The 246,121-nt window shown below is 41.6% G+C and overlaps 18 protein-coding genes and 1 pseudogene across 18 annotated transcripts; 5 read left to right on the top strand and 14 right to left on the bottom strand.

The window, feature by feature from the left end:
* The first annotated feature begins 3,646 nt into the window (after positions 1–3,646).
* On the top strand, positions 3,647–9,612 carry LOC130490526 (vomeronasal type-2 receptor 26-like). Its single transcript, XM_056864350.1, has 5 exons — positions 3,647–3,790; positions 3,892–4,743; positions 5,618–5,845; positions 6,326–6,452; positions 8,711–9,612. The coding sequence occupies exons 1-5, from the start codon at positions 3,647–3,649 to the stop codon at positions 9,610–9,612; spliced, it is 2,253 nt and encodes a 750-aa protein (XP_056720328.1).
* Positions 9,613–14,545: 4,933 nt separating this feature from the next.
* Positions 14,546–21,872, top strand: LOC130490524 (vomeronasal type-2 receptor 26-like). The gene is made up of 6 exons (XM_056864349.1): positions 14,546–14,565; positions 15,968–16,259; positions 17,479–18,336; positions 19,153–19,380; positions 20,075–20,201; positions 20,971–21,872. The coding sequence occupies exons 1-6, from the start codon at positions 14,546–14,548 to the stop codon at positions 21,870–21,872; spliced, it is 2,427 nt and encodes an 808-aa protein (XP_056720327.1).
* Positions 21,873–27,196: 5,324 nt separating this feature from the next.
* Positions 27,197–33,261, bottom strand: LOC130490523 (vomeronasal type-2 receptor 26-like). Its single transcript, XM_056864348.1, has 5 exons — positions 33,041–33,261; positions 30,880–31,612; positions 30,337–30,564; positions 28,609–28,735; positions 27,197–28,107 (listed from the first exon to the last, which is right to left on the bottom strand). Exons 1-5 carry the CDS (start codon positions 33,259–33,261, stop codon positions 27,197–27,199), a joined length of 2,220 nt encoding a protein of 739 aa, XP_056720326.1.
* A 3,605-nt stretch (positions 33,262–36,866) lies between these two features.
* Positions 36,867–42,306, bottom strand: LOC130490522 (vomeronasal type-2 receptor 26-like). The gene is made up of 4 exons (XM_056864347.1): positions 41,638–42,306; positions 40,629–40,856; positions 39,410–39,536; positions 36,867–37,777 (listed from the first exon to the last, which is right to left on the bottom strand). The coding sequence occupies exons 1-4, from the start codon at positions 42,304–42,306 to the stop codon at positions 36,867–36,869; spliced, it is 1,935 nt and encodes a 644-aa protein (XP_056720325.1).
* Positions 42,307–48,404: 6,098 nt separating this feature from the next.
* LOC130490521 (vomeronasal type-2 receptor 26-like) lies at positions 48,405–58,349 on the bottom strand. The gene is made up of 6 exons (XM_056864346.1): positions 58,129–58,349; positions 54,791–55,076; positions 53,844–54,701; positions 52,280–52,507; positions 51,486–51,612; positions 48,405–49,333 (listed from the first exon to the last, which is right to left on the bottom strand). The coding sequence occupies exons 1-6, from the start codon at positions 58,347–58,349 to the stop codon at positions 48,405–48,407; spliced, it is 2,649 nt and encodes an 882-aa protein (XP_056720324.1).
* Positions 58,350–60,283: 1,934 nt separating this feature from the next.
* LOC130490520 (vomeronasal type-2 receptor 26-like) lies at positions 60,284–65,310 on the bottom strand. The gene is made up of 4 exons (XM_056864344.1): positions 64,603–65,310; positions 63,964–64,230; positions 62,191–62,434; positions 60,284–61,182 (listed from the first exon to the last, which is right to left on the bottom strand). Exons 1-4 carry the CDS (start codon positions 65,308–65,310, stop codon positions 60,284–60,286), a joined length of 2,118 nt encoding a protein of 705 aa, XP_056720322.1.
* A 382-nt stretch (positions 65,311–65,692) lies between these two features.
* On the bottom strand, positions 65,693–79,397 carry LOC130490519 (vomeronasal type-2 receptor 26-like). Its single transcript, XM_056864343.1, has 8 exons — positions 79,183–79,397; positions 77,242–77,530; positions 76,283–77,110; positions 75,515–75,742; positions 74,572–74,698; positions 72,631–73,524; positions 70,347–70,380; positions 65,693–66,020 (listed from the first exon to the last, which is right to left on the bottom strand). Exons 1-8 carry the CDS (start codon positions 79,395–79,397, stop codon positions 65,693–65,695), a joined length of 2,943 nt encoding a protein of 980 aa, XP_056720321.1.
* A 3,216-nt stretch (positions 79,398–82,613) lies between these two features.
* On the bottom strand, positions 82,614–89,844 carry LOC130490518 (vomeronasal type-2 receptor 26-like). The gene is made up of 6 exons (XM_056864342.1): positions 89,609–89,844; positions 88,351–88,642; positions 86,810–87,661; positions 85,825–86,052; positions 84,664–84,790; positions 82,614–83,518 (listed from the first exon to the last, which is right to left on the bottom strand). The coding sequence occupies exons 1-6, from the start codon at positions 89,842–89,844 to the stop codon at positions 82,614–82,616; spliced, it is 2,640 nt and encodes an 879-aa protein (XP_056720320.1).
* Positions 89,845–93,653: 3,809 nt separating this feature from the next.
* Positions 93,654–99,824, bottom strand: LOC130490517 (vomeronasal type-2 receptor 26-like; annotated as a pseudogene).
* A 2,709-nt stretch (positions 99,825–102,533) lies between these two features.
* Positions 102,534–110,024, bottom strand: LOC130490516 (vomeronasal type-2 receptor 26-like). Its single transcript, XM_056864340.1, has 6 exons — positions 109,882–110,024; positions 108,744–109,035; positions 107,869–107,941; positions 106,977–107,314; positions 105,228–105,354; positions 102,534–103,450 (listed from the first exon to the last, which is right to left on the bottom strand). Exons 1-6 carry the CDS (start codon positions 110,022–110,024, stop codon positions 102,534–102,536), a joined length of 1,890 nt encoding a protein of 629 aa, XP_056720318.1.
* A 2,389-nt stretch (positions 110,025–112,413) lies between these two features.
* Positions 112,414–119,975, bottom strand: LOC130490515 (vomeronasal type-2 receptor 26-like). Its single transcript, XM_056864339.1, has 6 exons — positions 119,824–119,975; positions 119,133–119,424; positions 117,783–118,191; positions 116,323–116,612; positions 114,205–114,331; positions 112,414–113,330 (listed from the first exon to the last, which is right to left on the bottom strand). Exons 1-6 carry the CDS (start codon positions 119,973–119,975, stop codon positions 112,414–112,416), a joined length of 2,187 nt encoding a protein of 728 aa, XP_056720317.1.
* Positions 119,976–122,660: 2,685 nt separating this feature from the next.
* LOC130490513 (vomeronasal type-2 receptor 26-like) lies at positions 122,661–131,928 on the top strand. The gene is made up of 6 exons (XM_056864338.1): positions 122,661–122,905; positions 124,247–124,541; positions 126,104–126,961; positions 127,423–127,650; positions 128,464–128,590; positions 131,030–131,928. Exons 1-6 carry the CDS (start codon positions 122,661–122,663, stop codon positions 131,926–131,928), a joined length of 2,652 nt encoding a protein of 883 aa, XP_056720316.1.
* Positions 131,929–143,198: 11,270 nt separating this feature from the next.
* Positions 143,199–150,312, bottom strand: LOC130490512 (vomeronasal type-2 receptor 26-like). The gene is made up of 6 exons (XM_056864337.1): positions 150,173–150,312; positions 148,208–148,499; positions 146,556–147,416; positions 145,767–145,994; positions 144,388–144,514; positions 143,199–144,100 (listed from the first exon to the last, which is right to left on the bottom strand). The coding sequence occupies exons 1-6, from the start codon at positions 150,310–150,312 to the stop codon at positions 143,199–143,201; spliced, it is 2,550 nt and encodes an 849-aa protein (XP_056720315.1).
* Positions 150,313–152,202: 1,890 nt separating this feature from the next.
* Positions 152,203–162,023, top strand: LOC130490511 (vomeronasal type-2 receptor 26-like). The gene is made up of 7 exons (XM_056864336.1): positions 152,203–152,234; positions 153,677–153,787; positions 155,033–155,318; positions 155,633–156,469; positions 157,273–157,500; positions 159,183–159,309; positions 161,125–162,023. Exons 1-7 carry the CDS (start codon positions 152,203–152,205, stop codon positions 162,021–162,023), a joined length of 2,520 nt encoding a protein of 839 aa, XP_056720314.1.
* Positions 162,024–179,126: 17,103 nt separating this feature from the next.
* On the bottom strand, positions 179,127–186,195 carry LOC130490510 (vomeronasal type-2 receptor 26-like). The gene is made up of 6 exons (XM_056864335.1): positions 185,975–186,195; positions 184,855–185,146; positions 183,861–184,694; positions 182,620–182,847; positions 181,173–181,299; positions 179,127–180,022 (listed from the first exon to the last, which is right to left on the bottom strand). Exons 1-6 carry the CDS (start codon positions 186,193–186,195, stop codon positions 179,127–179,129), a joined length of 2,598 nt encoding a protein of 865 aa, XP_056720313.1.
* A 2,901-nt stretch (positions 186,196–189,096) lies between these two features.
* LOC130490509 (vomeronasal type-2 receptor 26-like) lies at positions 189,097–201,400 on the bottom strand. The gene is made up of 5 exons (XM_056864334.1): positions 201,243–201,400; positions 200,497–200,788; positions 197,617–198,477; positions 190,826–190,952; positions 189,097–190,001 (listed from the first exon to the last, which is right to left on the bottom strand). Exons 1-5 carry the CDS (start codon positions 201,398–201,400, stop codon positions 189,097–189,099), a joined length of 2,343 nt encoding a protein of 780 aa, XP_056720312.1.
* A 5,549-nt stretch (positions 201,401–206,949) lies between these two features.
* Positions 206,950–215,647, top strand: LOC130490508 (vomeronasal type-2 receptor 26-like). The gene is made up of 6 exons (XM_056864333.1): positions 206,950–207,209; positions 209,119–209,410; positions 209,516–210,373; positions 210,877–211,104; positions 212,786–212,912; positions 214,734–215,647. The coding sequence occupies exons 1-6, from the start codon at positions 206,950–206,952 to the stop codon at positions 215,645–215,647; spliced, it is 2,679 nt and encodes an 892-aa protein (XP_056720311.1).
* Positions 215,648–220,258: 4,611 nt separating this feature from the next.
* LOC130490507 (vomeronasal type-2 receptor 26-like) lies at positions 220,259–228,885 on the bottom strand. Its single transcript, XM_056864332.1, has 5 exons — positions 228,685–228,885; positions 226,483–227,337; positions 225,237–225,455; positions 223,164–223,290; positions 220,259–221,163 (listed from the first exon to the last, which is right to left on the bottom strand). Exons 1-5 carry the CDS (start codon positions 228,883–228,885, stop codon positions 220,259–220,261), a joined length of 2,307 nt encoding a protein of 768 aa, XP_056720310.1.
* Positions 228,886–235,642: 6,757 nt separating this feature from the next.
* Positions 235,643–245,560, bottom strand: LOC130490506 (vomeronasal type-2 receptor 26-like). Its single transcript, XM_056864330.1, has 5 exons — positions 245,360–245,560; positions 243,614–244,462; positions 241,805–242,023; positions 238,327–238,453; positions 235,643–236,547 (listed from the first exon to the last, which is right to left on the bottom strand). The coding sequence occupies exons 1-5, from the start codon at positions 245,558–245,560 to the stop codon at positions 235,643–235,645; spliced, it is 2,301 nt and encodes a 766-aa protein (XP_056720308.1).
* Between the last annotated feature and the right edge of the window lie 561 nt (positions 245,561–246,121).

Below are 246,121 nucleotides of genomic sequence, written 5' to 3'. Positions count from 1 at the left end.
TGAAAGCCTGAGCAGGACTGCTGACTCAGAGGCTTGGTTCAGCAAAGAGGCACAGAAATCAAGTAGGAGTCCCATTGGTGATATCCTAGGCAGCAACAGTGGGATGGTCTGGCTTACCATTCTCCCAACAGGCAGGAATTTTCTGAACTCCCTCTTGTGGTTGGGGTATAGAGTGAAAGGCAGTGATGCCGGGCTGGGCAGGACACCTCTGAGTCAGGGGTCTTCAGCAGTGAAGAGGCTGAGACATCAAGTTGGAGGTCCCATTGGGAAGGTTCCAGTTTCCCAGTGATTGTGGAGGTCACAGGGAATCAAAGGAGCCCACTTTCATGATTTGGTGGGGGGAAGAGTTGGAGGAAAAACACCACCACAGCTGTGCCCCCTCCTGACTTCTCTACATATATATTTACATGAATCAGAGATTCTTGAAAAAAGGAAAGTTGTGTCATCACTAAGAATCTGTTTGGCTGATTCTCTCAATTGGCATATTTTAATATCTCATTAGATACAGGTATCACTTAGGGCAACATTGTTTCCGGCAATTTAAGGGTGGTCTGGAAAGCATGAACATTTCTGAACACTGTCATCAATATCTGATGAAGGCCTATTTTCCAAATTTCTGTTCACCTAGAAACCTGTTATATGTGTATTTATACCTGTATAATATATGAATATGTTGTATATTGAATGCTTGTCATGAATATGCATTTGTTGTATAATTTTTTGTCGTTAAATTGCTGTTCATATATACTTTTATTCTGATATCCAGCTTTCGCAGGGCCACAATAGGAATTGTATTTTTAGAGTGTATCCATTTCAGTATATACATTCATGCATATTGAGCAAATCCTGTAGTGAATTATACACACACATACAACAGCCTGTGAAATCAGTGTTGTTGAAACTGTGTGACTGAGCCAAAGTCAGCCACCAACCTCCTTGGGTGCAGCTGCTGTTTCTCACACCAAGCCAAGTTTAATAACAACAGCAAGGAAATGTCACCACTAATGTCTGAAGGCTGATGTAGAAGCATCCTGCTCTCACATAGAGAGCAGAAAAAAAGTTGCATGCTTTCCATTGAATGAGTGATAGTGAAAAAACACGAATTGTGCAGCTTCTGTTTTGGTGATGATCATGAGGATGATGACTGCGATGCTTCATAAGCTCATTTCTTTGATCATGGTGAATGGGAAGGAGAAAGCAGAAAAGAAACTTTTAAAAATATTAATCAACACATTGGTTCAATGTCCTTTATTCTTTCAATTGGAATGAATGAGGGGGGGAATTAGGTAGCACTTTAAGCCTCCTCTGGGAAAGTGTTCCTCCAATGCCAGTTGACTGCTGTTGATGCTTGAAATGCAAGACACCGAGTTCAAAACTCATTTCGTGCATCCACTCACTAGAGGATGTCAGCAAGGCTAACAATCACCCTTTTTCCTTGGATAGGGAGAGTGGACATCTTGTATTTTTCACACCCATATGTTACCCTTCCTCCATGTGGCTCAGTTCATGGGGTTACTCCATTTTATACTTAGAACACCGTGCGAGGTAGATACTGTTTAGGACTAAAAGATACCTGGTTGGCCACTGTGTGAACATACTGCTGGACTTGATGGGCCTTGGTCTGATCCAGCATGGCTTTTCTTATGTTCTCATGTTCTTATACCATGTGGCCTGCATTAACAGTTCTTATTCATATACACTTCCCATGCCCATCCCATTCTGATCAATTGTATTTATAATGTTGACTGGCCCATTTGAATTTAACCTGACAACTCCAGGCTCTATTTAGCCAGTCATGCACAACTTCCTAAAGTTTAAACATCAAAGGACGAATTAAAAGGAACACCAGATTTTTTGGTGGCGAGGGGAGGACAAGCATTTCTCTCCATGTTGCTGTGTATGGTGGCATGGCAGAGACCAGCCCATTATATCTCCTCTATCATTTTCATTGTTTTGGCTTGCTTCCTAAGCAGGCTTCACTTATATCCATGCTGCCAAGGCTGGCAGCATGGATCTAAATCAATACCATGTGGGCTCCCACAAATCGGTGCGGTGTGGAAGTGCTCTAGATTTGTGTTGCGGGCTTTTTCCAGCTCCAGAGAAGGTGTGCAGCACAGATCTAAAGGGGACTAGCCAAACCCGAAAAATACAAATACCTATTCGGGATATTTGGGAAGGGGCTATCAGGCTTTGCCAGGATTCCTCTTTTCCACTTATCAGCAATTAAACCTAAAAAATCCAAGACAACTTGATTTGGGTTTCTTAAGAAGTTATTACTTCTTAATAAGATGAGCATAACTGACTTTCATAGATGACCTTATTACACTGCATTGGAGGAACAATATTGTGTTTTCTTGGAGGGTAAAGCCAATGCTAATGGTGTATATGGAGAGCCTCCAACCCTGTACATTCTGATTGTGTTGCTCAGCATGGCAGAAACTCTTCCACATAAGTTAGTGGCAGCAGTTATTTTACTCCCCAGAGGTAAGCTGGTACATCTGGAAAGAGGTGACTCATTGGACAGAGAGAGAATGTTTTCTGGCATGTTTTATGGTGCAGCTGAGGCTAATCCATTGGGAAGTCATGATCTGCTCCATTATTGTGAAAATTACTGGTTACCTGACCAAAGGATTGCCAGAGGCATCTAGTAATACAACCACCTAGTAATCACACCTGAAGGCTTGCATAAAAAGCTCACATTTTTGATTAGAATTTAGTCTAGAGATAGGGATCTCTCTGCCAGTCTTTTCAACCATGGCATTGCCTTTACACAAAAATCCAGACATTTAAATGTGATATCTTGCTTTTTCCCCCAGATTATCTTTCCAGGTATAGGATTTTACACTGAAAAGCAGAAACTGAACTCCATTAAATATTTGCATCTCTCCCCTCTCCACTTAGATTCATACTGTGATTTTGTTTCACTTGCCTTCTGGTGAAAAGATTCAAGATCACGATGGTGCTAATCATATTGCTTGTGCTTCTACTGCTGGGTCATACTGTCTGCAAGACACATTCTATTTGCTCCAAAAAGGAGGATCCCCTTCCTATTTCTCATGAATTTTATCAGCCAGGTGATCTTCTCATTGGCCAGATGGTTGCTCACATCTTCTTGATTTCTAACGCTCCCTCTTTCCTTCACCAGCCCAAATGGATGCTGAGTAATGAGCCTCTGTAAGACATACTTTTGACTTTCTTACGCATCATGGAAGATGTTTCCGTGTGACCATCACATTCTTTGCTTTCTTCAGTGGATTGTTGGACAAAGTCTATTGAGAAGTTCTCTTGCACAAGCTCATGCTTGAATTAAGCATGTAGTTTCCTATGGGGCTTGTGAAGCAGAACTACACACAAGATCATGTCCCTTGGTACTTCAAAGACAAAGTCTGTTTTCTCACATTTTTTTGTGTTTATGCATATAATATGCATTTTATTGAGTTATTCCTTTTAACAAAATAATATTTTATAAGGTTATACTTTGCTATTTTGACACTGCAGGTCCGTGGTAAAGTACTACCAATTCCCCTTGGCCTTGGTATTTGCTATAAAAGAGATAAATGTGAATCCTGGAATCCTGCCGAACATCACTTTGGGTTTTCACATCCTGAACTGCAACTACCTTGCACAGGTCACCTATAAGGCCACGATGAGCCTGCTTTCCTCACACCAGAGTTTTGTTCCCAATTTTAAATGTGACAGTCAGAAAAATATGATGGCTGTCATTGGAGGGCTTCTCCCTGAAACATCTGTCAACATGGCCACCTTTTTATCCCTCTACAATATTCCACAGGTAGGCCATCTGAAACAGTGGTAGGAAGATTTCACACCTTTAACCTGTAATCAAACATTTTGTTATTATCCATGTCAAAATACTTACACATTCTCTTTCAGCTTATGTATGGATCATTCTTCCCAAGGCAAGATTACAAAAGGTTATTCCCTTCTATGTACCAAATGGTTCCAGATGAAATGCATCAGTACACAGGAGTCGTGCGTCTACTTCATCATTTCAGATGGTCATGGATTGGTCTCATTGCTGTTGACAATGATAATGGGGATAGATTTTTACAGGCGATGGTTTCTCTGTTTTCACAGAATCAGATCTGCTCTTCTTTTATATTAAGAATACCACAAAGGACATATCAGGATGAATTTATAATATTGCTTTATGGGTTGCTGAAACAATATCCCGTTCTTGTAGAGAGCAAATCCACTGTATATGTTGTCTATGGAGAGCCTCCAACAATGCACATTTTGAGAATGTTGCTCTATGTGTCAGAAAACGTGCTACTTGGTGGTAAAGTGTGGATTGTTACATCCCACTGGGATTTTGAATCTCTGTCCATACAAAAGTTTTGGGATATAGAAATCTTCCATGGTGCCATATCATTTACAGTTCACTCCAATCAGCCCCCAGGATTCCAAAAATTCCTTCAGATCATAAGACCTTTCTGGGATCCAGGAGATGGTTTTATTCAGGAATTTTGGGAGCAAGCCTTCAGCTGTTCTTTGAGAAATTCCAATCCTCTTGAGGAGAATGAGAAGATGTGCACTGGGGAAGAGAAGCTGGAGAAGCTTCCTGGGATTTTGTTTGAAATGAGAATGGTTGGCCACAGCTACAATATCTATAATGCTGCTTATGCTGTAGCACATGCTTTGAATGCTTTCTACTTATCCAGGTTTAAACACAGAAGGTTGAGTGAAGGAGGCAGGAAGGCATTTGAGAATTTGCAGCCATGGCAGGTAATTGTACATCTATGGCAAACTCCTAACTGGTAGGCTAACTCACAAAGTGAACTTCTGTTGAATCAGAACATCAGTCTGTTAAAATCAGTATTGTTAATTCAGTCTGCATCATCCACAGGCACTGTGGATTTCCAGGAATTTCCAGGAATTTCTCAAACATGGGTTGGTAGTCCTATGTATAACTGCGAACCCCCACCATTTAACACATCATTTTCTATCATCAATGAGCAACTAAAAACAAAAACAAAAGGCTACTTATAAAAATTAAAATGAGATTAGAATCTGACTCATTGGTTCTTGACCGTGAAAGCCTTCGACAATATTTAGAATCTGACTCGATTGTATACCCTTTGATATCAATCCAGATGTACCTTTTCCCTTAGACTTATCAGGGAAGTGTTAGGGATTGTTCTTCATAAATATGATAGGCTAGCTTTTTAGAATAAACTTATTTATCTATTAAGAGATATGGAACAAACATCCCCAAAATTATACAGTGAGAGGTTTCTATGTCTGGATTGGATGGACTGGATCTAACCAGCCTTTCTGCTGGTGACAAGGATGCTGGGTGCCCTCTGACCACACAAAAAGTCTTTGTTGGAGAGCATGAGATAGGGGCTATATCAAGGAGGAGATTTGGACAAGACTATATAAAAAATGGGATAGATTGAACCCTCTTTGTGGTTTCCTAAGAATAACGCATTGAATTAAAAAGATCACTTTATTGGAATGATTCAATTAAACAAACAAACAAACAAACTTTAATCATTTTGTACTCTAAGGCAGTACTGCTACATATAATAAAGTGACCAGAATCATCCAGGATATTTTCATTTCATTATGAAAGGTCCCTTTCTTTTATATCTCACAGCTCCATCACTTTTTAAGGCGCATGTCCTTCAACAACAGTGCAGGGGATTCTGTGCATTTTAATGAAAAGGGAGAATTAGTGGAAGCTTTTGATGTTGCCAACTGGATCACTTTCTCAAATGGATCTTTTATTAGAGAAAAGGTGGGAAGACTGGACCCTCAGGCTCTGCAAGGCCAAGAGTTAACCCTCAATGATGATCTAATTGTCTGGCATGGAAGCTTCAACCAGGTAGGATACAGATACTTTCATCGATATAATGAATTTAGGGTAAAATGTGTATTTGGGGAGGAGTTCATGTGTATTTGAGGTGCACAATCCCACTTTCCAAAAAGAAATCACAATATGATTTTAACTTTTTGAATTCACCTTTTTAATGCACTTAATCAGTCTCTCTCTGTTTCTCTCTGATGAGTTGCTTACTTTAAAAAAAATCACAATTTCAGTCTATTGCAGGGAAATATTTACATCTTCTGGCCACCAGTTTCAGCAAAGCATTTGATAGTCATCAGTTATACAGCATAAATTAGTTAATAATATGTCTTCTGATTTCTGGCAATTACCAGACAAAACATGACACACTGCTCGATGGAAGACTACATTCTCAGCTCCCTGGAATAATAACTCATGCCACAGTCCACTTCCTCAATACCAGTCATTTTTACTATACATTCTCTTCATGCGTCATTTGTCCTTTATATTCACTGACAGGTTCTGCCACGTTCTCTGTGCAATGACAACTGCTATCCAGGTTACAGCAGGAAAAAGAAGGAGGGAGAGAAATTTTGCTGCTATGATTGTGCTCCATGCCCAGAAGAGATGATCTCCTACCAGATAGGTATAGATATAGATATAGATATTGATATTGATATATATATATATATATATATATATATATTGATATATATATATATATATTGATATATATATATATATATATTGATATATATATATATATTGATATGGTCTATTCAACCAGCCAAAGGTTAATACATAAAATTATCTGACTTAATAAAACTGTAAGACTAGTAGAAATTACAAAATTAGATAAAAGACCAATGATGTTAAAATGTAGGATATTAAAACAAATCACAACTTAACAACTTAGTATTTCTAAAAGTATAGCCTGGTTTAGTAATTTTTTCCATTACATTTTTGTGAGTTTTAATGGCGATGGCACAAAATTTGGCAGCTGGGACCGAAAAGTGTGGAGATTCACCCATCAGGAGCCTCTTAGTCAGGAATTCTACTGGCTTATCGGGGAATTCACTGGTCAGGGGAGCAATGAATTTAATATGGGCCTCATGGTAGAAAGAACAGATGAAAAATACATGTTCGGTGGTTTCGATGTCTCCTGACCTGCAGGGCCATAAGTCTTTCTGATCTTGGAATCTTCTTGTATTTTCCTTCTAGGAAAGCCGAAGGCAGGGCATGACATCTGGCTACAGTGTAGGCCTTCCTATAATATGCTGCAGGGGTAACTAGCTATCTAGATTTTTCTGGAGCCAAGAAGAAGGGTGATATCCCCAGGTCTGCCTGACATTTGGTATCTTTAACCCTTTGCTTCAAAAAGCTTGCTGCTTGTTCTAAGCCCATGGCTAGTAGGGAAGATGGAGAAATGCCCAGCCGGGCCATTTTCTTGAGAACCTCCTTTAGCCATGATGATTCAAATTCGTCCTGCACTAACAGGGGTAACCAGATAGGTAGGGTGCAATGAGACTCAATTATTTCCCATAAAATAGTGTTTCCACCAATACAATAGCTGGTGGTGGTGGTGGAAACGAACAAATCCTTAGCCCTCCTTGATAAATGAAATTCTGAACCAAAAATTTCTCTTTAATACATTTCTTTTGAATATTTCTCTTGAACACATTTCTTTTGAATATTTCTCTTGAAAACCATCTTGAATATTTCTGTTAAACCCAGCACTCTGGTGGGTGCATTATTCCAAAACACTGAGAAAAAAAGATCACGATCCGGTGGAGGCTTGACCATGCATACGTAACTAGGATATTTATGGAAATGTTGAATGATGTGGAAAGACTGCAGTGTTGCTGCTGGAGGCATCCAAAGCAGCCCTTGAGTTACCCAAAAACCATATTTGCTAAAGTCCACAAGAAATCATGGTCAACGTTAGGGCTGTCGATTTGGTTCGTCCAGAACCGAAAAACAGCTGAATTTCCCCTGATTCGGCAGTTGTCAGTTTGGGACAAACGGATTTCAAAAAAAGGTGGGAAAACTACAAGCCAAATTTAGCGAGTTTGGGCAATCGCTGAATAAATTTGGCAGGTTCGGCATTCCCCAAACCTGCCTTTTTCCGCCTTTAAAGACTTCCCACCCCCTTCCAGGGACTCATTTTGATTTAACTATCCAATATAACCCCACGGTCTCTTTCTCATTTTCAGCAACCTCAGACCTCTTGTCATAGAGCTAAGATCTGTTTTTCCCAATATCCATTACCTTACACATACATTGAACTTCATTTGCCTTATTGTTTCCTCTGACCCAGTTAGAGAGATCCTCATGGAGCGCTTCATTCCCAAGAAAGCATACTTAGGACTGCATCCTAGACAACTCACATTCCATCCATTTATGTTAAAGGAACCTGATTTTTTTTTAAAAAAAAATCTCTGAGAAACCCATAACAACATTTCTTCACAATTTTATAGCATTTTTGCCAGTAACTGTTATAATGATCCTGCAGATTAGGTCAGCAATATTATTCCAGTATTAATGCCACATTAAATCTTTGGGCTAGAGCAGAGATACACTTGAATATGGGCTGGTAAGGTGACATCTGAATCAGGGAATTCATGGCTTGATCTCACTGGTGTTAGATGAAATTAAATTATACTAGCTAGTAACACACAAATTTATATTGTCGAAGGCTTTCACTGTCAGAGTTCATTGGTTCTTGTAGGTTATCCGGGCTGTGTAAGACCATGGTTACACAGCCCGGATAACCTACAAGAACACAAATTTATGTTTGAATGTAATGATCACAAAATCAGATTTTTTATCAGCTGTTAAAATTATGGAACTCTTTTGCCTTATTGGTTGGTTAAAAGATACACCTATTCCTTTTCTTTATTTCAGACATGGATGCCTGTGCCAGATGTCCAGATGGCCATTTTCCCAATAAGTACCAAAATCAGTGCATTCCCAAATGTATAACTTACTTTTCTTTTAAAGAACCTCTAGGGATTATTTTAGTTATATTGGTTATTTCTTTTTCTCTGATCATAGCTTTGGTGCTCGGAACATTCATGAAGTTCCAGGATACCCCCATAGTCAAAGCCAACAACCGGAGCCTTACCTACACCCTCCTCATCTCTCTCCTGCTTTGCTTCCTCTGCTCTTTCCTTTTCATTGGACAGCCAGGGAAGGTGTCCTGCCTTTTCCAACAAATCACTTTTGGTATCATCTTCTCTGTAGCCCTCTCCAGTGTTTTGGCCAAAACAATCACAGTAGTTCTGGCATTCATGGCTACCAAACCAGGATCTCGTGTGAAGAAATGGGTAGGGAGAAGAACAGCAAATTCTATTGTCATTTTCTGTTCCTTAATTCAAGCAGGGATTTGTACTCTTTGGCTAGCTACTTCACCTCCATTCCCAGATGCAGACATGCACTCACAGAATGAGGAAATCATATTGAAATGTAATGAGGGTTCAGCTGCCATGTTTTACAGTGTGATCAGCTATCTGGGATTCCTTGCCATTATCAGCTTGATTGTGGCTTTCTTTGCCCGGAAATTACCTGACAGTTTCAATGAAGCAAAATTTATCACCTTCAGCATGTTGGTCTTTTGCAGTGTTTGGCTGTCCTTCATACCAACGTACCTGAGCACCAAAGGAAAATCCATGGTGGCTGTGGAGATCTTCTCCATCTTAGCCTCTAGTGCTGGTTTACTGGGATGCATATTTTCCCCTAAATGCTACATCATTATTCTAAGGCCTGAGATGAACAATAGGGAACAATTAACAAAGCGGACAAAATGAAAGGAAAGTTCTTCTGTGTGCTTTTCTCTAATTTGTTTATGATTTCTTGTTGGAAAAGTCAATACAATGGAGTTATCTGGTTGTGTGTCTCATCTGTATACTTCTGAACTGTTGAATAAGAAATTTTTTGTAGTTGTGGGTCTCTCTGCAAGAGTTACCATTTTGGATAAACTAATGGAGAACTTTCTTTCTTTCTGTCGGTCTGTCTGTCTGTCTGTCTGTCTTTCTTTCCAATATTTATTAGTTGTGTTTCTTCCTGCAGAGCTTGAGATGGCTTGAAACATTAATAAAATACATAATTAAAATACATCAAAATTTAAAATCATAATTGAGAACTGTTTTAATTAAATGCAGTCTTCTCCTGACTCCTAAAGCTTGAGCGGGCTTTCACACATGCCGAATAATGCACTTCCAATCCACTTAGCAGCTGGATTTTACTGTGTGAAAGGGTAGAATCCCCTTGCTAATGATCATTAAAGTGCACTGAAAGTGGATTGAAAGTGCATTATTCAGGATATGTGAAAGTGCACCACCTAAAGTGAGGCAGCAAGCCTCCTCCCTGAGGATGTTGTTCCATGATGATGGATCTGTCAATTAGGGCTGTCAAAAAAAAAAATTCGGTACAGTTCGGATTCGGCCGAATTTGACCCTTGTGGGTTTGGTACGTGCCGAAGTCCGAACTCCCCCGCTTCGGATCCCCGGTAATTCGGGGGGATCCAGAGTTCGGGGGAAAATTCAGCCGAAGCGCGCCTTCAGGGATTCCCTGAAGGCGCGCGGGGGCCCTTTAAACTGATCTGAGCATCCCAGCTGGGAGGCGCAGATCAGTTTAAAGGGCAGCCCGCCCCCCTTCAGCGGGCTCCGCTGAAGGGGGGCGGGCTGCCCTTTAAACTCATCTGCGCCTCCCGGCCGGGAGGCACAGGTGAGTTTAAATGAAAGCCGCCCCCCTTCAGCGGAGCCCGCTAGAGAGGCGCGGCTGCCCTTTAAACTCATCTGCGCCTCCCGGGCGGGAAGCGCAGATGAGTTTAAAGGACAGCCGCCCCCCTTCAGCAGGCACCGCTGAAGGGGGGCGGCTGCCCTTTAAACTCATCTGCACCTCCCAGCTGGGAGGTGCAGGTCAGTTTAAAGGGCAGCCCGAGCCTCTCCAGCGGAGCCCGCTGGAGAGGCGCGGCTGCCCTTTAAACTCATCTGCGCCTCCCGGGCGGGAGGCGCAGATGAGTTTCAATGACAGCCCGCCTCCCTTCAGCGGGCTACCCTGAAGGGGGGCGGGCTGTCATTGAAACTCATCTGCGCCTCCCGCCCGGGAGGCGCAGATGAGTTTCAATGACAGCCCACCTCCCTTCTGCGGGCTACCCTGAAGGGGGGCGGGCTGTCATTGAAACTCATCTGCGCCTCCCGCCCGGGAGGCACAGATGAGTTTAAAGAGCAGCCTGCCTCCCTTCTGCGGGCTACCCTGAAGGGGGGCGGGCTGTCATTGAAACTCATCTGCGCCTCCCGGGTGGGAGGCACAGATGAGTTTCAATGACAGCCCGCCTCCCTTCAGGGGAGCCCGCTGAAGGGAGGCGGGCTGCCCTTTAAACTGATCTGAGCCTCCCAGCTGGGAGGCGCAGATCAGTTTAAAGGGCAGCCCGCGCCTTTCAGCGGGCTCCCCTGAAGGGGGGGCTGAATTGGCCGAATTTATTCGCGAACTCCCGAACTCGCTGAATTCGGCACCCCCGGTTGCCCGCCAGATTTGAGTTCGGATCCGTCCGAACTGAAAATCACCGAATCAGGGGAAATTCGGTTGATTTTCAGTTCGGACCGAACCGAATTGACAGCCCTACTGTCAATGAAAACCCCCTTTTCTGTGTACCCACCAAACAAGCATGTTTGATTGATGAGACACTAAGGAGGGGCTCTCCCTTTGATCTTAACTCCAAGGCAGGAACATATGGGAGAAGACAGTCCTTCAGATATCCCTCTCCCAAGCCATGTTGGACTTTAAAGGTCAGAACCAACACCTTGAAGTGGTGTACATCACATGAACATGCATCCATGCTGGTATATAACCCAGAATGCATATGGACAATTTTGTTTGCGAAGTAAGTAGCAAATTGATCACAGTGAGCTTTCATGTGGTCAGAATACGGTTCTTCTGGCTATGATGTAAAAGCTCCCAGACTACATGAAACAGCTCCACTGGTTGATTACATTCAGATGCAATGGTACCAATGATATATTGCCTTTTCACCAACACCATTTTCACAGTACAGGCTCTAATATGGGCTCTAGGGGACCCCGACCTAATCTTAACCAAACTCAGGGACTCTTGTAAGGAGAGTCACCAGCAGCTATGCTGCAAATTTGGTGCCTCTACCTTAAAAAAATAACAGCCCCCTCCCCCGCCGAGCCCCACAAAGATTCCCCATAGGCTTCAATAGGGGCATTTAAAATTTAAATGCCTCCATTAGCCTCTGGCTGTCTTCCCAGTAAGGAGACCTCTGAAGACTAACAATCCAACTCTCCCAACTGCCTAACACACCCTTTAGGACTTCCAGTACCAATTTCTCTTACCAGAGTAATGGGTCTTCATGTCCCCCTGACATGGCTCCCCCAAGTTGCCCCTTTCATGGCAACCCCACCAGTGGTGATCCTGTCCCCACTCCCCACAGTAGCCCAGGCTTTATTCCAAAAGACCAGTGAAAGGTGGTGATGTAAGCTTGAGCAGGAAACTGCTGACTCAGGGTCTTGATCCAGCAAAGAGGCACAGACATCAAGTAGGTGTCGCATTGGTGATATCCTAGGCAGCCACAGCGGGCAGTTGGATGGTCTGGCTTACCATTCTCCCACCAGGCAAGCAGTTTCCGAACTCCCTCTTGTGGTTGGGATGTAGAGTAACACTGTGAAGCCTCCACAGAAGTTCAGGCTTTATGCCAGAAGCCCAAGGAAATGCTAGCCTGGGCAGGACACTTCTGATTCAGGAGCCTGCTTCAGTGCAAAGGCATGGACATCAAGTCGGAGGCTCCATTGGTACGGTCCCAGGATTGTGGAGATCACAGGGAATCAAAGGAGCCCATTTCCATAATTTGGGGGACTGGATGAAAACATCACCACAACTGTGCCCCCTCCTGACTTCTCTGCATACACATTTACAGAATGTAGAGATTCTTGAAAAAAGAACAGTGATGTCATCACTAAGAATCTGTTTGGATGATTCTCTCAATTGACATATCCGGAGAAGGTGGACGGTGTGGATAGAATGCCCCGCCTTTCTCTCCAAGCTACTTGCTGGATCAGGCCTCCACACGGAGGCACGATCTGGCATGCAGCTTGGAGATGGAGGTGGGAGCACCCCTATCCATGGAGTGCACAGACAGCAGGGCTAGGAACACTCCCGCCTCCTTTTCCAAGCTGCATTCCAGATCTGGCCTCCCTGTGTGGAGGGGGGCTCAATTTGGTATGCATCTTGGAGAGAGAGACGGAAGCATTCCTACTAACCCCACTGCCTGAGGACTCAGTGGAGTCAGAGCCTGCAGGTACTGGGGCTAGGAATGCCCTCTCTTGCTGAATTTATTTCGTTATTTTTCAGGTTCAGGTTCATTAAAGACAATATTTTTCAAAAAATCCAAGTTTTCTGGATTTTTTGAAATGTTTCCTGTTTAATAAACTCGAACTCCAAAAATACCAGAGAAAAATATCGGTGTGCTTACCGTGTAATTAAGTATAATGATAGCTTCAGTGAGTTCAGCATAAACTGCCAGCAGGAATTTTAGAATCCCTTTGACAAGTGGCTCTAAGCATAGAGAGTTCTTATCCATATAAACTTCCCATGCCCATCCCATTCTGTTCAATTGTATTGGTAATATTGACTGGCCCATTTGAATTTAACATGAGAACTCCAGGCTCTATTTAGCCAGCCATGCACAACTTCCTATAGATTAAACATCAACTGGCTAATTAAAAGAAACAACAGATTTTGAGGGGAGGGGGAAACACACATTTCTAGCCATTTTGCAATGTATGGTGGCACAGCAGAGACCAACCCATTACAATTGTCTCCTCTATCATTTTCAACAATTACTGGCTTGCTTCCTGCTACCCAAAGGATTTCCAGCACCTACCATCAATATCACTAACAATTAAATCTGTTAGATCATAAAAGAACAACACATGTAGATCATAACTAAATCCATGGATAGGGAGGACTCCTGCTAGTCTTCTGTACCATTACTTTTCTTGGAGACAGAAATTCATAGCTGTGCATAGCTCTGGACATAAGCTCTTATCATTTCCTAATTTGAACTCCAACTCCAGGATTTTAGAATAAAGAAGTTGAAACTGAACTTTATAGAACAGAAATTACTGCCTTCTCTCACATACCAATTGCCTTACAGAATGTTCTTCAGGACATCTGGGCAAAGTTGTTCATGTCTGTAGCTTTTGAGTTATACATTAGGTTTTTCAAAGAGTATATTGGGCCTCAATGACACCCAACATTCATCCTGGATGAGAAAGCAAAGACAAAGAAGCTATGCTGAGAAACACTGATGGTCAAGAGGTAACAACAAGGAAATGTTGATAACTTTAAGGATGAAAAACTGTTGCAGAGATTCCCACACAGGCCAAGCTTTGCTTTGGTGAAGCGACAGCATCATCTGCCATTTAAGTAAGCCTGAACCACAACCGATGCTAGCTTGATGATGCAGTACATGAAAACATGGTATTCTGCATCTGGAAGAATAGTGTTATCATCATGGTTGTACTGATGATGGTGTTTCTGCTCATCTTGCTGAGTCACACTGTCTGCCATAATCATTCTGTTCTTTGTACTATATATCATGATCCCCTTCCTATTTCTCATGGATATTATCAGCCAGGAGACTTTGACATTGGTCAGATTCTTGCTCATATCTTCTTGATTCATGATGGACCCTCTTTCCTGGAACAACCCAAAGATATGTTAATTGATGAACTTGTGTAAGAAATTATGTCTTTCTTTGGCTTTCCCTTAATTGTTCAGAACATAATAAGTGAGAACAACCCATTAAGTAATAGAATAGTAATAGTATAGTAGTTAATTTTCATTGTGAAAAAAACATCTTAGCAGACTTTTGGGTCTGCCATATTTTACTTTGATTTATATATCTCACCACTGAGTGATGTCAGTTGGGACATTCTCCTGACAAGGTCCACAAAGTATAATAAAAAATGAATGTTTATTTTGGGTTTGTAGAGAAAGCCCACACATGAGAATGTGCTCTCGGTTAGTTTTGAGCACCATTCCTATTCTTGAAACATTTCATTGCCTGTTTTCTTTGGTCTCCAGCTCTGTCCTCTTGTAACTATAAATCTTTTAACAACTGGAGGTTATGGCAGTGACACATAGGGCACAGAGGATGCAAAAAAGCAGTGTAGTTATGCAAATTGACACATATTAATCAATTTCGATGCATCTGATCAGCTCAGTGAACAGCTGGCTCCCTGAGTGATCACTAGTGCCTGATGGAGGTCTTGTAAAATGAGATCTTGGCCAATTGGGTGAATTCTTTAACCAGCTGAAAGGGGGAAGACTGCAGAGGTGGCTTTACCCTATGGAGAAAAAAGTGTGGGTGTTAAGGGTTGTCAAATCATTTCCGACTCATGGCGACCCTATGAATCAATGTCTTCCAAAACATCCTATCGTTAACAGCCTTGCTCAGCTCTTGCAGCTCTTGCAGATTTGCCTTCCACTGCTTGACACCTTAGACCTTATCTTTGTTTGACCTTGGTTGCATCCTCTGGCCTGACTCTGGACACCTACTATTCTCTTTTGGACACATTGGTATATGTTCTTGAAGGTCACTTATGTATCAAACCTTTCACAAATCCTGTGTGAGTGTGTTAAGTGCCATCAAGTCACTTCCGACTCATGGTGACCCTATAAATCAGTGTCCTCCAAGACGTCCTGCCATTAATAGCCTTGCTCATGTCTTGCAAACTGAGGACCATGGCTTCCTTTATAGAGTCAGTCCATCTCATGTTGGGTATTCCTCTTTTCCTGCTACCTTCATCTTTTCCTAGCACAATTGTCTTTTCCAGTGACTCTTGTCTTCTCACAATGTGACCAAAGTGTGATAGCCTCAGTTTAGACATTTTTGCTTCTAGGGACAGCTCAGGTTTAACAACTCTAATTTGTCATACAAAAATTGCAAAAGACAACTGTAGTGAAAATTGGTTTCTGCAAAGGAAAACTGAATGAAATCTCAGATAAAGACTTATGCTTGCAAAATAAAATAAAATAAAGAACCCTCCCTCAACCCCCCCACCCTACAAAGTATGAGGAAGGTATAATTAATATTCTGATTTTTTTTAACTAAACAGCTACTCACTCTCATTGCAGTTCAGTTCCAAAGAACTACCAATTCCTCTTAGCACTGGTATTTGCGGTTGCAGAGATCAATGAAAATCCTGCTATCTTACCAAATGCTTCATTGGGCTTCCACATCCTCAACAGCTACTACCTTACAAAGATTACATATAAAGCTACACTGAATCTACTTTCCACACAGCAGAGGTTCCTCCCTAACTTCAACTGTGATATCAAAAATCATCCTATCGCTGTCATTGGAGGGCATGTCTGTGAAACATCAATCGATATAGCCACCATTTTAAGCATCTACAACATTCCACAGGTAGGCTATATATAAGAAGGTATGGTGATTTCACTCTTGTGTTACATGATCAAGCACTTACAACATTTTTTCCCAAGCACTTACACAGTGTCTTTTCAGTTCACTTTTCAGTCATTTCCCAAAGTGCAGGGTTAAGACGGTATCATTTGACTTTCATTTCAAAGATGGCCTCAGTGAAACATTTCAGCACATGGGAGTTGTCTGTTTCACCATTTCAGATGCATGTGGATCCACTTGTAGCTATCGATATTGACAACAAGACAGGGATTTGCAGATGTCGCTGTCTTTCTTACTTGCTATTACCACAAACTGGAGGAAAGGCAGCATAGTATAGCCCGATTCCGTAAGATCTCAAGAGCTAAGCAGGGTCAGCCCTGGTTAGTATTTGGATGGGAGACCACCAAGGAAGTCCAGGATTGCTATGCAGAGGAAGGCAATAGCAAACCACCTCTGTTAGTCTCTTGCTTTGAAAACCCCATAAGGGGTCACCATAAGTCGGCTGCAACTTGATTACACTTTACACACACCCATTACCATAAACGCATAATTTGCTGTTCATTTAAATAGCCTGTAGCTATCCATATAGTTGAATACAAAGCACTACTAAAACTTTTTGACATTGGCAGGCGCTGTAAAAGGTGCATCTTACCAAACACCTTTGGGGTTTCAATATCTTCAACAGTTAATATATTGCAAATCTGTTCTATCTGTCCATTCTAAGCCTGCTTTTCCCCAAAATTAGATTTCCCCTCAGCTTCAGGTATGATTGCAAAAAAACAAGCAAACCTCTTAGCTGTCACATGAGGATTTGCTTCTTTAACCTCTGTCAATTGACCACATGAAGCTTCCTTATACTGAATCAGACCCTTGGTCCATCAAAGTCAGTATTGTCTACTCAGACTGGCAGCAGCTCTCCAGGGTCTCAGGCAGAGGTCTCTCACACCACCTACTTGCCTAGACCCATTAACAAATAAATACCAGTACAAATACAAATACCTTTATTGGCATAATATGTTTAACTGGAGATGCCGGTGATTGAACCTGGGACCTTCTGCATGCCAAGCAGATGTTCTACCACTGAGCCACAGCCCCTTCCCATGGCCATCCTTTTAGACCTCTACAAGACCCCACTTCAAAGCAAAATGTTCCTGGGTTTGGAAAATAAACAAGTGCTATAGAGATTTTGATTTACATGTTTTTCATTTACATTTTCTTTCAGTTCACTTTTGGATCCTTTAGCCAAGTGCAGGGGAGAGGGATGCTCTTCCCTTCCTTGTACCAGATGGTCCCAGATGAAGTCTATCAGTACAAAGGAGTAGTACGTTTACTTCAACATTTCAGATGGACTTGGATTGGGCTTGTGGCTACGGATGATGACAATGGGGACCAGTTTTTGCAGACGGTGGTGCCTTTGCTAGCGCAGAATAGGATCTGTTATTCCTTCATTTTAAAAACACCAAACAGGACTTTTATGGATTATTTTATAAATCTGCTTCTCAAATTTCAGACGCAGTACCCAATTCTCACAGAGAGCAAAGCTAATGCATACTTTGTGTATGGGACACCTCCAACCCTGCACCTTCTCAATATGTTGCTCTCTGCAGCAGAAAAAGTTTCTGCACCACTGCCTGGTAAAGTTTGGATTGTTACCTCCCACTGGGATTTTGAATCACTGTCCGTTCAAGCCGTTTGGCCTATAGAAACCTTCCATGGTGCCTTATCCTTTGCAGTTCACTCCAATCAGCCACCTGGATTCCAAAAATTCCTTGAGATCATAAGACCTTCCTGGGTTGGTGGAGATGGTTTTATTCAGGACTTCTGGGAGCAGGCATTCAGCTGTTCAATGAAAATGTCTAATGAGCACGAGGAAAGTAAGACCATATGCACTGGAGAGGAGAAGCTGGAGTCCCTTCCTGGGGTTTTGTTTGAAATGACTATGACAGGTCACAGCTACAATGTCTACAATGCTGTCTATGCTGTGGCACATGCACTGCACAATATCCGTATTGCCACCTCCAAGCATAGAAGATTGTTAGGAGGAGCGAGGCAGGAGATTCACATTATACAACCATGGCAGGTAGTGTTAGCTCTGTGATGCAAATCTCGATATGTATTTATTTTCAAAGCAGGCTAATCCATCACAAAAAGATGCATGGGACTCTGCCAAGTATCCCAACAGATACAAATCTGGAATGGATGCATGAGGATGTGAGATATTCCAGCAACAAAATTCAGGTTTCAAATGGTTCTAATTCTTATAGTGACTAAGCTGTTGTTCACAAGGCAGGCAGGTGGTCAAGTCTGCATACCACAGTTCCATAGGGCTGGAAGCAGGGTCTTAATCAGGCAAGTCCAGAGCCAAAAACCCAGCAGAGATGCATCTTTCTATTACTGATATGGTACTGGGACTGAAAGGTCAAGACAGAAACAGAGTTTCTGTAGTCCAAGCTCTGTTTTGAGAGCTTCTTCCCATCACATACCTCTCCTGGGCTTGGCTGGCCTGCAGTTCCTTGAGTGGCTCCCTTCAGAATGGCCCCAGATCTTGCTCATAGCTAGGGTTGCCAACCTCCAGGTACTAGCTGGAGATCTCCTGCTATTACAACTGATCTCCAGCCGATAGAGGTCAGTTCACCTGGATAAAATGGCCACTTTGGCAATTGAACTCTATGACATTGAAGTCCCTCCCCTCCCCAAACCCTGCCTTCCTCAGGCTCCACCCTAAAAACCTCCCGCCTGTGACGAAGAGGTACCTGGCAACCCTACTCATAGCTGCAGTGGCATTGGATGTAATGTTCAAAGATGGTTTGTTGTTTAAATGTTTGTAATGATTTTATAATGATAGATAAGCTAAGACATTCTAAATTATGCCTTTCCCACATCTCCTTCCATTCAGCTGCATCACTTCCTAAGGAACATTTATTTCAACAACAGTGCTGGAGACATCATACATTTTAATGAAAATGGAGAATTGGTGGAAGGTTTTGATGTTATCAACTGGGTAACTTTCCCCAATGGATCTCTGATTAGATTAAAAGTGGGAGGGCTGGATCCTGAGGCGCCTCAAGGCCAAGAGTTAACCCTTAGTGACGATCACATTGTGTGGCACAGACACTTTAACCAGGTGAGACACAGCTGCAGAAACAAGAAGTTCCAGTTGGGACAGGTCACAATTTTACTTTATCCATGTGTGTTCAATTATGTTGATTGGCCCTGAATTTTTAAAGCTACAGTGCCTTCCTTTTGTGGTGAGAGACAGGGTGGGGAGGAAGTTGACCGCAGACATCTCTTTCTCACTTGCATGTTCCCATACCTTTTTCCAGCTTCAACTACTTAGCCTGCTGCAGTGTTTCCTTGTCAGGAAAGGTTTGGCCACTGTCTGGATTAGATTACTGCAATGCTCTCTACATAGGCTTGCCCTTGAAAAGTGTTTGGTGCAAAATTCTGCCGCCAGAATATTGACTGGAGGGATAATATAGACCATCTCATTCCAATTTTATTCCATCTATGGCGGCTCTCAATTTGCTTCTTGGAAAATGCAAGGTGCTGGTGCTGACATTTAAAGCCCTATATGGTTTGGGACCAACATACCTGAAGGACCTCCTGTTTCCTTATGAACCCACCCAATCACTGTGGTGAGGTCACCACCTGAACATTGCGTAATAATAATTTATTGTGTATTTCACTGGCTTTGGGGCAATTATCATACAAAGGAGCACTTCTGGAGCATTTTGGTAGAACAATTCTCTATCAAAGACCACTTCCATCCTTAATGCACATCTTGTTCATGTTTTTTTATCCTTCATATTCATTGGCAGGTGCTGCCCCTTTCCTTATGCAGTGACAACTGCCGTCCTGGCTACAGCAAGAAGAAAAGAGAAGGAGAGAAATTTTGCTGCTATGATTGTGTTCCATGTCCGGAAAGGATGGTCTCTGAACAGAATGGTAAGAGTCAGATAGTCATCAAAACAAATAAAACAGTAGTGCATAAAACACAACATGTGGATATGAGCGTAAACTGATTATTTACATGCAAGTCGAGCCCCTCACTGGAACACCTCAATGATTTTCTGAAAGTTGAATCAGGCTGTAACTTATCTATCAATGTGTATGGTAGCTCTTTTACCTGAACAGCTGACGGACAGAACTTCCAGAATCACAGTGGATGTCACATACCACAAATTGAGGTCATTAAAATCACCTACACAGTGTGCACTTTCTATCCGTCTGAGATGTCAGGATGAATAATTTAAATGATTTACAGAGAATGTCCACAAACATATTAAATCGTCTGTCCTTAAAGTCTGTACTGTACTCCCAAAAGACATCAGTTGCCTCTATAATAAGAGCTGATCGTGAGTTGGGGAATGAGGCAGAGAGTGTGGCTTAACCAAAAATTAATCCTGAATTAGCAAATTCCTGACTCACAACAGCCATTCTTTGATAACATCACTAGCTCAGTTCAATACAAAAACTCATTGCAATTCTTCCTTGGCACATCTAAATTACAGGGCATATTTCTTCTTAGATGTTAATCAAAATTGTGAAATATTTAAACCTTCCTTCCTTCCTTCCTTCCTTCCTTCCTTCCTTCCTTCCTTCCTTCCTTCCTTCCTTCCTTCCTTTCTTTCTTTCTTTCTTTCTTTCTTTCTTTCTTTCTTTCTTTCTTTCTTTCTTTCTTTCTTTCTTTCTTTCTTTCTTTCTTTCTTTCTAGACATGGATGCCTGCAACAAATGTCCAGAAGACTTCTACCCCAGCTACCGTCAAGATCAATGCAATCCTAAAGTTGTAAGCTACCTCTCGTATAAAGAATCATTAGGGACCATTTTAGCTATATTGGCTATTTGTTTTGCCATGGTCACAGCTTTTGTGCTGCAAACCTTTATGAAGCACCAGAACACTCCCATTGTCAAAGCCAACAACCGGAGCCTGAGCTACATTCTCCTCATTGCCCTCCTGCTTTGTTTCCTCTGCTCCTTGCTGTTCATTGGGCAACCTGGAAAGATGACCTGCCTTCTCCAACAGACAAGTTTTGGAATCACCTTCTGCGTGGCCCTCTCCAGTGTGTTGGCCAAAACAATCACTGTGGTACTGGCATTCATGGCTACCAAGCCAGGATCTATGATGAGGAAATGGATGGGGGAAAGACTGGCACATTCTATTGTCTTTTCATGCTCCCTTATTCAAACGTGTATTTGTACTTTTTGGCTAAATACTTCCCCTCCATTCCCAGATAAGGACATGCACTCACTGAATGAGAAAATCATTATGAAATGTAATGAGGGTTCAGCTGCCATGTTTTACTGTGTCATGATCTATTTGGGATTCCTTGCCATTATCAGCTTGACTGTAGCTTTCTTTGCCCGGAAATTACCTGACAGTTTCAATGAAGCCAAGTTTATCACCTTCAGCATGTTGGTCTTTTGCAGTGTTTGGCTGTCCTTCGTGCCAACGTACCTGAGCACCAAAGGGAAATCCATGGTGGCTGTAGAGATCTTCTCCATCTTAGCCTCCACTACTGGCTTATTGGGATTCATATTTTTCCCTAAATGCTACATCATTATTCTAAGGCCTGAGATGAACAAAAAGGAGCAACTATTAAAGCAGAAAAAATGAAAGGATATGTCTCTGTGAGCAGTGCTCTGATATTGCCCCAGCAACTCAAATAAATATTCGAGACCACAGTTTGGGTTTAATTAATTTATTAAAATTAGCTGATCTATGTCATCAATTACTAATCTTTTTCCCACCTGGATGGAGCTTGTTGTGCTGTTGTGTTATTGTGCTGTTATATTTTCTGTTATAAGGTTTTGCAATATGTTAAGGTGCTGAGGTTTTATGGTTAATTTCTATGTAGTTACATGTTTACCCCATTATTTATTTCATTGTCCACTCTATGCACAGCCCAGGATGAAGTTTCTTGATGGGCTGCTAGTGGGTACAAACCTCCACTCAGAAAAGGAGAAGATAATATTCTTGCTGGCTGACTCCAATGAATATATTTCTTATAGAACATCATTGTTTGCTCTGGCAGCAAGAAAAATAAGAGTGAAGGTAGTTAGCTCTAGAGCAGAATCTCACAAATGATGTTGTTTTTGGTGGTTCATATCAGTGTTAATTCTATTAGATTTTATTTTCTTGTACATGTAGCTTTTTTTTTAACACGTGCTACTCTGTGGATGATGTTTTGTGAAGGCCCATGGCCACATACAAATAAACTCTGCTACTGTATGTAGTTACATGAAAGGTTTTTAGTTGTTTTTAGAGAGACGTCAGCTGCTCTGAGCCTGACCTCGGCTGGGAAAGGGCGGCCTATAAATCAATCAATCAATCAATCAACCAACCAGTCAAACAAATATGCTAACTGTTGAATAAACATAACCTACAAACAGTGTTTAAACCCACCAAGAAAATACAACAGATGCTACGACCACCAAAAGACAAAAGAGACCCCCTCACCTCTTCAGGAGTATATCGTATACCTTGCAGTTGTGGACAAGTTTACATCAGGACCACACAACGCAGCATACAAACGAGGATAAAAGAACATGAAAGATACTGCAGACTTGGCCAACCTGAGAAATCAGCAGTGGCTGAACATGGACTGACCCAAACAGGACACAGGGTCTTATTCCAAGACACTGAAAGACTGGACAATTCTACCAACTATTTTGTCAGATTGCACAGAGAAGCCATTGAAATTCATAAACATCAGCACAACTTTAACAGAAAAGAAGAGAGTTTAAGAATGAATAAGGCTTGGCTTCCTGTCCTGAAAACCTCCAGACTAACAAAGACCACAATAAGGGCTGTTGATTCAGTTCGGCCCAAACCGAAAAACAGCCGAATTCCTCCCGATTCGGCGGTTTTTTGGTTCGGACGAACCTATCCCAAAAAAGGGGGGAACCAGGGAGCCGAATTGGCCGAGTTCGGGGTGTTCCCGAATGAATTCGGCCAATTCAGGCCCTTTAAACAGATCTGCGCCTTCCAGCTGGAAGGTGCAGATCTGCTTCCCCCCCCCCCGCGCCTCCAGGAAGCTTCCCTGGAGGCGAGCGGGGTGCCCTTCAAAGAGATGTGCCTCCCGGCACAGAGAGCGCAGAGGGGCTTAACAGCCCCCCGCCTGCCTTCCTGGGAGTCCCAGGAGGGGGGTGGGGGGTCTTTAAACCCCTCTGCGCTGCCTGTGCAGACAGCACAGAGGGGCTTGTTTAAAGGGGCCCCCGCGCGCCTTCAGGGAATCCCCCTGAACGTATGCGGGGGGCCGAATTTTCCCCCGAACTCCGGATCCCCCCGAATTTCCGGGGATCCAAAGCGGGGGAGTTCGGACTTCGGCACGGCCTGAATAAAAACGGGCCAAATTTTGCCGAAGCCGAACTATACCGAATTTTTTTTCCAACAGCCCTAACCACAATAGCCATGCGGATTAGCCTTGGATTCCACATGTTAACAGATCACTTCAGGATACAATGGTTCCACCTTAACATACCATACCCTCATTAGCACATTATCTTGATTCTTACAGGACAATGATTTGCACATTACCTTTAATACTTTGCAGGACAATGACTCAGCTCAAACCCAACCCTCTTCTGACTATATATTATTCTTCCTACACACTTGACACTGAGAGACACTGTCCTTCAGTGTTACTCCTCTGAAGATGCCTGCCACAGCTGCTGGCGAAATGTCAGGAAAGAAAATACCAAGACCATGGTTACACAGCCCGGAAAACCTACAAGAACCAAATATGCTAATATTGAAGCAGTGGGCTGCACTAGGCAGCATTGCCTTTGTTCTGGAAAAACCACCCTGGCTCCAGACACGGCCAGGAGCTTCTGCTGGCCTTGTGTATCCTCTCCTGCACATATTGTGCTGAGAGATGTCAAGCCCCATTCCCCTTCCCTCATGTGCCGTAAAGCCACCACCAGGTTTGGAAAGTTGTTCAGCTCCAAAGGCACTACTTGAACATATGAACACATGAAGCTGCCTTATACTGAATCAGACCCTTGGTCCATCAAAGTCAGTATTGTCTACTCAGACCAGCAGTGGCTCTCCAGGGTCTCAGGCAGAGGTCCTTCACATCACCTACTTGCCTAGTCCTTTTAACTGCAGATGCCAGGGATTGAATCTTGGATCTTCTGCATGCCAAGCAGATACTCTACCACTAAGCCACAGCCCCTTCCCAAGCCCCATCTCACCATAAAAGCCATGATGGTCTGTTCTGGATATGCCCATCATCACTCCTGATGGCTCAGGCCTCTTGCCACTCATCCCTACCCATCATGAACAGCCCTCCATATCCCTGCCACACAAAGACATTGGTCAAATTTAACACCCCTTGCCTCACCTGCTGACTATAACATTCTTCAGGCCTTGATGTAGGGGCTTTCAAGGCAAGTGAGAAGCAGAAGTGGTTTGCCAGTGCCTTCCTCTGCAAAGTCTTCCTTGGTGGTCTCCCTTTCAAGTACTGACCCTGCTAAGCTTCTGAGATCTGATGAGATATGGCTATACCATGCCGCCTTCCCTCCCTTGACTCCCTTAAATGCTGACAAAGCCTGCACTGGGCATAGCTGGGGATCCCCAGTGGTCCTTAAGAGCACTTGATGCCCCTTGCCATGCTGGTCCACCTTGGTCCTGCGTACAACCAGTGTCACTTTCTCCAGAGTAGACATTATATCCTTTTCCTACAGTGTTGTCCATGACATGTCCCAGCACAAGGAGGCAAATCAACTTGATAACTGGTTCTTGTAGGTTATCTGGGCTGTGTAACCGTGGTCTTGGTATTTTCTTTCCTGACGTTTCGCCAGCAGCTGTGGCAGGCATCTTCAGAGGAGTAACACTGAAGGACAGTGTCTCTGTCCTTCACTGTCCTTCAGTGTTACTCCTCTGAAGATGCCTGCCACAGCTGCTGGTGAAACATCAGGAAAGAAAATACTAAGACCACGGTTACACAGCCCGGATAACCTACAAGAACCAATGAACTCTGACCGTGAAAGCCTTCGACAATATTTTCAACTTGATAACCCTCAGGGCAGTGTAGAACGCTGTGAGTGCTGCAGACTGGAAGAGCACCACTTCCCCTGTAGTGATGCACTGAGCCCTATATCTGTCAGGATTGTTTGGTATCAATGTCTGCCATGATGTATATAGTAATTTATTTGTTTTTGTAACCAGAGCAAAAGGTTGGGTTGCTGGACATGTAGCCTGGATCCCGGGCTGGAATTGAGAAAGTGGAGCCAGTGGGTGTAGGGGAGGTTTCTAAGAATGTGCATAGCACTACAGAAAGCTGACCTTGAGGGGCACAGATAACACTGAAGGCCTCTGAGAACAGAGAAACCACCTGGACATGAGGGGGATGGGATCTTGTGCCGGCCATAACCGGAAACTATTGGAACGTATGGGTCATTAGAGTCTTTGTGCTGTACAGAGCTAGGAGATTTTCTGAATGCTCCCTGGAATTACAATAAACCACTGGTTACTGCTGAATAACTACTGAGTGCCTGGAATTATTGGAATATTGTCGGGACAACGAGAAGTCTCACAATATCCTTGCAACAGAATTCTCATTTTCTCAGGAGAGAATGGTTGCCAAGGTTCCTCATGTGGTTATCCTAACCCTGACTCTAACCCCCTAACCCTTAATCTAACCCCAACAGATAAACCTAACCTTTACCCTAATCCCTAACCATAAATCCTAACTCCTAACTCTAACCCATAATCCCAAGAAATGTCCTAGCTAGTGCAATAACTCTACATGCAAAGTCCAAATGTCCCAGAATCACCTATGTTTGTTTCAGTGTGTCTTTTTTGCTAGTACACATATCCTTACATTTCCACATCTCATCTATGGGCAGCCTATGGGCTTCAACCAGTGATCACAACTGAGGGAGTGAAGAAAGCCCACCATATGATTAGGATTTCTGGTCCAACCCAATGTAGAAGAATCTCATGGCTTTGGGATCTATTCCCAAGGTCATTGGTGTGCCCAGAGATAGCTTGAAGGCTGGGAGCAGGAAGACGTGTTGAGGGATTTGATGTTTTGAGAGTTGTTTCCTTTGTAATGGCAATCAGCATTTGGGGAGAATCATTTAAGGATACAGCTGTCTTACTCTGGAGGGGCTGCGGCTCAGTGGAAGAGCCTCTGCTTGGCATGCAGAAGGTCCTGGGTTCAATCACCGGCTTCTCCAGTTAAAGGGACTAGGCGAGTAGGTGATGGGAAAGACCTCTGAACACATGAAACTGCCTTCTACTGAATCAGACTCTTGGTCCATCAAAGTCAGTATTGTTTGCTAACTGGCAGCAGCTCTCCAGCGTCTCAGGCAGAGGTTTTTTACTTCACCTCCTTGCCTAGTCCCTTTAACTGGAGATGCCAGGGATTGAACCTGGGACCTTCTGCCTTCCAAGCAGATGCTCAACCACTGAGCCATGGTCCCTTCCCTAGCTCAAAATCCCTAGGATGGACTGGCAGCAACTGGAAAGTGGATTTTATATCACACTTTCCCAGCATGGCAACATATCCACAGGAACATATCAGTTCCACTGCTGAATTGAATGATGCATTCTGGACTGAACAAAGCTAGTCCAAGATGTTATCATTGACTGATTTCCCACTTTAGGAGTGAAAGGTGATGAATAATCCTTTATCCCCCCCCCCCCCGCTGCATTTTCTTAGGGACAGCACCTAATGGAGTTTTTCTTAATGTGTTAAATGTCAAGGCCATGAATACATGTAAGCATTTTTTGTTTTGTTTACACAGTTCTCACGGATAGGAAGCTTATATGGAATGATGAACACATCCCAATATCAAGTGATAGCACATGGGACTGGCCCATTACATTATGCCAGTTTCCCACAAAGAGGATATGTAGTTCTGCACACGGAATTAGGAGTGATCCATATCATATAATACATGTACAACTGCAAGATCTAGAGCAAAAAAAAATTATGTATTCGTGTTGCTTCTGTTTATTAACTGTTCCCTACTGTTCAGTTCAGGACGCATAATAATGATGTAGCATTTTGGGAGGAAAATGCAGCCCAGCAAACCAAAACTGGAGGCCAAGACAGAGAAGACCTCCACAGCCACCATGTATTTCCCCTTCGTGCTCAAGTAGGTCGGAACAAATGAAAGCCACACACTGCAAAAGACCATCATGCTGAAAGTAATGAATTTGGCTTCATTGAAACTGTCAGGCAACTTCCTGGCAAGGAAAGCTGCAATGAAGCTTACAACGGCCAGGAAGCCCATATACCCCAAGACAAAGTAAAACATGGTAGCTGAACCCTCATTACATTCCAGTATGATTTGCCCATTCACTGAATGCAGGTCTGTATCTGGGAATGGAGGGGAAGTACTCAACCAAATAACACAAATACAGGCCTGGATCAAAGTGCAAGCAATGATAACAGAATTTGCCATTCTTTTCCCCATCCATTTCCTCACCCTGGATCCTGGTCGTGTAGCCATGAAGGCCAAAACCACAGTGAAGGTTTTGGCCAACACACTGGACAGGGCCACAGAGAAGATGATTCCAAAAGCTGTTTGTCGGAGAAGGCAGGTCACCCTTCCAGGCTGTCCAATGAACAGAAATGAGCAGAGGAAGCACAGCAGCAGGGAAATAAGGAAAATGTAGGTGATGCTCCGGTTGTTGGCTTTGACCATGGGAGTCTCCCGGTGCTTTACGAAGGCTCCAAGTACCAACACCGTGAGAAGAGAAAAAGAAGTAGCCAATGCGGCCAAGATGATCCCTAAAGGTTCTTTGAAAGAGAGGTAGCTTCGAATCTTGTTCATGCACCGAGTTTGGTCTTTGCTAGGATAGTGATCTTCTGGGCATTGTAAGCAGGAATCCATATCTTGCGGGACAGGGGGGGGAGAAAAATAATTGATACATTTTAAGATAGTGATCACAACCCAGGGGAAGGAAGTCATTCAATCTGGAATGGCAAACAAGAAGGCTACTTGTATCATTTTAGACATCACTCTGTACTAGCCAGATTTTATTCAGCCTCAATTTCTAATTCTAATGTGATTTTTGTAGAAAGTGTCCTTGAAGGATATTCCCATGTTGGGCAAACCATAACAGTGAGAGTGTTATCTTCTATTACATCCAAAGCATAATCTCCCCCACCTACACACAAAAGCCGATAGTTTTACATCAAAACCGAACATACTTTGACAGACAAACTGACTTTCTGAGGTACAGAATGAACTTGATATGTTTATGGTTGGAAATCTCATTAACCTATGAGGAGAATAGCAGGTTTTTTCCCCACCCTGACTACAAAAACCATTACTTTTGCTGAATATGATCTGATAGGGAAAATAGATTATACCATGTGCATTGAATTTCCTACCCTTTTGCTCGGAGATCATCCCTTCTGGACAGGAAGCACAATCATAGCAGCAAAATTTCATTCCCTCCTTCTTTTTCTTGCTGTAGCCAGGGTAGCAGGGGTCATTACATGCAGAAACCGGCTGCACCTGACCATAAACAGAAAGGATGACTGCACTCCCAACCCAAAATGCAGGCACAGTACACTAAAGTATCAGTTAACTTGGGTGTTTTTGAATGACTTAAAATGATTTATGCCCATAAGAACATAAGAAAGGCCATGCTGGATCAGACCAAGGCCCATCAAGTCCAGCAGTCTGTTCAAACAGTGGCCTACCACAAACCGGAGGCCCCCAAACAAGACGACTGCAACAGCATTATCCTGCCTGTGTTCCACAGCACCTAATATAATGGGCATGTTCCTCTGATCCTGGAGAGAATAGGTATGCATCATGACTAGTATCCATTTTAACTAGTGGCCGTGAATACGCCTCTCCTCCATGAACATGCCCACTCCCCTCTTAAAGCCTTCCAAGTTGGTAGCCATCATCACATGATGGGGCAGAGAGTTCGACAATTTAACTATGTGTTTTGTGAATGCCTGTGTTCAGTCCACACATTCCAGGGATAGAAATGGGACGGAGCAGCAATTAAATTCTACTCTCCAAGAAAGTTCTATGTAAGTTTCTGTGTTGCTTTTCCATGGGGAAAACTTCCTGGCTCTTTGCATCATCACCCTTGTTCAACTTGATCGAGCTGTGTGAGACAACAGAGTGGATGCCGTGGGTGGATGCAGGGCGAGTACTCAAAAGTGATGTCACAGTGTCTGCAATGCTGTAGGAACGTCCCCAAATTTCTACGGTCTTTACCATAGAGACTGAGGGAATTTCAAAGGCGTCATGGACAGTATGACATCACTTCTGGGTGCTCAACCACAAATGATGTCATCATGGCATCAGTGAATCTCCTCCTAGAATCCACCCCAAAAGCTCCTTGGGGTTGCCAGTGCAGTGCTGCCAATCATAGCACTACTATGGGAGTCTGGTCTGCAGAGAAGGAAAGGTAAGAAAGGTGAAAAAGCCTGAGCTGCAGATGGTGTCTGGGTATTTTTTTAAGGGTGGGAACCCTAAAAAGAAATTGGTTAACTATTGGCAATGACCCAGAAAGAGAGAAAATTAGGAAGTGAAGCCTTGCTGTGCAGGTGATCCGGGATAGCTGCATAACTTCTCTCTCCCAGGCAGAAATGAGTTCTTCCAAGATCCATTCCCTATTAAACTGTTGGTGTAGTTTTTTCAGTATTGGACTAGGATTTGGAAGATCCAGGTTCAAATCCCCAACATGGAAGATACTTGTGTGACTGATCTTGGGTCAGTCACACAAGCCTAACCTACCTTCAGGGTAATTGTGAGGAGGACAAATTGGAGGAGAGGAGACTGATGTAAGCTGGGGAGGAAGATGAGGTATGAATGAAGAAAATAACAAACACCCAGCACAATTCAACTACTGAGGACAGTGGATAACTTGTTGTTATCCTCCCAAAGTTCTGAGATTATAGAATCTGTAGCCAGATTTCTTGGTGATGTAATTAAGAGGTGAGGTACAATGATGTATAGTGGCTAGGTATACTCTTTTTGATTGCCCTTGGTATGCCAATAAAGGTACTGAAACTGACAGTGCCATATTCTGGAATTTTTACAATGGAATTTTCCCATTTATTTTATATACTGTTATATATGTTATACTTTATCACCTGATTAAATCTTCCATGCCACTCAATCTGCTCATCATGCAGGGTTAACTCTTGGCCTTGAGGAGCCTGAGGATCCAGCCTTCCAACCTTTACTCTCACAAAAGAGCTGTTGGGAAAAGTGACCCAGTTTGTAACATCAAACCCCATCACCATTTCTCCTGTTTCGTCAAAACGCACAGTGTCTCCGGCACTGTTGTTGAATGAGATGCCATGTAGGTAGGGGTGAAGCTAGATTGCAAGAGAAAGAACAGAAAAGGAGAGCAGGTCCGTGAACTCTTTCTAGTGACTTTTACAACACTTCCCCCCCCCCAGATCTGAATAATTTTTGTTTTACACTGTTCATGTTTAAATGACATCATTTCCTTCCTTTTGACTCCTGCTATGGGGCAAAAACAATATTAAAATGAATGCTCTGCATCCCGCATTCCCATGACTGTTTCCTTGCGGTGGGATGACCGCAAGGAAACAGCCATGCATAAATGGATTATGAATGAGAAGATTGCCTACTCTACAAAACCAAGTTTCTTGCAGCAAAGTAATTACCTGCCAGGGATGCACATTGTGAATCGTTTGCCTCTCTCCTGCTAGACTTTTGTATTTGGGTCTCAGTACATGCATGGCATGCAACGAGTGTGCCACAGCATAGGCAGCATTGTAGATATTATAGCTGTGGCCACTCATGCTCATTTCAAACAGAACCCCAGGAAGGCTCTCCAGTTTCTCTTCCCCTGTGCAGGGCATCCTGCTGTCCTCTTCCGGAGGGAAAGATTTCAATGAGCAGTTGAATGCCTGTTCCCAGAATTCTTGGATAAAACCATCTCCTTTTGCCCAGGAAGGTCTTACATTCTGAAGGAATTGTTGGAAACCCGGAGGCTGCCTGGAATGTTCTGTGAAAGACAAGGCACCATGGAAGATTTGTATATCCCAAGATGTTTGAATGGACAGAGATTCAAAATTCCATTGAGATGTCACAATCCACACTTTACCTAGAGGTGTTAATAAAGCCATTTCTGCTGCAAAGAGCAACATTCTCAGAATATACAGAGCCGGAGGTTCTCCATACACAAAATATACATTGGCTTTGCTCTCCACGAGGACTGGATATTGTTCTTGCAACTGTGAGAGCAACATTAACATATCATCCTTATATGCCCTTTTTGCTGTTTTGAATATGAAAGAGTAACAGATCCTATTCTGTGAAAGCAAAGGTACCACAGTCTGCAAAAACCTGTCCCCGTTGTCATCATCCATAGCCACAAGCCCAATCCATGTCCATCTGAAATGAAGAAACAAATGGACAACTCCCCTGTACTGATAAGCTTCATTTGGAACCATCTGATACATGGAAGGGAATAGCATTTTGTCTCCTTGTACTGGAGGAAGTGATGCAAAGGTAAACTGAAAGAAAATGGGAAGGTAGTTACAGATGGGTGACAACAGAATGTTCAGTGATGTGCCAATTTTGGAATCTCCATACCGTGCTTTAGATGGTCTACCTGTGGAATGTTGTATATGGCTAAAATAGTGGCCACATTAGCCGTTGTTTCAGAGCAAAATCCTCCTATGACAGATATAAGACTGTTTTGGAAATTACACTTGAAATTGGGGAGAAATCTATCCTGTGGGGAGAGGAGGCTCAGGGTGGCCTTATAGTTCATCTTTGCAAAGAAGTAGCCACAGAGGACATGGAAACCCAAAGTGATGTTGGGCAAGATGTTGGGATTCTCATTGATCTCTTGTATAGCAAATGCCAAGGCCAAGAGATATTGGTAGTGCTTCGGCGCTGAACTGCAATGAGAGTGAAGATAATTTAATTCAAATCATCATCTCCAGAAGGTTTGCCTCTCTTTTAAATTTTGCAAAGCAAGATGTCAGACTGTCACTACATCATCTTATCACTGCATCATATGCATGCTTTTGAGATAAAGTCCTATTTAAATGTAGCTTTCAAGATATATAACAATGTAGAGACAATTCCTTCTGAGGGACAAACTCCTGATTCTTTAATTGATTTGTAGAATCCCCAGCATACATGTGTTTGTGTACACACATGCGCATGCAAAAAATTATGGATAATTTAAGGATTTCACTTGACCCACAAAATGAAAAAACGAGGTTCTGTAAATGTGTATGATACGTCTTTTCATATACTGTATTTTTACTCTAAATTTCAGCCATAGAATCATAGAGATGGAAGGGACCACCAGGGTCATTGAAACCAACCCCCTGCCAATGCAGGAAATGGATAACTACCCCCCCCCACACTCCCAGTGACCCCCTACTCCAAGCCCCAAAGATGGCAAACAAATACAAAAAAACCCTCCCCAATCCCTTGACAATCTGGCCTGGAGGAAAATTGCTTCCTGACCCCAAAGTAGTGATCGGTACAACCCTGGGCATGTAAGAAAGGGCCATGAGAGCCAAACACTGCCCTCCCTCTCATGATCTGCATAAGGTCATAGAAGCTTCATAGAAATGTAGAATTTGTGCAGGAAAAATGTCCTTGTAGTTCATGCCCAATAAAATGATGTAAAGGAAAGGCAAACACCTCAAATTAACAAGAAGTAATATTTTCCAGAATATAACTTTTCTTTTTCTTTTTTTAGAATATAACTTTTCACATTGAAAATCATTGAAGCATGACCTAATCTTTTTATTATTACTCACAGTAAGTTAATGTTACTAAAGGAAGATAATTTCTTACGTGGGTTCATCTATCAACTTCTTTGTAGGTTGTTCCATGAACAAGGGAGTATTGTGAAAGAAAAATATATGAGAAGCAATCCCACCAATGATCAGGTCACCTGGCTGATAAAATTCATGAGGAATAGGAAAAGGATCTTCAGATACAGTAAGACTCATAGATTTTTTGTTGCATACAGTCTTGCCCAACAGTATAAGTATCAACCCCGCTATCTGCTCCATCCTGATGACAAAGTTTCCTTTCCAGGCACCGAATCCCATGTTTCCATCCGCGGTATTATCAGTTCTGTTACAGCTGTTCATGGAAGCAGAAGAAGCATTGGTTTTTATACCCTGCTTTTCTCTACATTTAAGGAGTCTCAATCGGCTGCGAATTGAAGGCACTTTACACACACACAAAGCGGCTCCCAATTGCCTTCCTTTCCCCACCCCATAACTGCAACCTTGTGAGGTAGGTGGGGCTGAGAGAGTTCTGAGAGAACTCCGACTAGCCCTAGGTCACCCAGCTGGCTTCATGGGTAGGAGTGGGAAAACAAACCTGGTTCACCAGATTAGAGTCTACCACACTACACCACCCAGAAATTGGTACTCTGAGCTAAACCTTGCCTTACAAGGGCATCCTTGTCCCTGTGAAGCTGTCTTGGGGTTAATCCCCCCCCCCCATTTTGTTAATACTTCTTCTTCAGGATCATTTAACAATGTTTCCCCCTCTATGAACTCATTTTCTTCTCTCATGATTAATTGATTGTGTGTTTTGGGTACTGTAGGTTTTGTTTAAAATCCTTATCCATATCACTACCCAATAATAATAGAAGGAGAAGGATCACTGTGTATTTCTCTTGAAACACTTTTGTCCAGAATAATTGCTGAAAAATGAAATATGTACATATAAGGGACGGACAGACAGACAGACAGACAGACAGACAGACAGACAGACAGACACTGGCAATACCTGTTTTATGATGTAATATCTAACACTCTGAGAAGTCTAGTCTTGAAGCGCAAACCAGGAACAAATTAAGTGAAGATTTATGGTTGCAGGTTTTCCTTTAAAATGTCAAATAATTACTTGGTGGAACCATGCCTACAAAAGACTGGCAGGGCCTTGCTAGATGCTAGACCTGCTTTTGCAAACAAAACCCAATATGTGAGGCTTTTATAGCATTTTTGAGATGCAAATGACGTTAGTCTTTCTGGTAGCCTATAGAAATGAACAAGTTACTGAAAGGGGGAAAATAATGGTGATAATGGTAGGGGAGACAAAAATAACTCCCCAGCTGGATTGGTCAGTATCATGGGAGATGATGAGATAGGTTGGGCAAATATTATTTTCTAAAATCCAATGGCATGGGTTTTTGTTTTGTTTTTTGCCTTTGAAAGGTCATGTGACTAAAGTGGCAGATGGTCAGCTGAGCAGAAACACTGAGGTTATACCCACATGACCCAGTTAAGATTATTATTTTTTTGCTGTCAAGTTGCAGCTGACGCATGGTGATACCATTGGGTTTTCCAGGGAAAAGATGTTCACAGGTTGTTTTTCATTGCTTGTCTCTGTGTAGCAATCCTAGTCTTCTTGGTGGTCTCCCATCTAAATACTAACCAAACCTGACCCTGCTTAGCTTGCAAGATCTGCCAAGATCTGTCAAGATCTGATGAGATCTTGAGGCTAGCCTTGGCTTGCCAGGCCAAGGCAAGAGGATAAATGCATTTCAATATAGTGGATACTGATGAAATTTCTGCATGGATGAACACTTTTCCTATACTCATCATTATACCTAAGTTTGTCCTGATCTGTCTCACAGGAGCATGTTCCAATGGAGCTATTGAATTTGTGATTGATAGAATTTATGTCATTTTTAATGTAAGCCTGCAAGTGAGCCTCTGACTACCAGTTCTAGGAAGCACCTTCTCACTACAGTCCAGTATTTTGTGTGTTGCTTTTCTGCCACTGCCAACAATATTTTGAACTTGAAATGAAATCACAATGCCAGAATATTGCATGTGAGTAGTTAAAGCTCTATTGAAGTTCACCAAGATGACTGTCTTAAAAAACAAACAAACCCAGCAACACTCTCTTTTCTTTCCTTCTAATCTGACCTATTGGAAGAGAAGGCAGCATGGTATATCCCAATCTCATCAGATCCCTCCATTTCATCCTCACAACCACCTTGGGAAGTACATTAGGGTGAGAATGTATGACTAGTCCAAGAACACCTAGCCAAGCTTCCACGGTGAGGAGGGTTCCATCACAATAATTATTTAGATAGTGTTCCCAGTCAAGATTCCACAGCTTCTAGGGAGATGATGCACATTTGAACATGGGTACATATCCCCACCTCTGTACTCATTTATGCCCTGTGAGTGTGTCTGGATGTGTCTTTTGATTAGGATGATTTCCTACAAGGAGCTTTAGGCACAGTAGTTTTATGATGGCATGATACGTCCCACAGACGATGCTCAGACCCCCAATTGGGCTTGGCAATTCCTCCTGTGACCTTAAATGGAGTGGAATGGAGTTTGCGCATCCACTCCCTCCTCCCACTTGTCACCCCTCTTCTGCTGCTGGGACTAGGCTGGTGGCCTTTTCATCTTCAGCCACCCAGCTAGCCCAGGTGTAACAAGTGTAAGCAGTCAGACCCTTCCTCACATTAAGAAGTGCCATGGAGTCATGGGGGCCAAAGACTGGAATAAGGACACTGCTCTCCACAAAATAGATGCCTCTCAGAGAGTTCTGGGATCCATCATGTGTGTCAAGCTTGGGCCAGAAGGAGGTTGGCCGCTGAACTTTTCCCCTGGCGCTAAGGTGTGCCTGACTGGACAACCCGGCCAGCTAATCCCCATCGTGCCACCCTAAATTGATTCAATCAGCACTTCAAGCAGACCATTACTCACCTTATCTGCACCCAGCCCAGCAATCAATCAGCATTCAAGAGAATAGCCCAGGTATTCTCGTGGGTCCTGATGACTCATCGAGCCTCCCCTATCTTTTTGTAGGGACCCCGGAAAAGCAATCAATTCTTTGTCTCTGGCTTTCTTGCCAACTTACCTCATATTACCCCAGGACCCATTTTTGGATATAAATATTGGTCCTTTGGCCATTCATAGTGTGCGTGTGTTCTGGATCTGTGTGTGCACCCCATTTGTGTATGGGCTTTTCCATTTTCTCCTGGAAATGCTGGTCATTTTCCTCTTAATCAGAGCTTTCCCTAGATGTCCCTTCAAGGCTGATAACTGTCACCCATTTCTAAAACCCTGTCCAATTTCCTCCCTTTTTCTCTTAATCTTGTATGCTTTGTGTATATGTGCATTGCTTAAAATATATTTATTGTTTTACTATTTGATTCTTCAATAAAACCACTTTAATTATATAACCGCCGGCTCATTATAGAGTTCTCACCGGGCAATCCTGCTATGCATAGGTTACAGAGCCAAGTTACTTCCCCCTCGCTCTCTGTCTCCAGCTAATCCCCCCCCCAGTTTAAGTGGAGACTGCCTACTTAGGGTAACAGAAGCTATGCATGCATTGAGAAGTGTCCTGAGCTCTCCCAAGAGATCCTACTCTTAAACAATGGTCAGCCCAGCCGCTGGCTTAACCATAACACTGGCCTGCTTTTCCCTGGACTAAAGGCACAACTGAAAGACAGGGCATCCTTGCATCAGGCATTTTCCCCAAGTGGGTGGTAAACCTCTTTCCCCAGGCACACGTCCACCGAATTGGGGGCTGAAGAACCTCAAGTCAAAGAGAAAAAACGGAGGGTGATTGATAAATGCATCATCGGAAGAAAAAAAGAGGCAACATAATCAATGTCTAAGAGCACAAGAGATACTTATGTTCGTTTATTTTTTCTCCTTATTAACTGCTCCCTGTTGTTCAGCTCAGGCTTCAGAATAATGATGTAGCATTTTGGGAAAAAGATGCAGCCAAGTAAACCAGCACTGGAGGCTAAGATGGAGAAGATCTCCACAGCCACCATGATTTCCCCCTTTGTGCTTAGGTAGGTTGGAATAAAGGAAAGCCAAACACTGCAAAAGACCAACATACTGAAGGTGATGAATTTGGCTTCATTGAAGCTATCCGGTAATTTTCTTGCGAGGAAAGCGACTAAGAAGCTGACAAAGGCCAGAATGCCCATATAACCCAGAACGAAGTAAAACATGGCAGTGGATCCTTCATTGCATTCCAAAACGATTTCCCCATCCACTGAATGCATGTCCCTAGCTGGGAATGGAGGGGAAGAACCTAGCCAAAGCATACAAATGGCTGCTTGAATAAGGGAGCAGGAAAGGACTATAGAATTGGCCAGTCTTTTCCCCATCCATTTCCTCACCATGGACCCTGGCTTGGTAGCCACGAATGCCAGAACCACAGTGATGGTTTTGGCCAACACACTAGAAAGAGCCACAGAGAAGATGATTCCAAAAGCAGTCTGTCGAAGAACACAGGTCACTTTGACAGGCTGTCCAATGAAGAGCAAGGAGCAGAGGAAGCAAAGGAGGAGGGAGATGAGGAGAACGTAGGTGAGGCTCCGGTTGTTGGCTTTAACGATGGGCGTTTCCTGGTGCTTTATGAAGTTTCCAAGCACCAACGCTGTGATCAGGGAGAAAAAAACAGCCAGAATAGCTAAGGTGATTCCTAAAGGTTCTTTGTAAGACAGGTGGCTTATTATCTTGGGAATGCACTGACTTTGGTCCTTGTTAGGATAGCGATCTTCTGGGCATTTGACACACACATGTGTATCTGTAAAAAAAAAAAGGAATCATTTTATAATGAGAATATGGCCTTGTGCACCATGAGACATTGTGATAGGTAGATTGTTTATTTACGGCCCTTGACCAGATAAAACAAAATAGTCCCATAGACAAAGGTTTACAGTCCAAGCCTTAAATCACTTAAAAATAGTAAAAATAATAAAATAAATTACATTCAAGTTAAATCTGCCATTTGGACTAAGAGTCTACTCTATGGCAATGAATTTTCATTGCTGCCACACAAAACTTTGCTACCTGAGAGGTGATTGAAGGATTATCTCCTTGTAGGAGCTTTTCAATCTTTTCTCTTTCCCTGTCGGGTCCCATTCTCAGTATGAGGGGTTCAATAAACTTAGAGCGAGGTATTGTGTAAAAGTTACAATTCAGGAGAACATGTTCAGTGGTTTCTAAATCCCCGGATTTACAGGGGCAGAGTCTCTCCGCCCTGGTTATCTTCTTAAATTTCCCCTCTAACATAGCAAAGGGTAAGGCTGTGCATCTAACCAAGGTAAAAGCCCTCCTATATTTGTTTATCTCTAAATAACGGAGATAGGCTGCTGGTGCAAGGATAAATTTGGAGTGAGGGAGCCATAAATAGAGGCACTCTTGCTAAATCTGCTTGTCGTTCGATATCTTTAACCCTTTGGTTTATGGTTGACTTAGCTTGATCCCACCCTAACTGAAGTAGTGCTAGGGGGGTAAAACCCAGGTCATTTAGTTTGTCTTCAATGGCTATTATCCACTTTGACCTAAAGGTGTCACAAAGAATTAGTGGAATGAGACATTGTGTATACTGTCACTTCAACCATGAAGTGCTCGTGCAAGCCACTTTCACTTACTCAACTGTTTATTATGGCAAGTAAATTAGAAGAAGAAGATTGGTTTTTATACCCTTAAGGAGTCTCAAAGCAGCTTACAATCACCTTCCCTCCCACCCTCACAACAGGCATTATGTAAGGTAGGTGGGGCTGAGAGAGCCCTAATAGAGCTGTGACTAGTCCCAGGTCACCCAGTGAACTGCATGTGGGGAATCCAAACTGGAATCCACCCCTCATGTGGACGAGTGGGGAATCAAACCCAGTTCTCCAGATTAGAGTCTGCTGCTCTTAACCACTACATCACGCTGGTTCTCATTATGACCAATTGTATAGAGGAAATATTAGGATTACCGGCAAATGTATTTGCCTCACTTTGAATGTACAACCAATGATATGACTGCTGTTAAGGATAATAGGGTGACTTCTTTGAATTTCACATTGGAATATGAGGAACCAATGCAACCTGAAAATATATGATGACTCTTGAATTATATCTCAGTTTATGGTGAACCATGGAAGTCAGACAACCATATTTCATAGATCTTACTGAAAGATGCTATACCACCACTTGGAAGAACAAAGCAACTAAAATATTTGAGCTCCTCAAATACTTTGCACAAACGGTCTTTCTGGGATCAATGAGGAGTTCAAGGGAAAACATATGCTTGGGAAGAGAACCCATGGAGGGTGGGTTTTCCCTTTCTCCCCAGATCTTAGATTCTATGAAACATTATTTGATTTATTTTGCTCAGTATGATCAGATATGTGATAAAGTTCACATTTCTATACATGATGTCCCCTACCCTTGTGGCTGGAAGTCATCCCTTCTGGACACTGAGCACAATCATAGCAGCAAAATTGTTCTCCTTCCTTCCTCTTTCTGCTGTAGCCAGGCCGGCAGTTGTCATTGCACACAGAAATGGGCAGCACCTGTCCAAAAACAGAACATTCCATGCAGCCTGGAATAAGGACTCAAGACACCAATGCCTACATTAGACTAGGTATTATTTAGGGTTTCCAGGTCTTCTCCCCTCCTCCAGTGGGAGGTTTTTGGGGCGGAGCTGAGGCAGGGATCGTGTGCTTGTGGCCTTGCCAATGCAATCGCATCACTTATGGTTTACACCCGGCTTTATATCCTAGCCTGCACAGAATCTTGTGCAGAGTGCTTGACACCCCTGCTGAACCTCAGCTACACTACTCAGCTGCAAGAGAATACCTCCCATAATTTGCTGTCCATGCAACTAAGGACTGACTGACTTGGTAGAACCTTCCTTAGATGCCTTCAAGTCTTTGCCAATATTTCCCCCCTATGCATTGATAATCCACACTTTCCCTGCCATCCCTAGTTAAGGCCTAATCAACCCTGATGGACCTGGCCTTTATAATTATAAAACCCAACTGCGTGAAATAATGTAGGTCAAGGTAGAGTCCCCTGTGCAAGCATTGAGTCATTACTGACCCATGGGGTGATGTCACATCATGGCGTGTACTAGGCAGACTATGTTTACGGGGTGGTTTGCCATTGCCTTCCCCAGTCCTCTACACTTTACCCCCAGCAAGCTGGGCAGTCATTTTACCAACCTCGGAAGGATGGAAGGCTGAGTTGGCTTGAGCCGGCTACCTGAAACCAACTTCTGTCGGGATTGAACTCAGGTTGTGAGCAGAACTTTGACTGCAGTACTACAGCTTACCGCTCTGCGCCACAAGGCTCTATGAGTTGGGGGAGGCATCTTTCACTGCTTAGCCTCTGTGAAACAGAAGTGGTGAAATGCTTGCTGGCAGGAACATGAGTAAATTGCCAGCTGCCTGTGATTGGCTGAGCTCCCTGAGGCCAGGCTTCTTCCACAGAGCCTTATTGTGCTGGGTCAAAGATAACCCCCACAACTATTGGTTGAGGAATGAAAGCGCCATTCCAGAACTATGAGTTGGATTCAGCCTGAGAAACAGACCAAATTCTGAAATGTCTTATATGGAATTTCCACCATTCCTTTATATAGTCTAATATATGCTCTTATCTGTTACCTGGTTAAAGCTTCTGTGCCACTCAATCTGCTCCTCGTTAAGGGTTAACTCTTGGCCTTGAGGAGCCCAAGGATCTAGTTTTCCAACTTTGACTCTTACAAAAGTGCCGTTTGAGAAAGTGACCCAATTTGTTACATCAAAGCCTGTAACTAGTTTCCTGTTTTCATCAAAGTGCACAATGTCTCCAGCACTGTTGTTGAACAAAATTCTCTGTAGGAAGGGATGGAGCTAGGATGCAAGATAAATAAACCAAAGGGACAAAAAGGTTTTCAAGTCTTTACAATGATGTGTGCAGTATCTTGACTTACCATGATTTGGGTTACCCTTTCAGAATCTATGCACGGCCAGTGTGCCATTTCATTCCCTTTGACTTTTGAGATGTGGCATAATAGAATCAACCCCACCAATATTTTACAAGAAGAAGAGTTGGTTTTTATACCCTGCTTTTCTCTATCACTTAAGGAAGAATCAAACCGGCTTACAATCACCTTCCCTTCCCCGCCCCACAACGGACGCCTTGTGTGGTAGGTAAGGCTGAGAGAGTTCTGAGAAAACTGTGACTAGCCCAAGGTCACCCAGCAGCCATCAATGTTTTGTATTTGCATTGAATGAAATAAAAAGATGGGGCAAGAAACCTGCCTGGATCCCTCCTATTCACCCTTTAATAGTGGTACTATCAATATTGGTCCTACCTATAAAATATATAGACAACCACAACTTCAGAATGTGTTTTACAACAATTTCAGGACTACTGTGGGGCCTGACAGAGTTCTCTGTAGGACACAGTTCTATTCCATTATGGCTTCCAGGTTTTTTGATCATTTAAAAAAAATCCTGTTGTTTCTCTCTTTGTGTCCTCCTCATAGAGAGAGAAAAAAAACAGGATTATAAACTTTTAAATAAACCGATCTGTGGATGAGGGAGGTTGCCTGCTTTGTGAAAGAGTTTGGACTCCTAATTCAATTACCTGCCAAGACGGCACATTGTGAATTGCCTTCCTCTCTCCTACCTCCAGTCGTTTATGTTTGTATCTGTATATGTACATGGCGTGCAAAGCATGTGCCACAGCATAGGCAGCATTGTAAACATTGTAGCTGTGCCCAGTCATGCTCATTTCAAAGAAAATCCCAGGAAGGCTCTCCAGCTTTTCCTTCCCCGTGCATGGTTCTTTGCTCCCCCCTTGCTGATCAGAAGATTTCATTGAACAAGCAAATGACTGTTCCCAAAATTCTTGGATGAAGCCATCTTCTTCCATCCAAGAGGGTCTCACGGTCTGAAGGAACTGTTGGAAACCAGGTGGTTGTTTTGCATGTACTGTGAAAGAAATGGCACCATGGAATGTTTGTATGTCCCAAGTTGTTTCAATGTTCAGTGATTCAAAATTCCATTGAGATGTAACAATCCACACTTTCCCCAAATGTTGAGAGGATGATGCTTCTGCTATGTACAACAACAATCCCAGAAGTTGCAGGGCAGGAGGCTCTCCATATACGAATATTACGTTGGCTTTGCTCTCTACAAGTACTGGGTACTGTTCCTGCAGCTTTAAGAGCAACATTATTGTTGCATCCTTATAAGTCATTTTGAATGTCCTTATTGTGAAGGCAAAACAGATGCCATTCTCTGAAAGCAAAGGAACTGTTGCCTGCAAAAATCTATCCCCGTTGTCATCGTCCATAGTGACGAGCCCAATCCAAGTCCACCCAAAATGATGAAATAAATGAACAACTCCCATGTACTGATAGGCTTCGTCTGGGACCATGTCATACATACAAGGAAAGAGTACTTTGTTACCCTGTTCTGCGGAGAATGATCCAAAAGCAAACTGAAACAAAATGTATAGAGATTTTAACAGCTGGACTACAACAGAAGGTCGAATAATGTGGTGAAGGTGTGAAATTTCCTTTCCCAAACTTGTATACAGCCTACCTGTGGGACATTGTATGCTGCTAATATGGTGGCCACATTAGCTGTTGTTTCAGCGCAGAATCCTCCAATGATGGATATGAGACTGTTTTGGGTGTCACACTTGAAATTGGGAAGAAACCTATTCTTCGTTGAAAGGAGGCTCAGGGTAGCCTTATAATTCATCAATGCCAAGTAATAACCATTGAGGACAAGGAAACCCAGAGAAGTGTTTGTTAAAAGGTTGGGGTTCTCGTTGATCTCTTTAATAGCAAATGCCAAGGCCAAGAGGTATTGGTAGTACTTTGGAACCGATCTACAATGAGAGTGTCGAGCAGTTTAATAAACCAACAACATGCAGGTTTGCCATTCATCCTAACAACAAGTCCAAAATTTCAGAAGTTTTACCTGGCTTTTGACTTGGCATGACAGGAGGCTGGATGATTTTTTGTCTTGAGTCTGCATCAGATTTTTTCCATGGTTTACTGAAATATAGCTTCCAAAGCACCTACAATTCTGATGAGAATTATTTCTAGTGATGGCCAAACTCTCTGTGTCCTGATTCTTAAGGTGGGAGTTAGAAGCACCAGCTCTGAATACACATACAAACACCTTTATTATGGATTTTAGTACACCCAAAATGAAGTCCAAGGGACATTTCTACTGATTATTGAACAACTGACAAGACAAAAATTTGAAACTCGACTATATGTCATATCTTCAGGCCAGGCTATATCTTCTACTAATATTTCAAAATTGCTTTAGATTTCAAAATTGATTGTGAGTAGAGTTTGGGCAGACACTCGGCATCCACATACTGGTTTATAATCAAATAACTGGTCATTGAATACAATGTTTAGGAAACAAATGGAAAGCATATCCATTCCTAATCTAAGCATCATGGCTCTGACATATCTTGGTATGAAAGGAAGCAACTTCATACACATACAGTCCAATCCTAAACAGGTCTATTCAGAATCCTGATCAAGGATTCTCAGGCTTTCTCACAGACAAGTGTTCTTAAGATTGTGCTGAAATATTGTAGCTTTTTTTCCTGGCAGGTTCTTAATGTCGTCTAATATATCTGGACATAGAACACTGAAGGAAAGCTACCAGGGATTTTTGATGTTCTTACAGATCAGTGGGATATGTTTGATGTCTGGAGGTTGACACATGGTAACAGGAAGCAATATACTTTTTTTTCACAGAGACATCTCACGTGTTCCAGGATAGATATGATATGGATGTCAGAGGGTCTGGTACAGAATTTAGAAAACTGTGAGATTTTACCTAGGCTGTTGTCAGACCACAACGCGGTTTCAGTTAAAATTGAAATGGGAAATAGAGGTTATAAACCCTGGAGAATTAATGACTTTCTTTTAAAAAATAAAAAAATTGTAGACAAACTGAAAACTGAAATATTAAATTATTTTAGAGAAAATATGGATAAAGGTACCAGCGAAGACATAGTTTGGGATGCTGGCAAAGCAGTAATTAGGGGATTTTTAATCCAACAAAACACAAGATATTATAGGGAAAGGGAGAATAAGAAAAAATGCATATTAGATGAAATAAAGCAGGCGGAGAGATATTTAAGTAGATTGCAAGATAAAGGGGCTAAACAAGAACAACAAAATAAGATTAGAAATTGCCAACATCAATATGAATTGTGCTGAAATATTGTAGCTTTTTTTCCTGGCAGGTTCTTAATGTCGTCTAATATATCTGGACATAGAACACTGTTTTGGCTTCAAAGATATAGACAACAGCACTGGGCAGTCACTGGACAGTATTCCCTCTTTTTTTGAAATGATAAATACATTTGTTCTTGTAGGTTATCCGGGCTGTGTAACCGTGGTCTTGGAATTTTCTTTCCTGACGTTTCGCCAGCAGCTGTGGCAGGCATCTTCAGAGTAGCAACACTGAAGGACAGTGTCTCTCAGTGTCAAGTGTGTAGGAAGAGTCAGAGAGGGGTTGGGTTTGAGCTGAGTACTGTCCTGCAGAAGTAATGTGCTAATCATTGTCCTGAAAGTATCAAGATAATGTACTAATGGGAGTGTGGTATGTTAATATGGAACCATTGTATCCTGAAGTGATCTGTTAATGTGTGAATTCCAAAGCTAATCTGCATGGCTAATCTGCAAAGCTAATCTGCATGGAATTCACACATTAACAGATCACTTCAGGATACAATGGTTCCATATTAACATACCACACTCCCATTAGTACATTATCTTGATACTTTCAGGTTAATGATTAGCACATTACTTCTGCAGGATAGTACTCAGCTCAAACCCAACCCCTCTCTGACTCTTCCTACACACTTGACACTGAGAGACACTGTCCTTCAGTGTTGCTACTCTGAAGATGCCTGCCACAGCTGCTGGCGAAACGTCAGGAAAGAAAATTCCAAGACCACGGTTACACAGCCCGGATAACCTACAAGAACCAATGAACTCTGACCGTGAAAGCCTTCGACAATACGATAAATACATTTCCTTGAAAGGAGGATTTTTTCATCATAAGCCTACAGTGCAATTTTACACAGAATTGCTACCATTAGTTATAGAGTTTCTCTTAGAAATACTTGCAAATACTTGCCTGCTCTTCTGTTGCTACAAAATTTCCCCACGTCCTTTCTTCTAACTCATTCAATAATGACAAACCCAAGAATTGATAGGAATATCAGCAAAAAAGATCATGGGGAGAGAGTGATCTGGACAACATCTCCCCTCCCCCCAACTTTGTGTTTGCACGCATTACTCATAGGATCATTAATAAATCAGGATTAGTTGTGGCTTAATTTGAAGGGTGATTTTTGCCTCTGTGTATTAAAACCATGTGTGCCAGAAACACTTTCACAAAAATACAGTAGTGAACAGTATAATCAGAATAAAGCACAGTGATCTTTGTAATGTTGCCAAATGTACAAAAAATGGAAGGACAGAAATGTTTGGGTTGTGATGGAGGGGCAATATAAAGGGGAAATGGAAGACTGAATGAGACGTGGTGGCGCAAAAATACAAAACGAAGAACACAATCCAAAATATGAGTTCTGCTGCAATCACTCCACAGAATGGACCAACTCCAACACTTCAGCAAAGCTTGTGCAGAAGAATGGATTGTGCCTAATAATACAACTCAAAGGTCAGGGCAAACAGTTAACAAGTCCACATAGAATCCAACTTTTCATAATGAACATGAATGAGGTATGACTATTCAAGATGCTGGTTTGTTCCTTGTTCTATTTTAGAACATGCTACAGAAAGAAGACAGTTTTCTTACGTGGGTTCCTCCGTCGACCACTGTGTGGGCTGCTCCCTGAAAGAGGGGGTTTCATGAAAGAAGAAGATGTGTGAGGCAATCCCACCAATGACAAGGTAACCTGGCTGAGAAAATATGTGAGGAATGGGAAGAGGATCTTCTGGTATGGTGCACGTTGTAGTATGTATCTTGCATACAGTATGACCAAACAAAAGAAGCAGCAAAAAAACTGGCAGCACCATCTCTGCACAAGGTTTCTTAGAGTTAACTATGACTCCTTTTGTTAGTCTTCATCTGTCAAATGGAGCTTTGCCCTCTCTGAAGTTTATAACCCCAAAGTTTTGCTGGTCTCTAGGGTACTGGTTCTTCTACTGCTGACCAACACTGCTACCCTCCTTCATCGGCATCTCTTAAAAATGCATTCCCTTTATTCACTCACTTTTCCCAATCAATATGAATGGAATGCATGTCTGGATCAGTGTATGCTCACGTTTGTAAAAAACAAAAAACAAAACACCATTATTAAGTGCAAAGTTCACAGTTATGTATTTTTGTGTGAAAAATGGCAACGAGAATCAGCTTGAAGAAACATACCTTAAAATGTAAAAGGAAAATCATGAAGAAGTTCAGTAACATTCTGCCTGTCCCTAAATCCACTTCTGAAAAACATGTGGGTTTATTTTAAATAGCATCTTCCAGGTACAGAAATGGTTGGTTTCACTGATAGACCCTGTTGATCTTTTTTGATAGTAAGAAGGAAAACAGTAATTTTGTCAATGATCAGGGAGACACGAACTCCCAAATTACTTGGCCTCTACTGCAGCAGATGATGAAATAACTTGGGTGTGCATTTTGTAAAGCCAATCTGAAAAACAATAGCCAAAAATACCTAATGTGACGATAGCCAGCAATCCCAATGCCAAACCAAAGCTTGCCAACCCTTCAGTTTGTTCTGCAGAGATTCTCTGGTTCAGCATGTTTTGCTAGGGTTGCACTGCCTGAGTGTGCCTGGGTTCTGTGGGGCCTCTACATATTGCATTTGGTTCATCTGGGCTAGCAAAAGTGTCCCCCACCTTTAGTCCCACACAAAAGATTATCTGGTTTGACATAAGTTCTGTTGGGCTTTCACTGCCTGATTGGACCTGGGTTCTTCTGGGTTGCTGCAAGATCCAACATGAGACACAAAATGTGGCGATTGATCCTCATGCCCTGTGCTTGCCTCACGGGGGTTGGGACTTGCTCACAGTGTCTCTCTCACACACACAAGATATACATTCAGGCTGGGAGGGAAGGGTGTGCAGATGAAAGTGGTGGGCTGGCAACCTTGCAATGCATTTAGCAGGAGACAGAACTGGTCATACAGTATTTAAACTACCATTAAATGCCACTAACTCATTGAGCTATAAGGTGGGCAAGCGGAGTGAGCAAGGGTGGAGTCCCTAGTATATATAAACTCCAGAAGTGACAATTGGGTATGCAAGCTTGGGAAGAGCTATGAACCCCAACCTCCTCCTACCTGCCCAATATCTACCCTCTAAAGCTGCCATTTTCTCCAGGGGAACTGATCTCTGTTGTCTGGAGAGCACTTGTAATTCCAGGAATTCCCCAGGCCCCTCTGGAGGTTGGCAACCCTATCTCTACAGCAGTACCCATACTGGGAGCACTCTTTCTTTTTTACAGGACTACCTGCTCATAACCTGGCTTGCAGCTTGTGAAATTATATGGGGATGAAAGTGCAGGTACAACCTGCCTGTGTTCCAGCATAAGTTAAGTATTTAGATATAATGCACAGGGCTTACACTGAGTCTTCAGGCATGGCTTGAATGAGGTATGATTAGAATAAGGGCAGCTCTGGACTCTGATTTACCTTGGGATACAGAGGACAAACAGTTACGGACCCAAGATATGGAGCCAGCCAAGTCAATCAAAAACAGATACATTTTATTATGCAGATCCATTATTAATAAATCTAGGTAACCCATAAACTGGTGTCTCGTGTTTTTATTTCTTAGTATAGGGACAATGCACTTTGGCATGCCTCAAATCAGCCTCCACCCTCACTAATTCTCTTTAGTCTCAGGTATATCATAAGATTTGTTGTGACTGCCGAGGGATTCCTGATCCAAATTCTGGAGCACTGGAGTGACTTTATGGATGTTGATGCTAATCAAGTAATACCATCAAGAAAACAACAGATGCTCCATTCTTTTTCAAAGCAGCTTAGCAACATGCCAAAGAATGGTCTAAGGAATTGTCAAACATACTGAGAATAAGAAAGCAAACATACAATGATCTATTTGGTTTTGTTTAATTGGCACAGTCCATCATTACAATAAATCTTGCCACATATCTTTAGGCAGATATCCTGATCCAACATGGGAGATCGACAACTGGAAGCATTCTGTGCTTGCAGAGCTCTTGTGAATAGCATGCAAATTTGGCTCGATGAACATATCAACCTTCTCAATAAAGATTAACCCATATGTGCCTGGCCAGATGTGTTTTTGATTATGGTAATTTCTAACATGGAGCCTAAGGGTGAATAGTTCTATAGAGGTGTAATTGTACCTTTCCAGGTCAACGTATCTAGGTAGTGTAATTAATGTCTTATAGTGAGGGAGAAATAGATATTCCTTTGTTATTTCTCCTTATTAACTGTTCCTTGTTGTTTAGCTCAGGCTTTAGAATAATGATGTAGCATTTGGGGGAAAAAATGCACCCCAGTAAACCAGCACTAGAGGCTAAAATGGAGAAGATCTCCACGGCCACCATGTATTTCCCTTTGGTGCTCAAGTAAGTTGGCACAAAGGACAACCAAACACTGCAAAAGACCAACATGCTGAAAGTGATAAATTTGGTTTCATTGAAACTATCAGGCAACTTCCTGGCAAGAAAAGCTACCATGAAGCTGACAATGGCCAGGAAGCCCATGTAGCCCAGGATGCAATAAAACATGGCCTCTGAGCCCTCATTACATTCTAGTATGATTTTGCCATTCAGTGAATGCATATCCATGTCTGGGAATGGAGGGGAAGAACTTAACCAAACACTACAAATACTTGCCTGAATAAAAGTACAGGAAAATATAATTGCATTTGCCATTCTTTTGCCTACCCATTTCCTCATGCTGGATCCTGGCTTGGTAGCCATAAAGGCCAGAACCACAGTGATGGTTTTGGCCAACACACTAGAAATGGCCACAGAGAAGATAATGCCAAAAGCGGTTTGTCGGAGAAGGCAGACAACCTTTCCGGGTTGTCCAATGAAGAGCAATGAACAGAGGAAGCAAAGCTGGAGGGAGATGAGGAGAATGTAGGTGAGGGTCCGGTTGTTGGCTTTGACTATTGGAGTGTCCCGGTATTGCACAAATATGGTAAAAATGAAAACTGTGATTAGAAAGAAAGAAATGGCGAGGAGAGCTAAGACAATCCCTAAGGGTTCTTTGCGGGAAAGGTAGCTTTGAATTTTGGGAATGCACTTATTTTGATCCTCGTTGGGATGTAGTTCTTCTAGACAGTTGACACAGGAATTCATATCTGAAGGAGGGAAAATCTGTTCAGTACTTCAAGACAATGACTTCTGACTGCAAACTACTCCCATCATTTGCAGCAGCCCTTAGAAATTTCCCCATGTGAGCTTCCCATCTGAAACGAATTCATGAATTGCACTGAACTTGTAGCAGAATGGGCTGTGGCAATGGCAATCTCTCATTTGCCACAACTGAGGCTTACAGCCCATTCCTGAGCTTGGGGGCCGAATGGGCTTAGGAGGTGCTATTATCCCTATGCTGGTGTCCGTGCCACTTGTGCCATGCAAACTGCCATGGAAACCAGCGTAGTGCCACTTGCGCCCGCCCCCCTGGACTGCTCCGGCGCATGGCCCTTGGATTCTGTCTCGTCCTCCCGATGGCATCCTGCCAGAGCAAGTGCTCTTGCTGGCCTCCCAGGAGGTGTTCCCGAGCCGTTCTGAGGGGCAGAGCTGCTAGTAGGCAGCTTCCTAACCCCTTTCAGTCCGGGAACACCCCCTTCAGCAACAGTGGTGCTGCACCACCTTTTCGTTGGTGCAGCATCAATGTTTTCAGTGGGGCTCCCCCCCCCCACTTTTTATTTTTTATTTTTAGAAAATCTTTTTTTTAGCCTCGCAGTGGGTGGGAAACCTCTTTGGAGGCACAGCGGTGACCCCTCAGCCACTCTGTTCCCAGCTGCTGCTTTGGTCAGGCATGGACTGTTAGACCTGTAATAGCCTCTGCCACAGAGTTTGATCCCCCTTCTGCTAGTACTTCTGTTTGCACAGGGGCTCATTGAAACCATTTCTCTTTCTCAAACAGAAATGCATGTGGAAGAAGCAAAAACCATTGCAGAGGCTATCTAGCTCATGCAGAACTCATGAATAGAACCTAAAATTGACTTTCCAGATTATTCTTTAGGGAACTAGGGGTGGGCATTTGGCAAAGCCGAGCCAACACACACCCCTTCGAAAAATACCTTATTGTGATTTTTGGAGGTTTTTGCCGCAAAAAATGGTAGCAATTTAAGGGAGCTGAAAAGCGAATCCAGAAAGCTTGCAATTTATTTTGCATTATTTGGGCCGCTTCAGCCCCACCACCATTTTTTTAAATAAAAAACCTGGAGGGGAACCCCCTCTTCCCCTCCCTCTCCCCCTCCCCCTCCCCATCCATCTCCCTTTCACTTACCTGCCGGCTGAGTCTTACAGGTGGCACAGAACTGAAGCGTTCAGCTCTGCACTGTGGCCACCACCACCTTTGAAGTCTACATGGACTTTGGAGGTGGCAGCAGGGCGGAGCTGAACACTAAGCCCAGCACAGACAGGCACAGCATTCAGCTCTGCCCCGTCTGAGGCCTCCAAGACCCATATGGACTTCAGAGATGGCTGGAAATTTTCGGATTTGGTTTTAATATACCTGAAACATTACACAAATCTGGGGGGGGGGGGGAGCCAATATGAAGATTTGACTTTTTTCAATTTTTTTCCAAAATTTCTGGGTTTATTAAACACAAATCCAAAAAATGCCAGTAAAAAACGGCACATACCCCTATGTGTGTGTCAAGTGCCCTCAAGTTGCTTCTGACTCATGGCGACCCTATGAATGAAAGTCCTCCAAAATGTCCTATCTTTGACAGCCTTGCTCAGATCTTGCAAATTGAAGGCTGTGGCTTCCTTTATTGAGTCAATCCATCTCTTGTTGGGTCTTCCTCTTTTCCTGCTGCCTTCAGCTTTTCCTAGCATGACTGTCTTTTCCAGTGACTCTTGTCGTCTCATGATGTGACCAAAATACGATAGCCTCTGTTTAGTCATTTTAGCCTCTAGGGTCAGTTCAGGCTTGATTTGATCTATAACCCACTGATTTTTTTTTTTTTGGCAGTCCACGGAATCCGTAACACTCTCCTCCAACACCACATTTCAAAGGAATCTATTTTCTTCCTATCAGCTTTCTTCACTGTCCAGCTTTCACACCCATACATAGTAATAGTGAATACGATGTAATAGGGAATACAAATAGGATACCCCTATTTGGAACCTCATTAACCGAAAATGGGAACTACTGAAAGCAAGTTTTACAGCTCCTCTCCACCCCAAGTATAGATTGTGTGAGATATTTTTATTAGTTTTGCTGTATGTGATGTAACATGGGCTAGAATACATTTTTCTTTATACTGTATCTCCTACCTTGACGGTCAGATATCATTCCTTCCGGACATGGACGACAAGAATAGCAGCAAAAATTATTTCCTTCTATCTTTTGCTTCCAGGAGCCAGGCTGGCAGTGGCCATTGCACTCAGAAAGGGGCACCACCTGTCCATACACAGAAAAGGTCATTGCACCCCACTGTGAATCCAGAAGGTAGAAGCTTGGAGGCTTCCAGCATTGGCATGTAGATGCCTAGAATATGTTTGTCTCCAATAGCTCTTGATTCCCTCACCCCCTTTGTCTCCACACATGGTCCTCCTTTGCCATTCCACTCTCATTCCCAAATTCTACTCTGCCTCTACTAATATCTACACTCTTCTCCCTTGGCTCTGACTTGTCCAAAACTGGAGGCTCCCTATGTCCTGTCAGCTTTCCCCTTGGGATTAGTTTAAAAGCTGATATAAAATGCCAGCAGTGTGGTTCTGATTGGGTTCAAGTGAGGTCTTTTTCTTCTGTACGGGTTCGGCATGTCCCATAAAGTTCCCCAGTGCCTAACAAATCTAAAACCTTCCTCTTGGCATCACTTGGTCATCCATGCATCGAGAGCATTTCCCTCTCTTTTAGTGAAATGTACATCTAACTAGTTACCTCTTATAGCTACCTTGATTGGGCCCATATTAGATGAGGATGAGAGAGGACCATGTTCATATCCTCACCTGCAATGAAACTTACTGGATGACCTTTGTCCAGAAATTGTCTTTCAGCCTAACTTGAAATGTTTAAAATTGGCCTTTCCCCTTTTATATTATAGAATTGTGGTCTCATCTGTTACCTGGTTAAAGCTTCTATGCCACACAATCTGATCATCATTAAGGGTTAACTCTTGGCCTTGAGGAGCTCGAGGGTCCAGTCTTCCAACTTTGACTCTTACAAAAGAGCCATTTGAGAAAGTGACCCAGTTTGTTACATCAAAACTTGTAACTAATGCTCCGTTTTCATCAAAATGTACAATGTCTCCAGCTGTGTTGTTGAAGGATATGCTCCTTAGGTAGCGATGGAGCTAGGTTGTAAGAGAAAGGAATTAAAAAGATGGCAACAATTGAAATAGTTGCAATGAACTTGGCAGGGGCTTTGATTTTTCTTGACCAGGATAATTGTTGTCCCAGAAAGTATATTGCACCAGATTTATTCTGTTTTAAGCTTTATCATTTCCCTCCTTTTGACTTTTAATACTGAAATATGTTAGCCAAACCCTAATATTATATTACAATGACACTCTTTATCCAAACACATTTATAAAGCAGACTGATGAGTATTCTTTAGTGGAAGTTAAGCTCTTGCTGCATGCATACTGTAGTGTAGATGAATGTTCAGATCTCATCTGTCACATAATGCTTTTAATTAATGTATCAATAGTGGCCTAATGTCTATGTTTTTGTGTTCATGTGTGTCATGCATTTCTTTTCACATGTGTTGTGCTTCAAGAGTCGGGTTGCCAGATTTCTCTTCACCATGGGCAGGAGGTTTTTGGGGTGGAGCCTGAGGAGGGCAGGGTTTGGGGAGGGGGGACTTCAACACCATAGAGTCCAATTGCCAAAGCAGCCATTTTCTCCAGGTGAAATGATCTCTATCGGCTTGAGATCAGTTGTAATAGCAGGAAATATCCAGCTGGTACCTGGAGGTTGGCAACCCTATTTTAGAGCACTCAGGTAAAGAAGCCATTCTTGTGTTTGGGGTTTGCAATGCCATCTCTATCATCAGTGATGTATGATAGCATGATATTTGAAAGTGGGAGAAGATATTTTTCCCTGTGATTTGTTCATATTTTTTTAGTATCCTGCAATTGTCAGTAAAATAAGGGAGTTTATCAAGGTCAGACATAGTATTTATCTATTTATTTTTCAAATTTATAGCCCGCCCTCATCCCCAGCAAGCCAGGCTCAGGGCGGGTAACAACAATTAAATATTTGAAAGAGAAGTGATTAAAATGGGTCTATCTTGAGCACAATCCCTATGAAAGTAAGGAACTGCAATCTGCCCATCTCAAATTCATTTGCTGCATCTAGCAACACAAATGAAATGTTTCAGAATCTTTGTCTAACCTTTGTTTGGTCCAAACAGTAGACTGAACATCTACAATAGCAGCATGTGCATGAAACTTATAATGGAAAAGTGTAGAAATCACTGAGGGTGGTGTCCCACATTAATTGTGTACTTCATCCTTCCTGGGCAAAATTCCATTGAACTATCAATAGAATCCTAAGCATGGTTGCAACCTTCAAAGCCTATTGCCTGCATTGGGTTTCAAAGGGCATAAGTGCTGTTTATGACTGCACTGTATGGATGATGGATTTCCCAGCTTTAAAAAGAGAGACAGAGTCTAGAGATGTAATTACCTGCCATGGCTGAACATTGTGAATTTCCTGTTTCTCACCTTCTTCTAATCTTTTGTATTTGGATCTGGACATGGACATGGCACGCAAAGCATGTGCCACAGCATAGGCAGCATTGTAGACATTGTAGCTGTGGTCAAACATGTTCATTTCAAAGAAAACCCCAGGGATGCTCTCCAGTTTCTCCTCCCCTGTGCAGCGTTCTTTGCGTTCCTCTTGCAGTTCTGAATGTTGCAATGAACACCCAAATGCCTTTTCCCAAAATTCTTGGATAAAATGATCTCCTTTGGCCCAGAAAGGTCTTACATTCTGAAGGAATTTTTGAAAACCGGGCGGCTGATGAGAGTGCAGTGTAAAAGACAAGGCACCATGGAAAGTCTGTAGATCCAAGCCTGTATGCTCTGACAGTGATTCAAAATTCCACTGAGATGTAACAAACCACACTTTACCCAATGATTGCAATGAAGCTGCTTCTCCTGCTAAAAGCAATAGCCTCATAATATGCAGGCCTATAGGATCTCCATACGCAAAATATACATTGGTTTTGTTGTCCAGAAGTACAGGATATTGCTTCTGTATCCTAAACAAGATGTTTATGATTTCTTCCATATACACCCTTTTTCCAGTTTTGACTATGAAAGAATAACATATCCCATTCATGGAAAGCAAAGGAATCACTGCCCGCAAAAATCTGTCCCCGTTGTCATCATCCAAAGCCACGAGTCCAACCCATGACCACCTGAAATGCTGAAATAAACGGACTGCTCCCATGTACTCATAAGCTACATTTGGCACCATCTGATAAATAGAAGGGAATCGCCTTTTGTCACTCTGCTCTGGAGAAAATGTTCCAAAAGTAAGCTGGAAGAAAATACATAAGATTAGAACCAAATCGTAGTTTTTGCGACCAAAGTGTGAAATTGCCAAACCCACCCTCGTATGTTGCTTACCTGTGGAATGTTGTATATGTTTAATATGGTGGCCACACTGGCAGATGTTTCAGTGCAACAGCCTCCAATGACAGATATGAGATGATTTTGACGCTCGCATTTGAAGTTTGGGAGGAACGGCATGGACAGGAGGCTCAGAGTAGCTTTATAATTCAACTGTACCCTATAATAACCAGTGAGGACACGGAAACCCAAAGTAGTGTTTGGTAAGAGGTTGGGATTCCCATTGATTTCTTCCATAGCAAATGCTAAAGCCAAGAGGTATTGATAGTGCTTTGGAATCGAACTGCAACAAGAATGGGACATAATTTACAACACAATGCAAAGGTCTCTTGTGCCATTGATTCTAACTAAACATAACCTACACTGTAATGATACTGCTCATATAGCCAATTCAACTCTGAACAGGGTCACACTAAGACTAAAAGTCCTCTCTCTCTCTCTCTCTCTCTGTGTGTGTGTGTGTGTGTGTGTGTCTGTCTGTCTGTCTATCTATCTATCTATCTGCCTAAACAATTGAATATTAATACCACATTGAGCAGGTCACAGATGAATAGAGAATGTTGAAGGCTGTCTATTTGACCAGAACCACATTGACACACTCGATCAGAATATGGCACCCTATTTAAATGGCCCAATAGCTTCCAAAACATAATCTCCTGTACGCCAGGCTATCTTTTTCTCTTGACCGTTCATCACATTAGTTCAAGCTTCTTTAGGTTGAGATGTGTTGAAATACAGCTTTCAGATCATTTAATAACAATGAGAGCAATTATTTCTCATGGCGAGCAACCTCCTTTTGTCCTGACTGTTGAGTTTCTAGACTGAAGCACCAGCACATGGCAATAAACAACTGAAAGGTCATGGATTTAAGATGGTTCACTATATTGGATAAGAACAGGGTGTTTGCAGATGTGCAGAATGTGCCATTATGTTTGCTTTCAGATCAACATCTCAGACCTGATAATATGACCCAAAGATGAAATGTTGAGGCTCTACACAACAATTGACCAAATCTACGGATGATCTTGATTTTGGGAAAGTCATTTTTAATTTATCAAGTCCTCTTACCTCCTCAGTTAACATCTGAATCCATTCCTGCTTTCTTAACTATTGTATATGACAGATCTGAGAAAGGTTAGCCATTTGTACGAACTAGAAGAAATCATTCCCTTTCACACAGAGACCAATTCGTTTTACATATGGTGAATAACATGGACCAATGTACGTATTTGATTAATGATGCTCTTGTGGTCTGACTGAGGTTTATGAAAGGGCAAACAGCTGACATGTGCTGTTATACTTGGAGACAAATTGGATTAACTTTCAGCCATAGACCCATGGTTAGAACCAACCAATTTTTTTTGCTAAATCTTGTACAATTCCCCTACTTACTGAAGCCCATCATACATAGCTTCTGTTTATGCAGGTCCTACAATCCTTACCATAGCTTTTTTAGTGGCCAAAGGGTGCTCCCTCCATTTTGCACCAGTGCAAAATCTGGCTGGATCCAATCCAGTATCTTTCAATATCAGCAAATTTTAAGGACAGATCAAGTTAGGCTTCATTTTCTTTCTTACTTACATGTTTTTGAACACAGAAATTAACCATATCATTCAAAATACATTTCCAGCCTATATCCTTGCCTGCACTTCTCTTATTTTCTTTATTTTCCATTCTTCTAGTTTATTTTAAGCTGCCAATCAGTCTATTAATCAATCATTTATTATGGTCATGGAGCAGCAGAATGTTTTTTTAATAAATGACGAATGGATAATTTGGTAGAGACATAGGAACAAAGGAGTTGTGGGTAGCTGTGGATAGCAGATATTCCCCTTTCTTTATCAACTTGTTATTTGTAAATGCATGAATGACATATTCAAGATAGGTTATGACTTAGGTTAAAGCGAAGCATCACTGAGAACCTGGATTTTTCCCTGTATGGAAAATACCTTTAATTAAGCAGAGAAATCAGAAAAGTGAATTTAAAATATGATCTATTTGTAATTTTATGAAAGGTACAAAAATGGACGTATGGAGGTGTTTGGGAGGAGATGAAGGCAAAAGGTGGATGGGAATAAAATGCTAAATAAATAAAAAAAGGTGTATCAAAAATGAAGGACACAGACTAACATGTAGTTCTATGGCACAGGCTTCATGGAAATGTTCACTTTCGCTTGGTTTGTGCAGAATTGTGCCCAATAATATATTAGAAAAGGCAGGGTGGACACAAGGTTAGCAAGCACCCATGTCTCCCAGAATGCAGCACTTCGCTCTGAAAATGAATGTTGCATGACTGATTTCCTTCACTACTTACTGTCAGAACGTCACAAAAAGGAGGTCATTTCTTGCATGGATTTCTCAGTAAACTGCTGTCTTGGTAGTCCCATGAAAGAGGGAGTGTTGTGAAAGAAGCTGTGAAATATTGGTAATTCCACCAAAAATAAGGTACCCATATGATAAAATTCATGAGGAACTGGAAGTATATTTACAGGTCTCATGCAATTCACGTTATTTGACCAGGCAATGGACAAAGGAAGACCAACTCTGTTATCAGTACCAATTCGGCACAACAGCCGTGCCTTACAGCTGACGTGTGTGCCTCCTTTTTCAACCTCTTCAGCATGCCTGAAAAATGTTCTCCCTCTATGAACTCATGTTCTCCTATCAAGAATAATTGGCTACTTGTATTTTTTAAATGAAATGTGATCTATCACTTTGCAATTAAATATATCAACACTTTGGATGTGGGGAAACATGAGAATTTTCAAACAGATGTTGCTTTTTAAAAATGAATTTGCAAGAAAACAGGTGATAACAGAGGAGGCAGAAAGATGACTTGTATGCAAAACATTTCTTTGCGAAACATTGAGAGCCAGTGTGGTGTAGTGGTTAAGAGTGGTTGACTCTAATCTGGAGAATCAGGTTTGATTCCCCACTCCTCCACATGAGCAGCAGAGGCTAATCTGGTGAACTGGGTTGGTTTCCCCACTCCTACACATGAAGCCAGCTGGGTGACCTTGAGCTAGTCACAGCTCTCTTAACCCCACCTACCTCACAGGGTGTCTGTTGTGAGGAGGGGAAGGGAAGGTGATTGTAAGCCAGTAAAGGTAGAGAGAATTGGGGTATAAAAAACAACTCTTCTTCTTCAGCAAAAGAACATCAAGCTGTGTGTGTTTTTGAAAGACAGGCAGGAACAAAAATGAAAGAAGGAGAATCTCTGTGTTATTTAATGCATTGATTATCGAAGACTGGCTGAATTCCTTTATTACTTAATTATCTGTTTGCACTCATAATTGTCAGAACACATTATGAAAAAAGGTACGGTAATTCCTTACGTGGGTTCATTAGTCAACTTCTGTGTTGGTATTTCATTGAAAGAGGGAGCGTTGTGAAAGATGTAGATATGAGAGGTCATCCCACCAATGATAAGATCACCTGGCTGATAAAACTCATGTTGGATAGGGAAAAGGTCTTCAGGACTGGTGCAACTCGTCGTCTGTGTCTTGCAAGCAGAATGACAAAGCAGCAGAAGTAGCAAGAACACAATCAGCATCATGTCTTGTTAACAGTTAACACTGGGTTCAAGTTGGTATCTGCTTGTTCATGAGTGCGTCAAAAAGAACATAGTTTATCGATGAATTCACTTTCTCCTTTCAGAAAGAATGGGCTGGTTGTCAAGGCCCACTGTAAGCTACATTGAATAAAATGGGACATAACATTCAAAGCTAAAGATATCAATAAGTTTGTGTATAAAACCACAAACTGAGTGAACAAAAGACCAAATGAAGAATTTCAAAACAACTGGGAGCTTTATTACTCATGTTGCATAAACAAAATTGAGGTTGGGGACATATATGGCTATGTGAAGAAAGAAAGCAGTTGATATTAAATTAAAAATAAGTTAATGTTAAAAATAGTAGCAATATAGAGAATAAGCTAGCAAGTAGAAAACAAAGAGGACTATATATTAGGAAGGTAGAGATATGACATAATATACTCTCTAAGTAGGAAAGGATAATAGTATGTATGAGGTAGATTTATCAAAATGTTGTATTTTGACCCAGAACGTTTCTGTATTATTTTCTATTTTTTCTGTATTTTTCTATTTTTCATTGCTGTTTTTATATATGTTGAAATGAAAAATAAAATATAAAAAAATAAGTTTGTGTAAGGGGATAAATGAAAATTCTCTATCAGATTTCACTTTTAAAATTTAGTGAGAAGGAAGAAGAAAGGACTCTGCACGAAAGGATGAGTGTGTGAAAGGTGAGACATATTTGTGTGGTTGTATTAATTAATATATCTTGGGTGAGATTGTCCAATTTTTTTGTTTATTCTAACATATTTAGACATAGCGGGCTATCAGGAAAGAAAAGATTAGGTACAGAGTTATTAAGAGATATGCATTTTTGTATAAAAATGGAATAAGCATAATCCTAAAAAGTGAATTTTTTTTAATACAAAAGACCCACAAATCCCTGCCTATCCCTAGACTCCCCCAAAACAGGTAAGGTTTTTATAACATCTTGCAGATGCAGATATTGTTGATCTGATAGCTCCTGGAAAACCACTGCATAGTGGAGGAAAACAGTAATTGTTACAATTATAGGAGATAATTTCTACTCCCTAATAGGTTGGTGTCTGCCATGGAAGGTGAGGAAAGAATTTAGAAAAATATTTTTCTTTGAAATTCTCCCCCCCACACACACACACACACTTTTGAGGGATAAACATGAATGAAAGTGGCACATGGCTGGCTAAGAAGAAATACTAAAGCCAGTTTACATATTAAATAAATTTTAATATAATGGACAGTGCATGGGATTTTTAAAGGAATTAATTCAGTATCTTACATATGGTCCAGATTACTTGCATTGTCGTCCTAACTGAACTGATTTCACACTATTCTCATTTATTTAAAACAGTTACATCACACATGTCTACCCAGTTAGGTCCTTCAAGGCAGAAAACAGTTAAAAAAATAAAAACAACTTTAACAAATGCATACATATGTACATGCATATGCACATACACATCAAACAATTAAAAACATATGCAAGAAGGAAGGTCAATAAGGGTATGTCAGGCACTAAGGAAGAAATAAGACGTCCTTGATTTTTCACAGGAGCCCCATGGCACAGAGTGGTAAGCTGCAGTACTGCAGTCCAAGCTCTGCTCATGACCTGAGTTCGATCCCAACGGAAGTTGTTTTCAGGTAGCCGGCTCAAGGTTGACTCAGTCTTCCATCCTTCCAAGGTTGGTAAAATGAGTGCCCAGCTTGTCGGGGGTAAAGGGAAGATGACTGGGGAAGGCACTGGCAAACCACCCCGCAAACAAAGTCTGCCTAGTAAACGTCGGAATGTGACATCACCCTATTGGTCAGGAATGACCCGGTGCTTGCACAGGGGACCTTTACCATTCACCTGATTCTTCACAGTGATCGAAGTTCAGCCCAAATCTTGGTTTCAAGATCAAAGATGGCTGATATTTTCAAACTTTCCTAATTATCTGCTCCCTCTTGTTCAGTTCTGGCCTCAGCAAAATGATGTAGCATTTAGGGGAAAAGATGCAACCCAATAAGCCAGCGCTGGAGGACACAATGGAGAAGATCTCCACAGCCACCATGTATTTTCCTTTGGAACTCAAGTAAACTGGAATGAAGGAAAACCAAACACTGCAAAAGACCAACATGCTGAAAGTGATGAACTTGGCTTCGTTGAAACTGTCTGGTAACTTCCTGGCAAGGAAAGCCATAGTGAAGCTGACAAGGGCCAGAAAGCCCAGATAGCCAAGGACAGAGTAAAACATGGTAGCTGAGCCCTCATTACATTCCAGTATGATTTGCTCTGGTAGTGAGTGCATATCCTTATCTGGGAATGGAGGGCAAGTACTTAGCCAAAGTGTACAAATCAATATTTGAATAAAGGAGCCGGAAAGGACAATAGAAAGGGCCATTTTTTTGCCCACCCACTTTCTCATCCTGGATCCTGGTCTGGTAGCAACAAAGGCCACAAGTACAGTGGTGGTTTTGGCCAACACAGTGGAAAGGGCCACACAGAAGATGATGGCAAAAGTACTTTGGCGCAGAAGGCAGGTCACCTGCCCTGGCTGTCCAATGAAGAGCAAAGAGCTGAGGAAACAAAGAAACAGGGAAATGAGGAGAATGTAGGTGAGGCTTCGGTTGTTGGCTTTGACGATGGGAGTGTCCTTGCCTTTAATAAAGGTCCCAAGCACCAAAGCTGTGACCAGAGAGAATGATACAGCCAACGTAACTAAGATGATTCCTAAAGTCTCTTTATGAGAAAGGTAGCTTGTGACCTTGGGATTGCAGTGACTATGGTCTTTGCTGGGAAAGAGTTCATCTGGACAATTGACACAGGCATCCTTATCTGAAGGAATAAAGAAGGCTGATTAAGTATTTCAAGGTCATGACCAGTATCTAGGATACTATAATATACACGAACTAGAAAACAATGCCAATCCATTCCTCCCCCCTCCCCCCACTATGTACATGTTGATGGTTTAGGTTAATGGTATACCTAATGGTGTTTGTTGGGAGGGAAGGCAGCATGGTATAGCCTGAGCTCTTATTTCATACCTCTAAAGAAGAGTATCTGCGGGTTGCTAGGCACTGTAGGTCTATTGTTAGTGAGCCCAAAGCTCATAGTGAGCTGAGGCTGGTCAAGGAGGCTTGTTACAACAAGAAAAGCGTCTTCAGATATGTGAGGAGTAAACACAAGATAAAAGTGGCAATAGGCCCACTGTTGGGCGAAAATGGTGAAACTCTTGGCAGAGGACAGAGAGAAAGCAGAAAGGCTTAATGTCTATTTTGCCTCAGTTTTTTTCCCCTGAAGAAGAGAACAGGTAGTAAGCAAGGCACAGGATAGTTAGGTGGATAAGAAACCGGTTGGAGAACCACACTCAAAGAGTAATTGTCAATGGCATTTCATCTGAATAGAGAGAGGTGTCCAGTGGGTGGGGTGCCAAAAGGCTCGGTTCTGGGCCTGGTACTTTTCAATATTTTTATAAATGATCTGGATGAGGGTATGGAGGGACTACTCATTAAATCTGCAGACAACACCAAATTGGGAGGAGCAGTGAACATCCCGGAAGATAGAGATACAATTCAACGAGATCGGAACACACTGGGAAAGTGGGCAGATGTAAACAAGATGCAATTCAACAAGGATAAGCGTCGTTTCACATCTGGGTAACAAAACTATTGACTATCTTTGAGATGCTTTAAGCTCCATCGGCCTTCCCGGCTTTGCAGAAGTGACGATTCTTAATTTGATGCCATTAAAAGCTGCAGCTCCTTATCTCCAAAGTGCGGAATAGCAGAACTTTTCTGATTATTTTTCCTATTATACATGAATATTTTACAGCAGGACTCCTACCCTTCTGCTCAGAGATCATTCCTTCTAAGCATGGAGTACAATCATAGCAGCAAAATTTCTCCCCCTCCTTGTTTGTCTTGCTGTAGCCAGGCTGGCATTGGTCATTGCAGACAGAGAGAGGAAGCACCTGTCCATAAATGAAAAGGGAGGTTAATATCCGGTAATTGTCATTTGATAATGCATGGTCGACCATAAATGGGTTTTCGGCAAAAAATGATACCATCAGAGACAACACATTTGCACTCTGTGTGAAGCAGGCAGTTTTCTCTGATGTCATCATATCACCAACATGACACGCAAATGTAAATATTTAGATGAAAATAAGCAATGAAGAACAGAAGATAGATTACAACTCCTTTTTGTCTTCCCTCATTTTGAAAAGGAGGAATTTGCTTGCTCACCGAAGAAGGAATTGAGCTTTGAGAATCCTTTCCTTTCCTTCTTTGCTCCTATGGCCCATAGGTCCTGAGCAGTTATTTCTTAGAGGAAAATATGATGGAGAGATATTTGGCCATGGCCAGTGTTATATTTGGATCTCTATCCATCAGCAAAAAGGGGACTATTTTGTCTCGTGTTATGGGGGCAGGAATTCTTGCCAATATGGGAGTAATCCATTTATCTCGGTGGTGTTTAAAGAGGGGTGTGACGGATAAAGTGTTAATTTGCAACAAGAGTTGGCGGAGCCAGAGAGCTGACACTCTGAGCTCTGAGGGACAGAAAGCATTCGAAGCTTGGGACCCAGCCTGACAGGAGGCTGAGAAAGGATTGGAAGCTTGGGACCCAGCCTGGTTAGGAGGCTGTGAAGAGAGTTGAAGCTTGGAACCAGCCAGAGAGGGCTGTGTTAGATTCAGAGCTGGGTGAAGAGACGAAGAAGAAGCGAGACTGTACTCTGTGAACCTGAGGGGTTCTGTGAAAGCCAAAGCTATTGACACACACAACCTGTGGGAGTGACAGGAGTGAGAATTGGGTTAGAGAGGGCCCTTTCTCAGGTCACAAGGGGAGTTAGTCTCTGAGGTAGAGCTATTCCAGTAGCAGGAAGGCGTGGAGGATTACAGCCACTTAGGTGGGGTAGTCAGAGAGAGCTAGGCTGGGGACAGAGATGAGAGTCTGAAGCTGAATGACAGAGTTTGAGAGTCTGAACATCTGAATAATAGTTCTGAAGGGATAAAACTAAGCTAGGAACGGAATCTAAGTAAGTTTGAACCTGAGAACTGAAGGAACTAGAGTGAAGAAAACATCTAAGCTATTTCTCTAAAGCAATCTTGTGTATATAAATCTGACTTGAGTTTTCCCTCCAAATGTCTGCCTTTTCTTGAAAACCAATCTCTGTGAGTTCTCTTTAATAAACTTCCCTGTTTTGTCTGTTTAAGTTGAAAAGCCTCTTGTCTCCTATTTCTCACTGAGGTAAATAAGGGTGTGGGACTGGAGGAGAAGGAAAATACTCTCCTCACAAATACACTCAGGCCAATGCTTTTCCCCTCAGCATATACGGACGGGCTGAGTGAGTGGGATATTGAAGTGGTTGGAAGGGGGGTGCGTCATAAGGGGGCATTCCATCAACTTATGAGATAATGTGTCAATTTTCTTTGAATTGCAAGAGCAAAGTCTGTCAGAATATGGTTGATTTCTATGTCTTCCATTTAATACTGCTGAGGGTGCAGCATTTAAATGGGCAAGCATAAAGGCTCTTCAGAAGGAAGGGACTGTAAAAGTATAGTGGAATAAGTTATCAAAGGGGGAGGAATGCCAAATAATTGAGTTGAACATACACACATGAGCTTTGAGAATCAAATGCTGGTCACTATGTCTCAGCTGGTTAAAGCTTCTATGCCACACAATTAGATCATCATTCAGAGTCTGCTGATTGACTGATGGGGCCCGAGGATCCAGGCTTCCCACTTTTACTCTAGCAAATGACCCATTTGAGAAGGTAACCCAGTTGGTCACATCAAAAACTGTAACCAATTCTCTGTTTTTATCAAACTGCACAGTTTCTCCACTACTGTTGTTGAACAAGGTTCTCCTTAAGAAGTGATGTAACTAGATAGAAAAAAAAAGAAAAAAACATTTGTCAGGGATGCTTTAGGGTGAACCTGAATTGAGCAGGGGGTTGGACTAGATGGCCTGTATGGCCCCTTCCAACTCCATGGGCATTTTCACACATGCCAAATAATGCATTTTCAATCCATTTTCAACACCCTTTGCAGCTGGATTTTACTGTGTGAAATGGCAAAATCCACTTGTCAATAATCGTTAAAGTGCATTGAAAGTGGATTGAAAGTGCATTATTTAGGGTGTGTGAAAGCACCCTAAGGTTCTACGATGCTTTGATTCTATTTGCAAGGTTGAAGGAGAAATAGAATTCTGTCTGTCTATAGATGACATGAAGGCCAGTTTGAATTGCTTCTGTACCTGCCATGGCTGTATATTCTGAACATCCAGCCTCCCACCTTCTGGCAGTCTTCTGTGTTTGCATCCATGTAGGTTGATGTTGTGCAAAGCAAGGGCAACAGCATAGACAGCATTGTAGATGTTATAGCTGTAGCCGGTCATATGCATTTCAAACAAAGGCCCAGGAAGGCTCTCCAGTTTCTCCTCCCCAGTGCAGATTTGCTTCATTTCCTCCTGCTCCTGTTTCAATGAACAGCTGAATGCCTGCTCCCAGAAGTCCTGAATGAAACCATCTCCTCCAGCCCAGGAGGGTCTTATGGTCTGAAGGAATTCTTGGAATCCAGGTGGTTGATTGGAATGGACTGTAAAGGACAGGGCACCATGGAAGGATTCTATACCTAAAATCCTATGGATAGCGAATGATTCAAAGTCCCAGTGAGAGGAAATTATCCACACTTTACCCAGAGGGGGCAATAAAGTGAAAGAAGCTACATAAAGAGTCACCCTTAAAGTTATCATGGCTGGAGGTTCTCCATATACATAAAATACATTGGCTTTTCTGTCCATAAGATCTGAGTACTGTTCAGCCAGTTTTACAGTAATCTCTCCTACCATCTCTTCCATGTAAGTGGTTTTTGGTAATTTGTATACGAATGCAAAACAAATGCTGTTCTCAGTGAGAATAGGTACTATTGTCTGCAAAAACTGGTTTCCGTTGTCATCATCCATAGCCAGGAGCCCAATCCAAGTCCATCTAAAATGGCGAAGTAAGTGTATAACTCCCTTGTACTGATAGGCTTCACTGGGTACCATCTGATATATGGAAGAAAATGGCTGTTTGTCACCCCATGCAAGGGAAATGGACCCATGACTTAGCTGAAAGAAAAAATTGGGGTCATTAGGGTTGCCAACCTCCAGGTACTAGCTGGAGAGCTCCTGCTATTACAACTGATCTCCAGCCAATAGAGATCGGTTCACCTGGAGAAAATGCCTTTTTGGCAATGGGACTCTATGGCATTGAAGTCCCTCCCCTCCCCAAACCCCACCCTCTTCAGGCTCCTCCCCAAAAACCTCCCACCGGTGGTGAAGAGAGATCTGGAAACCCTAGTGGTCATTTATTCTCCATAGCCCCATGTTTATCGCTTACCTGAGGAGTCTTGTAGCTGTTCAAGACGGAGGCCATATGGGCAGAGGTTTCAGACAAAAGCCCTCCAATTACAGCTATACATTTCTGCCGGTCATCACAGCTGAAGTTAGGGACCAGCTTCCGCTGTGCAGAAAGTAAGCTGAGGGTGGCCTTAAAATTCATCCTTCCAAGGTTATAGCTGTTGAGGATGTAAAATCCCAAACTGATGTTTGGAAAGAAATCGGGATCCTTATTCAGCTCCTTGACAGCAAATGCCAAGGCCAGGATGTGCTGGTAGTTTTTCGTTGCTGACCTGCAAAGAGGATATTTAGGAAAGCGACCAAAATTGCATTTACAGTGTTTGTCCTCCCAGCTGAACTTCCAGTTTATGAATTGATTTTTCTGTGCTTTGAGCAACTGCTTGGCTTGCATAAATATGAATTTTTGATCAATCAATCAATCAATCAATCAATCAATCACTTTAATACGGTCCAAGACCAGCAGATAAAAATATATACATAGTAACAGGATAACTACTATATACACCAATAAATATTTGACAAAAAAAGTCACTTACTCATGGGGGAGCCATTAAGAACATGATTTTAAAATGTGATACATAAAATATGATACATAATTGCAGTCAATATATATAAAAGTCATTCATCCATTAAGTTCAACGCAGGCTCGCCTAGTCTTCATAGCTCGCCATCCAAATTTGGCCACTTTAAAGGTAATACGAATTTTAAACTTTTTTTTTTGGAAATTTTTAAATTCATTTTTATAGGGGGTCCAGAAAAAGGAAAGGGGCAAAGCAGCTAGGAAAGGAATACATTTCTTTTTTCTCCTTGCCCAGGATAACCTGTCTACATGTTCATACCCCAGAATAAAATATCTGATAACAAATATAGAATCTACATTATAATTCGTAACTCCTTAACACATTCATTTCTATTTTATGCTTCATCAATAATTACCAAAAACAAAACTATTACGACTGTACGCTTCAACTAATAACTAATTCAAGATTATCATTATGAAAAGCTGAACTGAATATTAACAACACAATACTCTCGTCTGTCTAATACGAATTTTAAACTTGATTGCACAGCAGAGAAAACTGTACCTATAAAAACGTCAGAGATTTTAAAGGCAAGGAGAAGCCTTTATTACTCTTATTACTCTTCTTACACCCTTGACACTGAGAGACACTGTCCTTCAGTGTTACTACTCTGAAGATGCCTGCCACAGTTGCTGGCGAAACGTCAGGAAAGAAAATTCCAAGACCACGGTTACACAGCCCGGATAACCTACAAGAACCAACAGAGAAGCCTGTTTTGTTTTGGGGTTTTTTCTTCTTCTTTTTTGCCTTTGCCAAGGATACCATTTTCTTAGCGGTTTGGTTTCACATGGTATCATGGTTGTCAGTTTTGGACCCAATCATTCTCCATGTGACTATCTGCTTTATGCCAGCTTCTAGGCAGAGAACTGATACAGCAACACGTATCGGAGGGTATAAAACAGTGAACAGATGACAGATGTTTTTTATGATTTCCATGTTGGAATCAAAGGTTTGGATCCATATAGGAAACCTGGTTTGAGGTTGGGCTGCAATTGTTGCCTGATAGTTGTGTGAAGCTGATGGACTGTGTTACCCTCCACTGGAGATAAAGAATCTGTGGATTTCTGCCACATAGTTTCTAGTGCTTGCTAAGAGACATCATGTATGCCTACAGACCATTTTTGCCACGTTTATACTTGGTCTCTTTACTGCAATCTAATGCAGAATTGCACTGTTAAAAGTCCATTGATTTTCATAGAGTTTTAACGGGGGGTAACTCTGTCTAGGATTGCACTGTTACATGCCTGTTCTTCTCTATACACCTACTCTGACATTTACATGCAGTCGTTTCACAAATAATGTTGCAAATGCATACGGGTTGGATGACGGTGGAAGCTTGCTATGTGACCATTGGCCAATCGTATTCGTATATTCTCAGCCTACCTACCTCACAGGGTTGTTGTAAAGATAAAAAGGAAGAGAGGAGAACCATACAAGCCACTGTGTGTTCGCACTGGGGAGAAAGGTGGGTCATACATGAAACAAATAAAATGGAATGACGAGCTCGGGTTCCAGGAATTACCCTGGAACCTGTTTCGGCTGCCTGGGCTGTGGAGGGAGGCAAGAAGGCTTCTCATAGTGGGCGGACACCTCAGCGGCAGTGGTTTGTGGGCATGGCTGAGCATTCAGCCCGATAATCAGTTGTTGGACGGGCTGCGTGTCTCCCACCTAACGGACCAGCAGTTAGGTTTAAATCACCTGTCGGCTGGCCCGGTTGGAAGTGCCTTTGCTGGGAAGCGGATGGGAGGGAGGCTTCACTCCACTTCACTTTCCTTGCATACATTGGGGCTGTCTCCATCATCCTGCCTTATACCTTAATTGGCCCTAGGCTGGCAAGAGCAAGTTACAGAAAAAAAAAAATCCTTACAGAGGTTCATCGATCACCATATGCTTAGGGTGTTGAATGAAAGAGGGAAGGTTATTCAGGAAAACAACCTGAAGAGCAATCCCACCAATCAGAAGATCGCCTGGTTGATAAAAGTTGTGAGAAATAGGAAAGGGGTCATCGCGGATGGTGCAATTAATGGAAGGCATCCTATGTACGGCACAACCCGGAAGCACCAGCATCAGTACCAGCAGCATCCTGATGTTAAGACTTCCCTTCCAGATACAAATTACCACTTTTCTGTCCACCATGTTTTGCCTCATCATTCCTCATGTGGCTGATGACTTTGTTGGTTCACTGCTTTAAACAAACAAACAAACAAACAAAAAATCCCTTGCTGCTCCTGAACTAGAATCCATGGTAGCTGTTCAATTCCTAGCAATGCTGTGATGTCCAAATAGATCAAAATATGAAAAGAATATAATGAGGTTTTACACTTTTTTGTCCATTTTATGATTTGAGAGTAAAAAAAAAGTCCTGAAATATTATAGGAAGCTTGGTAATAACCATTATGAAAACGATGGCATTTTTTTTATTTCAAAGAGTGAAAATTGTATTGCGTGGCTGTTTGCTAACACATTTTTCACTTGTGAGATTTTCTTCAGAGTAAGAAACCAGATGTGATGAAGTCATTGCCTGAAGAGAAGGAATAAGATACAATATTATACACAGAGACAATTTGCAGAAGAAGAAGAAGCAGAAAAAGAAGAAGAGTTGTTTTTTATATGTCAACTTTCTCTACCACTTAAGGAAGAATCAGACCAGCTTACAATCACCTTCCCTTTCCCTCCCCACAACAGACACCCTCTGAGGTAGGTGGGACTGAGAGAGTGTGACTAGCCCAAGGTCACCAAGCTGGCTTCATGTGTAAGAGTGGGGAAACAAATCCAGTTCACCAGATTAGCCTCCACTGCTCATGTGGAGGAGTGGAAAATTAAACCCGGTTCTCCAGATCAGAATCCACCGCTCCAAACCACTGCTCTTAACCACTACACCACGCTGGAAAAATCAAACTGGCTTACAATCACCTTCCCCTCCCCACAACAGGCACCTTGTGAGGTAGGTGAGACTGAGAGGGTTCAGAGAACTGTGACTAGCCCAGGGTCACCCAGCTGGCTTAATGTGGAGTGGGGAAACCAACCCGGTACTCCAGATTAGAGTCCACTGCTCTTAACCACTACACCACACTGGCTCTCAAGAAACAATATATGAGGGCAATGGCTTAAGGAAACCTACTGGAAAGTAGAATGGGGAAAATGTGTACAAATGATCACCTGAATGCCGTCGATATCTAAACACCATTGTGATTAAGGGTCATCAATGAACACTCTTTAAATTAAGTACTTATTATTTACCTCGCTAGTGCCTTCAGGAATTTCATTGCAAACTAGGGGGAAAAAAACAGTCATTTTGATAATTTGGCTGGAAATAATTGCATCCCACTAAGGACCACTTCTGGGCTCTACACCTGCTACCCTGGAAACTTGATGCACGGACACAAGAATTTGTTCCCTCCAAAGTTCTGTCAGGCCTGCTGATTTCCTTTGTGTTGTCAAGGATGGGTAATATTCTCTGGGCAATATGGATTCAGACAAGGTGGGGGCTTACGTGACTGATTTCTTCCATCTAGAAAACTCTAGATTATATAGGGTTGCCAAACTCCAGGCAGAGCCTGGAGATCTCCTAGCATTGATTTCCAGGTGACCGAGATCAGTTCCCCTGGAGCAAATGAATATATATATGTGTGTGTGTGTGTTGAGTATAGATATATGGCAAGAGCAATGAATAATTAAATTGTGGAGCTCCCTGCCCCAGGATGTGGGGATGGCTGCCGACTTGAAAGGTTTTAAGAGGGGAGTTGGACATATTCTTGGAGGATAGGGCTATCTGTGGCTACTAGTCAAAATGAATACTAGTCATGATGCATACCTCTTCTTTCCAGGATCAGAGGAACATGCCTATAATATTAGGTGCTGTGGAACACAGGCAGGACTATGCTGCTGCAGTCGTCTGGTTTGTGAGCTTCCTAGAGGCACCTGGTTGGCCTCTAGGAAGCTCACAAGTGACCAGTGACCAGACTGTTAGACCAGTGACCAGACTGTTAGACTTGATGGACCTTGGTCTGATCCAGCATGGCTTTTCTTATGTTCACAGCATTGGCATTGGCAAGGTGCTGGAGAATCCAGAACTTCCCAATAATGTTAAAGGGTTACCGCTGGTGAAAAAGGAGGAGGGGCTACCTTGGCCACTCCAAATATTAGGCTGGAGATAGGGGACCAGGTGCTATAATAAGGATGAAAAGTGAATAAGGATGAGTAAAAAAGCTGCCTGGATCCCACCTAAAGTCCTAGGAACCTACTGAAATCAGCAGCATACATAAAAGATAGGATTGGGCTGGATGCAGCCAGATTTTGAACTCAGTCTCATCTGGTTCTCCTCTTGACTACACTAGTGCAGTTCTTTTGGGTGGTCAACAAGACTCCTTCCTTCCTTTTCAAGCAGTGGGAAAGCCTGTTGGGGTCAAAACAATTATGAACAACTTAAATGGGCATTGGTCCACTTACGGTATGTATTAAAGGAAATAACTACGCCATATAATGAACAAATGTCTGTCTCCTGAAAATGCTTTATGGGGGAATTAACAATATGTTAAACCGGAAGGGAGCCAGGAGGCATCCTTGTCTCACACCCTCTAGTACGGATATCGTCTGCTTTACTGTGTTTTACATGTAATTGCAAGTTGTAATGAAGAACATTTAACATTTTCAAAAACAGACACAATTGCACTTGGAACCATTTTGACTTATTTTGGTTTCAGTTCTACCAATGTGCTATAGTATGAAAAAATATCCTAAACAAAGGGAAATTCATTTGTGCCTCTGATGGAAACAGAGATTACTTGCCCCCCCACACCCCCCCAGTCAATATAGCACATGAATTCATTGGTCATGCTGGCTTTGGGTGTTTTAACGGATATTCAAATGCTGAGCTTGAATGTCTTTGCCTTATGGAATTGAATCCTTAGGAAGTCATTTAAATCACTTTCTATGCAGCATAGTGTTCCGCAGCTCTCAGTCTCTGGGCCAAATACTGAGCATTAAGAGGTTCTTCTTGTTTACCAACTTAGAAGCTATAAAGATGGTGGTGGGGGGATATAATTTGTTGCAGAAAGTTATTTTCAGCTTTTGGCTACACAGTGCCTGGATTTATTAGTTCAGATTATTTGTAGGGTCAAATACAACCAGCATAGTGTAGTGGTTAAGAGCAGTGGACTCTAGAGAACCAGGTTTGATTTTCCACTCTTCCACATGAAGAAGAGTTGATTTTTATATGCTGACTTTATAATTTAAGGGAGAATCAACCCGACTTACAATCATCTTCCCTTCCCCTCCCCACAAGAGACACCTTGTGCGTAGATGGGGATGAGAGAGTGTGACTAGCCCAAGGTCACCCAGTTGGCTTCATGTGTAGGAGTGGGGAAACAAATCCAGTTCACCAGATTAGCCTCTACCACTCATGTGGAGGAGCAGGGAATCAAACCTGGTTCTCCAGATCAGACTCCACCGCTCCAAACCACCTCTCTTACCCACTACAACACACTGGCTTTCATGAGCGGCAGAGTCTAATCTGGTGAACACGGTTTGTTTCTCCACTCCTCTACATGAAGCCTGCTGGGTGACCTTGGGCTAGTCACAGTTTGCTCAGAAATCTCTCAGCCCCACCTACCTAGTAAGGTGTCTGTTGTGGAGAGAGGAAAGGAAGGTGATTGTAACCCGGGTTGAGACTACTTAAAGGTAGAGAAAAGCAGGGTATAAAAACCAACTCTTCTTCTTCTTCAAATAAATGTAAGGTCATTAAATAATATTTTGCTTAAAAAATCTCTGCTCATAGAAAGCAGGTCATGGAGATGTCTTCTAGCTTCACCCATCTCATGTGTAACTTTAAAATAAGTGGAAATGACTATGCAGGTCTAGTGATTGGCATTCCTCTAAGAGAAGCATTTGAATCTTGGGAATATTGGACAGTACTCAACATGAGCTTCCACCTCCCCCCACCACTGCAAAAATGCACAGAATAATATTGAAGGTGTTCTTTTAATCAAAACTGATTTAAAAGTATGCATTGCAACTCTTTTGACAAGAAATATATCATACTAGACTACATTTCTTATTATTAACCCATGTAGAAACTTCTACTGGAGGAAAACTTTCCCTCTGTTAAGACTATGACTACTGAAATGGCCTCCTGTTCTCCTTTCTTGAGTCTGTACTGCAGCCAAGGTCCTGAAGTAGGATTTTGATTGGTGACACTAGGCAGTAAGGAACAAATAAGAGATCCTTGATTCGTCATAGACACAGCCATCAGCATTCAGCCCAAATCTTGGTTTCAAGACCAAAGATGACTAAATCTTTCACAGTTTCCTAATTATCTGCTCCCTCTTGTTCAATTCTGGTTTCAGCAAAATGATATAGCATTTAGGAAAAAAGATGCAACCCAGTAAGCCAGCACCAGAGGACAAGATGGAGAAGATCTCCACAGCCACCATGATTTTCCCTTTGGAACTCAAATAAACTGGAACAAAGGAAAACCAAACACTGCAAAAGACCAACATGCTGAAAGTGATGAACTTGGCTTCATTGAAACTGTCTGGTAACTTCCTGGCTAGGAAAGCCACCATGAAATTGACCATGGCCAAAAATCCCATATAGCCCAGGACAGAGTAAAACATGGTAGCTGAGCCCTCATTACATTCCAGTATGATTTGCTCTGGTAGCGAGTGCATATCCTTATCTGGGAATGGAGGGCAAGTACTTAGCCAAAGAGTACAAATCAATATTTGAATAAAGGAGCCAGAAAGGACAATAAAATGTGCCATTTTTTTGCCCACCCACTTTTTAATCCTGGACCCTGGTCTGGTAACGACAAAGGCCACAAGTACAGTGGTGGTTTTGGCCAACACAGTGGAAAGGGCCACACAGAAGATGATGGCAAAAGTACTTTGGCGCAGAAGGCAGGTCACCTGCCCTGGCTGTCCAATGAAGAGCAAGGAGCTGAGTAAGCAAAGCAGGAGAGAAATGAGGAGAATGTAAGTGAGGCTTCGGTTGTTGGCTTTGACAATGGGGGTATCCTTGTGTTTCATGAAGTTTTGAAGCACCAAAGCTGTGATCAGAGAGAAAGATATAGTCAATACAGCTAAAACAATCCCTAAAGTCTCTTTATAGGAAAGGTAGCTTGTAACTTTGGGAATGCATTGGTTACGGTCTTTGCTGGGAAAATGATCATCTGGACATTTAACACAGGCATCAACATCTGAAGAAAAAAAGAAAGGATTTCAATGTGTGACCAACATCTCCAAGATAATTGTCCACATGAGCTACAGAAGAACTCTTACTTTTGCTCTGAATACAGTACATACATGACGAACCAATCAAACAGCCTCTTAAGCAGCCAATACAAAAACTGGAAGAATCTCTTTCTCCCTTCTTCCTGTGCCACCAGATTCCCTGAGGACATTTCATAGAGGTTGTATCTCTGAGTCCACCATATCACTCACTGGGAAAACCAGGTAGAAGGGGTGGACTGGGAGAGATGGAGAAAGAGAGTCTCGTTCTGTATGCAACTGGCTGTGTCTCTGTGAAAGCACATAGCAAAGAATGCCAGCCACAATTTCAAACAACAAAAAGACATATGGGAAGGGAGGAAGGGTGACAGTGAAAGGAAAGAAAGGAAGGGAATGAATCTTCAGAATCACATTGGTATGGGAGATGAACTCACAAGAACTCGAACGACCTGGCAGTTTTTCCTTCACATGTGTTGGATTTCCTAAGAATCAGGCTAGATTGACTTAGTATGCGTTTCCACACTCAGATTCTCTACATTCTCAACTGCGTTATTTCTTTGGGAAATGTTATCTTTAGGTAGGGTCGCCAACCTCCGGGTTGTGGCTGGAGATCTCCCGCTATTTCAACTGATCTCCAGGCGACATAAATCAGTTCCCCTGGAGAAAATGGCCGCCTTGGCAATTGGACTCTATGGCATCGAAGTCCCCCCCTTCCAAACCCTGCCCTCCTCAGGCTCCATCCCCCAAAATCTCCAGGCATTTCCCAACCTGGAGCTGGCCACCCTATCTTAAGGCTAGGATGGGTATCCATGTATAAAGAAGTTGCCAATTTCTATTATCGATTTTGTGCTGTAAGTACCATCAGAATTCCCAGCCTCACTCAAGTGATGGTGTCAAATTCTGTGTCATGAAAACAGGCATCTCCTGATTTCTGCATATCAAATGGAAGACAAACGGGCCGGGGCAGATGTTTGATTTTACTATTTAAAAAGGAAGTTTTACAGCATGCCTCCTACCCTTCTGCTCAGACATCATCTCTTCTGGACATGGAGTACAATCATAGCAGCAGAAATGGTCTCCCTCCTTCTTTTTCTTGCTGTAGCCAGGCGGGCATTGGTCATTGCAGACAGAAAGGGGAAGCACCTGTCCATTAATGGAAGGGGAAGATAGCATCCAGCGATTGCCTTTTGAGAATGGATTGTCTGCCATAAAGGGATTATGATACACATAACAGAGGTGGGAACCATCAAGGTGCTCTAATTCTGTCATGACAAGGAAACTGAAAAAGGGAGATAAAAACGGTGCTTCTGGGAGAAAAACGAACGTCTTTCTGTTCGGAAGCCTGTTCATGCTGTACAGAAGATGCTGCTTCTTTTTGAGGAAAATAAATCAGAACACACTGTGTTAATCTGAAATGTATTTGAAAGTAGCTTATATAGATTTGCAGTTTGCAAGATCTGAGCAAGGCTGTTAAGGATAGGACACTTTGGAGGACATTGATTCATAGGGTCGCCATGAGTCAGAAACGACTTGACGGCAGTTAACTCACACATATAGATGAGCTTGGTCAGAAATCAATGTGGGGAAAAACTGGGGAAGGAGATATTTTTTGATAAACTCAACAGTTTACGAAATCTAGTATAATCTCTTCTGTTCAGCAAAGGACAGTAAAACCAGGAAAGCATTGTATACTAAACATAGGGCAAAAACGAATGGTCACTTTAGCCTCCTTTCTATTCCCTGTTTAAGTCAGGGTTCTCCAGATTAGAGAACCACTGCTCCAAACCACTGCTTTTAACCACTACACCATGCTGGGATCTTATGTTGTTTATATAACAAAGAACACGTTCAATTTCAATATATATATTTTTCATTCCTCATGTTAAAGAGAAGGAATTTGCTTGCTCACAAAAGAAGGATTTGAATTTAGAGAATCAAATGATGGCTGCGATGTCTCACCTGGTTAAAGCTTCTATGCCACACAATTTGATCATCGTTCAGAGTCAGTTGATTGTCTGAAGAGGCCTGAGGATCCAGTTTTCCCACTTTTACTCTAGCAAATGACCCATTTGAGAAGGTAACCCAGTTGGTCACATCAAAATCTGCAACCAGTTCTCTGTTTTTGTCAAACTGCACAGTTTCTCCGCTACTGTTGTTGAACAAGGTTCTCCTTAAGAAGTGGTGTAACTAGATAGAAAAAAGAAAATAAAAATGCAAAAATGGTTACAATGCCGAATATTTCACAGACATGTTTGACAAGTCCCAGTTTCCTTGGATCTGTATTTATTGTTTCTGACTACTACACATACACACAGATACATTCACAAATAAAAAGAGTTTTATCAAGATGTAAGCATTCATTATGTTGGTGGAAGTACAGGAGTTTTTACAACTGGGTAACAAAAATGAGGAACACACATAGTGCCAGACACATACACAGAGATACATGCACTACAACTAAAAAGAAGAGTTACAACACTGGAAATTTCATAGCCAGGTTTACAGTGTCCACATTTCCCCGGATCTGCATTTATTGTTTCATGTTCTACACCCAGATATGCACACACAAAGAGAGAGGGTTTTTTTTTTTAAAGGTGTAAACATTTATTATTTAGCTGAAAGTACTGGATTTGCAAAGCTGGAGGAGCTCTAGTATAATCAAATTTAAAGAGAGGAGTTCTGTTTATCTGTGGATGACATGAAGACCATTTTGAATTACTTCTGTACCTGCCACGGCTCTATATTCTGAATGTCCAGTCTCCTGCTTCCTACCAGTTTTCTGTGTTTGGATCCACGCATGTGGATGTTGCGCAAAGCATGTGCCACAGCATAGACAGCATTGTAGATGTTGTAGCTATGGCCAGCCATGCTCATTTCAAAGAGATTCCCAGGAAGGCTCTCCAGCTTCTCCTCCCCAGTGCACGTCTTCTTATTTTCCTCTTCCTTATCTGCATCTTTCAATGAACAGCTGAATGCCTGCTCCCAGAAGTTCTGAATAAAACCATCTCCTCCAGCCCAGGAAGGTCTTATGGTCTGAATGAATTTTTGGAACCCTGGTGGTTGATTGGAATGAACTGTAAAGGATAGAGCACCGTCAAAATTTTGAAAATCCCAAGTCTTTTGGATAGAGAGGGTTTCAAATTCCCAGTGGGATGTAATAACCCAAACTTTACCTAATTGGGGTAATGAGAAAATGTATGCCTGAAACAGTATTGCATGTAACACTATCATGGTTGGAGGTTTTCCGTAGACATAATATACATTGGCTTTTCTGTTCATCAGAACTGGATATTTGTCCCACTGCATTACAATCAAGTCTACCACTTCCTCTATGTAAGTCATTTTTGGTAATCTGAATGTGAATGCAAAACAAATGCTATTCTTGGTGAGAATAGGTATTATTGACTGCAAAAACTGGTTTCCGTTGTCATCATCCATTGCCAGGAGCCCAATCCAAGTCCATTTAAAGTGGTGAAGTAAGCGTACAATCCCCCTGTGTTGATAGGCTTCATTGGGAACCATTTGATACAAGGAAGAAAAATGGGTTTTGTCACCCTGTATGGGGGAAAATGACCCATAAGTGAGCTGAAAGAAAAGGCATTGTCATTTTTCAAATGGATGAAATTGAAATGTTAAATCATATGCTAGAAATGTGAAGTCTCTATATCCCTATATTGACACTTTACCTGTGGAGTCTTGTAGATGTTCAAAATGGTGGACATGTTAGAAGTCATTTCAGAAAAAAGGCCTCCAGTGATGGCTATAAGATTCTCTTGGGTAGTACAGCGGAAGTTAGGGATCACATTCTGTGTGGAAAGTAGACTGAGGGTAGCCTTATAAGTCATCCTTCCAAGGTAATAGCTGTTGAGGATGTAGAAACCCCAACTGATGTTTGGTAAGAAGTTGGGATTCTCATTCAGTTCTTTTACAGCAAATGCCAAGGCCAAGGTGTGCTGGTAGTTTTTTGTGACTGACCTGCAAAGGGGATATACACCAAAGCAACAAAATTGCATTTATAGCATTCGTCCTCACAGCTAGACCGTGAATTTTTAACTCAGTTCCATTAGGTGTGCCTTTAGCAACTGCTTGGCTTGCACATGCCAATGATAAACTTGATCGCAAACCGGAAAAAAAACAGTCCCTGAAGAATTGTAAAGGATTTGAAAAGTACAGGAAAAGGCCAACCAGTTTGCCTTCTTGTATCCCATTTCCTCTGCTTTGACTGCAGCCAAGGATACTATACATATATCTGTACAATTTTGTATGGTATTCTTGTCATCAGTTTTGGACATTGCCATTTTTCATGTGGTTTGAAGAAGAAGAGTTGGTTTTTATATGCCGACTTTCTCTACCACTTAAGGAAGAATCAAACTGGTTTATAAACACCTTCCCTTCCCCTCCCTACAACAGATACCCTGTGAGGTAGGTGGTGCTGAAAGAGCTCTAAGAGAGCTGTGACTAGCCCAAGGTCACCCAGCTGGCTTCATGTGTAGGATTAGCATCCACCACTTATATCTAGGAGTGGGGAATGAAACCAGCTTCACCAGATTGGAGTTCACTGCTCCAAACCACCGCTCTTAACCACTATACCACACTGTTCATTTTTTTTAAAAAAAAAACATACCAGCCTTTTAAACATCATTTATGCCTTAACACTATTTTACCCTATTTATACATGGCTTACAGTGGAATTTAATGCAGAGTAATAGTGCTGAAAGCTCTTTCATATTCATGGAGTTATAAGAGGGTAACTCTACCTAGAATTGCATTGTTAGATGCCTTTTCTACACACATGCCTTTCTGATATTTACATGCAATGGATTTTAAAAATGGTGTTGAAAAATGCATACATTTTGATAGGAACCATCAGAAGTCAGGAGAAAAGAACCGGTGCCAACAGAAATCTTCCTTACAGAAGAGACCAAAAACAAATACATGAATTTTCCATTTGACCTAGGATGCTTAAAGGTTAGATCCTCTCCCCACTTGCAATCTCCCATCACCACTCTGTGTAATTTTGAGACAACTCGCTATTGATAACAACAGAGAGAAAGCAAAGGGAAGTTATCTTAGGAGACCATATCATGATGTAGACCTAACCCCAAAACCTTGTTCGATACAATGTGAGTGAGATGTATGTTTTTAGGGTTTCTTACCCCTTTCTGCTCACCTCTGATAGTAGTTCACCAAAATAAATGGCAATCCCTGTGTCACCCAAAATGCCATTTTTTTCCTAATGAAAAGCCAATCTATTGGTACTTAGGCACTGCATGACTACAATGATCTCAGCAAGGTGCATAAAGGTAAAATCAAGTAGCTGGAGTGGTGTAGTGGTTACAGTGTTGGTCTAGTAGTTGTGAGACCCCCTCCCCCACCCATTCAAATTCTCACTTTACCACAGAGTGTCCTCGAGTCAATCACATACTTTCAACCTAACCTATCTCACAGGGTTGTTGTAAGGATAAAAAGGAATAGAGGAAAACAATACCAGCCACTTTGGGTCCCCCATGGGGAGAAAGATGGGCTATGAAGGAAGTAACTAAAAAGTGAAAATATATTTTTTTTAACTAATGCACTGCTTTATTACAATGATCAGAACAAGTCACAGAAAAAGAAACCATCCTTACACAGATTCGTCAACCGCAATACGTTTTGGGTGCTCTGTGAAAGAGTGAGAGTTATGGAAGAAACCAACTTGAGCAGTGATCCCACCAATAAGAAGCTCTCCTGGCTGATAAAAGTTGTGACGGATAGGAAAGAGGTCATCATAGATGGAGCAATTGATGGACAACATCCTACATACTATATGACGCAGCAGCACCCACATCAGTATCAGCAGCATTCTGACGATTCCCTTCCAAATACAAATTACCACTTTTCCATCCACCATATTATCTCACATCAGTTTTGTTTCATTGTTCCTCATGTGGCTGATGACTTTGCTTGTTAACTGCTTAAAAAAAAAAAGACATAAATGGAAATATCTTCTTGCTGCTCCTGAATTCAAATCTGTTCATTTCCCAGCAGTGATTGGTATGCAAAATAGATCAATATATGAAAAGAATATAAATAGATCTTAAAATGGTTTGTTCGTTTTATGATCCAAGAGTTGTTGTTTTTTAAAGTCCTATCATATTAGAGGATGCTGGATAATAATCATTATGAAAGCTATTGCCTTATTTAATTTCAAAAGTGGCATTTGTATTGCACTGGTTGGGGCTGTTAGCTAAACTAATTTTCATCTGTGAGATTTTTTTCAGATTAAGAAACCAGAAATGGTGGTTTAGTTGGCTGAAGAGAAGGAACAAAGTACAACTTTATACACAGAAGTGTTTTTTATTAAAGAAACAATGTTTGAGGGCAACAGTTTAAGAAAACCTACTGTAGAATAGAATGGGGAAGGGGCATACAGATGATCATCTGAGCCCTGTCTATTTCTAGATGCAGTTCTTTTTTTTTCTTTTTTTTAAATTTTATTTATATTTTGGGGGATACAAAAAGGAAAAAAAGGGAAAAGGTAAATCATTCAATATATAAAACAACATTACAATTTCCATTAGAAAATAAAGCTCAGTCGTATACAACCAAAATATCAGTCAAGTACCATACTGTTTATCTAAATAGAAAATAATTATGAAAGCAAAAATATCATTCATTTATCTAACTATTATCCTTTTAAGAAAAGTATTGCCTGTTCTATATTTTAGACTAGTCAGTACGTCATCCATTCACTTAACTAGAAATCATATAAGTATAAAATGACTCCCACTTTTCGTCAAATTGTTCTATAGATTCATTGAGCTTTGGATTTAAAGTATTTCTAGATGCAGTTCTGATGAAAAAGTCATTCTTTTACACTACTTAAAGTTCTTATTATTTACCTTGCTAGTGCCTATGGGGAATCCTTCACAATCTAGGAAGAAACCAATCATTTTAACAATGTGGCAGGGGATAATTGCATCCCACTGTGGACTACTTCTGGCCAACACCTGCAGGGACAGGAGAGTTTGTTGCCTCTGAGGTTCCAACAGGAATAGAACTTCGGGTAAAGAAGAAGGTCTCTTGGGATGCAATGAGTGAGCCAGTCCTGAATGGGGAGAGACATACTAAGAAAAGGAAATGGGGGGACGGACATATATTTAGTGAAGGGAAGCAAAACAGGAAAGAATAAGTGATACTCTGCCTGTCCTGAAGAAGGGTGACTCAGGGTGGTGGCAGTGATTCTGGGGCCCCATTCTGGACTTTTGCCCAAGCTCCAGAATCACCAAGTCTGACTCTTAATATGGTATAGGATTAAGAAAAATAAGAAGAGCTGGTTTTTATACCCTGTTTTTCTCTACCTTTTTAAGGAGGCTCAGACTGATGTACAATCGCCTTCCCTTCCTCTCCCCACAAGAGTCACCTTGGATGGGAAGGAGATAGGGTTGCCAGGTCCCTCTTTGCCACTGGTGGGAGGTTTTTGGGGTGGAGCCTGAGGAGGGAGGGGTTTAGGGAGGGGAGGGACTTCCATGCCATACAGTCCAATTGCCAAAGTGGCCATTTTCTCCAGGTGAACAGATCTCTATCGGCTGGAGATCAGTTGTAATAGCAGGAGATCTCCAGCTATTACCTGGAGGTTGGCAACTCTAGGAGAGAGTTTGGACAGAATTGTGACTAGCCCAGGATCACCCAGCAAGCTTCATGTGGAAGAGTGGGGAAATCAACCCGGTTCACCAGATTGGAGGCCTCCACTCTTAACCACTATGCTGCACTGTTATTGAAACTTTAGAACCTAATTACCCATTGGTAAAGTTTGGATTGAGTTTTGTTTGGAGCAGCTTTGGGTCTGGGACCCTAACCTTCTAGCTTTAGGATCATGGTGGTAATGGAATGATACAACTACCCAGTGGAGAAGGCTAGATATCAGCCAGTAAGATAAATTGCATTACAGTGATGTGAGTAGTCATTGGGTCTTTCATGGATATTCTTTGGGGGGGGGGGGGTAGGTGGGAGGGTTAGATTTAGAAACCAGAAATGGAGTACAGTGAAATCCCATCTTGGCTACAGAAGTTTAATAGGTGAACTTGAGTCAGCCGCACCCTCTCACCCTTATCCTTATTCAGCCCTGGCCCTGGCCTGGTGGAATAGTCTTCCTGATGACATCAGGGCTCTGTGATCTTAACTCTGATCTTAAGGAGTTCTGCAGGGCCTGTAAAACGGAGCTGTTCTGCCAGGCCTATAACTGAGGGCAGCCGCAGGGGGATCTAACATTACTGGCCTCCCCACTTTCCCCCAACTCTTGACACCTGTGGGGGGTTGACCTGCTAATATTTTGTTACACTGTGGCACCTGGGTAAATTTAAGGCCTCCTATTTATGATTGTGCCCTGACCTGGATGGCCCAGGCTAGCCTGATCTCGTCAGATCTCAAAAGCTAAGCAGGATCAGCCCTGGTTAGTATTTGGATGGGAGACCACCAAGGAATACCAGGGTTGCTGTGCAGAGGAAGGCACTGGCAAACCACCTCTCTTAGTCTCTTGCCATGAAAACCCCAAAAGGGGTCACCATAAGTCAGCTGCGACTTGACGGCATTTTACACACATACACATTTATGATTGTATTATGAGGTTTCATTGATGTTTTGAGGTTGTTGATGTTCCACCAGTGCAGTGCAGTTTAGGAAGCAATAGCCATCAATCCTCTCCAGCCCCCACATTGTGCCCAGTGTTGTAGCTGGAGATCTCTGAAGCCAGGGGACAGCATATAAGATGGTGATCTCAGTTTTCCTGAGAGTGGGATCAGATCTGCTCATGATTCTCCTTTGATGCAAGCTACTATGCTTATAGCCACTTCTGAATTCCATGGGTATGGATATTGCCTTTCCTCTGCTTGATGTTCATTTTGAATTCTGTGAGAATTCCTTCTCTAAAGTTTGTTTGGGAGTTAGCCTGATTGAATTTAGACTGCCCCCTTTTCAGTTGCAGGGTGGGACCACTTTCTTTTTTCCTTTCCTGGACAACCTGGACTAATTATGATCAGAAACACAGTTTGATTCTCTGATTCTTTAATTTGCAAATGCTTTACAGTTTTTTCCTCATTCTTAATTGCTTCCCATTGTTCAGTTCAGGCTTTATCACAATGAGGTAGCATTTAGGGAGAAAGAGGAAACCCAAGAGGCCAGCGCTGGATGCTAAGATGGAGAAGATCTCCACAGCTACCATATATTTCCCTTTTATGCTCAGATAGGTAGGCACAAAAGTCAACCAAACACTGCAAAAGACCAACATGCTGAAAGTGATGAACTTGGCTTCATTGAAAGTGTCGGGTAACTTCCTGGCTAAGAAAGCCATGGTGAAACAAACAATGCTCAGGAAGCCCATATAACCCAAAACACAATAAAACATGATCTCTGAGCCTTCATTGCATTCCAATACAATTTCTTCTGTCACTGAATACGTGTTAACATCAGGGAATGGAGGAGCAGTACTTAACCAAAGAGTGCAAATGCTCCCTTGAATAAAGGAGCAGAAAAGGATTATGGAATTTGCCAGTTTTTTGCTGACCCACTTCCTTATTCTGGATCCTTGTGTGCTAGCCACAAATGCAATCACCACAGTTATGGTTTTAGCTAGTACAGCCGAAAGAGCGACAGAAAAGACGAGGCCAAAAGCCATTTGTCGTACAAGGCAGGTCACCTTCTGAGGCTTTCCAATGAAGAGCAAGGAGCACAGGAAGCAAAGAAGGAGGGAGAGGAGGAGAACGTAGGTGAGGCTCCGGTTGTTGGCTTTGACGATGGGGGTGTCCTTGTGTTTCAGGAAGGTTCCGAGCACCACAGCTGTGCTGACAGAAAAAGAAAGAGCCGTCAAAGCGAAACCCATCCCCAAAGAGTCCTCGTAAGAGAGATAGCTTATCACTTTAGGAATGCAGTGATTGTGGTTTGCGCTTGAATAATGATCTGGTGGACAGCTGATGCAGTAATCCATATCTACAAAGTGAAAACGAGACGGCGTTATTTGGAAGCGAACTGCTGTTTCCCTTTCATTCCATTTACTCAAAAAGTGTATACATAGCACTTTGGCTTCAGACAGTAAAAGATCAGGTTAACATTCACAAGAACAAGAGTCCCAGAATTTTTAAAAATCACAAAGGGAAGATATACTAAAAATAAAAATAAAACCAGCATAGAAAATCTTTCCTCCTCTTCTTCAAATCATCCCTCCTAGAATCATCAACTTTTATTATTTTATTATTTTAACCTAACTTTGATTTTGATTCAGAGCTGATATTGTATCGAAATAAACTTGATTGATTAAAAAAAAAAAAACAGTATAGGTTAAAATCCACAAAATCTCAAGCCAGTCATCAGACTTACTTCTTGCTTATTCCAAGGCAGAAGGAATGGCATTAGCTCAGAGTGTTAGCACTCCTGAGATGGAGATCAGTTGTAATTCCAGGAAATCTCCAGCATCCACCTGGAGGTTGGCAACCCTACTTCCTGATAAGCCGTGGCGTCATGGCCCTACTAACCATTGTTAGCTGTAAAAGTGCAACCATGGCTATGGGCAGGTATCTTGCCAGGCTCTGGACAGACACAGGGCACATTCACACATCCTGAATAATGCACTTTCAATCCACTTTCAACGCTCTTTAACGATCATTTGCAAGTGGATTTTGCCATTTCACACAGTAAAATCCAGCTGCAAAGTGCATTAAAATTGGATTGAAAGTGCATTATTCATGATGTGCATTATTCAGAATGTGCACATTCAGGATGTGCATTATTCAGGATGTGTGAGGATGTGTTAGGCATGAAAAGCATGAAAAGCTTACAGGTTTGTATCTCACAATTTCTTCTGCTGGTGAAGAAGGCTATGTGGAAGATCATGGAACCTCTGTAAAGAAAAGCCAGGAGGGGCAAGTGTCTGAGTAAGAAGGGGAATTGGAAAATATTGAGTGAAAAAGCTGGATGGATCCAACCCACATTTCTGCAACACATGTCTCCATCCACATTCTGATGGTCCACGAGCAATGAAGTGCTTCTCTTGACCATATTTTATGTCACTCGTTATTACTTCAGCTATTGTTGGATATGGTGTCAGATGTGATATATGCCAAAACTTTGTCTCCTACCCTTGTTGGCAGAGATCATCCCTTCTGGACACTGAGTACAATCATAGCAGCAAAATGGCTGTCCTTCCTTCTGTTGCCTGCTGTAGCCAGGATAGCAGTTGTCATTGCACACAGAAATGGGCAACGCCTATTCAGAAACATCAATAGATACATCATTGGAAAGAAGAGCACCAGTAGGAAGAAGTTGAGGGTAATCATTTTTTGAATTTTTTTTTAAATGCCCTGGTTTCTCATGAATTCTTGCTCCATCCCTGCATGATGTGTGTTAGAAGATGTGCAGAAGGGTAATTGCAACCTGTTTCCCAAACATTTGAAACTTCCTACCATCTTCTTTCTGCCATAGCAACTATGCACCAAACACAGAATTAATACATGTCTCTCCTATAATGGGAAAAAGTTGCCTTTAATAGAACTTATTGGCCAAATGGCTGGTCGGGGGGTGGGTGGGTGCGGGTCATGTTTTTTTAAAAAGGGTGGTTCCCTTTCTCAACTACACACATGTCCAATCTGTACCTTAACACTTGGTTTGGGGTCCTTTCCAGGTTCTTTATATTAACACCTCTATCCATAAAACTCTTATTTCACACTGAGGAGGGTCCCCTTCCACTGCCCCAGGTGGCAGAGCCTGTGTCTCCTCTTCCATGAAACCAAGAAGGCCTTTTCTTGACTCAGGTTGTGAAGTTGTGAAGCCTATTGGCCTCCTGACAAAAACTGGCTTTTCCCACACACACTCTTCCTTCATCTGCCTGGTAAGCTGCTGCTGCCTAGTCATACCCACTTCCTGACACTTGGATTCTACTTCCAAGCAGGGCTTTACTCCAGAGAAGTTTAGAGCTCGTATGAAGGTCTCCCCTCTGGTCCCTAATGACAGCTGTGGACCTGTTCTGACCAGCAGCCCCCTCAGCAGCAGAGATGCTGCTTCTCATATAACATTTATTCACTGATGAATCAGAGCATATTATGGTGTGATAAGGGCATACTGTACGCCATAATTCTACATGCTTTTTGTGTGTGTGTAAAGTGCAGTCAAGATCTGATGAGACAGAGCTATACTATACCATTCCGCTTCACTCACATGCCTTAGAGATACCAAAACAACAAAAGCAACAACCCTGAATAATTTATTTCATATCAATCATCCATTTCCGTGCAATCAAGTACCTGGTTAAACCTTGTGTTCACATGGATTCTTTCATCCTGCATTGTTAATTCTTTGCCCAAAAGAGCCTGAGGATTCAGTTGTCCCACTTTTTCTTTAACAAGAGATTTATTTGGGAAAGTGACCCACTTTGCCACATCAAACCCGGCAATTAATTCTCCGTTTTCATCAAAGTGAATTGTTTCTCCAGCACTGTTGTTGAATGAGGTGCTCCTCAGATAGGGGTGGAGCTAAGTTCAAAAATAACAAAAATAACAATAAGGTGTTGGAATCCTCCCCAAGATAATGAAGCTGCACTCATTGGGTTTAGTTTATTTTCCATCTGGACAGATCTACCCACTTTAAAGTTCAGCAGCTGAAAGCCCCTGAAGGCAATCTGTCCCCTGTGTTTAACTTGAAGGTGAAATATAATAGAAACAAACAACATCTATTGATTGCTTCCTAGCCATGCCCATTTTTACCTTACTTCTGAGTACATAAGAAAGGCCATGCTGGATCAGACCAAGGTCCATCAAGTTGAGCAATCTGTTCACACAGTAGCCAACATGACTAGTAGCCATTTTTACTAGTAGCCATGAATAGCCCTCTCCTCCATGAACATGTTCACCCTCCTCTTAAAGCCTTCCAAGTTGGCAGCCATCACCACATCCTGGGGCTTTACTTCTGAGCCATTTAGAGCTCATGAAAAGCCCCCCCCCACACTTAAGACAGTCCTTAAGAAAAAAATAGCTTCCTAGAATTCTATATAGAAAGGAGAGAAACTTGAAACCAAAAACAGAACGATAGCTAGTGATTCACTTAACATCTTAAACAAATGATTCAGGGATAACCTATGAGTACCTATACATGCAATATCTGTGTCAGTGAAGCCTTCTGGAACACAGTGCATTATAAAATATCAACACATACATGGAAGGTCTAATAGATATAGATATAGATATATTTACAAGATAGGAAAACAGAGCTCTGAAAATGGGGTGAAATAACCTGCCAAGGCTGCAGATTCCAAGGTTGCAGCTGCCTTTCAGGCACAAATGTTCTGTACTTGGACTGGGATTCATACATAGTCTTTAGAGCATGTGCAATGGCATAGGCAGCATTGTAGACACTGTAGCTATGGCCAGTCATGCCCATTTCAAAGAAAAGCCCAGGAAGATCCTCCAACTTCTCTTTCCCAGTACAGGGTTCTATGGAATTCTCACCCACGCTGGAATTGTTCAATGAACAGTAGAATGCCTGCTCCCAAAAGTCATGGATGAAGCCATCTTCTTTTGCCCAGGAAGGATTTATCTTCTGAAGAAATCTCTGAAATCCTGGAGGTTCATTTGAGTGAACTGTCAAGGATATGGCACCCTGGAAGGGTTGCATATCCCAGTTTCTTTGATTAGCACTTGCTTCAAACTCCCAGTGGGTTGTCCAAATCCACACCTTACCTATAGGTGATTGAAGGCCTGCCGTGCGACAAAACCAAGACAAATAATACATGGATGGTGGTTGACCATGGACAACAAACACATTGACATTACTGTTCATGTGTTTTGAAAATGTTTCCAAGTTTCGTGACAGCAAAGCAAACATTCTTTCATTGTAGGCCCATCTGGGCATTTTTTCTATAAAGGAATGGCAAATGCCTCTCTGGGAAAGCACTGGCACTAAATCTTGCAAAAACCTCTCTGCGTTGGCATAATCTACTGTAAAGATCCCAACCCATGTCCATCTGAAATGCTGGAGTAAACAGGCAATCCCAATGTACTGATTAGATTCATTGGGGACCATCTGGTACATCAATGGGAACAATGTTCTGTCAGTCCACCATGAGACAAGAGAGCCATAGGTAAGCTGAAAAATACACAAGTTTATTTTAATGCAATACAAATTGTGCATGAAATCACTTGCTAATATGCTCTGCTATTGATATAACATGAGAGCCAGTGTGGTGTAGTAGTTAAGAGCAGTGGACTCTAATCTGGAGAATCGGGTTAATTTCCCCACTCCTACACATGAAGCCAGCTGGGTGACCTTGGACTAGTCACAGTTCTCTTGGAGCCCTCTCAGCCTCACCTACCTCACACAGTGTCTGTTGTGAGGAGAGGAAGGGAAGGAGATTGTAAGCGGGTTTGATTCTCCTTAAAAGGTAGAGAAAGTCAGCATATAATTACCAACTCTTCTTCTAATATGGTACACTACTAATATAAAATGAAAGTTTCTCTAAAAGTGAATCAAGCCTCACAGCTTATGTCACCTCTTCATTTTACAAGAGTAGTCTTCCATCATGTGAAGCTCTGCTTGCAGGGCAAGTTCTACTGATACAAGTTTATCACCTTATGTGGTGGCTGAGAGAACCAGACCTGCGGTGCTGCCATTTGCGAGAGTGATTTACAGAGTGCAATTTTCTTTAAAGTTTTAGGATATTCTTTCAATAGGTTTTGTCATTCACAATTTCCTTAAGAATCCCCCATCTGCTCTGAAAACAAGAATGGAAGTATATCCCAGTAGTAAGTAAAAAAAAAAAAAATCACGCGACCTGCCTGTGGGATCTTGAAGGTATTTGTGATGGCGGCCATACAGAGTGAGATCCAAGAGTCAGGTCCTCCGATGATAGCTATCAAATTGTTCTGAACATCACACTTATAGTTGGTGACTAGCTTGTGCCATGTGGAAAGGAGGTCCAGTGTGGCCTTATAAGTCATCTGGGCATTATAGAAGCTGTCATAGATGTGGAATCCTAAAGTGACATTAGGTAAGAGTGTGGGGTTTTCATTGATCTCCTTTACAGCAAATGCCAAGGCAAGGATGTGCTGGTAGTTCTTTGGCACCTCGCTGCAATGAAAGTTACATGCTGCATAGTAAAATGATAACGACTCTGAAAGACTATAGAGAATGTAAACTTCTCATGCTTCAAACTATGACTGGCACCAGCCTGTTTCCCTAACTAAGGCTGGAATCCTGAACACATTTAACAGGGAGCTCAGTGGGGCTTACATCTGAATAAACATACCCTGGATGGAATTCAGATTTTACAGTCTCTTACAATAATATGTTCTGCATTTCATGAAATTAATATAATTATCTGTTGCTTGAAGAATTCTACTTCTTCTGTACAGCATACTCATTTTATCCTTTCATACCAAGAAATCTATGAGCTTACAGTTATATGGAAATTCGTATTGTCAAGTGTTTGGTGTCGGTGTGTATCAGATGTTTCTGAACATTTAGAAAAGTTTTATACATATGTAACACTTAGCATTTATATAGGACTTCACACAGGTAAAAGCACTTCACAGTAGTTCTTACAATAATGCTGTAAGAATGATCATGATAATGGACTTGAGAGAGGAAGCTGGGAGAAAAGTTGTATGCTGAAGGACAGACAGTGAATTTGTGCTTGAGATAAAAATTAAGAGAGCAGGTCTACTTAGAATCCTACTCAAGTCTACTCAATGGGCTTAATCCAGGAAAATGTCCTTAGGATTGCATTGTTGGTGCTTGCCACACTACAGAGCTGGAATGGAGTAAATATGTAACAATGGAATAGTAAGCAAAGTTACACCTTTCTAACTCTATTGAATTCAGTGAGCTTAGAAGGATGCCACTCTATCTAGGATGCCACTGTAAGTAGCAGTAGAATGAAGAAAGTACTGTGTTCATTGAACAATAAGTGAAAGTCATGCAAAAGGCAGAGCAAATAAAATGCCTAAAAAGCTCACTGATGCAAATTTCTTCAAATTTTCTGTCACATGGTTATTGCATATTTACCATGTCTATCGGGCAGGAAAAATAGCTTACTTGATCAAAACCTCAGAAGGTTGTTCACTGAAATTAGTGTCGAGGCGTAGGGCAAAGGCTTGAGAAGAAATCTTTCCAATGATGAGGTCTTCTGGTCGATAAAACTCATGCAGAATTAGGAAGGGATCATTGACACGGCACTGAACAGAACGATTCCCCTCGTTGTGGTGAACGAAACGCTTCTTACTCCCAACATGAGGGAGCAGCCCAGACAGCAGTATCAAGAGCACCACCATTTTGAGGAGTGAACTTCCTTTCCAGATTCCTATTCCCATGCTCTCTTCAACGTCAGTCAACTTCCTAACTTCTGCCTGGTTACAATCTGCTGTGGTTTGAAGTGGTGGACTCTGATCTGGAGAACCAGGTTTGATTCCCCACTTCTCCACATGAGCGATGGAGGCTAATCTGGTGAACAGGATTTGTTTCCCCACTCCTACACATAAAGCCAGCTGGATGACTTTGGGAAAGTTACAGTTCTATTAAGAGCTCTCTCAGCCTCACCTACCTCTCGGGGTGTCTGTTGTGGGGAGGGGAAGGGAAGGTGATTTTAAGCCAGTTTGAGTCTCCCTTAAGTGGTAGAGAAAGTCAGCATATAAAAACCAACTCTTCTTCTGTGAATGGAGACTGAGCAATACTGATTCTACACCTGCCTCTGTGACACCATCTTTTCCCACCGGTTTATGATGGCTGTTCCCTACAACTTAATATCCCTGTGCATCATTTGGAGCCTTTCCTGTATCTTTGATAGAAAGCATAATTAATTTCATTTAAGCCACGATCCCACCATGGAACACTCAGTGGGAACGTAGAAGGGGGCGGATGAGGCTTGCTGAAATGCCCCACTACAGGTTCGATCTGGTAAATATCACAGGACAGTCTTCCGGTTCAGGTGTTCTTTTAATACTGCTGGCCTCTGTCCCTTTGTCTGGTAACGAGACAAACAGAACCATCTTATAATCATTTTCTGACTTAAAAAAATACTTACGACCTTTATCCATTAAGACAGAGAGATGCTGATAATTACCAAGTAGATAATTATTTCCCCAAGGGCTGACATCATTGTGGCATCAAAACCTGGAAAGGCAGCAGCTGGTGAATGGCCTTGGGCATCCAGGCTTTCTTTACCCAGAGCCAAAAAAATTAGTATGACATCAAGAGCACAGAGAAATTTGCTCATAGGTCTGTACAAACTAACAAATACAGTGACAAACCAGTGCTAGAGTTACCAGCCGTAGCTGGCAACTTGGTAGGAGAATTTGGGGTCGGGGCAACCTCTTAGGCAACACGCTGACATGCAGCATCCCTTCCAGTTCAAAACCGGAAGTGACATCATTGTGTCAAGGAGATGTTGTGGGTTAAACCATAGAGTTTAGGGTGAATCTGACAGCCCTCCCCTTTTGTAGCTCTTCTGAATGCTGCTCCTCATTGTGGCACCGGCCTCACGTTTCAGGAAAGTTGGTGAGGCCCTTGTTGGGTGGAGCTTGTGGTTAGCAGGTAGAGTTTACCTTGAAATAGCCAACCTCAAAGGAATGGGTTAAGCTGCAAGATCGCACACCAGGTACAGGTCTCACACCAGAGGTGGAAGTAAATGTGGCACCTTCAGTTGATGGTATTACAAATGTGGCTGTCCATGAGTTGTGGAGTGCGTACCACTGGCATCATAAAACCATTCCAAAGAGGGGAACCAATCACACACGTCTGCAATAGAATGGCCACTAAATGGGGTGATGGTCAATTGCTTATTTCAAAGGAGATTAGACAAATGGAGGATAGGCTCATCAATGGCAGTGAGCCATGGTAGCTTACTGCAGTGCCATGTTCACATGTGGCATACTTCTGAATGCCAGTTGCTGTTGGGAAACAATTTTGGCAGATCAATTGTCTTTCTGGACTGCTTGAAGGGTACTTGGAATCCAGGGATAATTCATTCTGTGGAGCTTTTCTGGGAGGAAGTCTCATTGAAATTGATGGGGTTTGGTTTGGATATAACCAGCCATTAAACCATCTGCATATCTGGGAACAGAGTAATCCCCATTTCAGTTTGAACAGGATTATTTTTATTTCATGGTAAGAAACCTGGATGAATCATAGAATCAGAGTTGTAGAAAAGAGCAAGAATCCAGCAGCACCTTAAAGACTAACATTTCTGGCAGGGTATGAGTTTTCGTGAGCCACCTCTCACTTCTTCAGATACAGCTAGAGTGTGTCACCATGGTGCAGAGTGGTAAGCTGCAGTACTGCAGTCCAAGCTCTGCTCACGACCTGAGTTTGATCCCAACAGAAATTGGTTTCAGGTAGCAGGCTCAAGGTTGACTCAGCCTTCCATCCTTCCAAGGTTGGTAAAATGAGTACCCAGCTTGCTGGGGGTAAAGGGAAAATGACTGGGGAAGGCACTGGCAAACCACCCCATAAACAAAGTCTGCCTAGAAAACGTCGGGATGTGATGTCACCCCATGGGTCAGGAATGACCCGGCGCTTGCACAGGGGACCTTTACCTTTTTAAGGTGCTTCTGACAGACTAGCACGGCTACCCATCATGATCTATCAACTACAATTGTCAAGTTGCCACCTACTGGTAGTTCGCCCACTGAAATAAGCCCTCCTGGTGAGAACAGCCCATGTTGCTTCGATCATAATGTTAGCCAAAATGCCGGGTTACGAATTATCATATGGGGGAATTAGCATTCAATAACCCGCACTGGACATAACTTAAGCAGGATGCAACCTTTGTCTACCAGAGTCCATACCATGACCAGAAAATAAGGCAGAAGCAATAGAATTAGGTTTAAAAGAATTTTACTCAAATTATATGTTCACACACGCATACAAAAATAACATACACTCACACAACATACAGAGTCTAGGAATCAAAGGTGTTATAGTAGAGACATTTGCCAATGTGGGAGGACCTCTGAAGACGGGTAATACTACACCTGGTCCAGAAGCAGATTTCCGAGGTTCCATGCAGCTAAAGGAGGGGGAAGGGGTAGGGATTCCCGTGGCTTAACCAGCAAGGCTGGGGAGCTGTGTGGTCTGGCATTGCTACCCAGACTAACAGAATAACAGTGAGTGTGTGAGGGAGAGAGAGAGCGCTGGCGTATGGATGAGAGTGAGCCCAGATATACTCTCTCTCTGGGGTGGGGGAAGTTGGGTTTTCCCCCTCATGGTTCCCAGGGTGAACATAAGGTGATAATGACTCTAATGGTCGGCTACTGGGGTGGGGCAGGAGGGTGATTGAGACGGGCTAACTAGAACCTATGTGCTTTGCGCAATTCCAGGAGGTCCGGGAGACAATTATTGATGGGTTTATTGAGTTTGACACAAAGGCGCAAACAGCTGCATCTGGGGTGAATCACTTCCTGGTTTCCTGAGGTACGATCTCTGGCTGCTGCTATCTCAGAGGCTTCCGATGAGTCGTTAGTCATGTAGATGGAGGGGTGGGGGGGAATGACTGCATACATGTCAGGTCTCTTGCGAAATGACAGCTGCTGGAGACACGATCTGGGCACAGAGATAGAAAATGAATTCCCTCTGGTTCTTCCTTCTTGCTAATGCGGGGGCCTTTGTCCATAACGTCTGGGCTTGACCCCCGTCTAATGGCAGTGACACGTGTCTCCAGGTAGCACAGGCTTGGAGGAGGGCCACTGCTTGGCTACAATTATTACCACCCAATAGAATATGCTGTCTGAGGAGGTGGGGATATGTGTTTAGGAAGTTGTTCAAGGACAATTTATTTGCTAGGGCTTTTAATAGGGTGCAGGTTGCAAACATTTGGGGTGGGTGGGCTATTCTACATTGTGTGTTTTATATATTGTTATGTTTTAATTGTGGATTTTTAAAGCTACTTACCGGTAGAACCACAAAAGGCAGGGTATAAATATTTTATAAAACAGCTACAAATAAAATGTTGTTTGCCTCCACAATAATAATATAATAGGTTATTTCATATACAATGTATTCTGCTTGTTCTTTCCTTTTCAAAATCCCTCCTAGCCTCCTTCAGTTAGAGGCATTTTTGGAGAAACAGAGAGGAGACTTGAATATATTAATCTGTTCTTGAACTCTTACTTCTCCAAATTAGATGCCCCTGGTTATTTAGCTGAGGTTTCAGGACAATTATATAACATTTGGGGGCAAAAATGCATCCAAGTAAGCCAGCACTAGAGGCCAAGATTGAAAAGATCTCCACAGCCACCATATATTTTCCTTTAGAACTCAGGTAAACTGGAACAAATGATATCCAAACACTGCAAAAGACCAACATGCTGAAAGTGATGAACTTGGCTTCATTGAAAGTGTCAGGTAACTTCCTTGCAAAGAAAGCCACAGTGAAGCTGACCATTGCTGTTAATGCCATGTATCCCAGAACAGAATAAAACATAGCAACTGACCCTTTATTACACTCTACCACTGTTTCTTCAGCCAGAGACTTCATGTCAACATCTGGGAATGGTGGAGCAGTACATAGCCAAACGGTACAAATAACTACTTGGACAAGGGAGCCAGAAAGAACAACCATGTTTGTGAGTCTTTTGCCTATCCAGATTCTCATTCTGGATCCAGGCTTGGTAGCCATGAAAGCCAGAACCACATTGATGGTTTTGGCCAAGACAGAAGAAACAGCCACTGAGAAGGTGATGCCAAAAGCCATTTGTCGGAGAGGACAGGTCATGATTCCAGGGTGACCAATGTATAACAGTGAGGAAAGGAAGCAGAGGATGAGGGAAATGAGGAGAAGGTAAGTGAGATCCTGATTGTTGGCTTTGACAATGGGGGTATTCTGATGCTTAATGAAGATTCCAAGAACCACGACTGTGATCAAAGCAAGGGAGCAAGCCAGGAGAGCTAAGGAGATGCCCAGATCTTCATTAAAAGAAAGGAAGCTTAAAACTTTGGGAAGACAGTGATCTCGTTCTTTGTTGGCATACTGATATTCTGGGCATTGGAAACACTTATCCATGTCTGAAAAACAGAATCAATGCTATTTCATGAACTCCTTTTTAAAATGCAGTAGGAGAATTATCTTACCAGCTTTTTAACAACTGAGGATTGGTCTCTGTTGTGTCAGTAACCCAATAAATCTTGGATGTGGCCAGAAACATGAGCGCTTGCATGAAGGTCTTTGCCCTTTGGCTCTTAGACTATGTCTTGCTGCCTGTCTTCAAATACGCCAGCCAATGAGCCCATTAACTAGATTTTGATGGGGCCTGTTTGTTTGCTTATCTACTTGTTAATTAAATATAATGTTGTAAGTTACACCCAGACTTTTAAAGGAGAAAAGTAGGGTGTAAATACTTAACTAAACAAACTCTTGTCTATAACATAATAGCTACTACCTCATATGTCATCTTGTAACCTAGGCAATGATGCCCATGTCAGATTCAGTATTTCTAAAATTTTTCTATTTTTTGCACACCTTCAAAATTTCCAGAAATTTGACATTTCTAACCTACATTACTCTTTTGAAGCACCAAGCCAAAACATTTCTGTTTTACCAGCCTTTTAAGTAAGAAGCTGATCTTTTAACATCATATTGATAAACTTAACATAAGACCTGTTTTTATGCTCTGGTTAGGTTTATAATAAATAATTTATTAATTGTCAAATCTTTTATGGCATTTCATTTTTCCTTTGCAAGCCAACTTGAGCAGTTTCACTGGAGAGATGATGGAGAATTTTTTCCAAATAAATGAATGAATGAATGAATGAAGAGTAACTTCAATTTTATTTGGGCAATTTCCAAATACATTGAATTATTTAGATTACTTAGACATATTTGAACACTGCATTCTCCTTTCTCATTCTGCAAACATAGCGTCTCATGAAGCAAAAAGAAGCCCATGCACCAAATAATGTGTGATGAGCACAGGTAAGATAGTGCTTGATGTGATGGCATGATGCTTCTTACCTTTCTGCTCTGAAATCTTTCCATCTGGACATGGAGCACAGTCATAGCAACAAAATGGCTTCCCTTCCCCCTTTTTCCTGTGGTAACCTGGAAGGCATTTCTCATTGCATAAGGAAGAAGGTGGCACCTATTCAGGAACAAGAGTGGGAGGCATTTCCCCATGCTTATTACAATGAGAAAAGTATTGCCTAATATAAATTTGAACTAAACCATTTTTTTTTACATATATTCAAATCCCAACAACTTTGCATTTGGCTTTTTGAATAGAAATCTCAATTTAATGAGTCTTTTTTAGGCTTGAAGTTTACCCATAGAACCTAAATCTTGGAGAAAACACACTTTCTTTGGAAAGCCCTGCTAAACCACTCTTTACCCAGTCGACTCAGAGAAAGTTCTAACTCGCTGTGGGGCTTGTTCCCATTTCTTACTAGAGAATGACAGCTATGAAGAAGAAGTCTCCGAGTTAGTATTTCAGAGTTCAGCAATGTACAGCAAGGGAGGAAGACACATGCGTAACAAGGTACAAAAACACTGAATTTATCAAAATTTACATTATAATTTTTAAATAACCCACATAATTTTGATAGCATTTGCTGCGCTTTTTTAAGACAGGAAGAGCCCTGGAGCATCTCACAGGTGACCTATCTGTATCATCACCTATTTTATTGACAACCACTGTTCTGGAAGGGACAAGACTTCCCCTGATGTTGCCTCCTAGCACTAGCATTCAGAGGTTTGCTGCTTACGGAGGTGGTGGCTCCCTTCAGCGATCATGGCTGACAGCAAATGTGGCACCTATCCTCCAGGAATATGTTTAATCATTTTCAAAGCCATCTGTGCTAGCATCCATGACTATACTAGTAGCCATCCAACCATTGGCAGTGAATTCCATAATGTATTTGCTCACTCAGTAAAGCAGTACTACCTTCTTCCTTTCAACATGTCCTTCCATGCTGAATCTATGGCTCATCCTACTTTTCCTTTTAAAGAACATATTGATAGTGACAATGTTACTAATACTGATCAGATATTCATGTTTTTAAAAGTACAATATGAGTGTCCAGGGGCTTGGGAGGGATACATGGTCTAGAACATTCATATAACACAATTACATTCTACTGCAGAGCTGACCTGGGATAAAGGGCAGGAGAAATATTCCTAACAGGTTACATCTGACAATCCTTACATATTGTCCACAGTGGGTTAGAACAATTTCTTCTCCATTGGTTTCTCCCTCTTTTTCTCTTGCTCCCTCTATTTCTTCTCCCCCTATTCCTTTCCTCCCACCACAATTTTATCTAACACATTTTAAAGAAATAAATTTGACCACGTTCAGCATTCTGCAGCTTCAAGAGTAAAATTGGCCATGCTTTGTCCTTGTTAGACACTTTGTGAGAGGGGTACACAAATTGGCGCACTTCTTTGTTTGGCTGTGTACTTTAGATCCTATAGTTAGTTCCCACCTGATTAAATGTGCTATGCCATGCAATGCTGTCTTCATTAATGGTGAATTCTGTGCCTGGGGAAGCCTGGGGATCCATCGATCCTACTTTCACTCTTAAGAAGGAATTGTTTGGGAAGCTAACCCAGTTTGTAATATCAAATCCACTTCTTATTTCCCCACTCTCATCAAATGACACTTCATCTCCAGCGCTGTTGTTAAATGAGATGCCCCTCAAGAAAGGGTGAAGCTACATTGGAAGAAGTAAAATTTGTATAAAATGGTGAAGGGTGGTGTCATTTTCTCGGTAGTGCATATTGAGAATGCTTAAGTACACACTTTTAAGAGTTCAGTTTCCTTGCTGATGAATTTAAGTGTGTGAATGTGCTTTCATAACAGTATTTTTTTATGCAAACCTGAAGAGGGAACGTTTTATGATGGCCCCTCCATATTACCCATATGATTTTTTCCATGATTTGGGATGATTTCCTGTTTAGTAATCCTGTTTCTTTTTATTATCCTTTATTCCCTCTCCAATACATAGCAAACTGTAGCTTTGGAAGGGCATGCTAAAGCACTGAAGCATGGAAGGAAAAGATACCACATACTCTCATCCAACAACCCTTCAGTGAAATTCAAAACAACCCCTGAGCTGCTAGTTCTCTTTTAAATATATTAAAATAAATATATTAAAAATACTAAATATAGACAGCTTCTTGGGACTGAGAAAAAGTTACCTTCCAAGGTTGGAAATGCAGAGGCTTCAGTTTGTCTCCATCCATCACTGCTCTGGGGTTGAATCTGGTTGTGAGCATGGCATGCAAAGAATGTGCTATGGCATAGACAGCATTGTAGATGCTGTACCTTTGGCCAGCTAACGTCATTACAAAATCAGTTCCAGGAAGGCTCTTGAATTTATCTTCCTCATTACAGCTCATCTTGTCCTCCTTGAAATCTGGCAGTAAACAGTGTGATGTCTCATTCCAAATGACCCTGAAAATGTCATCCCATGTTGGCCAATGAGTACTTAAGAAGTGAAGGAAATTTTGGAACCCTGGAGCCTCATTGGAGTGAACTGCGAAGGATAAAGCACCATGGAAAGCTTGTTTTATGAACAGCCATTTTGATATAGATAATTCAAAATCCCAGTGGGCTGTCATGACCCACACTTTACCTATAGGTATGTGCGCATTTTTTGACGTTAATAGCAAAATAAACAAAGCCTTTGTGGTATGAATGTCTAAATATACAACAAGCACTTTAGCTTGGGATATGTTTAAAAAAAGGGACATGTTCCGAAAGTGTTCTAAAAAATTTGGAACACTCAAATAAAAATTCAGGGTTATTATTCTTTCTGTAAAGGCAATGCAGATGCCACTATGGGCAAGCATTGGAGACAGCATGCGTATGAAATTTTCTCCTTTATCGTCATGGGTTGCAATGATACCCACCCACTTCCATTGGAAATGCAGAAGTAATTGGACAATCCCGTTATATTGATGTCTTTCATTGGGAACCACCCGGTAGAAAACAGGGTGCTTGACCGAATAATGTTTCTGTGAATCAAAGAAGGAATAAGCAACCTGAAGAAAAAAAGTTGACAAGTGGAGATGTGCTTATCATACAAACCTATCTGTACATCATATGTCTGTTTTATGTCCATCGCATCATCAACAAGCCTGTACTCCATAGTCTTCATTTTCTAAAAATATATATTTTGTTAAAATTCTTGAGCTCTAATGAGCCTGTTTTAGGGAAATATATGTTTAGGACATTGGATGCCATAGCATATAATTCCTTAGCCTCTATTTCAGAACTTTACATTTGTTGATAATAATATATGACATTTGTTGAATACTTCATACACCCCATGCACCACATACCTGTGGAATCTTATAAATGGCTAAGATATTGGCCATTGAGACAGATGTTTCAGAGTCAGGTCCCCCAATAACAGCTACAAGATTCATCTTGGTGTTACAGTTGTAGTTGGGGACAGGACTCTCCTGGATATCAGTAAGGCTCAGGATGCTCTTATAAACTATCCTTGCATCAAAGTAACTATGATTAATGTAGAACCCCAGCGTGGTGTTTGGTAAGATCTTGACATTTTTATTGATCTCCTTTACAGTATACACCAAAGAGAGGGCACATAGATTGTCTTCTGGTATCGGCCTGAAATGAGAAATTATATGTTTTGTAAGCTCACCACGCTGTATCCGGCAGTATGAAAATGAAGGCTGAAAATCCAATCTGAGGGAAGACAGGCCAATTAAAAAAATGTCAAGAGGAAAGAGTTCCACATAGGCTAGTGGAGAGCAAAAACAAAATGAAGAAAGACTCCGTATGTTAAGTTGAAGTGCACATGCAATTAAGACAATACATTTCATGTTAAAAAATAAAGTATCAACTATGCAAAGATTTATGCAGGAGTAAAATCCATTGCTCTGAATAGACCTCTGAGCAATCATGCACCATAGTGGGCTGTAAGCCTAGCTTCTTGATAAGGAAATATTCTTATTTATTCTGAGAATTTTAACATACTTTTCGCCACACCAAGATTCAAAGTGAGTTATACTGATAATAAAAACAGCATACAATTAAATATCTCTAGAAACTAACAATCAACTCTATCATTAAACGTGATTCAGTGGCAGAGAATTTGTAAAGAACCTATCCTGGTGTATCACTGAAATCGTGCGGAGGGGGGAGGATTGATCTTACACACGTAGCTGAACAACCCATGGGTTAGGATGTTGCTTGAAGTCTGTAACGTGATAATAGGTTTCAAAGAGAGAAGCAATCCCACCAATGATGAAGTGGCCTTTCTGATAATATTTGTGGGGGATCTGAAGGGGATCATCCATGCGGCACATAGTGGTTTGAGCCGTACACTGTACTTGGAGGAGCAGCAATAACAGTAGCAATAGAAATGCCATTCCCACCCTGAAAGCAATTTTTCCTCTCCCTCTCTCAATGCTAACTCATGTATATTTAAACTACTATCATCAAACATTCAATGTATGTGATACATGGCCTGTAAAAAATATAAAGGGAAGCAACCAGCTTGGCAGAACTCTGGGTGCCTATAATTCCCAACTATAATTATGATAAAGTGGTAAATATAGGTTTCTAGAGTGTGGCTATGAATAATGTTTACGATCTCTGAAAAAACGTATGTGCTTTAGTGACAAGGTCAATGAATCCTAGAATTGTGAGATAATGACTGAGTTCACTATCACCTCCCTACGGTATTGTGTTCCACATAATGTAGTATGAAGCACAGATCTGTTAATTAAAGGAAACATGGTTGTCTGACCTGATCAGAACTTGTTATATGTTTTAGGGGAACATACTTAATTTTGCTTCCTCCACTTTACCTTCACAGAGGGTGTGTTTACCATACTGGGGAGCCCCAAGCCTGCTACTCGATTATACACATTTTAACTTTGAAATTAGTTTTCCTAAAGAAGCCAATACCTAAAGAGTCACTTTCTATGCTCCTTTTTTTGCCAAGTTAATATACTTTTCAGAGGAGTGCATCATAATAAATGAATGAAGGGAAGACAATATGAGTTAGGAAGAGAACAAAAAGTAAACAAGAAACATAGGAAAGTTGCAGAATGTCTTCATGAGAGCCATGAATTGACGCCAGGAACTCAGTTGGAGGAAAAAATTCCCAAATACCACAAAACAGTAGCAGGTTGAAGGTATTCGACTTAATGTCATTAAAATTGTCTAGCAACTTCCTAGGTGGGAAAGCCTTTGTGAAGTGATGTAGCTCAATAAAGAGTTAAAAATGGAATGTTTTGTCTTTGTTTCACAGTGCAACATCTCTGTCTTACTGGCCCTCTGGAAGTGAGCCAAGTCCCGCAGGGCTTGGGTCCCCCTAGACAGAAAGTCTATGATTTCTCCAGCATTACATGCAGGTCAAAATCTGGGAATGGGGCTGATGGTTTCAGCAATCGTGTACAAATTACTTGGATGATGGAACAGGATAGAAGAATATAGTGGCTCTGTCCATAACCCTGCCCCATTGCCACATCTGGATTCTGGAATTGTGGTTAGGAAAGTAAAAATGACAGTCCTTTGTTGTTGTTATTGTTGCAAACACAGAAGGCCAAAAACGCATGATCCCTTAACCCAGTTTATTCCCCGTTTCAGCCACGATCAAATTTACCCGGGCTGGGGGGAAAACTGTATGCAGTACCTTGAAAAGCAGGGATGAAACTGTGCCAATCGATCCATGTAACAGAAAATGCGGGACACATGAAGTCCCTGTTTAGTTTGGCACACACCCCACGCCCCCTGGTGACTGGCCATTTCAAATTGACCAATGAGGGCTTTCCCTGCCCCAGGAAATGACCAATCACCAGGGGCGGGGGTGTTGCAAGCTAAACAGGAACTGAGTTTTTGGCCAGAAGAAACAACCACTGAAAAACTGCGGCCAGATCTGGTTTTTTTACAGGTGGCAGTTAGTCTCTCAGGTTGCCCAAACAATAAAAAAGAGCAGAAGAAGCTACCCAAGAAGAAAGTAAGTAGAGTATAAGTGAGGCTTCAATTAGTGATATTATTAACATTGATTAATCAACAACATGCATGGAAGAGTAACCATAGCTGAAATAAGAGATTTTGTACAATCCTGTCTAGGGAAGAACAAGACTAGTTGGGAAAGGGGAAAGTATGGCCATGAACCACTACTAGGCTACTAGTTAAAATGGATACTAGTCATGATGCATACCTATTCTCTCCAGGATCAGAGGACCATGCTGAATATATTAGGTGCTGTGGAACACAGGTAGGATAATGCTACTGAAGTCGTCTTGTTTGTGGGCTTCCTAGAGGCACCTGGTTGGCCACTGTGTGTACAGACTGCTGGACTTGATGGGTCTTGGTCTGATACAGCATGGCTTTTCTTATGTTATTATGTTCTTAACCAGTACCCTGAAATATGTTCGGTAGAAATTTAGCCTTAGGATCACCATCCCTCTTAGGCCAAAGGAGGGATCTTATGGAATATCAGACAGACAGTCAAGAAAACTTATTTGTAAAAGTAGGCAGTGGTTAGATAATATTCTTTAACCCTGCAAAAGCCTCCAGGTGGAGTTTGTTTACTTGCTCCACCAGGAATACCCACACACCTTGTAGTACAGTATTAACACTACAGATCAAGTCTAGATTTGCAAGGGAAGAAATGGGGGAAGGGATGGGGGAAGAGGGGAGCAACTGATGAGGTGTATGATGGAATCACCAGTGATCTGACCACATGACCCCACAATTTTATTATGCAATGATAATAAATTGGGTTAATTCATACACTATGCGTGGGTTTCATATTCTGCTGGACAGATTTTTTTTCTGACTTCCCCTTCTCATAGCAGACCACAGAATTGAATGAAATATTGTTCCTGGGGGATAGGGGACCTTGTGAAACAAAATGAGGAGGGTCTACAGGGAATAGTGGGGTTGCCAATTTAGTCTAGATCCAGCCCAAAGTGTGCTGTTCTTTCCTGTCCAAAATATCTCCTAACCTCTTTCAGAGAGAAGGGAATTCCTGAAGGAACAGGGAGCACATTTTAATCAGATCTTGTACTCTTGCTTCTCCATGTTAGCTGCCCGTGACTATTTAGCTGAGGCCTCAAGACAATGATATAACATTTGGGTGCAAAAATGCATCCAAGTAAGCCAGCACCGGAGGCCAAGATCGAAAAGATCTCCACAGCCACCATATATTTTCCCTTGGTGCTTTGGTAAGTTGGAACAAATGATATCCAAACACTGCAAAAGAGCAACATGCTAAAAGTGATGAACTTGGCTTCATTAAAAGTGTCTGGCAACTTCCTAGCAAAGAAAGCCACAATGAAGCTGACCATTGCTGTTAATGCCATATATCCCAGAACAGAATAAAACATGGCAACTGACCCTTTATTACATTCTACCACTGTTTCTTCAACCAGAGACTTCATGTCAACATCTGGGAATGGAGGAGCAGTACATAGCCAAATGGTACAAAGAACTACTTGAATAAGGGAGCCAGAAAGAACAACTATGTTTGTGAGTCTTTTGCCTATCCAGATTCTCATTCTGGATCCAGGCTTGGTAGCCATGAACGCCAGAACCACATTGGTGGTTTTGGCCAAGACAGAAGAAACAGCCACTGAGAAGGTGATGCCAAAAGCCATTTGCCGGAGAGGACAGGTCACGATTCCAGGGTGACCGATGTATAACAATGAGGAAAGGAAGCAGAGGATGAGGGAAATGAGGAGAAGGTAAGTGAGATCCTGATTGTTGGCTTTGACAACGGGGGTATTCTGATGCTTAATGAAGATTCCAAGAACCACGACTGTGATCAAAGCAAGGGAGCACGCCAGGAGAGCTAAGGTGATGCCCAGATCTTCATTAAAAGAAAGGAAGCTTAAAACTTTGGGAAGACATCGATCTCGTTCTTTGTTGGCATACTGATCTTCTGGGCATCGGAAACAGCTATCCACGTCTGAAAAATAGAATCAATGCTATTTCATGAACTTCTTTTTAGAATGTAATAGGAATATCATCTTACTAGCTTTTTAACAACTTTGCTGAGAATTGGTCTCTATTCCTTCAGGAACCCAATGAAGCTTGGATGTGGCCAGAAACATGAGCCCTTGTATAAAGTTCAAGAGGAAAGAGCCCAAAGGCCTGTGGCTTGCTGCCTGACTTCAAATACACCAGCCAATGATCCCATTAACTAGATTTTGATTGGGTCCTCCTGTTTGTTTGCTTATCTACTTCTTAAGCAGACTTTTTAAGGGTACAAGTAGGGTGTAAATACTTAAATAAATAAACTCTTGTATATAACATAAAAACTCCTCCCTCATATGTCATCCTGTAACCCTGGCAATGATGCCCATGTTGAGATTCAGTATTTCTAAGTTTATCTCCCCCTGGCTTAGTTGGCATCCCAGCTGTTCAGGTCCGGAGTATACTAAAATGTTTCTTGTAGAAGAAAATACACAGTTTACAGCTGGAATGGCAATGTTCTGTGCAGCTCCCTGTAGAATCCCTCAGACGCTGCTGAGAATGTTGGTATGCCAATAATTTTAATGAGTAGTATAAACAGTTTGTAATAATTGTGCAAATAACTATTTTACAATTTGTATAAACCCGTGGATAGAGTGTAATACTAAGGGTTTCAGTGGTAAATTGTGAAGAGCTGTGCTGGTCTGTGACTGTTTTAATAAAGATTGATTGAAGTTTTAAGGGCTGTTAATGTAACTCTATTCTATTTTTGCACAGCTGCAAAATTTCCACAAATTTTACATTTTTAACCTAAGCTACTCGCTTTTAAGCACCAAGCCAAAACATTTCTGATTTACCAGCCTTTTAAATAAGAGGCTGATCTTTTAACATCATATTGATAGTCTTAGCATAAGACCTATTTTAAGTCTCTGAGTGTTTGATGCTATTTTTATGCTCTGGCTTGGTTTATATTAATTTATTCAATGCAAAATATTTTATGGCATTTCATTTTTAAGTGTTCCTTTGCAAGCCAACTTGAGCAGTTTCACTGGAGAGATGACAGAGAAATTTTCCAAAGGAATGAATGAATGAATGAATGGCTAATAACTTCAATTTTATTTGAGCAATTTTCAAATACATTGCATGATTTAATGTGCATTCCTCAGCCTGAAGGGCGAAATCTGGTGTCCGAGCAAGTTACACCAACGTTAGTGGCCCGAACGCTGGTTGCTGGGTACTGCCGTGGCAGTGCCACACCAGGACGCTGACGACGGGGCCTTCCACCGGCATCCCACTGGTGTCAAAGCCCGAGCCAGCATCACGGGAGGTGTTCCTAGGGTGTTCCGGAATCCCAGAAGGCGTTCTCGGGGTGTTACGATGCTGGGCTGGGGAAGGAGCTGCCTTTAAGCAGCCTCCAAAGCCCTTTTGGGCTGGGAATGCCCCTTTTTATTTTTGAGAGATAAGGCACCTTTTTAGGAGGCATATATCCCGTGCAACCCTATAAAGGGTTGCATGATTTTTTACGCTGCAGGGAGGTTTGGGAAGGGGGCAAAACCTTTGGAGGCAGCACAGCTGCACTGCCTGCTATGACCAGTGCTGGCATTCCTCTCAGGAATGCGCTGTGTGATTGCTTAGACATATTTGGACACTGTATTCTCCTTTCTCCATGTGCAAACATTGTTTCTATGACACAAAAAGATGCCCATGCACCAAATAATGTTTATTGAGCACCGATAAGATAGTGCTTGATGCAATGGCATGATGCTTCTTACCTTTCTGCTCTGAAATCTTTCCATCTGGACATGGAGCACAGTCATAGCAACAAAATGGCTTCCCTTCCCCCTTTTTCCTGTGGGAACCTGGAAGGCATTTCTCATTGCACAAGGAAGAAGGTGGCACCTATTCAGCAACAAAAGTGGAAGGCATTTCACCACACTTATTAAAATGAGAAGAGTATTGCCTAATCTAAATTTGAATTAACCATTTTTTTTTTTTTACACATATTCAAATCCCAACAACTTTGTGTTGGGCTGTTTGAATTGGAACCTCAATTTAATGAGCTTTTTTAGGCTTGAAGTTCACCCGTAGAGCCCATTCCTGAAGGTTGGGTGGAGCTCTTCAGGAGCCGGCATGACCCCGCACCAGCATAGGTGCCACTTTATAAAGTGGCACCTAAACCAGTGCGGGGGCCAACATGCTGGCATTCGAGAGCCGCAGAGCTCCGCCGCCCCCTGCCATCAGCAACGTTACTCGAGGAAATAAATCCCGGAAGGGAACACCAGTGTGGGGGAGGTGTTCCTGGGGTGTACCCAGGGGCGAAGCTAATGCTAGTCAGCCTCCTAACCCGTCTTGCCTTGGGAATGCCCCCTCACACAGCAGCATTGCTATGACAACATTTCTGGTGTCGTAGCCTTGCTGTTCTCAATGGTGTGTCTTTTCCTGTTTTCTATATATATATATTTTGCTTTTTAAATACCTTTTTTACCTCTGCGGCAGCCCAGAAGCCTCCGAAAAGGTGGCGTGGGTGCGCCGCTCTTGCAAGCCAAGGAAATACCCCCCTTCAGGTTTGGGCTGGGAGATGTCTAATTTTAATCCATATTAAATACTCCCACTACCCATTTTAAAACCAGTAAATTCAATAGTATTTATTGAACACAGATTAAGAAATAAATTTGACCACACTCAGCATTCTGTGGATTCAAGAGAAAAACTGGCCATGGTTTGTCCATGTTAGACACTTCGTTAGACCACAAACTGGCGCACTTCTTCGTTTGGCTGTGTACTTTAGATCCAATAGTGAGTTCCCACCTCATTAAATGTGCTATGCCATGCGATGCTGTCTTCATTAATGGTGAATTCTCTGCCTGGGGAAGCCTGGGGATCCATCAAGCCTACTTTCACTCTTAAGAAGGAATTGTTTGGGAAGCTAACCCAGTTTGTAATATCAAATCCACTTCTTATTTCCCCACTCTCATCAAATGACACTTGATCTCCAGCACTGTTGTTAAATGAGATGCCCCTCAAGAAATGGTGAAGCTATATTGGAAGAAGTAAAACTTTTATCAAATGGTGAAGGGGGGTGTCATTTTCTCGGAAGTGCATATGGAGAATCTCTGGGTACACCCTGTTGAAAGTTTAATTTTCTTGCTGACAAATATAACTGGGTGGATGAGCTTTCATATTATTTTTTTTATGTAAACATGAGGAGGAAACCACTTTTTATAATGGCCCCTCCGTATAATCCATATCATTTTGCCATGATTTGGGATGCTTCCCTGCTCATTCTCTGTTTAGTGATCTTGTTTCTTTCTATGTCCCTCTATTCTCTCTCCAATATATAGCAAACTGTAGCTTTGGAAGGGCATGCTAAAACACTGAAGCATGGAAGGAAAATATTCCACAAATTCTCATCTGACCATTCAAAACAGCCTCTGAGCTGCTAATTCTCTTTTAACTATATTAAAATAAATATATTAAAAATACTAAATATAGACAGCTTCTTGTGACTGAGAAAGTGTTACCTTCCAAGGTTGAAAATGCAGAGGTTTCAATTTGTCTCCATCCATCACTGCTCTGGGTTTGAATTTGGTTGTGAGCATGACATGCAAAGAATGTGCTATGGCATAGACAGCATTGTAGATGCTGTACCTTTGGCCAGCTAAGGTCGTTGCAAAATCTATTCCAGGAGGAATCTGAAGTTTATCTCCTTCAGTACAGCTGATCTTGTCCTCCTTAAAATCTGGCAGTAAACAGTGGGATGCCTCATTCCAAACGACCCTGAAAAGGTCATCTCCTGATGGCCAATAAGCACTTAAGAAGTGAAGGAAATTTTGGAACCCTGGAGCCTCATCGGAGTGAACTGCAAAGGATAAAGCACCATGTAAAGCTTGTTTCATGAAAGGCCTTTTCAATATGGATGAATCAAAATCCCAGTGGGCTGTCATGACCCACACTTTACCTAAAGGTATGTGTGCATTTGTTGCCGTTGTTAACAAAATAACCAAAGCCACTGTGGTTTGAATGTCTAAATATATAACAAAGACTTTAGCTTTGGATTTGTTTAAAAAAAAGGAGAGATTTCGAAAGTGTCTTAAAAAATTTGGAACATACAAATAAAAATTCAGGGTTATTATTCTTTCTGTAAAGGCAATGCAGATGCCACTCTGAGTAAGCATTGGAAACAGCATGTTTATGAAATTTTCTCCTTTATCATCATCTGTAGCAATGATCCCCACCCACTTCCATTGGAAATGCAGAAGTAATTGGATGATCCCGTTATATTGATGTCTTTCATTGGGAACAACCTGGTAGAAGACAGGAAGTTTCACCGTATCATGTCTCTCTGAAGTAAATAAGGAATAAGCAACCTGAAGAAAAAATGTTGACAAGTGAAGATGTGTTTATCATGCAAACCTATCTGAATATCATACGTCTGTTTCACGTCCATCACATCATCAACAAGCCTGTACTCCATCATCTTCATTTCCTAAAATATTTATATTTTGTTAAAATTCTCGAGGTCTGATGAGACAATTTTAGATAAATATATGTTTAGGACTTTCTATTCCTTGGCTCCACCATCAACCAAAAGGGAGACTGCAGTCAAGAAATCAGAAGGAGATTGAGACTGGGAAGGGCAGCCATGAAGGAGCTAGATAATATTTTGAAGTGTAAGGATGTGTCACTGGCCACCAAGACTAGATTAATTCATGCCATCATATTCCCTATTACTATGTATGGGTGTGAAAGCTGGACAGTGAAGAAAGCTGATAGGAAGAAATTAGATTCCTTTTAAATGTGGTGTTGGAGGAGAGTGTTACGGATTCCGTGGACTGCCAAAAAAACAAATCAGTGGGTTATAGATCAAATCAGGCCTGAACTGACTCTAGAAGCTAAAATGACTAAACTGAGGCTATCGTATTTTGGTCACATCATGAGACGACAAGAGTCACTGGAAAAGACCGTCATGATAGGAAAAGTGGAGGGCAGCAGGAAAAGAGGAAGACCCAACAAGAGATGGATTGACTCAATAAAGGAAGCCACAGCCTTCAAGGCTGTCAAAGATAGGCTGTCAAAGGCTGTCAAAGATAGGACATTTTGGAGGACTTTCATTCATAGGGTCGCCATGAGTCGGAAGCGACTTGACGGCACTTAACACACACACACATATGTTTAGGATATTGGATGCCATAGCAGATAATTCATTAGCTTTAATTTCAGAACTTTACATTTGTGAACAATAATATATGGCATTTGTTGAACTTTCATACACCCCTTACAATTCATACCTGTGGAATCTTATAAATGGGTAAGAGATTGGCCATCGAGAGAGAGGTTTCTGAGTCTGGTCCCCCAATAACAGCTACAAGATTCATCTTGTTGTTACAGTTGTAGTTGGGGACAGGACTCTCCTGGATATCAGTAAGCCTCAGGATGCTCTTATAAACTATCCTTGCATCAAAGTAACTATGATAGATGTTGAACCCCAGAGTGATGTTTGGTAAGATCTTGACATTTTTATTGATCTCCTTTATAGTATACACCAAAGAGAGGGCACATAGATTGTCTGCTGGTATCGGCCTGAAATGAGAAATTATTTGTTTTTAATCTCATCACACTGCTTCAGACAATATGAAAGGGAAGGCTGAAAATCGAATCTAAGGGAAGGTAGGTAAATTAAGACAATGTCATGAGATAAGAGTTCCATATAGGCTAGTGGAGAGTACAAACAAAATGACGAAAGACCACATACATTATATTGAAGTGCACATAAATTTACATGTAAGACTACCGGCACCTTTGAGCTATATATTTCATGGTAAAAAATAAAGTATCAACTATGCAATGATTTATGCAGGAGTAAAACCCATTGCTCTGAATGGGACTGACTACTGAGCAAACGTGCACTGTAGTGGGCTGTAAACCTAGCATATTAAGAGGGAGGTATTCATATTTATTCAGAGAATTTTAACACATGTTCCTCCACTCCAAGATTCAAGGGAAGTTATACTGATAATAAAAGCAGCATACAATTAAAATTCCCTAGAAAGCCCTGTGGCGCAGAGTGTTAAACTGTAGTACTGCAGTCCAAGCTCTGCTCACGACCTGAGTTCGATCCCCATGGAAGTAGGTTTCAGGTAGCCGGCTCAAGGTTAACTCAGCCTTCAATCCTTCCGAGGTTGGTAAAATGAGTACCCAGCTTGCTGGGGGTAAAGGGAAGATGACTGGGGAAGGCACTGGCAAACCACCCCGTAAACAAAATCTGCCTAGGAAATGTCGGGATGTGACATCACCCCATGTTTCAGGAATGACCCGATGCTTGCACAGGGGACCTTTACCTTTACCTTAGAAAGTAACCAATAACTCTATCATAACGAGCAATTAGGTGGCAGAGAATTTGTAAAGAATCTATCCTGGTGACCTTACACAGGTCGCAGAACAACCCATGGATTTGGATGTTGCTTGAAGTCTACAATGCGATAATAGGTTTCAAAGAGCGAAGCAATCCCACCAATGATGAAGTCGCCTTTCTGATAATATTCATGTGGGATCTGAAGGGGATCATTCATGCTGCATATAGTGGTTTGAGCCGTGCACTGTGCTTGGAGGAGGAGCAATAACAATAGCAAAAGAAATGCCATTCCCACCCTGAATGCAATTTTTCCTCTCCCTCTCTCAATGCTATGTCAGGTACTTTTAAACTCATGGTCATCAAATATTCATCAGGTCACAATACTTTGTCTCCAATGGCTTCTGACTCATATGAAATGTACCTGATACATGCCCTGTAAACCTAAAGGGAAAATCAACTTGGTAGAACTCTGCCTATAATTCCCAATCTTAATTATGGTAAAGTGGTTAATATAGGTTTTTACATTGTGGCTATGATTAATGTTTATGATCTCTGAAAAACTGTATGTGCTTTGGCGACAAGGTCAATGAATCCCTGAATTATGTGATAATGACTGGGTTCACCATCACCTCCCTGTGGTATTGTGTACCTCGTCACGTTGTATGAAGCAGAAGTGTTAATTAAAGGAAACATGGTTGCCTAACCTCATCAAAACTTGTTATATGCTTTAGGGGAACGTATTTAATTTTGCTCATCCACATTACCTTCACCGAGGGTGTGTCTTCAACACTGGGGAGCCCCAAGCCTGCTACTCAGTTAAGCATGTTTTAACTTTGAAATGAGTTTTCCTAAAGAAACCAATACCTAAAGAGCCACTTCCTATGCTACTTTTTTGCCAAGTTAATATGCTTTTGAGAGGCGTGCATCATAATAAATGAAGGAAGGGAAGAAAGTATGAAGTAGGAAAGAGAACAAAAAGTATACAAGAAACATAGGAAAGCTGTCGAATGTCTTCATGAGATCCATGAATTTTTCCTATGAATTCAATAGGAAGAAGGGATCTTCAAAGACCACAAAACAGTAGCAGGCTGAAAGTATTTGACTTGGTGTTGATAACAGTGTCTAGCAACTACCTAGCTAGGAAAGCCACTGTGAAGTGATGTCCTCAATACAGAGTTAAAAAACGGAGCATGGGCCTTCATTTCATACTGCAATTTTTATTTATTTTTTATTTGATTGGATTGGATTTATACTCCACCCTTTCCCACCAGGGCTGGGCTCAGGGCGGCTTACAACCACATTCGCAACAATAAACAAATGTACAAATATAGAAATGTACAAGAAAATAAAATCTAGTAGGGTTAACATGGATACGAAGCACCAAAAACAACATCATTTGTGGGATTCTGTTGTAGAACTAACTATCTTAGCTCTTATTTTCCTTGCTGCCAGAGCAAACAATGATGTTCTATGAGAAATATACTCATTGGAGTCAGACAGCAATAATATGATTTTCTCCTTTTCTGAGTGGAGGTTTGTACCCACTAGTAGCCCATCCAGAAACTTAGTCCTCGGCTGTGCATAGAGTGGGCAATGGAGTAAATAATGGGGTAAATCCTCCTGCACACGGGTATTGCAGATATACAAGTGTTGATCCTTGGGGATTTGTTTGTACCGCCCAACTAAAACAGCCATTGGCATGCTTTCAAAGCATAGAGCAGAAAACGCTGCTCATGTACAAATATAGAATTAAAACATATAACTTAAAACCATTGTTCCTAATCTGATATCATACAAAACGGTGCCCTGAACTACGTACCCAGCTCATATCGGTGGGGCTGTCATCAATAGGGTGAAGACGGTCCAGAAGATGGTAATAGGGGAGACCAACAAACAGCACAGAACTTGCAGGTCCAAAGGAAGGAAGAGAAGACAAGGAGGGGAAGGAAAGGACGGGGGAAGGGGAAGGGCGGGGGAAGGGTAAGATAAACGGGAGGGGGCCATCATGTTGCAGTGGTTAAGAGCGGCAGATTCTAATCTGGAGAGCCAATAGGAACCATAGAATCCTGTGCCATGGTTTCACAGCCACCGTCATGTTTTGGATATCTTTTTTTCCACGTACACCTAAGTCATTTGTGGGCTTATTATGATGTTCTTTTTGAATGCATCATGATCAACCCTACAGACCAAGTCTAAATTTGCAAAGGAAGTAATGGAGAAAGGTTGGGTGAGGAGGGGGGCATCAGATGAGGTGTATGGTGGGTTGTCCAATGATCTGACCACATGACTCCCACAATTTTATTATGCAATGATAATAAATTGGGCTCATTCATATACTACGGATGGGTTTCAGATTCAGCTGGACAGATTTTTTTTGCCTTTCCTTTCTCACAGCAGGCCACATAACTGAATGAAATGTTGCTCCATGGGGATAGTGGACCCTGTGAAATGACTTGAGGGAGGTCTGCAAAGGGAAGAGGGAAATTGTGAAAATTGCCAATTTAGTCTGGATCCAAACAAAAGTTTGATGTTCTTTCCTGTCCATACTGCCTTCCTAACCTCTTTCAGAGATAGAGAGGAATTCCTGAAGGAACAGGGAGCACATTTTAATCAGATCTTGTACTCTTACTTCTCCAGGCTAGCTGCCCTTGACTATTTAGCTGAGGCCTCAAGACAATTATATAACATTTAGGGGCAAAAATGCATGCAAGTAAGCCAGCGCTGGAGGCCAAGATCGAAAAGATCTCCACAGCCACCATATATTTTCCCTTGCTGCTCAGGTAAGTTGGAACAAATGATATCCAAACACTGCAAAAGACCAACATGCTGAAAGTGATGAATTTGGCTTCATTAAAAGTGTCCGGCAACTTCCTAGCAAAGAAAGCCACAATGAAGCTTGCTATTGCCATTAATGCTGTATATCCCAGAACAGAATAAAACATGGCAACTGACCCTTTATTACACTCTACCACTGTTTGTTCAGCCAGAGACTTCATGTCAACATCTGGGAATGGAGGAGCAGTACATAGCCAAACGGTACAAATAACTACTTGAATAAAAGAGCCAGAAAGAACAACCATGTTTGTGAGTCTTTTGCCTATCCAAATTCTCATTCTGGATCCTGGCTTGGTAGCCATGAAAGCCAGAACCACATTGATGGTTTTGGCCAAGACACAAGAAATAGCCACTGAGAAGATGATGCCAAAAGCCATTTGTCTGAGGAGACAAGTCACGATTCCAGGGCGACCAATGTATAACAGTGAGGAGAGGAAGCAGAAAATTAGGGAAATGAGGAGAATGTAAGTGAGATCCTGATTGTTAGCTTTGACCACAGGGGTGTTTTGGTACTTAATGAAGATTGCAAGAACCACAACTGTGATAAGGGCAAAGGAACATGCCAGGAGAGCTAAGGTGATGCCCAAATTTTCATCATAAGAAAGGAAGTTTAAAACTTTGGGAAGGCATTTGTCTTGATCCCAGTTTGCATACTGGTCATCAGGGCATGGGAAACAATTGTCCGTGTCTGAAAAACAGAATAGATATTAGTTCAGAAACTTCCCAACGTAACATGACAACTCCTCTCTCACATTTCATCTTGAACCCTAGGAAATGGTGACCATGTTAGGACCCAGTACTTCTAAAAATTAGAGTGTTGTGAATATAGCTCCATTCTAAACTGACAATAATATTTATTTATTTAGCTTTTTTTAAAGCAAGAAGAAAGGAATGATCAAATCATGTTCCAACTGGGAGAAATGTCTTTATCTACTGAAAAAGAAAGATTTTGTTTAATATATAAATGTTATCACTACTTGAAATATTTTAATTTTATATCAGCATATCCAAATATAATGCAGGATTTAGATTACTCCAAAAGTATCTGAACACAATTCTCCTAGAGGTTAAGAGTGGTGGTTTGGAGAGGTGGACTCTGATCTGGAGACCCTGGTTTGATTCCCCACTCCTCCACATGAGCGGCGGATGTTAATCTGGTGAACCGAGTTGGTTTCCCCATTCCTATGCATGAAGCCAGCTGGGTAACCTTGGGCTAGTCACACACTCTCAGTCCCACCTACCTCACAGGGTGTCTGTTGTGAGGAGGGGAAGGGAAAGTGATTGTAAGCCTGTTTAATTCTTCCTCAAGTGGTAGAGAAAGCCGGCATGTAAAAACCAACTCTTCTTCTTCTTCTTTTTCTTTTTCTTTTTCTTCTTCTTCTTCTTCTTCTTCTTCTTCTTCTTCTTCTTCTTCTTCTTCTTCTTCTTCTTCTTCTTCTTCTTCTTCTTCTTCCCACTGCACACATTACTGCCTCCCTCACAGAAGAAGTGCATTTATCCAAGGACATGTGTTGAACACAGATTAAATAGTGTTTGATGTAATAAGATATGATGTCTCTTACCCATCTGGTCAGAAATCTTTCCATCTGGACACCGAACACAGTCATAGCAACAAAATAGCTTCCCATCCTGCTTTGTCCTCCTGAAACCTGGAAGGCATTTCTCATTACACAAGGAAGAAGGTGGCACCTATTCATGAACAGGAGAGTAGAAGACATTTCCCCACAATTAGTAAAATGGTCTTCTCATTCCCTAGTCTAAATCTTAATGGAATCCAACTGTCACATACATTCATATTTAACAAGCTTTGCATTGGGCTGTCTGAATGTTAAACCTAGGGTTGCCAGCTCCGAATAGAGCCTGAGGAGGGTGGGGTTTGGGGAGGGGAGGGACTTCAATGCCATAGAGTCCAATTGCCAGAGCGGCCATTTTTTACAGGTGAATTGATTTCTATTGGCTGGAGATCAGTTGTAATAGCAGGAGATCTCCAGCTAGTACCTGGAGGTTGGCAACTCTAATTAAACCTGAACTCTAATTAAACTCTAATTTCAAACCTGAAGTTTACTTGTTAGACGAATGTTAATCCACATGAAATACGTCGTGAAATACTTTTATCACACATTTTTAGATCCGTAAATTCAATAATACCTATAATAAGAAATTTCAAAAAAATGTTTAAAATGTATTCAAATTGTTGGAAGATAACTGGAACATTTGGCTGATATTTTTTTCTAGCTATTTTCCTGAATGTATGTTAGTTTTCATCTACCAACAAGTGACAGACCATTCAGTTGTTGCAGTGTCTTCATAAACCGAAGCAAAACTATTTTCTTTGGAAGCCTCTGCTGAAACACTCTTGGCCATTTCTTACCTAGTATTATTACAAAAAGGGATTGACCTAGTTCCCAGTCCCATTCCTTCCTGGAGGACCCTGGATCTGAAGAAGACCTATGTGAGCTGGCATTTGAGATTTCAGCATTACATGGCAAGAGAGAAAGCCAAGTCCATAATTAGGGTAAATTTGTTTTGGATATCCTTTCCTTTATCCCTTAGAAGCTCCTTGATCCATTGATCTTAAGCGGCGTAAATCTAATGTTTGAGGGATATAAGGACTGAAATAAATCTTGCCATTGACAATGTAGCCTTGGGATCCCTGTCACTTAATTAAACAGGCATTATGTCCGACACAGAGGCATTAGATTTATGTGTTAAAAGGGGAGAGATATAACATGATCGAAGTTCCTCATAGAAGCGGCAGCAAGATTGACATATGCAGCTAAATGGAAACTGACTGAAATACCAGATAAAAAAGACTGGATACAGAAAATGATGGACCTGATGGAAATGGCGAAACTTCCAGCTTTAATGAATCAAAAAGATAATATGCAATTTTCGGAAGAATGGGGCGCATGGAAAACTTATTGTGAAACTGAATTTCAAATGGGGTCGTTTAGAGGGTATTCATTAAACTAATCTTTTTATACATGTAAGTAAAAATAGCTTCTTATCATATGTTAATTTTATAATAAGGGCAAAATGTTATGTTATAATTGGTTTATTAAGTAATTAAGATATTAGTGAATGCAATGATATGTAAGATTAGTTACCATTTACAAAAGAGAAATAATTTTATTTCTAGATGGAAGGAGGTGGAGGGAGGTCAAACACAATTTAAATTTAATGTTATTATATATCAACTAAGTTTTGTTTTTCTGTTATTGTAATTTTGATGACAATGGATTTTTAAACTTGTTCAATAGTCGAGTTAAGATTTTGGAGAAAATAATAAAACATTTTAAAAAGAAGTTCCTCATAGAAGCGGCATTCCAAGAGAGCATGAGCTAATGAATCAATAGAGTGAGAAGAGCAAGGACAGGTCCGGTCTGGGTATGGTATATTTGTTTTGGATGTATTAAAATTTACATAGCAACATTTAAAAAACAGATTATTGGGAAAGCATTTATTTTACTCGAAGAGCCCTGCTGGATAAACATCTAATGTACAATTTTGATTCACACAGTAAACAGTTAATTGCCCTATAGAGACAGCGTGGAGTAGTGGTTAAGAGCGGTGGACTCTAATCTGGAGAACCAGGTTTGATTCCCCACTCCTATACATGAGGGGCGGATTCTAATCTGGTGAACCAGGTTGGTTTCCCCACTCCTCCTGGTTTAACCCACCTGGTTAAATGTGCTGTGCCATGTGATATTGTCTTCATTAATGGTGAACTCTTTGCCTGATGAAGCTTGTGGATCAGTCCATCCGACTTTCACTCTTAAGAAGGAATTGTTTGGGAACAGGACCCAGTTTGCAATATCAAATCCAGTTCTTATTTCACCATTCTCATCCAAAGACACTTCTTCTCCAACACTATTGTTAAATGACAGGCCCCTCAGAAAATGGTGAAGCTGTATTGAAAGAAATGAAACGTTTATAGAATGGTGAAGGATGGTATCATTCTGGGTGCTACCTATTGAGATTCCGCAAATAGATGTTTTTGAAAGAGCAATATTTTTCCTTGCTGACAGATTTAATTGCATTAAGGAGATTTCACAGCAATGTTTTTCATGTAAACATAATGGGGGAACAATATTTCAGGATGGAGCTTCCATCTCAAATGTGTGGATATGATTTTGACATCATTTGGGATGCTTCCCTGCTCATTCTCAGTTCTATAATCCTGCTTCTATGAATCCCTATTCCCCCCATAAAGTGTGAACAGTAATTTTCTGAAGGGTTTTTGAAAGCATGAAAGTTGCATGGAAAAAAAGTAGGGTTGCCAGCTCCGAGTTGGAAAATACCTGGAGATTTTTGGGGCGCAGCCTGAGGAGGTCAGGATTTGGGGAGGGGAGGGACTTCAATGCCACAGAGTCCAATTACCAAAGCGGCCATTTTCTCCAGGTGAACTGATCTCTATCAGCTGGAGATCAGTTGGAATAGCAGGAGATCTCCAGCTAGTACCTGGAGGTTGGCAACCCTGAAAAAGGGTTCCCCATACTCTCACTCAACAAGCCTTCCGTGATTTTCAAAGATGACTGCATACTTCTACTTAGCTTTTAAATATATTACGCCTTCAATCCTAAACACACTTTCCTGAGAATAAGCTCCACTGAATAAATTGGGACTTTCTTTTAAGTAAACCTGCCGAGGATTGCACCCTAAAAATACTAAATGCAGAAAGCTTCTTGGGACTGAGATATTACCTTCCAGGGTTGAAAATGCAGGGGCTTCGAGTTGTCTCCATCCATCACCTGCTTGGGTTTGAGTCTGGACGTATGCACTGCATGCAAAGAATGTGCTATGGCATAGACAGCATTGTAGATGCTGTACCTTTGGCCAGCTAAGGTTGTTACAAAATCACTTCCAGGAAGGTTCTTGAATTGATCTTCCCCGATACAGCTGATCTTGTCCTCCTTGAAATCTGGCAGTAAACAGTGAGATGCTGAATTCCAATAGACCCTGAAAATGTTGATCTTTTTTGGCCAATGAGCACTTAAGAGATGAAGGAAATTTTGGAACCCCGGTACAACCTTGGCACGAACCTCAAAAGATAAAGCACCATGAAGAGCGCGTCTTACAAAAGCCCATTGCAAACTCACTGATTCAAAATCCCAGTGGGCTGTCATGAGCCACACTTTACCGATAGGTGTCTTTGCACTTTCTGACATTTGTAGCCATATTCCCAAAGGAACTGTGGTATGAATGTTTACATACAGGATAAGCACGTTGGCTTGTGATTTGTTTAAAAAAAAGGACATGTTCCGAAAGTGTCCTATAAAATTGGGGTCTTGTATGGAAAAATTCACGGTGACTATTCTTTCTGTAAAGGCAACGCAGATGCCACTCTGGGACAGCATTGGTACCAGCACCTGTATGAAGCGCTCTCCTTTATCATCATCTGGTGCAATGATCCCAACCCACTTCCACCAAAAATGCAGAAGTAACTGGGCGATTGCATTGTACTGATGTCTTTCATTGGGAACCATCTGGTAGAAGGAATGGAGCTGGACTTTCTCTTGTTTCTCCAAAGTAAATAAAGAATAAGCAACCTGTTAGGAGATATATATGTATCTATGGTAAAGCGATTACACACTGGTTATATATACATTTAACAATCATTTATTTAATTATCTAATTCAATTTGTACCCCACTTTCCTCCGACAATGCCGGGCTCAGGGCAGCTTCCAAACATACCATCAATGATATACAATTAACAATAATAATATCACTTTTAGTTAAATAAAATCAATTCAATTAAAATCTAGGATTTTGTTCCTTTGTTCCATAAAAGTATGGCACCCCCAATGTCATCCAAGAAAGATTACATGAGGGACAAAAATTGGAGATATGAAAATGAATGACTGGGCCATAGTTATTTGTTTTTTGGGTATCTTACTATGAAGGAAACTGCGCTCCATTATTTTAATTACCTTTAAACAGATACTGAGATAAAATTCACATTTCCTCCCAGGGAAGAGCAGAAGCAATTATTGGGAAATATGCCTCTGCTTAGGGTGTTGGATCCCAAAGCATATAATTTCTTAGCGTTTCCTTCAAATCATCGTATTTGTTAATATGTTGGTCAGCAGTAGAAGAGCTAGATTCAAGTGCAGTAGCACCTTAGATATCAACAAGATTTTCATGGTACAAATTTTCCAGTGTCAACGCTCCCTTCATCAGATGCCTATATATGTAAGTTGTGACATGTCCTTAAGTATCTTAGAAACAAAAATCCCACTTTCCATGTCCAATGCATAGCAATGCCCACAAATAAAATCACACCATAGGACTCCACTGGGTGTACTGAAGAACTGTAAGAACTACCTGAATAAAATCTGTGAACAATAACTACAACCTTGATGTTTAGCATGAATCACAGAATCACATTTCTGTTTTCATTTGTTCTTCAGCCCTTAATGAACTCTAGAAATACAAGGAAAGAGAGGAAAACACATTGTAAGAACTTCATACCCCATGTACATTTTATACCTGTGGAACTTTATAAATGGATAAGACGTTGGTCATTGAGAGTGATGTTTCTGAGTCTGGCCCTCCAACGACAGCTACTAGATCCATCGTGGTGTCACATTTGTAGTTGGGGACAGGCCTATCCTGGGCAGCAGTAAGACTCAGGATGCTCTTATAAATTATCCTTTCATCAAAATAGCTATGATAAATGTGGAACCCCAAGGTGATGTTGGGTAAAATCTTGAGGTTCTTATTGATCTCTTTTACAGAATAGACCAAGGAGAGGGCACACAGATTTTCTCCAGGTTTTGGCCTGAAGTGAAAAATTATGTATTGTAAGTGGATCGCACTGCATCAAAGGATGCTAAAAAGAAGTCCGAATGGAAAATTGAGGGCAAAGGTGAAAATCTAAGATGCTTATGGCACGGGAAATGGGTGGAATATAGACAAATGGGAGAGGGGCAAAGATAAAATAAAGGACCACATAAGTTATATTGAAGTGCACATACAGTTTACATGTAAGCTTACACGCATCCTTGTACATAGTTTGTATTTTAAAAAATAAGGCTCACATAGGAGTACATCCCACAGCACTCAATGGGGAAGACTTCTGTGCAAACATGCATTGGACTGCAAGCCTTTCATTTTAGCAGTGAATAGTCCTTATTTGTAGGGAACATAGCCTGGCCTACTAATGGGGGGAAATCCTTACACGCTTAGCTGAATTGCCCATGGATTAGGATGTTGCTTGAAGTCTATAATGCGGTATAACATTAGAAAGTAAGAAGCAATCCCTCCAATGATGAAGTTGCCTTCCTGATAATACTCGTGTGGAATCCGAAGGGGCTCATTCATGTGGCACATAACGGTTTGAGCAGTGCACTGTGCTTGAAGGAGCAGCAACAACAAAAGCAACAAAAACCTTATGACCATCCTGAAATCAGTTTTTTTCCTGTCCCTCTCTCAATGCTAAGTCCTGTAGCTTTTAACTCATTATCAACAGTTACAGTTACAAAACATTGCCTTAGATGGCTTCCGACTCTGCTGATGTGAGGATTTTGAGAGGACCAGTCTGAGAGCAGACTGCCTGCTTAGAATCTGCAACATTCACGGAAGAGTCTATATAAGTTTTCCAGCTTGGCTAAGTAGAATGTTTATTATCTAAAAAGAAAACCTATGTGTTTTTGAAGAGAAAGATGATGATTGATAGAGTCCAATGATAATGACATGGTTAACAAACACCTCCCTAAAGTATTGTACAGCACATGATGGAGTGTGAAGCAGAATAATTAAAGAAAGCGCTCTTGTCCGATCTTATCAAAACTTGTTATATTCCTGAGGGGCATGGGTGGTAACATTGGCAAAATAGGCATTGAAAGAAGCCTTTGCATCACTTTGGGTGCTGTTGTGGAGGAAAGTCTGTTGGGAATATATGACATTCCCAGCAATTAGGTTGTGTGTGTGCATGACGTGCCATCAAGTCACAGTCAATTTATGGTGATCCCTTATGGAGTTTTCAAGGCAGGAGACTAACAGATGTGGTTTGCCATGTTGTGATGGAGCAGGTGGACATGAGTGATTTGGAATGGGTTTATGGTATAAGAGAAAGGGTTGGTGATTAACAATATCCCCTCCCCCAAAAATCTGTGTTTGTTTTTGTGTTTGGATACTTACCATCAACAATACAGCAGTCATCTTGTTTTTCTTTGATTCTACTGATTGCCTGGACAACAGCATTTCCACTTCTAATTGTATCCTTGTAAGGGATGAGCACACAGCACCCAATCACCTTTGGAGATCATTCCCAGAGAGGAAATTTCCCCCAGTTATCCAAAATGAGAAAAGGATGCACCTGAGGTGGAGTTCCTTAAATATGCAGTCCATCTCAGGCTGGGGTGGGATTTCCAAGGGTGCAGACCTATTGGGAGTCATGCCCTTTACTAAAGATCAGCTGGTAAACAAATGAAGGAAAATTAAGGATAAAGCCCTAGAAATCCAAGTTGGAAAAGCTGGGAGGGCATTGTGTGGATTTGAATAGTGTTCTGGTGTTATTCTTGAGGATTACATCATCTACACAGACCATGATAATTTTAAGGTATCCTGTTGAGATAGTGGTGGTAGAATTTTTGGGTCAACAGTTATCTCTCACAGAGTTTTCTCTGGGCTTGTCCAATATGAGTAAAACCAACAAAGAAAGAAGTCTGAGTTGAGTTGAATTTCAACTGCAAGGGAAGGGATGGTAGACTTGCCACATTGGTTTTCCATCTGGAGACCCAATCCGATTTTTTTTTAAATTGTCAAGGAATTCAACTGTTTCCTTTGTTATCACAGAGTACTATGCTATGCTATGGTATGCTATACTATACTAGTTTCTATACAGAATCTCGCAATTAACTATTAAGCCCTCTGTTGATTGAAAGACAGAATGTCCCAGATTCTTTTAACGTCGCCTATTTATTGACAACCATTCACCTCAAATATTGGAGATGGTGGCACAGTTTTTAAAGTTTGTTTTAAAATCCCGCCAAACAGTTAATTAGATGGTAGCATCAACAAACAATGTTATTCGATGTAACTGTCTACTAACTATTTTTAATGGGCACCTTTTAATATTTCCATTCCTTTTGCATCCTTTTGTATTGTGCCTTTTTATGCCGATAAAGAAATGATTGATTGATTGATTGATTGATACTATACTATGGGTTCCACCGTGCTTGGCAACCCCAAAGCTCCCTGCACTGACTGTGATTTTGCGGTCAAATAACTGATCCTTACAATATAGCATATAACGTGAACAATATTGCCTATGAACTTGGTTACTAATTACAGCCACCTGATTTTACTCCACATAGACAAAGCCTAAAGTTATCATGGCTGTCATCACCTGCTGCTGATTCTTTCACGATACAGCAAGTTAGAGTCCTGGAGAAATCTTAGAGGTGGAGGGGAGGACATTCCCCAAATGGATAGTGGTGTTTGGTGCCACATGAACATCAGCACTTGGAGAATTAATTTTCTCCTCTGTAATTACCAATCATGCTCTGAGCAACTGTCCAGTTATTTAATGCCCAGTGGATACCGGAAAGCCATGAGGAAATAAAGAACAAATATAGAAAGTGGATATAAAGAGTCCTTCATAGTGCTTGGAGCTGGAATGAGGGAATGATATTGCATAGTTTAGCGAAGGCCCGAATAGCTGCATTTAAGGCAGTGCTCAAATCTGAGGAGTGCAGACTAGGGGAGCCCAACCTTTGGTGACCGTTCCTTGACATATGTGAAAGAATGCTGTACGAGAGGGTCATTTGTGGAACTGAGGAAGTGGGAGTTGGGGATTTTATTAATCCTCCTTAGCATGCCATGTGTAACATTGAATTAAGATGGATGAAGTGGCACCAAACAAGATGATGAACTGAGAAAAAGCAGGCAGTGAGTCATAGTGCCAAGAGGTTCAGCTTTTATTCTAAGCATGCTGCAATGTTGCCAGGAAGGTGAATGCTGTTGAAGAAAATAGGGGCATGTGGGTCTTGAAAGGAAGTTTTTGGTTACAGAATGGCGGTGCTCTTCATGCTGCTGCTTGGGCTGCTGCCTCATGTTGTTTGCAAGGCATCTTTGGTCCACCACAGCAGGAAGATTTGTTGCATTCAATGCCATGTAAGAGACCCACTCCCTATTTCCCATGACTTCTATCAGCCGGGAGACTATGTCATTGGAATTCTGGTTTCTCACGTCTTGTTCCGGGAGCACTCCACTAATTTCAGTGAAGAGCCCTCTCGAATGCTGACCAAGGAAGTCATGTGAGGAATTCTCCATTTTCTTCCCTGTCATGTGTGTGTTTTTAAGGGCATAATAACCAAAGCCAAATACCAAGCAATGAAAAGATGGATGAATATTCCATCTTGAATATGAAAAGTTGCCCCCAGGGAATATGGTTTGCGATCATTTAATCTGCTCTGCTTTTCTTCACGAGACTGTTGTTAGTTGTTGAATAGTCACTCCATTCAGTGTGTCATTCTAAAGGCACCTAGGCAAGATATTTATGATTGATAGTCATTGCAGGTGTCCTGCTTTACATATTGGATTCCTGTTTATTTCTTTATGACTTCCATGGCAGTATAGACTACCTCACTTCTACTCTTCTTCCTCGATATCTCTCTCCTCTTGTGATGCCATGATTCCCCATTAGATTTACTTTATTTTACCTTCACTGGTTTATCAACATCATATTAAGGTTTTCAGTCAGTAGTTCTTGTTTCCTTCTATTTACATTCTCCATTCTAGCTCTGGGCTTTTTCCTGTTGCTTTTATACTTTAGCACTAAACCTGTATTGTGTTTTCAATAACTTCTCCAAATCCATCTAATGAGAATTAACTTCCCTACCACCATCCTGATGTCTTCCTGTTTTGAATGACTGGAAATGAGCAGGACCACTAACAGGGTTGCCAACCTCCAGGTACTAGCTGGAGATCTCCTGCTATTACGACTGATCTCCAGCTGATAGAAATCAGTTCCCCTGGAGAAAATGTCTGCTTTGGCAATTGGACTCTAAGGCATTGAAGTCCCTCCCTTCCTCAAACCCTGCCCCCCTCAGGCTCCACCCCAAAAACCTCCTGCCAGTGGTGAAGAGGGACCTGGCAACCCTAACCACTCATGATTTACCATGCAGTCCTATGTAGAATTATTTCAGTAGCTAGGCATAGGTTTGCACTGTTAGAGTGTAAACATTAGACTGGAAATGCCCTTAGTTTAATCCTGAAATTTCTTAACCTCATCCCACACCTATAATGTGTGAAATAATACTGGCTAACCTTACAGTTTTGGAGTATGGATAATATATCAGAAAGACTTTGAACACAACTGTGAAGTGGCATTTTATAGACCTTTATATAGACCTTTTCTTAAATCTTTATAGCATTTCATATTCTTTTTTTCAAAAACATGTACAACCAACATTTTCAATTGTTTCTGTTATTACATGCTACTTGGTCTAAAACACATGTACAGTTGTGAGAATATGCTTTATAAATACAATGTATAATTAGCAAAGACACAGATAAAAGAAGGTATTATTATTTATGTAACCTTCCATTTGTCTTTTTAGTAGTCATTCTGTAATTTTGTTTGTTTGTTTGTTTAGTTACCTGATGCCAAAAAATTACCAGCATGTCCTAGCCTTGATATTTGCTGTTAAGGAGATAAATGAAAATCCCACAATCTTACCGAATGTCTCTTTGGGGTTCCACATCTGTGACAAAAACTACAGTCCACAGAAGACTTTTCGTGGCACTATGGGTTTACTTTCCACAAGGCACAAGTTTATTCCAAACTACAAATGTGATATTCAGAACAACTTGATAGCTGTTATTGGGGGGCTTGTTCCTAGGACCACCATCAACATGGCAACCATCTTAAATTCATACAAGATTCCACAGGTATATTTAGTGGAGAAAAAAATGGAGGAATCAGAACTGGGACATGAAATTAAAGAGTGGTTTGGTAATTCTGAAGGAAATGGGGGATTGACAAATGGTACTGAAAAAAACATATTTAGGTAGGATTGTCATCTCTGGATTGGGGAATTCCTGGAGATTCCAGGGTGGAATCTTAGGAGTGCAGAGTTTGGGGAGGGAAGGGAGCTCAGCAATTATGTAATACCATGAAGTACACCCTCTGAAAGCCCTGTGGCGCAGAGTGGTAAGCTGCAGTACTGTAGTCCAAGCTCTGCTCACAACCTGAGTTCGATACCAACGGAAGTTGGTTTCTGGTAGCCAGCTCAAGGTTGACTTAGCCTTCCATCCTTCCAAGGTTGGTAACATGAGTACCCAGCTTGCTGGGGAAGGCACTGGCAAACCACCCTGTAAACAAAGTCTGCCTAGTAAACATTGGGATGTGAAGTCACCCCATGGGTCAGAAATTACCCGGTGCTTGCACAGGGGACCTTTACCTTTACCTTTTTTATAACCTCTGAAAGTGACATTTTATCTAAGAGAACTGGTGATTTGTTTTGTTTTGTTTTTGTTTGAAGATAAATTGTAATTCCAAGAGAACTTTAGGCCAATATGGAGATTGGCAGTAGAAATCTGATATGAACCTAAAACCACTGACAAATGCCTGATAAGCTGCTGTGTAAGAATGAAGTTGGAGCCAGTTAACTGGAATCCTCTGCAGGATTATCAGGGTACATTGTTGCCTCAACATGAAGAGGGAGTTTTCTGAAGATTTCAACTGCTATGCTTTTTGCAACCATTAAGTCATTCAATATTATGGGGTAGAAGTGATACATCCCAGAGCTCTCAGCTCAATAAGTCAACTCCTTGCATAAGGACAAAGCCTTCCCCCCCAAAAAAAGTGTCCTTTTGAGGCAAAAACACAAGTCCATAGAGGGAAGGAAGACCTGGCACCTCCAGCGTCATTATTAAGATGTATATCTCAGGTGGGAGAAAGCATGCCTGGTGCGCAACTGGATCTTCAGAAGAGAAATTCCTGCTTGACAAAGCCAGAAAGCTTCATATTAGCATTATGCTATGTATTTTCTTTCAGAAGGAAATCTCTTCAGAAGACACAATGAGAAACTTTTAACAAAATGAAATGTATCTGAAGAAATGTGTTGCATATTAAGGTAAAGGTAGTCCCCTGTTCAAGCAGTGGGTCATTACTGACACATGGGGTGGCATCACATCCCAACATTTACTAGGCAGACTATGTTGATGGGTGGTTTGCCACTGCCTTCCCCAGTCATCTGCACTTACCCCTAGCAAGCTGGGTGCTCATTTTACCAACCTCAGAAGGATGGAAGGCTGAGTCAACCATGAGGCGGCTACCTAAAACTGGCTTCCGTCGGGATTGAACTCAAGTCATGAGCAGAGCTTGGACTGCAGTACTACAGTCTACCACTCTGTGCCGTGGGGCTCTTGTTGCATATTAACAATGTATTAATGCCACAAATCACATTGTACTAAACAAAAAATAAATCCCTTCGATATATCTTTTCCAGCTCACTTATGGATCATTTGTCCCAGGGATGAGTGACCAAACATTACTCTCCTGCTTGTACCATATGGTTCCAAATGAAAGCCACCAGTACACTGGGATTGTCCAACTGCTTCTGCATTTCAGATGGACATGGGTTGGGCTTATTGTTGTGGGAGATGAAAATGGAGAACGGTTTTTGCAAGCAGTGGTCCCAATGCTTTCCCAGAATGGCATTTGTTTGGCCTTTATAGAGAGAACTCTAAAACAAGCTTTCGATGATGAAATCAGAGACTTGTTTTTAAGATGGTTGAAGAGATTTCCAGCTCTCCTGAAGAACAAAGCCAATGTATTTGTTGTCTATAGTGTATTTCCATCCATGAGACAGTTGAGGTGGCTTCTTCATATGACAGCCTTAGAGTCACCTATAGGAAAAGTATGGATTGTGACAGCACATTGGGATTTCAGATCAACCACCACTGAAAGAGACCACAGCATACAACCTTTCCATGGTGCCATAGCCATTACTGTTCACTCAAGCAAACCACTGGGATTCAGAAATTTTCTTAAGCATGTCAATCCTTCTTGGGCAAAAAATGATGGTTTTATCCAGGACTTCTGGGAGCAGGCCTTTAGATGTTCATTGAAAAATTCCAGTATCACGGAGAGTGAGAAAATCAAAGTAGGCTGTACTGGGGAGGAGAGGCTGGAGAACCTTCCTGGACCTTTATTTGAAATGAACATGACTGGCTATAGCTACAGTATCTACAGTGCTGTTCATGCCATTGCACATGCTCTCCATGCTATGTATGAAACTAAAATCAATCACAGAACATGGGTGGCTAGAGGGAAGCTGGAGCCTTGGAACCCACAGCCATGGCAGGTAAATTATCTGCAAAAACATTTTTTTAAAAAATAAGTAAGCTAACCAAACATTGCTTTCCAAAATTTCATATAATAAGTTGGAAAACTGCATTATATTCCCTAAACCTTCACTGTCCCTAATGCATATTTCTTCTTTGCTTCTCCAAGGAAATTTATTTCTTGAACTCATAATGCAGCCATGAACTGGCACTGTTTCTATTGAATTATTTTAGAAGTTTAAGTGTTTATAATTGTTCACATGTTTTAATGGTTTCATGTTTGCCGCCTTGGGGACCTTGATCTGGTGGACATGGGACATAAAAATGTTGTAAATAAATATAAATAAATAAATTACCCCTAGCATACTGCTTTTGGTGGTCCAAGGGAACCCCTTTCTATCTCGACAACAGAAAAGCTGGTTGGATTCAATCCAATGTGAGGATGCTGGAAGTTTGTTTGTTTTGTTATCTCTGAACTCAGCTCCATCTCTTTCTGAGGACCATCTCATTCAACAACAGTGATGAAGAGACTGTGCATTTTGATGAAAACAGAGAAATATCTGCTGGGTTTGATGTTACAAACTGGATAACTTTCTCAAACAAGTCTTTTATTAGAGTACGAGTTGGAAGCCTCAGTCCTCATGCTCCTGCAGGCAAGGAGTTAATAATTCAAGATGAAATCATTGAGTGGCATAGAACATTTAACCAGGTGAGATTCAGTTGCAGAAGGTGTTTGGCAAATACTACTAAGTACAGACAAATCAATGGTCCACATTGGTCTGCCTACATTGAGCACTCTTTTTATGTTGATATGGCTGTGTTTAGTACTTGTGCATTGATACTGAATTTAAAAACTACTTAAAAGTAAGTATTAGTATGTTGGAGGTAAGGTTTGAATTCCTCATGGCCTTCAATCCTATGAAAAAGTGGGAAATAAATATTTTAATAAGTAACAGCTTGCTGGGGGTAAAGGGAAGAGACGATGACTGGGGAAGGCACTGGCAAACCACCCCATAAAACAAAAGACTGCCTAGGAAATGTTGGGATATGACATCACCCCATGGGTCAGGAATGACCCGATGCTTGCACAGGGGACCACCTTTACCTTTAATAAGTAACACAATTTCAACTTTAGTTCTTGTAGTTATCCGGGCTGTGTAACCGTGGTCTTGGAATTTTCTTTCCTGACGTTTCCTGACAATTTCAACTTCTTCAGCATTTTCTCATATATGTGAATTACCTAACAGGTGTATTAAATACTAATTTTATTAGATTGCAAATATTAACTTAGAGAGTTAACAACAAGAGAGTTGTTAACGAACCCAATGTTAATGATGGATTTGATGCCCCAGATTGTACAACCTTACAGTCATCTCGAAACGTGAACAGAAAAGAGCTAGAACTGAAGTCCCAAATTAGAAATGAAATGGGATGATTGCAAAGAGGATTGTACTTGTTCATTATGTAATAAAATGGAAACTATTAATAAAATCTATCCTAAATTGCTGATATTTCTGGACAGGGGCTGCCCATTTCTGTATGCAGTGACAACTGCCATCCCGGTTACAGCAGGATAAAGAAAGAAGGAGAGCCATTCTGCTGTTATGATTGTATGCTATGTCCAGAAGGGAAGATTACTGACAAGAGAGGTAGGACAAATATTCAAATATTTCAATATAACCCATTCTCAAACTTTGACTGACAGAAACAAAGGCTTGGAAGGCTCATCAATGTTGATGTGATGTCAAGCAACCCCAAACTGGACATCCAGATCTCAAAACATAGTCTCCTCAGATATCAGCAGGAATTCATTTATTAAAGCTGCAATACAGATCCTGGAACATCAGGTTGAAGTGAATGGTTCTCCACTGCAATCCTAAGGACATTTTCTTGGCAGTAAGCCAGACTCCACTGTGCGTACATGAATAGGACTCATGAATAGGACCTGCTTAGGATGGCACTAATAATTGCATAAACCTATTCAATGTCCTTCAAACTGAAACCTAGTATTCACAGCTGTGTGTTGCAGCCACGAGTATGGTTGCCAGGTCCCTCTTCACCACTGCCAGGGAGTTTTGGGATGGAGCCTGAGGAGGGCAGGGTTTGGGGAGGGGAGGGACTTCAATGCCATAGAATCCAATTGCCAAAGTAGCCATTTTTTCCAGGTGGACTGATCTCTGTCAGCAGAAGATCAATTGTAATAGCAGGAGATCTCCAGCTAGTACCTGGAGGTTGGCAACCCTAGCCGCAAGTTTATGATGTATTTAGGGTTGCCAGGTCCTCCCTTGCCACTGGTCGGAGCTTCATTGTGGTGGGGCTGGAGGGGTGATCCATGCGCACAGTGTGCGCGGTGAGAACATCACTTCTGGGTTTACCCCAAAAGCGATGGGAAAGCTCTAGCATGTTTCACCAAAAAACATAAGAGTTTTTGGGAGGAATGTGCTTGAGCGTACCTGTCACTTCTGGGGTAAACCTGGAAGTGATGTTATTGCAGCACACACATCCTGTATGTGGATTGCCCCCCTTCAGCTGGCCTGCTTCCACCCGTTGGCCAGTTGAGGGGTGGTGGGCAGGTCTGTTAATTGGCGGGCAATTGCCTGGCATCTGGGACCCCAAGGTGTACTGTTGAGGAATATGCCCATAATAGATTTTCTAATAAAGCAAGATGTAAGTGTTGAGCTCTCTGGATTTTGGATCTCCAGTTAACCAAAGTTGATTTTATTTTCATTTTCTGTTTCTGAAGTTCAAATTCAAAACCTTTATTGGCATAACAAGTCATTCAAAGCATTCCAGAATTAGTCAAATGATACAGTATCAATATCAAAATCTATATCAATATCAATAAACATGGATGAAGTAGGATATGCCAGAATGCGGTGAATATAAGGTATATGTAAAAAACATGTATCTAAAATAACAGGAATAATAGCTATTATATATATATATATATATATATATATATATATATATATATATATATATATATATATATATATATATATATATATATATATATATATATATCTTTAAAGCTTGCTTCAAAAACATGGCTACTATTTCTGTAGTTTCTGTGTCATGCCCATTCAGTAGGAATCTAAACAAAGAGTGACGGGAAGAATTCCTGTCCTGAATTAATGGCATTTAGTGTTTCTGAAGTTTATACTGAGCACTATGCATGTACAAGTGGGTGTCACTGAGTGGCAGCATGGTATAATGGTAGAATCCAGAATTAGATCTGGGTGACCCCAGATCTTATAGGCTTACCAGGTCCCCAGATCTTATAGGCTTACCAGGTCCCATAGCTCCATCGGCGGGAGCTTTTTAGAAGCATTGCTGTGGCGTGCAACTCACATGCGGGCCTGGCGCAATGCAGTCCCACATGTTGCACCTACATCACTTCTGGGTTTACCCAGAAGCGATGTGGACATTCTAGCAATCTCTGCCAAAACTCTATGGTTGCTGCAGAGGTTGCTAGAGCGTCCACATCAGTTGGTCGGTGGGCAGCCCAGTGGATGGGCAGGATTTTACCCGCTACCACCGGCATTTGGCAGCCCTAGCAACCCAGAAGCTTGCTGGTTGACATTGGGCCAGTCATACACTTTTAGCTTAACCTATCTAACTGATCTTATTTTACTATATTTATACCCAGCTTTTTCCCCCAGTAGAGACTTGAAGCAGTTTATTTGTTCTCTTCTCCTCGATTTTATCCTTGCAGCAACAAACAAGTAAATGATATAAAAATAAGCTTTCAAATGGGACTGCAGAAACTTCCACATGAAAGCTGTTCATTCATTGAAGGCAAAATCAGTTGTCTGGAAGGGGGGAATCTTCCTTGCTTTTTTGGCAACTGATTTAAAGCTACAGACTATTAATTCTATGCGGATTTCCTACCATTTTTAATTGGGGGAACGAAGCCCCTGAAAGCCTGCTGTTTAAGACTAGTTACTGAGCTCCTGGCTGAGATGAGATTTGAAACAGGGACTTTATGGCTTACAGTCCACATGCTTACAAGCTTCACTATACTAGTTCTCTTTCTGGTCTACCTGACTGTCTGTCTCCCCTCCCCCATGACTTCTATTTCTTTGCAGATATGGATGTCTGCATGATATGTCCAGAAGACTGCTATGCAAATCCCGATCACAATCAATGCATTCCCAAGATTATAAGCTATCTCTCCTACGAAGACCCTTTGGGGATCAGTCTAGCTTCGTCTGCTTGTTGTTTTGCTCTGAGCACAGTTTTGGTGCTTGGGGCCTTCATCAAGCATCAGGAGACCCCCATCGTCAAAGCCAACAACCGGAGCCTCACCTACATCCTCCTCATTGCCCTCTTCCTTTGCTTCCTCTGCTCCCTGCTGTTCATTGGTCAGCCTGTCAAAGTGACCTGCCTTCTCAGACAAACGACTTTCGGCATCATCTTCTCGGTAGCCCTTTCTAGTGTTTTGGCCAAAACCATCACTGTGGTGCTAGTATTTATGGCCACTCAGCCAGGATCCAGACTGAAGAAATGGATGGGGAAAAGACTGTCAATTTTTATTGTCCTTGCCTGTAGTCTCCTTCAAACTTCCATTTGTATTCTTTGGCTAAGTACTTCACCTCCATTCCCAACTATGAATATGAATACATTGAACGGGACAATCATAATGGAATGTAATGAAGGGTCAGTCTTTATGTTCTATTGTATCTTGGGTTACATGGGTTTTCTGGCCATTTTCAGTTTGATTGTGGCGTTCCAAGCCAGGAAGTTGCCAGACAGTTTCAATGAAGCCAAGTTTATCACTTTCAGCATGCTGGTGTTCTGCAGTGTTTGGCTGTCCTTCATTCCAACCTACCTGAGCACCAAGGGCAAATACATGGTGGCTGTTGAGGTATTCTCCATCTTAGCCTCCTGTGCTGGGCTTCTGGGCTGCATCTTTTCCCCTAAATGCTACATCATTGTGATGAGGCCCAAGCTGAACACCAAAGAGAGGCTGATGAGGAAACAATAATACTCTGTGATCCTGTCTGCTGTTTTTGATATTAATACCGAATTTAGCTGAGAAGATTCTGGAAAGGACACAGTGGACAAACTCTAAAACTGAGTCTGGGGTAGAATATTACGAGATGAGGGGTTGGACAAAATCTCAGATGGAAACTTTGCTAATGCTCTATTTTTCTTTAGGAAATTTTGAATTCTGAAGATTTTTTGCTCCATAAAATTAACAACAATGCATGAATGCTATTGCCAATGCAATATTAGAGGTTAGATGGCCATCTGTCAGTACTGCTGATCCTATGACCTTAAACAGATTATGAGAGGGAAGGCATCTTGGCCATCCTCGGGGCATGGGGGTGCGGGGGGGGAAAGTAGTTGTGAATTTCCTGCATTGTGCAGGGGGTTGGACTAGATGACCCTGGTGGCCCCTTCCAACTCTATGATTCTATTAGGCAAACTTGGCAATTTCAAATGTGTAATTAATTTTTTTTTGGGGGGGGGGGGTGATCCCTAGGGATTATAAGAAAACTTTTTAAAAAAAAAATCTGTAAAAGGGCAGTCAGGGGATAAATCCACAAATACATGTAGTTATCACTAGCAACTCAAATGAAGATATGAAACAACAGAATCAGGTTAAGTATTGTACTTAAATGGCTGATCTACATCATGATTATCAAAATATTCAAAGATATTTAAGGGCAAACTGTGCTAAAGCAACCCAGTTTTTGATGACCAGCATTTTTGGGCAACTCCACTTTTGCTCCATATGGCTCTGCCAGCCTTGCTTATCCTTTGTGCTTAGATGAGCCAAGTTTCATGCCATCTCCCTGTGTGCTTACAGTCTCCTAAGGGATCAGTTAATGCTACTCAGCACCAAGCATGTTCTTTCCTAAGCCCACCCTACCATACAACAAACAGGGGCTGTTCTAGAATGAAATCCATGCGCCACCTTTTATTAGGGTCAACAAAATGATACATAATAGTGTGAGAACTTTTGAGTTCACCAGAACTCTTCATCAGGCTGGATGTTTAAATAAAACAAAATAAAATAATCCTGGTTACATGTTAATTGTGCACTGAGCTATTTCTGGTTTGAAGTTACGCTTAACTCTTTGGGGGAAGAGGCAATAATTTAGCCAGAGCTATCATGAGACAACCACATTATTCCTACTAGGTTTCAACTCAAGAACATTTTACTACAGAAAAAAAAGTACTTTACTACAGAAGTGCAAAGCGCTGAGAAGACATAATAAGCAGGCAGTTTTAAGCTGCATCACCTCTCACTACAGAAAAATAAGATATTTTAGGTAATCTAAATAAAACTATCCTCAGATCTATGTTTATGGTTGCCAGCTCCAGGTTGGGAAAGACCTGGAGATCGGTGGGCGGGGGGGGGGGGGCTGTAAGGGGCAGGGTTTAGAGAGGGGAGGGATTTCAATGCCATAGAGTCCAATGACCAACACGGCCATTTTCTCCAGGGGAACTGATCTCTTTCGCCTGGAGATCGGTTGCTCTAGGAATTGCTAGGAACTTTTCCACCACAGCTTCTAGCTGGGGACTTGGGGCAGAGGCCTCATAACCCTTTCCCATATTGCTACAGACTGGACTGCAATCAGGGACTCCAAAGGCTGAATATGTATAAATGTGTTAATTAAAAGCCTCTTTTAGTGATGTGGCGCAGAGTGGTAAGCTGCAGTACTGCAGTCCAAGCTCTGCTCACGACCTGAGTTCGATCCCAACGGAAGTGGGTTTCAGGTAGCCGGCTCAAGGTTGACTCAGCCTTCCATCCTTCCGAAGTCGGTAAAATGAGTACCCAGCTTGCTGGGGGTAAAGGGAAGATGACTGGGGAAGGCACTGGCAAACCACCCCGTAAACAAAGTCTGCCTTGGAAACGTCGGGATGTGACGTCACCCCATGGGTCAGGAATGACCCGGTGCTTGCACAGGGGACCTTTACCTTTTTTTTAGTGATACACTTTCTCAAAAATGGGATAATTTGGTTCAGTCCTCATCACTTTGTTTGATTTATTTTTGGGAACCTGAACTGGTCTAGTAGCCATGTACACACACTCTCATCCTCTTTGCATGTCCTCAGCCTCCCCTTGGCTGTAAGATACTTTTTGGAGATAGCTGAGTGCAAAAATGGAGGGTCAACAGGAACATAGGGTCTACAGTGGAAACAAACAGACAAACCTTTCATGTGCACCTGTCACTAGTGTCATCAGGGACATATGTCTACATGTGCCAGTGTGAATGTGGCCCACTTTCGCAGATTCACACAAGTATAGTATATTTAGATGGGCATCCCAACATCAATATATATTCAGACCCCTTGCAACTTGCCGACATGCATCTTCTGATATCCTAATCTGTGGCATATGAGTAGAGTTCAATTAGGGTTGCCAGCGCCACGTTGGGAAATACCTGGAGATTTTGGGGGTGGAGCCTGAGGAGGGCAGAGTTTAGGGAGGGGAGGGACTTAAATGGGGTATAATGCCCTTGAGTCCACCTTCCAAAGCGGCCATTTTCTCCAGGTGAACTGATTATTGGCTGGAGTTCAGTTGTAATAGTGGGAGATTTCCAGCTACCCCCTGGAGATTGTCAACCCTAGGCTCAGTCATTTCCACGTATTCTTTAAAGGAAGGATATAAGAATATGGATATAACTTCCACATTCACACTAGAAATGTTAGTAATACAAGTATTTGGCCATTGCTTTGGAAGCATGCATACATATATTCACATGCAGGTGCCTGTCCATAGCCCTGTCCGTATGTTCAGATCATATGTGTAGAGGGGGACTAGGTACAAGCATTCTGGCCCTCCCTCCCTCCATGTGATCACTAGCTTATGAGCACAGTATGCTTAGAGGAAGTATACTTTCATAAGCACTGTTCCTGTGATCAGGATCATTGGTTTTCAAATCATCCCAGTCATAAGGATGGTGCATACACCTCCTCTGTGTGCAGATGCTGTGCTCACTAACTGGTGGTCAGGTGGAACTAGGGGGCAGGACCAGTGTACTCATACCTGGTCCTCCTCTACACACACTGATGAAACACATGAATGAAATGCTGGCATTGGGCTCCTGTGATTGTGTGGAGAGTAGGGTTGCCAACTCCAGGTTGGGAAATACCTGGAGATTTTGGGGTGGAGCCTGAGGAGGGTAGGGTTTGGAGGGGGGATGTACCAATGCCATAGAGTCCGATTGCCAAAGCAGCCTTTTCTCCAGGGGAACTGATTTCTGTCGCCTGGAGATCAGTTGAACTAGTGGGAGATCTCCAGCCACCACCTGGAGGTTGGCAACACTAGTGAAGAGTAATCACTTCCATGTACGAATGTAGGCCCTTTGTGCTCCTTTAAAGGAACATGTGTAAATTACAGTTCTGTCACTTTTGAGTATCATGTGAAAATGACTTGCATGGCTGTATCATGTATACTTTCTCTGGGAACACTTTTTTTCAAATAAGGGACTTGCAGAAAATCGTGCAAGTAGAATGGCAAAGAGAACAGTTTTAATCAATATGATATGTTAGCGTTTAATACATAAAGCCAAAGGCTGTTTCAATTGATCACAAGGAGATGAAACATAACACATTATTCAACGAGCTGGAAATGTGTGCATTTGCACTGCCTGACTAGTTTATTCAGGTCAGAGAGTTCAACTTTCCTTAGCACAGTGTGTAGCTGTTCGTAGTACAATGCAGTCACTACGCTGGGGACCGCAGCGACCTACTGAGACCTAAAGCGGCAACAAGAAAGTCAGAAGGCCTCGATGAAACTTTCCGATCTGAATTGACACAGCAACACAAAATGCTCCTCGGGCTTAATGAATGACATTTGCTGTAACCTATGGTTACCTGAAGTCAGCTAAGGCTCAGGTAATTCCCTAAGCGGCAATCTCAAGCCTTCCCCTGCAATTACCTCTAATTGTAGCAGCAACAAGTGTCATCACAGCAGGCATCAGGTGTGCCAGCCAACTAAGTTGGAGATGAACTTGGACAAGCAACTAATTACAAAGCAGGAGGGTGCTGGAGGCGGAGAGACAAACTTTTCTGACTCTTGGAAGCAGCTGCTGCTTCTCCCACACTTCGTTTTTATCATATCAACAACCCAATGTCACAGCTGGTGACAGCAGGCAGACAAGGAAACATCTCGCTGAGTTGCGTAATGCAGGGTGGGGTGGGGGTCACACTCCCCCCTTGTTTAGAGTGGCTTCTTCTGCTGTCATTTACACTTTTTTAAAAAAATGAAAAAGTTTTCATACGTGATGTTGCAAGCTATTGCACTTTACTGAGTTGGTCACCTGGGATTTTTTTTTAAAAAGGAAGAAGGCATTTGTAACATAAATGAAGATCCTGGCCAATAAAGATTCTGAATTTACTTGGGAAAAGCCCATAATGTGAATGATTATAGTGATAGTTTACCAAGTCACCTGTTCAGATCTCACCACAGACATCACCACATTATCAATGCAATCCAGTGCAGGGTTTCTCCATTCTAAAAAACTTTTAAAAATGCTATGGGGTCCAGTCCTGCTGAGGACTGCAGCATGGTGTGTGTGTGTGTGTGTGTGTGTGTGTGTGTGAGGGCTGCTGTCTCTGCTCCTCATGCCATTTTCAGAAGCCCAAAATGGGTGACAATTTTGGCTCTTGAAAGTCACGCGGGGGTGGGGGGAGATGGCAATGCCTCACCCTCCATGATGCAATCCTCCTCACGATCGGGCCCCTATGCTATTTTTAAAAATTGAAAAAGGCTCTAAAATGGCACATTGTCCCTGTGATGGACTTGGGGATGTAGTATTATCTAGTTTGGCCCTTGGATTGGGGTAACTCTACACTGAAATGTATTGTCAATGGTTTCAGGAAAGCCACTAATATTTTTTTAGCATTCCCATCCCCACAATGGTAGTGGTTTAATTAATGAAACGTATTTACACAATAGGGCTCCCCCACTCATAGGGTTGCCAACCACCAGGTGGTATAGTAAACTTAAGTTAGCGTGCTGTAGAATAGTTAATAAATCAAAGACAGTCACAAAACTGCACAAACACTTAGTTTTTAAATAATAAAGCATAGAAAACGCCAAAGATACATACAGTATCTATATAACCATAAACAATTTTTCAAAATGGCATAAATGTTAAACGAAAGTTTATACAATCCTGGCGTAGTCACTAGGAACTCATCCTTCTCATAAGGAGGTTCAACTTGACGACCATACAAGAGGTAAGATGAAATGCAACAGACTTCCGGTTGTTTTTCTGTTTCGGCTTAGATATAGCCTTCCTCAGGGGCCACTATATTGATAACATAAATAAAAAAATGCAGTACAACGGCATAAACATATGATATAGAATTAAAAAATATATATATATATACTATATACTATAAAGACAATTACTTACACGCTTGCTGTTAATAACAAAGCTTCCGCGTTGGCAAAATAGCCATGTCACCGCCCCAATTAAATACAAAATATCCATGTGATACACTGATTCAGTAATAGACATATTCTTAAAGGTGCAATGACCCAATGTTACAAGGCATGATAGAACATATACAGAATTACAATTATAAATAGCAAGACAAATCTAATGTGGTATTTAAACCTTTAGGATGTACAGTGTCAAAGAGCTGGATGTATTTAGACTCTTGTCGCTTCAACAACAGTTCCAGATCAACCCTGTCATGGTTGTGTGAGCTTTCAAAGCGCCATAATACAAAAAAAGATAAGTCTTCATCACTATGATTTTTATTAAGAAAGTGCGCCGTTAAAGGTGCCTCAGCTACCTGGTTCCTTATTCTAGATCTATGCTCGCTGATGCGATATTTGATGGGTCTAGACGTTTTGCCAATGTACCACTGCCGGCAGGAACAAATTACGCAATACACAAGATTGCGTGAGTCACAATTGTTAAAGCTGCATATCTTGAAGGTTTTCTTAGTAATGGGATGTGTAATTTCCTTCACAGTAAGCATGTACTTGCAACTTAAACAAGAGCCACATTTATAATTACCATGAGGAAGATTTGAAATGTTGCTCTTGTGTGTGTGCTGTGTAAGCATATCTCTAAGAGAACGTGTGCGTTTATATGCTACACGGGGTGGCAATAAACATCCTGGCAAGTGCTGCACTAAATGCCAATGGCGATAGAGAACTTGCCGGATAAGTGGAGACATGGATGTGTATTGCAATACACAGGTGAGACGATCTTCTTTTGTATTGCATGTGTCTGTAAGTAGTTCAGCCCTAGGTTTCTGTTGGGCTTTAAATCTAGCTCGTTCAATAACCCGTGATGGATAACCTCGCTGTCTCAAGTTTTGTGTGAACTGTTGCATAGACTCTTTGTAGTCAATTTCTTCTGTAGAGTTTCTTTTTAATCTTAAAAGCTGACTAAAGGGTAAATTATCTCTAAGGTGAAGCGGGTGAAAGGAATTGTAGTGTAGTAGGCTATTGCGTGTCATGGGTTTGGTGTATGAGCGCACGCCCAATTTACCGTCAATCTTCTTATAGACGGTAACGTCTAAAAAAGGGATCTCTACACTATTGCATTCACCACTAAGGGTGATATGTGGATTTTGTAAATTAATCCAATCACTGAATGCGTGGAAGCTCTGCTCATCAGACATGACTAGGAACAGATCATCCACGTACCTAACATAAAGAACGATATTATTGCTGAATGAGTTGTTGTGTAGGATGTGTGCATGTTCAAAAGCTACCATATAAATGTTAGCAATCGATGGGGCGCATGCGCTGCCCATCGCTACCCCGTGTGTTTGCATATAAAATGTATCATCATGCACAAAATAGTTTTTTTCGGTCACAATGTCAAATAAGTTCAACAAGAACTGAGTAGATGGTTGTGGATTGGAACGAGTGTTGAGAAGTGTCTCAATTATAGCTCGTACTTCATCAGTCGGTACATTAGTATAGAGGGCATTAACATCTAGAGTGCCCAATACTGAGCTTAAAGGAACCTTGACTTGTTCAATTATGCTAATAAAGTGCCTAGTATCTTTAATATAAGCACTGGTAGCTTTACTGAAAATATTCAAAAATGACTCAAGATATTTAGCTAATGGTTCTAATATGGAAGAAATGCCAGCCACTATTGGTCTACCTAAAGGTGGTCGTGTAGGTTTGTGAATTTTAGGAAGGATATAGAATCTAGGTATTTTGGGAAATTTATTGTAAAGAAACTCAGCTGTTTGTGTTGTAATCTGGTCATCTGCTAATGCCTCATTAATAACCGTGCGAATGATGAGTTGTATCTCATCCGTCGGGTCATGAGATAATTTGCAATAAAATCTACTGTTGTTAAGCTGTCTGTAAATCTCATTGTTATAATCTGCCTTAGACAAAATAACAATGGCCCCGCCCTTATCAGCAGGTTTCACTATGATGTTAGAGAGACTGGCCAAATTCTCCTGCTATTGCAACTGATCTCCAGGTGACAAAGATCAGTTCCCCTGGAGAAAATGGCCACTTTGAAAAGCCCACTTTGACTCTATGGCATTATACTGCATTGAAGTCCCTCCCCTCCCCAAAACCCCACTCTCCGCAAGCTCCACCCCCCAAATCTCCAGGTCTTTCCCAGCCTGAAGCTGGCAACCCTATCCACTCGCCAGCCCAGTAGCTATCTGCACTCGTAAAATTTAACAGTAGTTTGAATATTGAATGAGCTGTTCTGCCTCCTGCTGAAAGAGTTCCACCAATACTTGAGGAAGCCACAAGATCAATTACCTTTCGTTGGCGAGCTGTAGCCATTTAGATTTATAACGAAGGTGGTACCCTGCCTTTCTCTCCAATGGGGACCCAAAGCAGACTGCAGCATTCTCTTGTCCTCCATCACACCCTCAAATCAACCCTGTAAGGAAAGTAAGGTTGAGAGGGTATAACAGGTCTAAGTCCTAAACAGAGACTCTAACTACTACACCACACTGGCTATAGGCTTGCCAGAGCCCTCTTCGCCACCAGCAGGATGTTTTTGGGGCAGAGCCTGAGGATGGCAGGATCTCCAGCCAATAGAGATCAGTTCCCCTGGAGAAAATGGCCGCTTTGGCAATTGGACTCTATGACATTGAAGTCCCTCCCCTCCCCAAACCCCACCCTCCTCAGGCTCCGCCCTGAAAACTTCCTGCTAGTGGTGGAGAGGGACCTGGCACCCCTATCTCAGAGGGATTTCTGATCCGTCTTGTGTGTCAAGCCAGGGAAGGAAGGTGGTTGACCGCTGAACATTTCCCCTGGCCCAAAGGTGTGCCTGACTGGACAGTGGGGCTAGCTAATCTCCATTGTGTCACCCTAAGGTGATTTAATCAGCACTCTGAGCAGACCATTACTTACCATATCTGCACCCATCCCAGCCATCAATCAACATTCAAGAGGATAGCCCAGGCATTCTCTTGGATACTGGCGACTTATCAAACCTCTCCTACACTTTTGGAGGAACCCCGGAAAAGCAATCAATTCTTTGTCTCTGGCTTTCCTGCCAGCTTACCTCATACCACCTCAGGACCTATTTTGGGGTATAAATATTGGTCCTTTGGCCATTCATAGTGTGTGTGTGTGTTCTGGATTCGTGCATGCACCCCCACTTACATTTGGGCTCTTTTCTCCTGGAAATGCTGGTCATTTTCCTTCTCAGTGCTACTTTCCTTGGATGCCCTTTCAAGACTGGTAACTATCAGTCATCCTTGAAACCCTATCCAACTTCCTCTCTTTTCTCTTAGTCAGCTCCTGTATGTTTTGTATGTGTCAGACTCAGGAGTTTGTCCGTAGCCACCTTCAAGCATCAGGCAAAGGCTCTGAAGCAGTTTAGACTTTATTAGGAGCAAAATTCGACAAAGTAAGGAGCTGACTGCCTCCTGGGAATACAAGGCTACTAATGAGAAATCAGGGCAAGGATATATGGTTAAAATGCATAGCAGACTTCCAAAACGGACAGGCAAAGGTACACAGGATTTGGCTACAAACCAAGATAAACTTTCTCAGACATAACAAGGCTAAGCAGCTGGGATGATTGTGGTAAACAGGACAGGCATACCATACTGAGCATAGATACAGATACTGTACAAAGGCATGTGAACCAGAAGCATGTGACCAGAGCCCTTACTCCGTGCCAACCCCTGGCCTGCTCGGAGCAAGAGCCTGTGAGGAGCAATATCAGGCTAAGGGCCTGACATTGTGCATATGTCCATTGCTTAAAATATATTTACTGTTTTAATATTTTTTTTTTTTAATGAAACCATATTTTAATTATACAACTGCCTGTTCATTTGAGAGTTTTCAGCCAGGACTAGCCTGGTATACGCAGGTTATTGATCCCAGTTACCTCCTCTTGCTCCTTGTCTCCAGCTAATTCCCCCCAAATAAAGTGGAGATTGCCTACTTAGGGTAACAATACTAGAGAGAATAGGTATGCATCATGACTAGCATCCATTTTGACTAGGAGCCATGGATAACCCTATCCCCCATGAACATGTCCACTCCCCTCTTAAAGCCTTCCAAGTTGGACGCCATCACCACATCCTGAAGCAGGGAGTTCCACAATTTAACTATGCATTGTCTGAAGAAATACTTCCTTTTGTCTGCTTTAATCTCTTACCCTTCAGCTTCAGCACATGACCCCACGTTCTAGTATTATGAGAGTTTGTCATAGCTCACGAGGTGAGCTAACTAGAGAGATCCTACCAACCAGGGAGTGAAACAGAGGTGTGTGTTGGCCCCCTATCTCTTTAACCTCTTTATAAATGACCTTGATTCAATGTTAAGAACAGTAGATGGCCACTTCCCCAAGCTGGGCCCTTCCTCCATCCCTCTATTATTGTATGCCGATGATGCTGTGGTACTATCATTAACACAGCAGGGGCTAAGACGACTGCTGTCCATGTTTGTAAGCTATTGCAATGCCAATTTATTATCCATCAATTACAAGAAATCTAAGATCCTAGTCTTCTCTAAATTTTGGAAACATCACAGTTGGACAATTAAGGGGCACGGAATTGAACAAGTGAAACAATTCAGATACTTGGGCCTGAATTTCCAATACAGCAGCAATTGGACAACTCACAGGAACTATGCTGTGTCCTCAGCTAAATGTAATAACGAGGCCGCAATTCGCTTCTTTTATGTCCATGGTGGCCAATTAGCTCCAGCTGCCTTACGAGTGTTTAAGGCTAAATCCATCTCCCAACTCCTATATGGAGTTCCTATTTGGGTAAGTGCCTTTAATCAGGACATTGAGAGGATTCAGTCCACTTTCTTACACCGTATTCTTGGTGTCCCCAATTGCACAGGGTATGCAGCTCTGTGCCTTGAGATGGGACAGGGCTTTTGGGAGACTAGACCTTGGATCCATACCATGAAGTTTTGGTCACGTCTGCACTTTCTAACTGAATATCCTGGTTATATTCCTGCACTGCTGGGAGATTCTTACATAAGCCAGTGGTCCAAATTAATCCTCAGGAAAATCAAGCCTGTCGGTATTCCATTTGATTCTCTTTTGACCCTTGGGAAAGAGCAAGCATTTAGATTGATACGTCAGCGCCTACTAGATATAGAAATGCAGACCCTAACCTCACTAGCTAATAAACACTGTTCCCCCATGTTTCATGGTATTACTCCGACTTGTGGAGCTACCGTTTCCTACTTGTCATATTTGGAGTCACCGGACATTCGCAGAGTTTTTATGCTCACTAGACTTAACATTCTTCCTTCAGCTATTCTACAAGGAAGATACAAAGGAATCTTTTTTATTGATAGGTATTGTCCATGTAAGACTGGGGATCCTGAACACTTAACCCACGTGCTGTTGTACTGCCAGCTTTACATGAGGCTGAGGTATACCTATATTAAACCCCTACTGCCCAGTGATCAGAGTCTCTCAGATCAGCAGTTGGTGATTTACCTGTTATCTGATAGAAACCCCTCTGTCACCCAACAAGTAGCTAGTTTTCTCCCGTCTGCACAAAGGATTCGGGAGCAGTTTGTTCGTACTTTTAAGTAATGTCATTTTAATGTAACCTGTTTTAACTATTTTCACAACTCTGTTTATTGAATGCTGATGTAATGATGATGATGATGGTATTATGAGAGGAAAAAAGCTTCTCCTTGACCACTCTTTCCACACCATGCATAATTTTATAGACCTCCATCAGGTCTCCCCTTACTTGCCTTTTTCTAAAAGATCAATTACAATGCAATCCTATGCAGAGTTACTCCAGTCTAAGCCCACTGATTCCAGAGGTTGTAGACTGGGGCAACTGTAGAGAAAGGCAGTGTTAGAATGTTCTTCTTATAATCTGGTCCTTGCTGTTTAAATCAGGCCTCAGGATAATTATGTAGCATTTGGGGGGAAAGATAAAACACAGCAATCCTGCGCTAGAGGCCAATATGGAAAATATCTCTGCAGCCACCATATATTTCCCCTTAGTACTCAGGTAAGATGGAACAAAGGACAACCAGACACAGCAAAAGACCAACATGCTGAAGGTGATGAACTTGGCTTCATTGAAATTGCCAGGTAGCTTCCTAACTAGGAAAGCCACAGTGAAGCTGACAATTGACAGGAATCCCAGGTAACTTAGCATGCCATAAAACATAATCACTGATCCTTCATTGCACTCCATTATGATTTCTTCCGCCAGAGAGCCCATGTCAGAATCAGAGAATGGGGGTGATGTAGACAGCCATACAACACAAATACTGGCTTGAATAAGTGAAAAGCAAAGCACAATAGAGGTTGCCAGTCTTTTCCCCAACCATTTCTTTATCCTGCTTCCTGGCTTGGTGGTCATGAATGCCAGAACCACGGTGATGGTTTTTGCTAACACACAAGAAATAGCTGCTGAGAAGACGACACCAAATGTTGTTTGCCGTAAACAGCAGGTCATTGTCTGAGGCTTGCCAATGAATAGCAAGGAGCAGAGGAAGCAGAGCAGAAGGGCAAGGAGCAGAGAGAACGTGAGATTCCGATTGTTGGCTTTGACAATTGGCGTGTTTTGATTCTTAATGAAAATTCCCAGCACCAAAGATGTCATCAGAGAAAAAAACAGTGCCAAGAAAACCAAAGTGATTCCTAAAGGTTCTGTGAAAGAGAGGAAGTTTAGAGTTTTGGGAAGGCACTGATCTCTGTTCTTACTTGGATATTGATCTTCTGGGCATTTGAAACAATCATCCATGTCTGAAAAAGAGAAAACCTGACTTATCAACCTGCCAGTTGTCCAGTTAAGTTGCCATGCTCCTTCCCACTCAGAATGAATTGAATGATTTACTCAATCAAGGAAACAATACAGTAATTTATATTTATATTCTGGTCTATGACTGTTTTAAATAAACTTGACTAATAGCAGTAATTGAAGTAAAATACCCCTAGTATGTGTGCTTACTACCAAGCTGAGTGGTAGACTGGCAGTGAATTGTGGTAGTAAGCACACATGCTGGGGGAAGTTTAAGGTTAGGGTGTCCTACCCTTCTGGTCTGAAATCTTCCCAAATGGGCATGGAGGACAATCGTAGCAACAAAATGGTTCTCCCTCCCTCTTCTGTTTGTTGTGTCCAGGATGACAGTTATCATTACACACAGCAAGGGGCATCACCTAGTCATCAAATAAAGAGAAAAGACATAGCTCATCTACATTATTAAGAAAGTCCTCTAGGCCCCGGGACCTTGGAGGAGAATAAAGGATATGCATACATTTTGAGTTATGTCTCTTCTTATTTATTATTTAAATTCTTTATTATAGTTATTACTGGAGTGGTCTTGGAATCCCTAGGATTCAGATTTCAGCATACAAACAAGTGTGTCCCCGTCTTTTGGACAGTTTATCAGATCAAACCCCAGTCCACAGGACTTCTGATGAACAGACTGATTAATTTCATATTGGATTGAATCCAACTGCCTTTTCAGCTTGTGAAAAAAGGAGGAAGGGGTCCTCTTTAATAATCAAAAAGGCTGTGCTGGGAATCATTGGACCTGCATGGACAAAAGTCAGGTGGGACATATGATGTTGAGGCAAATTGGACAAGATTGAATTGAAAAACTAGCTGTATTTAACCAATTTTTTCCCATCCCAGGTCTCCCAGGTCCTAGTCTGACTACACCATGCTGGCTCTTTTTTCTGATTGTGTGTATTAAGGGCCGTCAAGTCGCTTCCGACTCATGGTGACCCTATGAATCAATGTCCTCCAAAATGTCCTGTCTTTGACAGCCTTGCTCAGATCTTGCAAATTGAGGGCTGTGGCTTCCTTTATTGAGTCAATTTCTGATTACCATGCAATAAAAACTTGGTTTATACCAAAGCTTCTTAAACTGTGGGTCGCAGCCCCATATGGGGTCATGTAACTGAATGGCAACAGTAAATGGTAAAACTATATGTATACCAAAGAACTGTTTTAAAATACATTTCTTTATGATTTATTATCAGTAAATGTTTGATTTGTATATCTATTTTACATACCTAGATAGCCGGGGTCGTGTAAAAACTTCTCGGGAGAAAAGGGGTCGCAAGTGGAAAAAGTTTAAGAAGCCCTGGTTTATACAACCTTTTTGAGGGAGTGTTGTATTACATTCAGGGTCACCTTTCTTTTGAATAAATATGGTATATAATTGAGAGAGGTCCACCACCAACCAGTAGGGACCTTGAATGATTGGCATAAAGTGGAAATGCTGTGCAGATAAATGGCTGTTCTGAGATAGATTAATTTTCCTGATAGAAAACCTCCATTTCAGTTAGATTTTCCACATCCTCATTACCACTACCACTCCCCTTCCATAGTTTTGACACATACACAGCAAGGAGCCACATGACTTTCCCAGTTTATGTCTGACAACCTATATTTGAATCCTACCCGATTAAACCCGTTGTGCCATGTGATGGCCTCCTCGTTAATGCTAAACTCTCCGCCTTGTAAAGCCTGTGGATCCATCCTCCCTACTTTCACTCTTAAAAAAGATTGATTGGGGAAAGTAACCCAGTTTACAATATCCAATTCTGCTGCCAGCTCGCCGTTCTCATTAAAATATACCATGTCTCCAGCACTATTGTTAAATGAGATACTCCTCAGGAAAGGGTGAAGCTAGATTGAAAGAGGAAAAAATAGACTTAACAAAGTAATCAAAGGGATTTATTAACACATTTTACAGTGATCTTCCCCCTAATATTTACAGTGTCCCTTTGGCACTGTATCTCCCATCATCAACCTAGACTTGGTAACCAATTTTCAAATACCTAGCTTTATTTTTGGATGAGTTATGCCTGCCAGAGACAACCATTGCTTCCAATACAAAAGTTCTGGAGCCTGCATAGGCTAGGACAGGGGTGTCACACATAAGGCCTGAGAGCCGGATCCGGTCCCTTGAGAGCTCTTGTCTGGCCCATCAGCCAGCTGAGGCAGCTACCTCCCCCACTCTCAATCTGGCCTGGTGAGGCATGGCCTGGCTTGAAAAAGTGACATTTATGTCATATCTGGCCCTCATCTCAATTGAGTTGGACACCCCAGGGCTAGGATGTCCCGATTCCCTTCCACTCATCATTCGAAAGTTGGCGTCCAATTTTGAAGGTCCTCCCAGCTTTATTTCTTAATAAGTTATGTATGCCAGATGGATAGGTACCTCCTTTTATTTAGATGAAAGATTACCTGCCAAGATTGCAGATTTGATAGATAAGTTCTACTTTTGTCTGCTATTGCTCTGCTTTTGGCCCGAGATGAGTATATCTTATGTAAAGCATATGCAATAGCGTAAACTGAGTTGTAAATGCTGTAGCTTTGGCCAGTCATCCTCATTTCAAAAAAAATCCCAGGTAGACTGTCCAGCTTCTCTTGCCCTGTGCAAGTATCATTCATCTCCTCGCTGGAATCCTCAAATAAGCAGTTGAATGCATGTTGCCAGAAGATTTTGATAAAACCATCCCCATGTTGTGAATTAGGTTGTAGGAGATGAAGGAAATCTGGAAACGTCCCCACTTCATTTGAATGAATGGCAAAAGATAAGGCCCCATGGAAGACATTGATATCAAAACCTCTGTGAAAGGTCATTGAGGAAAAATCCCAGTGAGCTGTCATTACCCACACTTTCCCCATGGATGTCACTCTGATGCCTTCTGACAGCGAATTCATATACAGCAGCCACTTGAAACAGGACATTGTCTTATGGTCTGAGTTTACAACAAATACTTTGATTGAGGATTCCATTAGTGAAAAGGTAACAGTCTTCATGCTTCTTAAATATCCAATCAGGTTCACAGTATAGAACATGATTGGTATTTTTGCCGTAAATGCTACGCAGACGCCGTACAAGAAAAGCATTGGTTTCATGGTCTGCACAAATGTTTCTCCCCGATCATCATCTGCTGCCATGATCCCAACCCATGTCCACTGAAAATGCAAAAGGAGTTGGACAATCCCTGTGTACTGCAGTGCTTCATTGGGGACCATCCGGTAGAAAGAAGGCAGCTGAGTTTTGGCATTTACCATTGGAACAAAGATGCAGTAGGCAATCTAAGCACAAAGAAACAGGTTTTACAGCGAGGGCAATACTTTTGCAAAACTATAATTATCCCTCATATATATCAGCTGAGATGAAACCCAGTGCTGCAAAATCCTAAAGTATAAAAATTATTCCATCATCTGGGTTATTTCATTCCTGGCTGTGGTTAAAGGTACCTATGAGCAATCCTCATCATGAACATCTACAGGTCAACCAGTTGGCTGGATACTTCCTGACATATGCTCGGGGCACCATCAAAATGTTTTTTTTTTTTTTTTCAGGTTGAAGAAATGTTCTGCTGCATTATGGCCCATTGTTTTGAAATTGTTAAAAGACTCATTCCCACAAACACTCTGCTGTAAGAACTGTTTTTTTGTGCAGTACATGCAAATGAAAAAGTCCAATGACAACCCAGCAAGACCATCCTGAGGGTCATGGACAAAAGCCAAGTGTGAGGGGCTCAGTAATAAGGAGGGGCATTGATTGTGAATGAATGGGAAAGCTGGCAGGATCATAACTTTCAACAAATGCACAAAGCTCTTAATATCAATTATTTGTGTTTATGGAGTCTCCTAGATATCATCTGTCTAGCTGGAGGGGCGGGGGAGAGAGACACAACTGTCTCGATGCATCTACCACTACAAGGCATTTCTAAAGCCTTGCGGGGGGTGAGGCTGATAAGAAAGTGACACTCTTCCCCCCACCCCATCTACACTTTGCCAAGAGACAGAAAAAACTTTAAAAAACTCATTTCTCCACATCAAGCACAGGAAATCTTTTATTGACCGTGTTATTATTTTACCTGTGGAATCTTGTAGACGCCTAGGATATTTGCCATTTGAAGTGAGATTTCAGAGTCAATTCCACCAATGACAGCTATCAGATTCTTTGACTTGTCACAGTTGTAATTGGCAACAATCTTATTCCATGCAGATAGAAGTTTCATGGTGTTCTGATAGGCCATCCTTGTATTGAAGTAGCTGTCACATATATAGAACCCAAGGCTGATGTTTGCTAAAACCTTGGGATTTTCATTGATTTCATTCACAGCAAATACCAAGGACAGAACCTGCTGGTAGGCCTTTGGTGTGGAGCTTAAGGGAATGTAATAATTTGAATGATATATATGTCCTATCTTTCTTTAAATATTTAATGTCATAAAGAACTTGAATAAAATTAGCTGATTTTGGAAATAAATGTTCAATTTGCATTCTGTTTCCAAGGGAACATGGAGAGGTACATGAATGTAGACATTCACACATGCACTCTGAACTCTGGCTATTTGGGAGCAAGACCTTGTATATACAGACACACTTCAGAACAATATTCACCCAAGAAAGGGAAAAAGATGTTTGTATTTGACTTGGAAAGTGAAGACAAGCAAGATAAGGATGATTTTGGTTGGCCATGTGCTATAAAGTCCTCTGGCAAATCTGAATGCTAATTAGCAGCAAGTCCTTGGGCATTTCATATCAAAAAAGAAATCAAATGAGTCCTCGTGTCCTTGAGAAATTACCCAATTACTGTTTCATCCATGACATGTCTAAGATGAAGCTTGCTCATGGAAAGGTAGGTTGGTAGGTGCTAATGGACCGGGAGGGGGTTAAAGTCAGAGGGAGATTCTGAGACAGGAACTGGTTAAATAAAGCAGAGGAAAGAGAAGGAAGTGTGTGGGTAACTTAGAGAAAGGAAAAAGGGAGTGAGTTAGACTATGTTCTGCCTGTCTTGAAGAGCATGCATAATCTCTTGTTAGAGGTGAAAGGAGGGCCAGTTAAGAAACCTGCTTAGGGTCCAATGGCCGAGGAAGCAGCTTTTATACTTTTTTTCTCTTGCCATATCCAGGAACTTGAAGGTTGGTAGTCAATAAATTCAGGGTCAACAAATTGTTATACTTCTTTACTTGAAAAGAGCCTACCTCACAGATAAAATTGAGGAGAGGAGAATGATGTATGACCCTTTGGGTCGCTACTGGGCAGAAAAATGGTGTATAAATGAAATAAATAAATAAATTGTGGGATTTGCTTCCACTGGGCACAATGATGACCATGAGAATAAATGGAGGTTTAAAAAGAGATTAGATAGATTCATGGAAGAGAGATCCATTAATGGCTATTAGCCATGGTGACAAAGGGAAACATCTATATACAAAGGCAGCAACCTCTGAATACCAGTGTTAGGAGGCAGCATAACAGGGACACCTTGGCCTCTATGCCCGGGTAAGTGGTTGGATGGCCACTGGGTGATACAGGATGCTGGACTAGATGGACCACTGGTTTGATCCACGAGATCTGTTAGGAGGACTTCTTAGGAGGACTGTCATGGATGTACTGGACAGAAGAAGAATATAAACATTGTTTGTGAAGGAAAAGAAATGCTCTCATATTTTGTGGAATCCAACAACAATCGCTGAGAAGACACACAAAGGGAAGCTCAAGATGAAACAGAAAGAAAGCAGCAAATAGGACATGGTAGAAGAAAGGTGGAAAATAGAACAGGCAAAAGGGGGGAGGATACTAAGAATGCAATAAAATGTATAAACAATTTCAATAAGCCTCCTGATAGCCAATAAATCATGAGGAGACTCATATGCAGACACACCACTGCTTGTATAACTTACAGCACAAATATATGGACAGTCATTCCAGTCTGAACTCATTGATCTCAATGGACTTAGATGGGAACAACATTGTATCAGATGGTACTGCTATTTGTAGAGGTTATGACCTGGTCTACTTCATATTGTGGAGTGGGAAAAAGTATATCTTACATGTGTTCGTCTGAAGCCTTCATTTCTGGATATTCCTCGAAAGATATTTCATCAAACATGCTGCTAACTACAGAAACAATTGCTCCGACAATTAGGTCCCCAGCCTGACTATACTCAAATGGAGTCTGGTGGGGGTCCATCACTGAGTGGGCCTTGCTTTCAGTTGGAGGCAACTGCAGCCACAGAATCAAAAGCAGCTGCAGAAATATCCATTCCATGTGGCAGGCAAATCTTGATGCTGAATGTCTAGTGTATTTCATCTGCTTTCTGCTTGGTTACCATTGGTCTTTTCAATTATTTCAGATTATTTTGACAAAGAGAAACTGGCCGAGATTAGGGTTTTTCAGCCCTACCTGTTCACGGTCCCCGACCGCAGAGCTAAATGGCACAGATATATTTTATATACATTTTCAGAGTTGCTTAGTGATTTTACTAATGGCTTCAGAGCATCTGTATGGGGAGTTGTCAAAACAGGGAATACTGTTCTAGTAATTTATAAGAGATAATTATGTAGTTCCAAGTCCTCTCTCCAGAGTGCTTAGTTTGCTTTGTGTGTGATAGCCTTTGCACCAGGAGAACAGCACAAAACATGTGTGTCAAATCTCAGAATTGGTTAATTGCTCATGGGAGATTCAGAGAAGAAAATAGCAGTAGAAAGTGAGGTTCCAGCTGCAATACTGGCCAGGCAAAAGAAATACCTAATGCATCATCTGGCCTGCTCATTGACCATTTTGACCCAGTTACCATAATATTGACAGGATCCTGGGATCTGAGCCAGCCTCCACAGTACTGAATGCTTGCCCATCCTGGCTACTAAAATCATGTCAGGATCACACTAATGACTCCTTGATGTTTATCATACATCAGTCACTAACTCAAGGCATATTCCATTGGCCACTCAAAGAAATGGTTATCTACTTACCAAGGCACTCCATTGGCTGCGAGTTATTGGACTCAATTCAAGTTATTGACTATCATATCCAAAGCCCTTGTCAGTCCTATTTGCACAATGGCCTCTCTTCCTATGTTCCACCACACCAATTTCACTCTTCTGAGCAGGGCCTTCTGCAAGTCATCCTGCAAATGGGCAAAATAAACAATGGCCTGTACATTCATATTCTCTGTTGTGGCCCCCACCTTATGGAAAACAAGGTTAAGGAAGGCTCCCGGTTAGGCTTGCCAGGCCCCATAGCTCCACCGGCGGGAGCTTTCCGGGACCGTGGCTGCGGTGCACAATGCATACACACGCCTCGCGCAACACACCTACATCACTTCTGGGTTTACCTGGAAGCAACATGGACACTCTAGCAATCTCAGCCAAACTCTATGGTTTCCATAGAGTTTTATCTGAGATTGCCAGAGCAATCAGGTTTACCCAAAAGTGATGCATGCCCGCATGTGATGGGTCAGCTGGCCGGTGGACAGCCCAGATGTGCACATGTGCACGCATCAGCTGGCCGGCGGGCAGCCCGGTGGATTGGCAGGATTTTACCCGCCACTTCCAGGCACTTGGCAACCCTACTCCCGGTTCACTGACTTTCTGCAAACTGTGCAAAACAGAATTCTTCAGGAGGGCTTTTTAGACAGGTAATAACGTTTTACTGTTAATGAAATGGTTTAGAGAGATGCTTTGATAAAGGGACAGGGACCATGGACTGGACTACTGTGTTTTGTACCATCCGTAGTTACTTGAAAGAAGACTTTGAATGTAAGATGACCCCCTCCCCAAAAAATGTTATACACAAAAAGTATTTTTTTATATTATTATTGGGCATAACTGTCAGTTGTATGTGAATTTAAGATGACTCCCTCTTTTTTTGATGGCCTACCTGGAAAAAGCCCAGACTTGCCTTTGAGTAAATATAGTATGTGTTGCCTTTTGCTGCAGGTATGCTCCTACCAGTAATTTCAGCATCATTTAAATTGTCATGTTTAGATTCTTATGTTCTGTTTGTTTTCAGACTCTAAATTGTTTGTTGATTTTCTCTTGCTGGGAGGAGTCTGTAGCCTTTCCTGGTCAGGGCCTGATGATGTCATGGATTGGATACAGTGATGTCATTGAGTGAGTCCTGGTGATGTTACATTAAATTGTTGTAGGACAGCAGCCAGGGGTGGGCCTCACATCCTCATAACAGCTATTCTCTGAGGTAGGTTAGGCTGAGATAGCAACTGAGCCAAGGTCATTCAGCAAGTTTCCATGACAAAATGGGGATTCAAACCTGGGTTTCCCAGATCCTACTCTTCCACTCTAACCACTGCATTATACTGGGGTTGTCTCCATATGTCCCCATAGCTATGGAACTGGATGTGGGTCTCATCCCAGCCCCATAACTTCCTTCCTGTTCTACTGATGAAATGGTTTGGGTCAAAAGGGTGTAGTGTAGGGTTGCAAAGTGGCAGGTGGTGGCGGGCAAACCCCTGCCAATCCACCTGGCTGCCCACTGACCAGCTGAGGGTTGGCAGGCAACGCGTGCCTGCCCATGGTGCCATGTCACTTCCGGTTTACACCTGGAAGCGCCACATTGCAAGGGGCCGTTTACCACTCAAACTCCCAGTTTGAGTAAAGGCCCCTTGCGATGCAGCACTTTCTGGTGTAAACCGGAAGTGATGTGATTGCATCGGCGCAGCCACACCCGTGATCTCACCTCACCTCCACCCAAAAAATCTCCCACCGGAGGAGGGAAGGGACCTGGTAAGCCTAGTGTAGTGGCATATTGCAGAAGACAATTGTGTTATCGAGGAGATAGTGTTGAACCACAATTTTCTCCATCTGTGCCATAGATTGCCTTGTGACAGCACCAGGCTGAAAGGGGTTATTGGTGCAAAGGTTCCTCTCTCTCTCACTCACACACACATTATAATCACTTTGGCTTATTCCCAGGAATCCACCTGCTGCTGTTGTCAGGGTCCCTTTAGCTGAAAGGGGTGTGAGTATAACTCTTTATTATTCTCTGTTTATGTTAGAAGTTAATGAAGAATAAAATTGCTTTCCTTCTACCATTGGTGTGTGCACTGCTTTTTGGAATACCTGGGGGTGGAGGGAAGAACTCTTTCCCACTTGGCAACACGAAGGGTCAAAAACATCTTTTCAAGCCAGTGAGTTTCTCCCATTCTATAATTATTCAAATAACAGTGATTAATTCTGCCCTTTTTTGAAACCCATCTTCAGACACTAAGAACACAACTGAGTGGTGAATAAGTAGCCCCAGTACAACTCGAATCAAGGCCCAGAGACTAGGAACAGGCAAGATGGCTTCAGTCTGTTTCTTCAGGCTGTATACTGTAGGCTTCAACACAGTTTATTAGTGGAGAGAATAGACCTACAAATCGTACCAGTGTACTCAGTGGAATGTGGATAGTGTAGAAAGAAGGCAACCAGCAAGTTGATGGAAGATTGGCATTATATAGGATGGGGATGTTACCGTTTTTACTGATTTTTCATGTGGCATGGACGACTCAGATAGTGAAAAGCTCTGTTGGTGATCCCCTCCCTGTTTTTTACAGGTATTTTCAGCCGGGTGATTTGATCATTGGTGGCATTGTGTCTCTGATCTCAATCACTGGAGACATGAATAACTTCAGGCAACCCTATGACTCCTGGAATGATGAGACAGTGTAAGTATCCCTTCCTTCCATTATGTATATCTGTCCAAAACAGAAACTTAAATAAACCAATTCCACTGAAATGTTAATTACATTAGTATAATGACTAGTTTTTTTACCCTTCTAAACTGTAAATACATTCTATATGAATGCACATAATGCTGCCTTATAATGAGCATTGCCCTACCAAGGATCAGCATTATCTGTTCTGACTATCAGCAGTCATCCAGGGTCTCTGATCAAGATCCTTCATATCTCTTCCAACCAGGTCCTTTTAACTGGAGATGACAGATATTGACCTTCTGCATGCAAAGCAGATGCTCTACCACTGAGCAATAATTCCTCCTTTTCCTTATAGTGCCCCAGAATGAGACCAAATGCATCTGCTGCTGACTAATGAATCAATTCCAAAAGTCTAAATGTCTCATTTTTAACTCTTCTTGCCACTTTTAGAGACCTGTTCATTTTTTGGATTGAAAATAAACAGCACTGGTTTCAATGATTCCCTTCTGCTAACTGAGAATCTTTCCTACAATGGAGGGAGCATCCAGATTGCTAAAAGTACAAGAATATTAGATCCAATCCAAAACTGACAATCACAATACTATTCAAAAGTAGGCATTCTGGCAGGTACTATTTGCACTTGCAAATAAATAATAAAACATTATCACCATCAAGTACATTTTGCTTAACAGCCCTGTTTGATTTATCAAAACAAGGCAGGAATACTTGACCTGAAAAAGGCAGGAATGCTTGACCTTTATAAAGCCATGCAGTTTAGTATTTGAAGTTGCTTTCCAACACAGTTCAATCATGGCTCAGTGATCCTTGCCATGATTTCCACTTCACCCATATCTAGGTTTATCTGTGTTTGTGGTATTGACAATTCTTGTTTCCAGTTTAAGTTCAATTTTCTATTATGGGTAATTTCACTGCCAGCATAGGTGTAGGTAGCAGCAAATACCTGTCATATGAAAAACAGTATTCAAAGTTATACCATGCATTCCCAATCATGTAAGAATTTGCCAGGAGTTCTGGGGACACAATATCACCTAGAGTACCCATTTATCTATGAACGTGGGCTTGCTAGCAGCTGTCAAGCAGACATTACTTCTGCATTCTAAAGACATGTTTAATTGGGATGGAGTAAGTAGCGTCGTCTTCTGAATTAGATACTGTTGGTGGGGCACATCTCATTCGTAATGATTTTACTGTAAGTGGAATTTCCTTTGATACAACATATAATTCTCTTTGTAGTGTCTTGACAAACAACTACCAGCATGTTCTAGCATTGGCTTTTGCTGTGAAGGAGATCAATGAAAACCACCAGATATTACCCAATGTAACCTTAGGCTTCCATATCTATGATAGCTTTGCAAAAGGGACATGTCATGCCATCATGGTCCTTCTCTCTCAGCAGACTAGATTTATTCCCAACTACAAGTGTGGCATCCAGAATAACCTTGTAGCAGTTATTGGAGGTCTTTATCCTGACACTTCCTTCTATCTGGCAATGGTGTTGGGCACCTACAAAGTTTCACAGGTAGGATGTCTTGACATATTATGGAAATTCAAAAGTTCTTTTAAATACTTGAGGCAACAGTGCTGTTTTTACCCACTATGAATATACCAATAGGTAAGTGGGATTGAAAAGTAACTATTTATCCATATTTCCCAGAAAACATAAAATTATGAAGCTTTCTTGTGCATAAATATTCAGCACACAAATTGAAATATGCATTGGAATTTAATTGATATTTGGTAAACCATTGTTGCAATATGTAACCAACAATGCAACACTAGTCCATTAGAAATCTCTCTCTTTTAATTTCGCTCATCCATAGTATCTTCTTGCAGTTGACATATGGATCTGCTCTACATCTGAATGATGAAAATGAACCTCATCCATTCTACAATATGGTTCCAAATGAAGGCTACCAGCAGATGGGGCTTCTCCTACTACTTCTGCATTTCAGGTGGACATGGGTTGGGGTCATTGCTAAAGATAGTATCAATGGGGACAAGTTTGTGAAGATGATTGCTGCGCAGTTTACTTTGAGGGCCATCTGTGTTGCCTTCTTACGTCGAGTCAAGACCTTGAAGAGGAGTGACATTTGGCACTTGATTAATGGGATGTTTGAATTATATAATATTGCCATGAAGAGCAATGCAAATGCATTGATCTTCTACGATGAAAATATTTTCATTTTGAGATGGCTGCTATATCTGCCAGAATTGCAAGAGGGAACCGTAGAGCCTAAAGGTAAAGTGTGGATTATGACAATTGAAATGGAGCTCACTTCCTTGCTTTACCAAAGGAGTTGGGATATACAAGTCCTCCATGGTGCTCTGTCTTTCTCAGTTCATTCAAATGAAGTGTTGGGGTTCCAACATTTTCTGCAGACCAAAAACCTTTTATTGACAAAAGAAGATGGTTTTGTGCACTACTTCTGGGAACAGGCCTTTGAGTGTGGGTTTGACAACAAACCTGGGAAAATCTGCACTGGGACAGAGAAGCTGGAAGATCTTCCTGGGAATGTTTTTGAAATGAGTATGACAGGTCACAGCTACAACATCTATAATGCTGTCTATGCTGTGGCACATGCTTTAGAAGCCATACAATCATACCAATCTAAGCACAAAGCAATGGTGGATGGAAGGAGAGTAAATATTCAGGACCTTCAGCCTTGGCAGGTAATAGCCTAAGCTAGCAAATATGGGACACCATGACATCTGTGAGTCTAATAAGTAGGCCCAATATGTACTAAAGATAATTTATCCATGGACTATTTGTTACTTTATATATTCAGTCAGTGTCTCATCCCCACTTATAGAAATATCATAGTTTCAATGACTTTTCCTCCCTTGCTTTTCATCTTGATTTTGGTAACTCTGAGGTTCCACACTGACATTTGAAAGTTTGTAGATTCATTTACTAGCACAGTATCTCCTAGTCCAAAAAGCAACAATTATGAATTGGATCTGGCCAGCATTTCTCCTGGTGAAAAGAAAAAGGAAGGAGAGGCCCCCTTTGACCTCCAAAAATGGCTATGCTGGGGATAATGGGACCTGTATAAAAGTCATGTGGGCCTGGGCTGCAGTAAGGAAAACTGGATAAGAATGAGCAAAAATCTGGCTAGATCCAACCCATCAGTATTGTGATGAGGCAGTTCAGTCAGACAATACTGGACTATATGAGTCCATGTTCTGACTGTTGGGGTGGGGGAGAGATAGAAGCTGAATATTCTGGTAGGGTTGCCAACCTCCAGGTACTAGCTGGAGATTTCCCACTATTACAACTGATCTCCAGCCGATAGAGATCAGTTTCCCTGGAGAAAATGGCCCCTTTGGCAATTTGACTCTATGGAATTGAAGTCCCTCCCCTCCCTAAACCCCTCTATCCTCAGGCTCCACCCCAAAAACGTCCCTCCGGTAGTGAAGAGGGACCTGGCAAGCCTGTATTCTGGTAATATATTTTACTTTTCTTTTTAATCTAGCTCCACCATTTCCTGGAAGGACTCTCATTTAATAACAGTGTTGGGGCTGAGATTTCCTTTGATAGGAATAGGGAATTAAGAGCTGGATTTGATATTATAAACTGGGTCATTTTCCCAAATCAATCCTTTCATAGAGTGAAAGTTGGAAAGCTGGATCCCCAGGCTCCTCCTGATCAAGTGTTCACAATTCATAATGAAGCTATCACGTGGCACAAGAGTTTTAACCAGGTAGGGACTTTGTGCGGCTATTTGGGAGGTGTCCTTATTTCCAGTCATGCCGTGCCTCTTTTCTTAGCTGCAAAAGAAACTTCATTGGACATTAAAAAATCCAGTTGAAAATACTGAATTTCTGATTGTGTGAGTGTATATATGCACATTATTCAGAGACACTGAATATCCTTTGAAAAGCAGAATTAAAATGCAATAATACCTAAACAAGGGAGGACAAATCTGCCTTACAGGTGAGTTGTGAAGATAAAATGGAGGAAAGAAAAATGATGTTAGCTATTTTGGGCCCCCATTGGGGAGAATAGTGGGATAGAAATTATGTACATGAATACCGGCATATCTCATTTTATTGTGCTTTGCTTTATTGCGCCTCACAGATATTGTGTTTTCGAGCAAGTCTATCAGTGCCATTTTTCCAACAGCATGTGCTCACTTCATGTCTTTGTGTACAGTTTTGGTAATTCTTGCAATATTTCATGTTTTTAGACTTAATTATATTGCACACTTAGTAGACTATAGTATAGTGTGAACATAACTTTTATATGCATTGGGAAACCAAACAAGTCATGTGACTCGCTTTAGTGTGATATTTGCTTTATTGCGGTGGACTGGAACCAAACCTGCTATATCTCTGAGGTATGCATGTAAATGAATAAAATCCACACAAGCAGAATCACAGTAATTTGGCATAGATCGTCAAAAGGAATTTGGAGAACAAAACTGTCAATCAAGAAAAGGAACAGAACAATTATCATTCACCGTCCACCTCAATAAGAAAAAAGACAGAAGATATTGAGCCTCCCTGTCCCTTTATCATACAAACAAAAATGCTTGATACAGCTAATATGAAAGCACTAGAAATATATGTGTGTCAATGGTTCGTTTTTCATTTCTTTTTAGAACTGTTCTTAACTTTGTCAGTGGTTTTGAGCCCTTTTCAGATGCTGCAGTCCATACACATACCAAAAGGCTGCCAAACACATGTAGATCCATTGGATAGATGAGGTCATCACATTCTGTGAACAGGCAATGCAGATTTTCAGCTTTGTTTCATGCCAACCATAACCCTGAAGAGCCAGGGTTAAATATACTGTATAAAAAAAACAGAGCACGCGACTTCAGGTTTGGAGCGGCAGGTTGGAAGGTCGTGATTTTTTCACGGCTGGATTTTGCACCTCTGCTCTGAGACAATATGTAAAAACGTCAAATTGCAGGTAGCATACATTCCTGATATGTGTGATGGGGAGACGATCGGAATGTGCAATCTAACATCTGAAAAGCGCTTCAGTGATCTGTTCATCACTTGGTTTTGCATGGTTATTTGTATTATGCATATATATATGGTATGATTTTAACACACGTGTATGTAATGTGTATACGTTGCCTAAAAGCCATAAATTACCCTGTATATTTTTAAATGTATATTTGACAGGGAAGGAAACAGTGCAAGGGTACAGAAAAGAGCATGAAAATAATGAATCACTCTTTTGCTTCAAACAAAGAAGACAGTTTTAAACAACAACAACAGGGGTTTCCAGATCAAAACACCTGGCCTCAAAAATCTGAAATCATTCCTATATAGTAGGCAAATTGATCACCATTAGAATGTAAATCACCCCGAGGATATCATTATTCTTCAGGCCTAATGTAACAAGGTTCTTTTCTTTCCAATTTGGGACCAGTCATTGCCCAGATCTGTGTGTACCGACAGCTGTCATCCTGGTTATAGCAAGAGAAAGCAGGAAGGGGAGCCATTTTGCTGCTACGATTGCATCTCATGTCCAGAAGGGAAGTTTTCAAGTCAGAAAGGTAAGAGATGCAGCAGGCTGGGTTTTGACAAATCTATATAGTAAATAAGGCAGTGTCCTCCAACTTGGCGCCTCTGGGCACTGTGGCCGCCACTGATTGCTTTCTTGGAAGCCATTTGTTTTGTTTCCCCCCCATAAAGTATCTCTTCCCCAAATCAAATGGTCAGTCCCGGATTTTATCCACCTCGCTTGAACAGGAGTTGCTTCAGAAGAAAACAGGAGGCTTCCTGTCTACAGGAGCAACTGTCCAGAAATAGCTGCCTTGATTGATAGCTTGCAATGTCTAAACATTTTGTGATTGGCCCGCAGCACCCTACAGTTAAGGTTGCCAACCTCCAGGTATATTCAGTATAGGAATAGCTATGAGCAATGCCAACAATATTCTGGCTATATATTCACAGTACGTGGTAATATACCCACCAATAACATATATTCCCAACAAGCATATGTATTTATTTCTTTTCCATGTAAAATTTCCCCAAAGCACAAGTTCACAACAATTCCTATGTAAGGTAAGTATGGAATAAAGTCAATTGAAATGTCTTTAAAGATGTACAACAGTGTAATCTAGTTACCTAAATAGCTCTCTAGTGTCAACTCCTTACTACAGCTGATGTACATTGCAACTGTTGTAATAATGCCACTAGGATCCTTACCTGTAATGGACGGTATCCTTCTACTTACCTCTGTTGGGGAAGTATAGTATACTTTATTCATAAATGGGTTATTCGGTTGAAACCTGAGACTATGGATGATGATGAATAATTGCACGCAATATAATCTTGTAAGTATATGATGGACTTTTGTATATATTTATTACCAATGTTAGGAGTAGTATTTGTTGTGGTTTGATATGAAATGGGTTTTAAAGATATTTGTGACTATGAAAGAGTTTTATTTATTGTATTACATAGGAAGAACTGAGGAAGAATTGGGCTGTGTGCCTTGAAACGATCGTCTTCTCCTGCAATTAATCAACTGCTGCAAAGAAAAGAAGTACATCTTTAAAGACATTTCAATTGACTTTATTCCATACTTACCTTACATAGGAATTGTTGTGAACTTGTGCTTTGGGGAAATTTTACATGGAAAAGAAATAAATACATATGCTTGTTGGGAATATATGTTATTGGTGGGTATATTACCACGTACTGTGAATATATAGCCAGAATATTGTTGGCATTGCTCATAGCTATTCCTATACTGAATTTCTCATCTTATGATAAGTGTATAGAGGTGTCTGATTTGGTTTTCAACCTCCAGGTATAAGCAGAAAATCTCCTGCTATTACAACTGATCTCCAGCCAATAGAGGTTAGTTCCCCTGGAGAAAATGGCCACTTTGGCCATTGGACTCTATGGCATTGCCTCCCCAAACCCCTCCCTCCTCAGGCTCCGCCCCCAAAAATCTCCCATTAATAGCGTAGAGGGACCTGGCAACCCTACCTACAGTAGCCATTTTGTAATTGCCCCCAGCCCCCATGGTAGCCATTTTAAAATGACACCCAATCCCTGTGTCCAATATTAAAAGAGGGGCAACGCCAGATATTGAACTTTTAGGACAAAGGTAACCATGAGGGCTAACTATTTTGTGTGGCTCCACAATTTGCTCTGGTGAATCCAGTGGACAATATCTGAAGGATTAAAAAAAACAACCTGCTGACAACCACTATATTGTGAAAGGAAATCCACCCCATTATCCACCAACACAAGGATCCTAACATAACATTGCACAAGGGACCATTTTTGCAAGCAGAATAACTCTGGGATGTTCGAGAATGCCAAAATGAAAAGTTTTCTTTCTTTTTTTTCTTAAGACACAGATGATTGTTACAAATGCCCAGAAGATCAATACCCAAGCAAGGACCAGGATTCATGCCTCTTCAAGCATAAAACCTTCCTGTCTTACGAAGAACCCTTAGGGATCTCTTTAGCCGTTTTGGCAGTTTTCTTTTCTATGTTCACAGCTTTAGTTCTAGGGACATTTCTGAAGCACCATGACACACCCATCGTCAAAGCTAACAATCGGAATCTCACGTACACTCTCCTCGTCTCCCTCCTGCTCTGTTTTCTCTCTGCTTTGCTATTTATCGGACAACCTGAGAAGATGACCTGTCCGCTCCGACAAACCGCTTTCAGCATCATCTTCTCCATTGCCGTATCTTGCGTACTGGCAAAGACACTCACGGTTGTCCTGGCTTTCATGGCCACCATCCCAGGAAGCAGGATGAGGAAGTGGGTGGGGAGTAGAATGGCCACCTCCATTGTCCTTTCCTGCTCCCTTATCCAAACTGGCATTTGTGCTGTATGGCTGGTCACCTCTTCCCCATTTCCAGATGCTGATATGAATTCAGTGAAAGAAGAAATCGTACTGGAATGTAACGAGGGCTCCGTTACCATGTTTTACTGTGTGCTGGGCTATATGGGCCTTCTGGCCATTGCCAGCTTCACTGTGGCTTTTCTTGCCAGAAAACTACCTGACAGTTTCAATGAAGCCAAGTTTATCACTTTCAGCATGTTGGTCTTTTGCAGTGTCTGGCTGTCATTTGTCCCAGCCTACCTGAGCAGTAAGGGGAAATACATGGTGGCTGTGGAGATTTTCTCTATTGTAGCATCTAGTGGTGGGTTGCTGGCTTGCATCTTTCTTCCCAAATGCTATATTGTTGTATTCCAGCCAAAGCTGAATATGAGGGAGCAAATAATGAGAAAGAGATGAAAAATATGTTCTGCTATTCAGAAGTATGTGCATGCATGTACTCAGAACATTTCTCCCCGTCTTCCTGGCTATTGTCAGCTTCACTGTGGCTTTCCTTGTCAGAAAACTACCTGACAGTTTTAATGAAGCCAAGTTTATCTGTGTATTTCACTTATTTTATATTTTGATTTATAACCTGCCCTCAATCCCTGACCAAGGCTGGGCTCGGGGCAGCAAACAATACAAAATATTCAATACAATAAAACCATATACATAAACCGTTGTTTTCCTCAACAATAGGCCTGGCAGAATATCTCCATCTTGCAGGCCCTGTGGAAGTCTTTAAAGTCCCGCAGGGCCCTGGCTCCACTAGAAAGTGAGTTTCACGAGGCTGGGACCAGGCCAGAGAAAGCCCTGGTCCTAGTTGAGGACAGCCAGACACTCTTTGGGCTGGAGATAGGGTTGCCAACCTCCAGGTAGTAGCTGGCGATCTCCTGCTCTTACAACTGATCTCCAGTCAATAGAGATCAGTTCCCCTGGAGAACATGGCTACTTCGATAATTGGACTCTATGGCATTGAAGCCCCTCCCCTGTCCTCCTCAGGCTGTGCCCCAAAACCTCCCTCCGATGGCAAAGAGGGACCTGGCAACCCTAGCTGAAGATCACTGTCTGGGGGTGACACCGTCACCCCCACACTTACCTCAGGAGACTGCATACCCCCTCCAAGGCATGCTGTGTCAGGAAGCCCCACAGCTGGGGAAGGTGCAGGTGCCTGAAGATTGCAGCAGGGCATGGCATTGGCAGATCCTACTTGGGAGTTGGTAAGTTTAGCCTAGCCACCGCTCAGCATCAGGCCCAGCAGCACTGACTTTCTTAGAGGAGGGCAGGCAGGGCAGACAGCAGAGCAGCTAGCGGCAGATCAAGCCATGCCTCACAGAAGTTGGCTGAAGCTGCCCTACCAAGGGAAAAGGGAGGTGGGACAAGGGGAGGAAGAAGGAAATAAAAGGGATTCCAAATGGGCCAATGGGCCAATGAGGAAGTCTGTCCCAGACACGAGGCTGCAAAGTCTGGTAATGCACAAGGAACAAAATAATAAGGTGGTGCAATCCCCTCTGCCTCCCAATCTGAGGCCTTCAGGGATAGTGAAGTGTTGGGCATCATGGCAGGCACTCCTGCAGACCAGGGAGCAAAAGCGGGGTTTCACAATCACCTGTTTTATTTGAGGAGCATAAAGCTCTCTGGGGTGTATCATGAGACACTGTCCTGCGGACACAATGACTATTCAAGGCTTTATAGGTTAAAACCAGCACCTCGAACCTGATCCAGAGCGCCTCCTGGAGCCAGTGCAGCTGACAAAGCACTGGCTGAACATGGGTCCTCAGTGGGGTCCCTGTGAGGACCCTCGCTGCAGAATTCTGCACCAGCTGGAGCTTCTAGGTTAGTCTCGAGGGAAGCCCATCATAGAGTGAGGAACAGTAATTGAGCCTGGCGGTGACCGTTGCATGGATCACCATGGTTAGATTGGGGCAGGAGAGGTAGGGAACCAACTGCCTCGCCCGATGGAGATGGGAAAAGGGTGCCTTAGCTGTGGCTGTGACCAGTGCCTCCATCGATAAGGAATGCTTAACAGTTCTTTGGCATTCCTGCCAGCTTACCTCATACCGCCTCAGGAACCATTTTGAGGGATAAATATTGGTCCTTTGGCCATTCTGAATCCATCCACTTGAGTGTGGGCTCTTTTCTTTGCTCCTGGATAGGTCTATGCAATTTTTTTTTTTTGATAAATTTCACTGTGGGTTTATTGTACCTGATTTGGGGGGGGGGACCTGAAATAAGCTGAACATCTATAAATGGCTTTTTAAATGTTTTCTGGGGGGCGTCCATTTTAGCCTATGAGAATATTTTCAGAACTCCTATGGGGGTATATTTAGAGTTAGAGTTTCCAAATTTTTGGGATAGCTGCAAGGGCCTCTCCTGGTACAAACTCCAAATTTTGGTTAAGGTCAGGTCTGGGGGTTTGATTTTATGAGCCCCCAAAGAGGTTGCCCCCTTCTCCATAGAAAAACATTGTGAGAGGGACAGGACTCCTTCTGGATCTGTTTTGACCTTTGACGGGGTTCCAGCATCAACCACCAGCCAACTTAATGCCTCCTAACATTTTATTATGAGTTTTGTTTTTCCATACAGAATAGTAAAAATAAGAACAAACAAGCCCCATGTAACCATACCACCCAGCTTCTTGCCCAACAATGACCATCAACAAGAAGAAAAGGAAAGGGAAATATAATAAGAAAACAGATGCTCACATAGGCGGCTGAGACTAAAAGGAGAGTGAGTAATTTTGCAGCATCCCCAGAGTATGTGGAGTAAAATGAAACGTAATGCTCCCCACTTCTCACATGGATCTAATGAGACATCTTGGAAACTTCCACTGACACAGGATGCCATGACTCATTTACTTTCAGGAGCTAGGCAGTGTACCCATAGAACATGTATCTTCAGTCACTCCATTCACTCCTGGTTTCGATTCCAGATACTCGTTATTGCCTACAAAGCTGTTCACAGCCTAGGGCCTACATATCTGTAGGACTGTCCTTCTTTATATTCTTCACTGAGACACCATTGATCATCTGACCGATGCATTTTGAAGACTCTACATGGGAAAGGGATAAGAACCACAGCAGCCCACAGCCAAATATTTTCTTACTATGGCTTCCATGTAGTGGAATGGTCTACTTTAGTTTGTAAAATGGATTATTCAGGAGGACTTTTTAAAATGAAGGGAACAGCATTGAAGTTTTAATTGTCTATGAAAAAAAAATATTGGAAATATTCTACTGTTGGTACTTCATTGTTTCCCAATTGTGTTATCCAGTTTTTTCATTTTATAATTCTGTAATCCACTATGGAAAGGTGGGCAATAAATGAAGCAAATAAGATATAATTCTCTTTGCAATCGAAATTCCAAGGTAGATTTTTTGCTGCTAGGAGCAGGATTACCCCGTGCAAGGAACAGGATTACCCAGTGCAATAGGCATATTAAGTAGGGAGCCAAGGATTTTCCAAAGCCAAACTGGGAACAGAGGGACACATGTTATTCTAGTATATTTAACCCTAATCCTTAACCCCTGCCCTAAACATTGAAACTGTCTCTCATTTGAAGTAGCCAAGTCAGCAGGTGTGGACACCAGTACCACCTGTCTGTTTTATGCACTGTTTCTTAGGGATGGGATTCCATATCTTTTAGGTCCGTGTGTGCATGTTTGTGCGTGTGTTTCTTCCCCTCAGATAGTACTCATTCAGTCAATAGGGTTGACCATCGAAAGGAATTAGCTTTTATTAAAAGTTAGAAATAACATTGGAGTGATTCATGACAACAGATAGACAATGCTTCTTGTGATTTGAAGTTTTGGACTCTATGTCTAGTCATTCTTCCAAGCATCTTTGTCACAAGTTAACTTTCTCTCAGCCAGCATTCTGCTAATGTTCTTTCCCTCTTAGCTTAAGCTGTTCTCCGTCTGCACAGTTTCTGGCTCTTTTTAAAATTGCCTTAATGGCTCTTACTGCCAGTTCTCCTCCCAAGATTCCATCAGCTTCCATTAGTTGTTCATAGAGACAGAAAGAACTTGACCTTTCTGTGACAGCTTCTTTCATCAGATTCTAGATACATGAAACTATCTCTAATGTAGTAAGAAATCCAGAAAAATACAATCCACAGCATAGATTAGGTGGCATGGATAAAAGAAAAAGAATGCTATTTTTATTCATTTCATAAATTGCCTGAAACTTTGGAAGAGATTGGAAGGAAGAACACAGTTAAATCCATTCAAGAAATAAAAAAAACAAAGTCCTGCAGAAGAACTTTTTCCTTCATGAACAGTGTCAATCTGAATTCATTGTGCCTTTCAGATGAGGACAAAGCCAAACCCCTGGCCAGAGAGAGGCTCTTTTACTACAGCCCTTAGAGAAAGGACCATTCTGACCACCCTTACATAATTTTAGCCACAGTGGGGAAGAAATAGATTCCTTTTGTTATTATTTGATCCTCCCATTATCTAGAAAAATCACATAGAAATGATAATTTAAGAACAATAGGAAAGCCTTTTAAATTGTAAGGTTTTTCTATCTATCTTCTTATTACCATTTCTTTTTTGTTCACTTCAGGTCTCAGAATAATAATGTAACATTTCGGGAAGAAGATGCAACCCAGCAGTCCTACGCTAGAAGCTAGGATTGAAAAAATTTCAACGGCAACCATGTATTTCCCCTTAGTGCTCAGATAGGTTGGGACAAAGGATAACCAAACACTGCAGAACACCAACATGCTGAAAGTGATGAATTTGGCTTCATTAAAACTGCCAGGTAAATTCCTAGCTAGGAAAGCCATAGTGAAGCTGACAAGGGCCAGGAAGCCCATGTAACCCAAGACACAGTAAAACATAGCCACGGACCCCTCATTACATTCCAGGACAATTTCTTTCATGTGCGAGCGCGTATCGACATCTGGGAACGGAGGAGAGGTTGCCAGCCACGCACTACACAGGCCTGCTTGAATAAGGGAACACACAACAATAATGGAGTTGGTCAGTCTTTTCCCGACCCATTTCCTTATCCTGCTCCCTGGTTTGGTAGCCATGAATGCGAGAACCACAATGACGGTTTTTGCCAGCACGCAAGACACAGCCACTGAGAAGACAACGCCAAAAGCCATTTGTCGGAGGAGGCACATCATTTTCTCAGGCTGGCCGACGAAGAGTAAAGTACAAAGGAAGCAGAGCAGGATGGAGACGAGGAGCATGTAGCTGAGATTCCGGTTATTTGCTTTGACGATGGGAGTGTTGTGGTGCTTGACAAAGGTCCCTAGCACCCCAACTGTGATCAAAGCAAAGAAAAAAGCAAAAGCCACTGAGCTGATGCCCAGAGGTTCTGTATAAGACAAAAAGGTGACAGCCTTGGAAGTACACTTATCTTGCTTAGTGTTTGGATACTGATCTTGGCGGCACGGAGAACAGGAATCCATGTCTGGGGAAAGAAGAAATCCACTTTTACAATGGATTCAGGTGTCCCTTTCTACCATCTATGAAGCTATTTTCTATTTCGCTGAACAGCTATCCATTAAAAATATCTGTTTTGCTTTCCCTTCCATATGGATCTGCAGAATGTCTTTTGACAAAGGATAAATTCATTCCCTGTCTCAGTGTTATAAAACGCCTTGACAACAATGGCTCATCCATATTATGTGTTTTCACAGGAAGAAGCAATACAATATGGAACAGTGGTGAAAACAGAGCATCAGCTAAATTCAGCTTGTAAGACTATAAACATCCCATTATCCTGGCAATCAGGAAGCAATATATTTAACTGAAATCATGACCCAGTAGGAGAGACTCTGTGACACAGCTTACAGCCCATTCCTGAGGGAGGGGGCCAAATGGGCTTAGGAGGCAGTGTGACCCCAATGTTGGCATCCATGCCACTTGCACCATCTAAACTGGCATGGTTGAAGTAGTAGTAGAAGAAGAGTTGGTTTTTATATGCTGACTTTCTCTACCACTTAAGGCAGAATCAAACCAGCTTACAATCACCTTCCATCCCCTCCCCTCCCCACAACAGACACCCTGTGAGGTAGGTGGAACTGAGAGAGCTCTGACAGAGCTGTGACTAGCACAAGGTCACCGAGCTGGCTTTGTGTGCAGGAATGAGGAAACAAATCCAGTTCACCAGATTAGCGTCTGCCAGTCATGTGGAGGAGTGGGGAATCAAACTCGGTTCTCCAGATTAGAGTCCATCACTCCAAACCACCACTCTTAACCACTACTGCTCTTAACCACTACACCACGCTGGCTCACCATGCTGGCTCACCATGCTGGCCCTCTGGATGCCAGTGTAGGGGCACTTACACCAATCCCCCTGGACTGTTAGTGTCCACACCCCATGGATTGTTGCTGTAAAGAATTACATATTTGACCTGGCTGGTCTGAAATCTTCTCTTCTGGACATGGAACACAATCATAGCAGCAAAATGGCTCCCCTTCCTTCTTTTTCTTTTGATAACCTGGACAGCAGTGGTCATTACAGAAAGAAAATGGTGTCACCTATCAATAGAAAACATATTTTAAGAATGTTTCCTTTAACTGAAACTAAATATGCTGCTGAAAAGCCTGAAGCCTGAAGAAGAAGAGTTGATTTTATATCCTGACTTTCTCTACCTTTAAGGAGACTCAAATTGGCTTACAATTGCCTTCCCTTTCTCTCCCCACAACAGACACCTTGTGAGGTAGGTGGGGCTAAGAGAGTTCTGAGAGAACTATGACTAGCCCAAGGTCACCAAGCAGGCTTCATATGTAGTAGTGGGGAAACCAACCCAGTTCACCAGATTAGAGTCCACCGCTCATTTGGAGAAGCTGGGAAATCAAACACGATTCTCCAGTTTAGAGTCCACCACTTTTAACCACTATACCATGCAATGGTCTCACAGAAAATTCTTGTACAAAATCAGTGCAGGAGTTTTCTGTGCTTGAGCAATATGGCCTTCAGCATCAGAACAAATCCCCAAACCACCAGGTTCTAGGGCACTTAGCACAGAAATCAAGTGCCCAGGACCTGTAATGGATTCTAGAATGGGAGGGCATTGAGCAAGTGAGAGATGAATACATAAACCTACAGCAAGCCAACAACCAAACAAAACTAAACGATTTCAGGCATATGAAACTGTTTTACTTGGGACTGAGAGATTTTTGATGTATTCCTAGTTTTTGTTTTAGAAGATTTATAAATACTGATGGTGGATATAAGTTTGTTTTGGACCTAATTACACAGCTAGGTTAAAATTCTCATTGGCGTTTTGCATGAGGATACAACTGTAATAAAAACAAAACATACTATGTTGGATCCAGTGGGTTTTGCTCTAGCACAGCACAGTATTGTTTGGGAGAAAGGGGGGGGGGAGAAGGAGCTTCTTCTGATAGAAGCAGAGGTCCTGAAATGGTTTCAGGGGGTTGCCATGTTGGTCTCCAGTAGAACAGCTAGATTCGGGTCTAGTAGCACCTTAAGGACCAACAAGATTTTCAGGGTATGAGCTGTCGAGAGTCAAAGCTCTGACAAGGGAGCCTTGAGCCTCAGAACCTTATACACCCAAAAAATCTTCTTCACCTCTAAAGTGCTACTGGACTTGTATCGGACTATCCTGAATTGGAAAATTCTTTACTTCACAAGACACAATCCCTCAGATCCAATCCATTATTTTACTGAAAGTACAGTTTATTTAGTTATTTTTATTTAGTACAGTTTATTTAGTTATTTTTATTTAGTACAGTTTATTTGGTTATTCTAGCAGGTAGTATGGTGCTTTTTCTTCCTAATTGTAAAAATATTCCAGGCTTCAACAAGACATGAGAAACTGAGGATTAAAGTATATTATAGATTCCTGAATTTCAGACCCCAAATCTAGGGGTCTCTGTGCAGAGCGGGCAAAAAGTGTCTGTGTCCCATCATCAATAACTATGCTAACACACTATACTTGAAATCCAAATCAAGATGCATACTTTCAACCTTAAAGTTTCCGATTATAAATGGTTTATGATAAGAACAACCTTTTAAAACACATGTAAATAAATACAGACTTGGGAGCATTCTACAAAAAGTTTTGAATAAAAAAAAACAACCCAAGCAAAACCCTCATGCAAATAAAACAAACAAACAAACAAAAAACCCCAAGACTTTCTTTATGAAAACTAATGGCTGTAGTGATAGTTTACCTGATTAAAATAAGTAGGCCACGTAATGGCATCTTCATCAACTTCAAATTCTTTGCCTGGACGAGCCCAAGGATCCATCTTCCCCACTTTCCTTCTCAAAAAGGAGGTATTTGGGAATGTGACTAGGTTTGTAATGTCGAATCCCACTGAAAATTCCCCATTCTTATTTAAAAACACAGTTTCTCCTGCACTGTTGTTAAACATCATGCTTCTCAGAAAGGGATGGAGCTATGTGGACAGAGAAACAAAATGGGGGGAAAAAACACATTGCCATGGCAGTTGTCAATTGGATGGGAGAACAATTATCTTCAGGGAATTAAGATTGCTTACAGAAACAGTTATTTCTATGATTGTCTTCTGCCCGGAGCCCAACCTTGGTCGAGCAAGGGTAGATTAGAAATTGAATAAAATAAAATAAAATAAAATAAAATAAATAGAACTATACAGTTTGAATTCTTTTTTTAAGTGTCTATGGATGGACATATTGTATTACAGAAGGCAAAATAGTGAGTCACAGACTGTTGCATGTTCAACTTCCACAGGCATGTGAAGTGGCTATTTTGAAATAAGAAAAGTTTCACTTCTTGGTGATGTCAAGCTATGCGTTCAAATTCTACAACAACAAGGGTTGATGTGAATGACTGCATCTCGAAAGGTACTAAGAATATATGTTCAAGCAATGTATTCTAGATACATCAAGATCTTGTGCTTCCATATAGCTGTATGTCCTAACAATTAAGCTTTAGTACCTGCCATGGCTGTAGATTCTGATGTTCCAGCCTCCCTCTGTGTAACTTAACCCAAGATGTAGACGCTCGCATGGCATGTAAAGTGTTTGCAATAGCATGGACAGCATTGTAGATACTGTAACTATGACCAGTCATGCTCATTTCAAAGAAAGGTCCAGGAAGACTCTCAAGTCGCTCTTCTCCAGTACAGCTTCCTTCGACATCCTCGTCATTTGCCAATGAACAACCAAAGGCTTGCTCCCAGAATGGCTGGATGAAGCCATCTCCCTGGGCATCATGAGGCCTTAAGTTCTGAAGAAATGTATGAAATCTGGGTACCTCCTGGGAGTGAACTGTGAAGGCCAGAGCACCGTGGAAGCTTTGTATAGACCAACCCTTATGTGTGTTCACTGCTGAGATATCCATCTGAGCTGCCATAATCCACACTTTTCTGTATGATGCCTTGTCAGAAGTTTCTCCTTGATACAGCAGTCCTCTGAAACGTATAATGGCCTGGGTTTCTCCATGAATAACAACAACACTGGCTTTGCTGCCCATAATAGTGCGATATGTTTCATGCCAGATGTTTTGCACACTGAAGTATTCTGTAAAAGAACGAAAACCGGATACTCTTCCAATGAAGGCAGAACATATAGCTCTTTGTGACAGCACTGGTAGCAGATTCTTCAGAAAAAATTCTCCATTGCCATTATCCATGGTTACTAAACCTATCCATGTCCATTTGAAATGTAGCAGTAACAGGACAATCCCATTATATTGATGAACTTCATCTGGAACCATTTGGTATAAAATGAGGGACCTGGTTTTATCATTCAGCATGGGGGCAAAATCACCATAACTAAACTAAAAGACAGAAAGAACAGATATTTTAGAAGTGAAATAAAAGTTTAGAAGATAATTATGTTATCATGACATGGATCCTGAAGTTGGTGTTTGAATTACAGTGAGGGGAAAAAAGTATTTGATCCCCTGCTAAATTTGCCCGTAGCCCTCTGACGAAGAAATGACCAGTCCATAATTTTAATGGTAGGTTTATTGCAGCTGTGAGAGACAGAATAACAACAGGAAAACCACCAGAAACCCAGAAGACAAAAGTCAGAGATTGATGTGCATTATAATGAGTGAAATAAGTATTTGATCCCCTATCAATCAGCCAGGTTAGGGTTAGGGTTAGGTTTCTGCTGTCGACAGAAGCAATCAATCCATCAGATTCCAAACTAGCCACCATGACCAAGACCAAAGAGCTGTCCAAGGATGTCAGAGACAAGATTGTAGACCTGCACAAGGCTGGACTGGGCTACAAGACTATTGCCAAGCAGCTTGGTGAGAAGGTGACAACCCTAACCCTAACCCTAACTGTCAACCTCCCTCAGTCTGGGGCTCCATGCAAGATCTCATCTCGTGGAGTTGCAATAATCATGAGAACGGTGATGAAGCATCCCAGAACTACACGGGGGGAACTTGTCAATGATCTCAGGGCAGCTGGGACCATATTCACCATGAAAACAGTTGGTAACACATTACACCATGAAGGACTGAGATCTTGCAGAGCCTGCAAGGTCCCCTTGCTCAAGACAGCACATGTACAGGCCCGTCTGCAGTTTGCCAATGCACATCTGAATGACCCAGAGGAGAACTGGGTGAAAGTGTTGTGGTCAGATGAGACCAAAATCGAGCTCTTTGGCATCAACTCAAGTTGCCATGTTTTGAGGAGGAGGAATGCTGCCTACGACCCCAAGAACACCATCCCCACCGTCAAACATGGAAGGGGACATATTATGCTTTGGGGGTGTTTTTCTGCTTAGGGGACAGGACACCTTCACCGCATCAAAGGGACGATGGACGGGACCATGTATCGTCAAATCTTGGGTGAGCACCTCCTTCCCTCAGCCAGGGCATTGAAAATGGGTCGAGGATGGGTATTCCAGCATGATAATGACCCAAAACACACAGCCAAGGCAACAAAGGAGTGGCTCAAGAAGAAGCACATTAAGGTCCTGGAATGGCCTAGCCAGTCTCCAGACCTTAATCCCATCGAAAATCTGTGGAGAGCTGAAGGTTCGAGTAGCTACACATCAGCCTCGGAATCTTACTGACTTGGAGAGGATCTGCAAAGAGGAGTGGGACAAAATACCTCCTGAGATGTGTGCAGACCTGGTGGCCACCTACAAGAAACGTCTGACCTCTGTAATTGCCAACAAGGGTTTTGCCACCAAGTACTAAGTCATCTTTTGCAAAGGGATCAAATACTTATTTCACTCATTATCATGCACATCAATCTCTGACTTTTGTCTTCTGGGTTTCTGGGGGTTTTCCTGTTGTTATTCTGTCTCTCACAGCTACAATAAACCTGCCATTAAAATTATGGACTGGTCATTTCTTCGTCAGAGGGCAAACAGGCAAATTCAGCAGGGGATCAAATACTTTTTCCCCTCACTGTATTTCTGTAAGTACATACACCTTTATGGTTCTGGAATCTCCATGATCTGTATTCACATTTTACCTGTGGCAGCTTGTAGATGTCCAACAGGGCTGCCAAATGGCCGGATGCTTCAACACCTAATCCCCCAATGACTGCTATCAGATTGCTATGAATTTCACATTCAAAGTTGGGGACAAAATGACCAAATGTGCAGAGAAGTTCTATGGCAGTGTAATAGGTCCTTCTTGCACTGAAGTAGCTCTCCAAGATGTGGAATCCCAAGGAAACATTAGGTAAGAGCTTTGGATTTCCATTGATCTCATTAACAGCAAATGCCAAGGCCAGGACATGCTGGTAATTCTTTGTCACTATGCTGCAATTAAAGGGGGGAAATCAAATGATATTTCACAAGGTTAAGCAACATTTTATGATATCCTTTCCCCTCTTTTATAGTTCTGGAAGCACCAGCTCTTTACAGTTTAATATCTACATGAGATCAGAACACCATGAATACATTGTGAGAACTGCAAAGAGAAGATGGTAGTGGGGAATGATTCCTGTCTTTCTCTTACCATGCTCTATCACAACAGGAACATTGATAGTAATCCTCCAAAATACTTTTCTGTCATTTTTTAATTGTATTATTACATAATTCATAATACATAATATGCATAATACAGATTGAGTATCCTTATCTGGGATGCTTGAGATCAGAAGTGGTCCATATTTTGGATCTTTCTGTATTTTGGAATATTCTGGAATTTATGCTTAGAGATCTGGGAGGGGACCCAAATCTAAACATGACATTAATTTATGTTTTATATATACTTTATACACATAGCCTGAATGTAATTTTAAACAATATTTTAAATAATTTGATGGTTCAATATACACAAAATGAGTAATGCCTGCATGCTGGCTCATAAGGTCGGTTTTTGGATCAGTCCAGATATAGGATGTCTGGATAAGGAATACTCAACCCATATTAGTCAATCCTTTGGATGCAGATATTTCAAAACCTGCAGGAAGTACCTGAGACAATGAAAAGAACCTAAGGAAATATGAATGGATAGATTTCATCAGTATTCAGTTTGATGATTAAATGCAGTGTTATATCAAGATGCAGCAAGGGAGACTGAAGGATGAAAAACTCTCCAAATGCAAGGCTGTACAGAGTACGTTTTGAAGCATTATCTAAAAAAAATCACAAAAATTTGAAGATAGGAAATGGAAATATTAGCATAAGGGATGGTTTTTTGTTTGGCCAAAGAGGTCCACCATCTTCCCATTTCAACCAACAGGAGAAAAACTAGTGATGGGATCCAACCCATAAGAATGAGAAACCCATAAGAATGAGATGCATTTTAAAATACCATTTAAAAGCCTTGAAAATACCATTTAAAAGCCTTAAAAGCCTGATAGTCCTACACCAAAGGGGTGAACAAAACAAACAAACAAACAAACAAACTATGAATTCCTTACATGGGAGATCCATAATCTGAAATGGGATATTCATGGAAGGAATATTCATCATCCAAAAATAGTAGCCCTTGAGACATACTTGCACCAATCATGAAGTCCCCTCTCTTGTAATATTTCTGGGAAGTATGAAGAGGTTCCCTGATGGGGCACTTAATGGCATGTGACTGAAGGTCAACCCAGGGTATCTGCAGCAACAAGAGAGAAACCTCCAACCACACCATTGTGACTCTATTATTTCTCCTCTGATACAGTTCCCAAAATTGGCATGCAAAGCCATGCCATTATAATGGCTTCAGCTGCATGAATCTGTCCAGAATGGCAATTGATTACACTGACACAATGATCCAAAGACTGTTACCCTCCATCCTCCAAAATCACGTGAAGGCGGAAAGGGCTAGAAATTGGTATGATCAAGTCTTTTCTTCTGAAGTCGATCTTTAAATTTTAAAGGGGGGCATGTGCAAGGGAATTCATAATTATGGTCCAAATAGGTTATTTGGAAATTATCAGCTGCCGGTGATCCACAGGGGACTCGGCTGTGAAGGGTATATCAATCTGAATGGCAATATGTAATTAGCCTTTCCCAAGATATTGGTTCCTTTCTGGCATCATGTCTCTCAGTTACTGAAGAAAGAAAATAACTTGGCCACCACTGTTCTATGAGGTTTAGCATGCTAAACTGCTCAAGAGTATCTCAAAATGATGCAGAGTACATAGGAAACAAATAAACATGTACATGTTAAAAAGAGTTACACCTTGGGAACATGTTATTCAAAAGTAAATCATTTTTTGCGTGAGTGGAGGTACAGGGCCGGCCCGAGGTTTTTTTGTTTTGTTTTTGGCGCCCTAAGCAAGCTATGACTTGGATCCCTCCTCCATCAGGCAGCAATGTGACGTGCCTGCAATCCACTTTTATTCAAAGCATTCAAAATGAACAATGTAACATTTTTAAAACAACAAAACACCATGCTTCCCATCTCATACTATAGGAATGCAAGGAAGAGGTGAAAGAAAGCCCACCACTGCTGGATAGGATTGCCAGGTCCCTCTTCTCAACCAGCGGGAGGTTTTGGGGGTGGAGCCTGAAGAGGGTGGGGTTTGGGGAGGGGAAGGACTTCAATGCCATAGAGTCAATTGCCAAAGCAGCCATTTTTCTCCAGGTGATCTGATCTCTATCGGCTGGAGATCAGTTGAATTAGCAGCAGATCTCCTGCTACTACCTGGCAGTTGGCAACCCTACTGCTAGACTCCCAGAGAAGCTTGAGTATCCCAGCCTCAGGCTCGGAACTGCAGAAATTCCAGGGTATAGAAAGAGGGGAAAGAATAAATTTCTTCTCATTCTTTCCCTCTCGTGTGCTTTCACACATGTTCTTTCAGTCTCTGCTACACCCACAGGGGTGGTCTAGGAAGCAAAAAAATATATATAAAAAGAAGATTGTCCTTCTACTCTACTCCCCAAGCCAATTGCCACACAATTCTATACATATCTGCTCAGAAGCAGAGATCTTTTCACCCACCTCACAAAGGGTGAGCACCACTACTGCTGGAACCTGGGCATCTGGCTTCAGGCAGCTGCAGTCTTGGAACAGTACAAGAGCGAGGTGTCCAAGGAACCCAGAGGAGAGGGGGAGGGGAGCGGAGCACAGAGATTTCTGGTATTCCTTAAACTGGCACTTATTCTGGCTCTCTAGGCAATCTCCTACACTTGCCGAGTGCTGGGCTGTCTCAATGGGTGAAAACGCATGGTCCTTTAATCCCTGTTTTAGCCAGGAGCGAACACACATTAGGCGAAATGCATGCGTTTGATCCTGGCTGAATCCTGGCTGAAACATGGATTAAAGGAGGATAAAGCGACCATGTGTTTTCACCCTAAGTAGGTATCTTATAGTAGACTTTTTCTTTACTTTCCTTAATTCGTGGTCACCAATGACCAGTTTACTTTGCTAGACTCTTTTATGTAATTGTATACTTTTATTAAAATGTTATTAATAAAATCTTTACACCCTGCCTCTCTTGGGTTCAAGTGGAATGAATATTCAAATATGTGAAGAAAAGGTGGTGTCCAGAGAGCTATTCTTCTGATGAGCTAGCACTTTGCTGATGCTACTAGAAATAATGATTCACCCATTATCTCTAAACTTACCCAATGTATGGCTTCATTCACACTGAATATTCGCCATGTGGTGTGTGTTTTTCAGACCTCTGGCCATCTTTGTTGCCCTGATCTGAACCTGTTCCAAGATGCATCTGAATGGATTAAGTTGAGGGCAATAAAGATGGTCAAGAGCCTGAAAAGCAAACCTAGGAGAAAATAGTGTGACCCCTACTTCATAGACACTACCAGCCACCAAGCCTCTGTCATACTCAGTTTAGAGATACCGGTAGGTCAGGCAGTCACAGTTCATCACCTATCGTGTGTCTTTTTAACATATAGAGAGCCTTCACCCTTTCACACAGCAGGTTACCTGTCTTATTCCCAGAGACACTACCAAACAGGGCAGCCCAGTCCCCTTATCAACCACCGTGCTCTCAGATACTTCAAAGAGCTATTGGAGTTGGGAACCAAACAAACACTACTTCCCTTTCAGTGTGGTGTAGTAGTTAAGAGTGGTGGTTTGGAGTGGGGGAGTCTGATCTGGAGAATTGGGTTTGATTCCCCACTCCTCCACATGAGTGGTGGAGGCTAATCTGGTGAACTGGATTTGTTTCCCCACTCCTACAGATGAAACCAGATGGGTGACCCTGGGAAAGTCATGCTCTCTCAGTGACAAGTACCTCACAGGGTGTCTGTTGTGGGGAGAGGAATGGAAGGTGATTGTAAGCCACTTTGATTCTTCCTTAAGTGGTAGAGAAAGTCGGCATATACAGTTCTCCTCTGGGTCACTCAGATGTGCATTGGCAAACTGCAGACGGGCCTGTACATATGCTGTCCTGAGCAAGGGGACCTTGCGGGCTCTGCAAGATCTCAGTCTTTCGCGGCATAGTGTGTTACCAACTGTTTTCATGGTGACTATGGTCCCAGCTGCCCTGAGATTATTGACAAGTTCCCCCTGTGTAGTCTGGGCTGCTTCATCACCGTTCTCATGATCATTGCAACTCCACGAGATGAGATCTTGCATGGAGCCCCAGACCGAGGGAGGTTGAGGGTTAGGGTGAAGGTTAACATCTGGCTGGTTGATGGGGAATTAAATACTTATTTCACTCATTATAATGCACATCAACCTCTGACTTTTGTCTTCTGGGTTTCTGGGGGTTTTCCTGTTGTTATTTTGTCTCTCACAGCTACAACAAACCTACCATTAAAATTATGGACTGGTCATTTCTTCTGGGTTTCTGGGGGTTATTCTGTCTCTCACAGCTACAAGGAGGTTGAGGGTTAGGGTTAGGGTTGCCCTCTTCGACAGAGGGCAAACGGGCAAATTTAGCAGGGGATCAAATACTTTTTCCCCTCAGTGTAAAAACCAACTCTTCTTCTTCTTCTTCTTCTTCTTCTTCTTCTTCTTCTTCTTCTTCTTCTTCTTCTTCTTCTTCTTCCTGCCACCATTTAGATAAACCTTAACACATGTAAATGGACTGAGACCATATAGGTCAATGTGCATGTGTGTGTTTGTTTTTGTGTGTTTATGTTCCCCTCAGACAGTACTCATTCAGTCAATGGGGTTAACCATCAAAAGGAATTAACTTTTATTGAAGGTTAGGAATAGCATTGGAGTGATTCATGACAACAGATAGACAATGCTTCTTGTCATTTGAACTTTTGTAGTCTAAGTCTAGTCATTCTTCTGGGCATTTTTGCCACAAGTTATCTTTCTCTCAGCCAGAGTTCTTCTTAGTGTTCTCCCTCTCCTAGCTCAAACTGTTCTCCACGTACACAGTTTCTGGCTCTTTTTAAAATTGCCTTAATAGCTCTTAATGGCTCTTATGGCCAGTTCTCCTCCCATTATTCCATCAGCTTTCATTAGTTGTTCATAGAGAGAGAGAGAGAGAGAGAGAGAGAACGGGACCTTTCTGTGACAGCTTCCTTCATCAGATTCCAGATACATGAAACTATCTCTAGTGTAGCAAAAAATCAAGGAACATAAGACCCCGAGCATAGTTTAGGTGGCATGAATAAAAGAAAAAAGAATGTTATTTTAGTTCATTTAGTAATTTGCCTGAAGCTCTGGAAGAGATTGAGAGGAAGAACACAATTAAATCTGTTCAAGGGGAGGGGAACATTTTCCTTCATGAACAGTGTCAATCTGAATTAATTGTGCCTTTCAGATGAGGACAAAGCCAAACCCCTGGCCAGGAAAGGAACACAGAGAAAGAAAGATTTTTTTTTTTACTACAGCCCTTGGAGAAAGGACCATTCTGACCACCCTTACACAGCCACAGTGGAGAAGAAATGGATTCCCTTTGCTATCATTAAATCCTCCCATTATCTAGAAAACTCATGTAGAAATGAGCATTTAAGAACAGTGTGTGTGTGTAAAGTGTCGTCAAGTCGCAGCTGACTTTTGGGGTTTTCATGGCAAGAGACTAACAGAGGTGGTTTGCCAGTGCCTTCCTCTGCACAACAACCCTGGTATTCCTTGGTGGTTTCCCATCCAAATACTAACCAGGGCTGACCCTGCTTAGCTTCTGAGATCTGACGAGATCAGGCTAGCCTGGGCCATCCAGGTCAGGGCTTAAGAACAATAGGAAAGCCTTTTCAACTGTAAGGTTTTTCTATCTATCTTCTTATTACCATTTCTTTTTTGTTCACTTCAGGTCTCAGAATAATAATGTAACATTTCGGGAAGAAGATGCAACCCAGAAGTCCTGCGCTAGAAGCTAGGATTGAAAAAATTTCAACAGCAACCATGTATTTCCCCTTAGTGCTCAGATAGGTTGGGACAAAGGATAACCAAACACTGCAGAACACCAACATGCTGAAAGTGATGAATTTGGCTTCATTAAAACTGCCAGGTAAATTCCTAGCTAGAAAAGCCACAGTGAAGCTGACAAGGGCCAAGAAGCCCATGTAACCCAAGACACAGTAAAACATAGCCACGGACCCCTCATTACATTCCAGGACAACTTCTTTCATGTGCGAGCGCATATCAGCATCTGGGAACGGAGGAGAGGTTGTCAGCCACACACTACACAGGCCTACTTGAATAAGGGAACACACAACAATAATGGAGTTGGTCAGTCTTTTCCCGACCCATTTCCTTATCCTGCCCCCTGGTTTGGTAGCCATGAACGCAAGAACCACAATGACTGTTTTTGCCAGCACGCAAGACACAGCCACTGAGAAGACAACGCCAAAAGCCATTTGTCGGAGGAGGCACATCATTTTCTCAGGCTGGCCGACGAAGAGTAAAGTACAAAGGAAGCAGAGCAGGATGGAGACGAGGAGCATGTAGCTGAGATTCCGGTTATTTGCTTTGACGATGGGAGTGTTGTGGTGCTTGACAAAGGTCCCTAGCACCCCAACTGTGATCAAAGCAAAGAAAAAAGCAAAAGCCACTGAACTGATGCCCAGAGGTTCTGTATAAGACAAAAAGGTGACAGCCTTGGAAGTACACTTATCTTGCTTAGTGTTTGGATACTGATCTTGGTGGCATGGAGAACAGGAATCCACGTCTGGGGAAAGAAGAAATGCACTTTTAGAACGGATTCAGGTGTCCCTTTCTACCATCGATGAAGCTGTTTTCTATTTTGCTGAACAGCTATCCATTAAAGAAATCTGTTGTGCTTTCCCTTCCATATGGATCTGCAGAATGTCTTTTGGCAAAGGATCAATACATTCCCTATGACAATGTTATAAAACTCGACAACAATGGCTCATCCATATTACGTGGATCCACAGGAAGAAGCAATACAATGTGGAACAGTGGTGGAAAAGGAGCATCAGCTAAATTCAGCTTGTAAGACTATAAACATCCCATTATCCTGGCAATCAAAATATTTAACTGAAATCATGACCCAGTAGGAGAGACTCTGTGACACAGCTTACAGCCCATTCCTGAGGGTGGGGGTCAAATGGGCTTAGGAGGAGGCATGACCCCTCTGCCGGCATCCATGCCACTTGCACCATCTAAACTGTCATGGACGCCGGTGCAGGGGCACTTATGCCGGCCCCTCTGGACTGCTGTAGCAGCGCAGCCCTCGGATACTGGCTCGGCCTTCCACCGGTGTCCTTCTTGCACAAGTCCTCGTGCCAGTGTCCCCGAAGCCTTTCCTGTGGTGGAGCTGCCGTTGGGCAGCTTCCTAACACTTTTCAGCCCGGAAATGACCCCTAAATCAACAGTGGTGCTGTGCCACCTTTTTGGTGACACAGAATTGCTGTTCTCTGTGGAGCTCTCTCTCTCTCCCCCCCCCCATTTTCTGTTTTTATTTTTAAAATAGCCCTTTTTCCTTCCTGGTCATGGCAGCTCTCAGTTTTGGGCTGTTACTGTCCCACCCCATGGATTGTTGCTCTAATGCAGTGGTTCCCAACCTTTTTTTGACCAGGGACCACTAGGACTTTTTTGTTCGGTGCAGGGACCCCAAGGTTCAAAATAAAAATTCAGAGAGTTTGAAAATAAACTTTAATCATAACTGTTAGTTAAACATTAAACTTTGAATAATATTTGAATATATATTTTTATAAGAGAGAACTTTTAATTGAAAATATTAATTTATTATGGGTTTATAACTTTGTTTTGAGGACCTTAATTTAGTTCTCGTGGACCCCTGGGGGTCCACGGACCCCTGGTTGGGAACCAGTGCTCTAATGCATTACATATGTGACCTGGCTGGTCTGAAATCTTCCCTTCTGGACATGGAACACAGTCATAGCAGCAAAATGGCTCCCCTTCCTTCTTTTTCTTTTGATAACCTGGACAGCAGTGGTCATTACAGAGAGAAAGTGGCATCACCTATCAATAGAAAACATATTATAAGAATGTTTCCTTTAACTGAAACTAAATGCATTTCCGAAAAGCATGATGCCTGAAGAAGAGTTGATTTTATATCCTGATTTTCTCTACCTTTAAGGAGACTCAAACTGGCTCACAATCGCCTTCCCTTTCTCTTTCATGCATATGAAACTGTTTTACTTGAGACGGAGAGTTTTTTTTGGGGGGGGGTATTCCTAGTTTTTTTGTTTTAGAAGATTTACAAATATTGATGGAGGATATAAGCTTGTTATGGACCTAATTTTATTACACAGCTAGGTTAAAATTCTCATTGGCATTTTGCATGAGGATACAACTGTAATATTCATTCATTCATTCATAAACCTTTAATGGCATATATACAACTGTAATAAATAAAACACTATTGTTGAAGGCTTTCACGGTCAGAGTTCATTGGTTCTTGTAGGTTATCCGGGCTGTGTGACCGTGGTCACACAGCCCGGATAACCTACAAGAACCAAAAAAACATACTATGATGGTTCCAGTGGGTTTTGTTCTAGCACAGCAGAAAATTGTTTTGGAGAAGTGGGGGGAGAAGTAGCTTCTTCTGATAGAAGGAGGTGTCCTGAAATGGTTTCAGGGGGTAGCCATGTTGGTCTGCAGTGGAACAGCTAGATTCGGGTCTAGTAGAGCCTTAAGGACCAACAAAATTTTCAGGGTATGAACTCTGGAGAGTCAAAGCTCTGATATTGGAGGCTTGAGCCTCAAAAGCTTATCCCCTCAAAAAATCTTCACCTCTAAAGTGCTACTGGACTTGGACTATCCTGAAATTGAAAATTCTTTACTTCACAAGACAGAACCCCTCAGATCCAATCCATTATTTTATCAAAAGTACAGTTTATTTCATTATTATTATTTAGTACAGGTTATTTGGTTATTATAGCAGACAGTGTGGTGCTTCTTCTGTGTAACTGTAAAAAATATCCCAGGCTTCAACAAGGCATGAGAAACTGAGGATCAAAGTATATTAAAGATTCCTGAATTTCAGACCCGAAATCTAGTGGTCTCTCTGTAGAGTGGGCAAAAAGTGTCTGTCTCACATCATCATTAGCTATGCTAACACACTGTACTTGAGATCCAAATCAAGATGCATATTTTCACCATTAAAGTTACAGATTGTAAATGTTTTATGATAAGAACAACCTTTTTAAACATATGTAAATATACAGACTTCGGAGCGTTGTATAAAGAGCTTGGAATAAAAATACAACCCAAGCAAAACCCTCATGCAAAAAAAAAAAAAAGACTTTATCAAAACTAATGGCTGTAGGGATAGTTTACCTGATTAAAATAAGTAGGCCACGTAATGGCATCTTCATCAACTTCAAATTCTTTGCCTGGACGAGCCCAAGGATCCATCTTCCCCACTTTTATTCTCACAAAGGAGGTATTTGGGAATGTGACTAGGTTTGTAATGTCAAACCCCACAGAAAATTCCCCATTCTTATTTAAAAATACAGTTTCACCAGCACTGTTGTTAAACATCATGCTTCTCAGGAAGGGATGGAGCTATGTGGACAGAGAGAAAAAAACGAGGGGAAACAATGCCATGGCTACTGTTGATTAGATAGAACAACGATCTTCAATGGGGCTTGGTCAACATTTTATAACAACATTCTCATTCACTATTGCATCATGAATGACTCACGGGGTGTTCCTATCCCAGGTTTGACAATGTGGGATTGGGTATTCAGGTGCAATTCCACTATCTATCCAATATTTCTGCATTCAAGCTCAGAGCCACTTTTACGTCAATAAGATTTCAGACCATGCCAGTGGCCATGTTAGCCGGATGCTATGCACAAATCCCGATGGCCTCTCGCTTATGAATTTTTTTAGATCCTCAGAACTCGAGGACCTCCCCCATTACATGTTGTATTGTTCTATGTACCATGAACCCAGATCTAAATTTCTTGTCTCCTCTTTATCCAAGATTAGCTGTTTTGGTGACCAGAAGAAGCTTTCTTTTCTCCTGTCTGATACTGAATCTGCTGTTACTTACAATATGTCTCTTTTTGCCCTAGCAGCTAGGAAAATTTGAGTCAGCATTGCAGTTAAACTGGACAACTATCTTCAATGAATTAAGATTGCTTACAAAAACTGTTATTTCTATTAATGTCAGCTGCCATGAGTCCAACCTTGGTGGAAAAAGTGTAGGATAGAAATCAAATCAAATCAATCAATCAATCAATCAATCAATGGAACAATACAGATTGAATTACTTTTTAAGTGTCTATGAAGACACATATACTGCATTACAGAAGGCAAATTGTGAATCACACAGTTGCTTGTTTAGCTTCCACAGGAAGGTGAAGTGGATATTTTGGCATAAGAGGAGCTTCAAATCTTGGTGACGTAGTCATGTCAAGCTATATATTCCAATTCTTCAACAACAAGGGTTGATGAGAATGACCGCATCTCAAAGTGTTACTAAGAATATTTGCTCAAGAGATGTATTCTAGATACATCAAGATCTTGTGTTTCCATATTATTGTATGCTCCTAACAATTAAGCTTTGGTACCTGCCATGGCCTTAGAGTTTGATGTTCCAGCCTCCCTCTGTGTAACTTAACCCAAGATGTAGATGCTCGCATGGCATGTAAAGTGTTTGCTATTGCATGGACAGCATTGTAGATGCTGTAACTATGACCAGTCATGCTCATTTCAAAGAAAGGCCCAGGAAGACTCTCAAGCCGCTCTTCTCCAGTACAGCTTCCCTCGTCATTTGCCAAAGAACAACCAAAGGCTTGCTCCCAGAATGGCTGGATGAAGCCATCTCCCTGGGCATCATGAGGCCTTAAGTTCTGAAGAAATGTTTGAAATCTGGGGACCTCCTGGGAGTGAACTGTGAAGGCCAGAGCACCATGGAAGCTTTGTATAGTCCAACCCTTATGTGTGTTCACTGCTGAGATATCCATCTGAGCTGCCATAATCCACACTTTACTATATGATGCCTTGTCAGAAGATTCTCCTTGATACAGCAGCCCTCTCAAACACATAATGGCCTGGGTTTCTCCATGAACAACAACAACACTGGCTTTGCTTCCCATTATAGTACTATATGTTTCCTGCCAGCTGTTTTGCACACTGAAGTAGTCTGTAAAAGAATGAATTGTGGAAACCCTTCCTATGAAGGCAGGACATATAGCTCTCTGCAAAAATACTGGCAGTAGATTCTTCAGGAAAACATCTCCATTGCCATCATCCATGGTTACTAAACCTATCCATGTCCATCTGAAATGTAGCAGTAACAGGACAATCCCATTATATTGATGGGCTTCATCTGGAACCATCCGATATATAATGAGGGAACTGGCCTGATCATTCAGCGTGGGGGCAAAATCACCATAGCTAAACTAAAAAACAGAAAGAACAGATAGTTTAGAAGTGAAATTGATGTTTAGCAGATAATTATGTTATCCTGCCGTGGATCCTGAAGATGGCGTGTGAATTATTGCTGTAAGTACACACACCTTTATCATTCTGGAATCTCCACGATCTGTATTCACATTTTACCTGTGGCAGCTTGTAGATGTCCAACAGGGCTGCCAAATGGCAGGATGCTTCAGCACCTAATCCCCCAATGACTGCTATTAGATTGCTATGGATTTCACATTCAAAGTTGGGCACAAAATGACCAAATGTGCAGAGAAGTTCTATGGCAGTGTAATAATTCCTTTTTGCACTGAAGTAACTCTCCAAGATGTGGAATCCCAAGGAAACATTGGGTAAGAGCTTTGGATTTCCATTGATCTCATTAACAGCAAATACCAAGGCCAGGACATGCTGGTAATTCTTTGTCACTATGCTGCAATTAAAGGGGAAAAAAATCAAATAATATTTCCCAAGGTTAGGCAACATTTTATGATGTTCTTTCTCCCCTTTTATTGTTCTGAAAGATTTGTTACATCAGAGCACCAGCTCTATACAGTTTAATATCTACATGACATCAGAACACCATGAAAATATTTTGATAACTACAGAGAGAAGGTGGTAGTGGGGAATGATTCCTGTCTTTCTCTTACCAGGCTCTATCGTAATAGGAAAGTTGATAGTAATCCTCCAAAATATTTTTCTGTCATGTTATTACATAATTCATAATACATAATATGCATAATACAGGTTATCCCTTATCAGGGGTGCTTGAGATCAGAAGTGGTCCGTATTTTGGATCTTTCTGTATTTTAGAATATTCTGGAATTTATGCATACACATAATGAGATCTTGGCAGGGGACCCAAATCTAAACATGACCCCAAGATAATTTATGTTTTATATATACTTTATACACATAGCCTGAATGTTATTTTAAACAATATTTTAAGTGATTTGATGGTTCAATATTCACAAAATGAGTAATGCCCCCATGCTGGCTCAGAAGGTCCAGTTTTCAGATCAGTCCAGATATCGGATGTCCGGATAAGGGATACTCAACCTGTATTAGCCAAAGAGGACCGTCGTCCTCTCATTTCAACCAACAGGAGAAAAAAACTAGTCATGGGAAAGGACTTTTGAGATGCATTTTAAAATACCATTTTAATTTTGAAGTAAAGGGATCCCTTGGATCAATTGATAATCTTATACCAAAGGGATGAGCAAAAAACAAAGCAAAAAAAAAAAATCTGTGAATTCCTTACATGGGAGATCCAGAATCTGAAATAGGATATTCATGGAAAGAATATTCATCATCCAAAAATAGTATCACTTGAGACATACTTGCACCAATCATGAAGTTCCCTCTCTTGTAATACCTCTGAGGAGTAGGAAGAGGTTCCCTGATGGGGCACTTAACGACATGTGTGTGAAGATCAGCCAAAGGTATCTGCAGCAAAATGAGCATAACCTGCAACACCACCATTGTGACTCTATTATTTCTCCTCTGGATGCAGTTCCAAAACCATGTGAAGGGGAAAGGACGAGAAATTGGTATGGTCGAGCCTTTTCTTCTGAAGTCCATCTTTGCATTTTAGAGGGGGGCACATGCAAGGGAGTTCATAATTATGGCCCAAACAGGTTATTTGGAAATGATCAGCTTCTGGTGATCTGCAGGGGACTTGGGTGTGAAGAGTAATTTCAGGGTATATCAGTCAGAATGGCAATGTATGTAATTAACCTTCCCCAAGATACTGGATCCTATCTGGCACCATGTGAATCAAACTTATTGAAGAAAGTAAATAACTTGGCCTCAGCCATTCTATGAGTTTTAATGTGCTAAACTGCTCAAGAGGATCTCAAAACAATGCAGAACACACAGGAACCAAATAAACATGCACACATTAAAAAGAGTTACACCTAGGGTTGCCAGGTCCCTCTTCACTACAGGCGAGAGGTTTTTGGGGTGGAGCCTGAGGAAGGCAGGGTTTGGGGAGGGGAAGAACTTCAATGCCATAGTGTCCAATTGCCAAAGCGGCCATTTTCTCCAGGTGATCTGATCTCTGTCGGCTGGAGATCAGTTGGAATAGCAGAAGATCTTCTGCTATTACCTGGAGGTTGGCAACCCGAGTGACACCTTGGGAACATGTTATTCAAAAGTTTTTTGGGGGTATTTTTTTGCATGAGAGAAGGTACAGGCCACCCAAGGTTTTGTGTGTGTGTGTGTGTGTGTGTGTGTGTGTTTGGTGCCCTAAGCAAGGTATGACTTGAATCCCTCTTCTAATAGACAGCAATGTGACAAACCTACAATGCACTTTTATTCTAAACATTCAAAATGAACAATGTACTAATTTTTTTAAAAAATCTGCCCATCTCATGCTACAGGAATACAAGAAAGAGGTGAAAGAAAGCCCGCCCCTGCTGGAACCCCAGAGAAGCTTGAGTATCCCCAACCCCTGGCTTGGAACTGCAGAAATTCCAGGGTATATAGAGAGGAAAGAATCAATTTCTTCTCCTTCTCTCCCTCCCATGTGTGCTTTAAACACATGTTCTTTCAGTCCCTCCCACCCCCACAGGGGTTGTCTGGGAAGCAAACACAGAAGATTGTCCTTGTACTCTGCTCCCTGAGCCAACTGCCACACAACCCTATACATATCTACTCAGAAGCAGAGTACTTCTCCACCCCCCCTCCACCCCCACTGCTGGTTAACCCTGGTCATGCAGTTGCAGGAATAGGGTTTCCAGGCCCCTCTTCACCACTGGTGGGAGGTTTTTTGGGCAGAGCCTAAGGAGGGCGGGGCTCAGGGAGGGGAGGGACTTCAATGCCATAGAATCCAATTGCCAAAGCGGCCAATTTCTCCAGCTGAATGTTTTGTATTCGCTGGAGATCAGTTGTAATAACAGGAGATCTCCAGCTAGCGCCTGGAGGCTGGCGACCCTCTGCAAGATGCTGCAGTCTTTCAATAGTACAAGAATGAGGTGTCCAAGGAATCCAGAGGAGAGGGAGAGGGGAGCTGAGCACAGAGATTTGGGCGTACTCCTTAAATCTGTGGTGCTTGTTATTAACAAAACATCCAATAGAATAAAAATCTGAAGGAGCTGCCTAGTAGTATCGGTCAATGAGCAGTATGGAGCCCCCTAGATCTCAGAGGCCTTCAGTTGTTACTATCAGGTGTGTAGAGCATCAGGAGTGTGATGGGGGGGGGGAGTAGATATTTTGTCCTCTCCATTATTCAGATCACATGTTATAATTGTGTAAGGTCAATATATTTCAGGAAGACAAAGATCCCCCCCCCCACACACACACTATGATTCTGACCAAGGAGTGACAATGGTATTAAACAATTCCATGGCTAATAGGGAAGTATGTCAAAATGAACAACACTTGTGTTGATGGAATTGTTTTCAGGTTAATACTAAGGGATACACTAAAATTGTGTCAAGGTTTCTTCATGTGAAAAGGAGAATTTTCACCACCAATGTTCTCTAAAAGCTACCCACCCAAGTTTCCATTTTTGTTAAGGTTTCACTCAGTTTTGCTTTAAAAAAAATTCCGCTCAGCCTCTGCTTTAGTGCCATTTTTAAAGAGAGTAATCTTCTGGCTACGTGATCTAACCAGTTTCTTTTGGTTATTTTAGCAGTCCTGCTCCATCTCTCTGTGTGTGTTTTTCCCCAAAAATCCATATTTATATGAGTCTTTTAGGGTAGTAAAATGCACCTTTTATGCCTGTCCGTGGAGTTGTGGTTTTACATGTCTGCTTTATCAATTATTAATATGTATTTGTTTATGTTAAGTGGTTGTTGTTTTTTAATCCTTCCAGAGAGCAAGCGTGGTATAAGGATTAACAGTGGTGGACTCTAATCTGGTGAACCAGGTTTGTTTCCCCACTCCTACACATGAAGCCTTCTGGGTGGCCTTGGGCTAGTCACAATTCTCTTCGAACTCTCTCAGTACCACATACCTCATAAAGTATCTGTTGTGCAGAGAGGCAGGGAAGGCGACTGTAAGCTGCTTTGAGACTAGGGTTGCCAACTGTCAGGTAGTAGCAGGAGATCTCCTGCTAATTCAACTGATCTCCAGCCGATAGAGATCAGATCACCTGGAGAAAAATGGCTGCTTTGGCAATTGGACTCTATGGCATTGAAGTCCCTCCCCTCGCCACCCTCTTCAGGCTCCACCCCCAAATCTTCCGCTGGTTGCGAAGAGGGACCTGGGAATCCTATTTGAGACTCCTTAAAGGTAGAGAAAAGCGGGGAATAAAAACTAACTAGAAGCATGAGTGGTCTGTCACTGTGGTAAACAACTAACCATTCAAAACAACATGGTTTGAGTACTCCAGATGAGCCTAATAGTTTATTTTGCATCACTATAAAAAGGGAGACATATTCATAATTTCTTCATCTTTATAAGGTGTTCCCTGTGGTTTAGGTCAGGCCTCAGCACAATAATATAACATTTTGGGGGAAAGATGCACCCCAGCACCCCAGCACTGGAGACTAAGATAGAGAAGATCTCCACGGCTACCATGTTTTTCCCCTTAGTGCTCAAGTAGGTTGGAATAAAGGATAACCAAACACTGCAGAACACCAGCATGCTGAAGCTGATGAATTTGGCTTCATTAAAGCTGTCAGGTAACTTCCTGGCAAGGAAAGCTACAAGGAAGCTGACACAGGCCAGGAAGATCATGTAGCCCAGCATGCAGTAGAACATGATAGGTGATCCCTCGTTACATCCCAGAACAATTTCTTCAGCCATGGAATGCATGTCAGAATCAGGGAATGGAGGAGAGATTGCCAGCCACACAGCACAAATGCCTCCTTGAACAAGGGAGCAGGAAAGAACCATGTAGATGGCCAGTCTCATCCCCAACCACTTCCTTATACTGGATCCTGGCTTGGTGGCCATGAAAGCTAGAACCACAGTGATGGTTTTGACCAAGACACAAGATATGGCCACTGAGAATACAAAGCCAAAAGTACTTTGCCGTAAGAGGCACATTATCTTCTCCGGTTTGCCAACAAATAGCAAAGAAGCAAGGAAGCAGAACAGAAGGGAGATGAGAAGGGTGTAGGTGAGGCTCCGGTTGTTGGCTTTGACAATGGGAGTGTCATGATGCTTCATAAATGTTCCTAGAACCACAGCTGTGATGGACGAAAATGAAACAGCAAAAATGGCTAAAGTAATCCCCAAGGGTTCTTTGTAGGACAAGAAGGTTATTTCTTTTGGAGTGCACTGATTTTGTTCCATGTTTGGATAGAGATCTTCTCTGCAAATAACACAGTCATCCATGTCTGTGTGAGAGGGAGAGAGACAGAGAGGCAGAGAAATTCAGTATTTCGTTTTCTTACATCACCCAACTCTTCCTATATGTTTAACTACTTTTCTGGCCTATCAAAGCCTAATGGTTTGTTTGTCAGACTAGGATCAAAGATATCCAGATGTGAATCCCCACTCAGACAGAGCTTTTTGGCAGCTTAATTGTTTTTAAGAAGCTCCGGGTAACTCCCCACAGTTGCTAGTAAGATAAAGTTGTTCTTTCCTGGTTCAGTTGCAAAACAAGACTCCAATTAAAAAGTTAAAATAACCCAGTCATTACATGGAATATAAAGTTAAAATAATCCACTCTGCCATGGAAGCTTGCTGGCTGACTTTGGGCCAGTCACACACTGACAGCCAGATCTACCTCACAGGATTGTAGTATGGATAAAATAGGGGATACAAGAACAACGTGAGCAACTTAGGCAGCACAGATAGGGAGTAGAGAGCATATTCCTCCTTTACAAAACAAAAGGGCTTTAAGATCCTCCTTGAGTTATCACACAGTAGTGTGATGTAGTGTAATACAGCCCCATGTTTAAGTAACCCCTAAAACCTAGTATGTCCACCTATAATGATTCTGTTAATTAGTTAATTCCCTAAAGTTTTCATGCTTATTTGACTTTATTCTCTCTTTGATACACAATGCGACAACACCTCTCACAACATGACTCACCATTCAACTAAAACTCACAAGTCCCAAGCATGCATACAGTTCTTAATTGCATGACAGCCCCATTGAGAGGTAACCCAGCGATTAGTTCAAAGAAACAGTAGCTCTGCATATTACATCTCTTACCTTTCTCACTGGAAATTTTCCCTTCTGGACAGGGAATGCAGTCATAGCAGCAAAACGGCTCCCCTTCTCTCCTCTGCTTGCTAAATCCTGGGTGGCAATTTTCAGTACACAGAGATATAGGCACTGTCTGAACCACAGGTGAGAGAAAGATTCCAGACAAGAGTTTGTATTGAACATGGTTTGGGTTCTTTCCTATGATGGACAATGTTGCTGGGAAATTTTATCAATTGGATAGTATGCTGCAACTTTCCTTTCCTTTTATTATTAAGCTTGTATGATACAAAGTTCTTCATCATAAAACCAATACATCTCAACAGATCAAACAGACAAACCAATGTAACATAAAACAATTTATGGTCAGAATTTAAATGGGCTATCTCCAAGGAATGCCAGGGTCATGACTTGGAGGTAGGCAATGGCAAACCATGTCCGAATGTCTCTTGCCTTGAAAACCCTAAGGGGTGGCTGCAAGTCAACTGTGACCATGACACACACACACACACACAAAGAGAATTGATCTGCCACCATATGCTTTGGTCTTGTTTGGCTAAGGAGGCTGTTTTTCAGGAGATGTGATACCTCTGCTTCCATTACTGGTTTTGGAAGACTAGCCTCTACTAAAGATATTTTAACAATTTGAGTCAAAAGTTCAACCTCTCCTGCCATGATCTGACCAAACAAGAAGAGCAAGGATCAATATTGCAAGTTGACTTTTGCAAACCGAAGCACCCTGTTTACATTAGTCAGAGAGAAAAGTCCAAGTGCACTGATTTTGTTCCATGTTTGGATAGAGATCTTCTCTGCATCAACATAGAAAGCAACTGTATTCACATCCTACCTGGTTAGTTGTGTTGTGCCATATGATTAATCCTTCATGAATGGTGACTGCTTCATCCGGAAGAGCCTGGGGATCCATTCTCCCAACTTTTATTCTAAGGAATGATTCATTTGGGAAAACTATCCAATGTATTATATCATATCCAGTTATTAATTCCCCATTGGGCTGAAAGGACACCTTCTCCCCAGCACTGGTGTTAAACGTCACACTCTTAAGAAAGTGATGGAGCTAGACAGGAGAGGAAAACTGAGATAAGAGAGACTGGCTTCCATTTTTAAGAGTTTTGCACGAAAATGTTATGACAATACAGTTTTTAAGAAACCTAAGGAAGTGTTTATGCAAAGATTAGAGGGCCAGTCCCATTAGAAACATCTTATGTGCATCTCTAATAGCATCACATCTATCTGTTCTTTCCATGAAAGTTAAACTGCTCCTTGGATCCACAGGGGCAATCACACATAGTTAGATTTGGTTTAGTCATTATGATGGTCAAGGATCAACTATTTATGTGGTCGGATATACTTCCTCAAGCAACCTGTTCTCATCTTCATCTTGGGCTAGCAGAAACTCATGCCATCAATTATAATAGCTTACATACCGATATTACCATGCTGAACAAGTATAGTTAAGTCTGGATGGGTGCAAGTAATTTTATTCATGTAATGTCCCTAGCAACAAGCTTTAGAATTATAGGAGTATACACCATGAGGAGCCAGACGACAAAGTCCCCTCACTGTCTGGAATGGCTCAGCTGAATGGCTTTGCTCAGAGGCAACAATGGTCAAGAAGTATTCCTTCTTTGCTGTCACTACTGTCACACAGCCATTAAAAAAAATCTTTAGCCTATGTTTGTCCCTGTTCATCATGATTTTTTCCTCATTTATGCTCAAGGCATCTGCTCAAGGCATCTTCATTGCTTCAAACTCAACCCATCAATTCATCCATTTTCAAGTTACTATATCCAATACAATATTCAATAGAAGCATAACCTTGAAAAAAATGCACGTTTCCCCTCTGATTCTGATACTGAAAATCTCCCTTTTAGTAAGCAAAGCAAGATGGATGATTTTTTATACCTATTAACACCTCTAATAGGTTTAACGTGCTTCAGGACTTGCCTACTGAGATGTCTTCTAATCCCATTGCCCCTGATGCTCAGGAGAGTACACCATTTAGCCCAAGCTTTGCCTTTACCCCTAAAATATCCTCAAATGTTGGCAACCCCCAAGCTTGCATAGAGGAGGAGAATGGAAATACTGACCAGTATGACACCTTAAGTCTGTTAGCCTCGCAGACATTCCTTATTTCCAAAACCCTCCAGAAGATCTATGACAAATTGGATATTTTGGAAATACAACTCTCACGCTTAAACTCCCCTGATCTTGCACCAAAAGGTTCCCATCAGGAAAACAATCTTTCTGCACCTATGCACAGAACCCCACTTTTTCGAAGGCATGGAGTACAAAGGTCCCACTATCCTAATCACCCTACCCTTATCCCTGATAGCTTCAGGATCTCTTTAAGCATACGTTCTTACCAGAGGCGTGTTATAAGCTGGCATGGGAAATGGCGAATTAAAGAGCATTTAGCATTCTTATTGCACTGCCACCCAAGTGATATTGACCTGAAATACTTTGATAGACTCCCAGGCTTATTAAGTGAACATCGTCTGTCCCTTACTTTTTACTCCCCCCATATCCCAGCGCTGATCCTTGAAAATCAGGACCGACTAATGACATTCGGCATTTTCCCCAAAGAATCCTTTCACACAACAACAATAGCACCTCTGCTCTCATCTAAGATCCCTCCCAAACCCCTCTTTAAAAAATCAACTAAATTTGCTCCCCAAAACCAGGCTGAGTCTCACAAGGTTGATAAGCCTTTAATAGATCTGTCTCCAACTAGTTTAAAGAATGCCACCCCAGTTGATCCAAATCTAAAATTCATGTACCGTAAATCAAGCTTACCACCAGATTCTAGATGCTCTCTGCTCCAGCCATGTAACCCGGTCGATGATATACTTGAAATGGAGGATGCAAAACTAATTAGTTCTTTTTGCATTCTCCCGGCAAAGGAACAAAACAATATAATAATGAGACTAGGGAACCTTAAAGATAACCTTACCCAGATTAAGTCAGCACAGGCCCATTTACCCCCTTTTAAACCAAGGGTACCTTCCCTTTCTACTAGAACTGAGCACCAACCAAATTCCAAACACACGGTTGATATGACTCCTGACTTAGTAAACCAGCCAACCCAAGAGTCTGACCTATTTCAAAGCAATGCCCCGGTTCCTCTGGAACCAACCATAATAGTGTGTCCTCCTACAGCAAATTCTAACTTGCTTAGGGAGATGTCTCCTACAGATCTCCCTGATAAGGACTGACTCTCATCTTGCTGCAAATTTCTTAGCTGGAATGTTGCTGGATGGTCAGCTAAACTTACTGATCCTGATATACAGGTATTTCTTTTGACCATTGATATCATCCTTGTTCAGGAAACGTGGGCCACAAATGAGATCTTTCTCCCAGGCTTTACCTCTTTTACCCAAAAAGCAATCAAAGGCTCTGTGGGCCGCCCTCGTGCAGGACTAGCATGCTTTATCTCCACTTCTTTAAGTATAAGCTCAGTTGACCTTCTTTTGGCTGAAGAGTTGGTGCTAGCAGTTAGAGTAAACCTGACTTTTTCTTCACTTATTTTATTTTCTGTTTATATTCCTCCTGGTAGATCAAGTAATACTGCACGAAACTGGGCCCGTCTGGGAGAACTATTTGATGACATCAAAAACAACCACCCAACTACTCCAGTTCTCATGGCTGGTGATTTTAACGCACGAATAGGGCCGGATGATAATACTCTCTTCCAAAATCTTATAGGGAATTTTGATGAATCTTTCCTGAGCTCCCTATGGTATACTAGAACTTCCAGGGACTCGGTAATCAGTTCTTCCGGCTTAAGCATGGCCCAATTCGCTATACAGAGGAACCTAATAATAGTAAATGGGCGATCGCAGATCGACCCTAATGGAGATTTCACTTTTTTTAACCAAAATGGTGCCAGTGTTATCGATTATTTTCTGGTTTATCAGTAATCAGTAATATGGAAGTCTGTGATTACATGGGCAGTGACCATCTCCCTATCTCTCTTTCAATCAACCAATTATCTGTTCCACATTTAATACCATCCTACCATCAAATATTGCACCAATCCCAAAAAGCCCTAGCTCGTGTTTACTGGAGCCCTGAGCTTGATTCCTTGGTGCATGGTAAAATGCAGCTTTTGGAGGTGACTTCGTTGAAAGCTGCCCTCCTTGAGCAAGAGTCTGCAGCTACTGTCTTAAATGTTTTTTTCAGACTAATTGATTTATTTAAACCTTTATTTACTAAAGAAATCACCTCAAGCTTGCACGCTTTATTATACAAACGAAATTCTTGGTTTAACCACGAGTGTAAACTCCTCAAACGAGCAATAACCAGGAAACATAGAGAATTCAGAAGGAACAATACTATTTCAGTATTGAAGGAATTGTTAACTATTAAAAAGAACTACAAGGACTTGGTAAACTGGAGGAAAAAAGAGGCCCTATATAAAAATTTGAGGAGCTTGATTACAGCTATAAACAACAATGATAATTCAACTTTCTGGCGGACTGTGAATTCTTTAAGTAATGGCTATGCCAGAGTCCCCGCATGTATCCCGTCTTTGGTCTGGGTAGCTTACTTCAAGAGCCTCTTCTCCTACTCTGTGGAAAACCATGGTCTTATACCTGTAGCACCTTCTATTTTGTTGAATTCCTGGCCAGATGTGTCTCCTAAGGAAATTAGACCGCTCATTGATTGCCTACACTCAGGTAAAGCCCCAGGTCCTGATCTAATTCCCTACGAACTTTTTAAAGTCAACAGCAAATGGTGGGCCAACATTCTTGCTCCTGTATTTACACAAATTAATGCCTCAGGAGCTATTCCAAAATCTTCGAGACATACTATTATTGTCCCAATCTTTAAAAAGGGTCAGCGCTCTGACCCAAGCTGTTATCATCCAATCAGCCTTTTGTCTTGCTTAGGCAAATTGTATTCCTCCTACTTATTAAAGAGGCTGTTGGACTGGGTTGAGAGTAATGACATCCTTGGCTGGGAACAGATTGGCTTTAGAAGGGGTTGGTCTGTCACGGACCACTGTTTAGTGCTCTCCCATCTAGCCGAGAAATATTCCTCCCCCAGAAATGGCACCCTTTATGCGGGTTTTATGGATCTTAAGAGAGCTTTGGATACCATCCCGAGGGAGAGGCTATGGTTGAAACTATCACATTCTACTATGGATAGGAGGTTACTATGGCTTATTCAGCAATTTCATACCGACCTCACAGCTCAGGTTCGCTGTAGCAACCAAGGAGAACTAACCGAGCCCTTTGAGCTGGTCAAGGGAGTTAGACAAGGTTGCCTCCTTGCTCCTCTCTTGTTTAATCTATACCTGAATGATATGGCAACCAATTTCTCAGAGTTTTGCCACCCCCCAAAGCTTGCAACTCATCCCACCCCGATTCTACTCTATGCTGACGATGCAGTTCTCCTGTCCCGCACAAGAATTGGTTTGAAAAGATCTTTGCAAACTTTTTCTGAGTACTGCTCTAGGGAAGGTCTTAAAATAAACCATCATAAATCTAAGATTATGATCTTCACTAAGAGGAGAAAAATGCCTCTTTTTCGCTGGGTATTAGATGGCTTTGAGGTTGACCAAGTCAAGGAGTTTGTTTACCTTGGCATTCTGTTTTCCCATAACCTAAATTGGAATGCCCATCAAAAAGCAGTGTCCAACAAAATTAAACCTGGGGTTGGTGCTATTGTCAATTTTTTTCACACCAAAGGTGGCAAATATATTCCAGGGGCTATTCAGGTTTTTAACCTGAAAATTACCCCAATTATCCTCTTCGGTGTTGCCATCTGGATTACAGTCATCAATGAAACTATAGATCGTCCACTGCTTCAGTTCTTACGAAAACTCCTAAATGCCCCTCGATTTGTTGCTGGCGTTACTCTTCGTTCCGAGTTTGGCCAAATGTCACTTGAAGCTAGGGCGTGGTTGGCCGCCTTTAAACTACACCTTAAACTGTGCTTTAGCACTGAGGGGTTCCTAGCTTCTCTGAAGCATGACCCTTTTAAATCCTCATGGCAAAAACTCTTAGATGAGAAACTGGCGTTGTTGGGTTTCTCGCAGGATATGTTATCAGATCTTGGGAAAACTGAAGCTTTTGCCAAAATTAAAAAGCGCATTAAAGAGCTCGATTATAACAGCACTACTTTTCGTGCTCGTCGTGTCTGTTCATCCCAGTTCTTCGGAATACCCCCTCCACGTGGTCTGCCTGCCTATACATATTATCTAACAACTCCTCGTCTCTGTAGAGCTTTTTGCTTGGCTAGATTGAATGCTAACCCTTCTATGGTAATGCAGGACAGAATTCTGAATATACCATACTCAGACAGGATCTGCCCTTGCTCTTCTGGCTCTATTGACTCATTAGCCCATGCCCTTTTGGAATGCCTCTTTTACGAGGAACTTCGATCGCACTATATTTCCCCCTTTTAATATACAAATCCAATGCCTCTGTGACTGACATAATGCCTTTTTTACTAAGTGATAGGGACCCTACATTGTCAGTGGCAAGATTTGTTTCAGTCCTTATATCCCTCCAACACTAGATATATGCTGCTCAAGATCAATTGATCAAGGAGCTTCTAAGGGATAAAAGGAAAGGAAAAAATGCACATTGGTGGGGACTTATTGAGTTCAGAAGGCACTGAGGAGAAAGCCTGAATTCCTATGTGAAAGCTTCTGTAGAGGTGAAAGAACCTGAGAAAGTATGTGCATGAAGCATTAATGGAGAGAGAGATTTCTGAACACATGATTGCATCCATAAATATAACTCTTCCCCATGTGAATCTACTTGAAGAGTTACCTGCCACGGCTGTTGTTTCAGAGGCTCATGTCTCTTTCCATGCATCGTTCTTCTGTGTTTGTCAACAGATGAATACATGGCATGCAAAGCATGTGCCATGACAAAGACAGCATTGTAGATACTATAGCTGTAGCCAGTTACACTCATTTCAAAAACATGTCCAGGAAGGCTCTCCAGCTTCTCCTTCCCAGTGCAGTTGTTATCAAACGTCTTCCCCCAAAGTGAATCAGAGAACTGGCACAAGAATGCATGTTCCCAGAAGTCCCGGAGAAAGCCATCTTCCTTTGTCCAGATGGGATTTCTGGACTGAAGAAATTGCTGGAATCCTGGTAGCTCATTTGTGTGAAATGAGAACGATAGAATATCATGGAAGATTTGTACATCCCAACTCCTTTGATAAGAAAAGGAAACAAAATCCATCGAGGCATTCATAATACATACCTTACCTTTAGGCCTTGTTGTTGAATACCCCATTTCAGGTAGTTTTACTATCCATCTTGCATATATAAAAGACTGAATATCTCCAAAAAAGACCAATGTGTTGGCTTTACTATCCATTATAAGTTCATATATTTTCACCCCCTCTTCTACCATTTTAATGAAATTATTAAATGAAGGCATTTGGAGGATTGTTTCTGTGAAAGCCAGACAGACGCCAATTTGAGAAAGCATTGGAAGCATAGTTTGCACAGCCCTTTCTCCGTTGTCATCATTCACCGCTATGATCCCAATCCATGTCCACTTGAAATGCCGAATTAAATGGAGAATCCCCTTGTATTGATGGGATTCATTGGGGACCATCTGGTAGACAGAAAGGCCTGGGTACTGATCACTCACTACTGAAGCAGAGCCATAGGTGAGCTAAAGGGAACACAGAGAAAGAAAATACACAGGAAGAAGAAAAGAGAAAATAATTAAAAATGAAACATGTGTACACAGGTATGAGCTTCCACCAGCAGGTATACAGCCCAGAAAGAGGTTTACAACCTTGGTAGAAGCAACATCTTTATTGACCATATGTATCTTATCGATGTTAAAGAAAACACGACCTACCACTGCATTTCTGGGGGTTTAAGAGTCTCTGACCACAGAGTTAGATATTTTCTCTCCCACCTCCCATGAAAGCCCAATATTATTTGCCTGTGCATACTTTTCCAACAGGAGCAGTATTTCTGGAGATATTTAGGGTTCCTGTAGGAAAGGAGAACTGACGAAGTCATACTATGAAAGCAGAAGCCTTGAGCCCACAAAAATGTTACACTGGATTCAACCCCTTGCATATGTGAGTGAATATATGCACAGCCATACATGTAAGCATACAATTTTCAACTTTGGACTTTTAATCAAATATCCATTTGAAACTCATGATTCAATTTGGTTATTTATAATCATGTATTCATAATATTTTTCCTCCTCTGATATATTTAGGGACATGTATTATTTTTCATTTATTTTGTATCTTGGTATTGCCCTGACCCAGATATCCCAGGTTCGCCCAATCTTGTCAGATCTTAGAAGCTAAGCAGGGTTGGCCCTGGTTGTTGCTTGAATGGGAGACCAACCAAGTAAATCCAGGGTCATGATGCAGAAGCAAACAATAGCAAACCACGTGTGAATGTCTCTTGCCTTGAAAACCCCACAAGTCATCATAAGTTAGCTGTGACTTGATGGCAACAAGGAAAAAAATGACCCAAACAAAAATGACCCATACTACCAAATATACTACTTATTTGATGTGTGTATGTGTGTGTGTGTGTTAAGTGCCATCAAGTCACTTCCGACTCATGGCGACCCTATGAATCAATGTCCTCCAAAGTGTCCTATCCTTAACAACCTTGCTCAGATTATGTAAATTGAGGGCCGTGGCTTCCTTTATAGAATCAATCCATCTCTTGTTGGGTCTTCCTCTTTTCCTGCTGCCTTCCACTTTTCCTAGCATGATTGTCTTTTCCAGTGACTCTTGTCTTCTCATAATGTGTCCAAAGTACGACAACCTCAGTTTAGTTATTTTAGCTTCTAGGGTCAGTTCAGGCTTGATTTGATCTAAAACCCACTGATTTGTTTGTTAGTTTTTCGGTGGTCCAAAGTATCCATAACACTCTCCTCCAACACTACATTTCAAAGGAATCTACTTTCTTCCTATCAACTTTCTTCATTGTCCAGCTCTCACACTCATACATAGTAATAGGGAATACAATGGCATGAATTAACCTGATCTTGGTTGCCAGTGAGACATCCTTACACTTAAGAATCTTTTCTAGCTCCTTCATGTCTGCCCTTCCCAGTCTCAATCTCTTTCTGATTTCTTGGCTGAAGCCTCCCTTTTGGTTGATGATGGAACCAAGGAATAGAAAGTCTTCAACAATTTCAATTTCCTCATTGTCAACCTTAAAGTTGTGTAACTCTCCTGTAGTCATTACTTTTGTCTTCTTGATGTTCAGCTGCAGCCTTGCTTTGGCACTTTCTCTTTTAACTTTCAGCAGTGGTCATTTTAAGTCTTCACTATTTGGTATACTACCAAATAATTAACAGTACAATCTTCTGTAGAGTTACTTAAGTCTAAGCCCATTGCATTGTTAGTCAATGCTGTACTATCAAGAACATACAACAATTTGAAAGTTCTTCCATTTCCAATACAAGGTACTACTTAATACTGCTGTCGTTATGTGATGAGCATGCATGTGGAAACCAGCCTTTGGGAAAAGCTGTTAAATTCGTTCCATAGCATTTTAAGTAACATGGACTGACATGCAAACATAGACTAAGAAATAGTGACAATACTGACTGTTTAAATATCATACAAATAAGTGTATGCACACAAAATAAGTGTGAATCCATTATTAAATGTCCATCTTCAATACTACCACACACAGATCCTACCTGGGGGATGTTGTAAATACTTAGCATGGTTGCCATGTGGTGGGAAGTTTCAGGCTGAAGTCCTCCGATGACTGCTATCAGGTCAGCCTGTTCGTCACACTTGTAGTTAGGGATCAATTTGGTCAGTGAGGAGAGAAGTTCCATGGTGGCATGATAGGTCCACCTTGCATCGAAATAGTTTTCATAGATGTTAAATCCTAGGGAGATGTTCGGTAAGACCTGAAGGTTTTCATTGATCTCCCTCACAGCAAAGGCCAAGGCGGAAACATGCTGATAGTTCTTTGTCAGTATGCTACAACAAGAATTATAAAGATATTTTGCACTAAGTACAATTATTGCAAAGAGGTTATGGCTTACCTCTATACCAGTGATACTCAGTAGCTCAGGAGACACGTGTGCCTCTTTGACATGGCACCTGTGGCTCTTCTGAACACTGTTAACTAATGTGGTACCTAGCCCTGTTTCAGGAAAGTGGGCAAGACCCTTGCACAGTGGGGCTTGTGGTTGGTAGCTGGTTCCTATCTTGAAAGAGCCACTGCTGGAGGAATGGGTAGGCTGCATGCCTCATGCTACAGATCACAGTAGATGTGCCTGTTCTGGTTGACAGTAATTGCAAATGTGGCTTTCCAAGAGCCATGGAGTGAGTACCACTGCTCTAAACATAACCCCCATATTACCATCTCACTTAACTTTCTCCTGACAGACAGCTAAACTATGATGAGAAAAAGAAAAACCATGCTGCTTACAGGGACATGCTATTTGGTGAGTCATTGGGTTGGTCTTTGAAGGTCATTATTTCTGCAGGGATGAGAATCTGAGACACTATAACACCAATAGAGAGATCTCCTTGTTGATAATATTTGTGAAGAACACAGAGGGGATCCGTAATGGTACATTTAGCCATATCGACATTGAACACTGTGCGAGGCAAAATCGCCCAAGAGAGCATAAGTAATAATTCCACCCTGAGTGTCAATCTTTTTTTTAGACATAGGCTGAGAGTCATCAGAATTAAATTATTCTGAACAGCATGAAGCAACTGTTTGGCTAGTGAAAAAGGGAGGAAGGGTCCTCTCTCATCACCCATAAGGGCTTTACTGGGGAACCTGAGACCTTCCAGGACAAATGCTGTATGGAATGAAGTGAGGAGGAGAAGTGGGAGAGAAATGAAAAAGTTGGCTGGATCCAGTTCTTTGATTTCCAATATCCAAGATCAAACGGACAGAAGTCTAATCCCCAACACTCAGTTTGATTATCGTAGGATGTGTTTATAGTAACATTTACCATTCTGGCCTATGTGCTGGAAGCAACTGGAGGAGGTGTTTGAGGCTCTGAGAAACAACAGAATTAATCATAGCAATTTTGACAATTACTGAGGAGATAATCTCCTTTCAATTTGAGAGCCCTCTGTAGGACTGCTGAGGAAAGGGGGGCTGTCAAATCTGAGCAAAAACTGTACTGTTTACTGGGACAGCTAAGGGGAAATACTTTAAGATGATGCAAGAAAAAAGGCACCAGAAAAGTTAGACTGTTTAATATAATGGAGCATACTTGGGAACCAATTGGTTACAGTACAATGTAAAATCCTCATTGTCTTCACAAACTCACAGCTTCTTCCCCCTTCCCATATCTATTCAAGGCCTGAGGCCTTGAGTGAGCCACCCCACTTGATCCAGGACCAACCCAGGAGCTGGCATTTTATTTTCATTTATTGAAATCATAAATGATGATGTAGCTTACACTCGCTCTCTACTGGGGAGGAAAGTAAGTTAAAATGTCAAAACAACAAACCTAACATAAAATAAAATAAGTTCAAGGCCTTTCATATCACCTGTTACTTTATTTTTCAACTAGAAATGCAGCTGGTTGAACCTGGGATCTTCTGCAGGCAAAAAAGGTGCTCCGCCAGGAGCCACTATTGTACATCATCATCTTTGAAGCTGCTAGGCTTGGTCACGGAGGGAAAGACCAGAGATTCTCCTACTCATCCCCTAGATAATCCAGACACAGGTTACTTTACCCTTCAGAGGCCCTGACCCCTCCTGGATGTCCCTTTGCGACAGACCGATTTGAGAAAGAAACTTAGAACAATTCCCAGAAAGGTTATCCTTTTCATTGTATTTTATGGTATTTATGCATAAATTTAATCATCTGCATACATTTCAATTATTTAACTTTTATGTTCATTAACAGTTCCCTGCTGTTCAATTCAGGCCTCACAATAATAATATAGCATTTCAGGAGGAAGATGCAAACCAGTACTGGAGGCTAAGATAGAGAAGATCTCCACAGCAACCATGTACTTCCCCTTTGTACTCAGATAGGTTGGCTCAAAAGATAACCAAACACTGATGGCCACAAATACAGACATACAAGTAATGGATTCTTCTGTCCAAAAAGTCATGGAAGAATACAAGGATACAAAGAAGAAGACAGAAGTCCAAGAAGGTAACCAGCTGGTGACAAAGAGATCAGACATACAAGAAATGGACTTTTCATCTAAAAAAACCATGGAAGGACGTGTGGATATAAGGAAGAAGAGAGCAGGTCAAGGAACACAGATTGAAGCCATGATGGAAATGAAGCCCAGAAAGAATTATTTTTGGATACGCACCCTGTCTGAGGAAATGAGAGAGGATAAAGAAATCCTGTTCCCATACCTGACTGACTTATTTCAGTTGCAGAAGGAAGTATTAGACCATGGTTAAAGGACTGATTTAAATATGATTGCTGGATTGGAAGGCTTTGACAGTGTGGATGGGTGGCATGGCTATTAACGATGTAGTGGAATTTAGACATCATTTTGGGATTATGTAAAGTCCTCCTTATATAGACTATCAATTGATATAAAAGTATACTGGAATATGTGATTATTACTTTAAGGAAAATGTTGGAATGTACTAAGGATATTGGTTTTTTCTCCTTTTTTTATAAGGGGTGGACTTGTGATATGGATTTGGGATATGATTTACACTGAAATAAGATCGATTAAACAGGAAATATCCCTAAAATATTGGAGAGGATGTTGTTTAGTATGATTAAATTTATGTTATACTGGCTGCAATCTTATGCAGCCAAATGGAAAGGGACAAAGGTTTCAGAATAAAGGGATTAAATCATTTAAATGTTAGAACTGGTGGAGTTGGAGAAACTAGGGAAAAGGGGAGAATTGAAGGAATCATTGTGATAATGTATAAGATCTGGGAAAAATGGAAGGTTACTTTTTACTCTGATCCAGAATGTAAAATTTTATATAACATGAAACTTTAGAATGAGATTAATACTAGGATCAGAATATGTTAACGAAGGATAATAACACTTCATTAAGAGGTAGATGGAGGTGATGGGGAAGTCGATTTATTTTTTATGTTTAATGGTAATCAAGACAACAATTAATGTAATTGTGATTGTGATATTATTTTTACATTGTTGTTAAAATTATGAAGAATTTATAGTTTTAAAAAACCAATAAAAATTTATATATATTAAAAAAAAAAGATAACCAAACACTGCAGAACACCAACATGCTGAAAGTAATCAGCTTGGCTTCATTGAAGGTGTCAGGCAAGTGCCTTGCTATGAAAGCCATGGTGAAACTGACAATTGCCAAGAAGCCCAAGTAGCATAAGACACAGTAAAACAGAGTTGCAGATCCCTCATTACATTTCAGTATAATTTCTTCAGACATTGAATGTTTATCCATCTCTGGAAAGGGGGGACAGGTGGCAAGCCAAATAGTGCAAATGCCTGTTTGTATGAGGGAGCAGGAGAGAACAAGGCAGTTGGCCAGTTTGCTCCCTACCCATTTCCTCATGCTGCTTCCTGGTTTGGTGGCCATAAAGGCTAGAACCACAGTGATGGTTTTGGCCAACACACAGGAAACAGACACGGAGAAGACGATGCCAAAAGCCATTTGCTGTAGGAGACATGTCATCTTCTCAGGTCGGACAATGAATAACAAAGAAGAAAGGAAGCAGAACAGGAGAGAGATGAGGAGAGTGTAGGTAATGCTCTGGTTGTTGGCTTTAACAATGGGAGTGTTGTGATTCTTCATGTATATTCCTAGAACCAAAATTGTGATGAAAGGGCACAAATTGCTAAAGTGCACCCCAGGGGGTCTTCATAAGACAAGTAAGTTAAACATTTGGGAATGCATTGGTATTGTCCCATGTTTGGATAGAGATCTTCTCTGCAAGAGACACAGTCATTCATGTCTGTAACAGAGAGAGAGCGAGAGAGAGAGTTCAAGCAATTTCCACTTCCCATAAGTATTCCCTCATTTAATCATTTGAAATGTTTGTACTGAATAGATCACAGAATTTGGAAATACCTATGTTCTATTGAAACTATCAGTTTTGTGGGAAGGAGAAGAGTTAGGCCCTATCAAGCTTATGACACTCTCACTATCTGACCGAGGGAAGAAATCCTCCCCTACCCACCTTTCAAGGAGTTTAGCAAAGCAACATTTTCAGTATTTATTCATTAGATGTGTACAGTGCCCTTTCCCTAAGCAGCCCAGGGCGATACCTGCCTCCATTTTATCCTCATTAGTTAGTTGTTCTGAGAGAGTAATGGGACCATTGTCATTAATAGAGCTTCATAGCAGTAGCGGCATATATTTGTATGCCAGAGCCAGAGCTCCCACAAACAACTTCATTTAGGTTAGGGTTGCCAAACTCCAGCTGGAGATCTCTTGCTCATAGAGTTCAGTTCACCTGGAGAAAATGGCTTCTTTGGCAACTGGACTCTATGGCATTGAAGGCCCTCCCCTCTGCAAACCCTGCCCCCTCAGGCTCAGCCCCCAAAATCTCCCGCCGATGGCAAAGAGGGACCTGGCAGCCACTTCGGAAGGAGGCCTCTATGGCTAGGTTTGCCAGGTTGGTGGGAGGTTTTAGGGGATGGGGAGGGGTGGCCGTGTGCAACTTCCAGTATTACTTCTGGAAGTGCCACATGGTTTTGGCCAAGTTAACACTCCAACAGCTATGATGATGTGGTGCTTCTGGAAGTAAAACCAGAAGTGGCATCAACCGCTCACACACAGCCCCGGCTCCAGAGCAGCTGGGTGGATTGGGGGGCAATTGCCCACCAATATCACCCACCAGGCAACCCTGGCAACCCTATCTATGGCATTATACCCCACTGAAGTCCCTCTTCAGGCTCTACCCCCCAAATCACTAGGTAGATCGCAACCTGAAGCTGGCAGCCCTAATACGGAGGGAGGGCAGGTTAGCCACAAGTGGGAAAAGCCTGGCCAAAGAGGATGAGGCTTGCTTATATCTTGTTCATTTGGTTTACTTTAGCCATCCTGTTATTCCCCTGTATCTTATTTAGAATAGGACTGGGGCAAACAGACCCACAGCTCAAGTGCTGTGAATGCTTCTTTCTTTTGGCACAGGCACAGATGCACAAGAGACCTGGAGGTCAGGCTCGAGCTGTTTGAGCAAAAATGAGCTGCATATTGAACAGTGACCTCTAGTGTGGTGTAGTGGTTAAGAGCAGTGGAGTCTGATCTGGAGAACTGGGTTTGATTCCCCACTCCTCCACATGAGTGGGGGACGCTGATCTGGTGAACTGGGTTTGTTTCCCCACTACTACACATGAAGCCAGCTGGGAGACCTTAGGCTAGTCACAGGTCTCTCAGCCCCACCTGCCTCACAGTGTCTGTTGTGTGGAGGGAAAGGGAAGGTGATTGTAAGCTGGTTTGATTCTCTCCTAAGTGGTAGAGAAAGTCGGCATATAAAAACCAACTCTTCTTCTCTAGGATTTCCTTACATTGCTACGTAACTTCTGTTTATCTCAACATAATCCTCCCCCCTTAAGGCCAGAAGAACTCTGAAGTGGCATCTCCCCAAAAGACCAGTCAAGCCAGGCCTAGGCAATTAGAGATAATTTGCCACATTTCCATCAAGTACCAATTACCATTGCCTCCAAGTACATAAAGTGACTTCAGACTAAAGTTTGCTCAGAAAGTGGTTGTCAGGGAGATGATGGTAAATTCAGAGGCTGCAATCCTAAAGAGGTCCTTTTAGAAGAAAGAACTGTTTTATTGGATGGGTCTTACTCCCAGTTAAGTGTTCTTCCGATTGCAACTAGAGAGGCAAATTCCTCAAATCCTGGGAGTCAGCTGCTGCCTCTTATACCCTGTCAACAACCAAAGTCTTGGCATGGGTCAGAACCAGAATAATTTCCTGATGAGTTGCACTATGCAAAATAGACGTCCACACTTTCTTCTGCTGCAAGGTGTTTTCTCCCCCCATGGCTCACTTTGTTCTCTCATTTAGAGTGGCAGACACCCCCCTCCCCAGTGTTTTCATCTGCAAAGCTTCAATATGTGCGCCTCACTTGCACTGTATAGGTGATCTTAGTGTGTATCTGGGGACAGAGGCTATTTTTCCTCTTTTCCACGCTATTTTTTTATACTGAATTATCAAGCACTCAGTGCTGTCAAGAGGCATGGAAACCGATAACTGGGAGAGAAGATTTGTCGTTCGAGTGCTGCTGGTACTACTGTTGCTGCTTGTACTGCTGACTTGTAGTGTGTGCAAGAAGCATTCCATTAATTGCACTGCAGAAGTGGATCCTCTTCCTTTGTCTCACGAATTTTCTCAACCTGGTGACCTTGTGGTTGGTGGGATTGTCTCTCAGGTCTTCATAGTACATGAGACACCTTCTTTTGAGAAGCAACCCGCACAGATGTTGATTAATGAACCTATGTAAGTAATTTATAATTTCCCCCTTTTACTTATATAAACATGCATACCACACTTTTGAGGCTAAAGTCAGCGTGCAAGAATGCTTTTCCTCAGATTTTGAGGGCGAAAACGCACGGGAGGTTTTGCCTTGGATTTGCCGCTCTCTAAATGCACATTTCCCCCAGAAAATTCTCAGAACTATACAATAAGTTTTGAGAATTCTGATGGGGGAAATGTGCATTTAGAGAGTGGCAAATCCAAGGCAAAACCTCCCATTTCACCCTGAATCTCCCTCTCTGCAACTAATCAGTATCTTCTTTGTTGACCCTCTATAGAAAAGCCAAACACTTCTAAAATTTATTGATTTATTTGATTCATGCCCTGTCTTTCTCCAGAATGGGGACCCGAAGAGGCTTACATCCTTTTCTTCTCTTCCATTTTATCTTCACAACAACCTGGTGAGGTAGAGTATATGACTGGCCCAAGGTCACCCACCAAGCTTCTCTGGAAGAGTGAGGATTCGATCCTGAGTTTCCCAGATCCTAATCCAACATTTAACCACTACACCACACGGGTGTAAAAAATAACGCCCTTTTAAACCAATGGATGTTTTATCTATTCATGATCTTTTTAAAAAATGTCTCTTTGTTTTGGCTATTAATCTGCTCCTTGGAGGTTGTGGGATTGCTGACCCAGGGCTGAAATGGGGGAGGACCAGAGAATCAGGCCACACACTAGTATTGCTAAAGGAACATTTTATTAAGAAGGAAAATTTTATTGGACAAATGGCCACAACTGTGTTGGCAACAGCAATGAGAAACTCTTTTGGCGTAGCATAAGTGCTGGATCTTGGCATGCTCCCACCCCAATGCGGACCGTAGAGCCAACCCTACCTCCAGCGAGCTCGCTGGGGGTAGCTGGGATGGCGGTGCTGGGACTCACCTGGGCTTCAGCCACTTGGTGATCCCCTGCCACTGAGGAGAGGCTAACCATTAGCCCCCCAAGCTGAGACTGCTTCACCACAAGCCTCTCCATCAAATCCCTTAGTGGGATCCCCCACAGTAGGGAAAGGGGCACACAGGCCGCTTTCCCCAAAATAAAATCCAGCCTCATGCGTCATTGCCCAGTTGTGACATAAGCAAGGAACACTTAACATTTCATAATAGAGGGAGGGAGGGATGGGACAAAGTCGCGACGACTGAGCCCAGTCGCCGCAAAATCCCTGCTTTTATGCAGGGCAGACAGACCTTCTCCGTCTGATCTGCTGAGTCACTCCACACACACACCCAGAACCCGAAATGTTCATTTTGAACCTGTTCGAGGAAGCTGATTGGTTGGGGCAGGCAGGGAAACCGCACCGCAAGAGCCGGCTCAACTGCTCTTGCGCTCTGCCGCCTGGCGACCAGCTGCCTCCAACCTGCCTCCAACCTGCAAACTCAGTGCTAAGTATGTGGGTCCATTCCCCATTGCCCAAATCATCAATCCAGTGACTGTAGAACTGTAGAACTGTAGACTGTAGAACTCACACTCCCGAAGACAGAGGCGTTTTTAAGTTAACAAGAAACAGATTTATTAAACACTTTACAAAGGATGGTTTTGGAGGGGAAACTATGTAGTACAAGCATAGAACTAGAGCTGTTTTATAAGTTTCACTTCTGAGAAGGCATAGATTTTAGATGGTTTAGTTATTAGAGAATTACAGTTCTTAAGTTCACAAATTCCTTTCAGTTCCCAGAACTTCTTAGATATGTTACTATTCAGACTCTGCTGGCTAGCTATGAGGAAAGTTAGAGATCAAACAACCTCTCTTCCCCAGAGAAATGCAGAAGTATGGAGATTTCTCCTCAAACCTCTCTTCCAGTTCTCACCACCGAACTACCCCAGATAAACTTTGGGTGATTCTTTGAACAGCTTGTGCTTCTAATTACAGATCAGAGCCAAAGAACTACCAGCACATCTTGGCCTTGGCATTTGCTATAAAGGAGATTAATGAGAATCCCCTCATCTTGCCAAACATTACTTTGGGTGTCCGCATCCTCAACAGCTATTTTAATGCAAGGATGACCAATAAAGCCATCCTGAGTTTGCTTTCCACACAGCAGCAGTTTGTCCCCAACTACAAGTGTGCCATTTTTAAAACTCTGACAGCTGTTATTGGAGGACTTGACTCTGAAACGTCCGTAAACATGGCCACCATTATTGCCAACCACAAGGTGATACAAGTAGGTCGCATAAAATAAAGTGGGGAACTTGCATATTTTTGACATACATTTGAACAATCTGTAGTAATTCATCTGGAAAAAATATACCTACATGTTTTCTTTCAGCTCGCTTATGGATCATTTTCCCCAGCACAGAGTGATGAAACTCAGTTCTCTTCCTTGTACCAGATGGTCCCAAAGGAAGCCTATCAGTACATGGGAGTTATCCGCTTACTTCGGCATTTCAACTGGAAATGGATTGGGCTCTTAGCTGTGGATGATGACAGGGGTGACAGGTTTTTGCAAACGATGGTACCATTGCTGTCTCAAAATGAAATCTGCTTTGCTTTCGCTCTGAGATTACCAAAAATGACTTATCTGGATGATTTGACAGACTCTGTTTTAAGACAGGCAGAAATGTCTTTGGTTGCTTTTGACAACAAAGCTACTGTATGCTTTCTTTATGCAGAACATCCATCCCCATTCATTTTGAGATTGCTGCTGTTTCTAGCACCCTTGATCGCATTTCCACCTTTGCACAAAGTATGGATTGTTACATCTCAATGGGATTTTGAATACCTGTCCATACAAAGGATTTGGGATATAGAAAGCTTCCATGGTACCATATCCTTCTCAGTTCACTCCAATCAGCCACCAAGTTTCCAAAAATTTCTTCAAGCCATAAACCCCTTCTGGGCAAAAAGAGATGGTTTTATCCAGAACTTCTGGGAGCAGACATTCAGCTGTTCTTTGAAAGTTTCCAGCATTCATGGTGATAGCGAGAACACTTGCACAGGTGAGGAGAAGCTGGAGACTCTTCCTGGGATTTTCTTTGAAATGAGCATGACTGGCCACAGCTACAATACCTACAATGCTGTCTATGCTGCGGCACATGCTTTGCAGGCAGTATACCTTTCCAGATCCAATCAGAGACCATTGCTGAAAGGAGAGCAGTTGGTGCTTCGGAACCTGCAACCATGGCAGGTATTGTATTACAACCCAGTATTTCGGATTCCATGGACTGCCAAAAAACACATCAGTGGGTTATAGATCAAATCAAGCCTGAACTGACCCTAGAAGCTAAAATGACTAAACTGAGGCTGTCGTATTTTGGTCACGTCATGAGATGACAAGAGTCACTGGAAAAGACAGTCATGCTAGGAAAAGTTGAGGGCAGCCGGAAAAGAGGAAGACCCAACAAGAGATGGATTGACTCAATAAAGGAAGCCACAGCCTTCAATTTGCAAGATCTGAGCAAGGCTGTCAAAGATAGGACATTTTGGAGGACTTTCATTCATAAGGTCGCCATGAGTCGGAAGCTACTTGACGGCACTTAACACACACACATTTCAGATTTCCAAATTGAAGTTTATAATTTATCATGTTTCTCTTAATTTGTATTCACTAGGAAGAAGTGACTATATGATAACTATATGAAATAATCTGAATCTCATAACCATTTTTATTTCGTTTTCTCTATCCACCAGCTGCATCGTTTTCTAAGGAACATCACATTCAATAACAGTGCTGGTGACACTATGCATTTTAATGAAAATAGGGAACTGAGAGCTGATTTTGATGTTACAAACTGGATCACTTTCCCAAATGGCTCCTTCATTAGAGTAAAAGTAGGAAGACTTGATCCTTGGGCTCCTCCTGGCAAAGAATTAACAATTGATGACAATAAAATTGTGTGGCATAGAACCTTTAACCAGGTGGGTCTCAGAAGCAGATGCTTTTGTGTGAAGAACTCAAAAGAGGTTTTTTTTTTCCAGAGTTCTACCAGCACTTGAAGCATGGGATGAGGTCACAGTCAACTTTTAACTTCATTGGCTGGTTCCTGTTAGCCTTATTGCTCAAGTCCATTCAATTCTCCTCCTTTGTATACCCTACATCGCAAATGGTTTCCCCCACCCCCATGCAAGTTCCACAATCCCCAGCACTGACTGGTGAAAAAGAAACCTGCCTTCCTTTTTCACCAATTGAAAAGCTGGGTGGCCCCCGCTCTAAAGCTTTACTTGTAAGGACCTTTTCTAGGAAGTAAGTCCCATTAATACCATGGGGCTTCCTTCTAAGTAGAGCTGCTTGGGAGGATCACTATAACAAAACTGCCCCAAATTATTGTTGAGATATGTGACACAATAAACCAAATTTGCAGTTACACATAGTTAAATATTGGAGTATATATTTTCTTCTTACAATTGGATCAATGAAATTTAGGGAACTATAACACAACTACCCCAAGGTGGAATTGCTCCACATAAATCTTTCAGTGAACATCTGTTATGTTAACATAAAAAGTATCACCGTTTGCAAACCTGGCAATTTTTATAGCATTTTTGCATGCTATGACAGGTCTAAGTTGGCATTCTTGGATGCCATGGATATTCAGTATTTAAATATGGATTTTCTTTTTTACTTCTTTCTTGAACATGATGTTTTTCCATTTTTTAATGAACTGCTTTTAGTCAGGTACACCTGAACACATTCTTCAGTCACCTTTGTATAATATGTTTCAATGTGATGTTTTGATTCCTTTTTTAAAGAGTTTTATTGTTAAAAAGTGCAAAAAAAAAAAAAAACAGGAACACCAGAAATTAAGAATGAAAAAACAATACATAGATTTACATAGACCGAAAGAAAAAAAAAGATTACAAAAATTACATAGAAAAGACCATTCTTGAACTTCGTTTGCAAACCCCAATGTGAGCATCAATACATTCCACTATTTTTCTGCTCATTAAGATGTTTTGATTCACGAGAACAGTCTTCATTATAAGCGCAGTGGCTTCTTATCCTTAAAACCTGCTTATAGGGCAAGGTACTGTATTTTTCATGTGTTCCAGTGCATTTTTTTGCATTGTAACCAATTACTTGTAGCTGGTCTTTTAACAATGATGCATATCTTTAGTTGCAGATTTTTTATGCAGGATCTAAAGATAACTTGTGCTTTATTGATCTAATAACAACTCAAAACGAAGATGTTTGCCATAAAAGCACCTTTATCATGCATCTAAGTAGTAATATGTTTGGGGCTTGAAAGGCAGCATACCATTTTAATGATCACAGTCGCTGTTTTGTGCATTATTAATACATCCCAGGTGATCTGAAATTTGTTAAGAAACAGTAAAATATGTGTTTTTACCATTCCTTTTTATTTAGATATTTTTCCTTCAAATAACTACAACTCTGTGAGGTAGTTTATGCTAAGAAAGGATGACTGATCTATGGTTCTTGCATGACATCTATGACAGAATTTTGAACTTGTGTTTGTAGATCTTAGTCCAACACTCTAACCACTACACCCGCTGTCACTCCACTGTTAATAACCCTGGATATTCTGACCTGTTCTTCTCAATGTACTAGGTTCTAAAACCCCTTTCTGTGTATGGACAGGTTGTGCCTCTTTCTGTTTGCAGTGAAAACTGTAGTCCTGGCTACATCAGGAAAAAGAAGGAGGGAGAGAAATTTTGCTGCTATGATTGTGTTCCATGTCCGGAAGGAATGATCTCTGAAAAGAAGGGTAGGAGACCCAATGTCAAACATATACTCTAATATGATATATTCAAAAAGAACAATCTTAAGGATGTAGTATACATTATGTTATCTGGAGCATCTGGGAATGCCTGCCACTTGTTGGTTTTCTCCTTGGTTAATAATATTCCCAAATAGTGGTTAAGGAGACTAGGATCTGGGAGAGCCTGGTTTGAATCCACACTCTGCCATGGAAACTCTCAGCCTCGACCCTGGCAAATATTTGGATGGGAGACCTCCAAGGAATACCAGGGGCATGATGCAGAGGCAGGCAATCACAAACCACCTCCAAAATATCTTGCCTTGGAAACTTCACCAGAAGTTGCCATAAGTCAGTTGTGACTTGATGGCAAATCATCATCTTCATCATCCAAGAATTCCAGGCCATGCTGGTGGGCATTTTTCTTTTCTTTTGCCCAGAATGCTTCAGCTAGGCTGATTCTGTGATTCAGACAGACATCACTTATTCAGACTTTTATACAGTACAGCCCTCACTGTTGTCCTGGGGGTGGTCTTCAGATTCATTCATGAAAGCAGGTTGTATTGGCCACTATTGAAAATCTAGCTCTGTTTGAATGCTACTTCTTTGAGCGTTCCATGTGCTGTACAAGCTTAACCCCAATAATCATTTACTCATCCTGTTAAATGAGCCAGTGTTAGAGAGGACCAGATTTCCTCTGCTCCATCCCATTAATTCCTTTCCCTAGATTTAACAACAGCCATTAGCTATTCACCTGCCTTTTCACACTTTAAAAACGGGGGTGGGGGGATGGAGATTAATTGCTTCTTGACACTATAAAGAGAAATGTTGCCATGTCTCTCACACAATTCACCAATCTATTTGATAGCAGATAACTCAAACTCAGTATCCCCTTCTCAGAAAGTGTCATTAGCTGTTTTATCCAGGGAGTGATACATTTATTTCATTCAATATTATTTTGTGAACATGCTAAAACAATGTGGGCTAGGGAGTCTACTTCTTAACAAAACGGGGATACATCGCATTAATGATTTTCTCCCCCTGTGCAATTGCTGGTTGGCTTTGAAGATCTTCCACTAAAACTGGTAAACTTTGAGAAACAGAATCACCAAAGTACACAGGAAACTCCCTTGACTTCCTTAGCTTTTGAAACAATACCCATATGTTCCTGAGTTTCTCGCTTCCTCGGGGGAAACAATGGTTTAAAAACAAGAAAGAATGGCAAATTTCTCTTTAGGTACTTAACAGATTGAGAATCAATCCAATGATGAGCCCACTATGGGGACGGGAGCTTTGATTCAAAAACCAACTCCAGTCTAACCAGAAGTTAGAAGAAGAAGAAGAGTTGGTTTTTATATGCTGACTTTCTCTACCACTTAAGAAAGACTCAGACCGACTAACAATCACTTTGTCTTCCCCTCCCCACAACGGACACCCTGCGAGGTAGGTTGGGCTGAGAGAGTATGTCTAACCCAAGGTTACCCAGCAGGCTTCATGTGTAGGAGTGGGGAAAACAACCCAGTTCAACAGATTAGCCTCCGCTGCTCATGTGGAGGAGTGGGGAATCAAACCCCGTTCTCCAGATCAGAGTCCACTGCTCCAAACCACCACTCTTAACCACTACACCATGCTGGCTCCTCTGTAGTCTAGAAATAATTCCCATATTGCAGTTGGGGGCTAAGGATGAGAGAATGAAACTTAACGAAGGTTCATAAAGGAAATGTCTTAGAATCATAGAATCATAGAGTTGTAAGGGACCACCAAGGTCATCTTGTATTGAAACACTTAAATAGCATCTCCTTTGTTTGTTTGTTTTTGTTTTTTTTCCAGACATGGATACCTGTATCAAATGTCCACAAGATCATTATTCCAACAATTACCAAAATCACTGTGTTCCCAAAGATACAAGCTTCCTTTCTTACAAAGAACCAATAGGTATCACCTTAGCTACCTTGGCTATTTCCTTCTCTTTGGCCACAGTTTTGGTGTTTGGGACATTTGTGAAGTACCGGGACAGTCCCATAGTCAAAGCCAACAACCGAAGCCTTACGTATATCCTGTTAATCTCCCTTGTTTATTGCTTCCTCTCCTCTTTGCTGTTCATTGGGCAGCCTGGAAAGGTGACCTGCCTTCTCCGACAAATTACTTTTGGTGTCATATTCTCAGTAGCCATTTCTACTGTGCTGGCCAAAACCATTACTGTCGTTTTAGCCTTCATTGCTACCAAACCAGGATCTAGGATGAGGCTATTTATGGGGAAAAGACTGCCATATTCTGTTGTGCTTTCCTGCTCCCTCATTCAAGTGGGCATTTGTGTTCTTTGGCTAAGTACTTCCCCTCCGTTCCCAGATATGGACATGGTCTCAAGGGATGAGGAAATCATACTGGAATGTAATGAGGGCTCAGCAACAGTGTTTTACTGTGTCTTGGGCTACATGGGCTTCCTGGCAATTGTCAGCTTCATCGTGGCTTTTCTAGCCAGGAAGTTACCAGACACTTTCAACGAAGCCAAATTTATCACTTTCAGCATGTTGATCTTTTGTAGTGTTTGGCTATCCTTTATCCCAACTTACCTGAGCACCAAGGGGAAATCCATGGTGGCCGTGGAGATCTTCTCCATCTTAGTTTCTGGTGCTGGGTTATTGGTTTGCATTTTTACCCCCAAAATTTACATTATTGTTCTGAAGCCTGAGCTAAACAATAGGGAACTCTTTAAGAAGAGGAAAAATGAAAACACCAATTAATATTCGTTGTTCATAGGTACTTCAATTATATGACAGAAATCTATCATTTCTAGGACTTCTTATGCAAATGGTGACCGCCAAACTGGTGTGGACCTGGTTTACATTTTTCATGGAGTTGTTTCCTTATTCATTAAGCTAGTCGTTGAGAGTCTCTTCAATTTGCTGTGCAACACACCCTCCAACGTTTATTAGATTGGTATAGCCATTTACTCAAGTAATCTCTCATTCTGCTCATTGTATGTGCTTCCTTCTAGCATTCGAGTGGGCAGAAAAGAGAAGGAATGAAGCCTCTCCCTCTCCCCAGAAATTGGCAAACAGTAAAACATTTAAAATATTAAAGAGGATTAAAAATTAAAGAATTCTGTACAGATTTATAAACATAACAACAATAAAAAAAACCAGGGAGGTGGGCCAATAAGAGCAACGTAGGGTATGCGAAACAATAGGAAAAAAAACATCATTCACTCAGTGGTGGGAGACAATGATAGAGGGCGACAGATTAATCTCCCTGTTAAGGGAATTCCAAAGTATTGACAACATGATTGAGGAGGCCCTCTCTCAGGATGCTAAGCTCCTACCCTTTTAAAACCAGGAAAAATATATTTTACTCACTAACCTTGATGGACATTTGGTCATAGTGTAGTTTTAGGTTCTATTCTGAATATGACCACTGTTGGCATTTTATTTTTATAGCTGCACAGTTTATTTGTATTTTATGCTTATCTTTCTGCTTTTGATTTTATGCTTGTATGACCATGTGGGTACGACAATAAACTTATCTAGCTACTGAACACAGAAATCCTCTCTAACATTGCTCATACTAAATATTGTCGAAGGCTTTCACGGTCAGAGTTCATTGGTTCTTGTAGGTTATCCGGGCTGTGTAACCGTGGTCTTGGAATTTTCTTTCCTGACGTTTCGCCAGCAACTGTGGCAGGCATCTTCAGAGTAGTAGCACTGAAGGACAGTGTCTCTCAGTGTCAAGGGTGTAGGAAGAGTAATATATAGTCAGAAAGGGGTTGGGTTTGAGCTGAGTATTGTCCTGCAAAAGTATTGTCCTGTAAGTATCAAGATAATGTGCTAATGAGGGTATGGTATGTTGCTGGCGAAACGTCAGGAAAGAAAATTCCAAGACCACGGTTACACAGCCCGGATAACCTACAAGAACCAATTGCTCATACTATTTGGGTACCCAGTATTGCAATGCAAACTGCCCAGTTGCCTTCAACCCTGGCTCTGCCATTATTCCCTACTTTTTGCTTCCGAAATTACCTGTGTGTGTCAAGTACCGTCAAGTCACTTCTGACTCATGGTGACCTTATGAATCGATGTCCTCCAAAATGTCCTCTTGTTAACAGCCTTGCTCAGGTCTTGCAAACTGAGGACTGAGGCTTCCTTTATCAAGTTAATCCATCTCCTGTCGGGTCTTCCTCTTTTTTTCCTACCTTCGACTTTTCCTAGCATTATTGACCTTTCTGGAGACTCTTGTTCTCATAAGATGACCAAAGTAAGATAGTCTCAGTTTAGACATTTTAGCTTCTAGAGAGAGTTCAGGCTTGGTCTGATCTAGAACCCACTGATTTGTTCTTTTTGGCTGTCCACGGTATCTGTAAAACTTGCCTCCCACACCACATTTCTTTTTTTAAAAATCATTTATTCAATAAAATAGACAACAGCAAAATAAAACAAACAGCAAAAAAACCATACAGCAATCTTCATAATTTAAAATACAATATATATGTGTGTGTGTGTGTGTGTGTAAACTTAAAAGAAATACATCTGTAAAGCTCCTCCCATGCCACGTTTCAAAGGAATCTATTTTCTTCCTGTCAGCTTTCCAGCTTTCACACCCATATATAGGCACAGGGAATACTGTGGCATGAATCAATTTGATCTTGGTTGCCAGTGACTGTGATGGATCAAAGGGAGATGTGGATTTTTCTGGGAAATTAGGTCTGTCAGAAATTTGATAGAGCACAGAGGCTTGTGGGGAAAGTTGAAAACAACAGAAAGGCAGGATGAGGGTTTAGGCAGATAAACTTGGATTTCAAAAAGGTATTAGACTATTCCAAAAACAAACAGAGAGTAGGCACTTCTTGGGGAGGGGCAGTGGCTCAGTGGTAGAGCATCTGCTTGGCATGCAGAAGGTCCCAGGTTCAATCCCCGGCATTTCCAGTTAAAGGGACTAGGCAAGTAGGTTATGTGAAAGACCTCTACCTGAGACCCTGAAAAGCCGCTGCCAGTCTGAGTAGACAATACTGATTTTGATGGACCAAGGGTCTGATGCGATATAAGGCAGCTTCATGTGTTCATAATATATATTAACACAAGAGAGGTTTGGTTCTTCTAGATGGTATGGCTAAATTCACTTCAGGATGCTAGATCTTTGTTTTCAATGACAGGCTTGTTTTTATTTGTGATTTTCATGTTTAAATTTCACTTGAGTTGACTTTAAAGCGCACTCCAGTTTCAATTTTTGGAGTAATAAACTATACAACATTCTTCACCAGTTTAACACCTAAACTGGACTGGAATTACTCAGGACTCTAGAGACATTCTCCTCAACCTTCTTAGAGATCACTCAATACACCTGAGATGATGTCCCTCTCCCTGGTTTTTGAGAACTCTTTTTCCTCAGAACTAACCACCCAATGTCAAAACCCAGACACAATCTATTCCAATGTTATGTCTAACATTGATTCAGCAAGACACATGGGCTATAAAGAATGGCCTGATAATATAAGCCATGCAGGAAGACAGGAAATCATTCCAAAAGGGGTGGAAGAGATTATAAAAACTCTGGACACAAGGAAGAGGTGCTCTTCCATTCTGGGCTTCTCTTTGGATAACAGAAGCCACAATGGACAAAGCTTTCATTGGGGGGAAATGCTGTATGGAATGTGGACTGAAGTGAGGACTGAAGTGAGGAGGAGAAGTGAGAGAGATTGAACTGACAGAAGCCTAATCCCCAGCACTCAGTTTGATTGGCATAGGTTGTATTTATAGCAGTCTTGACAGTCCTGGCTCATGTGTTAGAAGCAATTGGAGGAGGTGTTTGAGGCTCTGAGAAACAACAGAATTAATTATAAATACATTTCCGGTAAACCCGGAAAAAGTCGAATACCCAGAATTTCTGGGAGGATGTTGGGCTTCAGGGGGAGCATGAAACTCCAATTTGGCTGATAGAAGTACTTTCTATTAGCTGATAATTATTACTGGACTCAACCAGCTGTTTCTGGTTGAATCATGACTAGTATCTATTTTTACTAGTACCCGTGAATAGCCCTCTTTTCCTCTGGCAACTCTAAGTGGCTCTCTGGTAGAGCAAGGTATGAGGATTATTGGGAACAAGCTTGACAGATGTTTAAGATCTGGACTGATGTTCTGTTTCACTTCCTGGTGCAGGCATTAAAGCCTAGGTGTCACCAGAGATGTGAGCCATTTTGTGAAGAATGAGCCATTTTGTGCAAGACAAAAGGCAAGATCCAAAGGGTTCTTGTTTCATGGCTCACCATCTGAGGCCTTGACTGAGCCAGCCATCTTGATTCAGAACTAGGGTTGTGCAAAAAAAAAAATCGTTACATTTCAGGTTCGGGTTTTTTTGGCGCTTTGGGGGCAAGGGGGGGGGGTAAACCTGAAATAAACTGAATACCCATACCGGTAAATATGGGTATTCAGCTTATTTTTGTGTTTCCTGAAAAATCCAGGCTGAAGGAGATTGCTCATCCATGTGGATGAAGAAATCTCCTTTGGAAGCCTGGTGGTGTCAGCAACTGTTGAAGTTGGCTCTTTTTATTTCGAGGGTATATCCCTCAGGACAGGGTGACCCTCATTTTTAATGACTCTTCTGCCTGCAGACTAGTTTTCTGTTGTGTGATATACCTGGAAAGTGGGTCAGACTAAGTTGGCTCTGATTACACAATCCCCATATCAAAAAAGTCCCAGTTATGAGGCACTAACAAAACCAGTCAAAAAAAGAAAGAAAAAAGGGAGAAAGCACAGAGCCATGGCTCTGAGGAAAGGCAAATAGCCAAACCTGAAAAGTCGAAAATCTATTTGGATTTTTCGGGGAATCATCAATTCGGCTGCAGCTTTATCCCCGGTTTTCGGATTCGGTAAACCCTAAACCTGAAATTTACTGAAATGGCTAATTTTGGGTTTAATTTCACTTTGGGATTATCGATACGCACAACCCTATTCAGGACCAACCCATGAGCTGGCATATATTATTTTTATTTTTGTTTATTTAAATGCTAAACCATGATGTAGCTTATACTGACGCTCTACTGGGGAAGAGAGTAACTTAAAATGTTTAAGCAAACAAACACATAAAATAAATTCAAGGACTTTCATATCACCTGCAACTTTATTTTTAAACTTGAATTTCTGACGTTTGAACCTGGGGTCTTCTGCATGCTAAAGGGTTGCTCTACCATGAGCCACATCACCATCTTTGAAGATGCTATGCTTGGTCAGGGAGGGAGAGACCAGAGATTCTCCTACTCATCCCCCAGATAAGAAGAAACTTAGAACAATTTCCATACAAGTACAATTTTTCATTGTATTTTATGATCAAGACTGCATCAATTTAGTTACCTGCATACATTTCATTTATTTACCTTTTCGGTTCATTAGCTGTTCTCTGTTGTTCAATTCAGGCCTCACAATAATAATATAGCATTTTGGGAAGAAGATGCAAACCAGCAGTCCAGAACTGGAGGCTAAGATAGAGAAGATCTCCACAGCAACCATGTATTTCCCCTTTGTACTCAGATAGGTTGGCACAAAAGATAACCAAACACTACAGAACACCAACATGCTGAAAGTAATCAGCTTGGCTTCATTGAAGGTGTCAGGCAAGTGCCTTGCTAGGAAAGCCACCGTGAAACTGACAATCGCCAGGAAGCCCAAGTAGCATAAGACACAGTAAAACAGAGTTGCAGATCCCTCATTACATTTCAGTATAATTTCTTCAGACATTGAATGCTTATCCATCTCTGGAAAGGGGGGACAGGTGGCAAGCCAAACAGTGCAAATGCCTGTTTGTATGAGGGAGCAGGAGAGAACAAGGCAGTTGGCCAGTTTGCTTCCCACCCATTTCCTCATCCTGCTTCCTGGTTTGGTGGCCATAAAGGCTAGAACCACAGTGATGGTTTTGGCCAACACACAGGAAACAGACACAGAGAAGATGATTCCAAAAGCCGTATGCTGTAGGAGACATGTCATCTTCTCAGGTCGACCAATGAATAACAAAGAGGAAAGGAAGCAGAACAGGAGGGAGATGAGGAGTGTGTAGGTAATGCTCCAGTTGTTGGCTTTAACAATGGGAGTGTTGTGATTCTTCATGTATATTCCTAGCACCAAAATTGTGTTGAAAGAAAAGAAAAGGGCACAAATTGCTAAAGTGTGCCCCAGTGGGTCTTCATAAGACAAGTAAGTTATGTATTTAGAAATGCATTGGTATTGTCCCATGTTTGGATAGAGATCTTCTCTGCAAGAGACACAGTCATTCATGTCTGTAACAGAAAAAGAGAGAGAGTTCAAGCAATTTCCATTATCTAATCATTTGAAATGTTGGTACTGAATTGATCACCGAATCTGGAAAGGTTTCATAATTGTCCCTACAAGGAATGCCTACCTTCTTTTGATACTGTTAGTTTGAGGGTGGCTGGGAGGAGTTAGGCCCTGTCAAGCTTCTGACACTCTCACTATCTGACCTAGGCAAGAAAAGTTCCCCTACCCACCTTTCAAAAGTATAGCAAGGCAGCATTTTCAGTTTTTATTCATTAGATACATACAGTGCCCTTTCCCCCAGCAGCCCAGGACAAAACCTGCCTCCATTTTTCCTCATTAGTGTATTGGTCTGAGAGGCTGAGAAAGAGCGAGTAATTGCACCATCATCATCCACAGAGCTTCAAATAGAAGGAAAATGTACTTGTATGCCAGAACCATAGGTCACCCAAACAGCTGCATCTAGGTTAGGGTTGCCAACCTCCAGGTACTATCTGGAGTTCTCCTGTTATTACAACCGATCTCCAGCCAATAGAGATCAGTTCACCTGCAGAAAATGGCCATTTTGGCAATTGGTGAGCATAAGTGTTGTCAAAGAAAAGGACCTGACCTGCTCACACTCTGCATCCAAGATGCCTGATCATTTTACTCATCAGGTTGCCATGGCAACTGTCATTGCTTCTGCTATTTGCCACAAAAATATGTGGCTTCTATGCATCATAATGTCCTGCAATGACCTACTGTTGAATCTGAATTTGACTGGTTGTGTCCTGCTTCTACCTGGCCAGATGGAGCCACAATTTCTTATATATTCTGATTCTCTCTGGTTGGAATATAGGGATTGATTAACTGTAGCATGATGGCCCTGAAATCCATCTTAATCAACTAGTTCACAAAACTGATAAAGTCACCATGAAAGTGAATGGGGTTACCTTCCTACTGATGCACTCCTAAGAAAGGTCACCAACTGGCACACATTTTCTTTCCTCAAAAGAGATTAAGAATCAGGATCAAATGTGTTCACTTATCAAACAACTCCCATTAAAAAAAAAAATTAGAAGCTACCCCTATGTAGATGTAACTCAATGACTGCCATGGGCAGTCCCTGGAGAATGGGTCCTCCTCAGAGGAGGAACTCTACCAGGAGAATTCAGCCCCAAAGGAGCTGACCTCACAGCCTGAAGTGGGGCCTGACTCAGCACAGCCTGGCGAGGAGGCTGACAGACCTGAAGCTGGTGACTCTCCAGAGCAGGCACAAGACCTGCAGTCAGAAGTCATGGCAGAACCAACCCCGTCCTGCTCAGAGCCTGGACCCAGTGGCCCAGCTGTTTGCCCTCAAGCTACTAAGGTAGCAAAGGTTGACAGGTGGAGGCAGAAGCAGAAAAAGGCACTGGTGGCTAAAAGACATAGTGCCCGGCTGGAAGCCTACTGGCGTGTGCTGGAACAGCAGCAGAACAGTGAATCCTCGTAGGAGGACTGACAGAGAAGCCTCAGCTAAACAGCCCAGGGTCTAGGAAGCAAAACAGTGCATCCCTGAGCAACCCACTGCCTCCCACACCTGAACAACTATCTGTGCCTTTAGACTTTGGACTGGCTATTTGGACCTCTGACTCTCCATGACCCTTGACCTTGGACCAGCTACCTGGACTACAAACTGTAACTCTGATTTGGCAAGTACTGGACTCTGATTTCTGGCTTTGACAAATTGACTTGTTCTTTGGACACTTCTTTACCCTTTCCCTGCTGTTGCCAACCACCTGGAGCCGTGTCTCAGAGACACTGTAAGTGGAGACCTGAGCCTTGGCAGCTAGCCAGCACAATGACTTCAATTGATTTCTTTGTTTCACACAAATTTAAAACCACATGAATAACAACAGCTCTGCTTTGGTATCCAGCCATGCAGGGGCCAAGATACCCACAGAGCCTTTTCGGGTAGTCAAAGAGGACCTCTCCTCCTGTTTTCACCAATGGAAAAGTTGGTTGGATCTAATCCTCGGAACTCTACCTTTCTGAGTAGAAATCTTCCCTTTGGGACATGGGATGCACTCATAGCAGCAAAATGGCTCACCCTCCTTCATTTTCTTGCTTTGACCAGGCTGGCAGCTCTCACTGCATACGGAAAGAGGTTTTGTCTAATACATAAATGTAAGATGAGAATAATGACCTTCAGAATAATGGAATATTTGTAGTTCCGTAGCATTTTCATAGGAAGTCATAAAGAAGCCATTGCAGGGATGCATAAACCTGAACATTTTGGTTCTTGTGGGAAAATTATGATCAGAGAATCCACATGATTCCTTTCTGAACGCCTTTAAAAAAACTTTGCTGTTTCACAAATTTAATTACCTAAAATACACCTATTTATATCTTCCATGCTTGTTTTACACCTGTCATTTTCACCACAATATTTTCCCGATTCTAGATATTTTATTTTGAGTTTATCTTTTATAAAGAAATGGTTCTATTTATAACATTTTAGTAAAAAGACTGCTGACAAACAGCATGTCAAAACACATTTGGTCTTCCATGGTTTGTTTACAATAGTAATGTTCCATAGATTATAGATCAATCAATCAATCAATCAATCATTTTATGGTCATTTTACCAAAAAAAGAACATATCTAATCAGAAGTAACAGAAATTTACAATAAGAACAGTATCAATCAGTCAAAGAATGCCCAAAGTAAAATATATCAATAAAATCACATAACTAAAAGACAAATACGCTAGTTTCTAAAATGTTTATCAATCAGATTTTATCTGTTTATAAATTACATCATTTCAGGTCTTATATATAGCAACACAAAAATTAGCCACACATCTCGAAGTTTGTGGATTACTATCCTCCAGTAGTCATTGGATGCAAATTTTATTAGGTAGTCCTATATTATTTCTTAAAATTTCTTGAATAGTCCTAGCTCTTGACTCATGATGGAGAGGGCAGTATAAGAAGACATGTTTGCAGGTCTCAGTTTCTTCACCATTACATGGACAGACTCTCTCAGAAAGAGGATTTTTTTTTATATCTGCCTTCTAAGACGGCCGATGGCAAAGCTCCACATCTGGCTAACATAAAAGCCCTTCTAAATTTGTTCACCTCCAGTGTCACCAGATATGGGGCTGCCGTCATCAGGTGTCTGAACTTCTGTGAGGCTATGAAACCAGGCGACCTTGCAAGGTCTTGCTGTCTCTCAGTGTCTTCCCCTCTCTGCCTTACTACTTTTTTGAACTGATCTCCACTCAGTGTCAGTAGGGCCAGAGGTGAAAACCTTAGTTTTCTTAGGTTTGATTGCACCTTCTAGGACCATTTGGACTGATATGCATCCAGACTAATCATTGCAAGGAGGCCGGGTTTTTGTATATTTAATTTAGTCCACATGTAAAAGGACATGAGATGGATTTGGGCTTCAGTTTTCATCATGCCTGTCTCCAATCAGATCATAGAATTGGAGACACATCTCAGTACTTGTAAAATAGCATGTAAGAATTTTGATTGCACTTTTTCCAATACCTTCAGACCTGGGCCCACAAGCCCCAAATATGTACCATACAATAGTTGTGCCAAGACCTTTGCCTGGTACAACTTTAGGGCAGCCGGGATGTATCGGCCTCCTTTGGAATGAAAAAAATTTTTTATAGCATGGGCTGAGCTCTCAGCACAATTAGCATATAATTGTAATGGCTGATGGGTGAAGTTAGATCCTGAGGCCTGTATTATCACTCCCAGATATTTAAAGGTGTTTACTTGCTGGATGTCATTTCCATCTAATTTCCATTTCCTAATTTTTGGGTGCTCCCCAAAAGACATTATTTTAGTTTTAGAATAATTAATTTGAAGGTGCTGGGTTTGACAGTATTCAATTATAGATATGTTGCTTATGAAAGGAAATTCCATTTGTTGACATCGTATTAGTTTCAAAGACTCAATTTTTAACTAAATTTTTGCTCATCGACCTTTTCTGGTTCAGCATATTTGTGTGTTTATGTACCCTTTTGTAAGTACAATTATAAATAATATCAAGGAGCAGAATTAGCCAATGGAGGAAGATTTCTCGGATTAACTACAGTCAGATCCTACCTGCTTAAACCAACTAGGCCAAGTGATAGCATCATCGTTAATGGCAACCATTTGGCTATGAGGATCCATCCTCCCAACTTTCACTCTACCAAAGGACTGGTTTGGGAAAGTGACCCAGTTCATAATATCGTATCCTGTTTTTATTTCTCCATCAGTATCAAGGGAAACCTCATCTCCAGCACTGTTATTAAATGTGACTCTTCTCAGATAGTGATGGATCTATATGGAAATAAAAAGAACAAAGATTTCACATTCCCACATCTGCAAACAGGGAATTTCAGATCAGAAATGGGGAGATACTGGGCTTTCATTATGGTCTAGTGAAGTCACATTCATATAATCAAGCCTGGACAAAGAAAGATCTACAAATGTCCTACTCACATGCCAGCCTGAGGCAGAAAATCAAGATGCTATATGCACCAGATGCAAGTACATTAGTCACAAAGCTGGGTCCAGAAGTAATTTCCCCCCAAAAAAATCTACATGATTTTCACAAATTACTCTCTCCCACAGTAGACCTCTGATAACCCCTTATGTTGTTCTTAATGTCGCTGTCCCTCAGGAGCAGAATTTCAGGGAGGATATTGGGCTTCAGGGGGACGGGGAAGCAGGAAACTCCCATTTGGCTGACAGGTACTTTCTATTAATATATAATTACCACTGGACCCAACCAGCTGTTTTTTTTAAGCTTTCAAAGAACTCAGTATTAACAAAAAAAAAAAAAAAACACCCTCAACAAATAAGGCTGTAGAAAGAATTCTGTTCATTAAAAGATACCATAAGTGGCTTTTGTCATGAGGAACTAGATATAGGATGCACAACACTAACTAAATAATATTCATAGTTTAAAGAATTCTGTAGTAGTCCATTCCATTGATAATGCCAGTATTATTTTCCTGTCAATCGTACTCAAGCCAGGATCAAGTAAAATGTAAGTGAAAAAACAGTTAAGTACTGTTGAACTGACATAAACTGTGATTAAGAATTGACAACAATGAAATTTAGCAGTAGTATTATCTATATGACTACTTTGAATTTGCCAGGAAAGTTATGCTTGTACATTCATAGTGGGTCACAGAGGGAGTTTCCAAGTATAATCAAATGTAGTATTTCTAGCTGATTTAGAGAGTAATTTATATAGTTTCCCTCCCCCCAAAAAAAGAGGTGGCTTGCTGTGCAGAATGTGTCCTCCTTTGGCCTCCAGATAATTGTTCCTCTTATACATATGATTGCTTAAGACATTTACCTGCCATGACTGATGATTCAAATATCTCCATGTCTTTCCACCCAGCATTGCTTGGTGTTTGTAAAGGGATGAATACATGGCATGTAAAGCATGTGCCACAGCATAAACAGCATTGTACACACTGTAGCTGTGGCCAGACATGCTCATTTCAAAAACATCTCCGGGAAGGCTCTCAAGCTCCTCCTCCCCAGTGCAATTTTTATCAAACTCCTTCTCCAGCAGCGAGTCTGAGAAGTGACAGAGGAATGCCTGCTCCCAGAAGACCTTAATGAAGCTATCTCCTTTAGCCAGAAGAGGCTTTCTGCTTTGAAGAAACTGGTGGAATCCTGGCGGTTCACTTGTATGAAATGTAAAGGATATCATACCATGAAGGACTTGTACGTCCCAGGCCCTTTGATAAAAATTTGTTGAGAAGTCCATCTGAGCTGTCATGATATACACTTTTCTTTTCATCTTCGGGTCTTCAGAATCTGTAAGTCTTACTAACCATCTCAGATATGAGATAGACTCCGCATCGCCAGAAAAAATGAGTGCACTGGCTTTACTGTTAATTACAACATCAAATATTTTCTGTGCATCCCCCACCAGGTTCATATAATAATCTATCGTAGTGGCTTGAAGGAATACTTCCTTGAATGCCAAACAAATGCCGTTCTCAGAAAACAGAGGAAGCATGGTTCGCAGAAATCTTTCTCCATGTTCATCATCTACAACAATGATCCCAATCCATGTCCACCCAAAATGCAGAATTAAGTCAAGAATCCCCTTGTATTGATGGGCTTCATTTGGGACCATATGATAGATGGAAAGGCTTGAAAATTTATCGTTCATTTCTGAAGCAGAGCTGTAGGCAAGCTAAATATTGGGGAATAAGATAGAAAAGTTTTCGAAAGAGGTAGATGTATGTATGGGCACATAATCTTCACATCAGTGTACCCTTTCCCATTTATATTGGGATGGATCCAACCATCCCCTAATTATCCTTCCTCCAACTTAAATAGTTCTTCCTCCAACAGAACTGCCATTTAAGTCAGAGGAAGGTTTCTTAAGACTGTGAAAGGCTTCAAACTTGGTATATATATATATATATATATATATATATATATATATATATATATATATATATATATATATATATATATATATATATATGTATGTATGCATATGTGTGTATGTATATGTGTGTATATATATATGTGTGTGTGTGTGTGTATGTATGTTCATTATTTGTGAGAAGAGTGGAGCGTGTAAACAAGGTAGGCTGCTCAAATAATTTTATCTGATCAGGAAGTAATAAAGTCTTTCCTCACATAATATTTGGTGCTTCAATGAACAAAATTATTAGGAATTAAAATATATATTTCTGATGTTTTCCTGGTACCATGATTCCCTTTCTCCAGCATACTGTCAAACTTTTTTTAAAATAATAATTTGCATTATGGATTCTATGGCAAAACAACCCCTCAAGCCTTTTTTTTACCATGGAAAATGAGGGATTTACTCAGCCAACCCCAGTCTCAGGCTGCTAGAACACAAGGAGTTCATCTCTCCCAACTTCATCCCACTTATTCCCTTTCACATATGTTACTTTCTTCTGCCCCTAAGAGGCCTCAAATAGAATTGTAGTATGATGATTTGCAGACAAACTCTGTAAAAAAAAAAATCAGAATCCACCCCTCAGTTCAAGAGTGAGTTAGTCACACAGTCCTCTCTACTTAAGGATCGATGGACTCACATTCTATCTGTATCTGAAGAAGTGAGCTGTGGCTCACAAAAGCTCATACACTGCCAGAAATGTTGTTAGTCTTTAAGGTGCTACTAGATTCTTACTATTTTTTACTGCTATTGACAGACTATCATGGCTACCCATTGTGAACTAATTTAAAGGATAATGAAGGGATCTATAGTCAAGTGAGAAACATGTACAAGTGGACCAGTCCTTGGTACTGGAGTTAAAGGCACTCAATTAATATTACAGTCTCTAAACAGACATTTGAACAAAGACCAAGACACAGCAGAAATGCACTGCATTTGGGGGGCATTAGATGCCCATATGGTTGACATTACACAAAAGTATGTCACTGAGCTACTCTGAAAGTATAAGGTGTGTGTCCCTTGGGTTAGATCTCCTAGTAACAGGTGAAATCTCTCTTTCACAACCCTTCTGTTCAACTCCCATTATGCTTGGCCTATACAGCCTACCTGTGGGATTCTGTAGATGCTTAAAAGAGTTGCCATGTAGAAGGAAGTTTCAAATTCAAGTCCACCTATGACTGCTATCAGGCTGTCCTCACTGTCACACTTGTAGTTGGGGACAAATCTGCTCATTGTGTACAGAAGTTCCATTGTGGCATGATAGATACGTATTGCATCAAAGTAGCTGTTAGAGATGTGGTAGCCCATGGTGGTATTTTGTAAGAGATGCAAGTTTTCATTGATCTTCTTCACAGCAAATACCAGAGCCAAGACATGCTGATAGTTTTTAGTCTGTGTGCTACGACAAGAGTCACAAAAATATTCTTCAGTAAGCAAAACTGTTGTTTTGGCATTGTCCTCTATGAAGTGGCTATGCTTGTACACTCACCCCAGATATACTAGGGCCCCAAAATTATGGGGTTGCACATCTGATAAAAAGTCCTTATGGCAGTCGAACTGCCCTTCATCTCAATCCCATTTAGGATTTGATCACTCTTTACCCTTCAAGAATTAACTCTGATATTAGATGATTTTCTAATTTGATAAAAGTTGTCATATTCAACTGGCAAGTCAAGGGTTATGGGGTTTTATAATGCAATATAAATTCTTATATTTCATGGAAATGTGGTGTGGTGTGGTTTTAAAAGTCTGAGCCCCAAATTGTTCATTGGAAAAGCAATTCATTGGGGTTTGATCCAATGAGCAGCTGGTGTAGCAGAGATGGGAGGAAGAACACAGACTGCAAAATCCAATCTAATAAAATCCATTATCATCCCAATAGTAACCAAAGGTTCTTTCTGCTAAGTGATGGATCTGACATTGGGAGCAGATTTGAAGAAATATTTCTTGTTTCAATTGAAGGAATGTCGGTGCTTGCAGAGATTTGGCAGCAGTGTGTCATACTGACATAACTGAAGCTGTTTCAGATCTGCTTGGCACACAGAAGGTCTCAGGGTCAATCTCTAGCATCTCCAGTTAAAGGGATGAGGCAAAAAGGTGATGTGAAAGACCTCCGCCTGAGACCCTGGAGAGTCACTGCCAGACTGTGTAGACAATGCTGACTTTGATGGACCAAGGTTCTGATTCAGTATAAGGCCATTCCATGTATTTACATTTTCCCAGAGTGAGAAATGGACAAAATTCTCTTGGTTCTCTAGAGAAGAATGGAAACATAATGGAGGCAATGAATTAAGTGTGTAACATAGATGTGAAAATCAATACACATCCATAGAATTCAGTGCAGCCAGTATACTATTGCCTGGTGTACTATTAATACAATCAGGATAGATAACAGTTATGGGGGGATCAACCCCTACTTACACTGCCATTTTATTTAATATATTGTTTGGAAAAGACTTGAAGGATATTGTTTCCAATGGCACATATATTGGAGAAGCAATTCCCCCAATTATAAAGTCCCCTTTTTGAACAGATTTGTAAAGAATAGGAAGAGGATCCCTGCTAATGCAGTTAGCAATATGAATCTTGCACATTGTGTGAGACACCAGGACAAGAACCAGCATCATGCTAATAATTTCCCCCTCCTTCCTCATTACTGTGAATGTAATCAGGCAGTATCTATTCTTAGTCCCTAACACTACCTCTGAAGGGCAAATGATGTATTTATTGCAAACTTCACTATCTTAATTACTAAGTTTTCTAACAACCACTGGAATTCCTTTGGGCCTTTGACAATCAGTAGAATTAATCGTAACTGATAATTACAAAGGAGATCATGACATTTTCCAAGTTGAGTATCCTAGTTCTCTGCAGGATAGCTGAAAACCATAGCTTGTCTGTTTAGAGGAAAACTAGGCACAGGGGGGTTGGGGTGATCATAAGCCACAACAGGGCACTGGGGGGGGGGAGATGGAAATCTGGACAAACTTTGGACTGGATTGTGTGTGTGTGAAGGGCTGTCAAGTCTTATCTGACTTAAGGCAACTGCTTAGGGTTTTCAAGGCAAGAGATGAACAGATCTGGTTTGCCATTGCCTGCCTCTGCGTAGCAACCATTACTCCCATCTAAGGACTAATCAGGGCCAACCGTGCCTAGCTTTTGAGATCAGACGAGAACAGACTAGTCTGGGCTATCCAGGTCAAGGTGGGACTGCAGTACTTTTGGACAAATTGTGACTTCTTGGTGCCTTCGCAAATTTTCCAGACCCTCCCCCCATGTCAGCTACATGTTAAGTCTCATTTTCATATAACTAATGTAGTACCTACCCCTGTTTCAGGAAAGTGGGCAAGCCCAGTGGGGCTTGTGGTGGGTAGATGGTTCCCATCTGGAAACAGCCACTGCTGAAGGAATGGGTAAGCTGCACGTTTCCCTGGGGTGCAGGCCTTGTGCTATAGATCACAGTAGTTGTGCCTGTTTTAGTTGGTTGTAATTGCAAATGTGGCTACCCATAAGCCACAGAGTGAGCACCACTGCAACCTCCATGACACCATCTCACTTAACTTTCTCTTGACAGACAGCTGGACTATGATGAGAAAAAGAAAAACCATCCCTGTTTACAGGAACATGTTATTTTGTGAGTTATTGGGTTGGTCTTTGAAGGTCATTATTTCTGCAGGGATGAGAATCTGAGACACTATGCCACCAACTGAGAGATCTCCTTGCAGATGATATTTGTGAAGAACTCAGAAGGGAACCTTAATGGTACAATCAGCAATATCAACATTGTACACTGTGTGAGGCAAAACCGCTCAAGAGAGAGTAAGTGATAACACCACCTGAGTGTATATGAGAGCCAGCATGGTGTAGTGGTTAAGAATGGTGGTTTGGAGCGGTGGAATATGATCTGGAGAACCGGGTTTGATTCCCCACTCCTCCATATGAGTGGCGGAGGTTAATCTGATAAACTGGATTTGTTTCCCCACTCCTACACATGAAGCCAGTTGGGTGACCTTGGGCAAGTCATTCTCTCTCAGCCTCAACTACCTCACAGAGTGTCTGTTGTGGGGAGGGGAAGGGAAGGTGATTGTAAGCCAGTTTGATTCTGCCTTAAGTGGCAGAGAAAGTCTTCATCATCATCATCATCATCGTCATCCTTCTTTTAGACATAGGATGAGAGTCATCAATCAGAATTAAATTATTCTGAACCATATGAAGCAGCTCTTTGGCCAATGAAAAAGGGAGAAAGGGTCTTCTCTGATCATCCATAAGGGCTTTGCTGGGGAACACGAGACCTTCCTGGACACATGCTGTATGGAATGTGGACTGAAGTGAATAGGAGAAGTGGGAGAGATTGAACAAAAAAAATTGGTTGGATCCAGTGCTTTGATTTCAAATATACATGATCAAACTGACAGAAGCCCAATCCACAACACTAAGTTTGATTGTCATAGGCTGTATTTATAGCAATCTTCACAGTCCTGGCTCATGTGTTGGAATTAGCTGGAGGAGGTGTTTGAGGCTCCGAAAAACAACAGAATTAATTATAAATAAATTTCTGGTAAACCAGGAAAAAGTCGAATACCCAGAATTTCTGGGAGGATGTTGGGCTTCAGGGGGAGAGGGGAGCAGGAAACTCCCATTTGGCTGATAGAAGTACTTTCAATTTACATTTTTGTAATCCTGAAATAAGCCAAATACCCATACTGGTATACATAGGCAATTGGCTTATTTTGGGGTTTCCTGAAAAATTCAGGCCCATTATAGTCTATGGGGATATTTTTCAAAGCTCCTGGGGTGGCTTTTGGGGGAGGGGTAGACTCCCCAAATTTGCAGCATGGTTGCAAAAGACCTGCTGTGGAAAGGAACTCCTTATATGGTGGGTGCAGAGACACTCCTGCCCCAAGTAACATACAGTTCCAAAGTGCTGATGCACTCTCAAGATCTGATAAACACTGATCTTGAGGTTATAAAAGGAGGAGCTTCCTGGCCAGAAGTTAGAGAGTTCCTAAAAGGTTGGCACCTGCTGACCTGAGATGATTCTCTCCATCCCTTTCATGGAATGTGGGCTCTTGAACCTTGATTCTTGCATGGATTGAGGCTCTCAGACCTTCCATCAGGGTTAAGACTTTCTTGCCAAAAAGTCTCTCTAAGTGTTTGGTCCTTGTGTGTTCTGAATACTCACAGATTTCTCCAACATTTACAAGTCTTCCTATAAGACTGGAGAACTTCCTAAACTGAGGATTCTCTCTAGATATCCAGCTCTTACGAGGACTGGGTATCTAGACTGAATACCTACAGATTTTCACATCTTTCACATAAGGTGAGAGCTCTTGGAGTCCATCAACCCTTGAGTGGATTCTGGAGTTTACCAGTCCTCAAAGGACTGTAGGAGCTTAGATTTCTCCGTCTTTGTGTAGACATGGAGGTTCTAAAGACTCCTTATAGATCTCTCCATCCTTTGTATGGAGGTACTGTATATTCCTTAATATTTGCATGTATTGGGAAGTGTTCACTAAGGTCTAGCCAGCCCTTATAGACATAGAAGTTCTGAAGACTTCTCTCAGACTAAGGTCTTACACAGAGCTCTTCTCTCAGACCAACGTCTCACACAACTTCACATAGCTTTAAGCTTTACATAGCCTTCTGGTTCTGACAAGGCTAAAAAATGGCATGCACACACACAAAAAAACATAGCATAGGATCAGAGGCCTTTCATTGGCTAAAAACACTTAGAGATTTCTCTATGGTTTCATGAACTTAGTCCTGGCATGGACTGAAAATATGCTTCAAAGGCTCATAACCTCAGCTCTTACATGAACTCATGGAATCAGAGATTTCTCTAACCTTTGCATACACCAAAGACATTTAAAGATTAAAATAGCACATACAGGACCTAAAAGGTCTATTTATCCTAAACATGGATTGGGAACTTTCAGATCTCTCTAGTCCTGCTGTGCTGGGGAGGTTCACAAATGACATGACTAGGTGAAGTATGTCTACTTGTTTTATGATATTCTAGATACTTTGAATTAAGATGCTTTTAACTAAATCAGATCTTATTCATTGCACTAACCATTTTTTACAAGATTTCTGTAACTGTTATATTTCCTGAATGAAATATTATTACTGTTTTAAGGTTTGAAACTCTCGTATCGAGGTATAGAGATTGTTTAAGATTGCTTGCATACATGAATATGTTTAAGACTCATAATGTCTGAACTTTGTAACATTTTTTAGAACTTTGTAACCATCTACATGCATATATACTATGTAAAATAAACTGTACATACATTCACATCCTTTTCATAATTTATTGAGGCACTTCAAGAGAAAGCTTACTTTGGTAAGAAGCATTTGAGTCCTGCTTAGTAGGTGTGTAACTGAATAAGATAACATATTTTTTTTCTCAGGAAGGGGTCAATTCTAAGAGCATAGGCACTGAAAATCATTGACCCACTTCAGGCTGCCTGAAGGAGATTGCTCATCCACATGAATGAAGAAATCTCCGTCGGAAACCTGGTGGTGTCAGAAGCCGTTGAAGTTGGCTTTTTATTTGGAGGGTATATCGCTCCAGACTGGGTCAGCCTCATTTTTAATGACTCTTCTGCCTGCATACTAGTCTTTTGTGGATAATTCACAGTGGGTATCTGTGTTAGTCTGTCTGCAGTAGTAGAAAAGTGCAAGAGTCCAGTAGCACCTTAAAGACTAACAAAAATATTTTCTGGCAGGGTATGAGCTTTCGTGAGCCACAGTTCACTTCTTCAGGTACAGCTAGAATGTGAATCCATCTGTCTTTAAGTAGAGGAGAGTGAATTCAGACAAGCATTAGTATGTAAATGTTAACAGTATGTAAATGTGAATAGCAGGCATGATGGGATTAGGTGTGGTATGCAGAAGAGTCTGTGATGTCCAGGGGAGAGATGGGTGTGGAGAAATCAGCATTGGTAATGAGCCATGAATGCAAGGTCTTTATTCAGCCCTGGTAAATGCATTGTCTTTAGTTTGGATATCAACTGTAATTCAGCAGTTTCTCTTTCCAATCTCCCTTTGAAATTCCTTTGTAAGAGAACTGCTACTCTTAAATCTGCAACAGAATGTCCTGGATGGTTGAAATGTTCTCCCACTGGTTTTTGAATATTGTGGTTTCTGATGTCAGACTTATGTCCATTTAATCTTTGTCTAAGAGACTGACCTGTTTGTCCAATGTAGATGGTGGAAGGGCATTGTTGGCATGTGATGGCATAAATCACATTAGAAGATGAGCAGGAGTATGAACCTGAGATAGTATGGCTGACATTGTGGGTCCAGAGATGATGTTCCTAGAGTCTATATGAGGGCAAAGTTGGAACCTTGGTTTGTTGCAGGCCTTGGTGCCAGAGTCCATGTTCCTGTTAAATAGTTTATCATCATGGGTGAGCAGCTGTTTTAGGTTAGCCGGCTGTCTGTAAGCAAGAAAGGGACGCCCCCCCCCCCCAGTGCTTCAGCAAGGGAAACTAAACCTGAAATTTACCAAAACAGCTAATTGCATGTTTATTTTCAGTTTGGGTTTATTGATAAGCACAACCGTATTCAGGACCAACCCAGGAGCTGGCATATTTTACATTTGTTTTTGTTTATTTAAATGCTAAACCATGATGTAGCTTATAATGACTCTCTACTAGGGAAGAAAGTGAGTTAAAATGTCTAAGCAGACAAACACATAAAATAAATTCAAAGACTTTCATGTCATCTGCAACTTTATTTTTAAACTAGAAATTCTAGTGTTTGACCCTGGGGTCTTCTGCATGCTAAAGAGTTGCTCTACCATGAGCCACATCACCATCTTTGAAGATGCTACGCTTGGTCAGGGAGGGAGAGACCGGAGATTCTCGTACTCATCCCCCAGATGAGCCAGAGACCAGGGAACAGGTTCCTTTACCCTTCAGAGCCCCTGGCCCCTCCTAGAGGCCCTTTTGCTTCAGACCTATTTGAGAAAGAAATTTAGAACAATTCCCAGACAAGGACCTCTTTTCATTGCATTTTATAGTCAAGACTGCATCAATTTAGTCGTCTGCATATATTTCAGTTACTTAACTTTTCTGTTCATTAACTGTTCCCTGTTGTTCAATTCAGGCCTCACAATAATAATATAGCATTTTGGGAAGAAGATGCAAACCAGCAGTCCAACACTGGAGGCTAAAATAGAGAAGATCTCCACAGCAACCATGTACTTCCCCTTTGTACTCAGATAGGTTGGCACAAAAGACAACCAAACACTGCAGAACACCAACATGCTGAAAGTAATAAGCTTGGCTTCATTGAATGTGTCAGGCAAGTGCCTTGCTAGGAAAGCCACTGTGAAACTGACAATTGCCAGGAAGCCCAAGTAGCATAAGACACAGTAAAACAGAGTTGCAGATCCCTCATTACATTTCAGTACAATTTCTTCAGACATTGAATACTTATCCATCTCTGGAAAGGGGGGACAGGTGGCAAGCCAAACAGTGCAAATGCCTGTTTGTATGAGGGAGCAAAAGAGAACAAGGCAGTTGGCCAGTTTGTTCCCCACCCATTTCCTCATCCTGCTTCCTGGTTTGGTGGCCATAAAGGCTAGAACCACAGTGATGGTTTTGGCCAACACACAGGAAACAGACACGGAGAAGACGATGCCAAAAGCCGTTTGCCTTAGGAGACATGTCATCTTCTCAGGTCGGCCAATGAATAACAAAGAAGAAAGGAAGCAGAACAGGAGCGAGATGAGGAGAGTGTAGGTAATGCTCCGGTTGTTGGCTTTAGCAATGGGAGTGTTGTGATTCTTCATGTATATTCCTAGCACCAAAATTGTGACAAAAGAAAAGAAAAGGGCACAAACTGCTACAGTGCACCCCAATGGGTCTTCATATGACAAATAAGTTAAACATTTGGGAATGCATTGGTATTGTCCCATGTTTGGATAGAGATCTTCTCTGCAAGTGGCACAGTCATTCATATCTGTAACAGAGAGAGAGAGAGAGAGAGAGAGAGAGAGAGAGAGATCAAGCAATTTCCACTTCCCATAAGTATTCCTTTATCTAATCATTTGAAATGTTTGTACTGAATAGTTCACAGAATCTGGAAAGGTTTCTTAATACATCCTACAATGAATACCTAAGTTCTATTGAAACTGCCAGTTTGGGGGTGGGGAAAGAGAAGAGTTAGGCCCTATCAAGCTTCTGACACTCTCACTATCTGACCGAGGGAAGAAAACTCCCCCTATTCACCTTTCAAGGAGTTTAGCAAAGCAACATTTTCAGTGTTTATTCATTAGATGTGTACAGTGCCCTTTCCCCAAGCAGCCTAGGGCGATACCTGCCTCCATTTTATCCTCATTAGTTAGTTGTTCTGAGAGAGTAATTGGACCATTGTCATTAATAGAGCTTCATAGAAGAAGGAGCATGTACTTGTATGCCAGAGCCAGAGCTCACCCAAACAACTACATCTAGGTTAGGATTGCCAAACTCCTGCTGGAGATCTCCTGCTGATAGATTTCAGTTCACCTGGAGAAAATGGCTTCTTTAGCAACTGGACTCTATGGCATTGAAGTCCCTCCCCTCTGCAAACCTTGCCCGCTTTAGCTTCCACTCCAAAAATCTCCAGGTATTTTCCTACCCGGAACTGGCAACCCTAACCTACAGTAGGTGTGGAGCCTGACTCATTGAAAGCTTCTTTTTTTACTATAGACTGATGCCATGGAAAATCAGGCTGTTATTGTTTTCCACTTCTGCCTCTTCTTTGTGGATGCCACCATAAATGCCTTTTCTGACCTTAACTTCAGCCCTTATTGAAATTGTTAAATTTCAATCAAGCTTTGTTCCTTCCCACAAGGTTTCCAGGCTAAAGGCCAGCGTAAGTGTTGTCAAGGCGAAAGACCTGACCTGCTCACACTCTGCATCCAAGATGCCTGATCATTTTACTCATCACGTTGCTGTGGCAACTGTTGCTGCTTCTGTTATTTGCCACAAAAATATGTGGCTTCTATGCACATATGTGTCCTGCTGCTACCTGGCCAGGTGGAGCCACAATTTCTTATATCTTCTGATTCTCTCTGGCTGGAATATAGGGATTGATTAACTGGGGCATGATGGCCCTGAAAGCCAAGTTAATCAACTGGTTCACAAAACTGCTAAGGTCACCTTGAAAATGAATGGGAACACCTTCCTCCTGTAGCCCTCCAAAGAAAAGTCACCAACTGGCATACATTTTCTGTCCTCAAAAGTGATTAAAAATCAGGATCAAATGTGATCGCCTATCAAGCTATTCGCATTTTAAAAATCAAGAGCTACCCCTATGTAGAAGTAACTCAATAGCCGTTTATGCAGGGTAATTTCCCTGCGGTCACCCTCACCAACTGCTTCAGGGCTTCCTTTGGCTTATGCATGCCTTTTCCAACAGTCAGAGGTCACCTCCCTCTCCCCGCGTGTTTTGCCCATGTTTTTCAGATGCTGTTTTAACCAGATTTGGAAAATACGGGCAAAATGCGAGAGGAGAGCAAGGGGACTTCTGACGGGCAGAAAAGGCACATATAATCAAAAGGAAGCCACGAAGCAGTCGGCAGGGGTGACCATGGGGAAACGTCTCTGCATAAAAGACCAATGACTTCAATTGGTTTCTTTGTTTCTTTGGATCCAGCCATGCAGGCCCCGTGATACCCACAGAGCCTTTTTGGGTGGTCAAAGGGGACCCCTTTTCACCAATGGAAAAGTTGGTTGCATCTAATCCTCTGTACTCTACCTTTCTGAGTGGAAATCTTCCCTTTGGGACATGGGATGCAATCATAACAGCAAAATGGCTCTCCCTCCTTCATTTTCTTGCTTTGACCAGGCTGGCAGCTCTCACTGCATATGGAAAGAGGTGTTGTCTAATACAGAATGTAAGAGAATAATGACCTTCAGAATAAGGAATATGGAATATTTGCAGCTCTATAACATTTTCAGAGGAAGTCATGCAGAAGCCATTGTCGGAATGCATAAACCTGAACATTTTGGTTCTCATGGGGAAATTATGATCAGAGAATCCACGTGATTCCTATTTGAACTCCTTTAAAAAGACTTCACTGTTTCACAGAAATTTAATGACCTAAAATACACCTATTTATAGCTTCTATGCTTGTTTTATACCTGTCATTTTTAGCACAACATTTTCCCCATTTACTACTAGGTGTCTTGATGCTAAATTACTCCAGCACCATTTCAACACGACAATTAAACATACAGAAAAATCCTTTGCTGGCTTGAGAGTGCATTCATGAAAACCAGTATTTCCAAACTGTGAAAACTCTTGCATATCTATAACCTTGAGCTCTTTATCTTCTCATTTGCAAGTAAGGGGGCTCAAGAACCTTCTGTCTTGGCTCACTCCCTGCCTGCTAGTCATAAGCAGAGAAATAACTCCTGGATGAACTGTTTGGCTTCCTGAGAGGAGGCCAACAATGTTCCTTAGACCATTCCTCATATGTACCATGGCAGAGCAGTGTATCAGGTTATATATGAGGAATGGAAAGCCAAACAGCATTGGAGTCCCCTGCCAGACCCCTGACATCTCTCCCTGCTATTAATATTCATGCACATCTGGCATCCATCACCTCCTCTTGCAGCCTCCAATTCTGTCACCAAAGGTCCATGTCAAAACTGACTCCCAGACTGCTAGAGCTGCCTGCAGTACCACCATGAATCTCCTGTTGCCTGTGCCTACTAGTCTTCCTGCACCACCCCATTTGCCCATCCCATTTGGCATCTGCTCAAGGATGACTACAGTGAAGTGGGGAAGCAGTTGTGCCTGTCAAGAACAGAGTGGTCATCTGCTGAATCTGACCATGATGAATTTTTGATCAACCCTACTTAAAGCCATTGAAGAGACATTCAAGTCAATTTTATTAATACGGTCGACTGACCAATCACGTGCCAAACATCAAAGTTTCCAGACACAATAGTTTTGCACTGCAGAATCACAGACATATAAAGGTGTAAGGTCAATAAAAGCAGCCCTGGTTAAAATTATCATATTAAAATTGAAAAAATTGTAAAATATTCTAACAATCATTCTCTAATAAAGCTCTGCATATTTTAAATGGCAACAGCGCAGAACTTGGCAGTTTGGAGCTTAAGCTGAGGGTCTTCTCCTAATAGAGCTTCTTTGCCAAAAGCTCAACTGACTCATCAGGGAATTTACCAAGTAGGGGAGAAATAAGCTTTGATTCTAACTTCATGGTAGAATGGGCAACATATCAGTGCATGTTCGATGGTTTCAATGTCCCCTGTTCCACACGGACATAACCTCTCTGATCTAGGGATCTTCTTATATTTCCCCTCTAAAACAGCCGATGGTAGGGCCTGGCATCTCACAAGGGTAAAGACCTTCCTATAATTAATAGACTCAAGATGATAAAAATAAGCTGCAGGTGAGACCAAGTATCTAGATTTATCAGGTACTAGGGAAAATGGTGATTTCCAAAGGTCTGTCTGGCGTTCAATGTCTTCCACCCTTTGCTTCAAGAAACTTGATGCTTGGTCTATATGCCCACGACTAACAGGGTAGTGGAGAAAGGCCCAAGCAGGCCATTTTATGGACCATCTTTAGCGATATTGACTGGAACTTACCCTGTAGAAGCAGGGGTAGCAATCCTTGAGGAATAAGATTTAATTTGAGCCAAAGAATAATGGAAGCAGTACAGACCCTTGCCTCCACCCTCACCAGTCCTGCCTCCAGTCTAGCAGTAGTGTTTGATACACAATGAGGTACATGGAGGGCTGCTCTCAAGAATTTAGATTGAACCCGCTCCAGTGGGACAAAAGTAGATGAAGGTGGCCCAAGTAAAGTCCCATATGTTAGTTGTGCCAATGTTTTCACTTGGTAAAACTTAAGAGTGGCTGGAAAGTAATGCCCTCCCTTCGTTCTTAAAAATTTAATGATCATTGGAGAGACATTATGAGATTAGTTTAGAGTTGCCAGCTCTGGGTAGGGAAATACCTGGAGATTTTGGGGTGGAGCCTGAGGAGGGTAGGTTTTGGAGAGGAGAAGGACTCCAATGCCATAGCGTCCAATTGTTAAAGTTGTCAGGGGAACTGATCTCTATCGGATGTAGATCAGTTTTAATAGCAGGAGATCTCCAGCCACCACCTGGAGGTTGGCAACCCTAGATCAGTTCCAGAAAGCAACATAATGCGGGGGGATCATTTGCAAAATGGTAGCAAACTGCTGCAGGTTAGAAAAAAAGAACAGCTGCTTGCAATCCTGTGCTAACCAGATGTATACCTTTCTGAGTCAATGAACTTTTTTTTGCTGTCAAGTCACAGCTGATTTATGGCAACCCCGTAGGGTTTTAAAGGCAAGAGACATTCAGTGGTGGTTTGCCATTGCCTGCCTCTGCGACATGACCCTGGTATTCCTTGGAGGTCTCCCATCCAAATACTGAGACTGTGTGACTGGCCCAAGGTCTCCCAGCCAGCTTCCATGGTGAGAGTGGGAATTTGAGCCTGGGTTTCCTAGGTCCCAGTCTAACTTCTTAACCACTACAGCACACTGCCTCTTCAAATTTCATTTTACATGTTTTGGGTCTTCTGAATAAACCCACAAATCCTAACTGGTTGTGCATGTTTAATAACATACTGACAATTTATTTGCCCTTTTGATATTGTGTTTATCTTTTATAAAGGAACGGTTCTATCTATAACATTTCTGTTTCGACAGTATGTCGAAACACATTTGGCCTTCCATGGTTTACATTCGTAATGTTCCATAGATTATAGATATGTTGCTTATGAAAGGATATTTCATTTGTTTAGATTGTATTAGTTTTAAAAACTTCATTTTTAGCTAAAATTTTGCTTATCGGCTTTTCTGGTTCAACATATTTGTGTGTTTATGGGAGGTTTAGCTCCCCTCCCCCTTTTGTAAATACCATTATAAATAATAGCAAGGAGCAGAATTTGCCAATGGAAAGAGGTTTTGCCTAATATATAAGTGTAAGGTGAGAATAATGACCTTCAGAATAATGAATATGGAATATTTGCAGCTCCATAGCATTTTCAGAGGATGTCATGCAGAAGCCATTGCAGGGATGCATAAACCTGAACATTTTGGTTCTTGTGGGAAAATTATGATCAGAGAATCCACATGATTCCTATCTGAACTCCTTTAAAAAGACTTCACTGTTTGACAGAAATTTGCCAATGGAGGAAGATTTCTCAAATTAACTACAGTCAGATCCTACCTGGTTAAACCAATTAGGCCATGTGATGGCATCATCATTAATGGCAAACATTTGGGTATGAGGATCCATCCTCCCAACTTTCACTCTAACAAAGGACTGGTTTGGGAAAGCGACCCAGTTCATAATATCATATCCTGTTTTTATTGCTCCATCAGTACCCAGGGAAACCTCATCTCCAGCACTGTTATTAAATGTGACTCTTCTCAGATAGTGATGGAGCTATATGGAAATAAAAAGCACAGAGATTTCACATTCACTCATCTGCAAACAGGAAATTTCAAATCAGAAAAGGAGAGATAGTCTAGTGAAGTCAAATTCATATTATCAAGTCATATTTACAAATGTCCTACTCACATGCCAGCCCAAGGCAGAAACTCAAGATGCTATATGCACCAGATGCTAGTACACTGGTCACAGGGTTGGGTTCAGCAGTAATTTTCCAATATGTTTTTTACATGATTTTCGCAAATTCTTCTCTCCCGTAGTAGACCCCTGATAACCCCTTATGCTGTTATTGATGTCCCTGTCCCTCAGGAGTAGAATTTCAGGGAGATTACAGGATTTCAGGGGGATGGGGAAGCAGGAAACTCCCATTTGGCTGATAGAGGTACTTTCAATTAATATATAATTACCACTGGACCCAACCAGCTGTTTCTTAAGCCTCTCTAAAAACTCAGTAATTACCAAAAAAAAAAAAAAAAAAAAAAAAAAACCTCATAAGTGGCTTCTATCTTGATGAACTAGGTATAGGATGCACAACCCTAACTATAGTTTAAAGAATTCTGCTGTAATCCATTCCATTGATAATGCCAGTATTATTTTCCTATGAATCATACTCAAGCCCGAATGAAATAAAATGTAAGAGAAGAAACATTTAAGTACTGTTGAACTGACATCAGTTGTGATTAAGATTCAGCAATGAAAGTCAGCAGTAGTATTACTTATATGTCTACTTTGAATTTGCCAGGACTGTTAAGCTAGTACATTCATAGTGGGTCACAGAGGGAGCCTCAAAGTATGAACAAATATAGTTTATCTAGTTGGTTTAGAGAGTAATTTATGTAGTTTTTTCCTAAAGAGGTGCCTTGTTGTGCAGAATGTGTCCTCCTTTGGATAGATAGACAGACAGACAGACAGACAGACAGACAGACAGACAGACAGACAGACAGACAGACAGTTTATTTGCGGCCCTTGGCCAGATAAAACAAGATACATGGACTAAAATGGTCTTACCGACAAAGGTTTACAGTCCAAGTCTTAAGTCACTTTAAAAAATATAAATAAATAAATAAAATCCAAGTTACATCTGCCATTTGGACTAAGAGACTACTCTGTGGCAACGAATTTTCATCGCAGCCATACAAAATTTTGCTACCTGAGAGGTGACTGAGGGTTATCTCCTTGTAGGAGCTTTTCTCTTTCGCTGTGGGGTCCCATTCTCAGTATGAGAGGGGCTCAATAAACTTAGAACGGGGTATAGTGTAAAAGTTACAGTTCAGGAGAACATGTTCAGTGGTTTCTAAATCCCCCGATTTGCAGGGGCATAGTCTCTCTCTGCCCTGGGTATCTTCTTGAATTTCCCCTCTAACATAGCAGAGGATAAGGCTGCGCACCTAGCCAAGGTAAAAGCCCTCCTATATTTGTTTATCTCTAAGTAACGGAAATAGGCTGCCGGTGCAAGGATAAATTTGGAGTGGGGGGGAGCCATAAATAGGGGCACTCTTGCTAGATCTACTTATTGCTCGATATCCTCCTCCTTTGGACTCCAGATAATTGCTTCTATTATACATGAGTACTTAAGACATTTACCTGCCATGACTGATGATTCAAATATCTCCATGTCTTTCCACCCAGCATTGCTTGGTGTTTGTAAAGGGATGAATACATGGCATGCAAAGCATGTGCCACAGCATAAACAGCATTGTACACACTGTAGCTGTGGCCAGACATGTTCATTTCAAAAACATCTCCAGGAAGACTCTCAAGCTTCTCCTCCCCAGTGCAATTTTCATCAAACTCCTTCTCCAGCAGTGAGTCTGAGAAGTGACAGAGGAATGCCTGCTCCCAGAAGACCTTGATGAAGCTATCTCCTTTAGCCTGATGAGGCTTCCTGTTGTGAAGAAACTGATGGAATCCTGGTGGTTCATTTGTATGAAATGTAAAGGATATAATACCATGAAGGACTTGTAGGTCCCAGGTCCTTTGATAAAAATTTGTTGAAAAGTCAATCTGAGCTGTCATGATATATACTTTTCTTTTCATCTTTTGATCTTCAGAATCTGATAGTCTTACTAACCATCTCATATATGAGACCGCGTCTCCAGAAAAGATAACTGCACTGGCTTTACTCTTAATTATAACATCAAATATTTTCTGTCCATCCCCCACCAGGTTCATATAATAATCTATCGTAGTGGCTTGAAGGAATACTTCCTTGAATGCCAAACAAATGCCATTCTCAGAAAACAGAGGAAGCATGGTTTGAAGAAATCTTTCTCCATGTTCATCATCTACAACAATGATCCCAATCCATGTCCACCTGAAATGCAGAATTAAGTCAAGAATCCCCTTGTATTGATGGGCTTCATTTGGGACCATATGATAGATGGAAAGGCTTGAAAATTTATCATTCATTTCTGAAGCAGAGCTGTAGGCGAGCTAAATGTTGGGGAATAAGATAGAAAAGTTTTTGAAAGAGTATGTATGGGCACATAATCTTCACATCAGTGTACCCTTTCCCATTTATATTGGGATGGATCCAACCATCCCCTAATTATCCTTCCTCCAACTTAAATAGTTCTTCCTCCAACAGAACAGCCATTTAAGTCTGAGGAAGTTTTCTTAAGACTATGGAAGGCTTCAAACTTGGTTATATATATATATGTTTTTAATACATACACTTAGTTCAGCGGGGTGGTAGAACAGAAGTTGGATTCACTCCATTCTTAAGTCAGGTTCTAAAGCCGTATTTCATTTTGGCTATTTGCAAAGATTTTCAACGGTATGGACATTATTTGTGAGAAGAGTGTGCAGCGTGTAAACGAGGTAGGCTGCTCAAAGTAATTTTATCTGAACAGGAAGGAATAAAGTCTTTCCTCACATAATATTTGGTGCTTTGATGCACAAAATTATTAGAAATTAAAATATATATTTCTGATGTTTTTCTGGTACCATGATTTCCTTTCCCCAGCATACTGTCTTTTAAACTTTTAAAAACTAATTAATTTGCATTATGGATACTGTGGGAAAACAACCCCTCAAGCCTTTTTTTTTTTTTACCATGGGAAATGAAGGATTTACTCAACCAACTCCAGTGTCAGGCTGCTAGAACAAAACAAGTTCATCTCTCCCAACCTCATCCCACTTATTCCCTTTCACATATGTTACTTTCCTCTGCCCTTAACAGGCCTCAAATAGAATTGTAGTATGATGATTTGCAGACAAACTGTAAAAAAAAAAAAATCAGAATCCAGTCCTCAATTCAAGAGTGAATTAGACACAGTCTTTCAGAACCCTCCTGTTCAAGTCTCTTTCATCTCTGCATATACAGCCTACCTGTGGGATTCTGTAGATGCTTAAAAGAGTTGCCATGTAGAAGGAAGTTTCAAATTCAAGTCCTCCTATGACTGCTATCAATTTGTCCTCACTGTCACACTTGTAGTTGGGGACAAATCTGCTCGTTGTATACAGAGGTTCCATTGTGGCGTGATAGATCCGTATTGCATCGAAGTAGCTGTTAGAGATGTGGTAGCCCATGGTGGTATTTTGTAAGAGATGCAAGTTTTCATTGATCTCCTTCACAGCAAATACCAGAGCCAAGACATGCTGATAGTTTTTAGTCTGTGTGCTACGACAAGAGTCACAAAAGTATTCTTCAGTTAGCAAAACTGTTGTTTTGGCATTGTCCTCTATGAAGTGGCTATGCTTGTATAGTCTAGGGCGCCAAAATTATGCGGTTGCACATCTGATAAAAAGTCCTTATGACAGTCGAAGGCTTTGTATTATGTGAACTGCCCTTCATCTCCATCCCATTTAGGATTTGATCACTCTTTACCCTTCAGTAATTAACTCTGATATTAGGTGATTTTCTAATTTGATAAAAGTTTTCATATTCAACTGGCATGTCAAGGGTTATGGGAGTTTATAATGCAATATAAATTCTTATATTTCATGGAAATGTGGTGTGGTGTGGTTTTAAAAGTCTGAGCCCCAAAATTGTTCATTGGAAAAACAATTCATTGGGGTTTGATCCAATGAGCAGTTGGTGTAGCAGAGATGGGAGGAAGAACACAGACTGCAAAATCCAATCTAATAAAA

The sequence above is a fragment of the Euleptes europaea genome, chromosome 18 (genome assembly GCF_029931775.1).
Source record: "Euleptes europaea isolate rEulEur1 chromosome 18, rEulEur1.hap1, whole genome shotgun sequence".
NCBI lineage: Eukaryota > Metazoa > Chordata > Lepidosauria > Squamata > Sphaerodactylidae > Euleptes > Euleptes europaea.
The sequence above is the reverse complement of the archived record's forward strand: the minus strand, read 5'-3'. Positions and strand labels throughout refer to the sequence as shown.

Excerpts from the sequence above, each read along its gene's own strand:
- LOC130490526 (XM_056864350.1), top strand. The coding sequence starts at position 3,647 with ATGAGCCTGCTTTCCTCACACCAGAGTTTTGTTCCCAATTTTAAATGT. Across the intron at positions 3,791-3,891 it reads CCCTCTACAATATTCCACAG|CTTATGTATGGATCATTCTT; the intron begins GTAGGCCATCTG and ends ATTCTCTTTCAG. Across the intron at positions 5,846-6,325 it reads GGCATGGAAGCTTCAACCAG|GTTCTGCCACGTTCTCTGTG; the intron begins GTAGGATACAGA and ends ATTCACTGACAG.
- LOC130490524 (XM_056864349.1), top strand. The coding sequence starts at position 14,546 with ATGTTAATTGATGAACTTGT. Across the intron at positions 18,337-19,152 it reads ACATTATACAACCATGGCAG|CTGCATCACTTCCTAAGGAA; the intron begins GTAGTGTTAGCT and ends CCTTCCATTCAG. Across the intron at positions 19,381-20,074 it reads GGCACAGACACTTTAACCAG|GTGCTGCCCCTTTCCTTATG; the intron begins GTGAGACACAGC and ends ATTCATTGGCAG.
- LOC130490523 (XM_056864348.1), bottom strand. The coding sequence starts at position 33,261 with ATGGAGCAGATAGCGGGGTTGATACTTATACTGTTGGGCAAGACTGTA. Across the intron at positions 31,613-33,040 it reads AAGTTGATAGATGAACCCAC|ATGGACATGGATTGGGCTTG; the intron begins GTAAGAAATTAT and ends TCTTCATTTCAG. Across the intron at positions 28,736-30,336 it reads GGCATGGAAGATTTAATCAG|GTGCAGCCGGTTTCTGCATG; the intron begins GTGATAAAGTAT and ends GTTTATGGTCAG.
- LOC130490522 (XM_056864347.1), bottom strand. The coding sequence starts at position 42,306 with ATGGACGATGACAACGGGGATAGATTTTTGCAGGCAACAGTTCCTTTG. Across the intron at positions 39,537-40,628 it reads GGCACAGAAGCTTTAACCAG|GTGCTGCCCATTTCTGTGTG; the intron begins GTAACAGATAAG and ends GTTTTTGGACAG. Across the intron at positions 37,778-39,409 it reads GATGACTTCCAGCCACAAGG|ATACACATGTGTGTGTCAAA; the intron begins GTAGGGGACATC and ends TTTTTTTTACAG.
- LOC130490521 (XM_056864346.1), bottom strand. The coding sequence starts at position 58,349 with ATGATGCTGATTGTGTTCTTGCTACTTCTGCTGCTTTGTCATTCTGCT. Across the intron at positions 55,077-58,128 it reads AAGTTGACTAATGAACCCAC|TTCGATTCCAAAGCACTATC; the intron begins GTAAGGAATTAC and ends TTCTTGTTGCAG. Across the intron at positions 51,613-52,279 it reads GGCATAGAAGCTTTAACCAG|GTGGTGCCCCTTTCTGAGTG; the intron begins GTAACAGATGAG and ends GTGTATGGACAG.
- LOC130490520 (XM_056864344.1), bottom strand. The coding sequence starts at position 65,310 with ATGGATGATGACAACGGAAACCAGTTTTTGCAGACAATAGTACCTATT. Across the intron at positions 62,435-63,963 it reads ATTTGATTCTCAAAGCTCAT|AGTGCAAATGTGTTGTCTCT; the intron begins GTGTGTATGTTC and ends TGCTTCACACAG. Across the intron at positions 61,183-62,190 it reads AATGATCTCTGAGCAGAAGG|ATAAGGATGCCTGTGTCAAT; the intron begins GTAGGAGTCCTG and ends TTATTCCTTCAG.
- LOC130490519 (XM_056864343.1), bottom strand. The coding sequence starts at position 79,397 with ATGCTGCTGATACTGATGTGGGTGCTGCTGCGTCATATAGTATGTAGG. Across the intron at positions 77,111-77,241 it reads ACATCTACAAGACTCCACAG|GGTGACAAAACCCATTTTTC; the intron begins GTAAAGTGTCAA and ends TCCCCCATACAG. Across the intron at positions 74,699-75,514 it reads GGCATAGAAGCTTTAACCAG|GTGCTTCCCCTTTCTGTCTG; the intron begins GTGAGACATCGC and ends ATTAATGGACAG.
- LOC130490518 (XM_056864342.1), bottom strand. The coding sequence starts at position 89,844 with ATGGTGGTGCTCTTGATACTGCTGTCTGGGCTGCTCCCTCATGTTGGG. Across the intron at positions 87,662-88,350 it reads ATACCTTCAAGATCCCACAG|CTTACCTATGGCTCTCTTGT; the intron begins GCAGGTCGCGTG and ends TGTATTTTTCAG. Across the intron at positions 84,791-85,824 it reads TGAACACAAGGTTTAACCAG|GCGTTGCCCATTTCTGTGTG; the intron begins GTACTTGATTGC and ends GTTTCTGAATAG.
- LOC130490516 (XM_056864340.1), bottom strand. The coding sequence starts at position 110,024 with ATGAATGATCCCCTTCAGATCCCACATGAATATTATCAGAAAGGCGAC. Across the intron at positions 109,036-109,881 it reads TGGGTTGTTCTGCGACCTGT|GCCGATACCAGCAGACAATC; the intron begins GTAAGGTCACCA and ends TTCTCATTTCAG. Across the intron at positions 105,355-106,976 it reads TGCATTTTCAACCTTGGAAG|GTGCCACCTTCTTCCTTGTG; the intron begins GTAACACTTTCT and ends GTTGCTGAATAG.
- LOC130490515 (XM_056864339.1), bottom strand. The coding sequence starts at position 119,975 with ATGTGCCACATGAATGAGCCCCTTCGGATTCCACACGAGTATTATCAG. Across the intron at positions 118,192-119,132 it reads CCATTTATAAAGTTCCACAG|GTTGCTTATTCTTTATTTAC; the intron begins GTATAAAATGTA and ends ATCTCCTAACAG. Across the intron at positions 113,331-114,204 it reads AAAGATTTCTGACCAGATGG|ACACGGACAATTGTTTCCCA; the intron begins GTAAGAGACATC and ends TCTGTTTTTCAG.
- LOC130490513 (XM_056864338.1), top strand. The coding sequence starts at position 122,661 with ATGGCGGTGCTCTTCATGCTGCTGCTTGGGCTGCTGCCTCATGTTGTT. Across the intron at positions 122,906-124,246 it reads ATGCTGACCAAGGAAGTCAT|TTACCTGATGCCAAAAAATT; the intron begins GTGAGGAATTCT and ends TTGTTTGTTTAG. Across the intron at positions 127,651-128,463 it reads GGCATAGAACATTTAACCAG|GGGCTGCCCATTTCTGTATG; the intron begins GTGAGATTCAGT and ends ATTTCTGGACAG.
- LOC130490512 (XM_056864337.1), bottom strand. The coding sequence starts at position 150,312 with ATGGACCCCCACCAGACTCCATTTGAGTATAGTCAGGCTGGGGACCTA. Across the intron at positions 145,995-146,555 it reads CAAATCTGCAATCTTGGCAG|CTTCACCCTTTCCTGAGGAG; the intron begins GTAATCTTTCAT and ends CTTTCAATCTAG. Across the intron at positions 144,101-144,387 it reads GAAGATTTCAGACCAGAAGG|ACATGGATGATTGTTTCAAA; the intron begins GTAGGACACCCT and ends TCTCTTTTTCAG.
- LOC130490511 (XM_056864336.1), top strand. The coding sequence starts at position 152,203 with ATGTCATGGATTGGATACAGTGATGTCATTGA. Across the intron at positions 157,501-159,182 it reads GGCACAAGAGTTTTAACCAG|TCATTGCCCAGATCTGTGTG; the intron begins GTAGGGACTTTG and ends ATTTGGGACCAG. Across the intron at positions 159,310-161,124 it reads GAAGTTTTCAAGTCAGAAAG|ACACAGATGATTGTTACAAA; the intron begins GTAAGAGATGCA and ends TTTTTTCTTAAG.
- LOC130490510 (XM_056864335.1), bottom strand. The coding sequence starts at position 186,195 with ATGGTGGTGTTGCAGGTTATGCTCATTTTGCTGCAGATACCTTTGGCT. Across the intron at positions 185,147-185,974 it reads TCAGATTCTGGATCTCCCAT|CATAGTGACAAAGAATTACC; the intron begins GTAAGGAATTCA and ends CTTTAATTGCAG. Across the intron at positions 182,848-183,860 it reads AAACTCTAAGGCCATGGCAG|CTCCATCCCTTCCTGAGAAG; the intron begins GTACCAAAGCTT and ends CTGTCCACATAG.
- LOC130490509 (XM_056864334.1), bottom strand. The coding sequence starts at position 201,400 with ATGGCTAAATGTACCATTACGGATCCCCTCTGTGTTCTTCACAAATAT. Across the intron at positions 200,789-201,242 it reads TCACCAAATAGCATGTCCCT|CATACTGACAAAGAACTATC; the intron begins GTAAGCAGCATG and ends TTCTTGTTGTAG. Across the intron at positions 198,478-200,496 it reads GTATTTACAACATCCCCCAG|CTCACCTATGGCTCTGCTTC; the intron begins GTAGGATCTGTG and ends TGTTCCCTTTAG.
- LOC130490508 (XM_056864333.1), top strand. The coding sequence starts at position 206,950 with ATGGAAACCGATAACTGGGAGAGAAGATTTGTCGTTCGAGTGCTGCTG. Across the intron at positions 207,210-209,118 it reads ATGTTGATTAATGAACCTAT|ATCAGAGCCAAAGAACTACC; the intron begins GTAAGTAATTTA and ends TTCTAATTACAG. Across the intron at positions 210,374-210,876 it reads GGAACCTGCAACCATGGCAG|CTGCATCGTTTTCTAAGGAA; the intron begins GTATTGTATTAC and ends TCTATCCACCAG.
- LOC130490507 (XM_056864332.1), bottom strand. The coding sequence starts at position 228,885 with ATGGGCTACCACATCTCTAACAGCTACTTTGATGCAATACGTATCTAT. Across the intron at positions 227,338-228,684 it reads GCATCTACAGAATCCCACAG|CTTGCCTACAGCTCTGCTTC; the intron begins GTAGGCTGTATA and ends CCCAATATTTAG. Across the intron at positions 223,291-225,236 it reads GGCCTAGTTGGTTTAAGCAG|ACAAAACCTCTTTCCGTATG; the intron begins GTAGGATCTGAC and ends TTTATGTATTAG.
- LOC130490506 (XM_056864330.1), bottom strand. The coding sequence starts at position 245,560 with ATGGGCTACCACATCTCTAACAGCTACTTCGATGCAATACGGATCTAT. Across the intron at positions 238,454-241,804 it reads GGCCTAATTGGTTTAACCAG|ACAACACCTCTTTCCATATG; the intron begins GTAGGATCTGAC and ends ATTCTGTATTAG. Across the intron at positions 236,548-238,326 it reads GAAGATTTCCACTCAGAAAG|ATATGAATGACTGTGCCACT; the intron begins GTAGAGTACAGA and ends TCTCTGTTACAG.